At 43.5% G+C, this 288,358-nt stretch overlaps 1 protein-coding gene across 1 annotated transcript; it reads right to left on the minus strand.

Annotated features, from left to right (window-relative positions):
- Positions 1–486: 486 nt before the first annotated feature.
- LOC126150544 (gustatory receptor for sugar taste 64e-like) lies at positions 487–174,346 on the minus strand. Its single transcript, XM_049915883.1, has 9 exons — positions 174,301–174,346; positions 170,195–170,345; positions 155,707–155,825; positions 135,081–135,323; positions 114,231–114,505; positions 87,536–87,690; positions 32,530–32,692; positions 5,886–5,975; positions 487–732 (listed from the first exon to the last, which is right to left on the minus strand). Exons 1-9 carry the CDS (start codon positions 174,344–174,346, stop codon positions 607–609), a joined length of 1,368 nt encoding a protein of 455 aa, XP_049771840.1. The 3' UTR covers positions 487–606.
- Between the last annotated feature and the right edge of the window lie 114,012 nt (positions 174,347–288,358).

Genomic DNA, 288,358 nt, shown 5'->3' on the forward strand with positions numbered 1-288,358 from the left:
TTCAAACACTTCATTACTTCATTTCTTCTTATTCCAGGATATTGTATCTCTGGATACTTTAATAAACTGCTTACGCTCGTTAAATTAATTTTAGTGTGTTTTTGGACGATGATTGGAATAAACATTATCGCAGACAACGCTATGATAGCAAGGGGCAAGTGACGTATAGTAATTCATACACACAATATTTCACGAGCCTGTCAAGATAATGAAAAGATGATTTCACTAAATAATGATACCCAAAGATTGAATTCTCTTGGAGACTATTGACCATCTAACAAAGGATATATATAAATAATGATCCGTTTATGAAACGTTAGGAAAGCACACGGTAAGTGTGGTAGGTAATTAGCGTTGCGTCATCCAGAAATCCACAGTAAATCTGTGAAAGAGATGGCCCTGATTCAACTGAAAAAGGATGAAGAATTTTCAATGCGAAGATCAGGAAATGTTGTGGAATTTTAATAAAAAAATATTTTTGTGCAAACAATTACTTTATTGTAGTTTAGACGGATACACGATTGTACTTCCTAGAGATCAGACAATCTTCCACGATTTATTTTAATTTTCATTGATCAAGATTTTTATTAAGGATGAGCGGACAGCTTAGAGTCGTAACGTTTCGCAAAGGGCAGTCCTGTTTCCAGATTCTTCGCCGGCAACGTCTGCTACGTCTGATGACGCATTTAGTTGCACAAGAACAATTTCGTAGGTCACAATAGTACCTGCCACCTGTAACAGAGTCAGTTTTTTTTATCAAATCATTTGGCTAGTAAATACACTAAAGTTATAAAACCAAAGACGCGGCAACAAAATTACGTGAACTCATCAGCAACAAACGCTCAACTAGTGCAAGGAGCATAGAAGCAGCATTATTTGTATTATTGACAAAAGAGGCGGTGGCTTAACAAATCGCAGTTTTTCAGGCACTAGGAGATGGGCGTCGGTCTGTTTGGCGTCAGTCACATGAGACTAAAAGCCCGCACTCATAGTGTTTACACCACAGGCAAGCGAGAGCGACGTCCAGTACACCTAAGAAAACGTGACTGGATTCCGAAACGAAGGGATGTCAAAATTTGACATCCAGTCGATATGTGGAGTATTTCGCTACGGACTTTATTTACATCATTTCAGCAAGTTTAATTCAGTCCATATGCACTGACGGCAGTGGAACGTGTCACACAGTGAAGCACTAATCTGATATTTATCAAACTTTGTGGCGATATCCATCAAGTAACAGCTATTACATGGCTAAACTTTCATTTAATTCGGAAGTGATTTCTATCATCTACATCAATATGAGGTGCGCCAACCACAGCCACGATTACACTCTTGCATTCGTTGCGGTAAGAAAGCAAATAGCATCTGACTGTTATCTTGAGGAATTTCTTGCCGTGTCTGAAACACACCATGTTAGAAAATGAAGAGTTGTTGCTGGAGGCTGGTGTGAAAGTACAAATCTTTCCATTGCATTCCAGACATGCTATTTGGCTGACAAGTTTAGGGACGAGGCACGTCCGTAAGGAATTCGCACATTGCTCAGGCTGTTTATCATAATTGCCACATATTGGTGAGCATTCACCCTCCCTTCAGCAGTTAATACATCTTTCCTGTCTTATGCAATACCTCCCTACGACACGATTCCAGGCGTTGGAAAAGTATGCATCTCGAGAACTGATGTGTCATGTGACCTTTCAGCAGGACGCCCACTGACTAGTTGCCGTCAATCTTACCGCCACTGAAAATAGACTTGCATATGGATGAAATTTTAATAAGCATGCCCCACCGCCATGGAAATACATTCTAAGATTAAAAAAAGACGCACTACGAAGGAATTGTCTAAATGGAACGCAAATCGATAGATGTAATGTACAGGGCTATTACAAATGATTGAAGCGATTTCATAAATTTACTGTAGCTCCATTCATTGACATATGGTCACGACACACTACAGATACGTAGAAAAACTTATAAAGTTTTGTTCGGCTGAAGCCACACTTCAGGTTTCAGCCGCCAGAGCGCTCGAGAGCGCAGTGAGACAAAATGGCGACAGGAGCCGAGAAAGCGTATGTCGTGCTTCAAATGCACTCACATCAGTCATTCATAACAGTGCAACGACACTTCAGGACGAAGTTCAACAAAGATCCACCAACTGCTAACTCCATTCGGCGATGGTATGCGCAGTTTAAAGCTTCTGGATGCCTCTGTAAGGGGAAATCAACGGGTCGGCCTGCAGTGAGCGAAGAGACGGTTGAACGCGTGCAGGCAAGTTTCACGTGTATCTGGACATGCTGGAAAATTGGCTAATGCCACAACTGGAGACCGACAACGCCGACTTCATCTTTCAACAGGATGGTGCTCCACCGCACTTCCATCATGATGTTCGGCATTTCTTAAACAGGAGATTGGAAAACCGATGGATCGGTCGTGGTGGAGATCATGATCAGCAATTCATGTCATGGCCTCCACGCGCTCCCGAATTAACCCCATGCGATTTCTTTCTGTGGGGTTATGTGAAAGATTCAGTGTTTAAACCTCCTCTACCAAGAAACGTGCCGGAACTGCGAGCTCGCATCAACGATGCTTTCGAACTCATTGATGGGGACATGCTGCGCCGAGTGTGGGACGAACTTGATTATCGGCTTGATGTCTGCGGAATCACTAAAGGGGCACATATCGAACATTTGTGAATGCCTAAAAAAACTTTTTGAGTTTTTGTATGTGTGTGCAAAGCATTGTGAAAATATCTCAAATAATAAAGTTATTGTAGAGCTGTGAAATCGCTTCAATCATTTGTAATAACCCTGTATATGTTCAGACAAACAAATTATTACAATTTCAGAAAAAATTGGATGATTTATCCAAAAGAAAGAGCTTCACAAACAGGGCATCTCGGTAACGCGTTGGTCCACCTCTGGCCGTAATACAATCATTTATTCGGTTTCGCATTGATTGACGGAGTTGTTGCATGTCCCCCTGAACGATGTCGTGCCAAATTCTGTTCAATTGGCACGTTAGATCGTGAAAATCCCGAGCTCGTTGGCGGACCCTGCCCATAATGCTCGAAGCGGTCCCAGCTGGGGAGAAATCCGGTGACCTTGCTGGTCAAGGTACGGTTTGGCAAGCACGCTAAGCCTAGGATGGCTTGCCATGAAAGGCAACAAAACGGGTCGAAGAATATCGTCAAGGCACCGCTGTGCTGTAACGGTGTAGCGGATGTTAACCGAAGGGGCCCTGCTATGAAAAGAAATCGCACCCCAAACCACCGCTCCTGATTGTCGGGACCTATGGAGCGTGTCAGACAGGTTGGTATTCCACTTCTGCCCGGGGCATTCCCAAACACGTCTTCGGCCTGGTATCTCATCGACTAGAGCAGAATTGCCTTGAGTGATGAGCCCCGGTTTGAACTGGTCGATTACCAGTGAAGACGGGTCTAGATACGCCGCAGAGAACGGTGGGATACCAAACTGGCTGTCGCCCGTCCATACGGCCCGACAATCGGGAGCAATGGTTTGGGACGCGATTTCTGTTCATAGCAGGACCCCTTTGGTTGTCACCTGCAGCACTCGTACAGCACAGCGGTACGTCGACGATATTCTTTGCCCCGTTTTGTTGCTTTTTATGGTAATCGATCACGGGCTTACATTCCATCAAGATAATGCCCCCCCCCCCCCCCCCACACCGGCGAAAGATTCTACTGCGTGTATTCGTGCTTGCCAAGCCCCACATGGCCCAGCCACGTCGCCGAGTCGCTCCCCCTCTGAGAACGTTTGGACCATTATGGGCAGCAACCTCGGGATTTTGACGATCTAACGTGCAAATTGGACAGAATTTGGCACGATGTCTCTCAGGACGATATCCAACAACTCTTTCAATCAATACCAAACCGAATAATTGCTTGCATAAGGACATTAGGTGGACAAATGCGTTATTGAATTGCTCAATTAGTTCCGTTGTTTCTCTTGAACAAATCGTCGAATTTTTTCCGAAATTGAATCATTTGTTTTCTGTACAACAGGTACATGCAGCTTTACTGTATGGTTAAAAGATGATGGCGTCCTCTTGGGTAAAACATTCCGGAGGTGAAATAGTCCCCCATTCGGATCTCCGGGCGGGGACTACTCAAGAGGACGTCGTTATCAGGAGAAAGAAAACTGGCGTTCTACGGATCGGAGCGAGGAATGTCAGATCTCTTAATCGGGCAGGTAGATTAGAAAATTTGAAAAGGGAAATGGATAAGTTAAAGTTAGATATAGTGGGAATTAGTGAAGTTCGGTGGCAGGAGGAACAAGACTTTTGGTCAGACGAATACAGGGTTATAAATACAAAATCAAATAGGGGTAATGCAGGAGTAGGTTTAATAATGAATAAAAAATAGGAGTGCGGGTAACCTAGTACAAATAGCATAGTGAACGCCTTATTGCGGCCAAGATACATGAAGCCCACGCCTACTACAGTGGTACAAGTTTATATACCAACTAGCTCTGCAGATGACGAAGAAATTGAAGAAATGTATGATGAGATAAAAGAAATTATTCAGATAGTGAAGGGAGACGAAAATTTAATAGTCATGGGTGACTGGAATTCGATAGTAGGAAAAGGAAGAGAAGGAAACGTAGTAGGTGAATATGGACTGGGGGTAATAAATGAAAGAGGAAGCCGCCTGGTAGAATTTTGCACAGAGCATAACTTACTCATAGCTAACACTTGGTTCAAGAATCATAATAGAAAGTTGTATACATGGAAGAAGCCTGGAGATACTGACAGGTTTCAGATAGATTATATAATGGTGACACAGAGATTTAGGAACACGGTTTTAAATTGTAAGACATTTCCAGGGGCAGATGTGGACTCTGACCACAATCTATTGGTTATGAACTGTAGATTAAAACTGAAGAAACTGCAAAAAGGTGGCAATGTTAAGGAGATGGGACCTGGATAAACTGACTAAACCAGAAGTTGTACAGAGTTTCAGGGAGAGCATAAGGGAAAATTGATAAGAACGGGGGAAATAAATACAGTAGAAGAAGAATGGGTAGCTTTGAGGGATGAAGTAGTGAAGGCAGCAGAGGATCAATTAGGTAAAAAGACGAGAGCTAGTAGAGATCTTTGGGTAACAGAAGAAATATTGATTCAATTGATGAAAGGAGAAAACATAAAAATGCAGTAAATGAAGCAGGCAAAAAGGAATACAAACGTCTCAAAAACGAGATCGATAGGAAGTGCAAAGTGGGAGACCAAGGGATGAATAGACTAAGCAGTACGTACTGGGAGATGAAGCAGCTTGCACAAGATAGAGTAGCATGGAGAGCTGCATCAAACCAGTCTCACGACTGAAGACCACAACAACAACAACAACAACATCAGGTCTACCGATTTCCGTCCCATTCGGATAATTCTTTGTTGGTGCGTCTCTTTCTTTGTATTACTCTGTATATCACCCGTCTTTTCCTATGACTTATACCTGTTTTCTGAGGAGTTTGAATACTTCACGCCATTTTAAATTGTCGAAAAGCTTTTCAAAGATGACAAATACTACGATAGTATCGCGATTCCTATGTCTTACATTATGAAGTGTAACATGTGAACTGACTCCCTGGCGCATTTCCCTTTCCTAAAGCTTCATTACTGAAGTTATTCCATTAATATTCAATCAGCGGGCAGGTTTCCATAGTTTAATAGCGTGGAAGCTGTGAAAAGACTTCTGGCCATAGGAAACACAATATTATTGTAAGCTTCAACTTTGGGGTAAATGTGTGGATTCGGGACGATTTATGGTAACAGGGAAAAGGAATGATCTGCGGATCTCATCTTCATTCTAAAGCCCTGAACAAAATGCGATTATTCTCATAAGTAACCTAGTTGAGCAGTGGGATTTATCTTACCGTGAGGAGCAGCGTGCGAGTGACGGGAAAGAAGTTGAGTCCCGTCAGGGCCACGTTGTCGGACGTCACCTGACTCAGGAAACGCTCCACCTACAGAGAAATATTGTTGATCTTATAGATTGTTGATCGACGCACGATATGCTATATTGCTTCATTCAGAGCAGTCACGCTTATGACACGTATACCAAAGTTAGGTCTCGTCTAATTGCAAAGAAGTAGTGGAAATGCAGATTTTGAAGGCTATACACTAGCTGTCATCTCAAACAAATTTAATTTTGTTAACTACTAATACAGCATAATAGAGTCTGTAACATTTTGACTATGGCCTTGTGATGAGCACACGTTATTCGAAAGGTATCGCTACTAAGTAATTTTATCAAACCAAACATTCTGATTAGCAATTTCTTATTTTGTTTTTCTACCATCGTGTATTCTACGTTAAGAACTCCCTTCATGTACTGATCATAGAATTCATTAACTAGTAACACCTTGGTACATAAATTTTGTATTTCTCAAAATTTTATATTGTGGAACAGGTCTTCACTGCGTTTGATTTACAGTACGTATGTGAGCTCTTTAAGGCAGTCTGACAGCCTGTGCACATTTCTGCGGTATTTAGAATCTACATTGATTGGCGACTCCATGTTGTCTTGTGCACTACGACCAGATAACAGGTATACTGATTGCCGTAAGCTTAGTGACAACAGTGCATCCTAGTTTAAGTTATACAATATAGTACTGAAGATGGTCACTCAGTGACAGAAAATCGATTTTGCGATAGTAAAAAATATACGACCAATGCTGTCTCTTTTTTCAAGTATACCTAGAATCTACATATCGGCTTAATTCGAACATTAGTATCCGTTGTCGGGAGCATATTAACGAAACACTCTGCCTCTGAGATATCATGGCAAGTCTAAAACTAAGGGCAACTTTTTAAAAGAAATGTTGTTTTGGGAAAAATATTGCATGTAACATAATTTCTCTGCATAATCTCCCTCAGTCTCTCTGAAGCTGATACATCTCTTGACAAGCTTCCTAGTTCCGTCTTGGAGGAAGCATTATGATATTGTGGACAACCATTAACCGTTCTTGCACAGCCTTGACAACCATATAATCCAGCGCAAAATGGGACTCATGCAGGCTCATCTTCTTCGGACCAAAAGGTGAAAACACTTGGACTTTGTCATGATTGCAGTGTGGGCCCTCCAGAGACTCAAAAGCAAGAATCTGACTGCACCCGATTATTTTTCAGCTGATTGAGGACGAGTACAAACTTGAGGTAAAAATCACCCCTTTTTAAAGCATTCTTCTTTTTTTCGGTTTTGGGTTTCAGGTCCCGCAGTAATTGTCATTGTATGTTGTTGTCCTTTAGGAGTGTAATAAATGAGCAATTTGGTCTTTGAACTTTTCTGTCGAAGGAGAAGATGGAAGTTTCTATATTATGTTCTGCCGCTTACTCTGCGGCTTTGATCAACTTACGTCTCATTAACGTTTACTATGAGACCGAGAATGTCTACTTATTCCTCATTAGAACGCCTTGAATATGCTTTCGACACTTCAGAACGTTCCAGTTAGTGCTTGTCTGTCAGTTGACGTGGTATCCAATGAGCACAAACTTTGCGATAGTTTACAGATTTAAGGACGATTTAAAAAACTGAATCGTGTCTAATGTTCAACTCACATGCAATATCAACAATTCTGGCAGGACAATCGTAGTGAATCATTTGCTCATCTGCATCGATCTGCCTGTTCATTTTCGAAGTAGTCAGCGAACTGGAACCCCCTTCGTCGCAGACAGGCAAATGTCCACTTTGAAAGCGGATTATCCACTTGTGAATGTACCTTTCACTAAGACAGCTGTCATCAAACAGCAGCTACGTTCTGCGAATAATCTTAGCCGCTTTAATCCCTTCAGAGTTCAGAAAAGGATTCACTCCGATCATTTATGGTTAAATCCATAACAAGTGGTCCAACATTGGTTACTTGACCATCTTACAAAAAAAGTAATGTTTGCTGGGTGAATTTTCTAATGTTTAATGAACTCAAAAATGTTTTTAATTTTTTTATTGTTTATCATTTACAAATGGCGGCCATTTTTGATCAGGCAACAAGCGTTATTTGCATTTGCAGTTTTTTTAATTATTCAGTATTGGGTTTCCCTAGGCTTGTCGAGTAAAAAGCATTTAGTTCACCACAGTCGCGCCTACAAATCAAAAACGTTATCACCTAACTGAATGTATTCCTTAACGTATTTTAATAGCGGTAAGTTAATGGTCGCAAATTAGAAAAAACTCAAATTTTGAGCAATAGTTTCCCACAGGAGTAATTTCTCAGCCTTAATATTCTTTGTGCTATTAGACTACATAACACAGCTACTTTTTACAGAGTATCATTGGTGAGAACCTTACACTTAAAAAAACACTATTTTAAAAAACAGATTTTTTAATTTTTTAGTTTTTTGGCCTGACATATTTTTGTTGAGAGGCCAGATAAAAATCTGAAGATTACACACTTAACAGAAATTTATGATATCAAACTTCAGTTCATGGTGTGGGTTCCTGTAGTCATGTCCTAGTTCATGAACCACGGGCAATGTATGAGTGGCCAAGTAAGTGGTCCCGACAGTTGGGATACCAGTTACTTTGGAATAAGGCTGGGCATCCCGGACATATTCTGAGTCTTGGTCACCTTTGTGCTCATACAGCAAAGACTACCAAATCCACCGGTTAGTCCCTCAGCCGTTAGGGGTAAAACCCAATGGGCCTCGGGGCAAGTAAGACTAGCAACCTGCTTCCCTGTTACTTTAAATATGATGCTGGCAACAATCAGAGCAAAATGCCTCGGACCTTTGGAGGTGACGGAGTCCCACCTCTAACTGACAAATCAGGGACTCCTAAGATACGACTTGGCAAACAAATGGTAATGAGATGAGGAGCTATTAATATCAATGGGGCCTACTCTGGGAAGAAGGTAGAGCTGGCAGAGGCTGCAAGTAAGATGGGGCTGGACGTTTTAGCTGTTAGTGACATTCGGGTAAGGGGTGAGAAAGAAGAGGAAGTGGGAGATTACAAGGTCTACCTGTCAGGAGTCAAAGCAGGAATAGCACAATGAGGTGTAGGGCTTTACATCAGGAAAGAAATGGAACCCAGCGTAGTTGCAATAATGTATGTAAACGAACGACTGATGTGGATAGATTTGACAGTGTCTAGCAAGAAAATTAGGATTGTGTCGGTATATTCGCATTGTGAAGGGACGGATCAAGATAAAATGGATAGTTTTTATGAGGCACTCAGTGATGTAGTTGTTAGAGTAAAGGACAAGGACAGTGTTCTGCTCATGGGTGATTTTAACGCCAGGATTGGAAATCGAACAGAAGGGTATGAAAAGGTTATGGGTAAATTTGGAGAGGATATGGAGGCCAACAGGAACGGGAAACAACTCTTGGATTTCTGTGCCAGTATGGGCTTAGTAATCACAAACTCCTTTTTAAATATAAGAACATTCACCGGTATACTTGGGAAGGCAGGGGAACCAGATCTGTCATTGACTATATAATAACAGATCAGGAATTCAGGAAGGCTGTGAGGGACACACGTGTATTCAGGGGATTCTTTGATGACACTGATCATTATTTAATCTGCAGTGAAATTGGGATTGTGAGGCCGAAAGAGCAGGAGGTCAGATCCATATGTAGGAGGATAAGAGTGGAGAAACCTCAAGATAAGGAAACAAGTACATAACAGCGATCTCAGAAAGGTACCAGTTAGTTGAATGTAGTCAATTACAGTCATTGGAAAAGGAATGGACAAGGTACAGGGACACAGTACTAGAAGTGGCTAAAGAATGTCTTGCAACAGTATGTGTGAAAGTAGGATGAAGCAAACAGCTTGGTGGAATGATACAGTCAAGGCAGTCTGTAAAAGGAAAAAGAAGGCGTATCAAAAATGGCTACATACCAGAACCCAGGTAGACAGAGAAAGTTATGTTGAAGAAAGAAACAAAGCCAAACAGATAATTGCAGCATCCAAGAAGAAATCGTGGGAAGACTTTGGAAACAGGTTGGAGACTATGGGTCAAGCTGCTGGAAGACCATTCTGGAGTGTAATTAGCAGTCTTCGAAAGGGAGGTAAGAAGGAAATGACAAGTATTTTGGACAGGTCAGGAAAACTGCTGGTGAATCCTGTGGATGCCTTGGGCAGATGGAGGGAATATTTTGAAGAGTTGCTCAATGTAGGTGAAAATGCGATCAGTAATGTTTCAGATTTCGAGGTAGAATGGGATAGGAATGATGATGGAAATAGGATCACATTTGAGGAAGTGGAAAAAATGGTCAATAGATTGCAGTGCAATAAAGCAGCTGGGGTGGACGAAATTAAGTCGGAACTCATCAAATACAGTGGAATGTCAGGTCTTAAATGGCTACACAGGATAATTGAAATGGCCTGGGAGTCGGGACAGGTTCCATCAGACTGGACAAAAGCAGTAATCACACCAATCTTTAAACATGGAAAGAGAAAAGATTGTAACAACTACAGAGGTATCTCTTTAATCAGCGTTGTGGGTAAAATCTTCTCAGATATTGTTGAAAGGAAAGTGCGAGTATTAGTCGAGGACCAATTGGATGAAAATCAGCGTGGGTTTAGGCCTCTTAGAGGTTGTCAGGACCAGATCTTTAGCTTACGGCAAATAATGGAGAAGTCTTATGAGTGGAACAGGGAATTGTTTCTATGCTTTATAGATCTAGAAAAGGCATATGACCGGGTTCCTAGGAGGAAGTTATTGTCTGTTCTACAAGATTATGGAATAGGAGGCAAACTTTTGCAAGCAATTAAAGGTCTTTACATGGATAGTCAGGCAGCAGTTAGAGTTGACGGTAAATTGAGTTCATGGTTCAGAGTAGTTTCAGGGGTAAGACAAGGCTGCAACCTGTCTCCACTGTTGTTCATATTATTTATGGATCATATGTTGAAAACAATAGACTGGCTGGGTGAGATTAAGATATGTGAACACAAAATAAGCAGTCTTGCATATGCGGATGACTTAGTTGTGATGGCAGATTCGATTGAAAGTTTGCAAAGTAATATTTCAGAGCTAGATCAGAAATTTAAGGACAATGGTATGAAGATTAGCATCTCCAAAACGAAAGTAATGTCAGTGGGAAAGAAATATAAACGGATTGAGTGCCAAATAGGAGGAACAAAGTTAGAACAGGTGGACGGTTTCAAGTACTTAGGATGCATATTCTCACAGGATGGCAACATAGTGAAAGAACTGGAAGCGAGGTGTAGCAAAGCTAATGCAGTGAGCGCTCAGTTACGATCTACTCTCTTCTGCAAGAAGGAAGTCAGTACCAAGACTAAGTTATCTGTGCACCGTACAATCTTTCGACCAACTTTGTTGTATGGGAGTGAAAGCTGGGTGGATTCAGGTTACCTTATCAACAAGGTTGAGGTTACGGATATGAAAGTAGCTAGGATGATTGCAGGTACTAGTAGATGGGAACAATGGCAGGAGGGTGTCCACAACGAGGAAATCAAAGAAAAACTGGGAATGAACTCTATAGATGTAGCAGTCAGGGCGAACAGGCTTATGGTGGGGTCATGTTACACGCATGGGAGAAGCAAGGTTACCCAAGAGACTCATGGATTCAGCAGTAGAGGGTAGGAGGAGTCGGGGCAGACCGAGGAGAAGGTACCTGGATTCGGTTAAGAATGATTTTGAAGTAATAGGTTTAACATCAGAAGAGGCACCAAAGTTAGCACTGAATAGAGGATCATGGAGGAAATGTACACTCCTGGAAATTGAAATAAGAACACCGTGAATTCATTGTCTCAGGAAGGGGAAACTTTATTGACACATTCCTGGGGTCAGATACATCACATGATCACACTGACAGAACCACAGGCACATAGACACAGGCAACAGAGCATGCACAATGTCGGCACTAGTACAGTGTATATCCACCTTTCGCAGCAATGCAGGCTGCTATTCTCCCATGGAGACGATCGTAGAGATGCTGGATGTAGTCCTGTGGAACGGCTTGCCATGCCATTTCCACCTGGCGCCTCAGTTGGACCAGCGTTCGTGCTGGACGTGCAGACCGCGTGAGACGACGCTTCATCCAGTCCCAAACATGCTCAATGGGGGACAGATCCGGAGATCTTGCTGGCCAGGGTAGTTGACTTACACCTTCTAGAGCACGTTGGGTGGCACGGGATACATGCGGACGCGCATTGTCCTGTTGGAACAGCAAGTTTCCTTGCCGGTCTAGGAATGGTAGAACGATGGGTTCGATGACGGTTTGGATGTACCGTGCACTATTCAGTGTCCCCTCGACGATGATCAGTGGTGTACGGCCAGTGTAGGAGATCGCTCCCCACACCATGATGCCAGGTGTTGGCCCTGTGTGCCTCGGTCGTATGCAGTCCTGATTGTGGCGCTCACCTGCACGGCGCCAAACACGCATACGACCATCATTGGCACCAAGGCAGAAGCGACTCTCATCGCTGAAGACGACACGTCTCCATTCGTCCCTCCATTCACGCCTGTCGCGACACCACTGGAGGCGGGCTGCACGATGTTGGGACGTGAGCGGAAGACGGCCTAACGGTGTGCGGGACCGTAGCCCAGCTTCATGGAGACGGTTGCGAATGGTCCTCGCCGATACCCCAGGAGCAACAGTGCCCCTAATTTGCTGGGAAGTGGCGGTGCGGTCCCCTACGGCACTGCGTAGGATCCTACGGTCTTGGCGTGCATCCGTGCGTCGCTGCGGTCCGGTCCCAGGCCCCACGTGTTGAGCAATTCGGCGGTACGTCCACCCGGCCTCCCGCATGCCCACTATACGCCCTCGCTCAAAGTCCGTCAACTGCACATACGGTTCACGTCCACGCTGTCGCGGCATGCTACCAGTGTTAAAGACTGCGATGGAGCTCCGTATGCCACGGCAAACTGGCTGACACTGACGGCGGCGGTGCACAAATGCTGCGCAACTAGCGCCATTCGACGGCCAACACCGCGGTTCCTGGTGTGTCCGCTGTGCCGTGCGTGTGATCATTGCTTGTACAGCCCTCTCGCAGTGTCCGGAGCAAGTATGGTGGGTCTGACACACCGGTGTCAATGTGTTCTTTTTTCCATTTCCAGGAGAGTATAAGGGAGGCTATGCTCCAGACTGAACGCTGAAAGGCATAATCAGTCTTAAATGATGATGATGATGATGATGATGAAGAAACTTCACTATAAGTTTCAGCTTTGAGGTTCAATAGGAAGTTACGAAAAAATTTACAAATATAAAATATGTTTTTTAACATCTGCAATATTTAGGCTACTGGAATAAAGTATATCAATTATATGATTCAAATACGTCAGAGTAAAGTAAGTAACAACTATTTGTTGAGAGAATCCTTTGCTGAACGTTTCAGCAGACTAGCAGACAGCATCTGCAAGTCTGTACAGATTGACAGTCAAGCCTTTACAAGGGTGTGTGTTGTTTCCCCCCTTCAACCAACATTTTTTCACTCACAAACAGTTAACCAAGAGCTCTTGAAGTCTGAAGTTGAAAAATGGAGTCTCAGTGTTCTGTTGTGTTCTTATTAACGAAGCTTGTCATAAATGTGTGCATGGGGTGTTTCCTAAAGACATTAATTGAGGGTTTCAGTGAAGAAAAATTCCATTATCTTTTTGGCCAGTTTTTCTTATACTCTTTAAGAAACATAAAAAGCCTAGAACAAAATGTCTGAGAGAGAAAACAGCTGATCATTGTTCTAAAAATGCGTGTTATTTTATGAATATAATACCGGGAAAATTACTGTGTCCAATGCGTCATTCTAAGATATTTGCAAATAACAAAGAAAGGGCCAGTGACAGTTCTGATAAAGAAATTTGTGACTTATCTGAAAGTATTAAAAACGTAGATTCAACTAATGAAATATGTGTATCGCCTTCTATTAAAACTCGAAAACTAAGGGTACAAACAGGCCTTTTTACTTTGAATGCAAAAAATGAGAAAGAGGCAACTATAGTCAAAAAGAATTTGGAAGTTTAATTGCAAAAGCAAATTTGTACTAAACCAGATGATAATTCTAAAATTCAGCAACCGAACATGATTATTTGATAGGAAAGCAATGCTGTATTTCAAACAAAGGAGATAAAATTAAGATTATCAGTTTACTGCCGAATTCTTGGAGACGAGTAAAATTTAGTGATAAATTTAATGTGTTAGAACGTTTGGTTAAATTGATAATGCATCTGGTAAAAGAACAGCGAGTTACTATTGAATTACAAAAGAAAAATTCGTCTAATGTGATAGACGAGAACACAATCGAAAAGGTTACAAGGTTTCATGAAGATGACAATAACAGCCGTTTGTCGTGTGGCAAAAAAAGTGTTATTTTGAAAGAAAACGGTACTAAGTTTCAGAGACAAAAAGGTTAATAGTGTGTAATTCAAATGAGCTATTCACTGACTTACAAAAAGAAAATCCTGATATAAAACTGGAAGGTAGAAATTTTGCGAGTTGAGGACGAAATGGTGTATTGTTTCAGGGGTATCTGGAATCCATAACGTTTGCGTTTATTTGTATCACCACAATGTAGAGTTCATTATAGATGGGACCAATATTAGAGTCAGCTATAAAGACCTTTGGAAAGTTTAGGTATGTAATATGGACAGCTGCAAGCGTATGATCATGGGAAAATGTCTAGATTGTCCAGGCACACAAGCTTTACTTGACATGTTTGAAGAATCAGAAGAACACGTTTCTACGCCTGACAATATAGAACATCAACAATAGGTGGCACACGGCGGTGATAACCATAAAACCAAGAGAAGGATTTTTGGAAGTGTTCGTAGCTAACCTTGAAAATCTGAAAATGCGTCATTTTGTTGCCAAAGGTCCAGGTAAATTTATGAAAGACAAAAAGCAAACTTTGGCAGTTGAGTGATTAGTTCTTGCTGCCTTTTCGGGAAACTATTCCTTTATTGGGCAAGACGATTTACACGGCCACCACTCGGTACACAAACAGGTCACAGTTCAAAATTGTTAAGGCTTTCGTGGCCACTTGTTGACAAACTGCCTATTGGCTTCTGTCTCGGGTTCTTCGGCCGACGATCATCTAATGATTTTACTGACGTTACGATAGCACGAGTGGCTGTCATTGTCAAAGCTTCACCCTACACTGCCGGTGGTGAACTGGAGTCGAGCTCGCGGCCGCAGACTATATGTACCTGGCGCGCCAACATCCGAGGGCTTCTCCGCGGTCATTTCCGGTGCGGTTCTCCTCTTGCTACCTGCGATGGTCCTTCGCTGCAGTACAGGAAGCCGGGATCTGTTAGCCTTAAGGCTTTCCTCTTTCTTGTTAAAACTTTTCGCGTGTTTTTGAATTTGTGCAGCTTCTCTGAACAAGCGTGTGTGACAGTGCTTCTCTACAGCCAGAACTTCCGTGCCGGCGAATTTTATTACGTGGTCGGTCTCACTCAGTGCGTGCTCTGCCACGGACGATTTCTCCACCTCCCCAACCTGCAATGTCGCTTATGTTCTTTGATCCTGGTGTTGATTGATCGTCCAGTCATTCCGACATAAACTTTTCCACATGTGCAAGGTGTACGGTATATTCCCGACATTGCAAATGGGTCTCTTTTCTCCTTCGCCGATCTAATACACTCTTTGATCTTCCTTGTCGGTTTTAAAATCATCTTTACGCCGTGTTTGAGCAATATAAGGCCGATTCTGTCCGTCACTCTGGGAATGTATGGCAGAAAGGTCTTATCCAACATTTCTTTTTCTGATTCCTTACTTTGCCGAGTGTTTGGCTCTGTTATACTTCTAATATAACTTGTGGAGTACGCATTGCTCCTCAGAACACTTTCTAGGAATTGCATTTCGCGTCTGTGGTGTTGCAGCTCACATATTCGTCCTGCTAGCGTTACGACCCTATTAATCATGCCTCTTTTCTGGCTCGGTTGGTGGTTTGATAGTTTGTGCAGGTATGGTCCGTGTGTGTCTGTTTTTGATACACGCTGTGTCGCAAGTTTTCACCATACCTTGTGACATTCACATCTAGAAATGGCAGTTTTTTGTCCTTTTCTACTTCCATGGTAAATTTCATGTTGGCATGGAGGCTGTTCAAATGTCTTAGGAAGTCACCGAGCTGTTCTTCGCCATGGCTCCACACAACGAAAGAATAATCGACGTACCTGTACCACACCTTAGGTTTACAAGTCGCCAAGTCCAGTGCGTGTGTTTCGAATTGTTCCATGAAGAAGTTGGCCACCACTGGACCGAGAGGACTACCCATGGTGACGCCTTCCAGCTGTTCGTAGAAATCGCCATTCCACGTGAAATAGCTCGTGGTGGGACATGTATGGAAGAGCTTTGTGATGTCTTGCGGGAAAATGGAACCGATGTGCTCCAGAGCGTCACTGAGTGGCACTTTCGTGAGCAAAGCAACAACATCGAAGTTGACCAGGATGTCGTTTGGTGCAAGTTTCAGTTTCTTCAGCTTCTCAGTGAAATGGATCTTGGGTAATACATACAGCCGAGGTAGTAGGGCTTATGTGTTGCTCAGGTTTCTCTGTATGTCTGTCGGCATAGAAACCTACGCAACACAGAAGGCCTTCCACCTCGGCTGTATGGATTACCCAAGATCCATAAGAACAACGTTCCACTAAGACCGATTGTTAGCGCTCCTGGCTCATCGACGTATAATCTGACAAAACACTTGGCCTCTCTGCACCAGCCACACGTGGGGCAGAACGACACATATATAAAGGACTCAGGAGATTTCATTGAGAAGCTGAAGAAACTGAAACTTGCACCAAACGACATCCTGCTCACCTTCGATGTTGTTTCTTTGCTTACGTAAGTGCCACTCAGTGGCGCTCTGGAGCACATCGGTTCAATTTTCCCGCAAGACACCACAAAGCTCGCCCTAGAGTGACGGACAAAATCGGCCTTATATACAGAATCGGCCTTATATTGCTCAAACACGGCGGAAAGATGATTTTCAAACCGACAAGGAAGACCAAAGAGTGTATTAGATCGGCAAAGGAGAAAAGGGACCCACTTGCAATGTCGGGAATATCCGTATACCATGTACAAGCGGAAAAATTTATATCGGGATGACTGGACGATCAATCAACCCCAGGATCAAAGAACATAAGCGACATTGCAGGTTGGGGCAGGTGGAGAAATCGGCCGTGGCAGAGCACGCACTGAGTGAGACCTACCACGTAATAAAATTCGCCGACACGGAAGTTCTGGCTGTAGAGAAGCACTGTCACACGCGCTTGTTCAGAGAAGCTGTAGAAATACAAAAACACGCGAACAGTTTCAACAAGAAAGAGGAAAACCTTAAGGTTAACGCATCCTGGCTTCCCGTACTGCAGCGAACGACCGTCGCAAGTGGCAAAAGGAGAACCGCACCGGAAATGACCGAGGAGAAGCCCTCGGATGTTGGCGCGTCAGGTATATATAGTCTGCGGCCGCGAGCTTTGACAATGCTAGCCACTCGTGCTGGCGTAACGCCAGTAAAATCACTAGATGAACGTCGGCCGAAGAAACCGAGACAGAATCCAATAGGCAGGACACAGTTCATCCATTTGTGTCCTGTTATAAAGATCAAGGTAAACTAGAGAGTCACAATTTTTGTGACATAAGTGACCACCTTGAATATACACTACGGAAGTGCAAGCTTTTCACCTGCAATTAACGGACCACATAAACAGGATAATCCTTCCGTAAACAAACTGATCTACTTCTCTGTTGGTGCTGCAAGCCAGTTTAAAAACAAAAAATATTATTATCGTCTCCTTTCACAAAGAAGATTTTGAACCTGATGTAGATGGCACTTTTTCACATCACGCCATGGGAAGAACGCGTGTGATGGCGTCGAAGATGCAACAAATTGAACTGTCACAAAAGCTATTCTCCAGCGGACCTACGAAAACGACATCTTGACAGCTCAAGGAATTACCTATGTTTTCGTAAAATGTGAGGAAATAGAAGAACTCTACTTCAATATCTTGGAGGAAAGATTCAACACTTTTCAGAAGATTAATGGCGTAGATCTTTCCATTGTTTTATACCCCAGTCACGCAACTTGCTCAAGCATAAGATCACATCAGCGTACCCTGATAAAGATCTTCATTAATGTTGAAAACTTGTACCACTGACCCTCCACAATAAAGACGTAGCGGCTTGTGTTTACCACGAACAATGGCAAATTGCCGAAGTTGAATAGTATTGATTGTCAAAATCAAACTGTGCATGTTACATTTTATCACCCACCAGGGCCACGGAGCTCGCTCAAAACGTTGAGGAGGATGAAGTTGGATGCCAGTTAAAAATGTACTGAAGAATCTGTCTCCCCTAGAATTTACAACCGCGACTGGGCGAACTTTTAAGGAGAGGTTACATTTATTTAAAAAATCATTTCAGCCATATTTATTGATGTACAAATCTACGAATTTGAATTTGTAAAGCAAAAGAGCTGTGTTTTAATGGAAAAATATAATAAAATATGCGGGATTAACATTTTGCCAGAAATTTGAATTTTTATTTTTTTATTGTCTTTTTTATAAAAAGCCATAACTCAAATTCTAATCATGCAATTCATCTGAAATTTTTATTGTAGTGTTCTGAGAAGGTTATAAGACCACTGAACTACAATTATTAATTTATGGTCGAAATTGTATTATTAACAGTTTGTAATTTTGCACATCCAAACTTAACTTTTTCTAAAAATCAGAACGTAATTGCAGGATCTCGTATTTTTTAGTTACAGGGAGACAGCAACACGTTGCGAAGAGTTCCTGAAAATTTCATAGCACTAGCGCACATACTTCTTGAGGAAAGGCTTCTAATAACGTAAGAAATGTAAAACAGAGAAATCAGGTTCAAAGAATGTCTTCTCATACTTCCACATGTAATAGCTTACCTCAATTTTAAAATCCTCCATACTGATCCTACTCATCCTCCGGCTTTCTCTTCTCTCCTCTTATAATCTGCCTGGCCTGTATTTACAGGTAAGACACTGATCTGTTAGCTTTCTTGAGCCTGCTGTCGTCGATGGTGTAAAATGCTTTTGTTGTAAACACACCACGATCTATACCAACTCTCTTCATAACTTCAAGTCTACCATTACTTCCGTTAAATGTAACATAAAACTGCATCGTAGACACCTATGTTGAGTACTTCAAGTCCAAAGAATGTCCTTTCTGAGCATCTAATCCAAATTACGTTATTGAGGTTTTCATTTGCATTTTGTGTCTTTCCGTGAAGACACTTCCTCAATAAATCAGGGTTTGCAAGAAACCTGAATGTGGGCTTAGCAGATTCGTAACAGGTTCTGGTAATGAGTATTTATGTGAATAAGTCTCATTTCTGGTGTTAAATTTACACCAATCGTCTTTCGGACACAGATTGCGCATTGGTGTTTGGTCAGTGGATAATTTATAGAAAAAAAATTGCCCACACAGTACGCCTGATAGCTCTCCCATAAAATAACTGAAGAGAATCAGTTTCTTTCAGAGACGTCTGCCTTTTCCTCCTAGGGGTTTTCCATCCTCAAGTACTTCACCTTTCTTCTCTTTCAGCAAATGACGAAGCCTACCACCAAGCCTCTTTTGGATTTGCTCAATACATTCCAACTTTTCTATTGTTGTATTGTACGGATTTTTATCTGCTACAGCTTTGAACGAAGAGTAGTCTCCGTCAACAAGGTATTTAGTATATCTAACACCATACTTGTCCACAGATCTGAAGAACATTGTCACAACTGCAGCAGCCTCCATGCCCTCACTTGAGCCACTATAATTTTTAGAGCATGCTACGTCATGCTTTTCTTGCCACAGTTTCCCACTGTCTTCATTGTTGGACATTTTCCTTATTGCGCTCTGGTGGCAGTATTTAGATATAATTTCTACATCTAAAACTTTACTTGAGTCAGTACCAATAACAGATGCAATTCCATACACATACATGTGACCGCTTTTCATCCAGGTCCCATCTATAGACACACACAGCTGTGTAGGAGATTCACTGTCATGAATACCTACCTCAGGATCTATTTCTTTTTGGTTTATTTCCGCCAATTCGTCCACTGCTTTCTTCATAGAGACTTTGGCAGTATCACTTACAGTATCAGACATGTCTTTATGTAGTTTTTCAAATCTTGCACAAGGTGGAGGCATGTTCAGAAAACAACACGATAAATTACCTCCTTCCCTGCCCCGTCCAAGGCATCTCAGTGCATATGCTAATCTAAAAATGCTTTCAGAGGCACCAGTGTCAGTTTTTTTTAGGAGGAAAATTAAAATTCATAGCCACACGAATCACAAATTAATTTAAATTCACAAACTATTCCCACTCTTCTTTCTTCTACAACAATCACGCATTCCGATTTTTACAGCCAACACATGAACATGAAAACTTTATAGCTTGACGGAGAAGCTCTAAATCAATAAGTCTGAATCCAGTGGAATCCATATCAACATCATTCACGTACCTGTACAATTCTTCTGTCCCAAGTTTCGATGCTGAAACTTATGTTCTTCATTTCGAGCTGCTTCCTATTTTTTTTATTGGTAAACCGATTTCCATGAAACCTCAGTTTCCTAAAAACAGTTTTTCCACCACCCATTATGTATAAATTTTGACTTCCACGTAAATGCTCCAATAAGTTTCAGGAATGCAGCCGCATGAATTCTGCTTCTTCTTCTAATATTTCGGCTGTATACCTTTCAGCCATCTTCAGAGAGAGCCGTACGACTGACGCTCCAGCGCTCGCTCCATCCTTTTACACTCGCGGACTCCATAAATCCATAAGAAAGACGTTCCTCTACGTCCTATCGTGAGCAATATTGGTTCTCCCAACTATGATTGTGCCAAGCACCTGGCGTCACTATTGAGGCCGCTTGTGGGAAAATGTGATCATCATATAAGGAACTCTGCAGATTTCATTGGCAAATTAAAATCTTTGAAACTGAACACTTCTGATCTATTAGTCAGCTTTGATGTAGTGTCGCTATTTACTAAGGTACCTCTCTCTGAATCTTTAGAGGAATCTTTGGAGGACTTCGAGGAGAAGGCCCTGGAGTCTGCTAGTTTGAAGCCTACAGTTTTTTGGAGGTACGTTGATGATACCTTTGTAGTGTGGCCCCATGGCGAGGACAAATCGCAGGACTTTTTCTTAAACCATTTGAATTCCATCCATGAACAAATTCAGTTTACAATGGAAGTGGAAAAGGAGGGATGTCTTCCATTTTTTGATGTCTTGGTTCGGTGCAAAGAAGATGGCACTTTGGGTCATGCAGTATATCGGAAACCGACCCATACGGACTTATATTTACATGCAAATAGCTGTCACCATCCTTCGCAGACGAGTAGTGTTCTAAGAACTTTGGTACACCGAGCACACGTCATATCTGATGAAAGTAGTTTAAAAGACGAACTTTTACATCTGAAGAGAGTTTTTGAGGACAACGGGTATTCTCCACAACAGATACGTAAGGCACTACAAATAAAACCTAAGGTGTCCGTAAGGAATGCAGAAGATGACGAGGAAACATTTAAATCCATGGCTTTCCTGCCGTATGTGGGAAGCCTTTCATCCAAAATAGGACGGATCCTCACTAAACATAAAGTAAAAGTGATTTTTCGTCCACCGGCGAAGACGGCTGCACTCCTGGATTCCGTTAAAGATGACTTACTACTCCGCAAGCCTGGGGTTTACAAGATACCATGTGAATGTGGCCTTTCATATATCGGACAAACGAATCGTACAGTCCAAGAGAGGTGTACGGAACATCGCAGGTACACTCGGCTCTTACAACCCAGTAAATCGGCTGTGGCAGAGCACTGTATTGATTCTGGTCGCTCTATGGTATATGAAAATGTCTAAATTCTGACTTCTGTTTCATCTTTCTGGGACTCCGTAGTAAAAGAGGCTATTGAAATCCGCTTGAAGAAGAACTTAATTAATAGAGACAGCGGTTTCAAATTAGATAAAGCATGGAATCCGGCACTTTCAATATTGAATTTACAAAGACGTCGCTACAGTTCAGCTCCCAGTAATACATCGACCTCCCAGCATGGATCGAATGCGCAGCCACAGACGTAACTCATGCATATTGTACGTATTTGCCGCCGATCAACATCACTGGCGCCTTGTTTATCTGTGGCCGCATGCGCAGTGGCGCGATCCGCGAGTTTAAAAGGATGGAGCGAGCGCTGGAGCGTCAGTCGTACGGCTCTCTCTGAAGATGGCTGAAAAGTATACAGCCGAAATATTAGAAGAAGAAGCAGAATTCATGCGGCTGCATTCCCGAAACTTAATGGAGCAGTCCTTGCGCCGCGAAAACCTGAAGATTCACTTCCATGTAAATGTTTGCGAATTCAACCTTCCCCAACTAATATGTGATAGTATTGTCAAAACGTAAATAAACCACATGCAAGAAAATTTTCAGGCAAAGATATAGATGTCAGCCAGAGATATAGATGTCAGTCAAAGATATCGAAAGGAAATAGCCTTCACACTGACAAAATTTCCGCTGTAGCAAGCAGTTTCCCAAATGTCGGGAAAGTTGGAAGTGGCCGCCAGTGCAGAGTTAATCAGTTTAACAATTTAAAGGCATTTCTAAGGCTGCTATCACGATCAAATTCATACACAACATAGACTAAACTGTCTAGATCAAGAAAATAACATTTTTGAAAAATCGATTTTTTGGGCCAAAATCCTTTACATCCCCCGTTAACCTAACGCCTAAAATGACTGAAGAAATGTCTGAGATGTTTTATAAACGACGTAGTAAAAATAAATGAGATGATAAGAAGATAATGTAATTAGTTGGTTAATTTTCAATAAAAAATAACAAGTAATCAAAGATATGTTTTAATTATATAACTGACGTACTTTATTACATTAGCCTAGATATCGCAGACGTTAAGAAACGTATTTTCGACTCATATTTGTAATTTTATTTTGTAACTTCCAATTGAATCTCAAAGATGAAATTAATACTGACGTTTGATATCATAAAGATATATTAAGTGCGTAACTTTCAGATTTTTTCTTGTCCCCCAACAAAGACACTTCAGGCCAAAACAATGAAAGAATTCAAAAAATCATTTTAAAATAGTGTATCTTTTAAAGTATACGATTCTTACCATTCATACTCTATAACAAGTAACTATATTATGTAGTGTAATAGCACAAAAGTATTAAGGCTGAGAAATTACTCCTTTTGTGGAAAACTATTGTTCAAAAAGTGAGTTTTTTTTTTAAATTTGCGATCAATAACTTCGAGCAATTAACGATGTATTAAGGAATATGTTTAGCTAGGTGATAATGGTTTCAGTTTGTGCGCTAGAGTGTGTTGAACCAAATACTTTTATTTGAAAGGCCTAGGTCCGAGGTCGGCAACCTCCGGCTCGGGAGCCACATGCCGCTCTTTGGATCGAAGCTGCGGCTTAGTTCCATAAGCAGATATTATTTATTTTATAAGATTTTTTTTAATCGTTCTGAATCGATTAACGAGGATTAGGCACCATTTCTATCCCTCACAATCAGCCCATTGTTCTCGCTTTTTACCGCACCCCTCCCCCGTGACACTCGTCACTGTCGCACAGCGATAACCACGTCCTGCACCACTTGCGCTGTGGCTGCCGAAGTGTGCGGACGCTCTGTGCTGACGCTGCCGAGGTCAACCTGTCGCTCGTGATCTTGTAGCGACCGGTTGAGCGGGTTCACGCATTTGGCTACTCGCCTTACGTGTTCTCGCTCACCAGCGTTTCTATTTTTCATATTCGACAATAGCCTGCAAAGGCCTTTAGGGACTCGTCTGGCAAAATCCACGTGGCGTGACCCCCCCCCCCCCCCCCCTCCCATCTAAGAAAGCAAAAACTGTCGTGGCTTTCTAAAGAAGCAAAGTTGTCGTGTTGGGGGTTACGACATGGAGGAGGAGCCGAAACGAGACGATCGCTCCGGCGAGACGCAGGGTGTGGCAGAGAGCGGTCCAAGGGAGGTTTCCCGGACGACGGCAGCGTCTGGCCCCGCACCACCGACGAAGACGACGAGCGAGAGTGATGCTCGCGGCCGCCGGATGGACGCGGAAATTTCCGCGAACGGGCGGCGCCGCGCCCGCATACTCTCGGGAAGACGACGGCGCATCGAGCCGCCGATCCCCCTGACAAAGGAGGAATTTGCCCCCGCCATCGCCAGGCTGACCCCCGACGAGAGTTGCATCTGCATGCAACGCTTGGCCGTGGGCACCGAAGCGGACCGGGAGGAGGTACTTACGAGACTCCTTCCCTGGTACCTGTGGGTCGCGCCAGGCAATTGCACGTCGCAGTCGCCACGACAGCTGCCGAGCCAGCAGTCGCACCATCCGTGCCGGCTACAGAAGCCGCCACGCCCTCGCCAACGTCCAGCCTGGCAACACCCGACGAGCCTGCAGACGCCGAGGCAAAACTCGCAGAAGCGCCCAGCCGTGGCCGTAGAGGACACTCCCTCCTCGCAGGCAAGTTCCGGTCGCGCCAGCCAGAAGAAGAGGGTACGTCGCAGGACGTCCGCATCGAAGAAGGCTTCATCGCGCCCTCCAGGCGCCGCACAGCGATAGCCAGGTCGTTCGAACTGGTGACGCCCGATCAGGCCGAGGCTGCAAACCGGTTTGCAGATCTGCCGGAAGTAGCGGAGACCGACGGGGACGGGACCACGCCGACTATGGCGACGAAACCGCCCCGCCGCCCGCCGCTGATTACCATCCAGTGGAGTGAGGGCTATAGTGAGCTGAGAGAGAAGCTCTACTCCGTCGTAAAACCGAAAAAGACGATCGCGGGGACGGATACTTACAAGGCCAGAGCAGAGTGCATAGAGGAGCACGGGAAAGCTCATGCAGCTCTGTGAGACCGAGAAGTGGAACTGCCTCACACAGAGCACGGAACAGCTGAAGCAGCTGAAGGTCGTTCTTCGCCACCTGCCGCTGAAGATGGAACCGGCGATCCTGCAGCGGCAGGTGGAGGAACTCGGCTTCCAGACCCGCCACGTCGGCCTGATGAGGACCCACAGGGACGTGCCCCTTTTTCCTTGTGGTATTGGTCGACAATGTTGACAAACGGAAAATTTTTCGGGTTGAAAACATAGCCGACTTCGACGTAAAAGTCGAGCCACTCCGCGCAAAAGGCACACGAACCCAGTGCTTCAACTGCCAGCGCACGGACCACGTGGCAAAGTTTTGCAGGATGCCTGTACGCTGCTGCAAGTGCGCCGAGGAGCACCCGTCGCGGGACTGCCCCGAGAAGAAGGAAGACCGGACGGCGTGCTGCAACTGTAACGGGGACCACGTCGCCTGTTACCGGGACTGCGCCGCATTCGAGGGCGGGAAGCGCGCCAGACGCGTAAACCAGAGCCGCAGCTCCGCGGACGTCGGTAAGGGGAAGCCGGCCGCCCCCTCCGAGAGGCCAGAGCCGCTCGCAGGGGAGGCCGCACCGGCACCGCAGCCGTCATAGCTGCCTTCGCAGGCAGCGCGGCCTGCAGTCGGGGAGGCCGGCTTCCCGGCGCCCGCGGCTGCGAGGGGGGTTGCCGACCTCGCAGGGCGCTCCCAGCACGCCGCTCCGCTGCCGACTACGGGGAAACGTCGCGATGGAGTCAAACCTTCCCGAAACGGCGAAGGAAGACACCACCGAGCTGGCCGCGCTTCTGCGGTCGCTCAGCCAGCTGATGACGCAGCTACCGGTGCTCGTGGGAGCGGTGACGGCGGCCCTCCAGGCCACCGCCGGGAGAAGCCGGCCTTAACATGAATAACGACCATATTTATGGGTTAACCATTTGCACATTCAGCGCTCGGGGTCTCCACCCCCAGCAGGGCGAGTTTCGCCAGTTCCTACGGGACGAGGCGGTCGACATCTGTCTTGCGAAGGAGACCTCCCTCAAACCCGGGGTCGACGTGCGAGCAGCAAATTTTTGCCGCTACAGACATGAGAGAGCCACCCACGGGGGCGGCACTGCCATCCACGTGAAGACGTCACTGCGCCACAGCCGGGTTCAACTGCCGGCGCTCAATGCGCTGGAGGCCACAGGAGAGGCCGTCGACACCACCGCCGGAAAGATGCTTTTCGTGTCGGTGTACCGACAGCCTGGCAGACCGCTCATTGGCGGGGATTTCAATGCGAAACACACCGAATGGAACTCGCGAACTGTCAGCCGCAGCCCGCGCCGCCTCTCCCGCGTTGTTCACCGCAACGGCGCGATCACCGTGGGGTCGTCTGACCCCACGATCTTCCGTGTACGGGCACAACCGGACGTGCTCGATATTCCCTTCTTAAGGGCATCGGGCAATTCGCGACCACCGAGACGTGTAACGTCCTGTCCTCTGTCCACGTACCGGCCATTTTTGGCCTCGACGTGGTCGGAGCTTCTCTTCCAGAGAGCCGTCAGAGCTATCGCAGGCTGAACGCCGAGCGCTTTCAGACGAAAGCCCTCGAACTTGTAAGGGGTCCGTAGGCCCTTACTATAACTTTGCACTCGGCACAGATCGATAGGGCGAACAATCGATTGTGACGTGTTGCGAGAGCAAGTGTCGAAATGCGCCAGAGTGATTGGCGGGAATGGTGTGTGTGTGAAGGCCATTATTGGAATACAGGGTTTTTAACCGAGAAGGGTGTCACCATCGCCGTGGTTAGGCCCCTAAATAATAAATAAACACCGGGAAAGTGATGAAGTCTCTTTATAAAAATGATCAGTGACGTTACTAGTGCCGATATTTAGTTTCGCGTCTACCGCGTGGATGCAGTGATGGATTAGCGTGTGACGATAATGGCAAATGAAGAAAGCCTGTGCTGAGATTAGCCGTAATTAGATATGTATGACGAAGGCAGTTGCTATCTCCTTTTTGTGTTTTGAGAAGAATATAAGTTCGTAAATAGTAAAACTGTGTTGGTGTTCCTTATTACCATACATTCAATATTATACTATTGAACAGGACGAACTGGAAAGTAACAACTTCCGTAGCAGTCAATTCCGATTACCAGCCCCATTAGATTCACGGTCATGTTAATAATAAATATTGGGCTGCTATTCGATCAGATAAGGTGGGGATAAAAGCGGAGGTGTTACAAACTGCTCGAGGAGGCGCCAAACCCCGATGAGGTAGGGGCAAACGCCGTCCTAGCATTCTTCACCCGAAGAATACTCCGAGCAGCAGAGGAAGCCACGCCGAGACATCTCCAAGGACCACGAGACTTCTCGAGACAGTTACCGCGCCCTATACTGGACTCGATCACCGAAAAGAACCTACCGTTTCGCCAATGGCAGCTCACTCGCCAACAAGACTCGAAGCGCCGCTTAAACCGCACGAGACGGGAAATTAAGGCAGCAGTCGAGCAACACCGGAACCAGGAATGGGAAGACCTTGTGTCTACCCTCAATCCTGACGATGGCAGGGCATGGAGGGTGGTAAAACCCTTTTTCGCCGGCGACAGAAAATACCCCTTACAGGTCGGGAACGACTTCGCCAGCGATCCCGACGCGAAAGCCAGCGTCCTGGCTGACGCATTTGCAGCGAACTTCACACCGGTGGCCGACGTCATCGACGACGACCACATACGGCGGGTCCACGAGCAACTACCAACCTTTCGCGCCTCAAGGGAGGAAGGCGACGTTATCGAGCCGATAACGGAGGAGGAAGTCGCTGTGCAGCTTCACTCGCTGAACCCCAAGAAGGCTGGAAGCAGCGATGGCGTCACAAACCTCTTGCTGAAAAACCTTCCGCCGGGCTTACACCGGCAACTTGCCGATGTTTTCAACGAGATCCTCCGATCAGGTGTCTACCCCTCTGCGTGGAAACACCCACAGGTCGTGGCCATTCTGAAATCCGGCAAGGACCCACGCCAGGCATCGAACTACCGACCCATCAGCCTGCTCCCGCCCCTCTCGAAACTTTTCGAGAGGCTGTACGCGAGAAGACTGATGCGACACGTCACCCAGAAGGGCATCATCCCGAACGAGCAGTTCGGGTTTCGAGAAGAACATGCCACTTCCTACCAGCTCCTGCGGGTGGTAGTACCGGCGATGAGGGCACTGGAAACAAGGGAATACTTCGGGGCAGTGTTCCTCGACGTCTCCCGAGCGTTTGACTCGGTTTGGCACGACGGTCTCGAGTTCAAACTTTTTGAACAAGGTATACCGACGTCCCACATGACGCTACTGTGGTCGTACCTGTCTGAACGAACCTTCAACGTGAGGGCTGACGACGGTACGTCCACAGACCGGCAGATACGTGCAGGAGTGCCGCAGGGGTCTGTACTCGGCTCCTCGATGTACTCCCTGTACACTGCGACGCCCCGAAAGTGCCAGGAGTTGAACTGGCGCTGTACGCGGACGATACTGCCCTGTTCACTCGCAGCATGAACGCCCAGATGATGAGAAACCGCCTCCAACGCGGGTGCGACGCCTTGGGCTCGTGGGCAACAAAGTGGCGGCTGAAATTCAACGCCACCAAGAGCCAGGCAATCGTCTTCACCCGAAGACATCTGCCGCCAGTGTAGAGGTCACTGCTGCCCAGATATGTTGGTCAAAGACTTAAGTGGAGCGGCCTTCAGCTGGCATACTGTTGCTTTCCAGTGGCATTTGCAAGTATTTCACTTACAGGGGAAGCCTTTGATATTGAACACTCAGATCTCCACGAAACTTTTCTTAGAGTAACACTCAGTTATAAAAACCACAGTAGTCTGTGTCATTTCCATACAAAACTCCGCACTTGTCTGCTAGAGCCAACAGACTGTGACGTGTTGTAGCTGCACTAACCAGTGCTCGAGTTGCGAGAACGATGTAGCTGCAGCTCGAATGTGCCTCTTGGAGTGTTCGCATGCGGGCTACTGTGCAAACTGTGTACAGTGATATTACGAAGAGAGGTAATACTACGAGTGTATTCCAAATATTAGGGCAAAGTTGCGACGTGCTGCATATTGAAATGAAATCGGGGTCGAGGTTAGAGAGTTCACGGATATGTTATATGACACAATAATTCAGAAATATAATGGGAATGACACAGAAATACATGACGTTGGGCTGGATAGATACACTGATTTTGAAGGACAGGAAGAAGGTGAACCTGAATGTGGCTTGTTCAAGCAGTACACGACATCCACCTCCAGAGCAACGGGAACAGTCCAGGCAATGTGAGTACGAACTCTCACCACCCAGTGTACTAGGAGATATTGATGACAGAGTACTGTAGTACATTTATGAAGACTATTACTGTAATGGCTTCAATACCTATACCTAACTAATGAGTCGCTAGAAGAGCATTAAAAGTACATAAAATTTCATATTAATTCTGAATTATATTTCAAGCAAAATGCGAACAGGAGCTCGTCTCAAAGCAAGCAGACTGACGCAATTACAAACTATAAAAGAGCATATAATATCGCAACTTGATAGAGCAAGGTTGTACGCATCTACAGTTCACTATTGGTATCAGCAAATGTATGTACTAGAATCCTCTAAAATTCAAAGCTTTGATTTCTTTTATCGACAGTCTTAGGGCTCAATATGGTATTTCATCCAGGCATATTACTGCATTTGTTACACGTAAGGACACATAACGTATAGCATACGCTCGTAAAACACAACAGTGTGTGGAGGAATTGGACATACTTTTGACAGAGCACAGTGTGGAGAAAGGAAATGACTGGAACAGTGAACCGAGCCAATTCCAGTATATGTCATCATCATCAACACAGTCTTACAGAGGAGAGAGAATTACAACTATAGTGCGTTGCAGTCTGTACATCTCTACCTACAGCTACACAAGTGATGCTGCTTTATCAGTGACAAACAGATTAGCAAACAAGTTGTACATATCTTTTTGAGAGGCACAAGGCATTCTCGGCCCAGATATTTAAGAAAACGTGAAGCAACCTGCCGACGAAACATTCATGCGGAGGCAAGTAACAGTGGAAAAATGACTAAAAAGCACATGAAACGTTTTCTAACTTCAGCGCTTGGCAAACGTGTAACAACTGAATAGAGACTATTGCTGTGTGATTTCTAGTCAGGTCATTCAGATCGTACCTCTCTAGACGCAAGTGTTCCGAACAAGGATGTTACGTTTGAGATATTGCTATCGAAAACAATAAATATTGCGAACCTCTTGATGTTTACTTCTTTCGGCAGTATAAGCTCTACATCAGCAGGACTGCTGATTTCGTAAGACTGCAATGTGCGAGACCACAGGTGAAGGAACATGGTCGTTCCTTCATCATCAAACTTCACTCTGTGATTTACAGTCAATTTTCTGCATCAAAGTATAGGCCTATATTGCAATATGCTTAGCAGGTTATCACACTGACATAATCATATCACCGTTTGAAAATATAATTAGTGTGGCTTTTAGCACTAGACTGCTTGAATGCGAAACTAATTTTGAATGTAAAAACGTGGCTTTGGTGAGTCGTGCACATTCTTCTCTTCCACTTTGTTTTAACCACTTCATCGAAATCCCGCATGTCCTCTGTGAGGAATAATATAAGCACTATCAGGTGTGCAGGATGTGGTGTCACCGCCAGACACCACACTTGCTAGGTGGTAGCGTTTAAATCGGCCGCGGTCCGTTAGTACACGTCGGACCCGTGTGTCGCCACTATCAGTGATAGTCTAGAGAGTCTCCTTAGCACTCGCCCAGTTGTACAGCCGACTTTGCTAGCGATGCTTCACTGTCTACATACGCTCTCATTTGCAGAGACGACAGTTTAGCATAGGCTTCAGCTACGTCATTTGCTACGACCTAGCAAGGCGACATATTCAGTTACTATGTATCCTGAACAGATAATATTGGGAATTATGTACCGTCAAGAAAGACATTAATCATTAATGGATTAAAATTAAGTATCAAACTAATTACGTCCGTTTTCTGAATTCTCATTCCTTGTCATGTTCCAGACCTCATGTCAGTATAGTTCTTCCCTCCTCACGGCAGCCTGCGTGAGCTAAAACGCGTGCATTTCGGCCTCCTCTAGTAAAACGGTGTTGGCTCTTCTGCTAACACAACACAAGATATGTGTGTTTTGCGCTGTTGTAATGACTTTGAGTGAAAAGTTTTGGCAATGTTGATTGAAAATGTAATGATATCCTGACGTGATTGAATTACGTATAATTTTCCTCCTATGGCACTGATACCTTTATCCTCCATTTCTCCCTATTAAAATTTCGCTTGCAATAGAATGCAAGGTTTTGCATGGAAATGACAAGATCACTGTTTTTTTTTTGTTTTACTATCGAGCGCTATTTTGAACATGGTTTCGTGCGATTCCGAGCGTTCGAGGTCAAAGATGTCCCTTGTTACCTTATTTAAGAACAAATGAACAGCACTGAAGTATTGCTTTTTTTTTGCCTTAGTGTCATGGTAGAGATCAGACGCACCGGCAACTAAACGTTCTCGCGCTCGGCTGTATATTAGCAGGGTGCATTGCTATGGACCATCTCTTAAAAGCATTTCAGAGTGCACAGTCTTAGCGGGTGTTTTCTGTTACGAACGAGACGAGAGTTACTCTAAATTAATTGCTCCCAAAGTCCGATTGCGTTAACGCAGAATAGGAATCAAGAGCCTCCAGCAAAAAGGTTCGTAAGACCCAGAACAACATTGAGGTTAAGGTATGTCACTGTTGAGTCAGTGCTGTCAACGTGCGATGCAGAAAAAAAAGTGTCTGCACTTTTTGAATTGGCTCGTGTTCGTGAAGCAGCGGGGAAATAGAAATCAGTCAAGTCTGAAGTATTAGTTAACAAAACGAAAGGTGGAAACGGATACAAAAGTGAAGCAGAGCCTCTTCAAGTTCGAACCTCTGATACTATAAATGTTAACGAGTGCGGACGTGATTAGAGACCGGTTTACTGTGCATGATATAAATAAATATCTCACAGTTCTTGTTACGTCGGGCACAGACGGCCCCTGCCAGGCAGACTACACTCAAGACACCCCTGTGTAGCATATAACATACATAAGAACTTGCAGGCGCAACCAAGAGGAAAACAATTCTTCAAAATAACAGAACATACTAGAGACTAACGCGAACCTTTTTCTGCAGAGGTCGCCTCACAGACACAGGGAAAGTTGTAGTACTCCGCCGACCTCCGCCGGCTTTATAAGGCCAGCTCAGCAGCAGTACAGCCAGTTCCTCGCCGAGCTAGGACCAGCTACGAGGGACCTCACCGACACACTTGATGAATAGTCGTCTACATGTTATTTGTTTTCTTTGTGTGTATATAGTGATTGTTCGAGAAGTGTAGTTCAGTTTCAATAAACGACATTATACTGAGTATTCACCAGTTCTAAGCCGGAATACGCATTCCTATTGTAGAAACATTCGTATTTATACCTCTCAGTACAGAACAAAACATGTGCTACGTTAAGCATATAGTAGAGTTATTGGTAACTTAGTGTAGACTTCACTGTAGTACAGTTACGTTACAATCGGTAACCATCCAATCCGATAGGTACTGTATGCGGGGGAACGGGTCGTAGTTTTACAGCAAGCAGACGAAAGCGTGAGGATTATTTGGCAGTTTCAGCTATTATGATATCACAGACCACCTTGAGGTGCTGGGGTACGTCGAAAAGAGTGAAACAGATGGTGTACGTTTTCTGTAAAGACCTCAGTACTGTAGTCGAGCGGTGGCACGGAGTAGAGCAGAGCGCTGGGCTCCTTGCTCCGGACGTAGATGTCTGCAGCCGACAGTGAGACGAGGCAGGTCTTGGCGAACAGGTAGATGAACGACCAGTAGTAGTACACCGTCTCCACCGCACTGGCCAGTGGCCTGCAACCAGACAGCAAGTGTTACGTGCTGTGGCGTCTGGGTCATTCTCCTGCTATAACATTCCGAACAATTACGCACAATTTAACACATGTACAAAACATTTGAAAAAAGTTAGATGCGTAGCGGAATGTGCCGTGATACCTATCCGTCAGAGTGCCAACGCAAAATCCAAAACCGAACAGTGGTTTCCATATGGATCAATGTAAATTCAGTTAATTCGTCTGGACATTCCAAAATATATATCAAAAACACATTTGTACAGAATAAGCTTAATAATTAAAAAAAGTATTTTTCACTTTTCTTCTCCTTCAGCACGATCGTGGTAATTACCTTCTTTGTAAGGCTGCCGGCTCTCTACACATTTTATGGTCCCATTGTAATGTCCCCACAGCAAATACCCTCTACCACGATCCAATTAATCATTTTCAATCAAACCATCAACATTCATTCACTTTGGAAAAGTTATCTGATTTTCTCGTAATGTATGCGGCGACAGCTCGTCTACGCCAAAGTATGCTCTGATCTGATTTTCTCGTAATATATGCAGCGACAGCTCGTCTACGCCAAAGTATGTTCTAGTGAATTTATTCTTTGAAATAACAGAGATGCATATATGCATTCTCCAAGGTTGTTGGAGTGGTAACTAGGAGAGCTTCTGGAGTATCGGTTGAGGGATTGACGTGTTTCTGAGAGATACATGTTCTGCTTTTCTTCTCTATAAAGCGAGCCAATTAACATTTGTGCCGCTAGCGGTTTGTTTTGAAGAGAAAGAGATTGTAAAAGGAAAATAATTAAGGCGTGGAATCACCGGAGACCTGGACATGTAATGGAGATGGATTTAATACACGATTTCCTCCATAAATAAGGTTTATGACTTTTTTGTTGCGGAGTGAATGAACGAATGTGGTTTTTCTGAATTATTTGTTGATCACGTTGGCCCTGTAATTAGTGAGGAAGCTTCAGCTGTGTCGAAGAGAGCCTGCAATCACTGAGTCTGTGTTAAATCGTCCAAAAAGGCTTCGTAAACATCTGGGATTCGCAATCTTTTGTAAAGGGAACAAATTGTCCAAACGATTGATTCCCCCGACTGACTGCAGTGTTTAACAGTAATAATAAATGTAAAGATCTCTTATAGCAAGCCAGCCGCTGATTACCAAGAGGTAGGACTCCACCAAAGATTCTGTTTGGCTGATTCCTTTTATCACTATATCACAGGTTCGAGTCCTGTCACAGTCGCTATTTTAACATTTTAATGTTCGGATAGTAAGCTGCCGTCTCTTTAATCTAAGAATAGATGATAAATGCAGCTAGCCGCTATCTCTGTGTAATGTCTTGTCTGTATAGACGTGTATCTGTTGTCTTTAAGATCCCTTCATCTTCACACATAAGTCTATACAGTAAAGTAAGGCCCTCCCAGTTCTTGGCTGATCCGTGATAAGACAGGCGAAAAATTAGACTAATGGAGGATTATTAGTATTATCTCTATTTTCATTCGCTCTCTCTCTTTCTCTCCTTTATCTATGTATAGTTTTTAATATAAGATTTCACCATGATAGAGCTAAAACGAAGGGATTAACTTATTAGCAAGATAAATGCTCAATAGGAGAACATGTGGTATCACTTTAGTTGCGGTATGCACATATATCTTGAAATTTAAAAACTTAGAATAACTATATTACACCGAATATTGTAGACGCATTAATTAGTTTCACGTGCTGTATTATTAGCTCTCGTAATCAATGAAAAACAGCACAAAAATACCGGAAACAACACAAAGGCGAACAGGAAAATGCAATTGTCGCCATTTATATTTGTAAGGCTGACAGGCACACCATGTGGCGAAACCTGAGGCACTCGACGAAAACTGACCCAAATTTTTCGTGAGGAAAGTCGTCGAAAAACAAAACCGACGATAACTGAAGTCAATGAAAACTGGGTTATTAGCGGGAAGGTACAGCTCGATACGTGGTAAAAATATGCTCAATAATATTAGCAATAGTAATAATAATAACAATAATAATATACTTAGTGACAACCAAATAATTTTTTGCTGGATGGTACAACAGTCAACCAGACACGGAAGTAATGTAGTATTTGTTGATTTCCGGCAGTTTTTTTTTTTTTTCAGAAACTGAGACATTCATACATATACAAGACCAATTAATTGTGACAAATAACTGAAGTAGCTTTGTAAAGGTCAGGGAAGTTGGCAACGGCCGGGAGAGCGTTTGATGATCCGATACCTTTTGAATAACACCATTTCCAGATCATACTTTACACACTGTATGGAGATCGAAGGGACTTCATTATACAAGAGGAACTGTTATGATTGATGAATAAAGCTGTGATATATGCAACAAAAAGGACTGAGGAAAAATTCGTGGGAAGTGGGGATTAAAACTGAAAATATTGTGTCTTAATTATTAGTAAATTGTGTTCTGCTGTAATGCACACTTCACTGCGTGACTTTATAGTAAAGCATAGAATAAAAATAAATAACACAAACAACAATGGCTGTGGTGTTTGCTGTACGTTCAAGTATATAGCTTCCGCTACTTTTCTACATAATTTTCTACAAGTAGCTTTTTCTAGATTATGTCCTCCTCTGGGGAAAACATATGGTAGCTTAGGACCAGTTTTGTAACCCGCTTCGTAGAAACCCAACAACAAAGATTAATGGTAAATTTTATACTGTTACTTGACAGGGAATATTTACTTCATTATACTTTATATATTCGAAATACTGTTCGAATCTCAAATATGACGGCGCTTTGATTCTGTTGATCTCTGTCAACGCTCACACACAACTAAATTCAAATGGTGTATATTACTGCAGCATTTCGAAACTATAAGAAAACAGAGGTCCTAAATGAATATTTTATACAATTTTATAGCGTCGCATTTGTCTGGATATACAATGAGAGCAGTGACAGTGAATGCAAGAGGTCACTCTGCATAAGCATATTTCCACTTGGTACGTCAAGGCACTGTACAGTACAGAAAAATTAGAAAGTGTTGAATACTCTACTAACAGTTGCAAATAAACCTGTTGATTCGGTGAGAAGCAAAAGCATAAAATTCGGTGAGGAGTAAAAGCATAAAACCAAGATGGTGGAGACAGTTGTGGAATGAAAGCAGTGTAACGAATGACGAGTGTCAGGAGGCCTGATCCTTCAAAATCAGCGCCAGATCCATAAAAGATAAAAGGAAGGAAGTTTATAGCTTAACGTGCCGTCGAGGACGAGACCATAGAAACAAATCACAAGCTCGGATTCTCCTAGTTGGAGTAACCATTCCGGCAATCATCGTAACCGTTACAGGGGATTTATTGGGTTGGTGCATGAGTTCGTAACGTCTTTGATTTGCATGTTGGTATTCCGTTTGCTATGGATTCCTCTATCGATTGTCGTTTGTTTTTTTTTGATGTTCACTATTGCTGTTTGAGTCTACATATTGTTTCTTTGCCATTTGGAGATAGTGAGTAGAGCTATGGATTATAGAAAACGGTGTGCCAAGTGGAGGAATGGGAACATTTCCGACATGTTATTCTGCTTGAGTTCAATAGACCGGAAGTTCTCAAGCTTTTTCCGTCGGGCCCCCCTTCTTAAACATAAATTATTTTACCTTCTCCCCCATTTTGTTTTCCGTCCTCAGAGCTTTTCATACTTGGCACAAAAACTGCCCATGATATCTGTTTACTTCTGTCTAAGTATTACAACTATCAATTAGAATAAGAAGAAGAAGAAGAAGAAGAATAACAACAACGATAATTAGAGAATGTCATTCAGCACACGAGAGGCAATGTAAAAAAAATTATCAGACATTTGTATTATTCAGTGGTGGCGCAACTGACAAATACAACGAGTTTATAATGAGCGAGTGCAGTTGTTGGAACTGAGAAAATATGTGTACCTCACTAAATATTTTTATAGATTAGTTCAGAAATTAGTTAGTTATTTAAGATTTAAGTGTTTCCTTCTGCAATGCTTTTAATTCAGTTAGAAAGTTTTCATACTTGGAAGATCACGACGTATAAATAACGATAGAACAATATTCAACATTTAAATGCCACCTTAAAAACTGTTATATTCAAACTGATGACCCAAAAAAAAGGAAATAAACAACAACTTTCAGAACACATTCCAGCTGTAGGTGAGGTCGATGTTTTGTCTTGATTAACGCCAGTAAGTTGATGCGAAGAGTGTCCTCCTTGCTAAATTGGGTTATTGACTCCGAGTGTGCACACAGAAGTTTTCGAGAGACTTCGAGTGTTCTGTCACTTGAGAACTGTATTAGCTCCTCTTGTTCTACTGTTGACACATGGTCTGTTACGATCGTAATTGATGTGGATCCAGTCATACTCAGATAAAGGAAAATTATTATCGAATTTCTGAGCGAAGTTTTCGATATGTAATAAGCCAATTCTAATTTTTACTCTGTAGCGGAGTGCGCGCTGATATGAAACTTTCTGGAAGATTAAAACTGCGTGCCGGACGGAGACTCGAAATCTGGTCTCTGCCTAGTGAGCAACCCAAGCACGACTCAGCACCCGTCCCGGCATCTAGTCTCGGTCCGGCACACAGTTTTAATCTACCAGGAAGTTTCATATAAGCGCACACTCCTCTGCAGAGTGAAAATTTCATTGTGGAAACATCCCGCAGGCTACATATGGTAAAGCCATGTCTCCGCAATATCCTTTCTTCCACGAGTGCTAGTTCTGCAACATTCGCAGGAGGGCTTCTGTGAAGTTTGGAAGGTAGGAGACGATGTGTTTGCGAAAGTAAAGCCGTGAGGACGGGTCGTCAGTAGTGGCTGGGTAGCGCAGCTGGTAGAGCACTTGCCCGCGAAAGACAAAGGTCCGGAGTTCGAGTCTCGGTCCGGCACACAGTTTTAGTCTGCCCGAAAGTTTCAGTCAATTCTATTAATTTTACGTACATCCAACTCATTTTCTTTCACGAAGTCATCCAAAGAATAAAATACATCGCAGTTAATCTTCTCCAACTGTCAAAGTTTTCTTTTAAACGCAAGCACTTTCTTGCTCAGAAAGATGATATTACTGCTTCGGCCTTGAAGTGACATGTTGAGATCATTCAGTTTTTCAAAAGCGTCGGCCTAGCAGCACATTATTAGAAGGTATTTCACCCAGAAACTGAGCCGCAAGTGTGGTTGAAATGCTGTTCAGCTGAAAAAGACGAAGTTCATCCTTCAGCACCACTAGGTGACGAAGAACTTCATCACGAGACAACCAACGTATCTCCAAGTGAATTATAAGCGAAACGTGAGTGGAACTCATCTCCTTGCAAAGAATGGGAAATAGCCTAATGTTTAAAGCTCGTGCTTTCACCAGATTTACAATACTGACTGCATCTTTCAGCGCTTCATTGACTTACGACTGTACTACTTTAGAAGTCAGTCCTGTCTCTGTATCATGCAATGTCTGACTTTTACAGAAGGGAAAACAACACGCCCTGTTGTGATGAACCGCTTTTTAGTGCCAATAATTCTGCCACGCGACCGGTACATACACCAACACAGTTTGTCCATGACCGATTGTTGTCAACAAAAAAGGGATTTCACTAGAAAGAAAACATCCGTGCCAGTAGTCCTCCCCTCAATTGATTTTAAAATCAGAAAGTCTCGAGTATTTCATTTTCATAATAGCAGCAAGCAAAAACGAGATGCTGGAAAGATTTCCATATCTGTACTGTCATCAGGTTGCAGAGTGAATTTTAGGAGACTGAAGACGTGATGGCAATCTATTTCTCACGTCAGTGACTATTGCATCAATACAACGAGCCCCAGTATAATGTGAGGAGGTATCGACTTCAGACTCATACCTTCCTCCTTCTCTACCTCCTACATAATATGAAATATAAATATTTCACTAAAAGCCAGTGCCCCCCTCTATTACTCTCTGCCCCCGCCCCTCACTTTGAGGACTGCTGCGATAAAGTAGTAACAGCAGTGTAGGCAGCCAGAAACAATTGCGCCGTGTATGGCGATAACGCCTTTGGACAGAGTATGGAAAGAAAACAGTTTTCTCGTTTTGAGGAGGGTCGTTGTGACATTAATAGCTCTCCACGTTCAGGAAGACCTTCGAGGTTTAACAAAGATCGTATAAACAAATTAATCCACAATGATCCGCATCAGGGTGCTTGAGAACTGTCTAACATGACGAACTGTGGTTATTCCACCATCGTGCGACATTTGTATGCAATAGGGAAGGTTCCAAAATCGAGTGTATGGGTGTATGCTCTAAGCCAAAATCACAAAAATCTGTGGGTGGCCATATGTGCATCTCTCCTTGCTCGTATGAATAACATCGTCCATTCGCATCATGTATCGTTACTGCTCATGAGAAATGGTGTATTTACGCTAACGTAAGGAAAGTAAAGAAATGGTTAAGTCCAAACGAAGGACCAACTTTCCCTACAATGACCTGCCCGCACTCACAAAAGACAATGTTATGCATCTGATGGAACATCTACGGTGTGGTGTAATATGAATTGCTTCCCCGAGACATAATCATCACTGCTTACATTTATTGTCAACAACTGAGACGCTTTGCAAACGCAATCAAAAAACTACGAGACCAGGAAGACTGAGTGAAGTAAAGACTAAGTGAGGGTAACTTCCGCCCGCATTCTGATAGACTGACAAAAACGCTATATAGGAGTTGGGTTGGGAAGTCATTCCGCGCCCATCTTATTCAAGTGATCCTGCGCCCTCAGATTTTCGCCTTTTCTTCTCTCTATCGAACCACCTTCAAGGAACTTCCTCTCCTGATGAAAATGCGCTTCTAACACGGCTCGACGAGTTCTTCGCATCAAAACCATGTGGTTTCTACAGTCGCGGAATCGAAAAGTTACCCCAGCGTTGATGTAAATAGTCAATATATAAGAGTATTATTGTTATTAAAGTCTCTTTTATGTGTATATTTTGTGTTTATTAAATTTACGGGAAACCGCTACGAACTTATGCACCATCCTAATACTTAACGCCTAAACATCAATGCCATTCGGAGAATTGAACCACATTCATACTGAAAGTGAAACTAATGTCTTAACAACTGCGCCGGAAGACTAGAGAGGGAACTTGAAACGTTGCTGTACATGTCGCCTCATTGACTTTCAGAATCTGTTCCCACTTTTACATTACTTAGCAGCATCGCCTATGTGTTGGTGCTCCTATAACTTCAAATTGAGAGAAAGATGATCAGCTCGGTGCTACATATGGCGGCCGCAGTGATATTTCAACACTATATTTCCATATCTGAATTGCATTTCATATCTAAGTTGTTTTCGGTACTAACTACATACGGAATCGCCATGTATTTGCGTCGTTGCTCTACTGTTACCACATAACATCCTCTTGTTGTCTGCTTGGAAACGTGCTTGTCGTGTGCTTGAGTATCTGTATGTGTCTTTGGTCTTGGAATGAGTTTCTCTGAATGTAGGGACAGCTTAGCCAACCTTTGTACAAAGCTAATGGAAACTGTTCTAGGTCATAGAGACATCGCTGACCGATGGTCCGTTGCTTTGTTGAAGTTGGTGCAGGTAGAACGTCAGCTGCTGGTCTGTTTCAGAAGACTGGTGAGCGAGCGAGCAGCTTCGCTGCCCTGGGAAATGTCGGTGGGGTAACACCTTATTTTAGCCCTTACTGCTAGTGAATGTCCAAGTTCAGCTTAACTGAGTCTCTAGTTCATCTCTTAGTAAGTTTCGGATATAATAGACTAGCTACTTTGTATGTAGGAATTTATTGCAAGTAATTCACGACTTTTACAATTTACTGGAGTGTTCTTTGTGGTCTATAAGTTCGCGATGGATGGGCATGAGACCACGTCTATGTATGAGTGTGATTAGTTTCCTCAGCAAGTCATGTAACTGGTTATGGGCACTGCATGTGTATGTAACATTCCGGTGGTGCGGTGGTCGCAGTAAAATCCTGCTGTCTTTTGTGGAGATTTTGGTGAGTTTCACTGTGCGTGGCGTGCATGGCCGCTGCCACGTGTTTGTTCGTGACATTGTATTTGCGGTACTCTGCACTCACTAATGATCCACTTTTTGTTTTTAAATAAATTCTCGTGCCCTATAGTTCTGTTTCGAGATCTTTCTTTGTTGTGATTCTAATAGTTAATCGATTATTATTTGCAGTGGATAGCAACGTAGCTACTATCGATTTACGGTGGCTCAGACCTGAGGAAGAATAGTTCACAGAACGTAGTTTTGTTTTGACTGTTCCCCTAATTGTAACTCTGTGTAATTTTTACGGTGACTTTCGATGTAATTTTGTGTCCAAATACTCAGCCACCTAGCCTAGTTTCCTCTCACCTATTTTACATTTTGGTTCCTTCTTGAATTTATGGACAACTTCTTTCTCTGTGATGAACGGCTAGTGTAAAAGTGTGCGTGAGTAATCCATGTATTCCACTGTATTCCCAATTTGCAAGTGACCACATCAGTCGTGCAATCACTCCCTGCGTTAATCCAGTAGCCATCAGTATACACACTCCCTGATAGGTTAACATTCTTAATAATACGCTTGTTCATGGGCAAGAGGTGTTCTTGATATTAATAACTCACCCACTGTTTATCCATTTCCAATCGAGCCTCTTCTCGGCCAACCTAGATAACAAGTGTGACTATCAGTTTATCTTTAAAAAGCACTTCTCAAACAGATTCTCTTCCAGAATTAATTAAGAAGTTCTCAATTTCTGTGAATATATAACTGTTTTCCTGAATTGAGGCCTATTTACTTATCAGTTCTTATCTTCGTTTTGGTTGAAGTTAATGTACAGTATACTGATTCATTGAGTTCGTGGCCCTGTAAAATCTATTGGGAAACAAAACGATTTGATGCCAGAGATTCAATTTCCTATGCAGTTATCGACAGACAAGTCCACCTGTCTCCCCCGTAGTGAGAGCAACAGCTGAGTCTCACCTGCCGAGCTAAGTTTCACATATTAAGTTTCAAACTTATAACAAGTTTCCCTAGTTAGCTCCATTGTGTTAGAGTTTGCTTTTATACCCATCAGTACTGTAGATTATGTGGAGCACTTTACGTTGACGATGTCTCTGGCAGGCACTATCTCAGAGCACTTTAAGGGTTGTGTATTAGATGTGTAATCCGATCCAAAGCTAGGATTCCTCTGACGATGGAAACATTGAGAATGATGGAACCGAACGTGTTGTGTTGCAAGCCCTACTGAAACTACGTATCGTTGTTTGGGCGACGTTATAAATCGATTCACGACGAAAGTCATTGTAGACATTGTAGTATAGACAAGTCCGAGCAATATTCAGGCTCACGCTGTTAGAAGTGGCATCAGTAACCTTCACCAAAGTACTGCAGATAGCGTGACGTATACACTTAATTGGGTAATCGTGATGTACAGGTCTGTAAAACTTCAGTCTGTGTTTGCAAGATTAGGTGCATAGTGGATTAGTCCAGTGAAACGGCGCTGCGCCCAGTTACGGAACTAATAAATGTGAATTTTGTGTGAGAAGTGTGAGGTCGTATAGGGCGCCGAACCACGACGGAGACATCCGTCTCAGTCTCGTTATATTTTTGTTACGACAACATTTTCACCATGGACTGCAGTAGTTACTATAATTTACACAACTGCAATTCCGATCTGTAAGTCATTTTCAACTTGAAAGTCGAAATTTCATCTGCAACAGTTATTATAATTTTAACTCCTACTAAGTTCTGATTTTGTATCATGTTGGACGAACGTGTGGAACAGTGCTATATGATCGACAGTCAGTTTCCTGCGTATCTATGTTCCTTAAATGACTTCTATTTCTATTAAAACAATACTGCACAAATAGTAATACGCCATCAGTTGGTGAATGAATGACTTCAATATTACTTGTTGTCGGCTAACACATCATCAGATATCACATACATCGTGTTGTACATATGAAATGAAGTTATACGTTACATACATAACTGTCGAAGGCAGTTTGCCTCAGCATTTGTGCAGTATTATTCTAGATGCGTAATGTGGTCGCATGCTTCCTGTACGACTTCGTCATGCATCTCAAATGAAGTTTATTTGATTAGAGACAGAATAATCAGTAGCCAGACATTGCCTACTTCCGAAGTGACCAAATTGCCTGTGCTCACTGATACGGTCGTCCACTGAAATTTATCCAAGGGGGGGGGGGGGGGGGGTAAGACACTGAAATTACCCTGCGTTACATGAGTGAGCTGCTCAGTTTCGTGACGTGTCGTACCACAAGAACTAATTTTATGGGTGACACGGAAAACTTATTATATCCTGGAGAATTGACGGCTCTCCACCGAGCATTTGTTATAGTATATTATGAACAAAACCCCTAAACTGTAGATTACGCCGGCCTGCGTAGCTGAGCGGTCACCGCGGCTGAATGCTATGCAGGATACTCGGCTTGGATTGCTGGTACTGCCAGGAATTTGTCCTTGGTGGCAGAGCTGTACTGGATGCACACAGCTACTCGAGCGATTAGTAGGGGTTCCGAGGTCAGGGGACCCGACAACGACTGGGAGACCGGTGTGCTGACCACACGCGTCTCCATACCGCATCAGATGACGTCACTGGCAGAGGGTGACACGGCCGTCAGTCTGCCCCGTTGCCCCGTCTAGAGCCAGAACGTGGAATGAAAAAGGTATTGCATTTATGTCACGACAGCATAGAAAATGTAACACGGATGTATCAAATGCCACAACATAATAGAAGAAGGTGAACTAAACAGAGACGTGAGGGCATTTAAGAGGCAAATTACCTGTAGGAGGAAGACGACGGCTACGAGCGTGACAGCAGAATACAGTTTACGTTTACAGTAAGCAACAGGAAAAAAAAACGGAGTAACGAGAACTGTATGAACAGAACATTCATGGCAGAGTTGGTACTGCCTGGCTACGTTAAACTAAGTGGAGGTGAAGAAGAGGCTTCAGTAACCCTGGAGCTAGAAAAAGTGTTAGCACTTGGATAGCAATGAGAGAAACAGCACCAGCAGCCTGCAAACTTGCATCATAATATCCGAGTGCTGTAAGCTGTTCTCCACCACTGCGTTCCGCCGTTTCCGTCTCTTTCGCTTGGATGATTCCATCCGAGGTCCATTCTATAGGAGATGTGATCAAAAAGTAACGGGAATGTTTGTTTTTCTTAAAGAATCTTTATTAATTCATCAATAGCAAATTTGTCCCCTTCAAAATAATTCGGAGGAGACAGAAATTAGTGTTTCACGTCCCGTCGACATTGAGGTCATTAGAGACGGATCAAAAGCTCGGATGAGGAAAGAATGGAGAAGGATGGCGGCCGTGCCCTTTCTAAGGAAACATGCCGGCATTCGCCTTAAGCGGTTTAGGGAAATCACGAAAAACCTAAATCTGGATGACCGGACGCGGGTTTGAACCGTCGTCCTCCCGAGTGCGAGTCCACTGTGCTGACCAGTGCGCCACCACGCTCGGTCAAAGTAATTCCGCTCTGATATAATACATTTGTCAGCGCTTTTTCTAATCTTGCAAGCACTTCTGGAACTCAATTTTCGCTATGGTGTTAGGCTTCTTCAGCGATTCTGTTTTCATCTCATCAGTGGTGACAAAATGACGTCCTGTCATGATTCTCTTTAGCCTCGGGAATAGAAAGAAGTCGCCGTCAGTCATTTACGGCGAATACGGTGGCCGTGGCAAAAATTCACGAACGAGCGTTGGGGTGTCAGCGGAAGCATTACCGTCATGCAATTTTCATTAGTGATTTTGAAACATTTCCGTTCATTTTCTTCGGATTGTTTCGCTCAAACGGCGCGTAGCTTCGAGGTAGTGTTCTGAGATATCTCACCGCAAACGATGGAAACAGGGAGAAGGAGCTTCACATGGGAGCGAACTCGTACAACGTTTCTCGGTCTTGGCTCTTCAGACAGTTTACTTTGGGACGATTATGCCTTTGCGTTTCGTGTGAACACAACGCTGCACTGCACAGTCATTTACGTCAGCCTTCTACACTACTGGCCGTTAAAATTGCTACACCACGAAGATGACGTGCTACAGACGCGAAATTTAATCGACAGGGAGAAGATGCTGTGATATGCAAATGATTAGCTTTTCAGAGCATTCACGCAAGGTTGACGCCGGTGGCGACACCTACAACGTACTGGCATGAGGAAAGTTTCCAACCGATTTCTCATACACAAACAGCAGTTGACCGGCATTGCCTGGTGAAACGTTGTTGTGATGCCTCGTGTAAGGAGGAGAAATGCGTACCATCACGTTTCCGACTTTGATAAAGGTCGGATTGTAGCCTATCGCGATTGCGGTTTATCGTATCGCGACATTGCTGCTCGCGTTGGCCGAGATCCAATGACTGTTAGCGGAATATGGAATACGTGGGTTCAGGAGGGTAATACGGAACGCCGTGCTGGATCCCAACGGCCTCGTATAACTAGCAGTCGAGATGACAAGCATCCCCATGGCTGTAACGGATCGTGCAGCCACGTCTCGATCCCTGAGTTAACAGATGGGGACGTTTGCAAGACAACAACTATCTCCACGAACAGTTCGACGACGTTTGCAGCAGTATGGACTATCAACTCGGAGACCATGGCTGCGGTTACCCTTGACGCTGCATCACAGACAGGAGCGCCTGCGATGGTGTACCCAACGACGATCCTGGGTGCACGAATGGCAAAACGTCATTTTTTCGGATGAATCCAGGTTCTGTTTACAGCATCATGATGGTCGCATCCTTGCTTGGTGACATCGCTGTGAACGCACATTGGAAGCGTGTATTCGTCATCGCAATACTGGCGTATCACCCGGCGTGGTGGTATGGGGTGCCATCGGTTACACGTCTCGGTCACCTCTTGTTCGCATTGACAGCATTTTGAACAGTGGACGTTACATTTCAGATGTGTTACGACCCGTGGCTCTACCCTTCATTCGATCCCTGCGAAACCCTACATTTCAGTAGGATAATGCACGACCATATGTTGCAGGTCCTGTACGGGCCTTTCTGGATACAGAAACGGTTCGACTGCTGCCCTGGCCAGCACATTCTCCAGATCTCTCACCAACTGAAAACTTCAATGGTGGCCGAGCAAGTGGCTCGTCACAATACGACAGTCACTGCTCGTGATGAACTGTGGTATCGTAATGAAGCTGCATGGGTAGCTGTACCTGTGCACACCATCCAAGCTCTGTTTGGCTCAATGCCGAGGCGTATCAAGGCCGTTATTACGGCCAGAGGTGGTTGTTTTGGGTACCGATTTCTCAGGATCTGTGCACCCAAATTGCGTGAAAATGTAATCACATGCCAGTTCTAGTATAATATATTCATCCAATGAATACCCGTTTATCATCTGTATTTCTTCTTGGTGTAGCAATTTCAATGGCCAGTAGTGTATATTTCTCTTTCGACGCTGAGAGAACGACCTGACCTCAGTATTTCAAAATACGTCAGGACAATGGTATACGCAGGTCTCCAACGTCTGGAAAAAAAATGACGCACTCAGAAGGGGAGGAGGAAACGAAACGAAACTTCCCGGTTTGAGAGGGTATGTGATGTTATTTCAAAGATTACAGTATCGGGACAAATTTACAAATAAATTGGCAATAGGAGGCAAGTTATCCGTATGAAATTGCACGTTCTCTGGCCTGGATGCAAGCACTGCTTTCATTGCGAAGGATGTCATCAAGGCGTTGCATCCTCTCCTGAGGCGAACTGGCCCATAGCTGCTGTAATTGGTCCTCCATACACCGGATGTCGCCTCAGGGATGCACCTGACGTCCTAGACGGACCCAAAAGTGCTCTATGGGGGAGAGACATGGGGATCTTGATGGCCATGGGAGTCCCTCAGCACCATGCAGGCAGTTCACAGAGGCATGTACCGTGCGTGGACGAACACTGTGCTGTTGAAAACTAACAAACACGATATCTTCGCATGAGAGGTAAAACATGATGACGCATAATGTCCGTGACGTACCGGTGTGGCGTCGGATTTCCCTTAGTCACTAGCAGCCGTGACCTCCAAGTCATACTCGACGACTCCCGCATACAATGAGGCAACAAAAGTAATGGGATAGCGATATGCACACATACAGATGGCGGTAGTATCGCCTGCACGAGGTATAAAAGGGCTGTGCATTGGTGGAGCTGTCATGTGTACTCAGCTGATTCAGCGGAAAAGGTTTCTAACGTAATTAAGACGGCATGACGGGAGTTAACAGACGTTGAAAGCGGAATGTTAGCTGGAGCTAGAAATCGTTAGGGAATGCAATATTCCGAGATCCACAGTATGAAGAGTGTGCTGAGAGACCAAATTTCAGGCATTACCTTCCACCATGGACAAAGCAATGGTCAACAGCCTTCACTTAACGACCGAGAGAAGCGGCGTTTGCGTAGAGTTGGCGGTGCTAACAGAGAAGCAGCATTGCGTGAAATAACATTCAACGTATCCGTTACGACGTGCGACAAAATTTGGCGTTAACGAGCTATGGCAGCAGACGACTCACCCGAGTGGCTTTGTTAACAGTACGACATCGCCTGCAGCTCCTCTCCTGGGCTCGTGACCATATCAGTCCGACCGTAGACTATTGAAAAACCGTGGCCTGGTCAGATCAGTCCGATTTCAGTTGGTAAGAGATGGCGTTGGGATTAGAGTGTGGCGCAGATCCCACGAAGCCATGGGCCCAAGTCATCAACAACGCACTGTGCAGGCTGTGGCTCCGAAATGGTGTAGATTGTGTTTACATGAAATGGTCCACCTGAACCGATCATATACTGGAAACTGTTATGCTCTGCTACTTCGAGAGCATTTCCAACCGTTCATGAAACTCAATGTCACAGGGCCACTGTTCTTTGCGACTGGTTTGAAGAACATTCTGGACAATTCGAGCGAATATTTTGGCTACCGATATCACCCGACATGAATTCTATCGGACATTTATGGGGCATAATCGAAAAGTCAGTTCGTGCTCACCAGACTGCAGATGCAACAGTTTCTCAGTTATGAACGCCTATAGTGTCAGCGTGACTCAAGATTTCTGTAGGGGACTTCCAACGACTTGTTCAGTCCACTACGCCGGGCAAAAGGAGTTCCCACGCGATATTAGGAAGTATGCAGTGAACCGTGCGTAACGCTGCTTGTCTACTATAGCACTGATAAATAAAGCTTCATAATAAATGCGTTTGTTTGTGACTGTATCACCTGAAACATTCTTACGAGAGCAACATTTCATGTTTTTATTCTTGTGTCCTTATATGACAAATACACTCCTGGAAATGGAAAAAATAACACATTGACACCGGTGTGTCAGACCCACCATACTTGCTCCGGACACTGCGAGAGGGCTGTACAAGCAATGATCACACGCACGGCACAGCGGACACACCAGGAACCGCGGTGTTGGCCGTCGAATGGCGCTAGCTGCGCAGCATTTGTGCACCGTCGCCGTCAGTGTCAGCCAGTTTGCCGTGGCATACGGAGCTCCATCGCAGTCTTTAACACTGGTAGCATGCCGCGACAGCGTGGACGTGAACCGTATGTGCAGTTGACGGACTTTGAGCGAGGGCGTATAGTGGGCATGCGGGAGGCCGGGTGGACGTACCGCCGAATTGCTCAACACGTGGGGCGTGAGGTCTCCACAGTACATCGATGTTGTCGCCAGTGGTCGGCGGAAGGTGCACGTGCCCGTCGACCTGGGACCGGACCGCAGCGACGCACGGATGCACGCCAAGACCGTAGGATCCTACGCAGTGCCGTAGGGGACCGCACCGCCACTTCCCAGCAAATTAGGGACACTGTTGCTCCTGGGGTATCGGCGAGGACCATTCGCAACCGTCTCCATGAAGCTGGGCTACGGTCCCGCACACCGTTAGGCCGTCTTCCGCTCACGCCCCAACATCGTGCAGCCCGCCTCCAGTGGTGTCGCGACAGGCGTGAATGGAGGGACGAATGGAGACGTGTCGTCTTCAGCGATGAGAGTCGCTTCTGCCTTGGTGCCAATGATGGTCGTATGCGTGTTTGGCGCCGTGCAGGTGAGCGCCACAATCAGGACTGCATACGACCGAGGCACACAGGGCCAACACCCGGCATCATGGTGTGGGGAGCGATCTCCTACACTGGCCGTACACCACTGGTGATCGTCGAGGGGACACTGAATAGTGCACGGTACATCCAAACCGTCATCGAACCCATCGTTCTACCATTCCTAGACCGGCAAGGGAACTTGCTGTTCCAACAGGACAATGCACGTCCGCATGTATCCCGTGCCACCCAACGTGCTCTAGAAGGTGTAAGTCAACTACCCTGGCCAGCAAGATCTCCGGATCTGTCTGCCATTGAGCATGTTTGGGACTGGATGAAGCGTCGTCTCACGCGGTCTGCACGTCCAGCAGGAACGCTGGTCCAACTGAGGCGCCAGGTGGAAATGGCATGGCAAGCCGTTCCACAGGACTACATCCGGCATCTCTACGATCGTCTCCATGGGAGAATAGCAGCCTGCATTGCTGCGAAAGGTGGATATACACTGTACTAGTTCCGACATTGTGGATGCTCTGTTGTCTGTGTCTATGTGCCTGTGGTTCTGTCAGTATGATCATGTGATGTATCTGACCCCAGGAATGTGTCAATAAAGTTTCCCCTTCCTGGGACAATGAATTCACGGTGTTCTTATTTCAATTTCCAGGAGTGTACATGTATTCAGTCGCCAGATCACGTTTTCTTTATTTAATTTTGCAAATCGATTTCAACTGATTAACAGCCATCATCGGTGCTTTCAACATGTATGTTTCCTAATAACACTGTCTTAAACAGACGTCAAACATGATCTTCCCACTGGTTGCTGCTTATTTGGTGATTTTATGGTTTACTGTCATACACAACTTGGAAAATACATGCATTTTTGGCAAAAGTTGGCCGAAATCTGACACACTATGGTAAAGATGTAAATGTCGTGTGACTAGGGCCTCCCGTCGGGTAGACCGTTCGCCGGGTGCAAGTCTTTCGATTTGACGCCTCTGCAGCGCCTTGCGCGTCGATGAGGATGAAATGATGATGACTAGGACAACACAACACCCCGTCCCTGAGCGGAGAAAATCTCCGACCCAGCCGGGAATCGAACCCGGGCCTTTAGGACTGACATTCTGTCGTGCTGAGTTCTCAGCTACACTATGGTAAAAGAACACAATGCAATACGATTCTTCAGAGGTACATGCTTCCAGTCGTGGCACCACTCCAAACTCAACCGTTTGTGTTGTGGTGTTGACGTCAGCCTACACGTGGGACGGTAATTTCCTAGTACGCCTGCTGCGAGTCCTCGACCAATGGTGCGGGATGGCACAGAATGTAGCTGGGATCCGTTACCTGTTCTCGGGTGACAGGTGCTCGTGTGAAGGGATGAAGACGTGTTTCATGCACAATATGGCGACGGTCCCTTGTGGTGGCCCCTACGTTCCCATGCAGTCCAACATCGGACCACGGTGACATCCAAATGCCCCACAAATCTGGATATCGGAAAATTCGATCTGCCAGCTAAACGGAGACCCACACTGAGGCCCCTTCAAACTCAGTCAGGTGCTGGTAACGTCGTCTCCCACGAGTTGGCGGCATCCCTGAACCCTTCAGAGTGATCACTCAACGTCTGACGCTGTTCACCCCCCCCCCCCCCCTTGTATACCCTGCCAGGTCTGGTAACGATGCTAAATGCATTCTAGTGTCTGGTCTACCTGTCACAGAGAATTGCAATTCTAATAACATACACACCCACCGACGTTAGGTGTATGTGTGTGAAGATATACTGACATCCGACAGTGTCTTACGGGTACTTCACACTTTTTTCAGGCGGTATAGTTCGATCTAAAGCCTGGGCAACGGCAAATAGTCGATGAACATCCGACCACTGCCTCCAGTACTGCGTTTCTACAATGCTTCTTCAATACTGCACACTCGGCAGAACAAGTGCTGGTGATGTTCAAAAGACTTTGTCAAACTGAATTTTCTCATTTTCAGAATATTGAAGGGTGATCCGTTTTATTGTTAAAAACCGTTCAAAAGTCAAGACTGCATAAAGTATTTCTTTATTTCGACAACCGGATTCAACTGTCTTCGCTGTCATCTTTAGGTCTTAAACACTTTTTTGTCGTAAAACTTGTACATTTTACGCTGAACCTCACGTACAATATGTCAAGTGGATAAAACTCAGCACATTATATAAGTCTATAATAGCTACAATATTGTAAAAAAAGCACTCTGTTTTAAACGTGATGTCCGTATGCATACTGCTCACAGTTCCTTTTTACATCAAACGGGGCAGACAATAGCACATCTGTTTAGAACTGCTGGACACATACGAAACATTGTGAATCCACTTTCGCACTGTTTAGTGTGTGACCGGCATACGTAAACAGATTTGCTATTGTCTACCGTGTTTGTATAATGTAACGACAATGGACAAGGTGCTTTATATTTTTAAATGTTTTAGCGATGACAGACTTATATGATGTGCTGAGTTTATCCACTTGACAACTTGAGCCTGAGGTTCTGCACAGAATGAACATGTTTTACAACAAAAAGATGTTTACGATCTGAAGATTACAGCAAAGACGGTTGAAACCGGTTGTCGTAAATACATAAATATTTTATGCGATCTCGGCTTTTGAAAGGTTTGTAACTTTATAAGGCATTGTTTTTTTTCTTCACTTGTAAGCGCAGTGAGATCGTTACACTGTGACGACAGGACTCGCTCACGGCGCCTGTAGACAGCAGCAGCAGTCTGTAATGAGAGGAATTAATTATTGACCTAGGTGGCGTGCTACGACTGCAGAAAGTTTCCATCTTGATTCGGCACATCCACCGTGTCGTGACAACACAATATTCCAGTCCTGTGAAACTAGTAAATACGTAATTTTGTGATCTGTGAGATAGTCACGTGAACGGTTATCTAGTGGTCTCTTTGAATAAAATAGTGTCAAGGGACATTGGCAATTACGTTGACTACTACACCGAGCGTAACGATAAATGAAAAAAGCAAACAAAAAAAAACTGTGGACGGTTACTTTTCCAGGTCAAACAAAAATAAAAATTACATCCGGAAGAACGTGGCCAATCTCTGACTTCTCACGTCAAATCGAAACAGGTTGCCGAACAAGAGAAAATACCGAGATATGTGTGGCAATCTTCACCACCGTCTTCATCTATAACACTCGGCATTTGTGTACAATCAATGATTTAAATGTAACCTTGAAACGTTATTTTTACACAAATTCGGAGTTTTACTGATATTCTCCTTGACAGATGCAAGAACACATACACATTTCCGTATTTTAAAATTATTATATTCGATTTTAGAACTTCGTAATGAAACAACTAAGTACAAGATGGAAACATTAATTACATGACACACTTTGATAAACAATACAAGACTAAAATATTGTACTGAGGATGAATCATAACTAGGGCCTGCAGTTTAACGACAGGGGAATGAACTTTAGAGTGAATTTTACAACAGTTTATGCACGAATCCGGGTATTGTACGGTAGAAACATATATTTTATTGTGCATGTAGAGTCATATTAACACCTTTTTAACGATGTAATAGGTCATATTTTGGCCAACGTTTGCCATGGTAGGTCATATTTCGGCCAAGTTTGGCCAAAAACGCTCCTTCTGACGTGTGAAGCTCTCGAGAGAGGAAACAACACGACACTGTCATTTCGTTTGACAACTCTTTGAAGCTGCTGTGATCGGATGGTGTGAACAGAAACAACGTTTTGCTGGTGGTAACAGATGGTGCTCCATACGTGGCTAAATCAACCCAACGGGCTTCAGATTCTCCACCCCAGTACGACGCACGTCACTTGCCCTGCACATACGTTACGGAGTTGCAGAAGTGGTGCGATCAGATTACCCCGGTGTGGATGAATTTATTTCCTGTGGCAAGAAAATCTATGTGAAAGCTCCGCTACGGGTGCAGAAATTCAAGGAACAAACACCTCCACTGCCACCCCTCCCCCCATCAGCCATTCCATTTCCTACACAATGGGGTTCTTGGCTTAATGCTGCTACATATTACTTCACCAGTTACACCTGAATAAAGATAAACTTTTGTGAGCCTGGTAGAGATGAATAAAGTTCTATCGAAACTTTGAAAGAGGGCTTATATGGAAACTTGCCATGCATCAGTGCCATCTTGGCAGTCGTATCGAGAACCATCAAACGGCCAGAAGCTGGTGGTACTTAACTGTGTGACGACCTGGATTTGTGCAACGTGTGCAGAGTTGGTTAGGTCGAGCTCGTAGCCATGTGGCTGACGGAGTGAACAACAGACTGCAAAGTGCTCCCCAGCGGAATCGTGGATATTGTACAATGCGCAAAATTGGTGATAATCTTTCAGGGAACGCCGTAACATTTGAAGTCAGTGAGCCAATGCTGCCCTGCAGTGACTTCGCTGCCTCCATATGCGCTCCCGAGACGTCCTGTGATGTGAACAGGAGCTTTTTTAGGTACAAAGATATTGTCAGCGACAACCGCAAAGTCTGAAAATGGAAAATATAAAAACGTATCTTGTGATCCAGTGCAACTCTGCAAAAACTATGCACCGACAGAACGTGTTAACTAACGTGGAATACCTTAAGCAAGTGCTGTGCAATGCTAACAACATTGTTTTATTGTTTTCTGTAGGTGCGACTGTTTTCACTGTACTTCGTGTTTTTTTCCAGACACATGCAGACATTTCACAAATAAGTTCTAGTTAGTTTCAGACACTGTGAAAAAGTTTGTTCAGAAGTGAATTTTGTAATTCATGGCATAAAAAAATTAGCAAGAATGTTTTTAAGTAAACATATATAAAGTCATATTCTATTTTTAATGTCACGTTCATGTAAGTTTTAGGTCATAAATGGGTGCATATTTCGATTTTTTACATGATTAAAATTTGGGCCCTAGTGATAACAAAAAGTGCAAGATGTGTTCAAGATATGACTAATAGCGATAATAGTAAACCGATTTCAGATTCAGATTAATTCAATGAAAATGATGACAGAATACGGGTAGTTTGTGAATCCACTCCATGATGAAATATAACATTAACGTCACATCATCAAAACTTATGCGTTTGATATTCCCCTTGAGGTATTGCCTGCTATATTCTTTGTAGCACTGCATTTTGGAGATGCAAGTTTCAAAACCCCGTCCTTCCGTATTTTTTCTTAACTCATTAATGCTGATCCGATTTCTTTCGCTATGGACCTGCAATTGTATGTTGTGCTTCTTATCTAATGACTTCAACATCTGTGGAACGTGAAACTTTGGTCTGGCCGAAGAGTTTCGTAGTGTAGGTGGTAATGGAAGAAAACATGTAGAATACGATGTTGTGTTTGTGTTAACGAGAGAAACGGCAGGTGCAATTTTGTGGTGGCATAACTCTATCCCACATCTACGTCTATACTCCGCATGTCACTTTACGGTTTGTATACCACTGTGATTTCCGTCTTTTTCTGTTCAAAAAATGTTCAAAAGTGTGTGAAGTCTTATGGGACTTAACTGCTAAGGTCATCAGTCCCTAAGCTTACACACTACTTAACCTAAATTATCCTAAGGACAAACACACACACTCATGCCCGACGGAGGACTCGAACCTCCGCCAGGATCAGCCGCACAGTCCCTGACTGCAGCGCCAGAGACCGCTCGGCTAATCCCGCGCGGCTTTTGCTGTTCCAGTCGGGTATGGTACACGGGAAGATGGGTTGCTAATAAGCCTCCGTGTGGACTCGATTTCTCTAATTTTATCTTCGTCGTCTTTTCTCGAGATATGCGTAGGAGGAACCAATATATTGGTCGACTCTTCCAGGAACGCACGCTCGCTGAACTTAAGCAGTAGACCATACTGCAATGCAGAACGCCTCCCCTGCAGCGTCTGCCACCGGATTTAGTTGAGCACCTCTGTGACTCTTTCGTGCCTGCTAAATGTACCTGTAACGAAACGTGTTGGTTTTCTTTGGGTGGTCTCTATATCCTCTGTCAATTCCATGTAATACGGATCCAACACTCACGTGCAATATTCAAATATTGGTTGAACGAGTGATTTGTAAGCTACATGCTTTGTTGATGGAGTACATTTCCTAACTTTTCTTCTAATGAATCCAGCCTCACTCGTGATTAATTTTTATGTGGTCGTTCCCCTCCAGATTGTTTCGTACGCATACTCCTAGATTTTTTATGGATGTAATTGCTTCCACCGATATTTTTACAATCATGTAATCGTATAATATAGCATTTTTCCGTTTATGTATACGAAATGTTACATCTGTTTATGCTGACTGTCGCTTGCCACGCCTTACGTCAAGTGTCGACCCTCTGCAGGTCTTTCTGCATTTCACAGTCGCGATCGCTGAATAATAAAATACATTGCGAGACTTTCCGCCTACGGTCATCGTACAAACTCACGTTTGCTGCCGAAGCGTTGGAAAGCGCCGGCGCCCGTAACTTCGACGCACTGTAGCATGGTTGGATGACGTTTACGGACACGGGTTCCTATCCCCGATTTGTTCCTCAAGACATCCTCTACAACCCCTCGATATTTGGCGCAACGTTTCTGGGACACCCTGTATAGAGGGTGATTCACGAATATACGCAAATATATTAATATGTTATTTTACAAGTAAAGCTAAAGGAAAAAGTTCATATAAACATAGATCCGCAAATGTTTGGTTACGGAGTTACGGCTAACAAAAGATTCGGCTGAAATTCAGCAATTTCGCTAATAAGAAGCCATCACCAAACTGTACGAGGTTAAAGTAAAGCACGACTTCCATTTATTTTGTTGTTATTGGTCTGGTGAATCTAGTAAAACATTTCCCAGACTTTTATGTGATGTAGTTTTACAGAAAATACAGAGAAGCAACGTTTATTATACAAGTAAATCTGTTTACTTTTCATTAAGAATGTGGAAACGTTTATGTCATCGTTGGCAAACGTTTGTGAGTTGTTTCAGTCGTTCCCTAACCTTGAAACGAGTTACTTTTCTGTACTGTTCAGTGAAATAACACAATAACAACAGTGCTGTTTAAGTGAAACCACATAGTAACTGTTGTAGTTTGTAGATTATGAAATACGGATGCCTTTCAAATTTACGACAGAAGGAGTACACAGTCATACAGTTTCAGTTCAAGATATTACCATCATTTTTCCAAAATTAAATTCTCTACAACTTCAGTTGAAAACTTTGTGCAATTGTCTGGAATTTAAAAAACGAATTGGGACAAGTAGTTAACTAAAATTTTTACGAAATTGCGTTTTTCCTTCTCTGGATGGTCTGGAAATCTACTGCAGGTACACGTCCGCGACATGTTTTATTAGATTCACCAGATCAATAACTACAAAATAAATGGAAATCGTGCCTTACTCTAAACTCGTACAGTTTTGCGATGGCTTCATATTAGCGAAGTTGCTACATTTCAGGCAAAATCGTTTATTAGCCGTAACTCCGTAACCAAATAATTGCGGACCTATGTTTATGTGAGCTTTTTTCTTTAGTTTTACTTGTAGAATAACATATTAAAATATCTCCATATCTCAGTGAGTCATCATTGTCCTGTATCTGTCGCTTGGGGCACGCCCGAAGTTACTTTTACGTTTGAAGACTTCTTTCCAATCAGAATGACATGCTGTGTTCAGTTAGCTAGCAACTCTTCGATGCAGTCACACAGTTGGTCTGATATTCCGTACGCCCGTATTTTCTTCACTGAGCGGCAGTGTGGACCTGTGTCGAACGCCTTGAGGAAGTCAAGGGAAACGGCTTCTACCTGTGCGCCTCCAACTACTGCTTTCTAGGTCCCTACTCAACACCATGTATCTTCTCCATCCGACAGAGGTGTCACCATCGAATGTCCTCACTTCATGAGAGGGAGCGAACGGCCTTGCCTGTTGAGTACACCTGTACTCATCAGACCACCGAAGCTGAGCAACTTGGGGCGTGGCTGTACTTGTATCGGTAACCCGCCTGGATACGCCACGGGCAGTTGGCTGCTTCCTCTTTACCTTTACGGCAGAGGGAGGAGAGGTGGTGGCGTAAAGTTGTTCATCATCAGACTTTGAGCCACTGTCCTGGACTACACTGCAAACCTCTATGCATGTCTCATGAAGTGAGAGTATGTGACACTTTTGGCAGTGATCAGACCGTCAGATGGAGACCTTAAACTGGGAAGCCCTCTGGTGTTGTTCCAGAGGAGTAACCTGTGTTCTAGCACACGGTTTCACCCTCTTCCTTCTCTCACCATCATACAACACAAAGGCGACGCCACACTACCCACCCCTACTCTTGTCAGATACGTGCATGTTGAAAGATGAATCGTTATCACGTGCGTGTGTGTGGAGCACAAAACGTACACACATGATTGTGAACACATTCGTGAGTCACATAAGGTTAGCATTTTTATGCCATGTCCTCTCCAACCTTTATAGACCATTTTTCTTTCCGGAGAAAACTGTGACTGACGTCGTGTACGTGGACATATTGCAATAATGATTTACGTCACTTTTAAAGCAAGAGTATGGAGACTTCAACTTGCAATAAGACAGTGTTTCACCACACTTGCTTGCATGCTTTTCTGATGACCCCAATGCTGAACTCCCTCAGCGTTGGATGGTACGTCTTCACATCATGACTATTCTCTTCTTGAGTGGCCCCTGCGGTCACCTGACTTAACTCCATGCAGTCGCTGATCTCGACCATGTCCTATGGGGACTCATGTAGCAAGCGTTTGACTATCGTATTTACGTTTGCCGCGTGGTGACGTGGTGCCCATATGAACACCTGCAAAGTGAGTTAAGAACCAGTAGAGATGCTGCATCCATGAATAGCGTCTATTTTCAGTAGGTCTTGTAGTTTTCGTGCGGTCGCCGTCCGGAACCCAAGAGGTAGTTATGATTAACCGTGTGTTATGTATCCCCAACCTTTAGCGTCAAAATTACACAGATGGTAGAGAACCCTAAGCTGCGTACTTTGCAATGAGGAGCTAATAGTCACGAATGAGAATTCCGTGTAGAGTGGAACTTGACGAGGGAAAAGGGGGAGTGGGGTCGGGGGGGGGGGGATGGGGTGTGGAGGGGAGAACCAGATGAAATGCCGCTTTTGTAAAAATACGTTCTCCAACCAGCCCTGAATACAACAATCATGTCACAGAACTGAACGCTGGGTTCATAATTATTTGAGCCTATTATTTACACATGTTGTTTGCAGTTGGGGTAACTGCTGCTCCTCCAGTACCGCCCACATCATAATCTTAGAAGTACGCTTTCAACGGGTAAGTTGAGGGATACTTCTTGATTAACCTTCTCCCATACGATCTAAAACCGTGTCCTCCCACGCAGTCTAAAACCGTCTTTTCAAATTATGCTGTGTGAAAACTTCTTTGTTGCGAACATTAACAAGATCTCTTCACCCAATTACTCGCCTTTTTTTTTATCCGTGGCGAAAAATATTTTACAATTACTATGACGGCACTTGTTGAACTTTTTGTGTATATCTTTCGACTTCCTGAGAATCATATCTAGGAAATGGATGAAGAATGGTAAGAGATGCGATTTTACCAGCAGAATTTCACAAAACCCTGAAAGACATTAGAATGTCGAAACAAAGTAAGTGGAGTAGACGACATTCCCTCAGAATTGTGGAGATTCTTGTAAGATTCAGCTATAACAAAACTATTCCATCTTTCCTGCAAGAAAAATTGGCGAAATACCATTAGATACGTAGAAAAATATTATTACCCACGTACCAAAGAAGGAAGGTGCTGACAGGTGTATCGTCGTACTACCATTTCAATACACCACGAATGCGAAACACCAACGCGAGTTATCCATGAAAGAATAGAACGACTGGTACATACCAATCTGAGGGAGGATCAGTTTGGGTCGCGGATAAATATAAGTATAATAGTAAGCGACACAATACTGCCCGTATGACTGTTTAAGAAAAGTAGATTGATCGAAGTAAATCTCACAATTATAAAATGTATAGATTTAGAAAAAGATTTTTGCTGTGTTGTTTGAAATACCGTGTTTGGAGTTCTGAAGTTAACAGGGATAAAATACAGAGAGCTAAAGTTATTTGAAAGTTGTGTAGAAACTAGGCCATAGATTGTTTTTAATTCATTGGCTTTGGGAACATATCCATAAAGCCATCTCAACACTGGGAATGTTTTATTACAGATTACAGTTTGTTTTGACAATTCAGAGTATACATTAGTTCAAGTCGTATCCTGATACGAAGCTACACAGGAATAACAAAGAACAGATTCCACATAAAACAATTTTTATATCAACGTAACATGATATGAGTAAACAAGACGGAAATGTAATGCCGGGTACATACAGGAAGTACGTCTACTGTTAACACAATAACAAATGATAAAATCCCGTTGGTACCCATTAGGGATTTTCCTAATTCAGTTCATATTCATAACTATGTACCTAAGTCAGCAATAAAATATTCTTTTGTATGTAACTGTTTCAAATGCTGTGAATAGAGCATTGCATATTTCTGCCGATCTATATGTACTTTCTGGACAGAACATGAAATCACCATACAGGAAGCAGATTTGGGTATTGCAGCCATGCGTGTAGATACACCAGGCACATACACTTAGGAGGTACATAGTGACATTAATTTACAGGCTGAGCGTTCCATATCCTGCTCGCTAGCACCTGAGAATGTAGCCAGTTAATTGTTCTTTAGTCTTCTTCTGACTTTCTAATTACAGACTGTGGTTCTACGAACTAAAGAGCATGAAATGGAAGCAATAATTGAAATGAGAGTGAGGCAGGGTTGTAGCGTATAGTCATATTCTTCCGTTGTACATTGAGAAAACACGAAAGGAAACTAAGAAGAAATTTGGGAAGGGAGTAAAAACAGACGATTAAGAAATAAAAACTTTATGGTTTGCCAATGACCGAATCCTGTCGTAGATGGCAAAGGACTTGGAACAGAATCAGTATTGTTTTGAAAAGAGCAAGACAAGGGTAATGGACTCTAGAGTTAAATGATGCGTTACTGATGAATTATACACCACATGTAGGAGACGAGTGTTGCTGCTTGCGGAGTAAGGTAAAGAGGTTATGAAATACAGATGGCCATAGTATGGGAAGCTTTTCTGAAAATGAGAAATCTGTTATTAAATATAAATTTAAGTTGTACGAAATGTTTTCTGAAGGTATTCGTCTGGAGTGTAGTGTTGTATGGCAGTGAAATGTGGATGATAGTTCAGAGAAGATGATAAGAGAAGCTTTTGAAACGTGGTGTTACAGAAGAATGCTGAAGATTAGATGGGTAAATCGGATACGCAATGAAGCGGTGTTTAATCGAGTTGGGGAGAAAAGATATTTATGAAACAACTTGCCTAAAAGAAGAAATACGTAGGTGAGACTCGTACTGAGAAATCACGGAATAGATGATTTGGTACTGGAGGGAAGTACGAAGGGTAAAAATTGTACAGGGAGACCAAGGGTTGACAGTTCGGTATAGTAAGCAGTTTCAAGTGAATGTAGTTTGTGGCAGTTATACAGAGCTGAAAAGGCTTGTACAGGATCGGATAACGTGGAGGGCTGCATCAAATCTGTCTTGGAACTGAAGACAACAACAACAACATACACCTTAGAGCGTAATGGTACTTTCATGCTAGACGTTCAAGTAGCTTCTGATGACACCTCCTTTATGTTAGTTTGGTAGACTCCAGTCCAGTCAAACACCTGTTCCGTTATTCTGTAAGGGCGTATTTTCTTTACTAGACGGCAGTATGGAACTATACCGAAGGCTTTCCGGAGCCCAGGAAACGTAGTAAACGTATGACACAAGGTTTTTCTACATATGATCATAATCACGTACGGGCCGATCGTCTTCGTCAAAAATTTTAGTAATTTGCGTATTATCATTTTGCTGTGTATGACTTTGTGCACACTGGCAAGGGAAGGTAGGCTACAGAATGGTGCAGCAACTTTTGAAACGTCCCCTTTGACAAATTATAGAAGACTGTGCTTAAACTCTCACACAATATTTTTTTTTAGCGCAACGCAATCTGACTTTCAGAAATCCCTACAAAGGAATGGCCCTGACTAACATTAACCTGTACCTTTCACAAATCACTTACCTCACAAAAATCTTCGTTACTCAAGCTACTGCAATACAGCGAGCGCCACTACTGCCAGCTAAATAAAAGATTCAAACTACAGAAGGCACTAACTACTGATAGGGATAGTTAGCAAATGAAAGATTTTAATAGAGAACAAACAATGTATTTACCTTAATATCATCAAAAGTCATAATATATGTAATTTCAAAACTCCGCCATTTCCTTCCACACATCCACCACTGCTGGCGGCTCACCTCCAGCTGCGCAACGCTACGCGCTGTTCACATCCAGCTGCCCAACACTGCAATGGCTGACAACAATGCAAACTAGCCACAGACTGCACACAGCACAGCCAGTGATTTTCATACAGAGCACCACGTAATGTTGCCAATAAGAAAACATAAATGGCCTACTTACATAGCCCCCATGCTCCCCACAAAAAAATTTTACAAATTGTTTTGGGCAGTGGCCAATAATGATTTGATAAAATTTTTCATAATTACAATAACAAAGATATCAAATGCACACACTTCCTGGCGGCTCACCTCCAACTGCGCAACGCTACGTGCTGTTCACATCCAGCTGCCCAACACTACAATGGCTGACAACAATGCAAACTAGCCACAGACTGCACACAGCACAGCCAGTGATTTTCATACAGAGCGCTACGTAATGTTGCCAATAAGAAAACATAAGCGGCCTACTTACACTTTCATCATAGGGTTCAAATGGCTCTGAGCACTATGGGACTTAACATCTTAGGTCATCAGTCCCCTAGAACTTAGAACTACTTAAACCTAACTAACCTAAGGACATCACACACATCCACGCCTGAGGCAGGATTCGAACCTGCGACCGTAGCAGTCCCGCGGTTCCGGACTGTAGCGCCTAGAACCGCACGGCCACCGCGGCCGGCTTTCATCATAGGAAAGGTGGACAGGAGAAGAAATGATTAGCGAACAACTTATCATAGTGAACAGAAAATTTGCTTAACTTTTATTTCTCTAAGCGTACTAAGATTCGTTACAAATAGTGCAGCAAGGAACAGAGTCTGGCTATCACAATGACAACAACGACGAGGCTCTCTGAACTAGGCACGAACGATGGTGTCGGGGCTGTGACTACGCGGCGTCTGCACCATGTCACGTGGCAAACAGGTTGCTTGTGAGAGTGGCGCTGGCCGGCCTCATTTGCAGCAGCAGAGGGCGCTCGTAACCCAGAGCAGCTGGAGGCGTGGTGGGGCAGCGGGCGCGCAACACTGGCTCTGCCGGCTCCCGGCGTCTGACGTCTGCCAACTTTGACGCCCGTCGTCTGGTCGTAATCGTAGGCGATACCGCACTTGTAGCTAGAATACGGCCCGCAGTCATGCACTGGGACATCGACGGTAGAGATGTGTGAAGTCATACTGGGAGAAAGAGTTTCGAGCTGTTTCCACTATTGTCACAGTTGACCAGCGTATGTCATCGGTAGCGCAAATCAGACTAGAAACCGTCTTCTCAATTCACAAAACTGCTCGAACGGCCAAGGTAACAGGTCTGACGATCGTGCTGGCCACGGTGACTGACGATTATGTTGAAGAACGATTTGTGTAACACAAGAAGGATGTGGGCTAGGTCCCCCACTGGAGGATGGCATCTGTCTGATCTTACACAGGCGGCGGGACGATGTTGCAAGCATGGACTGCAATTTCTTCAATAAGCATAATATACAGGGTGTTTCAAAAATGACCGGTATATTTGAAACGGCAATAAAAACTAAACGAGCAGCGATAGAAATACACCATTTGTTGCAATATGCTTGGGACAACAGTACATTTTCAGGCGAACAAGCTTTCGAAATTACAGTAGTTACAATTTTCAACAACAGATGGCGCTGCAAGTGATGTGAAAGATATAGAAGACAACGCAGTCTGTGGGTGCGCCATTCTGTACGTCGTCTTTCTGCTATAAGCGTGTGCTGTTCACAACGTGCAAGTGTGCTGTAGACAACATGGTTTATTCCTTAGAACAGAGGATTTTTATGGTGTTGGAATTCCACCGCCTAGAACACAGTGTTGTTGCAACAAGACGAAGTTTTCAACGGAGGTTGAATGTAACCAAAGGACCGAAAAGCGATACAATAAAGGATCTGCTTGAAAAATTTCAACGGACTGGGATCGTGACAGATGACCGTGCTGGAAAGGTAGGGCGACCGCGTACGGCAACCACAGAGGGCAACGCGCAGCTAGTGCAGCAGGTGATCCGACAGCGGCCTCGGGTTTCCGTTCGCCGTGTTGCAGCTGCGGTCCAAATGACGCCAACGTCCACGTATCGTCTCATGCGCCAGAGTTTACACCTCTATCCATACAAAATTCAAACGCTGCAACCCCTCAGCGCCGCTACCATTGCTGCACGAGAGACATTCGCTAACGATATAGTGCACAGGATTGATGACGGCGATATGCATGTGGGCAGCATTTGGTTTACTGGCGAAGCTTATTTTTACCTGGACGGCTTCGTCAATAAACAGAACTGGCGCATATGGGGACCTGAAAAGCCCCATGTTGCAGTCCCATCGTCCCTGCATCCTCAAAAAATACTGGTCTGGGCCGCCATTTCTTCCAAAGGAATCATTGGCCCATTTTTCAGATCCGAAACGATTACTGCATCACGCTATCTGGACATTCTTCGTGAATTTGTGGCGGTACAAATTGCCTTAGACGACACTGCGAACACCTCGTGGTTTATGCAAGATGGTGCCCGGCCACATCGCACGGCCGACGTCTTTAATTTCCTGAATGAATATTTCGATGATCGTGTGATTGCTTTGGGCTATCCGAAACATACAGGAGGCGGCGTGGATTGGCCTCCCTATTCGCCAGACATGAACCCCTGTGACTGCCATATTATTGCTACGCATGGTGGATATGTGGAAAATATCGTACTATAGAGTTTCCCAGACCGCAGCGCCATCTGTTGTTGACAATTGTAACTACTGTAATTTCGAAAGTTTGTCTGCCTGAAAATGTACTGTTGTCCCAAGCATATTGCAACAAACGGTGTATTTCTATCGCTGCTCGTTTAGTTTTTATTGCCGTTTCAAATATACCGGTCATTTTTGAAACACCCTGTATGTCCTATTACTATAGTCTGTGGCTCACTTTGAACAGTGTACTGTACCTTGCTACCTGAAATGTCCTTTAATTGCCGCTCTTCTGGCTGTCACTCTCGATGCCATTGACGGTAGGGCAGAATCCACTCATATCACCAACCAAAATTCCGCGCAATTCATCCCTCCAGTTACATCTTTTGCTGCACCAATGGAGGTGGACTGCACAGTGGTGGGAGGCAAGAAGAAACCTAGAGGGCAGCAATCTTTCTCTTTTAGCACCTTCTGACAAACGCCTCTTGATGATCCTAACTGACACACTCTGTCCAACATTAGCCGTAATTCGTGTTGTTGGCTGCCTTGCGATAATCAATAGTTATATATCTGATTCGGTACCTTACTTGAACCAACAAGACGAAAAGTGATGTATAGCGCACACTCATATCCAGTATGTTGGGCAGTTGTTCGAAGCTCGTACCCAACCACTTGCAGGACGACAGTAAAAAGTCACTGAACTCCAATTCATTGTATTAATTTTGCTTTTTCGACGCTGTCATGCCATAACTTCGATGATCAATAAACCAGTTAAGTTGTTCAAGAAAGGATTTTATTATTCTTTATTTTGTTCAAACTCTGTCCTTAGCACATCTATTCACAAAGTGAATTTACCACTTTCAGTGAGAGGTGTGTGCAGTATCATATAATTTCTCAACGGTGTTTTTTCGGTACGCTGAATCTCTCGATTACTTAATCAAAATTAATAATTGAGGCATCATTTTCAAGATTTCGTTCTGAACTAATGACGAAAAGTACACAAATAGTTATTGTTTTCATTAAGAAACTTAAATCTGAAAACATTTTTATAAAAAGAATGTAGAAGGTGCCATCTATTAACAATCTATTTAACTAACATTCACAACAATTGTTGTAGTTGCTTAGATTCTTCACGCAAGCGTAGACTCTCAGGCGATTTCGGTCATAAACGTCGATTAAAGAAATAGGAGGCGCCATGTGGTGATTCTGGATGGACTGTAACCACTATCTTTGTTTTCAAAAAAGATTTGTAAAGTAAAGAAGTTTTAGAAAAAAAATAATCTGACAAAGAACATATCTGCTTTTTATATGTTTTACCATTGTGACTGCTATTCAGAATATAATACCTGTAATGAATAAATATTAGCATTTATTTCTTTCTCCATTACTATATCGCCTAGTGCACAGTTGATACCAAATTTATATCCCAAGCAATGAAATTGATCAGTTAAACCACCCCTCCACATACCCATCCGCTGAACCTATTGTTCTGCTAAGTGGTGCATGAGCTTTGGAGGTTGATTTATCAACCTCTGGGAATAATTCGTCCTTCCGAGAAACCCCCAACCTGTCCCCTCCCCCCCCCCGCCCCCCTGGGACAAGGAACATATTTCTTTGCATCCCTCAAAACTCAGTTCTGAGCTTCTTTTCCCCCTCCGTGGAAATCCCCCAGCTCTCCCCTCCCCTACCCCACATCCCCCACCATCCCTCATCTAGAAACTGGCAGGAAAAATACTTGGTCTGTGCTAAGCTGCCGGAAAGGAAGGATCTCATGAAATAGCGATCAATGTCAGTTGACGTAATAACCCCCAGCATTCCTCCCTCCCCCTCCCCTCACGGAAACCCTGTGCCAAATTTGATTGAATAGGGAATTGGTGGGAAATATTTCAACTGCAGTACTTCCACCATTAAGTTGTCACCTCACATACTTGATTGGATACTGGTGGTGGAATTAGGTCAAATTCTTACTGCATTGAACCCACAATCCATCAGTTCCCCGGTAATATTGAGGCACTTTTGATTGATGGCTATAGCCAATTTGTATATTTGGTGGGAAATATCTCATCAAATTGACTGACTGTGGGGAATATTGCTATTTCTTGGAAAAAAACCGCAGTCAAAACACTCACCACAACCCATATCTGGCAGAAAGAAACCTTCCGATGACCCTGTCCACCGATCACAGGTGTGCCAGGAACCGTTCCGGCCACAACATCTCGCCTTCAGACACGCGCCAGTCAGGAGAGACCCACACACGCGTCGACCATGCCGGCAGTCGTCCGTCCTTCCCCGGTAAGCTCGGTACGCCACCACCGCTGGCCAGGTGAAGTTCGAACACAGCAATTCCTCCTGTATCTGTCTATGGGCGTTATCCTACAGCATCTGACATACACCCTGCAAGTTCCTCTCTGACACACTATGACGACAAATTTTAAGGTGATAAAGCAACTATCTTCTACACCAGGGCTTCCCAACATGTGGTCTGCGGACCCTTTAGGGGTCTGCCGGCTCCTTCTAGGCTGTCCGCGGCCACCTTGCACCAAATTGTGTAAAATAATGAGTAAACTTATAGAATAAAATGTGCAAATCAAATTCATCACTATTTTTCTTTTCGTGTGAAAAACAAGTGTACTTTTACTTCAGGTCGTATTACCAAGCAGCCTTTGTGGTTCCTAAGTGAAAACGCAGACACAGTTTAGTGCCGGAGAATGCGGCTTCTCTGATCGACTGTCTCGCGTCAATACGGGGGGCGTTTTGAGCGCTGAAACCTTTTACGCATGCGCGGAGCAAGCTTTGTCGACCAATCACAGCGTTAGCTGGCACGTATGCGGCCCCAGGCATCATTAAGTGTTAAACTTGCTTTGTCAGTGCACTACCTATTTCATAAGTCGATTTTTGACCCGTTTATTACTTCTAACATGGATGGGTGGCTCAAGTCAGGATCATTGAAGAAGGGTGCAGTTTCTCCATCGCCTTCACAATAAGGGAAGTTTCCAGTTGAAATGAATGAGGAGGGAGGACAACCAAAGGAAGAACAATCACAAGAAGTTCCGCAGATAGATTTATTATGTGATAACGCTCAGTGAACGTACCTGAACTATAACTCTGTAGGAATTTTGTTTATGTCTTCTGTCATTTACAAAATACACTCCTGGAAATGGAAAAAAGAACACATTGACACCGGTGTGTCAGACCCACCATACTTGCTCCGGACACTGCGAGAGGGCTGTACAAGCAATGATCACACGCACGGCACAGTGGACACACCAGGAACCGCGGTGTTGGCCGTCGAATGGCGCTAGCTGCGCAGCATTTGTGCACCGCCGCCGTCAGTGTCAGCCAGTTTGCCGTGGCATACGGAGCTCCATCGCAGTTTTTAACACTGGTAGCATGCCGCGACAGCGTGGACGTGAACCGTATGTGCAGTTGACGGACTTTGAGCGAGGGCGTATAGTGGGCATGCGGGAGGCCGGGTGGACGTACTGCCGAATTGCTCAACACGTGGGGCGTGAGGTCTCCACAGTACACCGATGTTGTCGCCAGTGGTCGGCGGAAGGTGCACGTGCCCGTCGACCTGGGACCGGACCGCAGCGACACACGGATGCACGCCAAGACCGTAGGATCCTACGCAGTGCCGTAGGGGACCGCACCGCCACTGCCCAGCAAATTAGGGACACTGTTGCTCCTGGGGTATCGGCGAGGACCATTCGCAACCGTCTCCATGAAGCTGGGCTACGGTCCCGCACACCGTTAGGCCGTCTTCCGCTCACGCCCCAACATCGTGCAGTCCGCCTCCAGTGGTGTCGCGACAGGCGTGAATGGAGGGACGAATGGAGACGTGTCGTCTTCAGCGATGAGAGTCGCTTCTGCCTTGGTGCCAATGATGGTCGTATGCGTGTTTGGCGCCGTGCAGGTGAGCGCCACAATCAGGACTGCATACGACCGAGGCACACAGGGCCAACACCCGGCATCATGGTGTGGGGAGCGATCTCCTACACTGGCCGTACACCACTGGTGATCGTCGAGGCGACACTGAATAGTGCACAGTACATCCAAACCGTCATCGAACCCATCGTTCTACCATTCCTAGACCGGCAAGGGAACTTGCTGTTCCAACAGGACAATGCACGTCCGCATGTATCCCGTGCCACCCAACGTGCTCTAGAAGGTGTAAGTCAACTACCCTGGCCAGCAAGATCTCCGGATCTGTCCTCCATTGAGCATGTTTGGGACTGGATGAAGCGTCGTCTCACGCGGTCTGCACGTCCAGCACGAACGCTGGTCCAACTGAGGCGCCAGGTGGAAATGGCATGGCAAGTCGTTCCACAGGACTACATCCAGCATCTCTACGATCGTCTCCATGGGAGAATAGCAGCCTGCATTGCTGCGAAAGGTGGATATACACTGTACTAGTGCCGACATTGTGCATGCTCTGTTGCCTGTGTCTATGTGCCTGTGGTTCTGTCAGTGTGATCATGTGATGTATCTGACCCCAGGAATGTGTCAATAAAGTTTCCCCTTCCTGGGACAATGAATTCACGGTGTTCTTATTTCAATTTCCAGGAGTGTAATTATTAATTGAACTACTCTATTGTTTGCAATATCCTGTGGAAGTGGAACAACCAAGAACCGTAAGTACAACGAAAGCTAATTAGAAATGGGCTTTATGGAGACAAAGGAGGGTAAAGCTCAGTGTGTAATTTGAGCGCGAGTCCTTCCAGACAGTTCACTGGTTGCAGTTAAATTGCGCCGTCATTTTGAAGGTATTCACCCGGATTTCCAGGCTAAAGACATCGATTTTTTCAAAAGGATGAGTGCTGAACTAGCTGCATGAAAAACTCACGCAAAAACAATTAATGAAAATTCATTAAAAGCTTCTTTCTTGATTAGTTATCGAATGGCATAAACAGGCAGAGCTCATACCATTGCAAAAAATCTCATAAAGCCGTGTGTTAATGATATTGTTTCTTGCATGCTAGATGAAAAGGCAGTAAATCATGTATCTTCGGTGCCATTATCAAACAATACTGTCCAGAGACGCTTTGTTGACATGTCAAATGATGTGTAAGACACTTTTGTTTCTCGCATCCGACACAGTTAATTTTATTTGCAGATAGATGAATACACTGATGTTGCTGGATATGCGATTTTTTGGCTTTTGTCCGTTCTGAATATTCTGGATGTTTTGAGGAGGACCTCCTATTGTGCAGACCACTACCTGTCAACACAACAGGTGCTGAGATATTCCGTCTATTGGATGATTTGTTTTAAGGACTAATGAAGTTTCATGGTCTAATTGCATAGATGTGTGCACAGATGATGAAAAAGCTATGACGGGTCCTACAGTCGGAGCAATAATGAAAATAAAAGAAAACGCCAAGAATTGCAGCAGTAGTCATTGTGCTCACCACAGATACGCTTTAGCTACGAAACAAATGCCTGTTTTGTTCAAGAAAGTTTTAGACGAATCCATTCAAATTATTAACTACATAAAATCAAGGCCGTTGAAGTCAAGACTTTTCACAATACTGTGTGAAGATTTGGGAAGCCTTCATCGTTGCCTGCTTCTCCACACAGAAGTGAGGTGGCTCTCACCTGGGAATGCACTCTCTCGGTTGTACGAATTAAGATTGGAAGTCTTAGCTTTCCTTTTGGAGCATAACACCAAATTAGCAGACCTTATTAATGACGAAAATTGGCAGTGTATACTTGCCTATTTGTCAGATATTTTCTCCAAAATGAACGAAATGAATATTTCACTCCAAGGGCAAAGTGAAACAAAGGTCACTGCTATCTACAAAGTTCGAGCATTCAAGGGGAAAATCAATTTTTGGGCAGAGAGTGTCGAGGAGGGGGAAGTCGAGTGTTTTCCTCTTCTCAAGGAGTTTTTGAAAAACAAAACATTTGCGCTTAGGAAGAGTTAGTTTCATCAAATCCTGGAACATCTCCGAAGCTTGGTGTCATTGTTGGAGCATTATTTCCCAACAGCTGAAGATGAGAAGCTGCAGAATTACGAATGGGTGGTCAACTCATTCACTATATCCAAAGAGCCGAACATTGTATCATCAAATGAATATGAGTCGTTGATAGAAATTGCCACAGACCCTACCTTGAAACCAAGTTTTGACATTGACAGTTACTCACACTTTTGGATCCGTTTGGATAACAAGAAATACTACCCCCTTGTTGAAAAGGCAAAACGTGTACTTCTTTCGTTTGCCACAACATACATGTGTGAATCTGGATTCTCGATCTATGCTGCCCACAAAATTAAGTACCGAAGCTGTCTAGATGCGGAACCAAACATCCGTCTCCAGTTATCAAGAATTGAACCCAACTTTTCAAAATTGTGTCAGCAGAAGCACCCTCAACCATCACATTAAGATTCCATTATTATTCCTACAGACTCATCTATAGAAAAGAAGAAAACATTTTTCTTCGTAGATGCTCAGTGAACGTACCTGAACTATAACTCTGTAGGAATTTTGTTTCTGTGTTCTACCATTTACAAAATAATTATTAATTGAATTCTGTTGGCATTGATATTTTTTAATGAAAATTAAAATGGTCTCTAAAGCTAATTTCTTTTCTTTATAATATATTTCGTCCTCTCAGTTAAAAATGTGGCCTGCCTATAATTCAATTACAATTACTTGCTATTACTCTGACACTATATTGTGGCAACTGGCTGCGAGAGTAAACAAATGAGGAATTCTCACGTGCCACCTTGTAGAAGGTAAACCTCCTCTGCCAGAATTGTTTCCTTTGAGAAAAAAAGTCTTCGTTCTGTGAAATGCTTTGTTTTCTTGTATAGAAATAAGAGAGTCTGTTTGTTTGTTTTGCTAATTTGTTTACAATCGAGGCTGACTGCCACGATATAGTGTCCAAGTAGTGGTTGAAGATGTCAGATGTGGCTAAACTGTTGCCACGTCACCTGCCAGTTGCCAGCTACCAACTGACAGTACACTGTTGCAATGCCGCCTGCTAGCTGCCGGCTATGGACTGACAGCTGTCGTTCAGTAGATGCGCAAAGATGTAAAAATAACTAGACTTTCTGAGCTGTTTACATGGGCACGAAAATCGATTGTGGAACTGGAAAACGCCTTTATAAAAGCAGGTTTCCAGAATCGATTTTGAAGTGTTTACCTGACCAATCAAAAGCGGAACTGAGACATTGGCTTACGAAATCCGGTTTTGGAAACGCATGTAAACTGGGTGAATGTATTCCCACATATTGCACTACAGATGTCACAATAGTCCTTTAAAGGCAGTTCCTTGGCCTCTTTTCTTTCGTGATGTGTTTGTATCCCGAATCATGGGTCTGCCTCTTTTCTTCACAGCCGTGCGGAATGGCCGCACAGTCTTAGGCGCCATGTCGTCGTTGAACGCGCGGCCGCACACGCCGGAGGTTAGAGTCCTCCCTCGGGCCTGTGTGTCTGTGTGTGTGTGTGTGTGTGTGTGTGTGTGTGTGTGTGTGTGTGTTGTCCTTAGCAAATGTTAAACTTAGGTCAGTAGTGTGTAAGACAGGGGACTGATGACCTCAGCAGTTAAGTCCCATAGACTTTAACAACATTTGAATATTTTTCTTCGGATTTCACGAAAAACTACACACACTCACACACACACACAGACATACACACACACAAACAAACACACACACACACACACACGACTGTTACGAAATATGTATGCTCCTTACACAACAGTAGCCACACAGTGGAAGTGAACAGACCACAAGCGGCAGCTTGCGAACAGTTTGGACGTGACGTTGATTGCTCTTGGAGGAAGGCAGTTCCAACGTGTAAAATGTCAATTACCAAGTAATTTTAATCAGACTATAGTGTGTTGAACAAAGGGAGTAAATCCACTAGTAAGTGTCTGCATACAGTGGGAATTCGAATTGTATCATTAATTTCAAGTTGTTTTATTCATCTCTAAACCAAAGACTATTGATATTTCGGGTGGGTGGGGGGGGATCATTGGGAACATGGCACTTGCATTAAGAAGCTTTCAGTTCCCATGGGTTTCGCTCTGAAATTTAAAGTTACTGTGCTCTTGACTGATTAGGGGTTCATCATGGATTTTCGACTGAAGAAGGGGTCCGCCAGCTGAAAAGGTGAAAAGGTCTCTCGCATTTTTTAACTATTGCTCTCTCTTTCGCCAAATTTCCCTACAACATCATCTCTGAGTTAATTTGGAATGACCAGAAGTAGGAGGGCACTATACCTACGACATTCGACATTTTGTGAGTGAGCTGAGTTCCAAGTAGTCAGTACACTTTAATATTTTTGCTTTCGGAAGGAGCATAATAAGTATTCCGAGCTTGCACAACCAACCGACGGTAGTGATGTAGACTGCTGTTCTGCAAACTCTTCCATACCAAAATCACACAAGGCACCCATCCAAGTACACACAGTATCTCCAGATACGTGTCTGCTGAGGGTTAGCACTCCTTATTGCTATCCAGGCTGAAGTGAAATTCGCGCACTCGGGCTTCGCACTGCAACTCCTCATATGCCAGCAATAAAAAAATTGTCTCGCACAAAATTTCGTGCAGGGAGTACATCCAGCAGAAAAAGGACATTAAAGCGTGGCAATCTGGCAACACTGTAACCAATGTATGGTTACTACCTCTGTCAGCACATATTAGTCGTTTTGTACAGTTGGTGCATTGGATTGAGTTTTGGTATGGCATGCAGGAGATCGATGGTTCGACCCTAGATTGAGGTATATATTTGGTAAACGTAGTCCAGGTGGTGCAGTATCTGGCATCTTTATCGTCAACAGCGATTGAACAGGTCCTCTAGAAAACGTTTGCACTTACATACTACAATTGTAGAAATGGAAGATTGGTCAGCTTTGAAAGAAGTCCTTTCCATGTTGTGGGCATGAATTTATTTGCATCACTTCATCTACTAAATACAAAACCTGTTTTCTTTGTACCCTCCTCCAATGGTTCAAATGGCTCTGAGCACTATGGGACTTAACTTCTAAGGTCATCAGTCCCTAGAACTTAGAACTACTTAAACCTAACTAACCTAAGGACATCACACACATCCATGCCCGAGGCAGGATTCGAACCTGCGACCGTAGCGGCCGCGCGGTTCCAGACTGTAGCGCCTTTAACCGCTTGGCCACCACGGCCGGCTCCTCCAATGGTCCCATGGATTATTACCAAATATTATTTTTGCCTCGTTCAGGTCCATTACATTTTGTTAGGATCTTACACTACCAGTATGACTAGCAACATGCTGTAGTAGGAATTTCTGATACCGAATATAACAGCAGCACCAGATCTAGCAGGAAGAGGTAGAAGGCACTGCATTAAGACTCGTCATAGTTTTCCAAGTGATTTATTGTTTCCAACTATAGTGCCACATTCCCCTCGGTCTGCGACACCGGGTCCCGCAATGCTGAGGACACCACTTCACTGCCCGTGAAATGGCTCAGCATGGAATGGCTGCCTCAGCGACATGCGCACACACTGCTGTGTGTTGGCCTTGTACGGCCGTCACATCAGGATGCGCCAACAGTCTACTCAGTGGTCTTCGCCCCTGCTGCCTCAGAACTGATCGCCAGGGGCTGCAGGCAGCCCGCTGCACGCTTCTTCGTTGTCGTGGTTCAGATCGCGTGTGACAACAGGCGCCTGCAATCCGACGTCCGAATCTCTGGCTCTCACGTCAGGATGCCTCTGGTGTGTGTCGGGAGCCAACACGTCTGCCCGCAGTAGCAAGTTGTAGCTTTGCCCACTGCTGGCTGGCTGCGGACAACGTGTTGGCCTCAGAGGGTCGAAACAGTGACCCACTGTGGACTGGAAAGGAGGCGCCCCATCTGCTGCTGCGTGCAGCCAGTGGTGTGACATGCCCCGCCGTACAGGAGAGCTGCCACACTCGAATTCTGCATTGGCCTCAGAGCGTCGAACCAGTGACCTGCTGTGGATGGGAATGCTGGTGCCCCATCGGCTGCTATATGTAGCCAATGGTGTGACATGCCACGCTGTGCAGGAGAGCTGCCACACTTCAATGCTTTGTTAGTGAACCAACATCTATTTATAGGCGGCTGTTCACCTCTGTTTAGCTAAACGCTTCGCTCTGCGTCACATACTCGTAACACTTAGGTTGGCCAGTGGGCCCCTTCTGACTGTGACTTGCACCATGGTAACTGCTGCATGTACTTTTTCCGGTGGTTCTACGCCCCTGTGGCCTCTATTTTACTTCGCAACTGCTGGTGAGCATAACTCACTGTAATCAGGCCCGTGCCTGGCTGTAACTTGCGCACCAAAACTGACTTTTACTATCCCAAACTATCGTGCCGCTACAATGCTTTGCAAATAATGTCCAAACTCAGTTAATATTTGTATGTGTTATCATCATGGTCCTGCTAATTATGCCTTTCAAGAATGAGTCTGGTAACCGCATGCTGCTTAGTATGTATCTCAATGCATTATTATTATTATTATTATTATTATTATTATTATTATCATCATCGTTATTTTATCAATGGGATTGTGGAAACATCACATCTGTTACCGTTAGGAAAACAGTGTATTTCGTAACTGAACATTGCTCAATTAGTAGTGTCAAGATGAATCATGCAGAACAATATCACTCAGAGGGATAATGCACATTAGGTGGAACAGCATGCAGGACTCATGGCGTATTTATACTGTATGCACTGTCCACCAGACAGGGAATAGTTCAAAAAATGGCTCTGATCACTATGGGACTTAACATCTGAGGTCATCAGTCCCCTAGACTTAGCACTACTTAAACCTAACTAACCTAAGGACATCACACACATCCTGTGACTGTAGTAGCAGCACGGTTCCAGACTGAAGCGCCTAGAATCACTTGGCCAGGGACTAGTTGCAAACGGAGAAACGCGTCCATGACAGACTCCAATGTACATGCGTACATGTATCAAATTTTCTCATTGTAAACCTCTAAACCAGTGTGGCAGCCGTGTGGCATACAAAACTGATGACTATGTGAATATGCTTCTGGCTGTTGCCACTCATGAATATGCTGCTAGATATCCTCGTCGATGCCATCCAGACAAAAATGTGTTTTGTCATCTGGAGCTGCACCTTTGGGAGTCATGTTGTCTCCTTCCACCATCGAGTGACAGTGGTTGTCCACGGACTTGCTGTACTCGAGCAACTGAGGAAGCTATTCTGTAGGTGATACACGAACAACCTCAGCAAAGAAGACGTAGTGTACCAAGGGAGCTGCGTCTCTCAGAATGCACAATCGTTAGCGTGCTGCACGAGTATGGGCTGCACCCCTATCATTATGCTTTTACACAGCACCACCACCCTGCAGATCGCCATCAGCGGATGCAGTTCTGTGAATGGTTCGAACAACAACAATAAGCCAACAATGACTTCCTGAACACCGTGGCGTGGTCGAATGAAGCAGCATTCACTCGTGAGCGTGCCTCCTGTAGTGTCACCGCCAGACACCACAGTTGCTAGGTGGTAGCATTTAAATAGGCCGCGGTCCGGTAGTATACGTCGGACCCGCGTGTCGCCACTGTCAGTGATTGCAGACCGAGCGCCGCCACACGGCAGGTCTAGAGAGACGTCCTAGCACTCGCCCCAGTTAGACAGCCGACTTTGCTAGAGATGGTTCACTGACAAATTACGCTCTCATTTGCCGAGACGATAGTTAGCGTAGCCTTCAGCTACGTCATTTGCTACGACCTAGCAAGGTGCCATTATCATTTGCTATTTATCTTGTGATGCATGTACCGTCAGACCGATGTTCACCAATTATGGATTAAAGTTAAGTATTCCATCAGCTACGTACTTTATTTGCCAGTCTCAATCCCTTTAACTGTTCAACACCTCACGCGTGCCTTTCGGCTACCAATCATAGTGGCTTGGCTGTCTTGCCAAGTCACAACACCTCCAATATGCACACATTGGTGTGAGGTTAACCTGCACATCACCCACGACTGTGGATATCAAGTTCACTTTGGTATCAACGTCTGGGCTGGAATGTTCAGCGACAGGTGTTGGGACCCCTACAAGTTGCCTGACTGGTTTACTACATGAAGGTTTAATACATTCCTCTCAACCTCTCAAACTATCTGCCTGAAGATGGAAGATGTTCCACTACATGTTTGGCAGAGGATATAGTTGCAACATGATGGTGCACCTCCACACTCTGAAATTAATGTGCAACCGCATGTGGGCAGTAAATTTCCAGGTAAATGGCTCAGTTGTGGACGTCCAGTTTTATGGCCACCACATTCACCTGACCTAAATCCCCTGGATTTCTTCCTGTGGAAACACCTGAAGGAGCACATGTGCTCTACTCCACCGATGAATGTGGAAGAATTGCTAGCGCGTGTTCATACTGCTCTTGTTATGGTGGACGCAGCTTTGCTGCGGAGAGTCCAGAGTTGTATGATCCGGCTTGTTGCTCAATGTTTGGACGTGCAGGGAGGTCGCTTTGAGCATCTGTTGTTCTGAGGACAACGTATTCTGTTGCGAAGGTCCTGCGGTCATTAATATGGACATTATTATTGTCACTGATTGTTAATGTGCGACATCTGAGCGATCATATTACATGTAGTATAAATGACAATTAGACGTTGTGTTATTGTACTGTGCTATCATCAGTAGCATCTCGAAATTGATATTGTTTTTGTAGTCATTCTGTCCTATGACAGGTCATTTCCTTCAACTGTCTCATTTGTCTAACGACGTATTTGTTATGTTCAGTGTTACAAAATGTTGTAAGTTTAGGATACATGTGGCTTAAGAAGCGGTGTATATTTCAGTATGAAATGTCAGAATGAAATTAGCAAATCAAAAATATGCACCCCCAACCCAGGATCGAATCGTCCACCTCCCGCATTCCACCCCAAAAGTCTCTCCACTGCAGCAACTGTACAGCACGAACAAGATGTGCTGACAGAGGTAGTTACCATACATGTGGTTGCAGTGTTGCCGGATTGCCGCTCTGTAACGTCCTTTTTATACAGGACGTACTCGCCGAACGAAATTTTGTGAGAGACATTTTTTTATCGCTGTCATGCGAGCCCGCGAATTTCGCTTCACCCTGTGTAGTTATTACATATAAGCCTGAAACATTTTAGTATGTTGTCGTGATATAACAGTCGGTTAAAAAGAAAAGAAACGTAGGTTTTATGCATGATGGTGGCTCCAGACGGAAGGAGTTTTAAAAACTTTACATAAATCACTTCTGCTATCAATATGGAGTATTACCAAGAAGGTCTTAGAAATAGAGAACCGACCATAGGAGATAAATACACAGGCCTAAGAATACACGGTTCTGAACTTAAACATTCTATAATGGTAAAGCCGTGTGGTTTTCTTATATATTATTCGTGTGGAATGCAACGTCGTTAATACTTCAATGCAGTCTCTTTCGAAGTACTCTCCTCCACAATTGATACACCGCTCGTATCACCGTCACCACTTCCGGAAGCAGTCTTGGTATGCCTCTTGCTGCATCGCGCGAAGCCGTCTGAGAATTTTCTTTTGTATTGTCCATCATTGCAAAAAAAGTTCGCAGGGGCCAGGCCTGGAGAGTAAGGGAATCACGGAGCACAGTTATTTCGTCTTTTGTGCACATGCGTTACGTGAAGCAAGAGCCATGAACTGTCTCGCCACATTTCAGGCCGTTTCCTTCTCACATTTTCTCGCAGGCATCACAACACGTACCGATAGTACCATCGATTAACAGTTTTTCCCTGTGGCACAAATTCACGATGAACTGATCCTTCAATGACGAACTAATCGTTCAATGCCAAAGAAAACTATCAGCAAGGCTTTAACGTTAGACCTGACCTGACGACCCTTTTTTTGGTCTTGGAGAACTTTTCTCGACCCATTGTGAAGACTGGAGATTGGTCTCAAAAACATAACCGTAGACCCACGTCTCGTCACCAGCTATGATTCTCTTAAGGAACATCTCGTTGTCATTTGCGCGATCCAGAAGCTCTTCACAGACTGCAAGATGAAGGTCTCTCTGGTCTTGACTCATGAGCCATGGGATGAACTAGGCGGCAACACAGTGCATTCCAAGATGATGTGTCAGGATTTCATGACATGATCCAACTGAAATGTTACATTCTTCTGCACTCGCTCGGACAATCAGTCTTCGACTGGCAAGCACAGTTTCGTTGACGTTCCTGACATGAGCGTCGTCAGGTGACGTCGAAGGGCATCCAGGACGAGGGTCATCTTTAACTTCCATCCGACCATTTTTAAACCGTGTGAACCGGGTACGGCTTAAGCACGCATCACCCTAGGCTTCCTGCATCATTTGATGTGACTGTAAATATTTTCGTGAGTTTCACGCAAAATTTAATGCAGACTCGTTGCAACTCTTAAGTCTGCCATACCGCAATTCGCAAACTGTGCAATAGAACGTTCTACTCAATACAGCACTGAAAAATAGCTAGCGGACATACAACCGTGAAACTTCAGGCAGCTACACATTGAACATAGGCGTGTGCAGGGATGCCAAGCGCATTTCTCTCCAGCACGCCATTGGCGCAAAATTACGAATGCTCCGGAATTTTTTGAACATACCTCGTATTTCGAATATCCGACATACATTCACCCCGCAAGTTTTGTATCCCACTCATCAAGCCGAGAAACTTTAATATGGTATACTGCCACCTTCTACACCAAGGAAAAAAACCTAGATTCTTTGTGATATGTGCACTATATAGCTTCCTGGAAGTGTACAGCGCCCACTGTTCACCTCTGATTGCACTTCGTAAATTATACTATACTCGCATCAGTCCGATAATATGATCGTCAGTAACGGAAAACGCATGAAACATCGACGTGTTATGAGGAAATAGACAAATGCACAGCAGTGGAGATTGACATGCGAAAATACACCCTAAAATGCTCTAACGCCATGAACAAAACACAGTTTCTTTTACATACTCGACAACTGCCAAGCAAATATGTACACAGGATTGCAGTACCTCGCAAACTGCTGTCACTAAGAATCAGTACAGTTATGAAACTGAAGACTCGATTTACGGGCAGAGCACTCTGTAAATCGATCCAATCTTTACTTGTCATGGTTGCATGTCTAACACCGGAAATACACTCCTGGAAATTGAAATAAGAACACCGTGAATTCATTGTCCCAGGAAGGGGAAACTTTATTGACACATTCCTGGGGTCAGATACATCACATGATCACACTGACAGAACCACAGGCACATAGACACAGGCAACAGAGCATGCACAATGTCGGCACTAGTACAGTGTATATCCACCTTTCGCAGCAATGCAGGCTGCTATTCTCCCATGGAGACGATCGTAGAGATGCTGGATGTAGTCCTGTGGAACGGCTTGCCATGCCATTTCCACCTGGCGCCTCAGTTGGACCAGCGTTCGTGCTGGACGTGCAGACCGCGTGAGACGACGCTTCATCCAGTCCCAAACATGCTCAATGGGGGACAGATCCGGAGATCTTGCTGGCCAGGGTAGTTGACTTACACCTTCTATAGCACGTTGGGCGGCACGGGATACATGCGGACGTGCATTGTCCTGTTGGAACAGCAAGTTCCCTTGCCGGTCTAGGAATGGTAGAACGATGGGTTCGATGACGGTTTGGATGTACCGTGCACTATTCAGTGTCCCCTCGACGATCACCAGTGGTGTACGGCCAGTGTAGGAGATCGCTCCCCACACCATGATGCCGGGTGTTGGCCCTGTGTGCCTCGGTCGTATGCAGTCCTGATTGTGGCGCTCACCTGCACGGCGCCAAACACGCATACGACCATCATTGGCACCAAGACAGAAGCGACTCTCATCGCTGAAGACGACACGTCTCCATTCGTCCCTCCATTCACGCCTGTCGCGACACCACTGGAGGCGGGCTGCACGATGTTGGGGCGTGAGCGGAAGACGGCCTAACGGTGTGCGGGACCGTAGCCCAGCTTCATGGAGACGGTTGCGAATGGTCCTCGCCGATACCCCAGGAGCAACAGTGTCCCTAATCTGCTGGGAAGTGGCAGTGCGGTCCCCTACGGCACTGCGTACGATCCTACGGTCTTGGCGTGCATCCGTGCTTCGCTGCGGTCCAGTCCCAGGTCGACGGGCACGTGCACCTTCCGCCGACCACTGGCGACAACATCGATGTACTGTGGAGACCTCACGCCCCACGTGTTGAGCAATTCGGCGGTACGTCCACCCGGCCTCCCGCATGCCCACTATACGCCCTCGCTCAAAGTCCGTCAACTGCACATACGGTTCACGTCCACGCTGTCGCGGCATGCTACCAGTGTTAAAGACTGCGATGGAGCTATATGTTTCACAGCTTACAGGAAGCGTCTTGTACTTGAGTCTTTTGCTCATTGTGATTTATTTCTGCAGACCAGAATCAGTATATTACTGCCAGTAGCTGGATCTCTTTGTGTGCTATCAGCTATAAGCAGTAGTCTCTATGAATTGTGCAGTGCACGACAATTATTTGCTGAAAAATATTCATCCATTACCACCTCCTTCCATTCCTTGTGATACAATCCTCTGCTGACTTATTAAACTCCTCTCTGTCCAACACCAACCTTTCGCCAACTTAAGACATTTTCCGCCAAAAATAAATATAGTACCTTCCTCTCCAGCTGCCCAACACAGATGGTGAGGTGCATGTCTTACAACGGGATGTAAGAACTTGAGAGAGAGTAGGCATGGTTTCAATGGGAATTTTGCAGGTATCAGTATCAAAGCACGCGGACTTCTCCGCAGTCATTCGACTGTCCGAGCGGTGGTGCCCTCTGGGTGGCTGTTTTGTGAACTACTATTCAGTATGCGTGGGGGTGCCCTTATGATCGCATGTGTTGCATACAATGCGCGGAGGAAAGTGCTGGTGTTTTCAAATGTAGTGCAGAGAACCCCTGATATATTTGGCACTTTGGTAAGTGTTTTTATTTCGAAATTTAATTACTTGATTTGCAAAACGTGTGTGCAATTCCTGTGTGTTTGTGTGTGTGTGTGTGTGTGTCGCATTATGACACACTGTTTATGATTGGTGGTTTTTAACAACAATTTCGCAGTGAGACATTTACCGACAGTTGTGGTAGCGTGTATTGAACAATGATCTGTTTATGTGTGTGTGTGTGTGTGTGTGTGTTTGTGTGTGAAGCACCATGGATGTAGGATAATCGTCAGTGTGTCAGAGAGAAATTTGTAGGGTGTGTCAGATGCTGTAGGGTAACACCCACAGACCGGTACAGGAGGAATGCCGCATTCAGACCTCATACAGCCAGTGGTTCTGGTGCAAAGAATTTATGGGAGATGGACATGCAACTGCCAGCATGGTCAGTGCATGTGTGGGCCTCTGCCGACCAGAGCACGTGCGACGACACGATGTTCCAGCCAGTGCAGTTCCCAGCACCCTTTTGGCCAGTGGGTGGCATGATTGGAAAGTGGTTTTTCCTTCCCCAGGTATTGGTAGCAGTGAGTGTTTTATGTGAGCTTTTTCCCTTCAAATTGTAATATTCACCATGGTCAATCAATCTGGTGATTATTCCCACAAAATATCCAAATGAGCTGTAGCACTTAATCAAAAGTGCAGCATTTCCAGACAATCAATGGGTTGCATGACTGATGTGGGTTGCGAGATTGATGCGGTGAGGATATTGACCTAACTGCACCAGTATCCACCAATAGGATGTGAGGTGATACCATGTGAATGGAGGTACCGTAATTGAGCTATAACCAACCAATTTTTTATATAATAATTGGTGCAGGGTTTCTGGAAAGAGAGGGAGGGATACTGGAGGTTATTATGTCCATTGACACTGACTGCAATTTGGTGTCACGAGATCCTTCATCACCAGCGTCTCACCACAGACTGAGTTTTTTCCTACCAATTTCCAGGTTGGGTGGGGAGGAAGTCGGGGAGGGGAAGCGAGGGGAGGACTGGGGGATTTTCTGGGAGGGCAAAAGAAGTTTAGAAGTTAACTGGGAAGGAGTGATAAGAAAATGTGTCCCATTTCCCAAAGTGGTGAAGAGGAGGAGGAGGAGAGGGAGGGGGAGGGATGGAGGGTTTCTCAGATCGATAGTTTATCCCCAGAAAGTCATAAATCAACCTCTTAGCAGATCAATATTTTACCACTAGAACAGTGGAGTTTCTGACATTCCTAAAACGGCAGAAAGGGGCAATTTTGACTCCACATAAAATATTTTAATGTTTGACTTAAACATGTACTTTTTTTAGTGTTGGTTAATCCATACTTTATTTGTAGTAATCATAACAATTATTTACAATCATAAATAATAATTACTAATTTATTTGAACAACAATGAATCATACAAGTTTATTGTTGCTACTGCTAACACATTTCTTAACTATAGATTTTACTTTATGAATATTCATACAACCTCCTAGACACACTTTGTAAATTTGGTCCATTTTACTCTAAGATATGTTTTACAAACAACTCTGTATTACTTTTCACTCAAGTGATTTGAAGCTGCTAGATGCGCTTAGCAAAGGTGATTTCTGTTTTATGCACACATTTTCTGCACACGGCTTTGTGGCACTTTACACAGTTTTCGCTGGTCTTGTTGTCTTTGCAGAGGTTGATTTGGCACTTGCTCCTCTTTCTAGGTGATTTCAGTCCCATATCCCCTTCCTTTGTCTGATGTTCTTGCTCTTTCAATCGCTTGAGTTCATTTGCCGGTTGAAGTATGAACTTCTTCCTTTCCATTTTCTTGTTCATTAGTATGTTATAGATGACCCATGCATTTATTGCCGCCATGTGTAGTATGTTGTAGGAGACATGCAGTGGCCATCTCCTACATGCAATATTTGTAGTATATTTACAGGTCATTTGATCAACCACGTCCACCCCGTACTTTGTCGCATTGTAGAACGTTACGGTTTCAGTTTTTTTTTTTCTTTCCTTGTTTATTGCTACTTCAGCATGCAACATACTCTGAAGAATGACATTTTTATTCTTCTTTCCTTGGTGTACAGTAAAAGTGCTGTCTGTGTTGCCACTATTGTGTAGTATTGTGGTGGAGTGTATTTCAGCATTCGGCTTCCATACTTCGTTGGAGAGTTCACGCCGGATGTTGTTCATTGTAACAACAAATAAAGTTTTCTTTTCATTGAGTTTTTTAGCAAGTTGAAGAGATGTAACAAAGTCAACTGTAGTCACATTTCTTCCTTGATTTACAAATGACTCCTTGAGATGCAGAACGATGTACTCTCCAAGCGGTTGTTTCTTTATTTGCGTGTCCTCTATGGCAAAGTATCGAAAAGCATTACATATATACTTTGTCCTTACATCAACAGCCAACCCAGAATTTGAGACCATATTTGTCTGGTTTGTTGGACATGAATTGAGTAAACCTGCATCTTGCTTTGCTTGGTAGCAGTTGCTCATCAATGGTTATATTTTCTTCAGGGTGCTAAGTGCGAATACTGTTTTCAATTAACCATCCCCAAATTTCGGGTACAAGAATGAATTTTTTGGCTGACAGGTGTTCATCCAGGTTGATTTTTCATCAAAACAGAGAAATCTGAGAAGCTTCTGAAATCTGCCCCTTGGCATAATGTCCTTTATAAAAGCAGGCGCCCATGAGTGCGACCAGAGATCATCTGCAGACATATCTTTTGTGCACACTAGACCCCAAATATACATGATGGCTATCAGTTTCTCCAGTTCTTCAAGTGACACAGTCCAGTCATTGTTTTTTAGTACTTTTCAAGCATATGATCTTGTGACTTTCTTCATGAGACATAGCATTGCTTCATGAAAAATAAGACGGAGGCACTGGTGACAGAGCTGTCTAGTCGTTGGCAAGCATAAGCTGTGGGAGCACCTCTCTCCTTCAGAACATTCACAGCTGACCACCTTCCAGAAGATGAATGATTTCCACACTGTTCCATCCCTTGCCATCGCCTTAGTAGACGCTTCCAACTGTACCTGCTGTGGTGAAAGAGGTGATGATTGACGCTTATCAGTATCTGAATCCCCTTTCACTAATCGCCCCTCGTTCACAATGTCTTCATCTTGTGTCAGGTACATATGTAACGTCCCCTTAGAAAAATTAATGAATTACTTTGCTGGAAAACCCTTTACGTTATTTGATTTTCAAACAGCTGAGCAGAACTGAACGTACTCAGACATTTCGCTCTTTACTTTTTCTGATCAACACTAAACTGACACACAATATTTCTAGCGCAACACAATCTGACTTTCAAAAATCCCTACAAAAGAATGGCCCTGACTAACATTAATCGATATGTTTCACAAATCACTTACCTCACAAAAATCTTCGTTACTCGAACTACTGCAACACTGCGAGCGCCACTACTGCCAGCTAAATAAAAGATTCTAACTACTGAAGGAACTAACTATTGATAGGTGTAGTTAGCAAATGAAAGATTTTGATAAAGAAAAAAACAATGTATTTTCCTTGGCGTTACCAAGTTCATGACATCCAGTCTTACAAATGTACTCTCTCTGATGGACACACGTCCAGATCATCCGCTCTCAAAACTCCGCCATCTCACTCCCCACATCCACCACTGCTGGCGGCTCACCTCCAACTGCGCAACTCTACGCGCTGTGAAGAGCCATCTGCCCAACACTACAATAGCAAATTCCAACAATGCCACCCAGCCACAGACTGCACAGCCAGTGATTTTCATACAGAGCGCTATGTGGCGGTGGCGTTACCAATATAAGAACCTAAACAGCCTACTTACACATAATCATCATCTTCATCAGTGAAGTCAATTTCCGAGTCAATGGAGGAATTCTCTAAGAGATGTAACAGTTCTTCATCAGAATGTCCACGCTGACGATACATATTCGAAAGCGTGTTTCACGAACAAAGACTGCCTGAGTGACACAACAGGACTGGGAAAAAATGGTTCAAATGGCACTGAGCACTATGGGACTTAACTTCTAAGGTCATCAGTCCCCTAGAACTTAGAACTACTTAAACCTAACTAACCTAAGGACATCACAAACATCCATGTCCGAGGCAGGATTCGAACCTGCGACCGTAGCGGCCGCGCGGTTCCAGACTGTAGCGCCTTTAACCGCTTGGCCACCACGGCCTGCAAACAGGACTGAAATGTACACATGCCAAGTAGCAACAATGAGGACCAACTGCTCTGCGTTACTGCTCACTGTTGCCATTGTTTTGTTGGATAATTTACTTTTATTCAGAAGAGAAATTATAGTGTGGTAAAATTGACACCTTCCGCCGTTATAGGTATACTGAATGAAATGCCGAAGAAAATTAAAATATTTTGTAAATACTAAAACATCTTCAGAAAGAGGAGAAAAAATTAGAAAAATTCACATAATTTCATTAACGAAGTAAATAAATTGGATATGACAATGAACGAAAAACGTATGACAGGAGTCATTTTAACCCCTTCCGCCGTTCTAGTGTCAAGAGGACGGGAGGGGGAGGGGTGGTTTAATTGATCAATTTCATTAATTAGTATACCAATTTGATTTCAGAAGTGCACCAGAACCCATTTCATCCCACTAACATTCGTGACTGACCCGAATAGAGTGCTAATTATTTGCACGGGTCAACTAGTTGTATTTCTATATCTCCATAGGCTTTTATCTTTTATTTTCCATAACGGAATTATTCGCAATAAATCAGCAAACAAGAGAATAATGTCAGTCTTACAAACAGCAGCTAATGGGAACTCGATTTTTAACTCGATTGTGACCTCTAAAATCTTCTGGCCTGGAGCTGAACCAAAAGTGTGAAATCGCAGAATATGGTCTCAGAATATTATCAAATGTTATTCGTGACATAGATCTACTTACATTGGTAAATGGAATAAGAGTCCAGTTAAGCGACACATATTACTCGAGTGCAAGACAAGAGGTATATTCATTTGCATTGTTTTTCTGTCTTTCGATTGAGACTGTTGCTGCACAAATGTATGGCGGCCAAATTTGGCTCCCCTAATATTCTGTTGCTAGCTGTCTGGGTGACAAATATCAGAATATTAGTTTGAATTGCAGTTTGCGAGTACTCCGCGTGGCGCCCGCAGCCAGACTGCAACAACACCTAAGGTTCAGTGCCAAATTTACCACTTGGCGGCTTCTCTTGCCCCATTACCGTATGAAAATGCCAATTTTTTACAAATGTACTTCACGGGAGATAAATAACTGACGGTAGATCAAAGATGTGACTCTGAAGCAGGAGCAATGCCTGCTGTAGTACTGTACCTTCAAAAAAGGTTCACGTACACAGCGAGATCATTTGTTTTATAAACGTAGCTTTCAAACATCCTCGACTCTTCATTTAAACCTAGACTCTAGCAATAAACAAAGAAAAAATTAGTAATGTTAGTGACGTGACGAAATGGCGTAATACGTACCCTAATACAAATATAAAAAATATAAGTTCCATTTTATACTTAGAAAGCTGAGCTTCTGTTCATGACTGTTTATTATATCTCTTACTCAGACAGAACTACGAGTTTCCTCTGAATCCACAGGAAAGTACAGGGCGTAATTCGCTGCGGATGTATATAAAATATGTGCACAAATATATACAACTCGTAAGTTATAGCTGACATTCATACACCAAATGCGAGATTTTCAACTATTAGTCCTATAGAAAAAAAACACGTCCTTTTTGTTGGAAATTTAATATAGTTATATTTTGTACTAGGATGCGTTTCCGCTGGGGGTCACCGTTTTCGAGGTATTCGAGAAAAACGTACAAAAGTGATCTTCAAACGCACCCCCAATTCCACACGCAGCCCTCACCAGGTAGGATTTCTAGAAAGTTGTTCAAAGTACTCCCTCCTACCACTGTGTGAATATTTACCACAGCGCGAATTATTTCCCACATTCGACCTGCTTTGGTCTTCATTCACTGTTGCTACTACGCCACCACTTTAGCCGAGCACTTACAAATTGTAAACTTGACGTCTGTGTAAATTTTAGCTAACAATTTTGTGAATTTTAAGAGCATAAAAAAACAATTATATCGTTGTATTCGTCACACCATCCGATTACGATACTACTGTCCGAGTAAGCGTTAAGTTTGTATCGAATTATCAACGTAATTAGTTTTAGTGGAAAGTTTATAAAAGTTGTTTTTCCTTCATTACCTTCAGGGGCACATTTAAGTTAATAATGTTAACGAAATAGCACATTGTACTGGTGACGTATTAGCCCAACTAACAGAGACCAAAAAAGGTCGAATTGTTCATGTAGTCAGAAATTTTTGAACAGTGGTAGGAGTGTCATGAACAACGTCCTACAAATCCTGGCACTTGAGGAATGAGTATGGAAAGGAAGAGGTTCTGAAGGTCACTTTTGTATGTTTCCTTGACTAATTCGAACATCGTAGTCTCCAGTACAAAATTTAACCACATTAAATTTTCTAAAAGAAGGTCCGGTTCGTTTTCTTTCTGCACTACTAATAGTTCGCGCATAGCGAGGAACAGAGTACAAAAATCTCGCACATGGTTTATGAAGTCCACCTAAACATTGTGGGTTGCATAAAAAGACATCGGTAGGGGCGGCTGAATCAGCCTGTATGTGAGATGCTTATGTGGGCGAAGCCACGGGCAAAAAGCTAGTCGTCAGAACATTTAGTAAAGTTAACCACAGAGGGATTTTCCATGCTAATTTTTTGTACTTTCTATATGGGGTAACAACATACACTACTTTGAACTGGAACGTGACTTTAGGCGCTGTACCTGATCACGTGACCCGCTAGGGCTGGGCTTATGGTTCGCTTTGTTGAGTAATGTTCGTTTTGCTGTGTTACAGTTTACACATATGAATCTGGTACTAGCAGTTCGGCCAGCCGATCGCTGTAAACTTACTTCATGCTGTGGAGGAACTGGAGGCAGACGAAGTAGAGGTTGGTGGCGAAGGAGAGCAGCACGATCTTGTTGACGTGCCTGTCGACCGTCTTGGTGAGCTGCGCCAGGCTGTTGTAGTCCAGCCGCAGCTGCCGCCACTCGCGCTCGCCCACCACCTGGCAGTGAGACATCGACCAGTCACTAAAACTGCCTCATTCTACTGCTGTACTGCGCGGTAGCTGCGTGCGGCGAAGAAGAAGGATGGCGGGGCGATGCGCAGTAGAGTTGGGCAACACGATTCTTTTTCCCGATTCGATTCCTACGATTCAATCTCACATTGCGAATCGATTCCTACGATTCGTTCACGATTCATTCTAGTCTGCGATGGCACGATTCTTACGGAATGCAAAAAGTTCTACATCTTACTCACAGATGGCAGGACATGTCCGAAATTGTCAATGGGGTTAGAATCGAACTGTGTCATGATAATATATGCCATAAATAGTTTATTTATGAGTAAACATGAAAATGACGTTACAAGTGTGATTCTCGATTTATACGTCACGTTTGATTTGATTGCATCTATTGTTTTATTTCAGTATGCCAGGAAAGAGGAGTCGATTTGTGCGAAAGGTGGTGCAAAATTACGTGGTATGCCAGTTTGGTTGTGTGGCTTGAACGTATCCAACTACGGACATCTGTTTTATAGTAACAAAATCTAGCAGTGAGGCAGACTTGATTTGGCTCATATCATCCTATGTTTTTCTGTGCTAAGATGTCTTTCCAAGTCCACATCACTCTTGCAATTCATAACGCAGCTGACAGCCCTTCCACAAGGCAAATTTAGGTTAACTTTAATTTCATCTGAATACAAAGCATAGGTATTTTGCTTTTAATTTGTCTGAGAACATGCCGCAGTCACTACTATTTACGTGAGAAGACGACATACTTCTAAACAGTAGGATTCAATCGTATACAGCGAAATTACTTCACTAAAATTTAATATGAATCTGAACACGATAACATTCGAAAACTCGAACTTGAAATTATTAATTAAAAAGCTTTTGTTTAAAGATAAACTTAAAAATCAAAATCGGTATCTAAATATAAAATTTTATCCAAACTGTTAAAGCCGTTCCCAAGAAACACGAAATTCGCGCCCGCATCTCGTGGTCGTGCGGTAGCGTTCTCGCTTCCCACGCCCGGGTTCCCGGGTTCGATTCCTGGCGGGGTCAGGGATTTTCTCTGCCTCGTGATGGCTGGGTGTTGTGTGCTGTCCTTAGGTTAGTTAGGTTTAAGTAGTTCTAAGTTCTAGGGGACTTATGACCACAGCAGTTGAGTCCCATAGTGCTCAGAGCCATTTGAACCATTTGAACGAAATTCGCGTTTTTATATAAAAAATTATTTTGTGTAAAATCGCGTGCTGTAAGGAAAGACACCTATATACAGATAAACATAAAAACCAAAACTTTAACAACATTCAATATGTACTAACAAAGATTTACGAGATGGCGTTATAAAAACATGTGAAATAGCTTTTTTATAATATAAAATTGCGTTTTTACGAATGGAGCTATGTAGGATATATATATTGCAAAATTGACTTTTTACGAAAAAATAGAACTATGTAGGTGAACTCAAAAAGCAAAAACCAGTCTAAATACAAAATTTCATCCAAATCGTTAGGGCCGTTTTCGAGATACGCGAAATATAATACATAATCGTGTGTATAGAAGGTGTGTGTGTTTTGCATTGCATCTGCAACAAATAAAGAAGTACGATTTATTCATCATACTTGGATTTCTTGATTTTGATCGTCAGTATTGGGAGCTGTGTTCTCGCTGTATATACACTCCTGGAAATTGAAATAAGAACACCGTGAATTCATTGTCCCAGGAAGGGGAAACTTTATTGACACATTCCTGGGGTCAGATACATCACATGATCACACTGACAGAACCACAGGCACATAGACACAGGCAACAGAGCATGCACAATGTCGGCACTAGTACAGCGTATATCCACCTTTCGCAGCAATGCAGGCTGCTATTCTCCCATGGAGACGATCGTAGAGATGCTGGATGTAGTCCTGTGGAACGGCTTGCCATGCCATTTCCACCTGGCGCCTCAGTTGGACCAGCGTTCGTGCTGAACGTGCAGACCGCGTGAGACGACGCTTCATCCAGTCCCAAACATGCTCAATGGGGGACAGATCCGGAGATCTTGCTGGCCAGGGTAGTTGACTTACACCTTCTAGAGCACGTTGGGTGGCACGGGATACATGCGGACGTGCATTGTCCTGTTGGAACAGCAAGTTCCCTTGCCGGTCTAGGAATGGTAGAACGATGGGTTCGATGACGGTTTGGATGTACCGTGCACTATTCAGTGTCCCCTCGACGATCACCAGTGGTGTACGGCCAGTGTAGGAGATCGCTCCCCACACCATGATGCCGGGTGTTGGCCCTGTGTGCCTCGGTCGTATGCAGTCCTGATTGTGGCGCTCACCTGCACGGCGCCAAACACGCATACGACCATCATTGGCACCAAGGCAGAAGCGACTCTCATCGCTGAAGACGACACGTCTCCATTCGTCCCTCCATTCACGCCTGTCGCGACACCACTGGAGGCGGGCTGCACGATGTTGGGGCGTGAGCGGACGACGGCCTAACGGTGTGCGGGACCGTAGCCCAGCTTCATGGAGACGGTTGCGAATGGTCCTCGCCGATACCCCAGGAGCAACAGTGTCCCTAATTTGCTGGGAAGTGGCGGTGCGGTCCCCTACGGCACTGCGTAGGATCCTATGGTCTTGGCGTGCATCCGTGCGTCGCTGCGGTCCGGTCCCAGGTCGACGGGCACGTGCACCTTCCGCCGACCACTGGCGACAACATCGATGTACTGTGGAGACCTCACGCCCCACGTGTTGAGCAATTCGGCGGTACGTCCACCCGGCCTCCTGCATGCCCACTATACGCCCTCGCTCAAAGTCCGTCAATTGCACATACGGTTCACGTCCACGCTGTCGCGGCTTGCTACCAGTGTTAAAGACTGCGATGGAGCTCCGTATGCCACGGCAAACTGGCTGACACTGACGGCGGCGGTGCACAAATGCTGCGCAGCTAGCGCCATTCGACGGCCAACATCGCGGTTCCTGGTGTGTCCGCTGTGCCGTGCGTGTGATCATTGCTTGTACAGCCCTCTCGCAGTGTCCGGAGCAAGTATGGAGGGTCTGACACACCAGTGTCAATGTGTTCTTTTTTTCATTTCCAGGAGTGTAGTTTCTGTCATCACTAGTTCGTGTATTACTCGCGCAAACTAAGGTGACGTGGGCGCTGTGGTTGATGGTAGCGAATGTAAATGGGAAATGCCTTTACGCTCGTTCCGTCAGCCACCGCCATGTGTCAGCTTGGTTTCCACGAGTAATATTACGGCCCACGAACTTCGTTTGTTCGTTCCGAGCTTCCTTTGTTGACACGCGTCCTCCACTTGACTGCCATCTGGCGGCCGTAATCATTCGGCACGACTCGGCATGATTCGGAAGTTGCCTTCCAAGCATAGCGTATCGATGAATCGTTGGAACTTGGAATCGTCACGACTCGGAAACACACAATCGTTCTTACGATTCTTTTGAACGACGATTCGTCAGTATCACGATTCGATTCTTACGATTCTTTATTTAGAGTCGTTCAAATGAACGACTCATTCACGAATCGCCACAACTCTAATGCGCAGTGTACCAAGTGACGCTCCGGCCAATAGCGTCATTCTGCAGCGTGTGTCTCCAGCGTGCGTTGCAGATCGTGCCTGGGACGTTCAGATTTGACTTTCATATCAGTTTAGGTATAGTGTAGGTACTCAGCTTCTTTAGCGTTCATAATGGGTGGCATGAAGCGAACACGACAAATATTGCGTTATGAAGCGACAGTGCTTCTTTTCCGAGCACATGAATTAATCTGGGAGACTCAGCAGCAGAAACAGTGGCCTGAGGTGGGGCGACCACAGCGTTACCAATTGTCAGAGAAGGCAACGGCTGGAGCATTGAGGCACTTGGCAGAGATAGGGGGCGCACTGGCGGCGCCGCAAAGTATTCTTCGTCCTTCTCTGCGCAGAACGCATCTCGCACCCGTCTCCTTTCTTGCACCCCATTATATTAACACGGAGCGATTTATGATCAGGATCAGATGGAGCGGAAGCGTTGCTGATGTTTCGAAGCATTGTAGTATTCATAGGTTGAAATGAAAACTGATTCACTCACTGAATGTTATTAAACTTGTTTTACTGTCTACACTGGCTGAAAAAAAAGTGTAACCCCCGGAAGAGGAGGAGGAGATGAAATTAAAGTTTACATGTTGAGGAATTAAGTGATGTTATTTCAGTGATTACAAAATTGTGTCAAATTAGCAAAGAACTTGGCAGCAGGAGCCCACTTGTTTGACGTTGCATTACCTTTGGCCTGGATGCATGCACTAATTAGATTGAGGAAGGTATCATACAGCCAGCGCATCCTCTCCTGAGGCAATGGGGAAGCCTCAACTGTTTTGGTTCTTGATATCCTGGATACTCACACTGGAATGGAGTTCATGTCACAGCTAGTCCTGAACATAGGCCCTATTCTATCAGAGACAGACCTGCAGCTCTTGCTGACAACTGGAGTATCTTAATATCACGCAACCCGTTCACAGAGACAGTTGCCATGAATGGACAAAATTCGTCCTGTTGAAAAATGGTACCATGATACTATCACACTCGAGGACACAAGGCACCCATGAAGAAACATCGGGCTGCAAAGTTCTGCCAGTCACTAACAGCGGTGACCTGAAGTCATACTCGATGGCTCCTGACACCATGATACCAGCAGTAACACTGCTGAGCCTCTCCAAAACACAGAAATAAAGGGACGTCTCCCAAAGTCGCCGCCATACTCGCTGATGGTCATCTGAGGTGGTGTAGAGCCGCTGTTAATCGCTGAATACAATGCGACGCCATTCACCAGCAGTGCACGCTTCCCAGTCACAAACAGACTCAAAACACAGATATTTACGTCGTGGTGTTAACAACAACCAACACATGGGATGCTAACTACCCTGTCTGGCTGCTGCTGGTCTCTGACCAGCGGCCCTGGCTCAAATCGTTCAAATGGCTCAGAGCATTATGCGACGTAACTTCTGAGGTCATCAGTCGCTTAGAACTTAGAACTAATTAAACCTAACCTACGGACATCACACAAATCTATGCCCGAGGCAGGATTCGAACCTGCGACCGTACCGGTCACGCGGTTCCAGACTGAAGCGCCTTTAACCGCACGGCCACACCGGCCGGCCCCAGCGGCCCTGGATGAGACATGTTATCGTAAGGACTCCTTTACGTTATCAAATGGCAGACGCAGATATGAAAGAGCTACTGTACTCGTGGCACAAATATGGTGATTCTTCCTTGCGGTGGTCAGATGTTGTCAAGTAGAACCTTGGTGGCGACTGTGCCTGTCCTTATGTTCCCATGCAGGCCAACATTAGACCACTGTCACGTCTGAACGCCTCCTAGATATGGATACTGCAGGATTCGATCAGCAGGCCAAATGGAGACCCACAATGAGGCCACTTTCAAACTCAACCAGATTCTGGTATCGCTGTCACACACAAAAAAGTAGCATCTCTATCTCCTTCAGTCGACATTCTATAGTGATGGCGTCCCTTATGCGTCCTACCAGGCCTGGTAAGAGCGCCAGACACGAACAGTGCAAATACACGCTGTTGGCTGTTCTACTTGGCAGAAAGAACTGCAGCTCTGATCATTTCCATACCAAATGATGGTATCTACCTGTATAAACTTACATTGTGGGGAGCTTTAGGGAGCTTTACTTTCTTTGGAAGTTAGTGTATTTTCCAACTTATATTTGCAATGTACCGTATTTCAATAGAATATGGTTTTCATTTTGAAAAACTGTTGAGAAGTTTGAATTTACATTACAGCTGAAAACAGCTTCGTTTAGTTATTTTAATTTGTATAGTATATATGTCTTTTTACGTTTAAAAATTTTCTATCCCCAAATAATTTGTGTGAAACTCTTCATTTACATTCACAATTTGTTTGGTAATCAGTATGTGTGCATTCATGGCAACTTGTTGCTTTTCAGTCATATGAATTACTATTTCAGATTTAAGCTGTTTCCAGAATACTTAGGACGCCTTTGTCACCACTGATTGGCCTCTAATAGAAACAGTCGACTTATTGTTAAATGTTTGTGCACTATTGTTAATACTGAAATTATTTGACACAGTTGTATAAAGATCTATGTGATTTTCTGTTAATGGACTATGTGGGGAACACTTAACTAATGATTCATTAGGTGGACTTGTAGAATTCTTCTCCGTTCAGCTTTGTCACATCGTAAGTTCTCCACAATATTTCGGAACGAAGATTTGGGATGGAGCTCAAACTCGGATTAGGAAAGTATGGGGAAGGAAATTTGTTGTGCTATTTTCAAAGGAACCATCCCGTCATTTGCATTAAGTGATTTAGGGAAACCATGGGAAACTTAAATCTGGATGGATAGTCGGGGATTTGAAATGTCGTCCTCGTGATTGTGTGTCCAGCGTGCAAACCACTGCGCCTCCTCATTCGGTCGACATTTCGCCAAACTCGTCGCCGTTTTCTAGTCGTCCCTCATCACTGTTTCTCTGCCTTTATCTGCCTCCTGTATACGTTGGCCGTTACCCCCTCCACCACTGCGCTCCCATCCCTATCAGAGCAGCCACCGCGGTGGTAGTGGTGGGGGTAGTGACGCCTGTTTACAAACTGTTGTCCCCAGAGTCACACTATCGCCGGCGAGTGGGGACCTCTGAGTATGTGGATGAGTTGCTTTTTCTCGGCTCGGTGCAAGGTTCCAAGCTGCTTTGTGTTTAGTACCGAGTATTCACCAAAGCAAAAGTGAGGCACCAAAGCAACGAACTCTTGTGAAAATGCGTTCCCCGAGGTCTTAGGTAGTGGCTGCAGCGGACCAGTAATTCGTTCATTACCTACTCGGAAGGAAGCAAACAAAACATCAGTAAGTTCGTACCGACTACAACAGTCCTATTCTTCACTGTGTAACTTCATAGTTAAGGATGACAGAGACAGACATAAAGCACTACTCTCCAGTTCAGAATTAGGGAGAGCAATGCCAAGATAAATGGGCTCATACTTATTGTTCGATTTTTGTTTTGTTTTTGTACTTGTGGTCCCCTCGAGCAATAATCTGTATGAAAAATTATGTAAATGTTCATTTGTTCATAATCGTGTATCTCCGAAAGCTTTTCCGATTGCTTTGAGATTTTTACGCAACGTTGCATTCCTACTCAGGCGTGGATTTTGATGCCCATTTCTTTAATATCTGTGTACACGTTTTTTGAGATATTTCGTAACAACGTTTCCCTGTTAATAAACTTTTAAAATATCGTATATTACATATATTAAAAAATAGGTGTACAAAAACTAATGCATAATCAACTGCAACGTTCTGTCAAAACTTCAAAACATTCTGTCAAAAACTTTCGGAAGTTTGAGATTAGGAATGTGTACAGTTTCTATAGAAGTACAAATGTAAATGTTCAGCTCTTTGAAACCTTAAATGTCTGAAAGGCCTTCACGGATCGCTTTGGATTTTTAACAACATTGCATTCGGATTCTCATGTGTTTTTATATATAATAACGAGCCAAAGCATTATGACCACGGGCGTAATAACCTGTGACCCTTGTCTGTCAGTGTGTCTTCGATTACTACCACAGGCCCCATGCGAGCGCAACAGAATTTCTCCCATAACGTAATCCTGCTCCTACTAGCCTGGTCTTTGGTGTGTGAAGACGACGATCGACCTGATATAGCAAAAACGTGATTTTTCCGACGAGGCGACGCGTTTCTATAGATCCACAGTCAATTTCAACGATCCCGCGGCCAGTACAATCGTAATTGACGATGTCGTTGGGCCAACATGTGAACACGTCGTCTGCTGCAGAGCCCCAAGTTCAACAATGCACGATGAACGGTGTGCTCCGAATCTTAAACGCGCACCCGTATTGTGCTTTATCGGCAGAGGTGCCACACATTGCCAGCTATCCTGCTTTACAGGGTAGGCAAGCATCCAAATCCCTCGTTCTGTGAAGCGTCATGGACGTCCAAATACCTATCGGCCAGTGGTAGTTTCACTGTCATTATGCCACTTTCCACACATGGTCAGTACAGTAGCACGTGAACATTCGACCAGCTGTGCCGTTTTCGAGATACTCGTTCACAGGGTCTGGGTGATAATAATATCACCTTTGCCAGGGTCACTTATGTCAGTATATTTCCCCATTTGCGGTTAGTCTCGTCGCTAGGATGATTTCCCATCCATCTTTGATCCACTTATACAGGGTGTAGCAAAAATGAATGGCACAAATTGCAGGACACAGTCCTCACTCATTTTCTCCAATTCATTAATCATGGGAAGCACTCGCGAACTGAACGCACTAGCATACCACATGCAATTCTTTTCCCAGATGTTCAATATGCCCTCCGTGACCATTGGTGCATGCATCAACCCACCGTCGTACTGAATCTCCGATACAATGATGCATCCACGGAGTGTTGCGCAAGCTTTCGCAGCCTTCCATAATACGGAAATAGAGACTCTGACCATCTTGTACTGAGGCTCCACACACAAGACTTTCATATGCCCCACCAATAAATGTCGAGTGGGTTTCAGTGCGGGGGGCGTGGAGGCCAGGCAATTAGTCCATCTTTGCGTATCCCTTAGTCACCGAATGTGTTATTCAGAAGCTGACGGACATTAACACTAAAATGAGGAGGTGCTCCATCGTGCATGAAGTATATGTTTCGTCGCGCAGTTGAAGGCAAATCTGCTAACAGATCAGGTAGAACAATCTCTGTGAAATTATGATAACTTTTTCCGTTGAGCCTGGGTGGAAGAAAGTGAGGCCCTACCAAACAGTCGCCAACAATGCCGGTCCAAACATTGACAGAAAATCGTTGTTGATGACTTGCTTCAACAGCTGCGTTACGATTAACGTCTGCCCATTCGTGCAGATTGTGAAAATTTGCAGTCTGATCTCGCTGAAACGACGCCTTATCTGTCAACAGCACCGTTGCACTAAAATTAGGGTTGGCATTTTGTGGAATTAACCATTCGTAGAAGAGTACGCATGCAGGGAAGTCAGCTGGTCCTCGTGTTAACACTCGCCAGTCTGTCACGTGATCAGCATTCAGTCTTGCAGCTACATGTCTTGCGCAGGCACTATGGTCGTCGTCAACTGCATGAAGAATTGCCACCCCCCCTGCACTCTCCTCGTCCTTCTAGTCCTCCCTCGGTCGCGAGTATCATGCCTGAATGCCTGACATTCCGTAAGTCGACTATCAATAGCTTAAAAAGTTTGTCCGTCGCGGCACATTCGTCCTGGAAATCTCTCCAGCTACAAACGTTGAGCGCGGGTGCATTTACTGTCACACAATCTACACATCAAATGGGCGTCTGTCGTGCCCGTATTTGTGCATATTGCCATTGCACTAGCCACGTTTGCGATTATCTCTGCGTAGTAACCCGTGCGCTTGCAGCGGTCGTACTGATCGTTGGAACAGTTGCCGTTACCTGGAAACAAACAATGTCGTACATCGCCTGGCAACAGGGACATGTAAAACAAAACACTAGCGGTGCAAAATGTAACAGACGTCACCAAGATTGCATGTTCCCCATGATCCCAACGTTCTGTTCTTGTGTGTTCCCATGATCAATGAGTTGGAAAAATGAATTGTAACATTGAAACAAAGCATTTCCACATCCATGTTCATATGACGTAATGTCTTGTCCTCACTGCTGTACAGTTTTACTACATCCTGCATTCTTTCCTTGTCGTGTCACTTTCCCCCTACCGCCACCAGGCGACATCAAACTTCGCGGTGGGCAGTGGTCATAATGCTTTACTTTATCAGTGTACCTACTAAAATTCCATCTGATATATACGTAATAAATGGGGAAACGTTATAAAAATGTAAATGTTGGTTTGTTCAAAATCGTCAATCTCCCAAAGTTCTTGACCGATTGCTTTGAAATTTTGACAAAACGTTGAATTCTAATATGGGCGTGTTGTAGATGCCAGTCATCCTAGAATATGAGCTGAAAATTTTGTGGGACATAAGTTGCAAGGAACAACGGGGCCCATAATATGACATTGGATTTTTGTTGGTATGTGTGGTCGTGTCAGAGATATGAAGGTCAACTTTGCTTTTTTTTTTTTAATGGGATGCTATAGTTTGCTACTTATTTTCTGATCGTGGCTTCGAGACGAATCCATTGATCTGTTACACTATGGCCTTTGAAGGTGAACGAAGATCGCAAAGATGGTATGTACGTCCATTCACAGAAGGTGTTCGAAGTGATGACCATTGGTATCAATGCAGTGCAGCAATCTTCTTATCATGCATTGAATGGTATTCCTTATCACATGGGCACTTATCGAAGCACATACTCTGACAATTCTCTCTCACATTTCTTCAAATGTAGTTGAAACGTCTTTATAAGCAAAGTCTTTTACAAATCCTAACAAGAAAAAATCCAGAGGCGTCAAGTCTGGCGAACGAGCCGGCCACGACACACCTCCTCCGCGTCCAATCCAACGATTTGGGAATTGTCTGTGCAACTCATTTCTAGCCAAAATGGCTCTGAGCACTATGCGACTTAACTTCTGAGGTCATCAGTCCCCTAGAACTTAGAAATAATTAAACCTAACTAACCTAAGGACATCACACACATCCATGCCCGAGGCAGGATTCGAACCTGCGACCGTAGCGGTCGCTCGGTTCTACGCCTAGAACCGCACGGCCACTCCGGCCGGCTCATTTCTAGCCATCAGTGAAAAATGTGCTGGACTCCCATCGTGTTGATATCACATTCTGTTCCTTGTTTCTAAAGGTTTTCTTCCAGTAACAGACCTAATGTTTCTTTCAGGAATGTGATGTACTTCCTACCATGAAGATTTCCTTCGATGAAATACGGGCCTATAAGTCTGTTCTCTAGAATCCCACACCATACATTCACGGACCACGGTTTTTGGTGCGCAACTTGCCGCCGCCAACATGGACTTTCAGTTGCCCAATAATGCACGTTATGCAAATTAACATTTCCGTGGTTCGTGAATGTAGCCTCGTCAGTAAACAAAATCAAGTTAGTAACTGTTTCATTGCTCTGAATCTGAAGTTGAGCCCATCGCAGAATTAAAAGCGACGCATACAATCCGTACCAGTTAATTCTTCGTGGAGACTGGTATGGTAAGGATGATCTTTATGGCGATGCAGAAAACAAACAACACTACTCTGGTTCATGCAAGATTCCATTTCGATTTGACGCGAACTAACACAAGGATCTCGAAACACAGTTGCAAGAGCACCTATTTCCGTTTACTCGTTAATAACTTTCCTTTGCCGGTATGTTTCCCATGCGTTAAAGATCTAGTTGTTCTCAATTTATCATAAATATATTTAAATGTACGACGTGTAGGATGAGTGCGTTGAGGATATCTTTCAGCGTATAGGTCTCTAGTTCTCACTGAATTTAATTGGCATCCTCCGTAAATGAGAAGCATATCGACTTGTTTTTCGAAGGAATACATCATTCACATTCGCTTCATTCCACGATACTAGTCTTACCGTTTCTATTAGTGTTGTATTGCGAAACCGTCGAATGGTGTTTACATGTCAGTGGCACGTTAGATTGATACGCCGTATTCGGCTAATATTTACTATTTGCACGATGTACGAGAGAGAATTGTCAGAGCATGAGCTTCGATAAGTGCCAATGTGATAAGGAATACCACTCAATCCATGATAAGAAGATTGCAGCACTACACTGATACCAATGGTCACCACTTCGAACACCTTCTGTAAATGGACGTTCATGCCACCTTTTTGACCTTCGTTGACCTTCAAAGACCTTACTGTTACACATCATTGGATTCGTCTCGATAGCCGCTATCAGAAAATAAGTACCAAACTATAGCAACCCATTAAAAAAAATCAAAGTTGACCTTCATATCTCTGACGCGACCCCACGTACCAACAAAGGCCTAACGTCATATTATGGCCCCCGTTGTCCCATACAACATTTGTTCCACAAACTTATAATTTACTATCATACTTTCGGAGTTATTCTAGGTGGTAACAGTTAGTGACTCAGACTATATAGGAAAACTATTGCTCCCAAAAATCTCAAAATGTTCCTTTCCAATTTACTGCAAATTTTTACCCATTACTGTAATAAACTTTAAGCACATACAGACTATAAACACTTTAATATAAAACTTATATCACGAACCGCATTCTAATCATAAACCAATACTACAACCTTCTATAATAAACAAGCTTCAAGATCAGAGGGGGGGAGGGGGGGAAGAGGAGATGGCCAGAGGGATGGGGCGAAATGGACATTGACAATGGGAAGGAGGAGATGGACAGAAAGAGGGGGAAGAGAAGATGGAGAGAGGAGGAGAATATGGACAGAGAGAGAGAGGGGGAACGGGGAGAATATGGACAAAGAAAGGGGGAGATGAACAGAGGCAGGGGAGAAAAGGATATTAGGACGATATACAATTCTTTTGCATGTTAGAAACTTATGCTTTCTTCTTTCCTTCTTTTCCATTTAAGTAGACTGAGCCACAGCAAAGCATGGCCGGGTACATCTAGTCACCAATAAAATTAAAGTACGCGGCTTAATTATATAGACGAAGTATTGCCTCACAGTAAGGATCTTTAAATATTTCAGGTAAATTGTTTGGCTTTTAAATGTTGTTTCCTTTAATATTGATGTAAGTTTAATATTAATTTACTATATTGAGAAAATTAGTAGTTGGTAGAAAATAAACTTTGGGTACATTGTCCAAGTTGTACCATTATTAATTGTGAAAACAGTCACAGGTGAAAGCACATGAACTTAGAAGAAAAAATTCTCACTAAATACGGGTCCGCAAATGAGCCGTTTGCGAAATAATTGCGAGTGTGTGGTCACAAGCCGCCACTGACTTCAACATAAAATATTGTCCTAGTTAGTACAAAATTATTTGTAATGGTAAGTTTTCGGTTAAATCGCCATCTAACAGCGCTCAAATTTCACCCGTGCCCTACATTAACAAGAAAGATCACACTGCTTCAGCACGTGACACGTTACAGTTTATGGCAGACTCGTAGCTGTTACAAGAGGTGTTCCACGTGTCGTCTTCACATTTGGCTGCAGTACTGCGCCGTCTCTGCAGTGAGTTAAGAATTCTCTCAAACAATGCAGCATCTTCTCGGAAATCTTGACAAGACTATACAGTTCGCTGATCCATTTCTGCAACTGTGTCAACGATAATGCTGTACACTTCACTTTTGAGATCCTGAGATCGAAAAATGCAGAGAATGTTGGTAAGGTAATCTTGGAAGTAAAGGTACAGGCCTATTCATCTTGGAGCATTTTGGGATATTGTCTGTCGTCTTACATCAGCTGCACAATGTTCCAGTGCTGCCCACCGTGCATTTACCACACTCTCCAAAGCAGTCTCGGAAGATCATCGCTGCGGAATTCAAATTTTCTTGGAAGAATGTTTGGCCCTGTGGTGCCAGACGGAAAAACTACTTGACAAATTCGCGACGGCACTATTGCAGTTACTTCTGGAGGAAACCTAACAGATACTGCAACACACAAAATATTAGATCATTTTATTGTAACATGAACAAGATGATATACTTACCTTGGAAACAATCCATGTCCACATGGGTGTCACTTATGTATTTCTTACTGTCGCCGAACTATAAACTGTCACTTGATAGGCTACAAAAAGATAGTCGTCTCTCAGTGTTCAAATGATTTAAACGCCGATACAGCTCTGACTTGTAATACCACTCGTGCTGCTGGATCTGAGGTACAGACGATGCTATCATCGTAATCGGTGACTGTAGACGAGGGTCAGCGGCACTGCGCTCTGACTAAGGACTCTTCCAGCGAGCGGCGGTGGCATATGGAATCTCTTGTGGGTGTGTCCACGCCGACGTCTATTGTTCGCTGCCGCGTCAGGCAGCGACTGTTCAAATGGTTCAAATGGCTCTGAGCACTATGGGACTTAACTTCTGTGGTCATCAGTCCCGTAGAACTTAGAACTACTTAAACCTAACTAACCTAAGGACATCACACACATCCATGCCCGAGGCAGGATTCGAACCTGCGACCGTAGCAGTCCCGCGGTTCCGAGACGATCACCTAGTGCCTCTAACCACACAGTCATAAAGTATCGTTACGGATGTAGAGACTCGTGAACAGCATATTGGCTGAGTCTAATTTGATAAATACTTAATCGAAAAGCTAACATTTCAAATAAATTCGTATTAACTAAAATAATATTTGATACTGAAGTCTATGCAACACTTAACCTGAAATACAGTTATCTCACTAACGGCTAGTCGATCCATTTTTACTAGAAAGTTTTTGCTTCTGATATCATATACTCGTGCACTATCTCATCAGAAGTATTGGGCCATCGCTATGTAAGGCGGAACTGACAACTAGATTTCACTCCTGTGACAGCGCAATCAGTCCGTCAGAAGAGACTTTGGTATCACTGGATATCACCTGAGTAACAAATCCACCAGGGGCATTTTAATCCTTCTAAAGCTTCCGGAGTTGACTCTTGATGATGCGACTATGATTTGGAAACACGATAGAACAATCACAGCTGAAAAAAGAAGATGCAGACAGGGACCGTCTAGCGTTGCTGAGGTTGGTTGTAAAAAATGACATGCAGCCAGGGGAAAGACTCACCTGAGTCCTCTAAAGTGGTGCCAGCAGTCCAGCCTGTACTTCGTTCATCATAAGAATAAACCTCATGTAAGCAAGAGGACGTCGTTATCAGGAGAAAGAAAACTGGCATTCTACGGATCGGAGCGTGGAATGTCAGATCCCTTAATCGGGCAGGTAGGTTAGAAAATTTAAAAAGGGAAATGGATAGGTTAAAGTTAGATATAGTGGGAATTAGTGAAGTTCAGTGGCAGGAAGAACAAGACTTCTGGTCAGGTGAACACAGGATTATAAATACAAAATCAAATAGGGGTAATGCAGGAGTAGGTTTAATAATGAATAAAAAATAGGAGTGCGGGTAATCTACTATAAACAGCATAGTGAACGTATTATAGTGGCCAAGATAGACACAAAGCCCAAGCCTACTACAGTAGTACAAGTTTATATGCCAACTAGCTCTGCAGATGACGAAGAAATTGAAGAAATGTATGATGAGAAAAAAGAAATTATTCAGGTAGTGAAGGGAGACGAAAATTTAATAGTCATGGATGACTGGAATTCGAGAGTAGGAAAAGCGAGAGAAGGAAACATAGCAGGTGAATAAGGATTGGGGCTAAGAAATGAAAGAGGAAGCCGTCTGGTAGAATTTTGCGAAGTGCATAACTTAAACATAGCTAACACTTGGTTCAAGAATCATAAAAGAAGGTTGTATACATGGAAGAACCCTGGAAATACTAAAAGGTATCAGATAGACTATATAATGGTAAGACAGAGATTTAGGAACCAGGTTTTAAATTGTAGGACATTTCCAGGGGCAGATGTAGACTCTGACCACAATCCATTGGTTATGAACTGTAGTTTAAAACTGAAGAAATTGCAAAAAGATGGGAATTTAAGGAGATGGGACCTGGATAAACTGACTAATCCAGAGGTTGTACAGAGTTTCAGGGACAGCATAAGTGAACAATTGACAGGAATGGGGGAAAGAAATACAGTAGAAGACGAATGGGTAGCTCTGAGGGATGAAGTAGTGAAGGCAGCAGAGGATCAAGTAGGTAAAAAGATGAGGGCTAGTAGAAATTCTTGGATAACAGAAGAAATATTGAATTTAATTGATAAAAGGAGAAAATATAAAAATGCAGTAAATTAAGCAGGCAAAAAGGAATACAAATGTCTCAAAAATGAGATCGACAGGAAGTGCAAAATGGCTAAGCAGGGATGGCTAGAGGACAAATGTAAGGATGTAGAGGCCTACCTTACTAGGGGTAAGATAGATACTGCCTACAGGAAAATTAAAGAGACCTTTGGAGAAAAGAGAGCCACTTGTATGAACATCAAGAGATCAGATGGAAACCCAGTTCTAAGCAAAGAAGGGAAAGCAGAAAGGTGGAAGGAGTATATAGAGGGTCTATACAAGGGCGATGCACTTGAGGACAATATTATGGAAATGGAAGAGGATGTAGATGAAGATGAAATGGGAGATACGATACTGCGTGAAGAGTTTGACAGAGCACTGAAAGACCTGAGTCGAAACAAGGCCCCCGGAGTAGACAACATACCATTGGAACTACTGACGGCCTTGGGAGAGCCAGTCGTGACAAAACTCTACCATCTGGTGAGCAAGATGTATGAAACTGGCGAAATACCCTCAGACTTCAAGAAGAATATAATAATTCCAATCCCAAAGAAAGCAGGTGTTGACAGATGTGAAAATTACCGAACAATCAGTTTAATATGCCACAGCTGCTAAATACTAGCACAAATTCTTTACAGACGAATGGAAAAGCTAGTAGAAGCCGACCTCGGGGAAGATCAGTTTGGATTCCGTAGAAATACTGGAACACGTGAGGCAATACTGACCTTACGACTTATCTTAGAAGAAAGATTAAGGAAAGGCAAACCTACGTTTCTAGCATTTGTAGACTTAGAGACAGCTTTTGACAATGTTGACTGGAATACTCTCTTTCAAATTCTGAAGGTGGCCGGGGTAAAATACAGGGAGCGAAAAGCTATTTACAATTTGTACAGAAACCAGATGGCAGTTATAAGAGTCGAGGGACATGAAAGGGAAGCAGTGGTTGGGAAGGGAGTAAGACAGGGTTGTAGCCTCTCCCCAATGTTATACAATCTGTATATTGAGCAAGCAGTAAAGGAAACAAAATAAAAGTTCGGAGTAGGTATTAAAATCCATGGAGAAGAAGTAAAAACGTTGAGGTTCGCTGATGACATTGTAATTCTGTCAGAGACAGCTAAGGACTTGGAAGAGCAGTTGAACTGAATGGATGGTGTCTTTCGGGAGGATATAAGATGAACATCAACAAAAGCAAAACGAGGATAATGGAATGTAGTCGAATTAAGTCGGGTGATGCTGAGGGAATTAGATTAGGAAATGAGACACTTAAAGTAATAAAGGAGTTTTGCTATTTGGGGAGAAAAATAACTGATGATGTTCGAAGTAGAGAGGATACAAAATGTAGACTGGCAATGGCAAGGAAAGCGTTTCTGAAGAAGAGAAATTTGTTAACATCGAGTATAGATTTAAGTGCCAGGAAGTCATTTCTGAAAGTATTTGTATGGAGTGTAGCTATGTATGGAAGTGAAACATGGACAATAAATAGTTTGGACAAGAAGAGAATAGAAGTTTTCGAAATGTGGTGCTACAGAAGAATGTTGAAGATTAGATGGGTAGATCACGTAACTAATGAGGAGGTATTGAATAGGATTGGGGAGACGAGAAGTTTGTGGCACAACTTGACTAGATGAAGGGATCGGTTGGTAGGACATGTCCTGAGGCGTCAAGGGATCACAAATTTAGCATTGGAGGGCAGCGTGGAGGGTAAAAATCGTAGATGGAGACCAAGAGATGAATACACTAAGCAGATTCAGAAGGATGTAGGTTGCAGTAGGTACTGGGAGATGAAGGAGCCTGCACAGGATAGATTAGCATGGAGAGCTGCATCAAACCAGTCTCAGGACTGAAGACCACAACAACAAAGCAAATAAAAATGCGTTGTTTGGTCAACAGTCGTAACTCTCGTACACTGGTTCTGTCCCGTTCCTGAAAGTAGGTCTTATTCCTACGTCACTGTAAATGAACAGCCATCAGCGTTTCTCTTAATCAAACTGTAGCTACGTAATTTTTATTCCGAACTCATGTACAGTCACAGTCTCCGTAAGATGCTGTTCAAACGTTCCATGAAAATGGATGACACTGCTTCCTGCTTCGTAGTGAAAAACGCGCGCGGAACACCCTTAACGGCGAGAAACAAGTTGTTGTTAACGTTTTTCACAAGATAACAGAGAAAAATCAGCTTTGACGTTTTTCGAGCACCAGTATGTCCTAAAAGCGAAGGCGCGCATATGAGTTAGGTGCGTGGCGTAATCGTGTGTGCTGGCGGGCGGCGGTTCAAAATACGTTGCAGTTTTTTATTTGTTTTTGTTCGATTTTAACACCTAAATCATTAAAACATGAAATACATCAGATATATGGTAATTAACTGATACTTAAAGATCCTTTTAAAAGAAAAATGCACGTCTTCTAGTTTCCAGTTACATATCTCGCGCAAAATTCTGGTTTTCATTGCAAATACACTTTCTTAGTTATCGATATTTTATAAAAGACTGCCAAAGATTGCTGAAGTTGACAAAACATTACACACATTACACTCTTTGTTTGAATATCCCCGTTGTTTTGCAGGACAGATGTGGTCTCACACGAGCCAGAGTGGTAAGTTGTCACCTTAAGACTGCAATATGAACACAATACAACTGAGCCGGAGCCAAGTTAAGGCATTCGTCGCGAGAAATAACAATACGTTTAAGCTGACAGGTGCACGAAACTTTGTGACAAGTCACTGCCGAACGATGGGGGAGTGTCACAAAAGAGGAGGAGAAAATGTGGATTTTTTGATAGCTTGGGGTCCTGTTGCCAATACTGAAACGTATTCCTCGAGTCTAATATGGAAGAAGTTCAGAGATTACCAGACGACTAACGGTAATACCTTCAGTGACTTCAATGTTTAACAAAACGGTGAAATCCCAGCAGTGCACTTTTACGCCAGACGTAGCTCATGCAGAAAAATTACCCTTCTTAAAGTCAGGAATTTTCATCACCCTTGTGTTTAATTACAATACTATGTTAGCTAAAAATCGAGAGCATGTTATGTTTCTCGTCGGCTCACCTGAGAAGCTTATCGCCATACATTATTCCTTCTGTCCAAAAATTAAATGACATTCTAAGGTACATTGTTCTCTGCTCGTCTCTTTTTATTTCTTTACTGCTCCGGCTCAAAGTCAAGCGCCTGCACGACGGTGAAGAACATTAGAGCAGAGAGGGCTGTGAAGTAGACGTGAGCCTATAGAATGCTGACCGACCTATCTCTAGGACGACACCGAGACAGCAGCGGCCTCTAGCAGAAGAGGACGTAAGATCGGCTCCGCCCGGCCGCGGCCGGAGTTGAAGACAAGCTGTTCTACGAGCGCTACAGCTGCGACTTGTGAACTGTATTGTTTCACTTGTCTTGACTGTCGCCAATTGTTTGCGACACATCATTGTAAATTCCCAAAGTATTGTCATTTATGTTACTGCAATAAAAATTCATTAACACAATTTGCTTGAATTTTTGTCTAGCGATCCGAGAAAGCACGTTTCCTACGCACCCCATATTCCACAGTAGGCAGGACACAGCATTCACTGCAACTGTTCATATCACTGCAGGTTAGTTGGATCACTTGCTTGGCCGTTGGTGACCAAGTTAAATGCGCAGGTTAAGCCGTTGCCTCGTTGTGTAGCTGCGTCGATGAACGCGTAGCGCACAGTACAAAACGTATCCTCATTATCGTACTTGACTGTACTCGAGACAGCTTGGCTTCCGCTCCACATGAAACGAAATCCAATGAGGTTCCAGCAGACGCGCAAGAGTACATAGCGTAATGTTCACATGAAATTTATTCTTATAACGGAGTATAGTGAGTGAAAAAGAATGGGGTATAATGATCGAGCAGTTCCTCATTTCTGTAGTCAGTTGTAAGTGATGGGTCAGGTGTCATAAAGAGCGACAGTACTGGACAGTGAATGACTGGAAACGAGCGATCTGGAGTGATGGCTCGAGCTATACCCTGTGGCAACACTATGGAAATGGTTTGGCTTTGGCGAATGCCTGGAGAACGTTACCTACCATCATGTGCAGTGCCAACAGTGAAGTGCGGAGGAGGTGGAATTACCAGAATGAGATTTTCACTCTGCAGCGGAGTGTGCGCTGATATGAAACTTCCTGGCAGATTAAAACTGTGTACCGGACTGAGACTCGAACTCGGGACCTGTTGCCTTGAGCGGGCAAGTGCTCTACCAACTGAGCTACCCAAGCAAGGCTCACGCCCCGTCCTCACAGCTTTACTTCCAGGTGGAGTTACATTGTCTTTAGTGATTACGGCGTGGTTCTCTTAATGCGCTTAAGAAATTGCTGAATTCGGAAGTATATCAACACATTTTACAGCAGTGTGTACGAGCTGTTCCATTTCAGCTCGGACAGCAAGAAACCTTGCACTTTTCTGGGACGGAGGGAGGGGGGGGGGTAGTTTTGTATCATCGAAAGTAGGAGTTACCTTAACATCTTTTGCAAAATCGTAGTTGTGATGAAGAAGCGCTTCCGAGTTATTTCAAAGTTGTAATAAAATCACGCGATTCTGAGACTCGCAGCTCGAAAACTAACCAAAGTAAAATTCTCAAATTAAATTCAAACTGCAGGTCATACAGTATAGTTTGAGTTGGTACTTATAAGATTTTTAAAACTTAAATGTAATGTAATTTTCACCCGTGTTTCATATTTGTTTCCTAAAACCACAGTTTTAAATCGAATAAAAATTATGCCATATAATTCAGCATTTGATTTTAAAAAATATTACAACGTGTACTACTTTGCTTCCACTGTGTTTCACCAACATTTGAGGCTCTAATGAAACAAATTGGTTACACATGTGTCATTCAAAGTATTATCCATCACTGGCCACTACTTTTGCCCATCTTTCGGGCAGTGTACGAATCTCGCGTCGAAAAAATTGTTCATATTTTGAAGCGATCCACGAATCGATCTAATTTGTGACTTCTTCGCGAGATCGGAAGTGTTGGCCAGCCAGGCCATGCGCCATTGACCTAAAAAGGTGATAGTCAGACGGAGCAATGTCTGGAGAATACGGCGGGTGGGGTAGGACTTCCCACTTTACATTTCCAAGTACGTTTGACCTCTTTTGCAACGTGGGATCGAGCGTTCTCGTACGGCAAAATCAGTTTAACGTGCCTCTCCTGTACTGCGGCCGTTTGTCTTTTAATGCTCTGCTCAAACGCATTAACTGCGTTCGATTTCGAGCACCTGTGATTGTTTCACTTGGTTTTAACACCTCATAGTACACGATGCCGAGCTGATCCCACCAAATGCAGAGTATGATCTTGGAGTCGTGAGTGTTCGGTCCGGCCGTCGATGTGGAAGCATGGCCGGGATATCCCCATGATTTTAGGGTTATCGTAATGAACCCACTTTTCTTCCCCGGTCACAATGCGATGCAGAAATCCCTTCCGTATTTGCCTCTGAAGCAACTGTTCACAAACACACGAACGCCGTTCAACGTCTCTTGGTTTCAGCTCACACGGGACCCAAGTTACTTCTTTCTGAATCATGCCCATAGCCTCGAGACGTTTTGAAATGGCTTGCTGTGCCACTCCTACTAATCGTGCCAATTCTTCTTGAGTTTGACGGGAGTCTTCACTCAGCAATGCCTCCAATTCTGCGTCTGCGAAAACATTCTCTCTTCCACCACTATGCCTGTCTACGACGTTAAAATCAGCGTTCTTGAAGCGTTGAAACCACTCACGACTCGTTCTTTCACTAATAGAGTCCTTACCATACGTACTTGAGAGCATTCGATGAGACTCAGCCGCTGTTTCCTTCATATTGAAACAACACAGTAACTCCTCCCGCAAATGACTAGAATTAGGCTCGTAAACTGACATTTTCAATCAAGAACAACTTTATGATGCCAGACACAAATCGACTAATGTTTGAATGAAGTTGTGTTGACAGAGGTCCAAGCTAACTGCCTGACGTCTGAGATCTGTTTCTTTCGACCGTTACTTACCGTTGTCACCACCTATCGGTAAACGGCGGAAGCAAAGTTGTACACCTTGTAGTAAACGTTTTTATATTGTATTCAATGGAGATGTGTAGAAAAAAAAAAGAAGTGAATGAAATTGGAAATTTGTGGTACGTTCCTATGGGACCAAACTGCTGAGGTCATCGGTCCCTAGGTTTACACCCTACTTAATCTAAGTGAAAGGGTTGGGTTGGGTTGTATGGGGAAGGAGACCAGACAGCAAGGTCATCGGTCTCGTCGGATTAGGGAAGGATGGGGAAGGCAGTCGGCCGTGCCCTTTCAAAGGAACCATCCCGGCATTTGCCTGGAGCGATTTAGGGAAATCACGGAAAACCTAAATCAGGATGGCCGGACGCGGGATTGAACCGTCGTCCTCCCGAATGCGAGTCCTGTGTCCAACCACACCTCGCTCGGTCCCTAAGTTAAAGTAATTTACCCTAAGGACAACACGCACACCCATGCTCGAGGGAGGACTGGAACCTCCGACGGGGGGAGCCGCGCAAACCGTGGCAACGTGCCTAAGACCGCACGCCTGCCCCGCGCGGTCGTAGTAAATGAGAATAGCATCAAACCTCGCTAGCTGCACTACGCCGCGTTGCGCAAAAACAACGCTGCGTGGCCTCTCCACGGGTAGAGTGGCAGACGGCAACACGTCGCTACCGAAGTACAGAGCGAGCGTAAATATTTATAATTTTATTATTTTTCCGCGTTTCGGACAAAGGGCTCCATAAAACTTAATACCGAAGTCAGTCTGCAATAAAAAGAGCCTGAAGCGTATGTAAGAGACACAAAGAAATTAGAGTCTTTGACTGCGAGTGGACACTGATTTAAATCGATGGGAAAAGTTGAAAATTTATGCCAGACCGAGATTCGAACCCGCTTCTCCTGCTCACTAGGAAGATGCCCTGACCACTAAGTCATCCGGACACAGTGGACATCGCAAACCGAGTGCGCCTCCCGTCACACCCAAATTCCTCAACTTATTCACACACACACACACACACACACACACACACACACACACACACACTACTAATGTAGAGTCCCTTGACCATTATCCTCATTACTCGCGGCATTTCGCCAGAACAGACATCACATACATGTACGGCCAAACTTTCCGGAAACATTCCTCACACACAAAGAAAGAAAATATGTTATGTGGACATGTGTCCGGAAACGCTTACTTTCCATGTTAGAGCTCATTTTATTACTTCTCTTCAAATCACGTTAATCATGGAATGGAAACACACAGCAACAGAACGTACCAGCGTGACTTCAAACACTTTGTTACAGGAAATGTTCAAAATGTCCTCTGTTAGCGAGGAGCCTTGCATCCACCCTCCGTTCTCGCTTCCCACGCCCGGGTTCCCGGGTTCGATTCCCGGCGGGGTCAGGGATTTTCTCTGCCTCGTGATGACTGGGTGTTGTGTGATGTCCTTAGGTTAGTTAGGTTTAAGTAGTTCTAAGTTCTAGGGGACTGATGACCATAGATGTTAAGTCCCTTAGTGCTCAGAGCCATCCACCCTCCGTCGCATGGAATCCCTGATGCGCTGATGCAGCCCTGGAGAATGTCGTATTGTATCATAGCCGTCCACAATACGAGCACGAAGAGTCTCTACATTTGGTACCGGGGTTGCGTAGACAAGAGCTTTCAAATGCCCCCATAAATGAAAGTCAAGAGGGTTGAGGCCAGGAGAGCGTGGAGGCCACGGAATTGGTCCGCCTCTACCAATCCATGGGTCACCGAATCTGTTGTTGAGAAGAGTACGAACACTTCGACTGAAATGTGCAGGAGCTTCATCGTGCATGAACCGCATGTTGTGTCGTACTTGTAGAGGCACATGTTCTAGCAGCACAGGTAGAGTATCTCGTATGAAATGATGATAACGTGCTCCATTGAGCGGAGGTGGACGAAACTAAAATGAGCTCTAACATGGAAATTAAGCGTTTCCGGACACATATCCACGTAACATGTTTTCTTTATTTGTGCGTGAGGAATGTATCCTGACAGTTTTGCCGTACTTTTTTGTAACACCCTGTGTACAGGGTGGTCCATTGATAGTGACCCTGCCAAATATCTCACGAAATAAGCGTTAAAAGAAAAAACTACAGAGAACGAAACTTGTCTAGCTTGAAGGGGGAAACCAGATGGCGCTATGGTTGGCCCGCTAGATGGCGCTGCCACAAGTCAAACGGATATCAACTGCGCTTTTTTAAATAGGAACCCCCATTTTTATTACATATTCGTATAGCACGTAAAGAAATATGAGTGTTTTAGTTGGACCGCTTTTTTCTCTTTGTGATAGATGGCGCTGTAGTAGTCACAAACGTATAAGTACGTGGTATCACGTAACATTCCGCCAGTGCGGACGGTATTTGCTTCGTGATGCATTACCCGTGTTAAAATGGACCGTTTACCAATTGTGGTAAAGGTCGATATCGTGTTGATGTATGGCTATTGTGATCAAAATGCCCAACGGGCGTGTGCTATGTAAGCTGCTCGGTATCCTGGACGACATCATTGGAGTGTCCGGACCGTTCCCCGGATAGTTACGTTATTTAAGGAAACAGTAAGTGTTCAGCCACATGTGAAATGTCAATCACGACCTGCAACAAATGAGAATGCCCAAGTAGGTGTTTCAGCTGCTGTCGCGGCTAATCCGCACAGCAGTAGCACACAAATTGCGCGAGAATCGGGAATCTCAAAAACGTCGGTGTTGAGAATGCTACATCAACATCGATTGTACCCGTACCATATTTCTATGCACCAGGAATTGCATGGCGACGACTTTGAACGTCGTGTACAGTTCTGCCACTGGCCACAAGAGAAATTACGGGACGATGACAGAATTTTTGCACGCGTTCTATTTAGCGACGAAGCGTCATTCACCAACAGCGGTAACGTAAACCGGCATAATATGCACTATTGGGCAACGAAAAATCCACAATGGCTGCGACAAGAGGAACGTCAGCGACCTTGGCGGGTTAATGTATGGTGCGGTATCATGGGAGGAAGGATAATTGGCCCCTATTTTATCGATGGCAATCTAAATGGTGCAATGTATGCTGATTTCCTACGTAAAGTTCTACCGATGTTACTACAAGATGTTTCACTGCATGACAGAATGGCGATGTACTTAAAACATGATGGATGTCCGGCACATAGCTCGCGTGCGGTTGAGGCGGTATTGAATATCATATTACATGGCAGGTGGAGGACATCATTTTGAGCATTTATTGCATTAATGTGTTATTTACAGGTAATCACGCTGTAACAGCATGCGTTCTCAGAACTGATAAGTTCACAAAGGTACATGTATCACATTGGAACAACCTAAATAAAATGTTCAAACGTACCTACGTTCTGTATTTTAATTTTAAAAAACGTACCTGTTACCAACTGTTCGTCTAAAATTGTGAGCCATATGTTTATGACTATTACAGCGCCATCACCACAAAGCGAAAAAAGTGGTCCAACTAAAGCATTCATATTTCTTTACGTACTACACGAATATGTAATAAAAAATGGGAGTTCCTATTTAAAAAAACGCAGTTGATATCCGTTTGATCTATGGCAGCGCCATCTAGCGGGCCAACCATAGCGCAATCTGGTTTCCCCCTTCAAGCTAGGCGAGATCGTTCTTTGTAGTTTTTTCGTTTGACGCTTATTTCGTGAGATATTTGGCCCAGTCACGATCAATGGACCACTCTGTATACAAGCCTATGTAAGTTTCATCTTTTCAAAAACTGTATTTACGCTTAATACAGGAAATAAAGGTTTTTAAGAATGATATTGATTATTGTTCTGTTGTTGTTATATACCTCCATTTACAACAGACAATCGCTTCAAAATGAATTGTACTTTACTGAAATCGGATATAAGGTTATTGAGTTACGCGGCAGACCCATTGTCTCGTTCGGAAAATAACGTATACTTTACCGAATTCGAACTCGAAAACTAGTAAACATCTGAGTGTTAATTTTATGAAAGTTGCTATCCTTTACAGCAGTTGACACATGTAGGAATTATTTATGGTTTAAAAAAATATGAAGTTAATTTTCTCGTTTTTCATCCTATTTGAAATAGAATAGCGCATACAGCAGGGGTACAGTGCAACAGAGGGATAGTTCAAAGACCGTGACTGTTTGCACCAGCGTGACATTACATACTGTCATAATTCAGCATCTGTGAGGCAATGGTTTGTTGACAGTAGCATTCCTGGAATTGACTGTCGTGCCCATTGTCCGGGACTGAACCCAGTGGAACATCAATGGGATGAGTTAGAGTGTTGACTTCGTTCCGGACACCGTCGTCTAATACCAGTCCTTCCTCTGGTTTCGGCTCCTGAGGAAGAACGGGCTGCCATTTCTCCACAGACATTAAGACACTTCATTGAAAGTGTCCCCGGCTAAGGCTAAGGTTGGACACACCACATATCCATTATTAAGTTCCGGACAGTTGATGATTTGTTATTTCCTCTAATTGTTCCTTGTGTTGTGACTGCAAGGAAAAGTTAGAGGAATTCCACTGCACGTGAAAGTGTCTTCATCAGAGTTCAAGCCATCATAAATGCATTTTAATGTCCTCTTCGGTGTCCGAATACTTTTCATTAGATAGTGTTTTTTAATTTGCGTCAATAGTCGCTATTAATTATGATACACCTTGTATATGCTACTAACACATATATTGCATATTTAATTTCTCTGATATATTTCAAAAATTTTTGTGGCATATATCACACAGTAGATAACAACTGAGGTACCGATACCGAAAAATCTTGTACCTTGTCCGTGCACGACTTGACTGCTATGTTGATCTGCTTAAATCGCTCCGTAATGGCGATGCTCAGAAGGATGATGAACAGGTCCACGTAGTTCCACGCGAACGTGGCGATAATGCTTATAAAAGCCGTGCAGAAGTTGACGGCGAAGTTGTAGCCCAAGTAGTCGGGCACGTAGTAGTACTTGCTGGTGAAGTAGATGCGTAGGAAGGCGAAGCCGCTGGGCGAGCAGTAGTACGTCTCCACGGCCGTCGGCGCGTTGGACAACAGGTGTTTCACTGCAACATGAGGTACGAGCTAAGTAGTTGTATTGTCACGCAGCGAGCACTATCTATCATGTCAAATTTAAATACAGGGTTATTACAAATGATTGAAGCGATTTCACAGCTCTACAATAACTTTATTATTTGAGATATTTTCACAATGCTTTGCACACACATACAAAAACTCAAAAAGTTTTTTTAGACATTCACAAATGTTCGATATGTGCCCCTTTAGTGATTCGGCAGACATCAAGCCGACAATCAAGTTCCTCCCACACTCGGCGCAGCATGTCCCCATCAATGAGTTCGAAAGCATCGTTGATGCGAGCTCGCAGTTCTGGCACGTTTCTTGGTAGAGGAGGTTTAAACCCTGAATATTTCACATAACCCCACAGAAAGAAATCGCATGGGGTTATGTCGAGAGAGCGTGGAGGCCATGACATGAATTGTTGATCATGATCTCCACCACGACCGATCCATCGGTTTTCCAATCTCCTGTTTAAAAAATGCTTCTGCTTTAGCCTTTTCCGTAAGATTTTCCAAACCGTCGACTGTGGTACGTTTAGCTCCCTGCTTGCTTTATTCGTCGACTTCCGCGGGCTACGCGTGAAACTTGCCCGCACGCGTTCAACCGTTTCTTCGCTCATTGCAGGCCGACCCGTTGATTTCCCCTTACAGAGGCATCCAGAAGCTTTAAACTGCGCATACCATCGCCGAATGTAGTTAGCAGTTGGTGGATCTTTGTTGAACTTCGTCCTGAAGTGTCGTTGCACTGTTATGATTGACTGATGTGAGTGCATTTCAAGCACGACATACGCTTTCTCGGCTCCTGTCGCCATTTTGTCTCATTGCGCTCTCGAGAGCTCTGGCGGCAGAAACCTGAAGTGCGGCCTCAGCCGAACAAAACTTTGAGTTTTTCTACGTATCTGTAGTGTGTCGTGACCATATGTCAATGAATGGAGCTACAGTGAATTTACGAAATCGCTTCAATCATTTGTAATAGCCCTGTATATGACATTAAATGGCTTCCATGGCTTGTCTGAGTTTCCTGCTCCGGCTGAGTGGGACAATAACACCACTCAAAATATCTCATACATTTGATGTTTAACGCAACTGAGAATTAAGAAAATAAAGAAAATAAAAGTTATGATGCTGCTTGACAAAAAATGTTCAAGTCTGAGCAGTTTTTGGGATTTGCCATCCAATGTAGGGTCATAGTTTCCAATCGGCGTGCATACAACTGCTGATGCCATCTTCTGTCTCCTGACCTTATCCTGTGTCTTCAGGGCGTCTGAATTTAATCTGGATTTGGTGATGGTAATGGTAGAGGATGGTCGGATGCCCTTACTGTCACAACCCCAATTTCCTGTCCGATCCTTGACATAATGCGAGCTTGTGTTCCGTCTCTAATGACCTCGATGTCGACGGGACGTTAAACTCAATCCTCCTCCCTTCTTCCTGTCGCAACCCCTTCACTCCCCCTTCACAACCCCCCCTCCCCCCCCCCCCCCGGGGATGGAGGATGAAATTTCTTTTCCCCACTAGAGATATCCCACGTGAAAGCGTGAGAACGTTTTCAAAATGTTTGGAAATAGTATAACTGAGGTGGTACGTGGGCACCAGCCCCGTATTCATCCAGTAGGATGAGGGAAAACGCATAAAACCCACCTCCAGACTGGTCGGCACACCGGTGCTCGTCGAATTCCGCCAGGGGCATTTCATTCGGCGTTTGCGACTCTTCCTCAATCCCTGAAGCGGCGTGCTAATGCGCATGGGCATCCGGGCGGCTCTAGCAACTGCCATTCAGTGATACGCATTATTTCTGGCCCAGTTTGTGGTTATTTCAAGATTAAAATTAAAAAATAGAGAGAGTAAGTACGCAATTTATTAGCATAGGAACCACAAAAATCATTAATGAATTACCACTACAGCAGATAATATGCCAAAAATGATATGGAAAAAAGTTTCTTGGAGGGTCCACATGAAAAATTTAAGTTATTTTAACCACTGTACGGAACCGTGGCAGACCGTCGCTTTTGTATTCTAATCCTGCTGCCACATGCTTGTTGCAACGGGCTACTTGCTTCATAGAACTCACATGCCTCAGCTGTGAGGCCACACATGTTCAGAGAGCACCTAACACCAGCAGTGTGGCTTCAGTTCACAATACTATAGACCCCTTTTTAGAACCATATACCACCAACAGCGAAATATACAGAGATGTCCTTCCATCAGTCAAAATAGCACCAACGAGGGAACAACACTCCAATTCTGAATTCTTTGTGGCATTAGGTCATCAAGTGCCATCTCACAGATTTCCTCTTCGTTTTTAGCACTCACACACGGATTTGGCGCCACATTCACAGCTGGATTGTTTTCAGATACTTAAACTGCAACGATGCCACGGCGTAGGTGCAAGTTCATAGGTTGGCACTACGAGACACCGACGACAGCGCCCCCTGGCCGGCGCTGTGGAGCTCTCCGAGCGTCGCTCCGGATTCAGCCCATTTGATCGAGAGCAGACGGCTGGGGCACTTCGCTTCATATATGGACATTGCACTACTTACGACGGCTCTAAGGCTTCGTACCTCAGTGCAAAGTTATGTATTCATCTTCTTGCTAAAGTAAAGGTAATTGTAATTCACACTGCAGTACCGAGAGATCTTCACCTATTCCTGCTTCTACTCGCTTTCGTCATTCTGCCGACCTTTCAGTTTTCAGGAGCAGACCCACGCGCCGCCTTCCAGGCGGGATACAAAATAAACAATGCGTCTCAAATGTACGAGGGCAGTTCAATAAGTAATGCAACACATTTTTTTTCTCTGCCAATTTTGGTTGAAAAAACCGGAAATTTCTTGTGGAATATTTTCAAACATTCCCGCTTCGTCTCGTATAGTTTCATTGACTTCCGACAGGTGGCAGCGCTGTACGGAGCTGTTAAAATGGCGTCTGTAACGGATATGCGTTGCATACAACGGGCCGTGATCGAGTTTCTTTTGGCGGAAAACCAGGGCATCTCAAATATTCATAGGCGCTTGCAGAATGTCTACGGTGATCTGGCAGTGGACAAAAGCACGGTGAGTCGTTGGGCAAAGCGTGTGTCATCATCGCCGCAAGGTCAAGCAAGACTGTCTGATCTCCCGCGTGCGGACCGGCCGTGCACAGCTGTGACTCCTGCAATGGCGGAGCGTGCGAACACACCCGTTCGAGATGATCGACGGATCACCATCAAACAACTCAGTGCTCAACTTGACATCTCTGTTGGTAGTGCTGTCACAATTGTTCACCAGTTGGGATATTCAAAGGCTTGTTCCCGCTGGGTCCCTCGTTGTCTAACCGAACATCATAAAGAGCAAAGGAGAACCATCTGTGCGGAATTGCTTGCTCGTCATGTGGCTGAGGATGACAATTTCTTGTCAAAGATTGTTACAGGCGATGAAACATGGGTTCATCACTTCGAACCTGAAACAAAACGGCAATCAATGGAGTGGCGCCACATCCACTCCCCTACCAAGAAAGAGTTTAAAGCCATACGCTCAGCCGGTAAAGTCACGGTTACAGTCTTCTGGGACGCTGAAGGGGTTATTCTGTTCGATGTCCTTCCCCATGTTCAAACGATCAACTCTGAAGTATATTGTGCTACTCTTCAGAAATTGAAGAAACGACTTCAGCGTGTTCGTAGGCACAAAAATCTGAACGAACTTCTCCTTCTTCATGACAACGCAAGACCTCACACAAGTCTTCGCACCCGAGAGGAGCTCACAAAACTTCAGTGGACTGTTCTTCCTCATGCACCCTACAGCCCCGATCTCGCACCGTCGGATTTCCATATGTTTGGCCCAATGAAGGACGCAATCCGTGGGAGGCACTACGCGGATGATGAAGAAGTTATTGATGCACTACGACGTTGGCTCCGACATCGACCAGTGGAATGGTACCGTGGAGGCATACAGGCCCTCATTTCAAGGTGGCGTAAGGCCGTAGCATTGAATGGAGATTACGTTGAAAAATAGTGTTGTGTAGCTAAAAGATTGGGGAATAACCTGGTGTATTTCAATGCTGAATAAAACAACCCCTGTTTCAGAAAAAAATGTGTTGCATTACTTATTAAACTGCCCTCGTATTTAGCTTTACACTGTTGAATATCGTTATATTAATCCATTTTGCACTATTTCTAGTAACCAACCCTTGCAGTGCACTCAACATCTACACGAGCTGTAACTGATTCATTTAGGTATTAATAAGTTTCCAAGGGAATCTGTAGCCGTGTTTTCTGGCATTCTTCTCTCCACTGTTGAAGAGCCCGTGGTGAATGAACGAAGCAGCGGACGCGACGATGCAGTGCCTAAACAGATGCTCAGGAAAATTAAGGAAGGTAGCTTGGAGTTTAACACCGTGTCGACGTCGAGATCATTAAAAGTCGAGGAGCTCGTAATGGACGAGGCTGTTAAAACAGGTCAGTAATCACTGTAGCATACACTTTGGTAGCTCCGTATTAGGAGTACATTGCATAGACGTTTTGAAACCAAACACTGGAAACCATAACGTAGCAGCCCCCGTTACTTGTTTTTGTTAGGTGCCAGACTGCTAAAGGTAAACTGTCAGTTATCAATCGAAACAAGTAGTACGCAAGATCAGTGGCTCACAGGGAAGAATATTAATTAAAGCAAACAAATTCGCTATATGTACAATACGAGGGAATTAAAACATTATCGAGCACATCTCAAAGTACTTTACCTGGTTGGTCATAAGGACCTCTGATCACCGTTGGGACTGGCGATATACAGGTGAACATAATCCGCGAACACTGATGCCACAGCGCAGTAGAAAAATGTATGTAAGAAAAGTTTCTCCCGTGCATATTGTCGGTAGAAAACAGACATCAAAATGCAGGAAATTTGGCAACGCAGTAATTGTATTTACGACAAGTGTCTTCATTCAATAGTGTGGTAGCTCTGCTGCCCAGTTGGTGCATGGCGTAGGAGAGTCGAGTTCGATTCCGTGTCTGGGTGTAACTTGTTTTTCTTTTCTAATTTTAGATGCATGGTACGGTGTCTGGCTTCTTTACCGTTATACAATAATTACAACTGGTTTTAAAGAAAGCACGTGTAGTTATTTAACATTAGCTCAGAAATGACAATAAAACCGTTTTCATTATTCCGCTTTTACAAACGTATTTTGCCTTTATGCATTTACTCTGTTCTCTTTCACACACTTCGCCCTTGCACGCTCTCCCATCCATTGTTAGAATTTCTGAAAGAAAAAACCGGACTCCACTCTTCATCTTCTTGTTCTATTCGTGTTTCTTTTATCCCTTCTTTTACTCTCGGAACTCCTCTAGAACCATGCAAACCACAAAGACATTTGGTATCCGCCTGCAACCATACAGATTGCAAAGGCACTTGATCTAAGTGTATTGTATCACATTACTTCGTCAATTATATTCGAACTGTGCTTGCGGTATATGCTCCTGCCATCGGTTTATCGATTAGTACTATCAAACTTAATATGTTCCTTACTTTGCGACATTACGTTAGCAGAAGCACTACTAGCACTAACCGGATTCAAATGTAATTACCAAACTCTGTTGCTACTTGCATTATGATGATCGTGTAACTACTAATTATGTCTTACAGTTTTCGACCTATTATTATTACTAGCTGTACCCAGCTTTTCGTTGCTGTGGCTCAGACCTGTTGAATGGAAAAGAAAGAAATCACAAGTTTCTAACTTGGATAGGATATAAGCCCAAATCTCCTTCTCCCCCCTATCTCTGCCCATCTCCCTGTCTCCCTCTCTTTGGTCATGTCCTTCTTCTTGGACCTGTCTCTGTCAGTCATCTCTGTCCCTCTTCTCCTCGCCCCCTTTCTCCACGTCTCCTCCTGCCGCCCTCTTTCATTCAGCCCAGTTATCCCATTTTATTACTGGCTCCCTCTGATGTCGTGCCATGTCTCAAGACCATTTGAAATGAATGTGACAGGGTCAAAGATATTACTTCATAGACTGCACCAAGCCCAGATTCAGGAGAATAGCGTGTGCTAAAATACTGCTGCGGAGCAATATCTCTCAAACCGAGAGTCTGGAACTGCTTGACATGAACCTTAGCGGCCTAACATTGTCTACCTGGCAGTACGTGTCAGTCCACGGTAGACGTGTCAGAATTATCTTTCTCCATGTTGTTATAATCGTATTCTGATAGCAATGTCAAATTATCGCTGATCGTTGTGAGAAAGTGTGCGACGCTTGGAGACCAGCATTTAATTATTCGTGATACGTGCAATACATTCACTTTTCCAGCTCACTTCGAATCAGTTCATTCGCGTAACATTTGTTTACCAAGGTTATTCACTCGTAGTTTGTTACCAGAAGCAACAAAAAGAAGACGCTAATTTTGTTTTATTGCACAGATAAACGTCTAATGGCAATATATCTAGTGATACGTTAGACGGATGGATATAGCCGGCCGGGGTGGCCGAGCGGTTCTAGGCGCTACAGTCTGGAACCGCGCAACCGCTGCGGTCGCAGGTTCGAATCCTGCCTCGGGCAGGGATGTGTGTGACGTCCTTAGGTTAGTTAGGTTTAAGTAGTTCTAAGTTCTAGGGAACTGATGACCTTAGAAGTTAAGTCCCATTGTGCTAGAGCCATTTGAACCATTTTTGAACGGATGGATAAAAGCAGTAATCCAAATAGGAGCGTAGTCTCCAGCGACCGGAGCGCATCTTAACAAAAAAAATTTCCGGATGTGTGACCGCGTCAACCGTGGTATAACTACCGATGTTACGACTGCTCATGCAGACATCCTTTATCAGATTGAGTAATTAGGCCTGTTACTAAAGTGCTTATCGTATTTACTCGAAGACACCTAACATTGATGGCTTATGAAATGGAAATACAGTAATTTGATATTACACATTACCATCTACGTCGGTACGGACAGAAGACAAATGGACGATCTCATGTGACGAAAATCGTGACTCACAACAGGGTCAGATGAAAAGGGAAAAGCAAAGTAGGCGCTAGCAAAACACGTGCACCAAGAAAACCCTCGCAGTCACAATAAGTACTGCTCGTTATTCTTGGGCCAGCTTAGTAGCAGCATCCCACACGTAATTGCCCAAGAGTGAACTCGGCTTGTATCTTTCCGTCGCAGTTTTTCTGGCCAGGATCACAGTTCACCTCGTAATAGGTACTTGTGACAGCGCACAGACAATTTTACAGAGGTACCGTAATTAATAACGAAAAGTGAGATGGGTATAAGTATAAAATAGTAGAACCACAAAAGTTCCGGTAAACATGTACCTGCAGTCGAGCCGCTCGCGAGATACACTGCGCAACAGAACTAAAAGACAACTTTTTCGAAACCACGTAACTGTCTCCTGTTGCGACGTAGAAGTTTGAAATTTGGCTCGACTGTACCTATAACGTTCCTCTGTAGCGGTGCAAAAGCGTGGCGCCGTGCGGCACCACCCTCGGATCCACGACGGCGCTTCATATAGCGAGGTGTCGACACGAGCGGAAGAGGAGCGCACGGCTCACAAGGCCGCGTGTCGTGTGAGGCGTGCTAACGCTGTCGCATCGGCACCAAATTGCACCACAATCCTGCCCAACGCTACCGTTCAAGTGGCGCGTGATGGGAAGGCCGTTCACATTCCACACCCTCTTTTGACGCTTCTGCCACGGACGTCGGAACCGCAACACTCGGCGTTGAAATCACGCGGTTTTCTTACGGGTGGCCAAGCAAAACGTTTCAGAGGCATAGCCTCTCCACACATTCGCGGTCGAAAACGACAGTCCGCAATGTGATGAGCAACAGAATGACATTCTTGACAACCCTTGGCGCTGCTAACACCCACGAACCATTCAACCATTCTATAAAGGCTTTGTGGGGCTGTACCCCACTGAACGTGATTGCATCCCTTTGGAGTGCGACCGAAATTTTGTTTTCGTGTACAGGTTGGAAGTGCTTGGGACTGTTCGAAATCATAGGACAAAATTCGACATAATGCGAAGCAGAAAGTATGCTTATACATTTTCAGCCCTTCTGTTTCACCACATCCTCTTGCCATGTGATCGTGGGAATGTGCGATACTGATGCGTAAAACTGCAAAGACTCTTCCTAACACCTCCCTCCCCCTCTCCCCCAGTTCGGCAACACCCTCCGTTGCACCTAACCACATTTATTGAGGATTTGAAAAATATACCTGTATGGGACAACCTGTAGTGTAGTCCCACATGCCTGCCAGCAGACATCTGGGATTGGGGTAGTGTCAAAGGGTGGGCTGCCTGTAGGCGCCTACGACTGCTTCGCAGGTCGTCTCAGTACAGATAGACTTTCAAAGTGCTTAACAAAGGCAGGTGAGCGGCGCCGAAGTTGTTGCCGAAATGGTGGTTCTTACAGGATTCTTCGTCGTTTTATTCATGCATGTGTCAATGACACATACCTTCGAGTTACAGGAGGGCGCGAAACAGGAGGCTGCAAAATCAGAAACATTGTTTTCTGCTTCGGATCAAAATAAAATTTCGACGAATGATTTGAATAGTCCCTACTGGTTACACCCTGTACAGCAGAGCAAAAATTGTGGCCGCACTGCGAGCATCTCCGGTGCAGATGCAGCCCCACAGTGTTGTTAGAGAAGGCTCGAAATGTTCGTGGGTGGCAGCAGCATCAAAGGCTGTCAAGAACGACAGCCTGATAGTCATCACAATGCAAACTCCCGTTTTCATCGGCGAAATGTGTGGGAATCATCGGCCTAAGGAGAGGTTGGTATTACTGACGCTTTTTATGCAGCCCCCTAAGGCCTTTTTGTGTCTTTTCTGGGCGGCTATGTCTCTGAAACGTTTTCCCTCTTATAAGAAAACCAAGTGATTTCAACGCTGACGTGTATTTCTGACCTCCATCGCAGAGGCGTCGAAGGAAGGGGTGGAATGTGGATAAGGCTCTGTGACGACCCTCCCATCACGCGACACTTCCACGGTAGCATCGGGTAGAATTGTAGTGAAATTTGGTGCCAATGTGACTTAACTAACCCGCCTTAGAGGACTCGTGAACGTCTGAGCCGTCGCCTTTTCTTCGTACGTGTCGATTTATTGCTCTCTCAAGCGTCGGCGACCTCGACGGTCACTTCGCAGAGCGCCACACTTTTGCACCAGTACAGCAACGGTTTTACGCACCTTTGAGGCAGATTTTAAACTTCTGATTCGCAATGGGAGACAATTACTTGGTTTCGAAAAAGTGATCCTGTTGCGCAGTGTAGTTGTGAATGTATGGTAACGATCTGTCACTGACTTCGGTGTCATATATTGTCCTAGTTAGTACAAATGAACTTTAAATGTAACCTTTTCGATTATGTGTGTGGTGTAATTCGTTTCAAATTTCACCTATAGCCAACCTTAGCAAAGAATACAACACTACTTCCACACGTCACGTGTTACAAATTGCTATACACTCGGTCCTGTTACAGGAGGTGTTCCACGTGTCGTCCTCGCACTTCGATGCGATACCGCAGCGGTCTCTGCAGTGAGTTAGGAATTCTTTCAAACACTCCTGGATAATCTGTAAAATCTTGCCAAGAATATGCAATTCGCTGCCCCAGTTCTTCAACCCTATCAATTGGGGTGCTGAACACTGCGCTGTTGAGCTGAGCGCAAGGCAGCAAAATTCCAGAGGGCTGAGGTCAGAAGACGTTGGAGACACAGGTAGGGGCTCTGCTCCTTGAACCAAATTGGCGTGTCAGCTGTGTTGCATCAACAAGGAAAGTGTGTCCTGTAAAGAATGTACCACATTCCCCAACGTTCCACAGGGCGAGTTTGTTACAAGTTCCATAAATTATTTCAACGATTTTGCTGTCGAAATAATGTGGATTGGGTAAGTTTACAGAATATGTATTCTTGATGAGTTTTAACATTAATGAACACACCATTTTACAGTCCTGCTAACGGAATAGAAATGATGTAGATTAGATTTAGAGCTTGCTTCGCTACCTGTCAGACATTTTATGTTTTTCAGCAAATGATCAAAATTTTTTGTTATACTTATTCTACTCCTTTATGAGCCACCGACAGCTTTAATGATTGGCAATAAATGTCACTTTCTGTTTTATTGTTACTGACACGGACATCACTATTCTTTCCAAACTGTGATGTACACTACTGGCCATTAAAATTGCTACACCAAGAAAAAATGCAGATGATAAACAGGTATTCATTGGACAAATATATTATACTAGAACTGACATGTGATTACACTTTCACGCAATTTGGGTGCATAGACCCTGAGAAATCAGTACCCGGAACAACAACCTCTGGCCGCAATAACGGCCTTGGTACGCCCAGGCATTGAGTCAAACAGAGCTTGGATGGCGTGTACAGGTACAGCTGCCCATGCAGCTTCAACACGATACCACAGTTCATCAAGAGTAGTGACTGTCATATTGTGACGAGCCACTTGCTCGGCCACCATTGACCAGACGTTTTCAGTTGGTGAGAGATCTGGAGAATGTGCTGGCCAGGGCAGCAGTCGACATTTTCTGTATCCAGAAAGGGCCATACAGGACCTGCAACATACGATCGTGCATTATCCTGCTGAAATGTAGGGTTTCGCAGGGATCGAATGAAGGATAGAACCACGGGTCGTAACACATCTGAAATGTGACGTCCACTGTTCAAAGTGCCGTCAGTGCGAACAAGAGGTGACCGAGACGTGTAACCAATGGCACCCCATTCCATCACGCCGGGTGATACGCCACTATGACGATGGCGAATACACGCTTCCAATGTGCGTTCACCGCGATGTCGCCAAACATGGATGCGACCATCATGATGCTGTAAACAGAACCTGGATTCATCCGAAAAAATAACGTTTTGCCATTCGTGCACCCAGGTTCGTCGTTGAGTACACCATCGCAGGCGCTCCTATCTGTGATGCAGCGTCAAGAGCAACCGCAGCCATGGTCTCCGAGCTGATAGTCCATGCTGCTGCAAACGTCGTATGACTGTTCGTGCAGATGGTTGTTGTCTTGCAAATGTCCCCATCTGTTGACTCAGGGATCGAGACGTGGCTGCACGATCCGTTGCAGCCATGCTGATAAGATGCCTGTCATCTCGACTGCTAGTGATACGAGGCCGTTGGGATCCAGCACGGCGTTCCGTATTACCCTCCTGAAACCCACCGATTCCATATTCTGCTAACAGTCATTGGATCTCGATCAACGCGAGCAGCAATGTCGCGATACGATAAACTGCAATCGCGATAGGCTATAATCCGACCTTTATTAGAGTCGGTAACGTGACGGTATGCATTTCTCCTCCTTACACGAGGCATCACAACGACGTTTCACCAGGCAACGCCGGTCAACTGCTGTTTGTATTTGAGAAATCGGTTGGAAACTTTCCTCATGTCAGCACCTTGTAGGTGTCGCCACCGGCGCCAACCTTGTGTGAATGCTCTGAAAAGCTAATCATTTGCATATCACAGCATCTTCTCCCTGTAGGTTGAATTTCGCGTCTGTAGCACGTCATCTTCGTGGTGTAGCAATTTTAATGGCCAGTAGTGTATTATTTATGATGGATATGACTAGCGAATGTGCACTAGTATGTTGTGAAGATACAACTGAAATTCCTAACTTCTTCATGAGGTACATACAAGGTCACTGCGGCTGAACACCACACTGCTCGGTTATGTGAAATCAATCCTTTCATTCTAATGATGAGCTACCCCCAGAAAATTATTCCATAAGACACTATTGATTGAAAATACGGAAAATACATTAGGATGTTGTAGAGAACTTAATATAGTGCGATGTCAGAAAATGTGGGGAGAGTCCATTTCCAGCAAACCAGTTAATCATTCTTCAAGAAACATTAAAAATTTCTACAGTTTCTTTCTCTAATGCGATATTTTATGAAGCTAATGTCGTCTGCGAAAAGTACGAATTCTGCTTAACGAATGTTAAGTGGAAGGTCATTCTTATATACCATCAGTCCAAAAAATTTCGATGTTCTGTTAGTAAGAAGTAGAGAAACGTCAAGGTGGTGATTTTAATGCTTCAGGTGTTCTACACAGTCCCCCTCACCACGAGTACAATGCACAGAACGTTGATACAACCAGGCGAAATTGTCAAAAATTGCTTCTTTGGGATGTTGATCCACTCGCGTGTCGCATTGGTTTGAATATCGGTTATGTCGTCAGAGCATTGACCCTTCATGTGAGTTTCTGTAGTTTTTTCGTTTTGTGGGAGGTTCGTACTGGTAACACCAAGTCTCGTCACTCGGGGTGGTTTTTCCCAAAAAACAACTGTTCGCATTTTACATTTCAATCAAATCGCGGAAGGCGTGCACGCATCGTTTTTATTCAGCAGTCACAGTGTGTGGGACAAACTTTTCAAACACTCTTGCCTTCTTTAAAAATTTCTGAAGAATGTCTTGAATATTTTATTCAGAGATGTCGCTCCACTACGATTTGTGACACACTGCTGTCGCACGTCCACTGCCGAACACTGCATACCCGCAACTGAGTGGTCTAATGCAAAAATTTTTGTGCAGTTCATAGTTCAAACTGCCACGTAAGTGAGGAAACGCTAAAGAATGTTTTGGGATTTGTATAAGGAAGAAAATTTTGCAAACTTCACATGTAATCTATTGATTTGTAAACTCTAGTTGATACATCTATAAATCAAATGAACAGTCTGCATGCATATATTTTAAAAAGACCACGAAAATACCAATTATTTTCAAATTTGCTTTCTGCATAACATATTGCTGCAGTACTTTATTTCTTATAGTCCATTTGCCAAGGAAACACAATAAACAAATAAATTACATATAAATTTTTCAGTATTACGGATGAGGATGCATTACATTAAGACAAAAACTTACATATTTTAAATTAATCCAATTAATGTGCTTATAGTCTAGTGTCTTACCCTGTTTCCTTAACATCTACCTTTCCCATCATTTTTTTTTTGGTCATCAGTCTACTGACTGGTTTGATGCGGCCCGCCACGAATTCCTTTCCTGTGCTAACCTCTTCATCTCAGAGTACAACTTGCAACCTACGTCCTCAATTATTTGCTTGACGTATTCCAATCTCTGTCTTCCTCTACAGTTTTTGCCCTCTACAGCTCCCTCTAGTACCATGGAAGTCATTCCCTCATGTCTTGGCAGATGTCCTATCATCCTGTCCCTTCTCCTTATCAGTGTTTTCCACATATTCCTTTCCTCTCCGATTCTGCGTAGAACCTCCTCATTCCTTACCTTATCAGTCCACCCAATTTACAACATTCGTCTATAGCACCACATCTCAAATTCTTCGATTCTCTTCTGTTCCGGTTTTCCCACAGTCCATGTTTCACTACCATACAATGCTGTACTCCAGACGTACATCCTCAGAAATTTCTTCCTCAAATTAAGGCCGGTATTTGATAGTAGTAGACTTCTCTTGGCCAGAAATGCCTTTTTTGCCATAGCGAGTCTGCTTTTGATGTCCTCCTTGCTCCGTCCGTCATTGGTTATTTTACTGTCTAGGTAGCAGAATTCCTTAACTTCATTGACTTCGTGACCATCAATCCTGATGTTAAGTTTCTCGCTGTTCTCATTTCTACTACTTCTCATTACCTTCATCTTTCTCCGATTTACTCTCAAACCATACTGTGTACTAATTAGACTGTTCATTCCGTTCAGCGGATCATTTAATTCTTCTTCACTTTCACTCAGGATAGCAATGTCATCACCGAATCGTATCATTGATATCCTTTCACCTTGCATTTTAATTCCACTCCTGAACGTTTCTTTTATTTACATCATTGCTTCCTCGATGTACAGATTGAAGAGTAGGGTCTTACACCCTTCTTAATACTGGCACTTCGTTCGTGATCGTCCACTCTTATTATTCCCTCTTGGTTGTTGCACATATTGTATATGACCCGTCTCTCCCTACAGCTTACCCCTACTTTTTTCAGAATCTCGAACAGCTTGCACCATTTAATATTGTCGAACGCTTTTTCCAGGTTGACAAATCCTATGAAAGTGTCTTGATTTTTCTTTAGCCTTGCTTCCATTATTAGCCGTAACGTCAGAATTGCTTCTCTCGTCCCTTTACTTTTCCTAAAGCCAAACTGATCGTCACCTAGCGCATTCTCAATTTTCTTTTCCATTCTTCTGTATATTATTCTTGTAAGCAGCTTCGATGCATGAGCTGTTAAGCTGATTGTGCGATAATTCTCGCAGTTGTCAGCTCTTGCTGTCTTCGGAATTGTGTGGATGATGCTTTTCCGAAAGTCAGATGGTATATCGCCAGACTCATATATTCTACACACCAACGTGAATAGTCGTTTTGTTGCCACTTCCCCCAATGATTTTAGAAATTCTGATGGAATGTTATCTATCCCTTCTGCCTTATTTGACCGTAAGTCCTCCAAAGCTCTTTTAAATTCCGATTCTAATACTGGATCCCCTATCTCTTCTAAATCGACTCCTATTTCTTCTTCTATCACATCAGACAAATCTTCACCCTCATAGGAGCTTTCGATGTATTCTTTCCACCTATCAGCTCTCTCCTCTGCATTTAACAGTGGAATTCCCGTTGCACTCTTAATGTTACCACCGTTGCTTTTAATGTCACCAAAGGTTGTTTTGACTTTCCTGTATGCTGAGTCTGTCCTTCTGACAATCATATCTTTTTCGATGTCTTCACATTTTTCCTGCAGCCATTTCGCCTTAGCTTCCCTGCACTTCCTATTTATTTCATTCCTCAGCGACTTGTATTTCTGTATTCCTGATTTTCCCGGAACATGTTTGTACTTCCTCCTTTCATCAATCAACTGAAGTATTTCTTCTGTTACCCATGGTTTCTTCGCAGCTACCTTCTTTGTACCTATGTATCACTTATATTTGCGCTATCCGCAGAACTATTCTCTTTCAATATATATTCATGGAACTCCCTGGCATCATCGGATATTTCAATGTACTTCATGAACGTTGTTATATCCCAACTCTTCTCTGACATGATTCATCGTTTTCAACTTTTAGGCTATGTCCATGGCTCTGAAAGATATATATCCTTTCCTGAGGATCTCAACTATAGTTGTCTCCCAAAAATATGTATATGTAACAGAAATCTGAAGCTTGAAGTTGCAATTCTTTTTGTACTGAATGACTCTGGCGTTGGTAATGCTGAAAAGCAATTCGAAGTTTAAATACTGCTAGACTTCTGCTTGAAATCATATAAATTCCAGTCATCTTGCAATATTCTGACGTCAGCTTGGTTTTTTTCTTTTCCATGTTACTGAGCATCCGATCAGGAGGCATATAGCGATGTCCCCGTATTGGAAAGTAATGGCCAACACCCGTGAAAACTCTATACTTTTCCAGCAATCTTGGTAAAGCGGTTCTTCCTCTCGTCCCTTCCCTTTCAACGTCTGTTACAGTTTAAGAGTAGTCTTCTGCCATTTTATTTAGAAATTAACTTTCAAACACGGGCGAAGGATATATACAACATCTTTGTGATCCCAGACACGTAGTTAGGCAACCGACAATCATCTGACAATGATGCAAATGTGCACAATTCAAATATCATGAGGCCGCATTGGCTCTTACACCAAAACTAACGTTGAAAATGGGATTATTAAAATCAGAAGATTATTCACCTGTCAAAATTTAGCTGCAGAAAAGGAGTTTTGCTATATCAGTTTCATGATACATTGCGAGTTCTGGAACAATGGAGGACATTTGGTAGCTTCTAACTATGGAAGTAACAGGGTTTTGAAAAAAAAACTGTTTTCTGAATACGCTGAATGCATGCTGTAAAAACTTCATTTTGGTCTTTGTTGGAGAAAGTGGGCTTTGAAAAAATGATCCTAAAATACTGCACCTACTTTGCTTATATGCCAGGAATAGAATGAGTCTCGCAACTTTTTCGACGGACTCCGTATACAAGGAGTAGAATTAGACCCAAAACTGAGCCCTGTGACACACTCTCCGTAATTTCTCACCAGTCACTAAACTTTTCTCTCCCGTCAACTTCGTTCGTTTGAATTATCGGCACAACTTTTTGCATTATGTTTGTTAAGTATGATTGAAACTTGTTGTTTTTGTAAAGCCGCGAATACAATAAAACTTTTAGGATTGACACAGTCAAACATTTTGGAAAGAAAACACGAAAAACCATCCTCGAGCAATCGTGTAAGATGGAAACTTCATTGAAAAGGTTTACACTTCAAATAAATTTGTATTAACTGGGACAATATTTCATACCGAAGACGGAGGCGACTCGTAACCATACATTTGCATCTGTTTCACTTCTACCATCGCTCACAGTCACGTGCTCCAGTACTCCCCATTAATTGCGATACACCGTGTACAAGCCAGGACAGAGGCACACACACAGATAGCAGGTGGTGGTGCTGGTGGTGACTACGTGGTTGAAATATGCTGAAGTTAAGCGGTTGAAATATGCTGAAGTTAAGCCACTGTTTAAGAACGGAGAGAAAGAAATAGCGTCAAATTTCCGTCCAATTTCAGTGTTGCCAGCATTCTCAAAAATTTTAGAAAAAGTAATGTACAATCGGCTTTATAACCATCTTATCTCAAATAACATACTGTCAAAGTCACAGTTTGGATTTCTAAAGGGTTCTGATATTGAGAAGGCTATCTACACTTACAGTGAAAATGTGCTTAATTCATTAGACAACAAATTGCAGGCAGCTGGTATATTTTGTGATCTGTCAAAGGCATTTGACTGTGTAAATCACAATATCCTTTTAAATAAATTAGAATATTATAGTGTAACAGGAAATGCTGCAAAATGGTTCAAATCTTATATCTCTGGCAGGAAACAAAGGGTGTTATTAGGAAAGAGACATGTATCAAGCTATCAGGCATCATCCAACTGGGATCTAATTACATGTGGGGTCCTACAAGGTTCCATTTTGGGCCTTACTTTTTCTTGTGTATATCAATGACCTTTAATCAGTAACATTACCAGATGACAAGTTCGTTTTGTTTGCCGATCATACAAAAATTGCAATAAATAGCAAATCAAGTGTAGTCTTACAAGGGAACCTCCCCATCGCACCCCCTTCAGATTTAGTTAAAAATTGGCACAGTGGATAGGCCTTGAAAAACTGAACACAGATCAATCGAGAAAACAGGAAGAAGTTGTGTGCAACTATGAAAAAAATTAGTAAAATATACAAACTGAGTAGTCCATGCGCAAGATAAGCAACATCAAGGAAAATGTGAGCTCAGGAGCGCCGTGGTCCCGTCGTTAGCGTGAGTAGCTGCGGAACGAGAGGTCCTTGGTTCAAGTCTTCCCTCGACTGAAAACTTTACTTTCTTTATTTTCGCAAAGTTATGATCTGCCCGTTCGTTCATTGCCGTCTCTGTTCACTGTAATAAGTTTAGTGTCTGTGTTTTGCGACCGCACCGCAAAACCGTGCGATTAGTAGACGAAAGGACGTGCCTCTCCAATGGGAACCGAAAACATTTGATCGCTAGGTCATAGGTCAACCGATTCCTCCACAGGAAAACACGTCTGATATATTCTATACGACACTGGTGACAGCATGTGCGTCACATGACCGTAATATGTTTGACGACCCACCTAACTTGTACATGGGTAAAAAGATTCTTCTACCTTGCCCCATTTAGGTTTTCTTGTAGATGTGATAATCACTCGCAAAAAAGTGATGAAAACATAAGAGTTTGTCACATAAACTGAAAATAAAAAATTAAACTTTTCATTCGAGGGAAGACTTGAACCTAGGACCTCTCGTTCCGTAGCTGGTCTCGCTAACCACAGGACCACGGCGCTCCTAGACTCCCATTGTCCTGGATGTTGCCTATCTTCGCATGGACTACTCAGTTTGTATATTTTACTAATTTTTTTCATAGTTCCACACAACTTCTTCCTGTTTTCTCGATTGATCTGTGTTCAGTTTTTCAAGGCCTATCCACTGTGCCAACTTATAACTAAATCTGAGGGAGGTGCGGTGGGGAGATTCCCTTGTTAGAAAGATCAGGTAATAAAATATTTGTGGACATTAATCACTGGTTCCTAGCCAATTCTTTGTCACTAAACTTTGAAAAAACACACTACATGCAGTTCTGAAATTGTAAGGGGTGTCCCACAAGTATACGCCTAACATACGATGACAAGCAGATAGAAGAAGTGGGATTAAATTCTTGGGATTACAGCTTGGTAGTAAATTCCTCTGGGAGGAGCACACCACAGAACTGCTGAATCTCTATTTGCAATGCAAATTGTGTCAGACATAGCGGATATAAAAATTAAAAAGCCGGCATACTATGCTTACTTTCATTCCATAATGTCATAAGGGATTATTTTTTGGGGTAATTCATCAAGCCAGGCTAAAGTTTTCCGGGCACAAAAAAGATGCAGTAAGAGTTATATGTGTGGTGAACTCAAGAACATCCTGCAGAAACCTGTTTAGGGAACTAGGGATACTAACTACTACTTCCCAAAATATTTATTCCTTAATGAAATTTGTCGTTAAAAATATATCACTTGTTCAAAATAACAGCTCAATTCATGCAGTCAATACTAGAAACAAGAATAATCTTCACAGGGATTTAAAGTCACTTAGTCTTGTACAAGAAGGTGTGCATTATTCAGAAACACACATATTCAATAACTTGCCAGCAGCCATAAAAAGCTTAACAACCAATGAAATTCAGTTTAAGAGAAGCCTAAAGGATTTATTGGTGGCCAACTCCATCTTCACCATTGACGAATTTCTCAGTAAAACCAACTGATTTGTGTGTGTGGTGTTTTGCCCTTAAAGAGTGCAGTTGGACTAAACTACATGGCCAGTTCCTTTTGCTGCCTTTCTTGCTGCCCAAACTTCCCTCATTCACTCAGTGTGTTATTGTTTCCGGTCCTCTGTCCATGCTTCTTGTCCGCTTTTTGTCTTCGGCTTCATCTTAATTGCCTTTTTGGTTGCCCATATTTCTTTCATCTTCCGGCTGTGATCGTGCTTGCGTTCTTCGGTCCATTTTACGCCTGTTCGTTTGTGACATTGTATCTCATGTAGTTTACTTTTCTTAATGATGTTTCTGAATTTTATTCTGTCGTTTATTGTGTCTGCTGTTATATTGAGTTGGTTCAGGTCGTTTTTTACCTCTGCGATCCATTTGTTGTTTCTAGTGGTTACCAAGTCAAAGATCTGTTTGGTCAGTCTGTGTGATGTCATTCTGCATAGGTGTCCATAGAATTGTAGTCTGCGTTTTCCCATCTTTTCTGTGATTGTCTCCGTATGTTTGTATAGTTCCTCTGTAGGTTTCTTGATCCATATTCCATTGTTGTTAGTTGCGCCAAATATTTTCCTAAGTATATATATATATATATATACATATATATATATATATATATATATATATATATATATATATATATATATAATGTGGACATGTGTCCGGAAACGCTTACTTTCCATGTTAGAGCTCATTTTATTACTTCTCTTCAAATCACATTAATCATGGAATGGAAACACAGAGCAACAGAACGTACCAGCGTGACTTCAAACACTTTGTTACAGGAAATGTTCAAAATGTCCTCCGTTAGCGAGGATACATGCATCCACCCTCCGTCGCACGGAATCCCTGATGCGCTGATGCAGGCCTGGAGAATGGCGTATTGTATCACAGCCGTCCACAATACGAGCACGAAGAGTCTCTATATTTGGTACCGGGGTTGCGTAGACAAGAGCTTTCAAATGCCCCCATAAATGAAAGTCAAGAGGGTTGAGGTCAGGAGAGCGTGGAGGCCATGGAATTGGTCCGCCTCTACCAATCCATCGGTCACCGAATCTGTTGTTGAGAAGCGTACGAACACTTCGACTGAAATGTGCAGGAGCTGCATCGTGCATGAACCACATGTTGTGTCGTACTTGTAAAGGCACATGTTCTAGCAGCACAGGTAGAGTATCCCGTATGAAATCTTGATAACGTCCTCCACTGAGCGTAGGTGGAAGAACAAACTAAAATGAGCTCTAACACGGAAATTAAGCGTTTCCGGACACATGTCCAGATGACATCTTTTCTTTATTTGTGTGTGAGGAATGTTTCCTGAAAGTTTGGACGTACCTTTTTGTAACACCATTTATATATATATATATATATATATATATATATATATATATATATATATATATATGTGTGTGTGTGTGTGTGTGTGTGTGTGTGTGTGTGTGTGTGTGTGTGTGTGGGTGTGTAAGTACAATATAACTTCTGCACCCTTTCAGAGCAGTAATGTGTTCATTGTTAATAAGTATTATAGTAGTTGTATTACACGTTTATTACCTTATAAATAAATAAATAAACTTTTTTATTTTAAATTCAGTGCATTAGTATTTGTAAAATGACTCTTTCATATAGTGTTCATTAAAAAATGACGATGATTCTACTTGGGACCTGTGGAATGGTACATTAGCTTATTTGTTTTAGTTGTAAATATTTGTCATGTACTGTTGTTTTTCTGACATGTTCTACATCCTGGAGGACCTCCTCACTGCGGATCAACTGGAATGAAAGTAAATCTAATCTAATCTAATGTAGAGCGGCGGGCAGCGCGCGGTACCTAGAGCGCTGAGCAGCACGGCGGCGGTGACGAGCCTGCAGCGGCGCGCGACGCCCCGGGGGTAGCCGTAGCGCGGCGCCAGCCGCCTCTCGACGGCGTCCCAGGCGGCGGCGAGCGCCGGCCAGTCGCGCGCCAGCTGCAGGAACAGCAGCGACGCCAGAGCGCTGCACGCGAAGAACACCGTGGGCGCTGCCGGGCAGAGGGAGGGCCGCGTCGTAACGGACGTCCCACAAGCCACAGGCGCTACGTGCAGACCGGCACTGTCGCACCTGCTGTTTAGACTAAATAACTACTGCACGTCTACTGCAGCGGAGATAGAATGCGGACCAATTTAGTCCAAGGCTCCCTCTCCAAACATTACCGTTCAATAATGGTATATCTTGGACTAAATATCTATCACAAGCTACATACTGTATTTTACGGACTATAAGACGCTACCACCTTAATTTTTAAGCAATTAAAAATACAAACAAACATTTTTATTATTACATTGCAAAGCCAGACAAAAAAAAGAATTCTTAGTTCTGGTGCTTTATTGTTCTTAAGGTTTTTAATGATTTCTCTGATTTCTATGAGGCATGGGGGTTCAGAATTATGACAAAATTGAGAAAGTGGGAGATACTATGAGGAAGAGAAGAGTAAGCTTTTACGCCCATTTGAAAAGAATGAATGATGAAAGGCTGACAAAGAAAATATTCATGTTTTTTGACAAGAACCTATAACGATATGTTTACGTAATGAGTATACATAAACATACCGTTATAAACGTCCCCGTTCGTAGTCGCTAATTATAACAATATGTTTACTTTTGTGCTGTAACATATAGCTATAATCAGCGGTGGAAACATATTTGCGAACGCCGACCGTGTGCGGCTGATTCTTCTTTGATCGTCTGATCAGTCGGAAGTTGCATTGCAGAGGAGAGTAAATGCCTATTCAAAATATAATTATTTTGGATAGCTCAACATGAATTTCCTAAGGGACCGTAGTTTATCATGCATTTATCAGTAGAGTATGGCGCGGAGAAAATATTTCGCCGCATGCAACTTCCGTCCGAACTCGACGAAAGAATTCGTGACTGTGAACTCTCTATTTGGCAGAAACATAAAGAAAATTAAATAACTTCATGAAGGAGTGAGACATAGATTCTATATTAAATAAATAGTCCATACACCAGTTCCATGAAACTCTGAATTTATGGCAATTAATAGACGAACTTACACTGCAATGAAGGATTTAACATGGATGCCGTTTTGACTGGCACTTCTCTTAATGAAAACAATTCCTTCGACGTTTTCACATACACGTCGCACAATAAATCTACTGCTAGCCACTTTTAGTATTATACATTCACTTTTCACAAAAACAATATTATTTTTAACGATAATAATACGGCGGCAAGACATGCGCGTCCGACACAAGAGACCAGAGAAGAATGAGTAATTGTTCATCGAGAATATCTCGTACCTCCAAAAAAAATGTGTAAAAGTGTTCTTCTTCTGTCTGTTTTTCGCGCCGCGGTTTTCAAAGTCAATAACTCACTGCATCTCTGACAGCGCTTCGACAATAAACAAGTTACGTCACAGGTCGTTCACCTTTTACATTCTCGCAACATTATTTGCTAACTGTAGCTGTTGCCGAGCGACTGCTCGATTAGTGAATGATTTAAAATGATAAGACAATTACATAATGTTACATTGCCTTCCATGGGAATCTTGGAAATGAAGGAGATTACCAAGATTCACATGTCGCCGTTAACATTATGGGATTGAGTACTTTACAGATTTACTTTGATCAAACACAGTATTCCTGTCATTTGATTATTAGGATTACACAAATATGGTGATCTCTCATTCACAGACAAAGACAGTTCTTAAGGTAAAGATACACAAAAAAAATTAAAAAAACTAAGACAGTAAATCTACGAAGTTTACAATGGACATTATACATTATACTCATTACAGTCTTTTTTTTTTTTTTACAGAGTTCATACCGACCATCCGTGTGGCCTCAAGTTATTGTCCAGAGCTCATAGGCTCTTTGCTCCTGAAAGAAAACACAGAGGATTCATCTTTTTATACGCACATAATTCTCACACGTGGAATTTCTCACACATGTCCATTTTTATACACATATAATTCTCATACATGGAATTTCTCACACGTGTCCATTTTCCATTGCTCACTAGTTGTCATGATTTTTACGCTTTCACTGTTTGTGTATTGATAGGTAAGTTAAAATTTTATTCTTCTCCAGGTGAAGCTTATGCCTTGAGAAGTTGGATCGCTACTTTGCGGTCTCCGAGTAGAAAACTTTTCATCAGCTCTGGCGGGCGAGTCTCACTCGCACGTTACGTACACACGTTACATGTAACAAAAGAAATATAAATACCCATTAGTCTAAAAACTAAGCTTAAATCTATTTTAGGACTTGGGATTCATAGGAATTTGACTTTGTCACTATTCGCGTGTGGTTTGGCTGTTCACATTTCATCCACGGGATATAACATTAGCATTGTATGTGATATGTTGTGATCTCATATAAGAGTCTTTTATTTTGGGAGCAGCTTTCATGGAAAGTCCGTTTCGTCGAACTGCAGCGGGAGTGCTGTGCTAGTACATCACTTTAAATTTAACGCGTTTGTTGCGTCGATGTACGTTGACACAGGCTGATTGTTAGAGCTGAATCGCAACTCGAGGCGCTCACTAGCCTCCGGGCGGTACTTCAGCTTTTCCGCGCACGGTTCAGTGAACACGTTGCGTCGATGGTGTTGTGGTATTTTGTGGTTTGCTGAGCTGGTGAGAAGGGACGAGAATTATCAGGGACAGAGGCTCCATTGAAACCATCCCTGTCTCCACATTTTCCAGCCGATTTTGAAGATTTTAAGGTAGGCTAGCGCTCGCACTTTGCAAAGCAGCTAGCACACTTGGTTTCCGATGCACTGCACGTAATCACATCACCGCCTTCGGTTACACAACCGGACTATCATTGTCCGTCGGCCTATCTGCACGTTTAACACTTTTTTCTCTTCACCGTGAATGAAATTATCATTTACTTATAACAACGATGCATTGCTTCGTGTCTGTGGCAGACTTCCACACCATTTTAAGCCTTCACTTATACACTACTATGTACACAATTCTTTTTTACAGTTTATAATCAAATAGTTTGTCTCACTTTGAAGCTTGTTACTTCAGAGCTTTGATTATCATGTCCATTTCAATTTCTGTTACTTTGTTGGTAACTACCTTAACATTTCGCTTTACATTGTTCCTCATCTTTCTCTAAAACTAATTATGCTTTTAGTTCACAGTCACAATACATTAGTTTCTCCGATCTGTTAGCAATTATTATTATTATTATTTTAATTCATTTGAATCGTTCTTTCTATTTATTAGATTCATTAAGGTTATCAATGTCATTTCAACAAAAATTCTCTTTTTACTAGATGTGAGGATCAATCAGTCACATTTGATTGCCCTCTCACATGAGAACAGAACACCATTCAAGAAAATTTCAAATTCCTTATCGCGATCTCGGTTTGCGTCTCGGATTGACTTTAAAAGGAAAAATAAAGACATTTCAAAACTAGCTTTTCTCGATTTCGTTCACGCGCTTCCTTTTGAAAATCGTATGCCAAACCAGCCTTCCACGTCAACCGCATTTCTCAATCTGTGACGTCAAGTCTACGGGACGGGTTTAGGCGGGTTAGGATATTTACACAAATTCAGAAGAAAGATATAGATATAATAGTACATAGAAGAAGAAATCTAGCAAACAACTCCTTGTTCCTTATGACTCAGAAATTAATTTTCCTTTGCGCCGTACGTCTGCGTACACGCCCCAATTACAAACTAGCTACTTTGTTTTGCCGGCGGTTTCATTGTCATTTTATTCTCGCCTTGACGCCTGCTTGCACTACACTGCATTGGCCTCTATATATGACCTTAAGTCATAATTGCTTTGTCCTTGCCACTTACACTCTTATACTTGGTATTTATTTCACTTATGGCTTTGAATGTATCTGTCCTGCGTATTGCAATTACAATTAATGCTACTTTGTTTATCTAGCTGAAGGATAGCGCTTTCGTGGTCATGTTGGTACTTACAAGTAACTCACATGCTTCGTAAACATTACGTTATTTTAATGCAGAGATGAACCTGTTCCAGATTTCTATGTACATTGGAACTTAATCTAGACATAGCTGACTTAGAAACTAGTTACATGTTTTCCTTTTTAGTGGGATCAGGAACCAATAATTGTCAAGCGACCCTTGTCCTTGACGAAAATAAATTTCGTTTCTGGATCATTGCTCCTTGAACTTAAAAAAAATTCTTACGTACTATGTTTTATTTTCACTTCTTTAGCATTTCATATCGCAGAAGCCGGCTTGTTAGGCACATCCTTCGCTTTATATTTCATTTCTCTCTCTTAAATATTATCTCCTTAAAACTAAATCTTAAAACTAGAGTTCTTGGAGTTGATCACTTTCTTTGTTAAACAAGATTTTTTTTTTATCAGCTTGTCTGTACTTAAATTATGGCTCAAGATAACATGTTTTAAATTGTCTGCTGTATAGCAAGATAGACTCACTGTCGTGTAATATATTCTAAGCATTTTTTTTTTTTTAACGAAGTCAAATCAGTTGTCACTTAGTCACTAGCGGCTAACCTTCTCTTGTCATTATAAAGCTTTCCTTTTGACTTATTCTGTAGCATGATATTTTTTAAGATCAGAGTGATGGTATAATCCTTTTATTTTTCCATTTGCGGGATCGTAAATCAGATAACAACCTGTATGCGGTATACGAAGGATCTCGTAAGGTCCCTCAAAAAGACTTTGCCATTTTCGATTTTTGTGTAAGAGCAACGATGGTTTAAAGTGTGTTTTTAGCAAGACCTTTTCGCCTACTTTATAAGTTAACACCTTATTAATATGTTTGTCATACGCCTTCTTGCGTAAATTGGCTTGGGTGGTCAACGTTGTTAGAGCTTGTCTTATTCTGGCGTCTAAACTAGCACTTGCGTTGTTACACTTAGGAATTGAATTGACCCATTCATTTTTCTCTTGGTCAGAAGACATCAACTCACTCGGAGTGAAACCAGTAGACAGGTGTGGTAGATTATTCACAATTTCCTCGAAAGGTGACACAAAGTCAACCCAGCGAGTCTGCTGATTTGGTATATAAGTACGAATAAAACGATTAAACTCCTTGAACACCCGCTCAGTCGGGTTCGACTGCGGTCTAAACTTGGAGATAATGATTTGCCTAATTTGATGACTAGCAAGGAAAAGTTTCCATCTTTTGCAGACAAAGTTAGACCCATTGTCTGAGAGAATTGATTCAGGTTTTCCGAATCTAGGAAAGTAGTCACGTTCTAAACGATTGATGATTAGTTGAGTATTTGCAGATCTCATAGCGTACAATCTCAAATGTTTGGTAAATAGATCAATGACAGCTACAAGGTACCTTAGTCCTCCACGACCTCGTGGGAGGGGTCCTGCCAAATCTATGCCTAGGGTTTGTCTAGGTTTCTCTGTGATAATAGGATTCAAAGGCAGTATATTCGAAAGATTAAAAGGTTTTGCCTTTTGACAAATGATACAGTGTTTCAAGAGCTTGTGAATTCTGCTATGAAGGTTAGGGATGTAGCAGTACTTTGCTATTTTACGCTTACACTTTTCTGGACCAAAGTGTCCCCACGAAATATGTGTATACCAGAGTAAGTGTTCTACATATTCCTGCGGAATGCATACTAGCCAATTTTCTGATGACAGTGATGTTCGATGGAAAAGAACTTGATTATGCAATTTGTAATATTTGTACATGCGATGGGTAGGATTAGTTTCGAGGATCTGTTTCACACCTCTCCATTTTGGATCAGTTTCCTGCAATTGGACAATCTGCTCACAAAGATCAAGAAAATATTTCCGATGTATTGGATCCTTCATCAATAAAATTCTGTAATTTGACATTTGTTCCAAAAGTTCAGTACTGTCCGAAGAGCCTTCAGGCATGCGAGATACAGCATCCGCAATAATGTTATCTTTGCCTTTTATGTAGATTATTTCGAAGTCATATTCCTGTAAGAAAAGACACCACCTCGTTAACGAGGATGTAGGAGTTTACACGTCAGAAGAAAACTAAGAGCCTGATGATCAGAATAGACTTTGATTTTCTTGCCATTAATGTAGTAGTTGAATCTCTTGAAAGCTCAAACTACTGCAAGAGCTTCCAACTCAGTAACAGAATAGGATCGTTCAGTTTCTGTAAGAACCCTACTAGCAAAACTAATTACTCTGATGTCTGGTTTTCCATTCGTTTCATGGATCTGGAAGAGACATGCACCTAATCCCTGAAAACGTGCGTCAGATGACACACAAAATTCCTTATCCATATCTGGATGATAAAGAATGTTGCTATTTAACAAAGCTTCTTTGATATCGAGGAATGCCTTTTGACAGTCGTCAGCCCAATTCCACTGAGTATTTTTCTTTAACAGTTTCAATAAATCAGGGTTGTTCATTACTTGCTTTGGTAAAAATCTTCTGAAGAATGAAGCGAGTCCAAGATAACCTTTAAGTTGTCGTTTTGAAGATGGGACAGGAAAATTTTTAATTGCACTTAGCTTAGCCGGATCAGGACGGATTCCGTCAGATGAAATGACGTGTCCTAGGAATTTGATTTCGGCTCGGCCAAAGTGTGACTTTTGCAAGTTGGCAGTGACTCCGTATTCCAGGAATCGCTTAAACACTTTCTGTATTAATTCAACGTGGCCTTCCCAGGTTTTAGTAGCAATTAAAAGATCATCAACATAGATAGTGACTTCATCAATAAGATCTGGACCAAGAACATGATCTAAGGCGGAGATGAATACTCCAGAACTAACATTCAATCCAAAAGGCATGACCTGAAATTGATAGGATCTGCCGGCGAAGATAAATGCCGTATATTTTCGTGAGTTAGGATTTAGTCTCACTTGCCAAAATGACATTTTCAAATCTATGCTACTCAAATATTTAACTCCATAAAATCTCTGGAGGTGTTCTTCAATCGCTTCAGGTCTCGTTCGTACTGGCACAACAATTTTATTTATGTTTCGTGCGTCAAGTACGAGTCGTACTGTGTTATCCTGTTTCAAAATCGTCAACAACGGGCTACTATATGGTGAATTAGAATACTCTATGACTTTCCAGTTCAACATTTTCTTAATTTCATTACGAACTGCTTCCCTTCTTGCATACGGTATGGGATATGTCGTGCGACAGAAAGTTTGGTGCGGCACCACTTCCATAGTATATTCATAGTCTTTTATAATACCGGGTCGTTTTGAAAACACGTTGATATAGTGTGACAACAAACTGAATAATTCCTGTCGCTGAGGTTCGGATAACTCTGTTGATTCTGTAGTCTTATTGGTTATTTCCTGCTGAGAGGGTAAGTCACTGACTGTTATTGTATCATTAAATGTATCACAGTTACCATAAAACAAATTGAAATGATTACGACAAGGTTTTCTGCCTATCCTTTGTAATCTAATGCTATTACAAGTGCCAAAGTTTTTTACTCTTTCTTTCACTAACTCCAGTGCAACTTCTGTTTGCTGTACTAACAGTGTGCAAATGCCTATATAAAGATCTATTCGGGCTCTATATCGTCGTAGAAAATCCATTCCCAAGAGATATGGCACTGCCAAATTCTTGACAACGAGGAAAATACATTTTATGGGTATTGATTGAATCTCCAGTGGTACCCAAGCTTGTATACTGACCTTTTGTGTCTGGGAGCCGATGGCTCCTGTTATTGAACATCCTTGGACGGGTAATGTTGGAATTTTAATTAATGTACTAATTTGCTTATAGAAACATAAGGACATAGCATTAATATTTGCACCTGTATCTAGGATTACAGTCGTCAAAATTCCGGCTATAGGAAGTTTTGTCATAGCTTGCACTTGGTCATCTATCGGTTCATCACCGTCAGTTGTCTCTTTCTCTTGTAATAATTCTTGTCTCATGTCAATCCCGTCATTGTATCTCAGTACAAGTACGTCATGGTTAGTCTCTCCGTCGAAGTGGTAGCCCCCATTCTGTCTCACAGCATCACTTAGGGAGCTTTCAGATGCTGGACTTAGTTTTCCTGCTTTTGTGGTTTTGATTGGCCTTCATCATTAGAAAGTTCGACCAATCTGACATTGTGAGAACACTGAGGAACAAAATTACTGTTATGCACAAACCTCGTGTCAAAATGTTGCTGCGTTTGTTCTGGTGTCCAATACGTGTTACTGTCTTCCGCATTTGCGAAAAATACAGGGGGATTGTAATGCCTTCGAGGGGTCTGATAATTTTTATTACTATTATGATTTCCGGAATTGTTACTGTGAAATCCACCTTCACACTGTGGGTTGCCGTTAAACTGTGTGTTTCTGTGCATTCCCTGCGCTTGATTTTTACTAGGCGCGGAGTTGTATTGGTATGAGTGGGCGTTATCAGCTGTTTGTTGCTGCCCGTAATCTGAGTGTTGGCTGCGCGAGTACGGTGCATTCCATTGCGATCCGCTCTGCTGTTGCCAACCTTTTTGACTGAAACCGTTTCCAAACTTCTGCTTGTACGGTTGATTGCCGTACTGGTTGCCAGTCGTGTTATACACGGGATTGAATCGGTTGTGTTGATTATGTCTATTCCTTTTGTGCGGATACCCACTGCCTTTATTTCCGTTTTGCCAATCGTTACTACTTTTTGAACCGTTCCCTGGCTTTTCATAGCCGTTACTGTCGTAATGTTGTGGCCAAGAATTGTGCGGAGTATTCCACGGTTTGTTAGCTCTCATGTCCTCATAGATCAGGTCTAGGGAATCTAATATCGACAGAAAGGTATCTGGATCATCATCAGGTATGGCGATCAGCTTTTCACGAATCGAAATGGGTAATTTAGACTTGAGAATCATAATTACATCTTTACTATTGATGGGGTTATCCCAATACCTAATTTTGCCAAGATATTTTTCGAAGTACTTTCTCAGGCTACTATTCCTGGGGTCAAATTGTTCTGCATTATAGACTTCTTTACGAAGGCGCTTCTGAACACCTTCGCTCCAAAATTTGCTGAGGAAACAGTGCTCAAACTCCTCATATGTTCGACACTTATCAACCATTTCTGTTCCCCATATTGCCGATTCGCCACCTATATATCCGGTAACAAATTGGATACGCTGTCTATCAGTCCACGAATTTGGAAAAATGCCGGAGAATCCACGAAGAAAGACAATTGGGTGGATATTTCGTTTTTCTGGGTTAAAGGTTTGAAAAACTCGATGCTTTATCATGCTTTCTTCCTTCATCATTTTTACTACTGAGTCAGATTCTTGATTTCGGTGACTAACTGGAATATGTGGTGGTGAAGTGTGTTCATTAGATACAACAGGTATTCGGAATTGCCGAAATAATTCATCTTCTTCCTCTGAGGCTAAAGAGTTAGGATAATTCGGTCTCTGTATTCGGGAACTACTACTCACTTGTGCCTTCAGGTTATTTAGCTGTTCCGTTACCTCTTGCTTCCAATTTGGTAATTCTTGCTGAAGGGTACGCCTAATTCTACCGAGTTCAGACATTACAGTATCTCCGGAGCTTCCAGGAGCTGACAAGATACCAAGAGTGGTTGCTTTCACAGTCTCTACTAGGTCTTTGTTAATTTTATCTTCGACAAATTTGTCCTTTCCAGCAATCCAGTTCTCATACTTTTCTCTAAATTCTCTCTCATGACTATCTAGCCTCTCCTTTACTTTCGTTTCCGTTTCCAGAGTCAAATTTGACATTCCCTCAGTTAGTTTTTCTACCTGCGTAGTTACTCTGTCTAATCTGTGATTAACCGTGGTTACGGTGGAGTCAAGATTCTTGGTTGCGTTTCGGATGTCAGTTGTCTCGCTTTGCATGGTAGCTAAAGTGTCATTCAGTTCGAAAATTATTCCACTTCGAATTTGAGAAACAGCATCCTTAACTTGCTTTGCTACTTCTTTGGCTACGTTTTCTCTAACAGTTTTTATTTCTTCGCTTACTGTAGAAAGTTTATCTTCAATTGAGGCTAACATTTGTCTATTTTCGTCTTTCAAATCATTTTTAATGGAATTCACCATTTGGCGATTTTCCTCTTTCAATTGGCGATTTCCGTCCTGCATCATTTGACTTATTTGACTCAGTAGCTGTTTGAATACATCGTCTGTCACTACCCCTGAATTGCTTTCACCTGCCTCCCTTGTAACCGGTATATGGCTACGACTACTAGTGGCAGAAACTATGCTGGCATTGTCTAGTTCAGTAGCAGTAACATTATGGTGTGAGGCACTAAAGTCCGTAAGATTTCCCACTTCACTTTCTACAATTGTTTCAATTGGTGTCTCAGCCCTACTAATTACCGTGCGGGACCGTAAGCGACGCGACACTTCACTCGTTTCATTCCGTTCATTTGAATCCAGTGATGACATTTTATCGTCGGCCATAGCTCACTTATTTACAAACAGTAAGTCAATGAAGTTCGTTTGAGCTACGGCCGTCAGCTGTCGACAGAGATGTAATTTATCGGTTGCGAGTCGGTTGTCACTGCTACGTCACAAGATCGGAATGTCCGGAGATGCACGTCACGAGAACAAGAGACTATTCTGGACCGTAAAGAAAGTATGGCTGCACACTGTTCAAAATAAATGAAAACTAGGGCTGGTCAGCTCCGTGAACAGGCAGCGGACATTTAAAAACAAATGATATGCAATACACAACAATGGAATTTAAACAATACTTGAAGAAATTACTAATCTACTAAATGCAATCTACTGAATTCAAAGCAAATTTTACTGCAACTACTAAAGATCATCACAAATTGAATAATGTCGGCTGAAATTAAGGAAACTTGGCTATGGCTAACGAAATTTTAACTTATGTTACTGATGACTGCCTTGGGCGTTGCAACTAGATTTTCGCACAAATTCTGTTCCAAAAAAAAATCTCTCTTCCGTAATTTTCTCTGAATATCTCGTTTCTTTCGCTCAATGGAAATTTTATTGGATGGCGTTTGATGTCATGTAACAAATAAAAAGCACAAGATTAGCTACAATTATTTATGAATATTACCACAATGCGTATCTTATATGAATTATTATTCCTTTGAGTATATTTTTTTTTTTTTTTTTTTTATTCAGGTCCCTGTTCGGGCGCCAATTATAACGATATGTTTACGTAATGAGTATACATAAACATACCGTTATAAACGTCCCCGTTCGTAGTCGCTAATTATAACAATATGTTTACTTTTGTGCTGTAACATATAGCTATAATCAGCGGTGGAAACATATTTGCGAACGCCGACCGTGTGCGGCTGATTCTTCTTTGATCGTCTGATCAGTCGGAAGTTGCATTGCAGAGGAGAGTAAATGCCTATTCAAAATATAATTATTTTGGATAGCTCAACATGAATTTCCTAAGGGACCGTAGTTTATCATGCATTTATCAGTAGAGTATGGCGCGGAGAAAATATTTCGCCGCATGCAACTTCCGTCCGAACTCGACGAAAGAATTCGTGACTGTGAACTCTCTATTTGGCAGAAACATAAAGAAAATTAAATAACTTCATGAAGGAGTGAGACATAGATACTATATTAAATAAATAGTCCATACACCAGTTCCATGAAACTCTGAATTTATGGCAATTGATAGACGAACTTACATTGCAATGAAGGATTTAACATGGATGCCGTTTTGACTGGCACTTCTCTTAATGAAAACAATTCCTTCGACGTTTTCACATACACGTCGCACAATAAATCTACTGCTAGCCACTTTTAGTATTATACATTCAGTTTTCACAAAAACAATATTATTTTTAACGATAATAATACGGCGGCAAGACATGCGCGTCCGACACAAGAGACAAGAGAAGAATGAGTAACTGTTCATCGAGAATATCTCGTACCTCCAAAAAAAATGAGTAAAAGTGTTCTTCTTCTGTCTGTTTTTCGCGCCGCGGTTTTCAAAGTCAATAACTCACTGCATCTCTGACAGCGCTTCGACAATAAACAAGTTACGTCACAGGTCGTTCACCTTTTACATTCTCGCAACATTATTTGCTAACTGTAGCTGTTGCCGAGCGACTGCTCGATTAGTGAATGATTTAAAATGATAAGACAATCACATAATGTTACAAACCCCAGAACCCAAATCACCTGGTTCAAAGAAGTCAAAGCAGACTTAGAGGAGATGGGTGTAGGAGAAGATGATATAACCAACAGAGACGTAATGAGAGACAAAATTCAACATTTTGAAGGATTTGAAGTGAAGAAGAGAAGAACTGGAGGAACAGTGTGGACAGAAGACCGAAGGGAGCAGCACAGAGAGAGGATGAAGACATATTGGCAGAAGAGAAAAGAGGAGGAGCGCAATATGAGAAATGTACATTGAAAAATAGTTGTTTAACGCGGTCCCTAGACGGCCAAAATCGGAATAAAAAAAAAATCGAACTGACCTTTAAAATCCCTGAAAATCGTCATGTGAACTTTCTTCTTCCTCTTTGTCGTTATCGTTGTCCTCTTCGTACATGAGACGGTCTTCACTGCCATCGAAAGCGTTACTTATGCCGCACTTGTTAAAAGATTTAACAATAATGTTTTCTCTCACTGTACACCACGTCTGTATTATCCACTGACAGACTTCTTTGATTGTAGGTCGTTTTAAAGCTCCGTATCGGCGTGAATTCTTGTTCGGTTTCATCCATTTGTTCCATTCCTCTCTCTCGAACACTTTAAGTGGTTTATATATCGGCGTTGCCGTGAATGACCGAAATTGGAGAATGTCGACTTTCACCGGTGAATGTCAACAGATACCAAATACGACGGTGAAAGATCGAATATTTCATTACATTGTTGTGCATTCAGACCCTCTCCGGTGTGTGTCGATCGACAATCACAGATATGCTCCGGTGGAGGTCCAAAACAGAAGAGTCAAAAAACAAACGACTGGCTCTCTCCCTCCAAATCCTTTGTCCTCGGAGTCATTCAGCTTTGTCAGTCTTATGCAAGCTTTGATAACGCGAGCAACGTTTTCTTAATTTTTTTCCGATACCCTAATTTATACTAAATGGATACCGCAGTAAATCGTGATCTTTTTCATGAAAAGTTAAAATGCATTAATTGCGGGTAAACAAGAAGACAATTGTTTTTATTTTTCTTAAGAAAAGTATTCTTAAATACTTTCTGAAGTGGTTTCTGCTAAAAATAAATGCAACACACCTTTGGATTACAGACCATTAAAAAGTTTTGATGTTTTAAAAGTTAATGATAAAGAGAAGTTAATTGTACCATTAAAACCAGGGGAAACGAACATACAGTATTATGTTACCAATGAAGAATTGTACAGTATAGTATATGAAACTCACAACAGAATAGGCCACGGAGGAAAAACATGTATGCTTAAAGAGTTGAAAGTTAAATACAAAAATATTACATATGAAGTTGTAATGTTGTATTTAAATTTATGTAAACAGTGTCAAATGAAACACAGTGCACCTAAGAAAGCTATTGTTGTGAAGCCAATGGTTACTTCTGAATTATACTTAAGAGGTCAAGTTGATGTGATAGATCTGCAGTCAAACATAGATGGCGAATATAAGTTCATAATGGTATATCAAGATCATTTAACTATGTTTGTCCAGCTACGACCTCTGAAAACTAAAAGAGCTGAAGAAGTAGCGCATCACGTTCTTTCAATATTTTTAACATTTGGTGCAACAGCAATATTGCACTCAGATAATGGTAGAGAATTTAGTAATCAAATCATATCCGAAATATGCGCTATGTGAAAATATGTTAAAATAGTTCATGGACAGCCTCGTCACAGTGAAACACAAGGCTCAGTTGAAAGGGCCAATCAGGATATACAGAATATGCTAACTGCATGGATGAACGATAACTACTCGTATACAAATAAATGGTCAGATGGTTTATCCTTTGTTCAGTTTGCCAAGAACACTAGATACCACGAAGGAATACGCCAAAGTCCTTATGAAGCCATGTTTGGCGTTAAAGCAAAAAGAGGCATAGCATCGTCTTTTTTGCCTGGCGAACAAATCGCAAATATTGAAACTGAAGAACAATTCGAATAAATCGCCAATTCTTCTGAAACCGAAGAACAGCTTGAAGAAATTGTTAATGCTTATAAAAAGAATTGAGCGGTGGTCATACCGAAAACCATATTTCAAAGAAAAATATTGAAGAGGACCTACAACCTACAACGTCATCACATCAAATTCTGTCTGAAAAACACGAGTTGATTTCCACAAAAAGAGCGGCCGCGAAAGAAAATCTTCTACTGCAAGCAACAAAGATGTTACGAACCTCCTGCTCAAATTGGTGACAATGTATGAATACAAGTTCCTGGTGTCGACCATGGTCGTACAGATAGCCGCAATGTGTTAGCGGTTGTTATTGGAAGAGAAGACTCCGACTTCTATAAACTGGCAAATAAAAATGGTACCCTCAAGCAGCTTTATACACGTAATCAGTTCGTAATTTGTAAAGAAAAGTTACTGTCCATAGATAAGAGTTCTTTTTACGAAATGTCGCTGAGAGAAATAGCTGCAGCTAATTCGAGAAGCGGGGGACAAAGCTACACACGCTGTCATTGCAAAAGGAAGTGTTCCACAAATAAATGCAGTTGTAAAAGCAAGGGACTCTTGTGCAATTCAAAGTGTCATAATAGTTTAAGTTGTTGCAATAAATAAGATTTGAATCACATAAGTAATTTCTCTATAACTATTATTTTCTCTTCTCATGTAGAATGTATTGTGTATTTTAAATGCTTGGTCATTCCTTTCAGAAAGAGAGGCGAAAAAGTTACGTCACCCTTGTGACATTTTATAGCGACTGAATAACGGATAAGAAAATATAAATCTCCAACATGTTCAACATCACCATTAGTGCATGGTGAATGTCAACATTTACCGGTGTGAGTCAGAAATAAGGGTGTTTAGCAAATATTTCGGACATACACTATGCGCCTATGTGAATGTTGACATTCACTGGTGAAAGTCGACATTCTCCAGATTTCGTTGTTTCACTGTAACATCGATACATCAAGTAGTTGCAGTTGTGAAGTAAGTCCTCCCAGAATTACAGCAAGCTCTGTATTTCCCTGCCTCACTTTTTCTTTCACAGAATTTTTCAATTGACTTCTTGTGTCTGTTGCCTATCTCGACTCAGCATCTCCGCTATATGGTGAGTAGCAACTTTCCTTCTCATAATATTGTTACATTCCATCCTGGATTTTCCATTGTTTGAAAAATGGGTTTTTAGTTGGCTTGAGACCGAAAGCCACATAAAAAGCAAAGTGACATCGGTTTTTGTCCTGTGGCCATAAACAATACAAGAAGAAAAATAACGCAGTTTTTAATTGTCCTGAGGCCAACAAGCGCAAAAAGCAAAATTTCGTCAGTTTCATACTGTCTGAGACTGTCGCCAAGACATGTTCAATATGCTGTCCACCGTTTTCTGCCCCAAGTTCGAGAAACACCATATTCCACAACAGACCGGAGCGTCTCGGGGGCCACGTTCAGAATGCGTTGCGCAGTGCGCGCCCTCAGTGAGCTCCGGTAGTATTTCGAGCACTGGACACAACGTATTGCAAATAACCCCACAGCTAGAAGTCACACGGATTAAGATGAGGTGGTCTGGACGGCCAGGGCCAGGCTATAGGGAAATGGCGGCTGATAATTCTAGCATTTCCGAAATGTCTCTGCAGTAGTGGCTTCACTGGTTGTGCAATATGTGCGTAGGAGTACCATCTTGCATAAAAATGATACACCCCTCACATCCACATTGTTGAAAGGTGGGAATCACTTTCGCGCGCGAAAGACTCTCATACCGTTTACCAGTCACGGGACAGCTAACAGAACCCGCAGGACTCATTTCGGAAAAATTCGGTGCTACGATAGACGATGCCGTCAAGCTGCACCTCACAGTCACTTACGCGGAATCAAGTGGTACCGGTTGACGTGGATGTGGATTTTACGTTCCCATATTCTGCAATTTTGCTCACTGAAATGTCCTGGGAGATGGACATGAGCTTCATCTATCCACATAATGTTACATGGCCATTCATTGTCCACTTTTAAGCGACAACAAATTCCAGAGCGAACGTTTGTCTTGCTGGCATAATAGCAGGAAGCAACTCCTAGACATAGGTGATTTTGTATGGATAGCAATGCAGTATGTTTCGTAGACATGTGCAACGTGCGGGGAGTCCCCCGTCCATTGCACTTTTACACACCACCGCCCCACCCCTCCTGCAATGCTGTGCGCTCATCTTCGACAGACGGCGGATCAACTACCCTCCTCCCGTGGTTTATTAAATTGTTGCATCAGTAATATTCACAACTGTCTGCACTTTCCTTCTCTGGAACTGGAATTATTACAATCTTCTTGAAGTCCAAGAGTATTTCTCAGGTCTCAAATACCTTGCATATCGTGTGGAATATTTCTGTTATGGTATTTTCCCCGAAATATCTCCATAATTATGAGGGAATGTTGACTACTTCAGCTTCCTTCTTTCCACTTAAGTCTTTCAGTCCTCTCTCCAATTGAAGAGTGGAAATGGAACACGTTCTAACTTCCAAATGTTACGTTTGTCAGGAGAATGAAAAAGACATGTGTCTCTCTTTGTACATAACTAATTGAGACGGTATTCTGATACCATAGAATAATGCTTCTTACAGCATTACTGCAAAAAAAGTAATGAGACAAATTAGAAAATAAATACCTTATTAAGAACGTTCTAATCGCCAAAGCAGGTAACTGGCTTGTGAAAAAATGGCACTTAAGAAAGTTTTCTGTTTCCACTCTACAATTCTTCTCCCAGCATTTCATCTCCAATCTCAATTTCATGTCTATTATCATCCCTTTCCATAATATTCACGTTGCTTTCCTTTGTACTGTCCTACTTTTTCCTTCCACTTTCAGCCTCCCCATATTTGCTTAGTACTGGCTTGCATCTAAACTCTTGATATTCAAACAAGCTTCTTTTTTCTCCTAAGGTTTCTTTGATTTTTCTGTGGGCGGCATCTGTCTTTGCCATTTTCATGAATGCTTCAACACCTTATTTTTTTTTATAAGAGGTGAAAGACAATAACTCAAAAAAACTTCTAGCTTCATATCTCGGTATGAGCTGGTTTTAAGAAAAACTAATGTGCCACTTGTTACCAAATGTATAGTTTACAAGACTACTCGCATTGTCACGGACCTATCATGCCACATTAGTGTGTGACTGTTTTTACACTTTGAGGTGTGTCCTTCCTTCGTGCAAAATTGCAACAAATCATTGTCTGCCCACGCCAGTTTGCCCTCAATTTGACTGTTGTCTACGACAGGTTCGATTTACGGAAGAACGGAGCTCTCTTCTGCCCGGAGATGACGGGACACTTTATCCCTAATCCTCCTAAATGGCTAGTGGTCTGAGCATGAGAGAGCCAGTCGCGATACAGTGATTTCCTACTAAGGGCCGGCGTTCTCCAACACCCGTCCCAGAGAAACTTCTAAAGGCCAAAGCGATAAAACCAAGAGTAGGAAATGCCCAGTGGAAATATTTACATTCTGCTCTCGGTTCTGGTAGGCTGGAAGACCTCGGTGTTAAGTAATTTCGTGTACTGTTTAGGAGGCAGCGAAATCATGGATTCCGTTGGCAGCCCTCGGGGGATGTAGAAGTCCGGGGAGGAAGTGGTGTTTTCGTAGTGAAGTCGGGACAAGAGTAGTCTTTGAGATCAACCGAGCTGTTTTTTCCAGTATGGAAACTTGACAGACTCAGAAAGTGCGTTTCCGTGCGCGGGCGTGAATTTTGAGTCATTCCGGTTTTTCTAGGACAGTATGGAAGACGCCCAGTAGACGGTGACCTCATATTAGGTTGTGGAGCCCAATAGCTGGGTGGACGGTGGTGTTTAGCGAACGTGACGAACTTGACAAAGTTTGCGTTGGAGCCAGTAAGTTTTATTCATTTCCGTGGAACTTTAGTGTGATGCTTTTGTGCCACTCTTTCCCTGTTGTTGTGGATATTATGAGCGGAAGTCGCAAGGAACCGGATGGAGCAGATGTACTGAACTGTTAGCGGTGTCCTTTATCGAGTCCAGTGGTTGGATCTGATTTCCTAAAGTGTTTGGACTGCTCTACAGGCATTTTAATTATTGACTTCGGACTAATCAGAAGTTTTAACCATGTCTCGCAGGTCAAAGCTAGGCTGGCAACCCTTATTTAGGGTGATGTCACAGACGCTATAGTGTAAAGAAGCAGTCCAGGTCTGCTAATAAATGTATATGAGAAAAGCTGCGGTACAGTACGTCGAGTAATTTGTCTCTCACGCTCCACATCGCATAGTGAGTGTGTAGTATATTGGTAGCAGCGGCGGCTGGTGCTCTGCGTGACGTCGCAGAAGCTCAGAGGCACAGATGAGGAGAATGTTTCGAAATACCAGCATAATCGAGCAAGAGACAATTTTTTAAAAATACACTGCCTGGCAAAGAAATGAAGCAAATGAAAGGAGAGGAGGAAATGAAATGAAACTTAATGGGTCGAAACTGTACATGATTACAAATGGTTCAAATGGCTCTGAGCACTATGGACTTAACTACTGAGGTCATCAGTCCCCTAGAACTTAGAACTACTTAAACCTAACTAACCTAAGGACATCACACACATCCATGCCCGAGGCAGGATTCGAACCTGCGACCGTAGCGGTCACGCGGCTCCAAACTGACGCGCTTAGAACCGCACGGCCACACCGGCCGGCGTACATGATTACAAAATCGAATCAAATTTACATAGAACTTGGCAGTATCACCCTACTTACTATTTTGACGTTGGACCCCCTGTGGCCTGGATACATGCTCTAATTCGATTGCGAAGGGCGTCATGAAGCAGTTACGTCCTTCCTGAGGCAAGCAAGCCCACAACTATTGTAGTTGCTCCTTGATGTGCTGAATATTGTGACTAGGGTAAATTGACGTGCGAGCCGGTGACACTCGTGTTCCATCGGCGGATCATGCTGGCACCAGGAGTATCTCAACATCGCGCTGGCACTTCATAGAGACGCACAATGTGTGGACGATCATCCAGATGAAAAATGGCACCTCGATGCAGTCGTGTGACAGGCAACACGTTGTACTTTCACAGTCGCTCAGTCGCTAGCAGCGGTGACCTGAAGTCATACCCAATAGCCCCCCAACTCATACCACACAGTGCCGTGGCCCCCCTCCCCCCCCCCATACATCCCGTGCCGCCACCATACTCCCTGATGACGTAGTGCAGAACCGGGACTCTTCGCTAAAAACAAAAAACAATGTCAGGCCATTCATCAGCCGTCGGTACTTACCAATCACTGCACCACTACAAACGGAGCCGTTTGTGTTGTGGTGTGTTAACGGCGGCCCACACGTGGGACGGTAATTCCCTAGTCCAGCCGTTGCTAGACTCCGACCAATGGCGCGGGACAACACAGAATGTTACAGGGACTCCACTGCCTCTACTCTGATGACAGAGAAGGTGTGGAGGTGTTACGATGTGCTTGGTGCATAATTCACTCATCCTTCCTCGTATTGGGCAGACGTGGTAAATCGAAACCATGATACCCTGTATATATCTGGATACTGCATGATTCCACTTGCAGGTCTCATGGAGGCCCACAATGATGCCCCTTTCAAATTCTGTCAGGTCCTGATAATGCTGTCTCACACGAGAACGTAGCATCTATTTGTCCTTGACAGAGATCACTTAAAATCTAATGTTGTTCACGCCCCTTGTATACCCTACCACGTCTGTTAACAATACTAAAGACGAACAAAAAGATACAGGTGTTCGGTTTATCCGCGCGCTGTTCGAGAGTGTCATAATAGAGAATTATTGTGAAGACGGTTCGATGAACACTCTGCCAGGCACCTAAGTGTGATCTACAGATTTTCCATGTAGATGTAGCTGTAGATCGCTGATGTACTCTCTCTTCTGAGTGCTTCAGGCAATCCTTAGTAATGTTAACTTACTTCTTTCCTGTCAAGCGTTAACCGTGTATTCGGATACAATTGAAATATTGTTAATAATCCTTTCATGTCAAATGACCTTCATTTCTGGCTGCTAAGACGAAATACATGTAGTACTGCTAGAGCACTAGCGAGAAATGACAGTGCATGGAGCCACAATGGGGCGTTTTCGATCTGTAAAAACGTAACTTCAGTTGTTGTCGCAACAGGGAGTAATAATTCGAAATTCTGAATCCCTCGTTGTCCCTCCAGCCTAGTGCTAATGTAATGGTGGAGTGGAGACGTACTGTCTCAGGTGCGCGACCCGCCCTTGCGATCTGGCCTGGGTAGGATGAGTTAATGTCTTTTGTGTTGCCTTCCTCTGCGTCATTACCACCAAACGGCAGTAAAAGCTTTGACGCCGTGACTATCACCCGCTACCAGGACCTGTTTGATTGAGCAGTAGCACATCTCCTCCGTGCGCAGCTGTCACTAATCCGACTGCTAGGTCCTCCTAACTTATGCAGTTTTGAGCTGGCCAATTTGCAACACTCCTCGGCATGGGGTAACTTGTATGGACCCTGGGCTACTTACATGTGCGGCTGAAGGTGAGACCTTGCGAAGACATGTGCAGGCAGGTGAGAACAGCGAAGACCGTCGATCCCACCAGGCTAAACATGGCGTAGATCACTCGCAGACTTGTCCACTGGAATCTGCAACAGCGTATGTGTTTCAGGACACACTCTGGCGCTTCCTTAAATTTCATTCACATTTTGATGTAAGTAAACATATTCCTATTTAATGGTACGATATAATAAATTTTTATTGACAGCTGTATTGTAATGACATTTTTTTCTCCTAACAGGTCATTACACAATAACCAGTATTGAAATTCGTCAACAAATGTTTTACTAGATCACTATTCAAGAATAAAAAGGGAGTTAATCAGATCACGGACCCTGTTGAAAAATGCAAGTGCATTCTTAAGTTTTTTCCTATGACAAAATAGCGAACTTGAATCAGGATATGGAACTGATATGCTACTCTGGACATAATATGGACTAAATATTAACAAAAATAGTTGAGTGATAAAAGAGGAGGATATAGAGCCGAAAATTATTGCAATTTCTACGAATTACGTAGAAGTAGTGAAAGCTTTTTCTTATCTAAGATGTCGTAATGCATAATATGTACGAATCAAGAATGATATAAACGCAGACTGGCACAGAAAAGGAAAATTTTTCTAAATAAGCGTAATTTTCAAAAATTAATATCATTATACGAGGGTTGGAATTTAAAAAGTAGCAACTACACTCCTGGAAATGGAAAAAAGAACACATTGACACCGGTGTGTCAGACCCACCATACTTGCTCCGGACACTGCGAGAGGGCTGTACAAGCAATGATCACACGCACGGCACAGCGGACACACCAGGAACCGTGGTGTTGGCCGTCGAATGGCGCTAGCTGCGCAGCATTTGTGCACCGCCGCCGTCAGTGTCAGCCAGTTTGCCGTGGCAGACGGAGCTCCATCGCAGTCTTTAACACTGGTAGCATGCCGCGACAGCGTGGACGTGAACCGTATGTGCAGTTGACGGACTTTGAGCGAGGGCGTATAGTGGGCATGCGGGAGGCCGGGTGGACGTACCGCCGAATTGCTCAACACGTGGGGCGTGAGGTCTCCACAGTACATCGATGTTGTCGCCAGTGGTCGGCGGAAGGTGCACGTGCCCGTCGACCTGGGACCGGACAGCAGCGACGCACGGATGCACGCCAAGACCGTAGGATCCTACGCAGTGCCGTAGGGGACCGCACCGCCACTTCCCAGCAAATTAGGGACACTGTTGCTCCTGGGGTATCGGCGAGGACCATTCGCAACCGTCTCCATGAAGCTGGGCTACGGTCCCGCACACCGTTAGGCCGTCTTCCGCTCACGCCCCAACATCGTGCAGCCCGCCTCCAGTGTTGTCGCGACAGGCGTGAATGGAGGGACGAATGGAGACGTGTCGTCTTCAGCGATGAGAGTCGCTTCTGCCTTGGTGCCAATGATGGTCGTATGCGTGTTTGGCGCCGTGCAGGTGAGCGTCACAATCAGGACTGCATACGACCGAGGCACACAGGGCCAACACCCGGCATCATGGTGTTGGGAGCGATCTCCTACACTGGCCGTACACCACTGGTGATCGTCGAGGGAACACTGAATAGTGCACGGTACATCCAAACCGTCATCGAACCCATCGTTCTACCATTCCTAGACCGGCAAGGGAACTTGTTGTTCCAACAGGACAATGCACGTCCGCTTGTATCCCGTGCCACCCAACGTGCTCTAGAAGGTGTAAGTCAACTACCCTGACCAGCAAGATCTCCGGATCTGTCCCCCATTGAGCATGTTTGGGACTGGATGAAGCGTCGTCTCACGCGGTCTGCACGTCCAGCACGAACGCTGGTCCAACTGAGGCGCCAGGTGGAAATGGCATGGCAAGCCGTTCCACAGGACTACATCCAGCATCTCTACGATCGTCTCCATGGGAGAATAGCAGCCTGCATTGCTGCGAAAGGTGGATATACACTGTACTAGTGCCGACATGGTGCATGCTCTGTTGCCTGTGTCTATGTGCCTGTGGTTCTGTCAGTGTGATCATGTGATGTATCTGACCCCAGGAATGTGTCAATAAAGTTTCCCCTTCCTGGGACAATGAATTCACGGTGTTCGTATTTCAATTTCCAGGAGTGTATTTACTCACAACCGATACAAATGAGTTACATGTTTGCACCTGTTACTGTCCAAAGTTGTCATCAGCGTTGTGTAGTAACCGTTGCCAGCGATGTGGCAGGCGTAGTATACCGTTAGCAGAGCCTGTTCTGTTGATGGTGCGAATGGAGCGGTCTACTGCCTATTGAATCTCTGGAACAGTTCTCAAGCGAATTCCTCGAAATGATTCCTTCATCCTCGGAATCAAATCAAAGTCACAACGACTAAGTCCGGGGAGTATGGTGGATGGTACAGTACTTCCCAGTCCCATCGACCGAACAGAGCAGCCACAGCTTGCGCTGTATGCGCCCGCGCATTGTCGTGCAAAATGATGGTTGGGTTGCGCAGAAAGTGTCTCCGCTTCTTCCGCAAAGCTGGTCGCAGGTGATGCTCCAAACACGAACAGTAATACTGTGCACTGACGGTCTGCCGTGGAGGCACGTAATGCGTTAAGATAACACCATCACAGTCGTTAGGATAACACCATCACCATAACTTTAGACCGCTCCATTCGCACCATCAACAGAACAGACTCTGCTAACGGTCTACTACGCCTTCCACAACGCTGGTAACTGGTTTTACATAACGCTGGTGACTACTTTGAAGGACAGTAGCAGGTGCAGACATGTAACTCTTTTGTATCGGTTGTGAATAAATAGTTGCACACTACTTAAGTTCCAACCCTTGTAATTGGGCCATAGCTGATCCCAAGCCCGATTGAAAAAGGTGGAGGGGAAGGAATAACACTTCTTTCAAAAATCTTGGCTGACCTGGCCTGGCCCAGATGTGGAGAAGACCTCAGCAGCAGTGAAGACGTAGACGAAGAGTATCGGTATTGCAGAACTGACAGAAGAAAGACAAAAAGAAATAAAAGTAGCCACATACAACATAAGAACTATGAGACTAGCCGAAGACGTTGAGAGACAGGGACAAGAACTGCCAGACATTAAATGGGATGCCACGTGTACCTGTGAGTCACCTCTCCAAGGAGAAACTCCCCCACGAGGTCACATCTTACAAAATAGTGATGATTCTATCGTGTATGGAGTAGGTATTCTAGTCAACGATAATATCAAAGAATTCGTTTACCAAATGGTCTGCGTTTCTTCTAGAGTGACATACATTGTCCTCGAATTGAGCAGCAAATTTTCCATATAAATCATTCAGGTGTATGTTCCAAGCAGCAGTTCTGATGAAGGAATGTTGAATAACTATACAGAGGTGTCACTAAAACTAAAGATTCTGAGAAACACAACTGGGTATCATCATGAGAAATTTCACTGCAAAAGGAGGGCAAAGTAAGATGGAAACCCGTGGAACTTTGGTATCTATGCGTTACGCTGCAGAAATGGAAGAGGTGAACGAATGCCAGAATATCTTAGAGCTGAAAATCTCTCTTTTATGAATTCTTTCGTTGAGAAGCCCATCCAGCGTAAATGGACATCGATGAGCCCTGATGGTCAGACCAAGAATGAAGTAGACTTTGCGCACAAAACAAAAAATAAAACTGCAAAGATACGACTGTATTCGATAAATTCGACATCGGAGGCAACCTCAGGCTAGTTTGAGCGACCTTCACATTGATCTCATAATGGAACGATAAAAAGAGAAAATGACTTAGGAAAGTACAAAGCATCATTTCAGCTAACTTTATCTGAGATACGTGGTCCAACAGAAGATATGCAGTCCTTAGAAGTCAAAGAACTTGCTGAGAAAATGACAACAGACATCAAAATTGCAGCACTCCAGAAGTCTAACAAGAACTCACAACTATCAGTTAATACCATTCAGATCATCAAATAAAGGAAGGCAATGATCAGGGTTACAGCAGAGTATACAGCTCTTAATAAGACTGTCCGGAAAGATACAAGAAAAGATATGAGGGAATTTAACAATAATCTGACATGCAGACGATTGAAAACAGCCGAAATATGACAATTTTAAATACAGTATGTCTACAGGGAGAACTAATATTACGAAACTCAAGAATAAGAAAAGAGTGATAGACACGGATAGACATAATATTACTGAATTTTTTAGAGATTTCTACCATGAATTGTATACTGCAACCACAGACAGACCGTCAGAGCAAGAACAAGCAGCTCTGAATGATGCACAGGAAGAAACACTGGAAGTAATCACTGCTACAGTTGAAAATCCGCTTAAACAACTAAAACAAAATCCCCTGGGGAGGATATGATAACAAACTAAATCTGAAACTAGGTTCAAGTAACCCGTTGGGAGCTGTGGGGATACTTATCAACAAATGCATCAACTCCGCAAGGATAACAGAAAAATGGAAAAAAATGTTGAAGTGGTACTACTCCACAAAAAAGGGTGATAAGGAAAACTTCTAGGACTATCGTCCGGTCAGTTTATTACCACAACGTTACAAACTCCTGATTAAAATAGTAACAAACCACGTCACAAGAGAACTGGATGTATACCAACCTGTTGCGCAACGTTGGAATTCGGGAAGCTGTTTCGCCTATGCATCACATCGAGGCTCACCTTCTTCTCGAAAAAATAACTGAGTGTAACAGCCGGATTCATCTGGCCTTTAAAGAATAACGAAAACCTTTCGACTCCGTGGAAGTTTGTAATATCATGAAGGTCCTTGAAAACGCTAGGATAAATTCAAAGTATATAAATCCCCTGAAATACGTCTGTGAACAGGCGACTATGAAAGAATGTATGAAAACCTTATCACCAGTACGATTCCAGCAGGGAAAGGAGTTCGCCAAAATCACACCATTTCTCTGAAACTGTTCACCCTTGCATTGGAGGATGTATTCAAATTACTTGGCTGGAGTAACAGAAGAATAAAAGTCAGTGAGTCATGTCTGAATTATGTACGCTTTGCCGATGGTGTTATACTCATAAGTGAAGATTTGAAATAACAAAAGAGTATGATCCAAGAACTAGAAGTTGTCTCTGTGAAGACTGACTTGGAAATAAACAGCAATAGAACAAAAATGCTAATCACAGTCAACCAACCACTTACAGCAGAAGCTGTTGACGAATACATCTACCTTAGCCACAAAATTAAACTAGGGAGAAATAATCAAAATGTAAGAATTGCTCGCAGAATATGACTGAGTTGGGCAGCACTCCAGAAGCTAAGATTTATCCTGACCGACAAGGATGTCCGAAATTACCGCAAGGCTAAGGTCTAAAATATGAGCCTACTACCAGTTACAACCTACAGCCTGGAAATTATGACTCTAAAGTAGTCGTAAGCTACAGCGCACACAACGAGCCTTGGAGCGCCAGATGCTTGGAGTCAGTCAGACATTAGAAGGAGAAGAAAAGTAACAGAAATCTTGGAGAAAACTGCAAGACTGACGTGGCACTGGGTCGAACACGTAGCTCGACGAGATCAGGTAATCTGCAACAATTGTTCACTGCAGGTTATTACGGGCCCACACGAGGGGCATTGGAAGATCCCAATAATGACGTGAAGCTGGAACACGATGGTACCAGGTGGCTCAAAACGGAAGACAGTGGAAGCATATGGAAGAGGCCTACATCCAGCAGAGGACTGACATAGGCTGAACAAGACGGGATAGGATATGAGGCGATCTCTGCAATAAGAACGCAATAATTTCTTATGGGTTTGTATTTACTCTTTAACGTTTTTCTCGTTCTGGTGATCTCATGAAACAAAACAAGAATGATTTTTGATAAAACTTCAAACATGTTTTCGTGCACTAGTGCCATATTGATAAATACCGCCGTACGTTTTGGACAGAAGACAGACGCACTGCGATGTGCAGATTGTGTTACTTTGCTCATGGAGACGGAAGAATATTTAGAGAAACTCCTCAGTACGATGAAAAGAACTTTGTGGAACAATTATAGTTTAAGAATAAACAAAAGAGTCGAAAGTGACGATAAGCATACGCAGTACTGAAGAAGAAAACGAATCTCCAACGGCGACACCGGGCGAGTCGGCGCAGCGGTCGGCGCACTGCACTCGCATGCGAGTGGACGGCGGTTCGGATCCCTGTCCGGCGGTCCAAGTTTAAGTTTTCTGTGATTTCCTCCCCAGGGGATTTTGTTTTAGTTGTTTAAGCGGATTTTCAACTGTAGCAGTGATTACTTCCAGTGTTTCTTCCTGTGCATCATTCAGAGCTGCTTGTTCTTGCTCTGACGGTCTGTCTGTGGTTGCAGTATACAATTCATGGTAGAAATCTCTAAAAAATTCAGTAATATTATGTCTATCCGTGTCTATCACTCTTTTCTTATTCTTGAGTTTCGTAATATTAGTTCTCCCTGTAGACATACTGTATTTTTATATACAAATATCAGGACGGTTCCTTTGAAATAGGCCGATTTCCTTGTCCACCCTTCGTAACCCGAGGTTGTGCTCCGTCTCTGATGATCTCGTTGTGGACGGGACGTTAAACTTCAGTCTTTCTCCTTCCTTGCTTCTTTCCTTCTAATAATTAGAATTTGAAGTGATGTGTTAGAAGTGAAACAAGAATTTATGTTTTTTTTCCGGAAGCTAAAGCACAAAGCATGGTAGAAGACGGAAAGAAATTTCGAGCAAAATGCAGACGCCATAATCGCATTTCATTTTAGAAAGAACTTATCCAACAGCAAGAAAATCATTCTGGAAATAAGGAAACGGATTATGAAAGCGTTTTATTGGATTTATTACGGCGAGCGCAAACGCCAAGGACACTCGGCACCTTTAAACACTCTGTCACTTGGAGGACAACCAGATCTCAGCTGCCTTTCCGAAGATCTCGCCATCACTCACGGTGGTTGGATCAAAAACGTCACAAGGGTCCCTGGTTCGGAAAGGAACGAGTCGAAAGCTACAAGTGAAAGTCATTTGGGTACTTCTGACAGTGGAACATATGTACCGTTACCGTTAATGCTAAGAATATAGTATACGCAACTTTTAGAGATGGTAGTGTGGACCAAAACAAGATAAAACGTCCGCTAAACGTGCTCTGAAATGCATACCTTAAGAGCTATGAGCTCTGGTTCTATACAGGAGATGCGTTTTAGACTAGCGAAGATGAGCAAGTGCTCGTACCTTCTCAGGTATGCATTTTACAGCCCATGTTTACTGGACCTTTTTTCTTGCTTTGGTCCATACTACCACCTCTGAAAGTTTCCTACCCTACATTATCAGCAACAACGGTACCGGTATATGTGTTTCACTGTCACAGGTATCAAAACTGTTTTCGCTCGTAACTTTCGACTCCTTCGTTTCTGGTACACAGACCGTCACCTCAAATTGATACATTTATCCTTCACCTTCTTGAAAGTTAAAAACATCATCAATGGATCACCTTCTATATACATACACTATGTGATAAAAAGTATCCGGACACCTGCCTCAAAATGACTTACAAGTTCGTGGCGCCCTCCATCGGTAATGCTGGAATTCAACATGGTGTCCGCCCACCCTTAGCCTTGATGACAGCTTCCACTCTCGCAGGCATACGTTCAGTCAGATGCTGAAAGGTTTCTTGGGGAATGGCAGACCATTCAGGTATCGATGTCGAACGGTGAGGCCTGGCACGAAGTCGGCGTTCCAAAATATCCCAAAGGTGTTCCATAGGATTCAGGTCAGTCCATTACAGGGAAGGTTGCATACGTGGAAGAAGCCTGGAGATACTGACAGGTTTCAGATAGATTATATAATGGTAAGACAGAGATTTAGGAAGCAGGTTTTAAATTGTAAGACATTTTCGGGGGCAGATGTGGACTCTGACCACAATCTATTGGTCCTGAACTGTAGATTAAAACTGAAGAAACTGCAAAACGGTAGCAATTTAAGAAGATGGGACCTGGATAAACTGACTAAACCATAGGTTTTACAGTTCCAGGGAGAGCGTAAGGGAACAATTGACAGGAACGGGGGAAAGGAATACAGCAGAAGAAGAATGGGTAGCTTTCAGGGATGAAGAAGTGAAGGCAGCAGAGGATGAAGTAGGTAAAAAGATGAGGGCTAATAGAAATCCTTGGGTAACAGAAGAGATATTGGAATTAATTGATGAAAGGAGAAAATATAAAAATGCAGTAAATGAAGCAGGCAAAAGGGAATACAAACGTCTCAATAATGAGATCGACAGGAAGTGCAAAACGGCTAAGCAGGGATGGCTAGATGACAAATGTAAGGATGTAGAGACTTATCTCACTAGCGGTAAGACAGATACTGCCTACAGGAAAAGTAAAGCGACCTTTGGAGAAAAGAGAACCACTTGCATGAATATCAAGAGCTCAGATGGAAACCCAGTTCTAAGCAAAGAAGGGAAAGCAGAAATGTGGAAGGAGTATATAGAGGGTCTATACAAGGGCAATGATCTTGAGGTCAATATTATGGAAATGGATGAGGATGTAGATGAAGATGAAATGGGAGATATGATACTGCGCGAAGAGTTTGACAGAGAACTGAAAGACCTAAGTCGAAACAAAGCCCCGGGAGTAGACAACATTCCATTAGAACTACTTGTTGGAAGAGCCAACTCTCACAAAACTCCACCATCTGGTGGGCAAGATGTATGAGACAGGCGAAATACCCTCAGACTTCAAGAAGAATATAATAATTCCACTGTTTGGTGTACCTAATGTACTACCAAAATGATAACATTGAATATTAATACGACATCTCAGTGTCTTGGCTACACTGATTAATACTTCAGGGAAGAGAACTTCAGATTGTCTCACTTGGTGTTGTGCTTCTGTAGAAAGATATGGACTTTCAGTGCAGCTACGTGCATCCTACTGTGCTACAACCATGATGCAATCCTTCCCTTTCCTTTCCTAGTTCTTGTAAAATGGTAGAGACATATACAGTGCGTGTACACTTTATGTCATTTATTAATATGTTTTGTACTCATTGCGTATCCTAGTTCTTGTAAAATGCTAAAAAAAATATATACATTGCGGGTGGACTTTATGTCATTTGTTAATATGATTTGTACTCATTGCGTATACATTTTGTCATTGCTTGATATGTTCTGTACTACAGTGCGTATGCACTTTATGTCATTTGTTAATATGTTTTTTACTCATTGCGTATACATTTTATCATTTCTTGATATGTTCTGTACTCAGTGCATGTGCACTCTATTTCATTTTATGTTCTGCACTTATATATATGTATATACTCTGTGACTGTAAACTTAGTTAACTAAGAAAAATTTGTTGCTCATGGCAAGTCCAATTGAATCACCATCGCTGCCAAATTTTTGCCCCCCCCCCCCCCCCAGTGGAGGGTTATGTAAGAGGTCCGAGCAAATGTAATTTCGATGTATTGCTCATGCACTGCCTGCGATATGCAAGGTATAGGAGAATCTCTGACCAGAGAGCAGTGTTGACTGCAGTAGGAACTGTGTAGCTGTAGCAGTAAGTTGTTGCTAGTCAGGAGTCTGCTCTGGTCTGGTATGGTGTATTGTGTTGGCTGGCCCGGTCGCGGTGCAGCGATGCCGGAGCCTGAGTATTATTGTACAAGGTAAAAAGCGGCCTCGCGCATATGTAGTAATGTTATCTCAAGTCGCATGTAAATGTTTTAAAACTCTCGTAATAATAATCTTCCTCATAAAAAGTAACTTTTAACAACCATTCATTTCAATTTAAAGAATTTACTAATTTCTCCCATCCATGATCATCCCGATTATAGCAATAGAAAAATCAGTTGCTTTCTTTCATAAATGACAGATAGGTCGGCCAGCATTGCACAGAGCTGTGCCGGAAAAATTTATTGTAAGAGCAGATATATCCGGCGACTTCATTGAGGTAAGAATTTTTCCTTTTTTTATTCAGAATGATCTTTCAGGGCCATGATGCAGCACTGCTGTCGTCCAAAATTTATCAGGTTAAATTCACAGTGAATTACTGAAAAGTTATAAGTGAGCAACAATTTAATTGAGAGGTTAGTTACATTGTTTTATTACTAGGTTACTGAATTTATTTTTTTATTGGGACGTTACACTAAATGTGAACGACATAATTATAATTTTTACTGTTGAGAGGTTTAGGAATTTTTCTGTTGTGAGGTTACGCTAAGTGTGAATGAATTTTGAGCTTGGATTAAATCAGAAAGAATTTTGTGTGAGAGGTTCCCAGGTTGCTCTCTCACGATGTCTAATGATTACTGAGGTCGCTGATATTGAGTACCTGGCAGTAGGTGGCAGCACAATGCACCTAATATGAAAAACGTATGTTTTTGGGGGTGTCCGGATACTTTTGATAACATAATGTACGTGATTGAAGGTGTTGCTTCTTACGCACACGTCGTGATATTTACTACCATTCGTTCCCATCCTCTTCAAGAAAGAGAAATCAAATATATCTGTCAAGACGTATAATGTTCTCCGTAACGTTGTTGAACATGGGTATAGCGGCAGCACGAGTACCTGCACTTCAGCAGGGATTCCCTCACTGCTTTTCTTGTCGAGACTGTAGCAACACGTTTTATGTTGGAAGTATGTATTAAGAGTCTATTCTGTGGACTCTACATGGTGATTGCAGCGTAGGGGCTCAAGCTCACCGAAGAACGTTTCTGAGGTCGTCAGCTAACATATGAACAACAGTTTCTAATGCTTTTTTTTTCCTCTGACGATATAGAGTACTATGCAGTTTCCTCCACAGAATCATTGGGCTCATATCGCTGCACACGATGACTCATATCGCTGCACACGATGAAACGAGGGTGACTCATATGGGCAATGCGTACACATTGCTTAATCTCCATTGCACAACTTGCTATATTCTTCATAGCATTCAGGCGTCGGAATGGTCTTGAGATGTTTGCCAACAGCATCTCTATCGTCCATCACTTGACGGAACTTATTAGTCAACCACAGAATGGAACCACCATCAATCGGATAGTTTGTGCGTGTGTTGTAAGGTCATGGATTTAACAGGATGCTCACTAAGTTCATGAATTTTTACCATTTATTGTTGGCTTGCTAGTTATGAGCTGCCGTTGAGTTTCTGCATAACACACAGTACGTCACGATCTACATGTATAATTTTGCTACAAGTTGTACGGCTTGATTTAATCTTTAGCGGCTGTGATGAGTACACCACAAACAATAGATGATGTGGTGAGAGTCCAGGACCCACCATCTGACAAATACGTTTTAGTTTGTCAATCATCATGGGTGCGATTACGTCGATGAGGGTGAAGTAGTGCTTCATGTCGTTTAGGGGTGCTGTTTTTCCATGTACACTCCTGGAAATGGAAAAAAGAACACATTGACACCGGTGTGTCAGACCCACCATACTTGCTCCGGACACTGCGAGAGGGCTGTACAAGCAATGATCACACGCACGGCACAGCGGACACACCAGGAACCGCGGTGTTGGCCGTCGAATGGCGCTAGCTGCGCAGCATTTGTGCACCGCCGCCGTCAGTGTCAGCCAGTTTGCCGTGGCATACGGAGCTCCATCGCAGTCTTTAACACTGGTAGCATGCCGCGACAGCGTGGACGTGAACCGTATGTGCAGTTGACAGACTTTGAGCGAGGGCGTATAGTGGGCATGCGGGAGGCCGGGTGGACGTACCGCCAAATTGCTCAACACGTGGGGCGTGAGGTCTCCACAGTACATCGATGTTGTCGCCAGTGGTCGGCGAAAGGAGCACGTGCCCGTCGACCTGGGACCGGACCGCAGCGACGCACGGATGCATGCCAAGACCGTAGGATCCTACGCAGTGCCGTAGGGGACCGCACCGCCACTTCCCAGCAAATTAGGGACACTGTTGCTCCTGGGGTATCGGCGAGGACCATTCGCAACCGTCTCCATGAAGCTGGGCTACGGTCCCGCACACCGTTAGGCCGTCTTCCGCTCACGCCCCAACATCGTGCAGCCCGCCTCCAGTGGTGTCGCGACAGGCGTGAATGGAGGGACGAATGGAGACGTGTCGTCTTCAGCGATGAGAGTCGATTCTGCCTTGGTGCCAATGATGGTCGTATGCGTGTTTGGCGCCGTGCAGGTGAGCGCCACAATCAGGACTGCATACGACCGAGGCACACAGGGCCAACACCCGGCATCATGGTGTGGGGAGCGATCTCCTACACTGGCCGTACACCACTGGTGATCGTCGAGGGGACACTGAATAGTGCACGGTACATCCAAACCGTCATCGAACCCATCGTTCTACCATTCCTAGACCGGCAAGGGAACTTGCTGTTCCAACAGGACAATGCACGTCCGCATGTATCCCGTGCCACCCAACGTGCTCTAGAAGGTGTAAGTCAACTACCCTGGCCAGCAAGATCTCCGGATCTGTCCCCCATTGAACATGTTTGGGACTGGATGAAGCGTCGTCTCACACGGTCTGCACGTCCAGCACGAACGCTGGTCCAACTGAGGCGCCAGGTGTAAATGGCATGGCAAGCCGTTCCACAGGACTACATCCAGCATCTCTACGATCGTCTCCATGGGAGAATAGCAGCCTGATTTGCTGCGAAAGGTGGATATACACTGTACTAGTGCCGACATTGTGCATGCTCTGTTGCCTGTGTCTATGTGCCTGTGGTTCTGTCAGTGTGATCATGTGATGTATCTGACCCCAGGAATGAGTCAATAAAGTTTCCCCTTCCTGGGACAATGAATTCACGGTGTTCTTATTTCAATTTCCAGGAGTGTAGTTGTCAAAAGTAATCATATTTTAATCATCTCAGTATAATATACGATGTATAGGTCTGTAAACATCACGAACACACTACACAGACTTGTATCAAGTGAAATTCGTTACTGATAGGCGCAGCACTGCTTTCTGTTCTTCATTGTTGGCTGTCGGTTGTTAAACGGATTTCAACACCTGTGAGCCGGCCGAAGTGGCCGAGCGGTTCTAGGCGCTACAGTTCGGAACCGCGCGACCGCTACGGTCGCAGGTTCGAATCCTGCCTCGGGCATGAATGTGTGTAATGTCCTTAGGTTAGTTAGGTTTAAGTAGTTCTAAGTTCTATGGGACTGATGACCTCAGAAGTTAAGCCCCATAGTGCTCAGAGCCATTTGAACCATTTTAACACCTATGACAGTGGAAGACCGATGTGGGGAAGGGTATGGGATGGCCGTTTGAAGCGCTACCGAAACCAGTTACAGGTCGGGTAGAGTCCGCTTTTCCGTTAGACACAGCACTAAAATTTAACACGATGTTATAAATGAGAGACCTGTGACACGTACTGTGTACACTGATTGCTGGTTTAGTCAAAAACCAAAGATTCAGGCTGTTTCGCTATTTCATCGCTGGTCGCTGTACTGCGAAAAGTATTGACTAACTTTTACGTTTCTTTCCAGAGAGCTTAGAATATGAGCCATGTAGTCCCCCAGAATTTGGCCTTCTGCGTGCTTGCACACGCCCGTTAATTGCTAGTCCATATGTTTCAACGCGACAAACACAACATTACTACTTAGGCGAAAAAACTGTACAAACAAAAGTATGTCGCAAAAAAGGTTAGCCTTTGATTTACATTGTTGTCCTATTTGTACGAGTACCAACATCTTAAATACAAAACTCTATTGGTACCAACGTCGTCCCCATAAGAGGTCAACAAATTTTCACCTTAAGACACAAAGGAATTACAGACATTAGCCGCGAGTTGACTTTACTTTAAATCAATGGAGAAAGTTGAAAACTTTTGCCAGACGGGGATTCGATCCCGTGTCTCCCGATTACGAGGCAGATGCTCTGAGCACCGAGTCATCCGGACACAGTGTTGAGTGCATCTGCACAGACTACCCCAGCACGTCTCCCGTCAGACCCAAATTCTCATCTTATCCATACACTACTAACGTAGTGCCCGTTGCCCATTACCCTCATTACTCGCAACATTTCGCCAGTTCCCGTAAGACTTCGATCCAGGTGTGCATCTGCAATGAAGAGATACGTCCGAAAGAACAGACACGCGATGCGACCAATGATCTGCTCCGTGCAGCTGTAACGACCACTTTAGCCGGATGGCGTAGTGGTGAGAGCACCTGCCTAATAAACAGGAGACCTGGATTCGAATACCGGTCCGGCACAAATTTTCGAGTTTTCCCATTGATCTCAATCAACGCCTATTCGCATCCAGTGTCTGTAATTCCTTTTTGTCTTAATTCACAGTGACTGCTGGATCAAAATGGTGTCTGTTCTTTCGGACATGTGGCTTTTTAAGAGGCTGTGTGCTCTGATAAGAAAATTTTCGAAAGTAAAGAGGCGAAAATATGCGCTATAGTTACAACCGTGTGAGGCAGTGTGGATGAGTAACATGTGCCGCGCAATCATTCACGAAGCAAGGATGCCACTGTCAATAGTTTCAGTGAACGTAAAGTTGGAAAAACGAAACGCACTAGGGTGCTGAGCTGGCGCGTTACCTCAGTGAGTGGGGGGAGGGAGCTCGCACGCCGTGCACGGGCATGATGGCGAAGCACTGCGCCATGGCCAGCACCCAGCTGACCGCGCGGTGGAACGAGTCGGCCTCGCTCGCGCCGGCGGACCTGATGGGCGTGGCCCACGTCTTGTGGCCTGGTGGCAGACAACACGCACTGCTCACCGCCTCTGAAACTGCTTAAGTACACACTAAACAATACAGTGAAATACACCCCGTCCGTCCAGAATGCTTCGAGACTGGAGTAATACAAAATAGACAACAGTTAAGATGGTGGTTTTAATGCTTCTGGTGTTCTACACAGGCTCCATTTGAGTACTACGCACAGAACGTTCATTCAACCTTGCGAAACTGATGGAAATGTTCTTCTCTGGGATGTTGTTCAGCTGGCTTGAATACCGGTTGCTCGACAAAGTGTTCACCCTTCATGTGAATGTCATGTTGAAACGTCCCCTTTGAACAATTATACAAGACTGTGCTTAAACTGACAAACAATATTTTTAGCGCAACGCAATCTGACTTTCAGAAATCCCTACAAAAGAATGGCCCTGACTAACATTAACCTATGCGTTTCACAAATTGCTTACCTCACAAAAATCTTGGTTACTCGAACTACTGCCATACAGCGAGCGCCACTACTCCCAGCTAAATAAAAGATTCAAACTACGGAACGCACTAACTACTAATAGGGATAGTTAGCAAATGAAAGATTTTAATAGAGAACAAACAATGTATTTACCTTAATATCATCAAAAGTCATAATATATGTAATTTCAAAACTCCGCCATTTCCTTCCACACATCCACCACTGCTGGCGGCTCACCTCCAACTGTGCAACGCTACGCGCTGTTCACGTCCAGCTGCCCAACACTACAATGGCTGACAACAATGCAAACTAGCCACAGACTGCACACAGCACAGCCAGTGATTTTCATACAGAGCGCTGCGTAACGTTGCCAATAAGAAAACATAAACAGCCTACTTACATAAAGAAAACAAAACAGCCTAATTACATAGCCCCCATGCTCCCCACAAAAAATTTTACAAATTGTTTTGGGCAGTGGCCAATAATGATTTGATAAAATTTTTCATAATTACAATAACAAAGATATCAAATGCACACACTTATTTATACAATGTTGGTCAAAAGCTAAAATTTTCTCACAGTCCATAAAGACAGTCCAGATTGTTCATCACAGTAAAATTTCAGTGTTTTTTTTTTCAAAGTCTGAGCAGTAAAAGACAATGCACACGGAAGTAGTGGATTTCCATGCAGTCTTGAAGAAGTAGTGTTGTCCTTCCAACGGAAAGACAGTGCTGACTCTTGACATGCAGACAGGTAATGGGCCACAACAGAGCAAACCCACAGCAGAGTCAGTCGAAGTTTTGAAGAATATTGGTAGGTAGGTCATCACAGAGTAGACCCACTGTAGTCCTGGTAGAGAGTATGGTATTGGTGGGCCACCAGAGGTGCAGACCCACTGCAGTCCTTGTAGAGATAATGGTATTGGTGGGCCATCAAAGATGCAGACCACTATAGTCCTTGTAGAAATAATGGTACTGGTGAGTCAGCAAAGGTGTAGACCCACTGTAGTCCTTGTAGAAATAATGGTGTTGGTGAGTCAGCAAAGGTGTAGACCCACAGTAGTCCTTATAGAAATAATGGTATTGTTGGCAAATTGCTTACCTCACAAAAATCTTGGTTACTCGAACTACTGCAATACAGCGAGCGCCACTACTGCCAGCTAAATAAAAGATTCAAACTACGGAACGCACTAACTACTAATAGGGATAGTTAGAAAATGAAAGATTTTAATAGAGAACAAACAATGTATTTACCTTAATATCATCAAAAGTCATAATATATGTAATTTCAAAACTTCGCCATTTCCTTCCACACATCCACCACTGCTGGCGGCTCACCTCCAACTGCGCAACGCTACGCGCTGTTCACGTCCAGCTGCCCAACACTACAATGGCTGACAACAATGCAAACTAGCCACAGACTGCACACAGCACAGCCAGTGATTTTCATACAGAGCGCTACGTAACGTTGCCAATAAGAAAACATAAACAGCCTACTTACATAAAGAAAACCTAAACAGCCTACTTACAATGTCATGTTTTCGTATTCGTAACATAAAGTCTAGTCACTCCTAATCTACACTACTGGCCATTAAAATTGCTACACCACGAAAATGACGTGGTAAAGACGCGATATTTAACCAACAGGAGGAAAATGCTGTGATATGCAAATGATTAGCTTTTCAGAGCATTCACGCAAGGTTGGTACCGGTGGCGACACCTACAACGTGCTGATATGAGGAAAGTTTCCAACTGATTTCTCATACACAAACAGCAGTTGACCGGCGTTGCCTGGTGAAACGTTGTTGTGATGCCTCGTGTAAGGAGGAGAAATGCGTACCATCAAGTTTCTGACTTTGATAAAGGTCGGATTGTAGCCTATCGCGATTGCGGTTTATCGTATCGCGACACTGCTGCTCGCGTTGGTCGAGATCCAATGACTATCCCAACGGCCTCGTATCACTAGCAGTCGAGATGACAGGCATCTTATCCGCATGGCTGTAACGGATCGTGCAGCCACGTCTCGATCACTGAGTCAACAGATGGGGCCGTTTTCAAGACGACAACCATCTGCACGAACAGTCCGACGACGTTTGCAGCAGCATGGAGTATCAGCTCGGAGACCATGGCTGTGGTTACCCTTGACGCTGCATCACAGACAGGAGCGTCTGCGATGGTGTACTCAACGACGAACCTGGATACATGAATGGGAAAACGTCATTTTTTTCGGATGAACCCAGGTCCTGTTTACAATATCATGATGGTCGCATCCGTGTTTGGCGACATTGCGGTGAACGCACATTGGAAGCGTGTATTCGTCATCGTCATACTGGCGTATCAACCGGCGTGTTGGTATGGGGTGCCATTGGTTACACGTCTCGGTCACCTTTTGTTCGCATTGACGGCGCTTCGAACAGTGTACATTACATTTCAAATGTGTTACGACCTGTGGCTCTAGCCTTCATTCGATCGCTGCGAATCCCTACATTTCAGCAGGATAATGCACGACCGCATGTTGTAGGTCCTGCACGGGCCTTTCTGGATACAGAAAATTTTTGACTGCTGCCCTGGCCAGCACATTCTCCAGATCTCTCACCAACTGAAAACGTCTGGTCAATGGTGGCCGAGCAACTGACTCGTCACAATACGCTAGTCACTACTCTTGATGAACTGAGGTATTGTGTTGAAGCTGCATGGGCACCTGTACCTGTACACGCCATCCAAGCTCTGTTCGACTCAATGCCCAGATGTATCAAGGCCGTTATTACGGCCAGAAGTGGTTGTTCTGGGTACTAATTTGTCAGGATCTATGCATCCAAATTGCATGAAAATGTAATCACATGTCAGTTCTAGTATAATGATTTTGTCCAATGAATACCCGTTTATCATCTGCATTTCTTCTTGGTGTAACAATTTTAATGGCCAGTAGCGTATTTTCCCAGAAAATAATTGTTTGCGTTTTGCATTTCAATCAAATCGCGGCAGGTGCTCAACACGTCATTGTTTTCGTACGATATTCAACATCTACGGGACAAACTTTGTACACAATTTTCGCTTCCTCAAATCGTTCTAGACACTGTCTTGAACACCTTATTTAGAGATGTTGCTCCATTGCGATTTGTGGCACAAGATCTGAGACATACTATAGTCACAAGTCCAGTGTTTAACATTACCTGCTCACAACTGAGTGGCCGAATGCACACCTGTTGTTTGCAATAGTTACTTCAAGTTGCCACACCAGTTACTGTGCTGACGTCGCTTACAAAATTAGTCTCTGAACTTTTTGAACGGACAATGACGCGCATATTTTGTGCCGTTATGTCAATTTTTGAAACATTGGGGAAAGCCAGAATCACTCCCAGTCACCAGTCTTTCTCTGCACTGTACTTGAATATCGCGTACAAGCAAGTCTCTACTTCAGATTTCTCTTTTATCCATTTTTTTGCTATGAAACCATGTGTAAAAGACTGATAATAATCGACAATACACATCAATCCGCAAACATACTTGAAAATATTTTCCGTGATGTTTCTTTAACATATGGTTTCGCCATCCACCCGTACATTAACGTATACTGACCTTGTTTAAGAGTAATATCCACTCGTTTTTACAGCCATGATCAACAGCACACTTGTATGCTATTGCTCTTACCAGAGGCAATAGGTTCAGATCAAAGTGATGGAAGACTTTTCATCAGCACAATTTGTTCTGCAAAAAGGCGGCTGATTGCGGCATACAGTTCCTAATCCCTATACTACGCATCGGTATCCTGAGATTAAAATCAGACATCTTCAATAAGTCTAACAGGGTAAGTACTTGTGATAATGATGAAATAGTTCTCGGGCGAACGTTCAGATGTCAGTGTCCAATGGACACAATACTTCCGCGAACGATTGCATTCCCTTGATCAGGCACAGGGCTTGTATCTTCTCCCATCCCCACCCTGATCTGTCGCTCTGTGTTCTGTCTTGTTAGGCTGCTGCAGTCTTGTGTTTTTGGTGTTCTTGGCAACGACGCTGATGGGAACACTGGGTCTGACCTGGCGTCTATCAGATTCCCCAGCAGCCGTGGAACACTGCCTATCGGTACTACACAGAATGTAATACGACCATAGTGACTTCCTGACACAGACGTCTAACTTTTGGGACTGTGTCATTAAACAGCATATCGAGTATCAAAGAAAGGAACCACCGATCGATCATGACAGTGGCTAGTTCTATCTAACGCCTGGGAACCCGAATTGAGTCTGATTAAGAAGGGGGAGGAGACGTCCCACAATGAATTGACTCCGGGGTCGGTTGGAGCAGTAGCAGAGACGTCGCCAGCACGCATCCCTGGGCGCGAACCTCGGACAGAGAGACCTGTCGGTGGGAGGAGGGGGCACGAGATGCTGGACGTCAGAGGGTTGAGGGGGGGGGGGGGATTGCGGAGTAGAAAATACAAAATCCTACGCCAGCTCCTATACTATCTGTTCATAAGCACACCTGATGATCACAGCATGGTCTTTTAGCGAAACATTGTACCTGTTCCACACTGACCTCCAGCTGTTCAAACGTGAAGTATTTCGTCGTGAACTAAGTTGAGAGCAGTTGAAAAATCATATTTGTGATACTGTTGGCAGCGATTCGTTTGTCGGACAGCGGTGTTAATCTCTACTGTCCACGACCTCACGACCTGTTACGTCTGTAATCCGCAAGCCACCGTGTAAGAGGTCCATGAATAAGGAATTTTTTGCTAGCGCACTCGAGCAGCTGTAATTTCGATGGATTGCTCGCGCGCTGCCTGCGATATGTAAGGTATAAGAGAATCTCAGACCAGAGAGCAGTAGTAGCTGTAGCTCCGGCAGTAGGAGTAAGTAGCAGCTAGCAGTCGGGTGTGTGAGCTTGGCGGGACCGGTAGTGGGGACCGATGGCGATGCCTGAGCGATGTAGTATAAGGTAAAAAGCAGCTGCCGGCATATGTAGTTTGTTACAAGAAAATTTGTACTACTGTTATATCAAGTCCCATGTAAATGTTTCCAAAAATCTTTTAATAATATTCCTTTTTATAAAATTAATTTTTTGACAATCATTCGTCTGAATTTAAAGAATTTATTAATTTCTGCAATCTATGGCCATCCCGATTATCGTAAAGAAAAATCAGTCGTTTCCTTTTATACATGACAAATCTAGCGGCCAGTACTGCACTGGGCTGCGCCTGAAAAATTTCTTATAGAAGCAGACATATACGCGGTACCCCAGCGACTTCATTGAGGTAAGAATTTTCAATTTATTCAGAATGATCTCTCAGGGCCATGGCGCAGCACTGCTGACGTCCAAATTTACCAGTTTAGATTCACTGTCAGTTAATTATTGAAAGGTTATATATGAGTCACCAATTTTATTGAGAGATTAGTCACGTTATTACTGCGGGGTTACGGAATAATAAACTATTGGGAGGTTACACTGAATGTGAATGATACAAATATATTTTAACTGTTTGGAGGTTACAAGTGTCGCTCCCCACGACCGGTCCCGCCAACTCCACACACCAGACTGCCAGCTACTACTTACTCCGACTGCCGGAGCTACAACTACTACTGCTGCCGGCACTGCTCTCTGGTCTGAGATTCTCTTACAGCTTACATATCGCAGGCAGCGCGCGAGCAGTCCATCGAAATTACATCTGCTCGAGTGCGCTGGCAAAAAATTCCTTATTCATAGACCTCTTGCAACCGTATGGTGGGGGGTCGGGTGTACGTGATGTATCACAACCATCCGCTATTCCCTTCTTCCTGTTCTATTCGCGGACTGTGAAACTGAGCATGTCGTTTGCGCCTGGGACGCTCATTGTCTCAGCCAGGTGAAAGGTTACAGTACAGCCCGACACTGAAAATAGGTACAACATTCTTCGTTATTCTTGTCAGAACAACATATTTTTTGTATAACAACTCAATTTCACTTAATACACCGCAGCCGGATACCAGTGTAGGAAAGAAGGACAATTTATTTATTTAATTGATCACATTTGCACGTCCACAAAATAAATCCCTACATCCAATTTGGTGAGATCTGTGAAATGAATGAATGTATGGTCATCTGCTAACCGCAGATAATGAATGCGCAATATACACTCCTGGAAATGGAAAAAAGAACACATTGACACCGGTGTGTCAGACCCACCATACTTGCTCCGGACACTGCGAGAGGGCTGTACAAGCAATGATCAAACGCACGGCACAGCGGACACACCAGGAACCGCGGTGTTGGCCGTCGAATGGCGCTAGCTGCGCAGCATTTGTGCACCGCCGCCGTCAGTGTCAGCCAGTTTGCCGTGGCATACGGAGTTCCATCGCAGTCTTGAACACTGGTAGCATGCCGCGACAGCGTGGACGTGAACCGTATGTGCAGTTGACGGACTTTGAGCGAGGGCGTATAGTGGGCATGCGGGAGACCGGGTGGACGTACCGCCGAATTGCTCAACACGTGGCGCGTGAGGTCTCCACAGTGCATCGATGTTGTCGCCAGTGGTGCGCGGAAGGTGCACGTGCCCGTCGACCTGGGACCGGACCGCAGCGACGCACGGATGCACGCCAAGACCGTAGGATCCTACGCAGTGCCGTAGGGGACCGCACCGCCACTTCCCAGCAAATTAGGGACACTGTTGCTCCTGGGGTATCGGTGAGGACCATTCGCAACCGTCTCCATGAAGCTGGGCTACGGTCCCGCACACCGTTAGGCCGTCTTCCGCTCACGCCCCAGCATCGTGCAGCCCGCCTCCAGTGGTGTCGCGACAGGCGTGAATGGAGGGACGAATGGAGACGTGTCGTCTTCAGCGATGAGAGTCGCTTCTGCCTTGGTGCCATTGATGGTCGTATGCGTGTTTGGCGCCGTGCAGGTGAGCGCCACAATCAGGACTGCATACGACCGAGGCACACAGGGCCAACACCCGGCATCATGGTGTGGGGAGCGATCTCCTACACTGGCCGTACACCACTGGTGATCGTCGAGGGGACACTGAATAGTGCACGGTACATCAAACCGTCATCGAACCTATCGTTCTACTATTCCTAGACCGGCAAGGCTGTTCCAACAGGACAATGCACGTCCGCATGTATCCCGTGCCACCCAACGTGCTCTAGAAGGTGTAAGTCAACTACCCTGGCCAGCAAGATCTCCGGATCTGTCCCCCATTGAGCATGTTTGGGACTGGATGAAGCGTCGTCTCACGCGGTCTGCACGTCCAGCACGAACGCTGGTCCAACTGAGGCGCCAGGTGGAAATGGCATGGCAAGCCGTTCCACAGGACTACATCCAGCATCTCTACGATCGTCTCCATGGGAGAATAGCAGCCTGCATTGCTGCGAAAGGTGGATATACACTGTACTAGTGCCGACATTGTGCATACTCTGTTGCCTGTGTCTATGTGCCTGTGGTTCTGTCAGTGTGATCATGTGATGTATCTGATCCCAGGAATGTGTCAATAAAGTTTCCCCTTCCTGGGACAATGAATTCACGGTGTTCTTATTTCAATTTCCAGGAGTGTATGATCATCTTTGAGAGGGTCCTTTGGTCACCTTTGGTGGAACCAAAGAGATGAAATTTACCTGAGCTTTGAGCGCCTGAAATGTGGGTGGCCAATACGGTAGCATGGTGCTCCCCCACCTCGGCGGAGGTGCGAGATGACCTGAAGAACGGCCATGTTTCAGCACTCTGGCGCTGGATCTTGTGTTGGTAAGACCTTTTGGGGGCAGAATTAAAAGTCAGGCAGGTAATATTAAGGGGATCGTAGTAATCTTCGGAAGTGACCAACGGTCACAATGAAACAACGTGAAGCAATAAGTTGAAATACTTGCGAGTGCTAGTACTAAGTTGAAATACTTGTGAGTGTTAAAGTTAAGCTGAATTACTGGCGTGTGTACTATAAGTTGGAAATATTTAAGAAATGGCGTGCGCAGGACTTGAAATTAGAGACGAGTATTTCCACGTGGTGAGTACTGTGTGAGTCTCAATCTGTGTATGAGACAAAGGATAAAGAGAAGTACTCGTCCAAGGTACCAGTTGATGTCTCGCGTGTGTGACAAATATGATCTTAATATTACTTTGGGTGTTATGTTTCCGTGTGAAACTGGATTCAAACTCTAACAGTCTGAGAGAGAAGCAAGGTGAGTCAACCGTCTATCCAGCAACGCCACTTGGGTTGCATTGCACAGGAAGACGTGCATATATCCTCCAGAGTTCGTAGTAGGAAAGAAAAGTTACAAAGTGGGGCAGTGTCGTGTGAAACTGGGTTGAATACTAATTGAAGTGGGATAGCTGAAAGTGAAGTGATTCTAATGTTGTCACTATTCTTTGTAATGTATTGTATGTTGCCAGTGTGATGTATTTCATGTAATTTAAGTATGTGTGGTTTGCATAGGAGAGTAGCAAGATAGGTTCAGAGGCAGTGGGTTATGCATGTTCCTTTTTGTACCTCTCGGTCTGGAGGAAATTTTCGTGATGATGGGTGTGAGAGTCGAAGTGTGAGATATAGCAAAAGATCCACCATCCTATGCAGAAAGTGCACTGTAGCGTTAAATAATTATGAGACCGTAAGATAGAGAATCACCAATGTAAAGCCATGCCCACTGGGCGGAGTTTCTCATGTGTAATTGTTGTATAAAATGTAATGGTGTGTTTAGGTTATCTTTGAATCATAATAGAATTTATCGGAATAAAAAAGATAGTGAAAAGAGAAAGATTGGTGGCCTTGTTCTTCGAATAGTGTGTAGTCATGATATCCTGAATTTATAATGTGTGCGCCATTCATATTCAGTGCGATGGGCACGTGTTGATGAAAGCCGTTGGGTAAGAAAGAAAATGTGGTATTGCCAGTGCGTAGTGAACAATCAGAGTTGTGTAAATTGCTAATAGTCAGATGTGCGTTATCCGTTTCCGTTGTGTAATGTTCAGATAGGAGAATAATTTGTAGCTTAATTGGGAGTTCTAGAGCTCATAATCAGTCATTGAATTTACCCGATAAATAAGAACAAATCCACTCGCTTGGCAGACCACTCATCTTGCAGGCCTGACTGCTTGATGCCACAGCATGAGCAAGGCATGTGGGTGTATCTCACAGTGTTTTTCAACCTTTTGAATACGCGACTCCCTTCCAAGTAAAAATATTCTGGCGACCCCCAGAAGCAAAATAAAAGTATGTCGGCGATTTCAAAGGCAACGTATTTAATTTTCTTTCTATTGATACTATAGATTATTGTCTTCGCGCTTCGCTCTGAGCGAGCATAAAATGGACAAGTTTCAGAATTAATGCTAAACAAGGAATTACCTAATTTTAATAAAAAATAAATACAATTTTCCATAGGCCTATGTTTTTGTATTACAGAAGCCCTAGTTTTGAGACATGTAGCAGGATGGTTATTTCATTCACTTTCATTCAGTTTCAGAAGAAGACAACATTTCTTTTTAATCAATTACGAGAATATTTAGTTTATATTTTTACCAATGATGGTCCTAGTTTTTGTAAGATATTTTTCAACTCTTTTATAAAGCAGTATCAAAAAAACAATGATTCACTTCGCGGCAATCACCACAATTAACTACGCGAAAGAAATAAGAAATTAACCAGGTGACCAGTAAAGACGATTTTCTCGGAATCCCGATGAAGCCACAGATCTAGGAAAATAGAAACAAGGTCAACATGCAGTGTGTGAATTAAAGAATGAGTTGAGCTGAGGTATCCTAGATCCGCTCGGTAGAAATCGCTGTACTTCGCACCTTGTCTCACTGCTGCCAGTGCTGGCGATCTGTGGTGTGGTTCGAAGCTTGTTACTGAAATGCATTCTACTAGCCGTGGTGCCACGTCTTGGACGTGAGCTGCGTGCGTGTTGTTGCAGCGATTTTGTATCGCATTTGAACGTGAGCATCTTTTAAATACGCATTTATGAATTGTCCTCGTTCCGTGTGATACTTTTATCACAGCAGATGATCGGCACATAATACACAAGACGCCGCCACTGCACCGCCGTTCCAGCCCGGAACCTCATGTGGTCCTTTCTCTCGCCCTGCAAACCTCTCGGAGATAAATACTATCTGTACAAGACTCTGGAACGATCTCTGAACGTCAGACATCTTGCCAGCATGTCACCATTCCCTCCCCCCCCCCCTCCCTCCCAGTCACTATTGCCGGCAGATGTGTCCTAATGTTACCGCTGCTTCTTTATTCAGACAGCGCCCCATTTGTTCTTACGAGGCTGGCTCCAAACCCCTCTACCTCAGAAAAATCTGAGAGGTTCTGGGAGTCGAACCCCGGATCCTTCCGCACTAGAGATGCAGCGACTGCTAACCGCTCTTCAGTACCTTTAAGGGAAATGTCGTAACACAGAATTCCTCGAAAATTAGGAAAACTCTCAAGAATCTCGGATTTATCTGAAACGCTCCGGCTTTCTGAATCTGATAATGGAACAACATACTGTGCTTTAAAGCTTAATGGTAGTACAAACAGTAATCTGAGACGGCTACTTTTTCTGGAAATTCCTTACGACCCTGGGAGAAATACCGCTACGACTGTCGAGAGATGAGTGGTGATAGCTCAGGTGTTAACGTGACCATACGTCCCGCTTTGGGCCGGGCAGTCCCGCTTTCAGGCTGTCTATCCCGTTGTCCCCAACCCGCCGCTTTTGCAAACAGAGCAAAAGAGTGGTGCATCAGATGTTACGTGTGAAAAGTGTTCTACCGATTTTGGTGTTGGTCATGCCGATGCCAGCGATATTGAGAAAAATTTAAAATAGGAAAAACACAGGCCTTCCGACCAATCTGTAGCTTCCACCTCCTCAATAGTTTGCTTTATTCAAAAGAACCGATTTGCCGACTTCGAAGGATTTGGATGTAACTGCAGCGGAAAGTGCATGGGCGTATCACACGGTTCAAGAAAACCACAGCTTTCGCTCAAATACCTGCGCCGCAACTTAAGTCAAACATGTTTTGAGACAAAAATTTAGTTGTGCTCGTACAAAATCCCAGGCTATTGTTCTAAATGTGCTGGCACCTATGGCGATGGATGAAGTGAAAGAGTGTCTTTGTGAAGCCCACTGCATATCTTTATCGCTGGATTCTTCAGATCATGACTCAGTAAAATTATTCCCTGTTTTCATTTGATATTTTTTTCCTTATGGAGGTGCGAAAGTCAAGATTTTAGAGTTTCAAGACCAGACTGGTGAAACATCGCATATTGTTGTCGATTATTTGAAAGAGGTATTATCGTGCAATGATTTAAATTAGGAAAGTGTGGCATTTTGTGAAGATAACAATAACTGCAATATTGGAGAAAAGAACAGAAAAGGGAGTAATAATATTTACACAAAATTGAACCTATCACTCGGAAGGCAACTGATTGGTATTGGATGTGGAGTCCATATAGTTCACAACGCGATCAAAACAGCTTCAGATTGTCTCCCTGTGGACTACGAACGTATCATTGTGAAAATTTACTCATTCTTCGTGCATTTACATCGTTAGAGTGGAATCTCCCAAAGAGTCCTCTGATTCCAACGACAAAGAATATAAGAAACTGCTGGGCTACCGCAAAACCAGGTGGCTCGAGTCAGTATCAGCATTTGAAAGAATTTTAAAATTACTTGAGCCCTTAAAAAGATATTTTCTGAGCATCGATAAGTGCCCAAATATTTTAAAAAGTTTGCCACCTTTGAATTAAGGATATCCGTTTTGCATGCGCAGGCAGCTATTTGCCGTCAAACGGTGCTAAAAACTGGAGCACAATGCGTGTCCGCTGTAGAATCTACAAAGAAAATTAAGCGTCTCCGACATAATTTGGCACGTGCAGAGTTCGCTTTTTCTTCCCCACACCGTCCACAATCTAATGACAAAATTACAAGAAACTGACACTACTGTTAGCCTGTAGAAACTGCGGTGGCTGAATTTTATAAGACTAGCAAAGAGTAGTTGGATCAATGGAGTCAGTTCAATGCAGACCTAGAAGTGTTTGAATGGGCAACTTTGACAAACGTACCCACGTGGGAAGACATATAGAATGTGCCGGATTTGCTGATTACACAAGGATTTCTTAGCAGAGATCAAGATATGGATGTATTCGGTGAGTTTTCGCTCATTTACAACTACGTCACAGATGAAAAAATATCAAGCTGGTACGCTAAAATGTTGCTGCTGATGACCGTTGTGTGGAGTTGTTCATTTTAGTGACAACAATGTAAACTGTACAAATTTTCATTGAACGCGTTTTATGTTTGCTGGATGTAATGCATTTTGAATAAATTGTAAATAGTAAAATAAATTTTATCTCCTAAATTCTGCAAGCGTCCCGCTCCGACAAAAAAAAAAAAACAAATGGTCACGATATTGTTACCTGATGACAGAACTGCATAATTCAAGTGTAAATGTCCCAGAGAATCCAGTCAGTAAAACGAAGTTGCTGTGCCATTGTTCAAATTGTTAAGGCGGAGTGTACTGCGACACGAAACAGTGCAAGCAGGTTGCCATTGGGGTCTCTCAGAACGTCAGCCAAAACTATAAACTGACTCATACGTGGTACAGTATTACAGTTCCTACAGTGTAATGCGTTACCATGGTGATATTACAAGTTGCAATGTTCCTTCGGACATGCATAGTCCAGTTCGGCACAAATTTTCATTGCCGTCATCCCATTATACAACTTATGGTTGTTTATATTCGCAACTGCGAATACATTTCATTTATTTCATAACGAGAGCTGATGAGTTAAAGGCGTTCTCTGGTACGCTGATGATCAGAGATCTAAGTTACGTTGCAACTTACATTATAAAATTGTAAGGATGCTATTAAAGCGTAAAAGTAAACGAACTTACAAAAAATAAACAAGGTAATGTTCAGTATATAGTTAAATAGTGAGGCTGATGTAGCAGGTCACAGAAATGGATAACTTCCCTAATTGTAAATAGTGTTCAGATCATAAGTGCTTCGTGTTGCAAAAATTTCTAACACCTTACGTTTTCTTACGTTTAATATTGTTACACGTGAAAGGTTCTACGTTTTATGCTTTCTGCTTAGGCCTCTACTGTTCAGTTCTAGAGCTAAATAAGCTCCAGGGAAATTTCGTAATTTTTATGCACAACTCAACATCTACCTAACAATGTGCCCTCTTACAAATTCCTTTGCATTTTTAGAGGTTTTAACCGTTATTGGAACGCTTGAAGTGATTACGAATTGTAGAAAGCTTTTGCAAGAAATTTATTCGTAATTTCGAATATAGGCAACCATCAGCTGTATAATGGAATGATGACAATGAAAATTTCTGCCGGACCGCGACTCGAACCCGATTTCCCGTTCATCGAAAGCTGCTGTCTTAGCATTTGGCTATCGGAGCACCATTCCTGGCCAGACTCAAATTTCCATACGTCGTCAATTATGTGTTTGCCTGGAAGTAACTCACCTGTCGGCAGCGTTTATTCTGTAATGAGTAAGGTATGGACAACTGAAAAAACACAGCTGAGAGCCGCAGTTTTGAAAGTCATTTTGATTGCCAAGAGTAATACCAACAAAGAAGAGAGTACGAATCACCTAAAACAGTGTTTTCATTTCTGTTTTACATATTTCATTACATACAGAGTAGACATTTTAGTTGAAGTCGATTGCCTGATGTCGCCGGATAAATACGATATTGCAGTGCATGTGTTACTCCGAATTAGGATGGAATGTTCCCTCGGACATGCATGCATCCGGTCCGTCACAAATTTTCATTGTCGTCATTCCATTACATAATTTACGGTTTTTCATATTCGCAACTGCGAATACATTTCATGTATTACATAACAGCTGTAGTCGCCGCACTGTCTATTTCTTCGGACATGTATGCATGTCTGAAGGAACATAACGTAGTAATTCGTATTATAACACAGGCACTGCAATATCGTCCCGTTTTCTTCTTCGTTTACAGTGCTGATAAGGCAGGCGTGCGTGCGTTTCTGTCTGTCTCAGTGGCTCTGAGCACTATGGGACTCAACTTCTGAGGTCATTAGTCCCCTAGAACGTAGAACTAGTTAAACCTAACTAACCTAATGACATCACAAACATCCATGCCCGAGGCAGGATTCGAACCTGCGACCGTAGCGGTCTTGCGGTTCCAGACTGCAGCGCCTTTAACCGCACGGCCACTTCGGCCGGCACGTGCGTTTCGTATTGATCAGTAGCTTTGGTATAAATTACACGCTGAAGTCACAAGGTATCGTGAAAGCACGTTGTAGAAACGGTCGTTTTAAAACACACTAGTGACATTAAGTTATTTATTTCTCATTTAACACATTACATAACGAGACTTCGTCACGCTACTAAAATGTCACAACTGTTACATCGCAGTCGAGAAAAGAACGCAATTGACACAAAAAAATGGTTCAAATAGCTCTGAGCACTATGGGACTTAACTTCTGAGGTCTTCAGTACCCTCGAACTTAGAACTACTTAAACCTAACTAACCTAAGGACATCACACACATCCATGCCCGAGGCAGGATTCGAACCTGCGACCGTAGCGGTCGCGCGGTTCCAGACTGTACCACCTAGAACCGCTCGGCCACTCTGGCCGGCCAATTGCCGCAACTACCGGATGGTTATAATGAAACTTTCCCTATTTAACACGTTATAATTAATGTCGAGAGTATAGGGTGCTTGATTTCGTCGCATCACAACGCCACCGTCCAGTTTCAACTATGGCCACCAGGTGCCGTGATCAGCCATCATCTCACACTCCGGACCAGTCGCAGTGAACGACGTGTCAACATGAGCTTGGACAAAAGGAGCAGGAAATTATTATTAAAAAAAAACTAATGCTGCAGTCGCATTTCGAGAATGTCGCCGGCTGAAAGGATTACGGAAGGGCATTCTTTCTCCACCTGCTGTGCGGAGCATGATGAAGATGTTCGAATCAACTGGAGAACTGGGGGTCGCACCGGTAACGGTTGCACCACAGGTGGTTGATGAAATCGCTGTTGCTGTGGCAGACAACGCTGCTCGCAATTCTCGATCGTCACGGCAGTTGCACATATTGTGCTCCACTGTACGTAAGGTGTTTCGGAACATTCGCAAGACCCATATCGGACAGCAGCTGGCAGCACAGGACGCACAACGACATGTTGACTTGGCTCACCATTTTCTCGGAAGAAACGGTGTTGACGAGGACTAGCCCTGAGCCATCCTACGGACAGACGAGGCTCATTCTTCTCTGGCGGGTGAGGTGAACACACAGAACTGCCGAATGTGGGGATCTTCACCTCCAGTCATTGCGCATGAAGTTCCAGTGCGTGCTGAACGTATCACCCTATGGTGTGGAAACATGGCTACGTTCATCATTAGCCCACTCTTTTTTGACCAAAGGACCAAAGATGTGCTCTGTAACTGGCCAGTTTTACTGCGATATGCTTTGCCTGCATGTCACTCCCGCTCTACAGGAGGGGGACGCACTGATGTCAACACTTTCCCCACCGCACATCGCTCGTCAAGTTCACCCGCTTCTTCGAAACACATTTGAAAACGGTCGAATCACAGCCGATCGTTTCCAAATGCTTGGCCGGCACGATCACCTGATCTCACTCCCTGTGATTTCTGGTTGTGGGGCTGCCTAAACCACAGGGTTCACCAGGAGAACATTCACACATGTGCTGATCTGAAACGCAGCATATCAAGAGAGGTAGCCAGAATAGCTACAGACATGCTTCGTTCTCCTGCGCAGAATGCAATCCTGCGCTTTCAGACTCCACTAGACACTGATGGGCGCCATATTGACCCCCTTTTGTAGCACTAATGGTACAGGTATGTAAAGGTATGATGTACCGTAGCAGCACATTAAAAGTGTTTCAATTGATTCTGCATTATTTTTCGTCCCCATGTCCTTTTTTTATTATTATTTTATTTGGCCTTTGAGTGTGTACTCAATTTAGCCATCGGCAACACAATGAAATGTACACATAATTGAATAAACAAATACAGAAATGCATATTTACAAGAATAAAAAGCTTAACTGTTACAGTTTTGTACTTAATGTTTTAAAAATTGAATTGAATTGAAAAATAATTAAAAGTGTCTTGGCGTACAATTCACACCAATTCTGAAATATCTTCATCAGCAAGACATATTTATAATTGACGTACACCATTAAAACCTACAGATTGTGACCAGTACTCTTGATGAAGTTAACGATCACTTTATATAGACGAACGTCTTTAGTACACAAAAGAGAAGCAGCTGATTGAGGAAGATGGTAGCCCATACTCAGCAATATCTTCAAAAAGACCAACCGTTCACGGTCAAATTTGGGGCACATAAATAAGATGTGGTTGACATCAGCTTCCGACTCAGGATCACACTCACATGCCGGTGAACTGTAAACGTTGATCCAATGTAGATGCTGTGGGAAAGAGGCATGATTGAAGCGGAGTCTTATGATGGTAGAAATCGTGGATCGGTCCAGATGTGTCCCCATGAACCACGGCTGTGAAGGAATCCGAGGTTGTAGGACTGCGTAATAACCGCCTTTTGTCTGTTGAGAAACGTTCCACATTTCCTGCCATTGTTGTCTTGCGTGATCCTTGACTCCACGTAAGTAGTCTGTATAAGGAAGCTGCAGATCCAGTACGGTGCCTGACGTTGCCGCTTGTTTGGCTAATGCATCGACTTCATCATTATAGACGATACCAGAGTGGGAAGGTACCCACAACAAATGGATCGTCCGGCCCGTGCGTGTGCTGCGAATATATTCAGATATCACATCCAAGATATAACTGTTGGTCGTTTTGTTCCATCGACTGTACTGAATGTTTTTAAGAACGCTTTGCGAGTCAGATACTATCAATATCTTGGGGAAGGAACTGATAGAGACAAACTTAAGTGCTTCCAAAACTGCCACTGTCTCCGCCGTAAAAATAGAAGTGTTCGAAGGCAGTTTGAAGGTTTTGCGGATCTGGATCTGAGGGCAGAAAAAAGCGCATCCTGTACACTCTTCTTGCGGAATTTTGGAGCCATCAGTATATACACAGAGAAAACCCGGCCATTGTGCCCCCATGTCGACATTAGTGCTGCCAAGTTTGGTACTCGTATGGTAATTACTTTCCGTGTTATAACGCGTTAAATAGGGAAAGTTTAATCATAACCACGCGGCACATCGGTTTGTGCCGAAATGTAACGAAGAGAACTTGGTAGCAATCGGCGAATTAATCTGAAACAAACTTAAGGTGTCATTACCAAAAAAGTTTGCCGCTGTACCTCTTAAATGCAGTGAAGTTCAGGAAATCGGTTGTAGGTTGCGATGTGTTTTTGTTTTAAAGAAAAGAGTAAGAACGACGTAAAACAGTGTTCTAATTTCTGTTTTGCATGTGCCATCACTTAACAGGTTATGACTCGCATTTTCTGATTTACCATTTCCAGTGATGTACAACGCAAAGAAAACAATGTTTTACGATAGTTACACATTTTTAATTCAAACCAAAAAACATATCAACCCAGTACAGTTTGCCTGAGTTACGCAACATATAAGGGATACAGCAACCAGCGTTTTGGGTACCGCCAGGTCTACAGTGTCGTTCGACAGGTTGGTGCAGCTGAAATGTTCGCATTCCTTGAAAGTTTATTTGAGCGTATGAAAACAAATTTGAATGTTTATTTTGTAATAATCAGTGACCACCATGTGAGCAAAGTTGGATTTACATCGTAAAAAAATCGGTCATCGCCTTCAACTCAGAAAATTTCGTCAAATACACTTTTCCGGCAGTGAAAGCTATAATCCTTCGAAAATGCGCATACATCCGGTCCGGCACAAATTTTCATTTGTCGTCATTCCATTATACAACTCATGGTTGTTTTATATTCGCATTACATAACGGTTGTAGTCGCCGCAGTGCCTGTTCATTCACACATGTACGCATGTCCGAAGGATCATTACAAAGTAATTTGGATTAATAACAGAGGCACTGCAGTAACTTTTAATTTTCTTGTTTGTCTTGCAGTGCTGATACTGCAGGCGTGCGTGCGTTTCGTATCGATTAGTAGCTCCGGTGTAAATTACACGCGAAAGGACTCATGAAAACACGTTGTAGTAGCAGTCGTGTTAAAACTCACTCAAGACTTTACCGTATTTATTTCACATTTAACACATAGCATAACGACACATCGTCACGCTACTAAAAAGCCACAACTGTTAGATCGTTGACGTTGACAGCAGTCGAGAAAAAAAACGCAGTTGACACAAGTATATCGATCTGTGCCGAAATGTAACGAAGATAACTCGGTAGTCATCGGTCAACTATTCGGAAACAAACCATAGGCGTCATTATCAAAACCGTTTTCCGTTGTGCTCCTTATCTGCAGTGATGTTCAGGGAATCGTTTCTAACGAGGTACAGCAGTATTTTCATTTCTGTTTTACATGCGCCATCAGTTAACAGGTTATGACTCGCATTCTCTGACTTACCCTTTCCAGTGGTATACAACGCAAAGAAAACCCTGTTATGCCATTACTACACACTTTTATTTAAAACCAAAAAAAGATCTCAACCCAGTACCGTTTGCCTGAGTTACGCAACAGATGAGGGGTACAAATGGTTCAAATGGCTCTAACAAGGGGAAGGCCTCAGACACTGCCAACCGAGTCGGCTCAGATTTGGCAGGTCGCTTGTGTACAACCTAAAACGAAGGAATCTAAGATATTTTGGATCAACACCCCCGCGTTTTTGAGAAAATCGCCCCTAAAGGTTATGACGAGCAATCGACTCAAAATTGGAGGTATCGATAGACAATTGTAAATAGAGCGTTTTTCATCATCAGGTATAGGGTCCGCAAACGCAAACTTTTCCAGAAATCGAGGAAAGAAACTTTTACAACTGTCGCTTCTCTACCTACATGGTAAACGCTTTTCGCAGACAGCGTCGATAGCGCAACGGCCAAGTTAACTGGCTGGGAATTGGAAAACCCGGGTTCGAATGTGTAAGAAACGTAGCGCATGTCAGTCTTTTCGTTTGTATTTTTCCATATCTCAATTGATAGGGATAGGAGGGTTAATAAGGTAAGTAAATCAATAAGAAATGATAACAATAAGGTAGGCAAACTAATTTACCAAACGCCGTGAGTTAGTAAAGTATTAAACTTTTAAGCCTTGTCACATGAAAACAATTCCGAGTAAGAGTGCTGCGAATTCCTCACGAGGGATCACAGATAGCCAACCGCGCGAGGCTTGTTTACAGCGAGGCACGGGCCAGAATGCACGCGGGGAGAGTTATCTTGTCCCGGTTGCCTCTTCGTCATATCATAGTTGCGAACCTGGACGGGTGAAGGTGTCCAGCACGAGCTTTATAGAAGTCAATAGGAAAGAGTTGTTTTCCGTCATTAGGCTATCGCGAACCTCGCGGATATATGTAGTGATTTTTCCACCGTTAATGCGCCGAATGAAATACGCTTTGTGAATGAATACAGTGTTCTTCCGTATGTAACATAAGAAGAGTACTGTATGTAGTTTGTAGCAATTCACTCGTCTGTTTATGCCGTAGTAACTACTTATTGTTTGTTGTGTCATGTCTTTCAGGTGCATGATCTGAATAATGGAGGACATACACCCTTCGACTAGCGCTGTAATATACAGGGTGTTACAAAAAGGTATGGCCAAACTTTCAGGAAGCATTCCTCACACACAAAGAAAGAAAATATGTTATGTGGACATATGTCCGGCAATGCTTACTTTCCATGTTAGAGGTCATTTTATTACTTCTCTTCAAATCACATTAATGATGGAATGGAAACACACAGCAACAGAACATACCAGCGTGACTTCAAACACTTTGTTACAGGAAATGTTCAAAATGTCCTCCGTTAGTGAGGATACATGCATCCACCCTCCGTCGCATGGAATCCCTGATGCGCTGATGCAGCCCTGGAGAATGGCGTATTGTATTACAGCCGTCATCAATACGTGCACGAAGAGTCTCTACATTTGGTACCGGGGTTGCGTAGACAAGAGCTTTAAAATGCCCGCATAAATGAAAGTCAAGAGGGTTGAGGTCAGGAGAGCGTGGAGGCCACGGAATTGGTCTGCCTCTACCAATCCATCGGTCGCCGAGTCTGTTGTTGAGAAGCGTACGAACACTTCGAATGAAATGTGCAGGAGCTCCATCGTGCATGAACCACATGTTGTGTCATACTTGGAAAGGCACATGTTCTAGCAGCACAGGTAGAGTATCCCGTATGAAATCATGATAACGTGCTCCATTGAGCGTAGGTGGAAGAACATGGGGCCCAATCAAGACATCACCAACAATGCCTGCCCAAGCGTTCACAGAAAATCCGTGTTGATGACGTGATTGCACCGATGTCAACATTACGTTCCTTCAATTGGGCCAACTGGCGGTGAATCGAGGAAGTACAGTACATACTGACGAAACTAAAATGATCTCTAACATGGAAATTAAGCGTTTCCGGACACATGTCCACATAACATCTTTTGTTTATCTGTGTGTGAGGAATGTTTCCTGAAAGTTTGGCCGTACCTTTTTGTAACATCCTGTATAGTTTGGGGCCTGTCACAGACGATGGCATGCGGGAAGTGTGTTTTGGTTTCTAGAAGTGTTGGAAGAGAGATGCATTATCAGTGCACTACCGGAAGCAGGCAGTTCTGTTTCTCGGCGTTCCAGACCGATGGGAGCGGCTATCATCGAGCGATCTTTGGAGCTGACGAATGAAATTACGTTTGTTGATATGGTTCAAATGGCTCTGAGCACTATGGGACTTGACTTCTGAGGTCATCAGTCCCCTAGAACGTAGAACTACTTAAACCTAACTAACCTAAGGACATCACACACACCCATGCCCGAGGCAGGATTGGAACCTGCGACCGTAACGGTCGCGCAGTTCCAGACTGTAGCGCCTAGAACCGTTCGTCCACTCCGGCCGGATTTTGTTGATACCGAAGTACTATACAATGAAGACGAAGCAGAAGGTGATTCAGTGGAAGATATCCCGAATAGTGAATCGCAAAATGGTCATAACACTTTGGAAATCTCCACGTCACTGGGAATATGTGCTTCATCCGTTCCCGATGAGTATTACGAACCGGTTACTAAACGATTGAACTACGGCGCTATACCCCTTGAAGTAAGAGTAAAGTCGGTAACGCTAGCCAGGAATCATCCAAATTTGATCTTGCAAACACTGCAAAAGAATGGAGCAACAACAACCTTGAAAAGGAAGAAGGACTTGAAATTGTTGGAAAGTGATATCCTTAAAGGAGGGACAAGATACGACAAATAGCAGGCGATAAATAAGTGGACATACGACAGATTTGTCGAATCTCGTTGTCGTAACGAGAATGTAACAAAGAGAATACTTCAGGAGTGGGCTGCAGGTGTAGCGCTTCAATATACGGCCAACAATAATTTTACGTTTGCTGCATCATTATCTTGGGCAAGAAATTTCAAATCCGAGTATAAAATTCGTCAATGGCACGTCACTAAATACGTCTCTCGTGAGGAGGTACAAAATACAGAAGATATACAGAAAGTGGCGGCTCTTTTCAGCACGAAAACGGCGTCACTTATGACCGGTTTCAATCGTGATTACGTGATCAACACCGATCAAACAGGATGCGAGTGTCGGGTGAACATTCGACGCACGTTATCGCATAAGGGAGAAAAACGAACCCTTGTCGCAGTTGGTAGTAAAAACATACTAACACATTCGTGCACGGCCCAATATGCCATCACAGCCTCTGGAAAAGTGTTGCTTAAGGTTTTCCAGTGTTTTCATGAAACGAATGTTACATTTGGTCCTCGGTTTATAGAAGAGGGCAATCGTTTAATCGGCTCGTTGAAAAATATTTGCATTACGTGTTCCAAATCCAGGAAGCTGACGAATGCGATTTACAGAACATTTCTTGAGAATGTTTTAAAACCATACGTTTCTGATAACAAGTTTTGTTTAATATTGAATTCCTGGAGTGGACAAATTAATACTACAATACATGACACAATGTTTATGGATCGTGAGGGTCAGACAACGTGCACAGTAAAAGTAATACCGCCAAACTGCACACCTGTGTGCCAGCCGTGTGATGTTTATTTCCATCGCCCGGTTAAAAACTTCATTCCAGGCTTCAGGATTGCAGTGAGCTTCTGGAAACCCAGCGGGAATTGCAGAACCGCACGGATGCTATAACTATACACAGCATAATTCATAACCAACTTTCAGCACCGATTTTTCAGGCAGTGATATCGTATGCGTGGTAGACATCAAAATTAATTCCCGAAAAAGACATATTTTTAAATGTAAACCAAGTTTGTTTTTCGCCGACTCTTCGGAAGGAACAGTGTAGCTGTCGAAAAATTGCATTCATTAGATGTTCTTGGTGCCGTGAGTATACTTGTTTCGAATGTTTATATGACAAGTACCATCGATCTAGTTATTCGAAGAAAAGTGAGGACACGTAACACTTTAGTTGTTTACTATCACAAGAGGTTTGAGAAATCTATTTGCCTACCTTATTATCATCATTCCTTATTAATTTACTTGCCTTATTAATCCTCCTATCCCTATCAACTGAGATATGGAAAAAAATTTTTTTTTTGCTCGTTGCGGACGTGACATCCGTTTAAGTTCGTCTGTTGATCCTTCCACTCAATTTTCTTATTACAGAGGCCAACCAGCTCTCTGACCGAACACGCTGAGCTACTGTTCCGGCGCTGTCGGCGTTTACCAAGTGGGTACAGAAGCGGCAGTTGTAAAAGTTTCTTACCTCGATTTCTGGAAAAGTATGCGTTTTCGGACCCCATACCTGGTGATGAAAAATGCTCTATTTACAATTAGCTATCGATCCCTCCAATTTTGAGCCGATTGCTTGTCATAACCTTTATGGATGATTTTCTCAAAAACGCGGGGGTGTTGACCCAAAATATCTTAGATTCCTTCGTTTCAGGTTGTACACAAGCGACCTGCCAAATCTGAGCCGAATCGGTTGGCCGTGTCTGGGGCCTTCCCCTTATAAGCACTATGAGACTTAACTTCTGAGGTCATCAGTCCCCTGGAACTTAGAACTACTTAAACCAAACTAACCTAAGGACATCACACACATCCATGCCCGAGGCAGGATTCGAACCTGTGACCGTAGCATCAGCGCGGTTTTGGACTGAAGCGCCTAGAGCCGCTCGGCCACAGCGGCCGGCCTAAGGGGTACAGCGAGCAGCGCTTTGGGTACCGCCAGGTCAACAGTGCCATTCGACAGGTTGATTCAGCTGAAATGTTTGCATTCTTGAAGCTTTAGTTGAGCATATGAAAACAAATTACCATGTGCACGAAGTTGAATTTAAATTAGTAATTCGGAAAAAAATCCGTCATCACATTCAAATCTGTAAAGTTGGTAAAATGTACTTTTACAGCAGTGAAAACTTCGTTGAAAGCACCTAACAATAGTGTTCTTCAGTTACGTTGTGTAGCTGTGATTATTTTAAGTGATATCTCCCCATTTGAGAGAGTGCGTGTCCCAAGTGAGCCTGCTCTACAGATAAGACACAGAATCTGCAAGTGTTACAGAAAACAGCCTTACGGCAAGCCTTAAGTGCCGTACTTCATTAGGGCTGACTAGCTTTCCCAATCCTCTTCCAGCGATACAATACACTAGCTACCAGTTTTATCTTTCCTGTTGTATCTCTAAAAATCTGCACATCCGGAACCTCAAATGTAAGACAGAAACGAAGCCTGTAAACACAGCATGCTCTTGTGCCTTCCAGGAGATTTCGCAGATGATTGTCTACAGCTGTTAAATAACTTGGAATGAGGATATTTGTGCCTTCAGTTGTAAAATTCTGTTTATGCTCTACCGGTTTCGATTGTTATCATCAATGGATCAACCATACATTTCAGCCATATAAGGTGTTACATATGGGAAGCTTAGTTGCGATCCAACACAGACCATCGTCAGAAAGACAAGGAAATTAATAAGGGACTCCGGTATGCCTGAAGAAGAGATGAAGAAATTAGTGTCATGTACCGCAAGACTTCGACGGCTTTACTGACTGGCGAAAATACGCAAGGAAAATGTTCCTCTAACAAGGAACCCCTTGAGTACGAAGTCGCAAGTTCAGTCTTTAACAACGCTCATTTGAAAGTGGACCAGGTACTGGCAGATTTAAGGCTGTGAGTACGGGGCGTGAGTCCTGCTTGGGTAGCTTAGATTGTAAAGCACTTGCCCGCGAAAGGAAAAGCTCCCGAGTTCGAGTCTCGGTCCGGCACACAGTTTTAATCTGCCAGGAAGTTTGAAAGTGTTGTGTTAACAATTACGACAGGAAAAAATTAGCCGCTAATAACTCACCAGGTGCATCAGAAGGGCGACAGAAAATGAGTATCCAGGAAGTGCAGAGATCAGCCTTCTATGGGATGAAAATTAACCACATAATTGCACCATGAACACCAAATGAAAAAGGATGCCCCACGGTGATCACGAAGGTTCGCAAAGTCAAGATCGAAGGCGAATTCCTTGGGAGTTACAAACCGTGCAGAACGTCCAGCTAAGCGTCCATTCTTAAAGAATGCATACAGAATCATATTCGAGTATCGGGATGATGAGAGCTGATGAAATGTAATGGCATGCAACCGAATGTGAAACAGTCTGTTGTGGATCTTATCGTGAAACTGGCTTTCCTTTAAGGCGTAGCTGCACTTAGTTCGACAATATGTTTTATAGGCACGAAGTAACGAACATCCAGAGGCTGAATTTGTTCAGTGATTCCAGGTGGTGTGAACTACAATGTCATATACTTTTCAGGAGGGATAGTTTGCTCTAAAGGAGTATAATTTTTTATACGCAGATCAGGAATGAAGCAAAAGAGATTTATTTTGACCAGCTAATGGCCAAAAATTTGCTCATACCATGGTTGTAGTTTTCTTATGCCCATTGTCCAACTCTTGCTTGCTGTGACGTAAATATTCCCTAGTGCCCTTGCAAGATCACGCACACGAGAAAGAATCGTAGGGACCAGAGCACCTGCAACTTTTTGCAGCACAATAAATAACTTTCCAGCCAATTTACTAGCCATATTAACAGTCGGCCTAATTGTGTACGAATGCGTTGATGTTAATTGAGCTTGATACAACTCGCTTGGTACCTCTAATTTTCAGGGTTCCTTTCATATGCATTTCCTCTTCAATTGCCGATTGGTCTGAGCTGAAAAAAATTCCTCACTGCACGAACAGATAACTTTGTTTATTTCATTTACAAATTTTCGGGCCGATTCCGCAGTCTGCTGTGGATCAAGTTGAAGCAGAGCAGTTGAAATTTGCTTAAAGTAGTAGGTCACTATCATGCATATTCTGTAAATTGTATCGAGCATCCTTGAAACGCTCAAACATCAGTTTTTCTAACACGTGGGCCTAGTCATCCTTTGAATATCCGTAGTTGTTCTTATGCGCCACATGACAATACTGTTGCGGACTTATTCTAAATCTGTTCATGGTTTTCACTGGAGACAGGGTTTTTGGATCCATTTCCGATAAGGATTGTGAACTACATGGTTCGAAACCTGTTTCAGTGTAACTTTCACTTGTTAAGCACGTATCGGCATCATTGCACTCCTCATGTACGTTGTCCGCACAGTCGAGCGAATAAGACACCACATTTTCCAGCGCCTCATCTTGCGAAACCGCTCATATTTCATCTGCCTCGTCTCTCACTCTGCGACATTCCTTGTGTTCCTTCCTGGCATAATATCAACTTCGGCAACTGTTGTTGTGGATATAATGGAATGCTTGCTTTGTTTATCGCTGCCACTGCTCTGCTTTGTATCAACGCCACTACACTGTAGCAATGTTTTAAGTTACCCTCGACTGAGCAGTTCAACTGCGCTCCGTAGCTTCATGCTGTGTTCGCCTTTGGATACCTCCAGTCATTGGCGTCCAGTATTGTGGTTGCGTGGTAGACGATATGTGGAGCGTCGAATGCCATAAATATCATTGAACTTATGCGACCTCGCACTCGACGGATTCGTTGTGAGGCCTATAGTTAGTGCAAACAGTTCTGCCACCTACAGACTGGCAAAACATCTGGCAGGGTTGTTAACTTCCAAACTGGGACACTGAGAGCATCATGTTGTTAAATCGCAGTCACTCGTTGAGACCCTCAGGAAAATAAAGAAAGGCTAAAATGACGCAATGGCTAGTCTCTGAACTCTCTGCGGTTGTGTCCATCTTCTTTGCTACCGTACATTGACGACACGTTCTTGATATGACCTCACGATGAAAATGCACTGCAGCAATATGTTGACCACATGAACTGTGTCCATCCCAACATTAAATTTACTGTCGAGTTTGAGAAGGATGGAAAGCTTCCGTTCTTGGGTGCCAAAGAGACCTTACTGGCTGATTTATGTGCGGAGTATAAATGTGATATCCTTTTAGTACAAGAGACTCACCGAGGATTGAATAGCCATCGGCCCAAAATTGCAGGCAAGGAACTTGTTCTGGAACCGCTCCATGATAAATACGGTAGTGCCATTTTCAGCAGACCAATCCTAAATATCACATCAATTTCTCTGACCGAGAGGGATGACATCGAGGGTCTTTCAGTATGTACGCCACACTTCTGCGCTACTTCTAAATACATATGGTCCGACGTGGGCCCTGATAATTTATTTCATGCATGATGGCATCGACGCTGATAAGGCGAGAATGGAGTCCTGCCGTATGTCCATCCATGCTGCATTCACCTGTTTCCATCTGTGGTGGTTGCCACTGAGCACAGCGCTGCAACCGTCGTTTCATCATATCCTGCAGATTTTCGATTGGCGAGTGGTGTTCTGGCGGGATAGGGCAAAAGGCTGACATCCTGTGACACCAAGAAGGCACGTGTTCATACAGTGGCCATACATTGTCTAACTGAAAAATGTCGTCTGGGGTGCTGTGGAGAAAGGGCATGGCTACCGGTCGCAGGACGTCATTCACATAGGACACACTGGTCACAGTGCCCTGGACACGCACCAACTGTGATTTGTTGTTGTTCCCAATAGCACCCCACACCATATGGCCTCGAGTTGGCGCTGTATGTCTTGTGCGAATGCAATTACTGTGATGCCGCTTCCTTTGTCTGTGGCTAACCAAAATGCGGCCATCATTTTCAAACAAACATACCCTGGATTCGTCCGAAAACGCTATCTGATGCCATTCCTGTCCCTAGCGATATCGTTCCATACACCATTGCCATCTAGTATGTTTCTGCACTTTCATCAAAGGTAGGCCGAGAACCGGACGATGTGTACGTGACCCATGCCATAATAAACGGCGACTGTCTGTCACTCCTGATAGTGTATGACGTGTTACAGTATTCCACTGTTGCACCAGAGCCGAGGAGGATGTAGATCTGTCCTGCAATGCTATTCAGACAAGGAATTGATATCCTTGGGTGTGGTCTGTGCGGTGCCACCTGATCCTCTCCTCGTATTCTACGGCCTTCCATGAACCACTCTGCACACACCCGTCGCACCGCTGAAACACTTCGTCCCACATGAGCAGCAATTTCCCGGATGGATGCATCATATTCTCTCATGCCAATAACGCACCCTCGTCCAAACTCACTGATTTGACGGTACGTTTCGTGCATACATCTGCGAGGCATCCTGCACATCTGCTCAGTTCATACTGATCCAACCCTTTGGTTTATAGCGACAATGAGAGCCACAGGCACATTTTACTGGGAGGTGGTGTTGCGCTGTGATATCCACGTTGACTTCAAACCTGCTGGCCAACATGGTTTAAATGCTAATAATTTCCTCACAACATACTAGTATACATACCTTTTGAATATGAACGTCCTGTCTCTAGTGGTTCAAGATGTTCTATTTTTTCTGAACGTGAGTGTGTATTGAAGGGTCCTAAGACATCCATACCAACACAGTCAACAGAATAATGGAACAGGCTTACAACTGGTTCACAGAGCAGCTTACCAGAAGTAGAGATCATTGGGCATATACTGGATGAGACTTCATGTGTGATGCTTCTGGCTATCCAGATGGATAATAAATTGGGGTGTCACCAGAATGTGGGTAAGTTAACGAAAGAGCTCAGCTCTTCCGGGTTTGCACTCAGAAATCTCTCTCACTGAGCTGGCTTGCGCAAAGGATTGCTGGTATATTTCGCATACTTCGATCTATTTAATGGCGTAGTCTGATGGCGCATTGCTGCTAAGGTCAAAAAGTGTTTATTATACAGACATGGGCAATAAGAATATTGTGTAAAGCAATTAACTTAACATCTTGCTATGGCCTGTTCTGGTGCTAAGGGATTCTTTCACTTACATGCCAATGCAAAAATTCCATAGCAGAATTGTTGGTGATCAACAAGAGTGATTTAGGATGAACTCAGCAATTCAAACCATAATACTAGTCGTTGAAATAATTTCCATATGGACTGTGCATACGTCTCTATCGTCCAGGACAGGCATTTTTGTTCCTGGTGCAAAATTTTGTAAGGAATTGTCGGTGAACATCAGGCACGAAATTGAAAATCTTCAAACATTTAATCATAAAGAAAAAGAATACACCCATTAACCACATCTTCTCCTTTCTACTTTCCTTTCTTTGCTTAGAACTGGGTTTCCATCTGAGCTCTTGATATTCATACAAGTGGTTCTCTTTTCTCCAAATGTCTCTTTAATTTTTCTGTAAGGAGTATCTAACTTACCCCTAGGGAGATAAGCCACTGCATCCTTACATTTTTCCTCTAGCCATACCTGCTTAGCCATTTTGCACTTCCTGTCGATCTCATTTTGAGACGTTTGTACTCCTTTTTGCCTGCTTCATTTACTGCATTTTTATATATTCTTTTTTCATCAATTAAATTCAATATCTCTTCTGTTACCCAAGGATTTCTAATAGGCCTCGTCTTTTTACCTACTTGATCCTCTGCTACCTTCACTATTTCGTCTCTCAAAGCTACCCAACCTTCTTCTACTGTATTTCTTTTCCCCGTTCTTGTCAATTGTTCCATTATGCTCCCCTTGAAATTATCTACAGCGTCTGGTTCTTTCAGTTTATCCTGGTCCCATCTCCTCAAATTCCCACTTTTTTGCAGTTTCTTCAGTTTTAATCTGTAGTTCATAACCAACAGATTGTGGTGAGAGTCCACATCTGCCCCTGGAAATGTCTTACAGTTTAGAACCTGGTTCCTAAATCTTTGTCTTACCATTATATAATCTGTCTGAAACCTTCCAGTATCTCCAGACCTCTGCCATGGATACAACCTTCTTTCATGATTCTTTAAGCAAGTGTTAGCTATGATTAAGTTATGCTCTGTGCAAAATTCTACCAGGCGGCTTCCTCTTTCATTTCTTCCCCCTCAATCCATATTCACCTAGTACGCTTCCTTCTCTTCCGTTTCCTACTATCGAATTCCAGTCACCCATGACTATTAAATTTTCGTCTCCCTTCGCTATCTGAATAATTGCGTTTATCTTATCATATATTTCCTCAATCTCTTCGTCATCTGTGGAGCTAGTTGGCATATAAACTTGTACTACTGTGGTAGGCGTGGGCATCGTATCCATCTTGGCCACAATAATTCTTTCACTATGCTGTTTGTAGCAGCTTACCCGCGTTCCTATTTTTATATTCATTATTAAAGCTACTCCTGCATTACCCCTATTTGATTTTGTATTTATAACCCTGTATTCACCTAACCAGATGTCGTGTTCCTCCTGCCACCGAACTTCACTCATTCCCACTATATCCAGCTTTAACCTATCCATTTCCCTTTTAAAATTTTCTAACCTACCTGCCCGATTAAGGGATCTGACATTCCACGCTTCGATCCGTAGAACGCCAGTTCTCTTTCTCCTGATAACAACGTCCTCCTGAGTAGTCCCCGCCCGGAGTTCCGAATGGGGGACTATTTTACCTCCGGAATATTTTACCCAAGAGGACGCCATCATCCTTTAACCATAAAGTAAAGCTGCATGGCCTCGGGAAAAATTACGGCTGTAGTTTCCCCTTGCTTTCAGCCGTTCGCAGTACCTGCACAGAAAGGCTGTTTTGGTTAGTGTTACAAGGCTAGATCACTCAGTCATCCAGACTGTTGCCCCTGCAACTATTGAAAAGGCTGCTGCCCCTCTTCAGGAACCACACGTTTGTCTGCCCTCTCAACAGATACCCCTCCGTTGTGGTTGCACCTACGGTATGAGACTATATCGCTGAGGCACGCAAGCCTCCCCACCAACGGCAAGGTCCTTGGTTCATGGGGGGGGGGGGGGTGCTGTTGAATGTAATAAATACTATAAAGTCTTAAAACTCCGATATTCATTGTGAAAGACACAGTACCATAATGATCAGTTTAAGTTTATTAATGCTAATCACTGCCTGTTGTTTGTATGCTTTACAGACGTAGCTATAAAACCTGACTCGTTCAGCACCCCAGTACAAGATTCATCGGAACACGTTGTTTGGATGAATGAATGAATTAATCGCGGAAACGGTGCGTTAACATGCTGTGCCACCTGCTCGGTTCGAATAAATAAATGAATGACTGAATCATATGCGTAATTCTGAAAAAAGAGAAAGGAGACACATTAATTTCAGAACACGAACATGGTGCAAATGTCCAAATGAAGCTTTACTACTGATTTATAAATGCCCAACATGTTACCACACGGCCACGTTGCTGAAACCGAGAACATAACCGGATTTAAAACCAGAATTCGGACGCAGCCGGTTGCCATCGCCAATACGTAACGCTCGATACTGCTGGCTGAACGACTTGTTTGCAAAGCCGCTCACATGTTTTATCGTCTTGCAGTAAACAGAATAGCTGCTTAACGTCGAAGTTGTTTCCAGCAGCGGTAAGTTGTTTTCCAAGAGTACCTACCAAAGAACTACCGTATTTGCTGTTCAACAGAATCACTTTAGTTAATTATTTATTTACTGTGGAAGAAGGAAGGAATTTTAATGTTTAACGTTCTGCAACACAGGTCTGGACTAGGGAAGGGTGACGAACGATATCGGATGCGCCCCTTTTCAAATGAACCGTCCCAGCCTTTGCCTTAAGCGATTTAGGGAAGTCACCGAAAACCTAAATCTCGATGCCCTGTTTGTGATTTCAGCCTCCCTAAAACGAGGCCAGTGTGTTGCCTCTCTTTGTATATTTATTTACTGTAGATCAGTTTTGTTTATTAAGTATGCGCAACGCATAAGAAAAGCACTTTACTTCATGTTGTTTATTTTATTATTTTCCAGAAACTGTAAGAGAGGAAAATAGGGCAAAGGCCCACATTAATACAAAGACTTGACTTACCCGAAACATATTGAACCTGTGTATCGTCTGTGTAAGTTTGTTTTTAGTTCTCTTCTTTATCACGCGTCTCTCTACCTTCGGATCTTTGCCAGTGATATCTGGCACAATTTTTACATAGCGATATCTATCTACATCATACTCCGCAACCCACCTAATGGTGTGTGGCGGAGGGTAATGTCGGCAGCACTATCTGATCCCTCCAATCCTGTTCCGCTCGCGAATAGCGCGTGGGAGGAATGATTGTCGATAAGCCTCTGTATTTGCTTTCATTTCATAATTTCATAAAATAAAGATAAATGTGAACATTGTATACGTCTACACAAATTTCGTGCGTTGTCGTTACTCGTAGCAAACATAACGACCATTATCTCATTGTATGCGGATCACTGTGATTTCTACAGTTGTCGTAGCGAATGCAGTTAACCACACTTTAACCCAATGTGTCTTACAGAAAGTTCTTATTCTTCTGTTTGTAGAGAAACAGTATTTAATGTTCACCTTTTGTTCGAGGAAGTATTCTTCACATTTCATTTTTTTTTTTTTTTAAGATTTCTGATTCTTTATATACAGGGGTAATGATGTCGTTTAATTCTGATGATGCCCCAACAAGAAAGATGCTTAAGGTTCACTTTCTGTTCAAAAAAGTATTCTGGACATTTTTAAGGTTACATCTTGGGTTGTCGGGTGTTCTGCCGGATATCAGCGTCGTACTTGCACGATATTTCGGTCACGTAGCTCGTGACCTTCATCAGGTGCGACCTGAGACGCACTTGATGAAGGTCACGAGCTACGTGACCGAAATATCGTGCAAGTACGACGCTGATATCCGACAGAACACCCGACAACCCAAGATGTCATTAGATCGACGGGAAAGCCTGAAGAGTTACATTTTTAAGGTTTCTACTTTTTCATGTGCTCTGGAAATAGCGTTGTTTAATTTTGATGATACCCAAACAAACAATATGCCTAATCTCTCGTTGCGTTGCTGAAGTATCAGATTATGCCTGAATCTCAAACTATTGCTTTGGAACTTCATGTTTCTCATAGGCAAAGTTGACAGTTTTAGATTTGAAACTGCGACTAGTTGATCCATCGCTCGTAATCTGAAGAAACACGTGACCCTGATACTGATGTTCTGTCTAACGAGCGAGAAAAACGCTGCGACACAAGACACGTTGAGGAAGAACATTCAGGATTTGCATTTCCTTGGAAAGCATCTTTTATTAAGAGTGGTACTTTCTAAAACTTGAGAAAAACGAAACAAACTCAATGTATCAAAGTAAACTGTGCCTTATTTTGAAGCTTAGACATTGCAGTTATGTTCTGAACAAAGTGTCGTTCAAATGTCCGGCTTTGAACACACTGACGAACATTTTGGCTCCAATTGTTAATCACTTTGACCAACATTAGTAGCTGTAACTCTGGAGTCTTCGAATGGTTGCAGGCCCAAATTTTATCGCAAGATTTGTCAGCATGATACTTCAGATAGCCGCAACCGTTGAGATCGTTTTGAAACTGGCACATTCAGCTATTCCTCAATATTGGCCGCTACTGCTGCGATGTTGTCCTCACTTCGCGCTTTTCGTTGTATTCTTGGCGGTCTCTGGACGAGTAGAGTGAAATCCCGCTCACACGAAAAAATATATTAGAAAGTGGCAATTACAATTTCAAAAAGTAACACTCTTAATGAAAGACCCTATAGGTGAGAAAAACAGTGAATGAAGTGCGCGCTAGGGGACAGTTTCCATACTTTAGGTCCCTGTCTATTGACGGCGGCTCTGTCTTCACAAATGAGTCTCAGGTATTACATATTCGACAACTGCATTGACATTTTGTTCACTAAGATTAAAAAGGAGCCTAAGTCTTCCAATATGCACTCTTCTTTTGAGTACATTTATCTACATTAAAGCAATTTTCGTACTGTTCTTATCGACTTAAGAGCACTTTGTGTGATGTACGAGTACAGGGTTATTGTCGATCTCCAAAAGTCATTAACATCACTTTTTTCCTTTAGGGTTCTCAAGTGAACAGCTTTTGATTACTGCACTATGTTTTCAACTTTCACTTTCTGACAGCAAACTTTAAAAGCTGTAGAAGCATCGTAGGCTCAGAAGTGACGTGCAGGGAATTCAGAAGTTAACTTACACATGTCATCCCACACTGAGACCACTGTAAGAAGAGAGTGCGTGTTCCGGGTTTCCTGCGGACGCAGTCCTGCTGCGGTACGGATAACGGATGCGTCACAGTTTGGTAGTGAAATGACGCGGCAACTGGTAACGTATTCCAAATTTCAAGTGCGATTATTGTGGCTAAAAAAAAAGAAATAATCTAAATTGCATCCAGATTCACCGTGAAATTCTGACATTATATGCACCAAATGTAATGTCGCGTCCATTACATTGAAATAGCACCAACAATTTTAGCAATGGCGTACAAACTAGAACTGTTGTTGTTTTTCTAAATATCTGGAATCCGAATTATCGATATTTAAAAATATATCATTATATGCCCCGATATATTGAAAAAAATTATCGATATATAGACGGAACCATTATCGATGTACAGGCAAGAAAGTATTGGCTGCACATTGTAAATATTCTTCCAGTTTTAGAGCTCTATGGCTCACATTTATCCTCACACATTTATCCTCCACAATCGAGATCCAAAATTCCACAATTGTAAATCTCTCCTCTTCGAAATCCAAAAATACCTAACAAGCCTCCACATCCAACAAATCATCCGACGAAAAGACTTTCACAGTGATTTCTTCTCCAAAATTCCTGTCATTACCTTTGGCCCCAAAGCCTTCTAACATCATTCAGCACGACACCATGGCCAAACAACCCGAGCCTTGTGCCATCCTGCTACCCTCATCACAGTGACCATAGAATTCGATATTGAAATCAGGGATGAGGCAGTGGCATCTGAATTGAACAATCACCTGGATTTAGAAACCCAAAAAGCCCTTGGCCCACTCGCCTCATCCCTATTTTCTCTAAATCTGTCACCACTATTGGCTTTCTCCTTCAACAGGGAGCCGTGATATACCAACAATGCCATGAGGTCGGACCTTCCAAATCCCATCCTCAATCCTACTACTGCCAAAAATGTTTCCATTACAAAGTTCACCGTACTGCAGATTGTTAAAACCTGCCTACCTCTGCATACTGCAAAGCCTCCCATTCTCTTAAACAGTGCACTAACGTAGCTTCCCCTCCCAGCTGCAGCACCTGCAACGGCTCCCGCCCCATCTACAAATAAAATGCACAAACTACCAAACGTGAACTCATTGTCCCAAACCTTCATTCATCCCAACAATTCTCTCCATCCGACTCCCAATGCTGAAATTATCAAATTTATGATATTAATTAAATGAAACAACAAGTTCACTGTTACCAGTCACCGTTTTATTTTATTTCCACGACGCGTTTCGAAGGTTTAAACCTCCATCATCGGGTGGATTTACATTAGTAAGTATTACATTTGTGTGTGTGTATTGTGTTACGATTTTTGGAGGAACTTGTGGCACTGCCTAGTGGAGAAACGAAACGCTATTTCAGAATATGGTTTAGGATTAATTTTGACAAAAAATTAAACTGATATCTAATGGTAAACATTAAATAAGTAAACTACAGTACCTTCAGTGATCACAGGTTCCTTTTGCTGTCGTAACACATCACATGTATACTGCCACATTTGTAAACAAATATGGCGTCTGGAATCAGCTGGGTGCAAGGTTCGTATAGCAGAAGTGAAGACATAATCGCAAAGTGCAAAGAATATACATCATAACAATATTATTACAGAATAATTGCTTTAAGCATTTAGCGGTGTTTGTTTATGTGTGTGTACTTCAGGTGGTATATAAATCCAATTCTGACAAGTTAAAACAGCAAACATTCGTACTCGTTTGTACAATCACGTGAAATGTTAAAATGGCTTAAACTTCATACTTATTGATAACAAAAAAAGTTAATGCTATAAACTATGCAGATAGATATACATTTGTGCCAGTAGTTGATGTACATACAGTTTTAAGCTGACAAGGGACACAAGCTGTTGGTGTGATGAATTATCTGTGAGTGAGGTCAATCTCTTGTAGTCTTGGCAGCTGTCAATATTTATGGTAAATATTAGGTGTGTAGGTGTGTGTGTGTGTGTGTGTGTGTGTGTGTGTGTGTGTGTGTGTGTGCATTTTATGAGTGTAGGCAGTTGCTGAAAACAGAGATGATACTATTGTAAATATTGTCATTTTTGTCATTTAAGATAGATTCTGGTTGTTCCATTTGATGTTTGTATATTTGGAGTGTTTCAAGGATGTCTAGTTTTCTGCCTTTTGGTTGGATGTGTAAGATGCTAATACTTGTGTTGTTAATATGGTGTTTTGTTTCATGCAGGTGGGTAGCTATTGCTGATGTGTGATATTTTTTGTTTTTTAGTGCTGCCATGTGTTCCTTGAACCTAATCTCAAATGATCTGCCTGTCTGGCCTATGTAGAAGCAGTCACAGTCCAAACATTCAATTTTGTACACACCTGTGTGATGAAGTGGGTGTCGTGTGCCGATGTTGTGGGGTAACTTCTGTCCAATCTTGTTATCTGTTGTAAAGGATATGCTTATGCCTTTCCGTTTGAAGACATTGGCAATCTGGTATGAAATGTTACCCAGAAAGGGGATTGTATGGAAGATGTTATTTTCTTTTTGTCTTTTGTGTTGTGATTCCTTTGCCATTATTGAGTGTTTTAGGGTGTCTACTATGGAGCTGTTATAACCATTTTCAATAGCTGCTTGTTTTATTATTTCAATTTCTTGATTACATTTATCTTCTGAGAGTGGTAGTTGGATAGCTCTATTAATCATGTACCGGAATGCTGCCATTTTGTGTGCTGCGGGGTGGCAAGAGGAGTTGTGGATTGTGGTATGTGTTGTGGTAGGCTTCCGATAAATTTCAAACTGATGTCTGTTATTCTTTATTCTAATGGTAAGGTCTAGGAAATTTATACTGTCATCTTTTTGGTGTTCAACTGTGAATTTTATGTTTTCATGGGAGTTGTTGAAAAACTGATTCAACTCACTGATGTCATCTTTAGTGCCTTTGATTAAAATGATGGTATCATCTACATATCTGTAGTAGTAGATGATATTTTTGAGGAGGTGGTGATTGGAATTCAGGATTTTGTCTTCTAGGTTGCTTATAAATATTTCTGCTAGCAATCCGGAAAGATTTGAGCCCATTGCCAGACCATCTGTTTGTTGGTAGATTTTATTGTTAAATTTAAAATAGTTGTGTGAAAGTGTGAATTCAAGCAGGTCCATTAGTTCATTGATGTGAGTTGAAGGGATATTTTTGTGTTTATGTAGGTTGGCATTAATTATCTGTAGTGTGGGATCTATTGGCACAGAGGAATATAGGTTTTGTATGTCAAATGAGGCAAGTGTGGCTCCATCAGGTACTTGTATGTTTTTGACATATTGTGTAAATTCTGTTGTGTTTTTAAGTGTTCTCTCATTATTGAATGTGTATGCTTGTTTGAGAATTCTGAAGAGTATTTTATTGAGCTTGAATGTTGGGCTGTTCCTACAGTTCACTATGGGCCTGATGGGGGTCCCGCTTTTGTGGATCTTTGGTTGTGACCTAAGGCAAGGTGATTGTGGGCTCATTGTTACAATGTTTCTTGCTTCTTGGATGGTAAGTAGGAAGTTAATGTTGTTTGAAATGTGTTTAATCTCCTTTTGTATTCTGGCTGTTGGATCTTTATGTATTTCAGTTATGTTGCTGGTTTGGAAGAAGTCTAAAGTTTTTTCTATGTATGTTGTTCTGTCCATTACAACAGTTGTGTTGCCCTTGTCAGCTTTTACAATTATTGCATTATTAACGTTTAATTTAGTCTTAATGGTACGTGTAAGGGCTTCTTCTCTTTTCTTGTATGTTGGGAAAGGTTTTGCAATTTCCTTTTCAATGATTTCGTTAATTTTGTGGCAGGCTGATATTCTGTCAGTTTGCTTCTTAAAGGCGATGGTCGAGATCTGTGTTGCACAAGTGATGAGCTTTTCTTGGTTCTTTTGATCCAGCGGAGCTTGAACGTTGTGTTTTAAGCCTTTGCAGAGTAGTGCCTCTTCTTCTGCAGTGAATGTTATGTCGCATTTAAAGTTAATCTGCCCAGTCAGGCAATCAAGGCTATTTTCGAGTATAAAAACAGTGCACAAAAGGTCGCAATGACGACACAACACATACACTTCAATAGGAATTGTCTCAAGAATAACGTCATCCCAAATTATGTCAAGATTGACATCAAAACAAACACAACTACTGCGAAGAAAACACTGGAAATCGCTCGGAAACTCTGGGTGAAAAATGAACTGAAAGAACTTTATATTAAAAAACAAATGTTCAATACACAGCTTTATAATGCAGAATTACAGTTGGGAAAGTTGCTTCATAGATTAGAATATGATTCCATAACCAAAAAAGTCAGAGAATACACCGAGTTCATCGTACAGAAAACGAAAACTACACAGAAGAGAAAACTAGCGAATCTTATAAAGCAACAATTACCTCCCAAACCGAACCAAAACAGCCAAAAGAAACACACATTCTACACACCCTTCCTCAACAACACGAACATAACATTCACTGCAGAAGAAGAGGCACTACTCTGCAAAGGCTTAAAACACAACGTTCAAGCTCCGCTGGATCAAAAGAACCAAGAAAAGCTCATCACTTGTGCAACACAGATCTCGACCATCGCCTTTAAGAAGCAAACTGACAGAATATCAGCCTGCCACAAAATTAACGAAATCATTGAAAAGGAAATTGCAAAACCTTTCCCAACATACAAGAAAAGAGAAGAAGCCCTTACACGTACCATTAAGACTAAATTAAACGTTAATAATGCAATAATTGTAAAAGCTGACAAGGGCAACACAACTGTTGTAATGGACAGAACAACATACATAGAAAAAACTTTAGACTTCTTCCAAACCAGCAACATAACTGAAATACATAAAGATCCAACAGCCAGAATACAAAAGGAGATTAAACACATTTCAAACAACATTAACTTCCTACTTACCATCCAAGAAGCAAGAAACATTGTAACAATGAGCCCACAATCACCTTGCCTTAGGTCACAACCAAAGATCCACAAAAGCGGGACCCCCATCAGGCCCATAGTGAACTGTAGGAACAGCCCAACATTCAAGCTCAATAAAATACTCTTCAGAATTCTCAAACAAGCATACACATTCAATAATGAGAGAACACTTAAAAACACAACAGAATTTACACAATATGTCAAAAACATACAAGTACCTGATGGAGCCACACTTGCCTCATTTGACATACAAAACCTATATTCCTCTGTGCCAATAGATCCCACACTACAGATAATTAATGCCAACCTACATAAACACAAAAATATCCCTTCAACTCACATCAATGAACTAATGGACCTGCTTGAATTCACACTTTCACACAACTATTTTAAATTTAACAATAAAATCTACCAACAAACAGATGGTCTGGCAATGGGCTCAAATCTTTCCGGATTGCTAGCAGAAATATTTATAAGCAACCTAGAAGACAAAATCCTGAATTCCAATCACCACCTCCTCAAAAATATCATCTACTACTACAGATATGTAGATGATACCATCATTTTAATCAAAGGCACTAAAGATGACATCAGTGAGTTGAATCAGTTTTTCAACAACTCCCATGAAAACATAAAATTCACAGTTGAACACCAAAAAGATGACAGTATAAATTTCCTAGACCTTACCATTAGAATAAAGAATAACAGACATCAGTTTGAAATTTATCGGAAGCCTACCACAACACATACCACAATCCACAACTCCTCTTGCCACCCCGCAGCACACAAAATGGCAGCATTCCGGTACATGATTAATAGAGCTATCCAACTACCACTCTCAGAAGATAAATGTAATCAAGAAATTGAAATAATAAAACAAGCAGCTATTGAAAATGGTTATAACAGCTCCATAGTAGACACCCTAAAACACTCAATAATGGCAAAGGAATCACAACACAAAAGACAAAAAGAAAATAACATCTTCCATACAATCCCCTTTCTGGGTAACATTTCATACCAGATTGCCAATGTCTTCAAACGGAAAGGCATAAGCATATCCTTTACAACAGATAACAAGATTGGACAGAAGTTACCCCACAACATCGGCACACGACACCCACTTCATCACACAGGTGTGTACAAAATTGAATGTTTGGACTGTGACTGCTTCTACATAGGCCAGACAGGCAGATCATTTGAGATTAGGTTCAAGGAACACATGGCAGCACTAAAAAACAAAAAATATCACACATCAGCAATAGCTACCCACCTGCATGAAACAAAACACCATATTAACAACACAAGTATTAGCATCTTACACATCCAACCAAAAGGCAGAAAACTAGACATCCTTGAAACACTCCAAATATACAAACATCAAATGGAACAACCAGAATCTATCTTAAATGACAAAAATGACAATATTTACAATAGTATCATCTCTGTTTTCAGCAACTGCCTACACTCATAAAATGCACACACACACACACACACACACACACACACACACACACACCTACACACCTAATATTTACCATAAATATTGACAGCTGCCAAGACTACAAGAGATTGACCTCACTCACAGATAATTCATCACACCAACAGCTTGTGTCCCTTGTCAGCTTAAAACTGTATGTACATCAACTACTGGCACAAATGTATATCTATCTGCATAGTTTATAGCATTAACTTTTTTTGTTATCAATAAGTATGAAGTTTAAGCCATTTTAACATTTCACGTGATTGTACAAACGAGTACGAATGTTTGCTGTTTTAACTTGTCAGAATTGGATTTATATACCACCTGAAGTACACACACATAAACAAACACCGCTAAATGCTTAAAGCAATTATTCTGTAATAATATTGTTATGATGTATATTCTTTGCACTTTGCGATTATGTCTTCACTTCTGCTATACGAACCTTGCACCCAGCTGATTCCAGACGCCATATTTGTTTACAAATGTGGCAGTATACATGTGATGTGTTACGACAGCAAAAGGAACCTGTGATCACTGAAGGTACTGTAGTTTACTTATTTAATGTTTACCATTAGATATCAGTTTAATTTTTTGTCAAAATTAATCCTAAACCATATTCTGAAATAGCGTTTCGTTTCTCCACTAGGCAGTGCCACAAGTTCCTCCAAAAATCGTAACACAATACACACACACAAATGTAATACTTACTAATGTAAATCCACCCGATGATGGAGGTTTAAACCTTCGAAACGCGTCGTGGAAATAAAATAAAACGGTGACTGGTAACAGTGAACTTGTTGTTTCATTTAATGTCAGTAACAGTCACGGTAAAGCCTAACCTAAAAATGTTCGCATTTAAAGTTTAAATTTATGATGGTTGTCCTTCAAAACATCCATTCATTCCAACCATCCACATACCCTCCAACAAAACACCCTTGCCGCCAGTTCCATCTTCCATCTCATCACTCAAGTTACCTATTCGCTGAACCAGGTCCACTTCATCTTCACGTACCTCAGCACCCTTATCTAAACCTCCAACAGCCCTCACCCACACAAACCTTTCTTATCCATTATAATGGCATGACAGCTTGAGCAACTCCTGTATCATAACATCTGCTCCCTGCCCACCAATAAACATCTTTAATGCACGAACGTCCCATTATAACGTCTGTGCCTTTATGCTTAACGAAATTCTCCTCCAATCCCATCACACTATCCAAACCTCGCTATGCATCTTCCACTGCCAGATAACTACCTTCCCCAGGCCAGAGGTGGAGTTGCAATTGGCCACCAAAAGAACATTCCTGTTCAGCCACATCACTTATACAACTATTGAACACCTTATCCTTATCCTCTTCTTCCAAACCCATATCATTATATGTATTGTCATATACATCTGATCTAATCACTCCATGCCCCATGACTTCCTCACCCACAATGACTATACATGTTCCACCTGTTATTGCCACTGACCTCACCATCCATAATAGATCACCCACAGATCTCCAGTGGTGGTGTCAGTTTACCGACTCCCTACAAGGTGACATTATTCCTTTTGCACACAACACCCATCCTGAAGGTAACAACACCCCAGATGTCATCTCCTAACCTTCCTGCCGGCTGGGGTGGCCGAGCGTTTCTAGGCGCTACAGTCTGGAACCGCGCGACCGCCACCGTCGCAGGTTAGAATCCTGCCTCGGGCATGGATGTGTGTGATGTCCTTAGCTTAGTTTAGGTTTAAGTAGTTCTAAGTTCTAGGGGACTGATGACCTCAGAAGTTAAATCCCATAGTGCTCAGAGCCATTTGAACCACTTGAACCTAACCTTCCTGGACGCCTCACTGGAGAAGACACCACTTTCCTGACCCTCTACTCTACACTCCAGAAATCCCAATGATTCCCCTGAACACATAGATCAGTTTACCTCCTGGTCTAACAAATGGCGCCTCAAGATCAACGCCTCCAAAACCCAGGCAATCATTATAGGATGAGCCACCCACACCTTGTGCCTCCTTGACTTCTGCCTTAACGTTTAGGACTGATGTATGCATTTAGCTAACAGACTAAAATATCTTGGACTAACCCTCTGCTGACATCTGGAAATCTCAACTGCTAACCATCCAACAGTAAGACCATGACAGACTAAAATACTAACAGCTTCAACTTGAGGATTATAACCCTCCACTTTTCCCCACACCTAAAATACTCTGATCCATCCCGTCGTCTGCTATGCAAATGTTACACTGATCTCCGCCTCGCTGATGTTCTATAAGTGCCTCCAAATCCATGTACTCCATATCACTTTCTGCATCTGTTTACCTTACCCCATACAGGTACTGTACCATCTCATGACATTCCCAACCCTCCTCACCCACATCGATCACCTCCACATCTCCTAAAATATCTGCAAACTAAATTCCAATGAACCCACTGTCTCCCTTTTGATCACCAACCCTAGTATGAGGCCGCAGCTTTACAAACACATCCCTCCATCTCTATACCAACACACACTCCATATCCTATCACAATGCAACGTCAACCAACTCCCTCTCCCAGACAATGAGATCTACCCCAATATTTATCCCTCTTACCAACTTTAAATCTTTCGCACCTAGCCCACTCTACATCAGGACCCCTCTCTCCTTTTCCCTCTCTCCATCCCCATCCCTTTCCTCTTATAACCACTACCCTACCCACACACCACACTGCTCGTCACTCTCTTTCCCACCATCTGTATTCCCACCGCAGAGGCTCTATTCCACCTACCTGTCATGTCTATTGTTTGCCCATATCGGGCAAAGGAGTTGAAATAATAGTAAAGAAAAAAATTAATTTATTAAATTTCTTTTGTGATTTGGGTGCCTACTCATTACACTTTGATTTCATTTTGTTTACCTAGAGAAACAGTCGAGTTTTTCCGAATGCACCAAAATGGCTAAAAGACTGAGTATTGTGCAGATAGTGCTCTCGATCAGAGTTAGGCCACGCCTAACTTGAAGAAGCTTCCAAAGAGCGAGTTAAAGCCAGTGAAGATATTGAGGTGGTAGTCGCTGCAGTTCGAGGAAGTCTGCCTTTAACTCGCTCTTTGGGAGATGCCTTGAGAACAAACAAAGAACAAAGCTTGATTATATCTATTGCGAGCGTGGACCTTAGTGCCAGCTGCTGTTCGCTTGGCCGACTCTACGTGGCTCTCTCACAAGTTAGTGAAGCGAAGATGCTCTTCCTTCACGTCGCCATCAAGGAGGTCAGAAAGTTCATTTTTGATCGCTAACCCAACTCAGCGCTTACGATGTTCATATCTATTGCTTCCTTTCGAGAAAAAGTCTTTCTTGCCGCTATTTTCCCTGAGTTTGCCTCCGTCAGCCCACCTAGTTTCACTCAGAGCAGCAGCGTCTATTTTATATCTTCTCAACTCAGGAGCTGTAACTGCTGTTCTTCTTTCTGGCCCACGGTCCTTATCGAACTGGAACAGGTGGTTTTCGATAGTTCAAAATGCCATATTGATCGGTTATATAGTTAATCATCAGTTTGAGAGTTCGCTAACTGCCGTCATAGCTGACTGACGATCAAAAAGTATATTATGTGAAAAAGTCGATCGATAATAATGATATTTGGTTTGTGCGGCGCTCAGCTGCTTTGTTATCGGTGCCCGCACAAAGTCCAAATTTGTACGCAGTTCAGTCTCACCACTTTCCCGAATGGTGATGAAATGATGAGGACAACACAAACATCCAGTTCCCGGTCGGAGAAAATCCCGGACCCCGTCGGGAATCGAACCGCGACCTATCCACCCAGAGGCAGCAACGCTAGCCACTTTTTTATTTTATTTCATTTTTTTACAGGAATGGTCGGACACAGTCAGTTTAAGGCAGGCTGGAGGCAAAGTGGGCAGAGGTCGAAACTCGAGGCCTGCCCCCCCCCCCCCTCCCGCCTGTGTCACTGTGCTAGTCCGTCAAGTGGACATGGTAGTATGGTGGGTTCTTTTATTTCACGCTTTTTATTTTTTATATTTTCTTAATTTTTTTCTTTATTTTGTTGTCTTTTTTTTTAATGAAAAGAACACTTGTTAAACAGAAATTCCCCAATGTCGGGACTCAAAAAGAAACAATTTTTTTCTCTAAGGAAGAACACAATGAGAGAAAGCTTCAGAGTGAGAGGAAAAAAAAGACCCAATTCTTCGACGGTTAAACGCAATGGTGCAACATATTTGCAAATAGAGCACGATAACGTGAACGCATCTGCCACTACCAGTGAGCGTTCACCATATATTGGCGAAAAACAAGGGGCTCGGGATCGTTGTCACACCCGTCTACATGGAGAGCGTAGTGGCCGAGGAGTCATTCGATCGAATTAGTCTTGGTCCGTGGGAAAACGAAAAAGTCCGGACACAGAAGAAGTTCAACGGAGAAAGCAGCTTCAGCTGATCTGGTAAGGAACGCCAGTTTTCAATGAATCCAGTGCCAGCGTCCTCGTGCACAGAAGACAAGCCTGTGTGGTAATTTATCAGGTTGATGACATGCGTTGCAATGGCCAGTCGACTAAGACCGATGCGATGGAGGCGTGAATGACCCTATACCACGACGAGGCGACGTCCATCGGCAGGATGGGAAGACGAACATGAAACCATACTGTTTCCCCGGATACCAATTGAGCGGCCATTTCAACTGAGGAGAGGGATGATTGCACTCCCCAGCGAGAAAGCAAGGATCTGGCGGTAAGGTGTGTCACTGATAAAATGTCAGCTCCCAGAAAACTAATTATAATATAAAATTCACTTACGTGCCGCAATTTAGAGTTGATCCGGCCAACATGGGTAGGCAGAGTCAGACTGGCCGGCCGAAGACGTGCAAATAAGAGAGACGTAACAGACTGAGTTGCTCGACTACACGTTAAAACGCTACGCCGCGTAAACAGTACTGAAGCCTTCTTCGGGAAGTCCCAACCCTTCAAGGGGGCGGGGCCTTGAAATCACTTCATATCGAAATAGAAAAATATGACTTTTCCAAAGGAAACCACCGGACATTTGCATCAATTTGCGCGCCATCATCGCGGAGAGCGGGGATATTTGTGCAACATAGTACATTTTGCTGAAAACGTAGGAATCTAAGATCATCACATTGTGAAGAAGGCTAAGAGAATGGCGTTCGTGTTCACGAATTCCTCCTTAAATTCGATTCCTCACCTGCCGGCAACTGAGTGCAGTTATTTTCATCCGACAGCGATCCACGGTGTTTCCTAACGATTTGTGGCGAGCAACAACCGTTGCACATGGAATGTGAATGTATTGAAAACCCTGCAGTGGCAATAGGGCACATTTCCGTTCATTAATGCAGGTCCCAGAGAGAAAACGAAAGGAATCCAATATGACCTTGAGCAAAGATATATCATCGACATGATGTAGCAGTACCATAACATCGTCCGGGCACTCCAGTACCGACAATGTTACTCCTAATGTCTTCCAGTCACGTAACCGATTAGCAATATGGAGATGGAGAGGTTCTAAAGGCAAGGGAAACAGCGACTTGGAGGGGAGGGGGGGGGCTCCCCTGCAGTAACCCCCGTCGGATGGTGATCTGGGGAATAAGTTGTCCATTCACTTCGATAGATGCGTGAATACCAGTAAAAAAACTGGATAAAACACTGACGCGCAGTTTGATTGACACCGGTATTTTCCAGCACCTGCCTCAAGAAACTGTGACTGGACCGGTCAAATGCCTTATCAAAATCAATAAAAAGCAAGGGTCTAGAGACAAAAGTCGCAGCAGCCACCTGGAGGACGTCAGGGCATTCGATTAAAGAAGTCAGAATCGTGCGCCCGGGCGTACGGCTTTGGTGGACAGCAAGAATTTCCTCTAGCAGTATCGGCTCTTAACCGCCCGGGTAACCGTTCTGTAATCGAAGTTAAGTAGTGTTGTCGGTCGGAATTTATCAATGTCTGGACGTCCTTTGGTCTTCGAAAATTGAACGATTTTCTAACTTTGAAGGGGTCAGGAATCAAACTTCCCCGGATCATCTCGTTTACCAGCGAGGTACTGGTATCACCTGTAAGAAGCCAGAAATGTACACATAATCCTTAGGAATACAGTCGAGTCCCGGCGATTTTTTCGATGGTGAAACAACAAGAAGGCGACATATGTCATCGCAAGTAAAATCATGTAGAAAATCATCATTTAATGCGGAAGTAACCACGTAGTCGAGGAGATTAGTAAACCCATACGGGGCAGTGATATCACTAGCAGGGCCATCATAAAGGTCGGTAAAGTAATTAGAGATCGCAGTGGAAATGTCACGTTGGGATGTCAGTACGTGACCATTGGTGAGAGTAAGGGACGCAATGCGTACTCGTTTGCGATGCGTCCGCAGCCGGGTAAGGTGATATAAGGAGGTCAGTTCATCCTGTAGGAACTAGCGGGATTTTGATCGCACCCACCCGGACTGCTTCCAGTTGCTGCCTCTTTAACTGAAGAAGTTTCGCCTTAACGTGGCGGACATCCATAACCCGTAAGGGAGCTTGTCTGGTACCATCATAAAGATCACGCAAGGCGGAATAATAAAATTCGGATAAAAGCGATAGAGTCGGTCGTTAGAAGTAACTGCAACATGCGTATACTTGACGAGAGTGGGATTTCGACAGGTCCACGCATCTCGTATTTCAGAAGAACTCACCAAATCGTTTAGTTTCTTACTGAAATTGAAATTGGGCGTCTGATCCACAGGACGCAAAACACAATTAAACTCTCCGCCTAACAGAAGTTTCTGTAGAGTTTTAGGAAATAAACTATGTCCTCTCTATAAAAACGTGCACGATCTGTGGAACGACCGGATCCTGAGAGGGCATAAAGTAGATTTAAAGTTAGGCCGTTATCAAGAAGTCAGTCAGTGGTATGCCCTCTCTGTAGACTAACGCAGTACCGGTAGATAGTTTAGGAGTCACATTAAAAAATGTAGAAAAGCCGGGAACATAAAAATGGTCAAATAACACTTCTTGCGCAAAAATATCATGTCTGCGCCTGAATCGTAAATAAATTGTCGCGGCGCTGCAAGTCTGAGCTCTGAACTAATTCTGTTCACATTCAAGGTAAGAAACGTATAACCCTGCATCCACTGATTACCAGAAGTATGCAGTTGATTTCTTGCAAATGACCGTTAACAGTCCACGGCAGAGTCAAATCCGAATCAACAGAAGCGGATCCCTCTGTTACAGCCTCTTTCAATTTTCTTTTCTCACAATGACGCGCTCTCAGGTTATAAACGTTGTTGGTTGCGGCTCTGCAGGAAGGCGACTGCCGCATGGGGCAACGTAGGGTGGTCTTGCGGAGATTCAGTTTCAGGTACAGAGGATACACCCCGCTGTTGCACAGGTGGGCGTTGCGGTTACTGGGAATCAACGGAAACTGACGGTACGTCTTTTACCGTCACCACTCGTGCCGCTGGCACGCTTGGGCCAGTCTGGTTCTGATCAGCTACAGCTTCTAGCATGCTTTCCTCATCCGGGGTGCAGAAAAAGGTATATGTAGCAAGTCCGTAGATATAGTACGGAGCTCCGGAACAGGTCTATCCCCATGTGATTCCGAAGAGGCAGTCTCGGTCCGGGAGTCAGTTCGAAGGGAGTGCTGGACGCTTTCGAATGTTGAACAGCAACGACATGTTATCGTACGCTCTAAACTCACCGAGGGGAAAGGCCTCCTCCACCGGGATCTTCAGTAGAGCGGAGAAGCGCAGAGGAACCGTCTGACGCCTGACTACCTTGCGTCCGCCAACGCGGCGCGGAACTACAGTGGCGAAGTCCCTACACGAGGTAAACGGCGGAAGTGCGCTAAGACCATCACGCAGTGGCTCGTCTTGCCCCTCAGAAATGTGGTTAGGCACAGTGGCTGTCCCTTGGGGAAATACACTCCTGGAAATTGAAATAATAACACATTGACACCGGTGTGTCAGACCCACCATACTTGCTCCGGACACTGCGAGAGGGCTGTACAAGCAATGATCACACGCACGGCACAGCGGACACACCAGGAACCGCGGTGTTGGCCGTCGAATGGCGCTAGCTGCGCAGCATTTGTGCACCGCCGCCGTCAGTGTCAGCCAGTTTGCCGTGGCATACGGAGCTCCATCGCAGTCTTTAACACTGGTAGCATGCCGCGACAGCGTGGACGTGAACCGTATGTGCAATTGACGGACTTTGAGCGAGGGCGTATAGTGGGCATGCGGGAGGCCGGGTGAACGTACCGCCAAATTGCTCAACACGTGGGGCTTGAGGTCTCCACAGTACATCGATGTTGTCGCCAGTGGTCGGCGGAAGGTGCACGTGCCCATCGACCTGGGACCGGACCGCAGCGAAGCACGGATGCACGCCAAGACCGTAGGATCCTATGCAGTGCCGTAGGGGACCGCACCGCCACTTCCCAGCAAATTAGGGACACTGTTGCTCCTGGGGTATCGGCGAGGACCATTCGCAACCGTCTCCATGAAGCTGGGCTACGCCCCAACATCGTGCAGCCCGCCTCCAGTGGTGTCGCGGCAGGCGTGAATGGAGGGACGAATGGAGACGTGTCGTCTTCAGCGATGAGAGTCGCTTCTGCCTTGGTGCCAATGACGGTCGTATGCGTGTCTGGCGCCGTGCAGGTGAGCGCCACAATCAGGACTGCATACGACCGAGGCACACAGGGCCAACACCCGGCATCATGGTGTGGGGAGCGATCTCCTACACTGGCCGTACACCACTGGTGATCGTCGAGGGGACACTGAATAGTGCACGGTACATCCAAACCGTCATCGAACCCATCGTTCTACCATTCCTAGACCGGCAAGGGAACTTGCTGTTCCAACAGGACAATGCACGTCCGCATGTATCCCGTGCCACCCAACGTGCTCTAGAAGGTGTAAGTCAACTAACCCTGGCCAGCAAGATCTCCGTATCTGTCCCCCATTGAGCATGTTTGGGACTGGATGAAGCGTCGTCTCACGCGGTCTGCACGTCCAGCACGAACGCTGGTCCAACTGAGGCGCCAGGTGAAAATGGCATGGCAAGCCGTTCCACAGGACTACATCCAGCATCTCTACGATCGTCTCCATGGGAGAATAGCAGCCTGCATTGCTGCGAAAGGTGGATATACGCTGTACTAGTGCCGACATTGTGCATGCTCTGTTGCCTGTGTCTATGTGCCTGTGGTTCTGTCAGTGTGATCATGTGATGTATCTGACCCCAGGAATGTGTCAATAAAGTTTCCCCTTCCTGGGACAATGAATTCACGGTGTTCTTATTTCAATTTCCAGGAGTGTAGATCCGTTAAAGTTAGCCTTTTACGTGGATTTTAAGACCATGACACGACGCGGGAAATTTGTACGAAGGTGTCCAATCTCATTACATGTAAAACATGCCCCTAGTCCTGTGTGAATTACGAGGGCAGTTCAATAAGTAATGCAACACATTTGTTTTCTGAAACAGGGGTTGTTTTATTCAGCATTGGAATACAGCAGGTTATTCCCCAATCTTTTAGCTACACAACACTATTTTTCAACGTAATCTCCATTCAATGCTACGGCCTTACGCCACCTTGAAATGAGGGCCTGTATGCCTGCACGGTATCATTCCACTGCTCGATGTCGAAGCCAACGTCGTACTGCATCAATAACTTCTTCATCATCCGCGTAGTGCCTCCCACGGATTGCGTCCTTCATTGGGCCAAACATATGGAAATTAAGGTGCGAGATCGGGGCTGTAGGGTGCATGAGGAAGAACAGTCAACTGAAGTTTTGTGAGCTCCTCTCGGGTGCGAAGACTTGTGTGAGGTCTTGCGTTGTCATGAAGAAGGAGAAGTTCGTTCAGATTTTTGTGCCTACGAACACGCTGAAGTCGTTTCTTCAATTTCTGAACAGTAGCACAATACACTTCAGAGTTGATCGTTTGACCATGGGGAAGGACATCGAACAGAATAACCCCTTCAGCGTCCCAGAAGATTGTAACCGTGACTTTACCGGCTGAGGGTATGGCTTTAAACTTTTTCTTGGTAGGAGAGTGGGTGTGGCGCCACTCCATTGATTGCCGTTTCGTTTCAGGTTCGAAGTGATGAACCCATGTTTCATCGCCTGTAACAATCTTCGACAAGAAATTGTCACCCTCAGCCACATGACGAGCAAGCAATTCCGCACGGGTGGTTCTCCTTTGCTCTTTATGGTGTTCGGATAGACAACGAGGGACCCAGCGGGAACAAACCTTCGAATATCCCAACTGGTGAACAATGGTGACAGCACTACCAAGAGAGATGTCAAGTTGAGCACTGAGTTGTTTGATGGTGATCCGTCGATCATCTCGAACGAGTGTATTCACACGCTCCGCCATTGCAGGAGTCACAGCTGTGCACGGCCGGTCCGCACGCAGGAGATTAGACAGTCTTGCTTGACCTTGCGGCGATGATGACACACGCTTTGCCCAACGACTCACCGTGCTTTTGTCCACTGCCAGATCACCGTAGACATTCTGCAAGCGCCTATGAATATCTGAGATGCCCTGGTTTTCCGCCAAAAGAAACTCGATCACTGCCCGTTGTTTGCAACGCACATCCGTTACAGACGCCATTTTAACAGCTCCGTACAGCGCTGCCACCTGTCGGAAGTCAATGAAACTATACGAGACGAAGCGGAAATGTTTGAAAATATTCCACAAGACATTTCCGGTTTTTTCAACCAAAATTGGCCGAGAAAAAAAATGTGTTGCATTACTTATTGAACTGCCCTCGTACATGTACCCGGTATCCACACACCTGAAAATGAGAGGGAAAATTCCGTTTGACCATCATGTCCGCTGACTGAGCTCCGCTATAAACTCGTACACGATGTTGAGCGGGCCAGCGTTCCCGCCATATTTTTCGTGTATCCGGAAGCAGGACAATCTTGAGGAAACTGCTATCAACTTTGGGCGGAAACTTAAACACCCTAACATTCGTATATTCTACCCCTGCGTTCGCCAGAATAACCACGCGATTAGAGCCATCGCGATGAGTGAGGGGCTTATTGTCTGTGCCGCAAAAGGAGCCTGTCAACCTGAAACGGGTTTATAAACTTGTCGTAAAACACATACGATTCAGAATCGAAGTGAATATGTTCTGAAGCGACCTTGATCGCATCTACAAGCCAATCACGAATTTCTAACGAACTCGGATGCACATGACTTGTGGACCTGTCAGAACTAAACCGGACGGTACCTATGCGTGGAATTTTCCTGGAAGCCATGGACGACATCAGTGCGGAAGACTGTTCCGCGCCAGTATGGAATCACAAACACGAGACAGCGCGAGGCAAACAACGATGTGAAGCTCACAACTACCCACACGACACTGAGGACAAACAAGGAAGCTCTCGCACGCAACGGTAGAGGCGGAACAGGCGGAACCCTATCGCCTGATACATGAGGCGGGACTGCGGCACTAGGCCACGAACTGCGGACTTGTCGATCGAAGTAACAGTTGTGTACAGGTGACACTTACAGGGCGTTAATCTAGCAATACTGTACCTATGCACACTACCTGAACTGTCAAAATAATTAAAATCACTATTCCAATATAACTAGCGCACAAAGGCACTTTACGCGTGTTTCAAATAAATCTGTTTCATTTTTCACGTTTAGCTGGTCTTATTGTCCTTTTTGCCGAGACAAACACAACATGCTGCGGCTGTAGTAGCATTCTCTTTTGGCATGGTCTGTAGGGATGTAACTTCAGTTTCTTTTACGAGATGTCGTTAAAGAGTACTTACAAGTTTTATTTAAATAAAGTTTCCAGGGAATTATTAGCTGTTGACCAGTTCCCTTCTTGCAGCCACCTTATCTCCGTTCACTGCTACCATATCCATACATATTATAAAAACAGAAGTGCGTATACATGTATGTACGTACGTATGTATGTATAAATGGTGATTCAGCTGCCCCTACCCATGTCGTTTTATGCAACAAACAATATTATATTTGGCTTTCAAAATCCATGTGTGAGATTTTCATATTCTCTCGCTCGTTACGCGCAAACTATTAGTCATATAGAAATACTGAATAGGACCTGCCGGCCGCGGTGGTCTAGTGGTTCTAGGCGCGCAGTCCGGAACCGCGGGACTGTTACGGTCGCAGGTTCGAATCCTGCCTCGGGCATGGATGTGTGTGATGTCCTTAGGTTAGTTAGGATTAAGTAGTTCTAAGTTCTAGGGGACTGATGACCACAGTGCTCAGAGCCATTTGAACCATTTTTGAATAGGACCTTTGTATGAAAAACTTAGTGTAGTTAAAGTTACGTTTTCGCTGGAGGCCACGGTTTTCGACTTATTCAAGAAAAGCGAACGAAAAGGACCTTCAAATGCAACTCCAACCCCGCACTCAACCGTCACTAGCCAGCATTTGTTGATGGCACTCCCTCCTACCATTGTACAAACATTTCCAACAACACAAATTATTCCATATAATCGACAGGAAAATTTGGAAGTTTGTGGTAAGTTCTTATGCGACCAAACTGCTGAGATCATCGGTCCCTAAGCTTACACACTACTTAGTGTAACTTAACACTAAGTACAGCACACACACCCATGCCCGAGGGAGGACTCGAACCTCCGACGGGGGAAGCAGCGCAGATATTCGACATTTTTGGTCTCTGTTCACTGGGCTACTGCGCCACCAGCATAGTCAGCTATTTCGTTAACGTTATTAATTTAAACTTTCACATGAGAGCAATGAGAGAAATACAAGTTTCGTAAATGTTACGCTAAAAATAATTACGTTGACAATTCGATTTAAACTTAACACTTACAAGCACAGTAGTTTCGTAATCAGAAAGCCTGGCCATTACAACGATTTAAATGTTTATTTTGTACTATTAAAATCCACAAAACTATCGGGAAAAATTTAAGCGAACGTCAATTTTAAATTTTTTTATTGCTTGACTTTGCCAGTTGCATAATAAGGCCCAATGTAAACCAGAAGAGGTCAGTTGTAAAAAGAATGATTCCTGCAATCGCAAACTTTTGTATAGTGACAGGAGTGAACAACATACCATTAATCCTGACCAGTGAGGGCTGAGAGTGGGGTGTGTTTGTAGGTCCCTTTTTACTATTTTCTTGAATAACTCTTTAACTAGCGAAAACGTTTTCCAGCACAAAATTTAACTACATTGAATTTCGTACAAGAAGGTCCTGTTCATTTTTTCTGTACGACTAATAACGTGCTCGTGGCGAGAGAGACAATACGACAATTCCGTGTGTGGTTTTTAGAATGCCAGATAGAACATTGGGGGTTGCATGAAACGACACCGGTAGGGCGGGCAGCTGACTCACCCTGGACATGTGTGTATGCTTCACATCTCCTCCTAAACCACTGCACCCATTTCAATCGAACTTGGTACCATAAAGAAAGATATCAAAGAGTGTGAAAACACAGTGCAGCCCACAACGCGCGAATTCCCGCGATTTAATCATCCAATGTTTGAGAATGAGAACACTTAGAGGTTTGGAACAAACGTTACATATCATTTCAAACCTTTACGAAAGTTTTTGTCGCTGACGATCTGCACAAAATGATGAAAGGAAATAAGTTTATTGCTTCTACATTTTCGTTATTCATGCAGTAAAACTGCCTCGTGAGGCGTGACGTATTAATTTATTACTTCTTTATCGCTACCTGTATTCGCGCAACTTTTTGAAGACAGCATCCACAAATGCCGTTGAATGTACGTAGAAAAATACACACACCAAAAAAAGTTTTGCATCACCCTGGTTCCCAGAACTGAAAATAGACGTTGACTGTAGATATTGTATCACAGACACATTCCCTTTGAGTGTCCACACACGTCACTAAACCCGCCCAATGATGTAAACAACCAGGCACAAGCAGCGCCTATTAGACGGAGGGGGTCCGATAGCCGATCAGTTCCAGTCATTCCATCAGGAAGGAGGTACACGGCTCGTATTGTCTGTAGTTCAACCATGCCTAGGCGGTCAATATCGCGGTTCGATCGCGTCCGCATTGTTACTTTGTGCCAGGAAAAGCTCTCAACAAGGGAAGTGTCCAGGAGTCTCGAAGTGAACCAAAGCGATGTTGTCCGGATATGGAGGAGATACAGAGAGACAGGAACTGTCGATAACATGCCTCGCTCAGGCCGCCCAAGCGCTACTACTGCAATGGATGACCGCTACCTACGGATTATGTCTCGGGGGGAACCCTGACAACAACGCCATCGTGTTGAATAATGCTTTTCGTGCAGCCCCTGGACGTCGTGTTACCACTCAAACTGTGCGCAATAGGCTGCATGATGCGCAACTTCAATCCCGACGTCCATGACGAGGTCCATCTTTGCAACCACGACAGCATACAGCGCGGTACAGATGGGCCCAACCGCTCAGGATTGGCATCCCGTTCTCTTCACCGATGAGTGTCGCATATGCCTTCAACCACACAATCGTCGCAGACATGTTTGAAGGCAACCCGTTCAGGCTGAACGCCTTACACACACTCCAGCGAGTGCATCAAGGTGGAAATTCTCTGATGGTGTGGGGTGGCATTATGTGGTCATGGAAGGCGTCGTAACGGCTGTACGATACGTGAATGCCATCATCCGATCGATAGTACAGCCACATCCGCAGCATACTGGCGAAGCATTCGTCTTCATGGACGACAATTCGCGCCCCCATCGTGCACATCTTCAGGATAACGACATCGCTCGACTAGAGTGGCCAGCATGTTCTCCAAACATGAACCCTATCGAATATGCCTGGGATAGATGGAAAAGGGCTGTTTATGGACGACGTGACCAACCAACCACTCTGAGGGATCTACGCCGAATCGTCGTAGAGGAGTGGGACAATCTGGACCAAAAATGCCGTGGTGAACTTGTGCGTAGTATGCCACGACGAATATAGACATGCATCAATGCAAGAGGACGTGTTAGTGGGTATTAGAGGTACCGGTGTGTACAGCAATGTGGACCACCACCTCTGAAGGTCTCGCTGTATGGGGGTAGAATGTGCAATGTGTGGTTTTCATGAGCAATAAAAAGGGCGAAAATTATGTTTATGCTGACCTCTATTCCAATTTTCTCTCGGAATCGAGGTGATTCAAAACTTTTTTTGATGTGTGTATACCAGTGTACGACACATTTTGTTATCACTGGAACACAAGCACAGTTTCATATCACTATAGAAAACTCCGTAAAAATGGGAATGTTGGAGGACAGATTTACAGTAGGGTTCGTGGTGTCCTAATACTACCGTTAGTGAAAACACAACCGCTTCAAAACTTCAAACACGTTTAGGCCTGCTAATGGATAGATTACACAGATTAGCTGCAATCACAAATAACATTAAACGATAAACGAGTGGAGAATCCAACACCTTACCACATTAATCCGGCAACTGCTACGGGGTATTGCAAGGTGACAGGTAATCTTAACAGACGTAGATAACAGCGTCCTTCCTTTCTTAAGTATAGGTAAACTGAACACCGAACAACAGAGCCAGGCTACCAAACAATGCAGCCACATTCGGTAAAAAGAATAAAACTATACGGAATTGTTAGACGTTGCGGGCTGTATTCATCCACTTTGCCAGTTTTTTTGTTCTTGTTTTAGTATATTTCCCCAGTTTTATTTTGATATTATTTATAGTAAGAGAAAAGTTACTAATGTTTTACCATGGTCAGAAACATCACATTATGGTAAAAGTGGAACAAAATGTGAACTTTGGTGACTGATCAGAACAATGGTAGAATTATTGGATTTAATTATGGTGTTTCTAAAATGTACACAAGCACTTGTAAGAACGTAGGATGGATAGAAACTTCAGTCTTCGTAGGGACTGTGTGATTCTTCCGCATCTGTTGGACGAGAAAAACGTAAGTTACTGTGTCTCAGATATTAGCTGCACTGTAGCTACCTAAATAGCACCCACTGCTAAGGTAAGCACTTCGAGTTACACTCCTTAGACACTTGTTGCTTTATGAACGTTTCGTTCAACTACTTTAACATTATTTAACGAATCACTACCAGAGATAGCCTAAGGAATGCACTTGTGGTTAACTGTTTGAATTCTTAGGTGGAAGACTAATGTAACGCCTAGAATGTCAGATGGGTTGTACAACAAGATAAAGATTAATCAGGAGACACCTAGGATACTACAATTTCCAAAATTCTTAATTAGCAGTGTTATTATGCTACTGATATATATACTCCTGGAAATTGAAATAAGAACACCGTGAATTCATTGTCCCAGGAAGGGGAAACTTTATTGACACATTCCTGCGGTCAGATACATCATATGATCACACTGACAGAACCACAGGCACATAGACACAGGCAACAGAGCATGCACAATGTCGGCACTAGTACAGTGTATATCCACCTTTCGCAGCAATGCAGGCTGCTATTCTCCCATGGAGACGATCGTAGAGATGCTGGATGTAGTCCTGTGGAACGGCTTGCCATGCCATTTCCACCTGGCGCCTCAGTTGGACCAGCGTTCGTGCTGGACGTGCAGACCGCGTGAGACGACGCTTCATCCAGTCCCAAACATGCTCAATGGGGGACAGATCCTTAGATCTTGCTGGCCAGGGTAGTTGACTTACACCTTCTAGAGCATGTTGGGTGGCACGGAATACATGGGGACAGCTCCGGAGATCTTGCTGGCCAGGGTAGTTGACTTACACCTTCTAGAGCACGTTGGGTGGCACGGGATACATGCGGACGTGCATTGTCCTGTTGGAACAGCAAGTTCCCTTGCCGGTCTAGGAATGGTAGAACGATGGGTTCGATGACGGTTTGGATGTACCGTGCACTATTCAGTGTCCCCTCGACGATCACCAGTGGTGTACGGCCAGTGTAGGAGATCGCTCCCCACACCATGATGCCGGGTGTTGGCCCTGTGTGCCTCGGTCGTATGCAGTCCTGATTGTGGCGCTCACCTGCACGGCGCCAAACACGCATACGACCATCATTGGCACCAAGGCAGAAGCGGCTCTCATCGCTGAAGACGACACGTCTCCATTCGTCCCTCCATTCACTCCTGTCGCGACACCACTGGAGGCGGGCTGCACGATGTTGGGGCGTGAGCGGAAGACGGCCTAACGGTGTGCGGGACCGTAGCCCAGCTTCATGGAGACGGTTGCGAATGGTCCTCGCCGATACCCCAGGAGCAACAGTGTCCCTAATTTGCTGGGAAGTGGCGGTGCGGTCCCCTACGGCACTGTGTAGGATCCTACGGTCTTGGCGTGCATCCGTGCGTCGCTGCGGTCCGGTCCCAGGTCGACGGGCACGTGCACCTTCCGCCGACCACTGGCGGCAACATCGATGTACTGTGGACACCTCACGCCCCACGTGTTGAGCAATTCGGCGGTACGTCCACCCGGCCTCCCGCATGCCCACTATACGCCCTCGCTCAAAGTCCGTCAACTGCACATACGGTTCACGTCCACGCTGTCGCGGCATGCTACCAGTGTTAAAGACTGCGATGGAGCTCCGTATGCCACGGCAGACTGGCTGACACTGACGGCGGCGGTGCACAAATGCTGCGCAGCTAGCGCAATTCGACGGCCAACACCGCGGTTCCTGGAGTGTCCGCTAGCCGTGCGTGTGATCATTGCTTGTACAGCCCTCTCGCAGTGTCCGGAGCAAGTATGGTGGGTCTGACACACCGGTGTCAATGTGTTCTTTTTTCCATTTCCAGGAGTGTATTTTAAGAAGATAACGAAACCGGGAAATCTCTTGCCAGGGAACAAACCAGTTGGAATGGGTTTATGATGACCGTTAGGTGCTATGCATTACTATGATATATGCATGCTCTCTGTGATTTAGTTAAGAGCTGTATCGACATTCGATTTCAGTCTTCAAAACGAGCTGTGCTTCATGGCACATCCAACAGTGCGAAGCGAGCGTTAAGTGTCTTGCCTGTGGCACAGTTTCTGTGGATTCTATGCTACGAGAAAAAGAAATGAAAAATAGTGTGTAACGTCCCGTCGATGACGGCTGAAGCCTGGATTGGTGAAGGAGGAAGAGAAAAGTCGGCCTTTTTACTCTGTCAAACAGAACGAAGTGGCGCAAGAGTTAGCATACTGGATTTGCGTAATTTGCGTAAATGGCTCCACACAAATGCCAGGATGGTTCCTTTGAATAGTACGGCCGATCTCCTTCCCCATCCTTGAAACAATCCGACTTTGTGCTCTGTCCCTAGTGATCTCGATGTCGACGCGACTTTAAACGCTAATGCTCTTTCCTTATTTCAAAGGAACCATCCCAGTATTTGCCTTAAACTATTTGGGGAAGTCACGAAAAACCTAAATCTGGATGGTCGGACGCATGGATCGCAATATAAACAAGAACGTAAGTTCCGTAAAAAAAAGTTACTGGAGAACAATTAAAAAAGGAAAACAGGCCGGTTCTAGGTTGTTCAGTCCGGAACCACGCGGGTGCTACGCTCGCAGGTTCGAATCCTGCCTCGGGCATGGATGTGTGTGATGTCCTTAGGTGAGTTAGGTTTAAGTAGTTCTAAGTTCTAGGGGACTGATGACCTCAGATGTTAGGTCCTATATGAACCATTTTGAAACAGTCCGTTTCCATATTCCTTGATTTCAGGGAAGCATTTGACACGGAGCCCCAGTACAGACTTTTAACAAAGGTCGGAGCATACGGATTATGTTCCCAGATACGGCTCGAAGACTTCTCAAGCAATAGAACCGAGTACGTTGTCCTCAGAGAAAAGGTTATCGTGGCAATTGTGCCAGGGAAATGTAATAGAACCGGTCTTTTTCTCTATATGCATCAATGATGTGACAGGCAGGGGGATCAGCTGTTTTCCGCTGTTTGCTGATATCGTGTACGGGAAGTTGGCGCCCTCGAGTGACTGTAGGAGGATACAAGATGACCTGGGCAGAACTTCTAGTTGGTGTGGTAAATGGCAGCTTGCTGTAAAAGCAGAAAATTGTAAGTTAATGCAGATGAGAGTTAAAAACAATCCTGTAACAATCGCATACGGCGTTAGCAGTGTGCTGCTTGACAGTCGATTAAATATGCAGGCCAAGCGCTGCAGGGCGGTGTAAAATGGAACCAGCACGTAAGGACGGGAGTAGGGAAGGCGAATGGTCGACTTCGGTTATTTGGAGAATTTTAGGAGAGTGTAGCTCATCTGTAAAGGAGGCCACGTATAGAACACTGGAACTACCCATTCTTGACTACTGGATTAAAGGAAGACATTGAAGCAGTCCGGCGGCGTGCAGCTAGACTTGTTACCGGAAGGTTAGATGAGCACGCGATGCTTCGTGAACTTAAATGGCAATTCCTGGAGGGAAGACGACGTTCTTTCCACGAAACACTGTTGTTGTTGTTGTTGTTGTTGTGGTCTTCAGTCCTGAGACTGGTTTGATGCAGCTCTCCATGCTACTCTATCCTGTGCAAGCTTCTTCATCTCCCAGTACTTACTGCAGCCTACATCCTTCTGAATCTGCTTAGTTTATTCATCTCTTGGTCTCCCTCCACGATTTTTACCCTTCCACGCTGCCCTCCAATGCTAAATTTGTGATCCCTCGATGCCTCAGAACATGCCCTACCAACCGGTCCATTCTTCTTGTCAAGTTGTGCCACAAACTCCTCTTCTCCCCAATCCTATTCAATACCTCCTCATTAGTTATGTGATCTACCTATCTAATTTTCAGCGTTCTTCTGTAGCGCCACATTTCGAAAGCTTCTGTTCTCTTCTTGTCCAAACTATTTACCGTCCATATTTCACTTCCATACATGGGTACACTGCATACAAATACTTTCAGAAACGACTTCCTGACACTTAAATCAATACTCGATGTTAACACTCTTCTTCAGTAACGCTTTTCTTGCCATTGCCAGTCTACATTTTATATCCTCTCTATTTCGACCATCATCAGTTATTTTGCTCCCCAAATAGCAAAACTCATTTACTACTTTAAGTGTCTCTTTTCCTAATCTAATTCCCTCAGCATCAACCGACTTAATTCGACTACATTCCATTATCCTCGTTTTGCTTTTGTTGATGTTCATCTTATATCCTCCCTTCAAGACACCATCCATTCCGTTCATCTTCTCTTCCAACTCCTTTGCTGTCTCTCACAGAATTACAATGTCGTTGGCGAACCTCAAAGTTTTTATTGCTTCTCCATGGATTTTAATACCTACTCCGAATGTTTCTTTTGTTTCCTTTACTGCTTGCTCAATATACAGATTGAATAACATCGGGGATAGGCTACAACCCTGTCTCACTCCCTTCCCAACCACTGCTTCCGTTTAATGCCCCTCGACTCTTATAACTGCCATCTGTTTTCTGTACAAATTGTAAATAGCCTTTCGCTCCCTGTATTTTACCCCTGCCACCTTCAGAATTTGAAAGAGAGTATTCCAGTCAACATTGTCAAAAGCTTTCTCTAAGTCTACAAATGCCTTTCCTTAATCTTTCTTCTAAGGTAAGGCGTAAGGTCAGTATTGCCTCACGTGTTCCAACATTTCTACGGAATCCAAACTGATGTTCCCCGATGTCGACTTCTACCAGTTTTTCCATTCGTCTGTAAAGAATTCGCGTCAGTATTTTGCAGCTGTGACTTATTAAACTGATAGTTCGGTAATTTTCACATCTGTCAACACCTGCTTTCTTTGGTATTGGAATTATTGTATTCTTCTTGAAGTCTGTGGGTATTTCGCCTGTCTCATACATCTTGAGAAAATTTAGAAAAGTGGCTTTTTAAGCCGACTGCAGAATGATTCTGTGGCCACCATTGTACACGACGTGTAAGGACACAAAGATAAGGTAAGAGAAATTAGAGATGGAACAGGGGCATGTAATCAATAGCAGCGCCGTTTTGGGCGCCTTGTCACTGTCACACAGCCCCCCGTCGGAGGCTCGAGTCCTCACTCGAGCATGGGTGTGTGTGTTGTCCATAGCGTAAGTTAGTTTGAGTTAGACTAAGTAGTGTGTAAGTCTCGAGACCGATGACCTCAGTACTTTGATCCCATAGGAACTTACGACCAACTCTATTTAGGGGGGGGGGGGGGGGTACAAGGTACCCTCTCCTTGCAGCATACTGTGGCTTGTGGAAAATGTACATAGTTGTAAATGAACGCATTTATATTTACTAAGGAAAACAGCAACAGAAGGAAATTTGGGTGGAATACGCCAGGTACGGACAGTGACCCTCCAATCTCTGATCAGCTCACTGTTGATCTTCTGGACAATCGCATCCGAAACCGGCGATCTTCCACTCCGTTTTTCAACGAATCCGCCAGATGTTATTAACAATGATGTAGTGGCGGGATACACCTTCATTGCCGGTGTTTGACGGCCAAGAAGAGGGCAGGAGCTGTAGTGAGACTGCATGCAGTCAGACAGGATTTTATTCCACGCCAGTCAGCAGTCTCTCAGGGAGTGACGTCACGTGACATTTTTGAGTGTCCTGTCAGACGTATCATGAATGAGCTGCTCATAAGCGAGCCTCCCTCCCCCTGTCGCCTCACCCTTTTAACCCTGGCCCTATTCGAGAACAGTAAGCCACGAGGGTTGCACCAAAAGTAAGGTTCCCATATTTTTTACTAACAGAAAACATTGTTCATTGTTATTAATTCATAATCATTGAAAAGCTTACACTTCTGCCTATTTTTCAACATAGTCTCCATTTTTTTTTTCGACACACTTTTGAACCCAGTGCTCCAGCTTTTGTATTCCTAAGTCGAAGAAGTCACCCGACAACCCGCTGAGGAAGTGTGTGACCTCTGCTCGGACTTCATCGTCGCTCAAGCGTTTGCCACTTGAGTGTTCCTTTAGCTTGGGGAAGAGGTGATAACCGCTGAGGACTAAGTCCGCGCTGTACGGGGATGGGACACAATATTCCACCCAAATTTCTTCAAAAGCTCCTCTGTTTGACGAGCGACCTGGGGTCGAGCGTTGTCGTGAAGGAGCACTGCTCACTCCATCAGTCGTCCTCCGGCGATTATGGATTGCTCGCCGGAGTTTGGTCAATGTTCCACAATATCTGCCTGAGTTTATTGTCGGCCCAGGTTGCACGAAATCGGTGAGGAGCACCCCCTTCTGATCCCAAAACACAGTCGCCGTAACCTTTCCTTCCAACTGTGTTTGTTTGAATTTCTATGGTGACAGTGAACCGGAGTGACGCTACTGACGAGATTGTTGTTTTGTTTTGGGGGTGTAATGAAACACCCCATGACAATAGAGCCCAATAACTTCTCCTTGTTGCGTCCCCAATCTCATTGTTGAAGAAACTTGAGAGCACAGTCAAGGCGTTGCTCCTTGTGTCTGTCAGTCAGCATCTGGTGGACCCTGCGAGCACACACCTTGCGATAACCCAACGTTTCTGTTAAAGTTCTTTCAATTGTGCCGTGGGAAGCTTCAGCAATGCTTTCAACAAGTTCACGGACAGTGACCCTCCAATATTTGAGCAGCTCACTGTTGATTTTCTGGACAATCGCATCCGAAACCGGCGGTCTTCCACTCCATTCTTCATTGTTAACTTTTGTGGGACCCTGATCAAAAGCCCTGCACCATTTGCGGACTTGCCGAACGGACATGCACTCATCGCCATAAACCTCAGTCAGTTGCCGATGAATCTCCACGGGCAGTAAATTCCTTGCATTGAGAAACTGGATTACTGCTCGAACCTCGCACTTGGCTGGGGCGGGGATCAACAGCTCTGACAGCTGCCAAGCCAACACTGAGCGACGTAGAGAATCGCGGACGAACAGGCTCTAGAGTGGGGAAACCACTGCAGACGGCACTGTTGTCGGATTTAGCCTAGCGCCTTCCCTCGAGGCTGTAGCTCATTGGGAACCTTACTTTTGGTACAACCCTAGTACATGCCACTACCATCACCACTTGTTACAGTCAACACACTAGGCGTGTTTATTACCACTATAGGTAAATACTGACGAATGTTAGCAAAAATGTACCAACTTCGTAGGCATGGAGGAAACATAGTGTTTAACATTTGGATAGTATTAGTAATACTTAGATACAGTACAGTTATCAATTTATTTATTTAGACTAAAACAAATTCTACAAAAACATCCAAGTAACGAAAACGTAGTTGTCGCGTCAATCAATAACGAAACAAATCACTACATGCCTGAATTTATATTCCATATTAATATACGCCCAAAACAGAAGATTTTAATAAAAATTCCCATTCACAGAGAAGCAGACCAATACTGTAAAAGGAGCAGAAACTAATGGGAACCCTGTCCTCGTGGCCTCTCATAATTAGATATCTGTGAATCTGGCACTAGTAGTGGTAACAGAACGTTTGTCAGGAAATCAGCTTTTAACACCCAGTACACTCCTGGTTGGACATACCGCAAAGGAAACAAGCCGGCGACAGGATGAGACGCTGGGCTGATGTGAGGAGCGCTCAGAGAGCGCAATTTGGTTCGAATCTTGGTCCGCCGCACACGTTAACTTCTCGCATTCAGTCATACTTTCGGTCGTTTGCGTAACATTCTTCTGTCTTGACGAACTTCTTCTATTCCCTATGCTCCAAAAAAGCATTAAGTACCTAACAACCATTAGCAATGTAAACTACGTTGAAAACCAAATTAGTTCTCTTTCGTTGTATAGGTCACCCTTTGCACTCGCCCTACCTAAGTAAACAGGAGAAAATGTTCACTATCATGGGCCTTATTCATATCTGTTTTGTAGAAACATGAGCTCGGTTTATTTCACTCGCGGAAGAGCATCATGGAAGAGCCGAAATAGCTGAACTAGCAGAACGTTAAAAATACACGCCACTTTATCACCAAAGCTTACTTACAAATTCTTTGAATAACCAGTATTTAATGAGGGATTCTTGTTTACGTAGTATGGGTGTAAATGTAGCAAAGACAAGAGTGAAAATTATCCTGGGCTTACCACATAGCAAGCAGTCGAAAAATACACCGTAACTCTTCCAACAACGCACTTCACACACTCGTGCTGTGTACGTTGTCGAGAGGGCAAAACATTGTTTGCCGCGCGATGCGCCATTGTATCCACCGAGCTTCCTGATTCTCCGAGTCCCACTTCACCTCTAACGTTATTTTGCATTCATGCAAAGGAAAAAAAGACACTCGTGCGACGGCTGTCAATTAGGATGAAAGCAACGAGCGTGGTCAGTTGACGGCACACGTTGCGAATACAGTGAAGCGTGTACAGGTGAGTCCTGCCGTCTAATTAAAGAATGCCGAGACGGCTGTGACGGGTTGGCAGCGCTGCAATCGTGTTTGTGAGGACACAGGCGGACATCGCGGGACATATTTTGGTTTGAAATGCCCTGGTGTGCAGACCTTAAGGACCAAACTAACTTTCGCCTGATGTGTTATTGACAAGTACAGTGGCTAAATGAAACTTGGACCATACATAGAAAGAACTGCTACAGTATAATACAGACGGTAATTGAAGGAAATACGCAGTGAAACGAACAGTAATGACACTTTTTTCAAAGACCATAATTACACTTAAATCACAGTGATTTACCGTGGCCCGCTGAGTATTACGAAAAGGTAGAACTGAGTCGTTCATAGGGTGTTTGGTCGCCACATACGGCAGTGCAAGCTCTGCAACGTGCTCCCATACTGCCCACAAGATGGGTAGGGAGTTCTTGTGGTCGAGTATCCCATTTCTCCAGCAGTGCGGTTGGCAACAGCCATATGGTCTTTGGTGCGCGTGGACGTTGTCCAGTACATCTCCGCAAGGAATCCCACACAGGCTCGATGGTATTTGAGTCGGGGGAATAGGCAAGCCAGTCCATTGGCCGAATGTCCTCTCGTTCCAAGAGCTCCTTCACCTGTGCTGTTGGATGAGCCCTCGCTGTGTCATCTATAAAAGTGAAATAAGGGCCGAATGGATCCCTGAAAAGGCGACGTGTGCGAGGAGTGCAGTGTGACAATAACGCTGACAGATAAGTATGCCGTTATCACAGATTTTGAGGTCAAGACCCCTGTGCAACATTATACCTCCCCACGCCGTAGCACCTGGACCACCTGAATCTGCCATCAACCGCGAGGTGCCCGTGACCTCTCTCCTCGCTGGTTCAGTCGTTACTGTCTCCGCACCGTGGCAAAAGGTGCCGCCGATGTGTAGGCGTCAACGTACTGGTCGGCGGGCAAACAGGCCACACCCACGCAGTCGCCATGTCACTGTGGTGCATTCCACTGCGTGCCTTGAACGAGCACTTACAGTCACTTCCACCGAGATGTAAGTACACTACTGGCCATAAAAATTGCTACACCACGAAGATGACGTGCTACAGACGCGAAATTTAACCGACAGGAATAAGATGTTGTCATATGCAAATGATTAGCTTTTCGGAGCATTCACACAAGGTTGGCGCCGGTGAAACGTTGTTGTGATGCCTCGTGTAAGGGGAAGAAATACATACCATCGCGTTTCCGACTCTGATAAAGGTCGGATTGTAGCCTATCGCGATTGCGGTTTATCGTATCGCGACATTGCTGCTCGCGTTGGTCGAGATCCAATGACTGTTAGCACAATATGGAATCGGTGGGTTCAGAAGGGTAATACGGAACGCCGTGCTGGATCCCAACGGCCTCGTATCACTAGCAGTCGAGATGACAGGCATCTTATCCGCATGGCTGTAACGGATCGTACAGCCACGTCGCGATCCCTGAGTCAACAGATGGGGACGTTTGCAAGACAACAACCATGTGCACGAACAGTTCCACGACGTTTGCAGCAGCATGGACAATCAGCTCGGAGACCATGGCTGCGGTTACCCTTGACGCCGCATCACAGACAGGAGCGCCTACGATGGTGTACTCAACGACGAACATGGGTGCACAATGGCAAAACGTCATTTTTTCGGATGAATCCAGGTTCTGTTTACAGCATTACGATGGTCGCATCCGTGTTTGGCAACATCTCAGTGAACAAACATTGGAAGAGTGTATTCTTCATCGCCATACCGGCGTATCACCCGGAGTGATGGTATATGGTGCCATTGGTTACACGTCTCGGTCACCTCTTGTTCGCATTGACGGTACTCTGAACAGTGGACGTTACATTTCAGAAGTGTTACCACCAGTGGCTCTACCCTTCATTCTATCCCTGCGAAACCCTACATTTCAGCAGGATAATACACGACCGCATGTTGCAGGTCCTGTACGGCCTTTCTGGATACAGAAAGTGTTCGACTGCTGCCCTGGTATCTCACCAATTGAAAACGTCAGGTCAATGGTGACCGAGCAGCTGGCTCGTCACAACACGCCAGTCACTACTCTTGATGAACTGTGGTATCGTGTTGAAGCTGCATGGGCAGCTGTACCTGTACACGCCATCCAAGCTCTGTTTGACTCAATACCCAGGCGTATCAAGGCCGTTATTATGGCCAGAGTTTGTTGTTCTGGGTACTGATTTCTCAGGATCTATGCACCCAAATTGCGTGAAAATGTAATCACATATCAGTTATAGTGTAATATATTTGTCCAATGAATAACCGTTTATCATCTACATTTCTACTTAGTGTGGCAATTTTAATGGTCAGTAGTGTAGTTATGTTACTTTATCCATGTCGTCCTTAACTGTTGCAGAGCAATGCACTCTCATAATAAACTATCTGTAATGAAATATCCTTCTAAATAGCAACCAGCAAATTTTGTGAGCACAATGATCATGATAACCTAACAAATAAACGCGATATCCTTCGCGATGGGTGACATAACAAGGTGGATTCGGTGTTTACACACTTTCAATAGTCTTTCGATATCAGCGCTGCGCTGGTTCTTGCTAAATTCAATGCATTCTTATGGTTAACCGAGATAAATTTGCTGTTGGCAGAATTTCTTGAGCGACAGGGCACAGTTTGTAATCTCGGATGGTGCGTCATTCGGACACGCAGAAGTAGTTTCGTATGTCTCCGGGATCATTACTGTACACGTTATGTATTAGCGGATGGCATTATTTGCACTCTGAGAAGTTCTCCAGCTACGCGATTATTTGATAAAAAAATTATAGTAACGTCCGCACAAAGTATCAAATATTGGTAAAAATGTTACAAAACGATTGATGAACCACAACTGTAATCTATTATTTCATAGAAATGCCAGCTAACGTATCATTATCTTCCTGCGTATATTACATTATGTAGAGTATGCAGCACTGTTTTTCTCCTACAGAAAACTAGTATGTAATGTTCACAAAAAAATGGTTCAAATGGCTCTGAGCACTATGGGACTTAACTTCTGAGGTCATCAGTCCCCTGGAACTTAGAACTACTTAAACCTAACTAACCTAAGGACATCACACACGTCCATGTCCGAAGCAGGCTTCGAACCTGCGACCGTAGCGGTCGTGCGGTTCCAGACTGTAGCGCCTAGAACCGCTCGGCCACCCCGGCCGGCATAATGTTCAGAATTAGGAGCAGAATGAAGGATGCTCCCATCATAGCACAAAAAGGCGAATATGTTGTGGGCAGAGTTAGGGATGTAAAAGAAGGGATCTAGCTTTTAGACTTCACTAGCAGCTTCAAAGACATTTAAATCAAAACATCTTGACAAATTTGCACCTTTTTGCTTGTTACTATTAGTATATAGTGCATCGTGTCGAGTAACGTAACATGATACATGATGTAGTGCCATAACCTGACAAATGCCATATGCCGTCATGCCATCCAGAATAGCATTTATATGACACAACGTGTCACTGAAGCTTAGGATGCTCGCATCCACACTCTGGGATATTATGTGTTGTAGATGCCTCCCCCTCTCAAGAAGCACATAAATTTCTGTCAATCTTTCGTATACTCCTCACCATATATGCAACAAGGTGTGGGTTTGGGGGAGAAAAGGACCTCTCTGGGAAAAATCAACTCCTTTACCCAGAAATTAAAAAATTGTTCACAATAAAGGATGACAGCCAAAAACAGTTGCAGGATAAAATTTATTAAAATTCTTTACCAAGGTTTCGGTACATATAAATATACCTTCATCAGAAGTAAAACTACTAAAATTACATCATGTAATGGAGAATAATAAAAACAATTATGCCAAAGGCGTCGTCAGTAATTAAAACATTGACATAATTGTTTTTATTATTCTCCATTACATGATGTAATTTTAGTAGTTTTACTTCTGATGAAGGTATATTTATATGTACCGAAACCTTGGTAAAGAATTTTAATAAATTTTATCCTGCAACTGTTTTTGGCTGTCATCCTTTATTGTGAAGAATTTTAACAGTTGCTGCCGCAGCCATGTTTAAAATCATTAAAAAATTGTTTTAGCATCCCTCAGGAACAAATTCACCCCCAGAAATTTTATCCCCTCTGAAAAACGTTTGTAGCTCTTCAGCCATATGATATTATGTATTGTTTGCTATTACTGGCGAATGGTCTGGATTTTGAGCTCAAGTTCTGGGACTTAAGCCTTTGAATTGCAAGATGCTGGTCTTGCAACACCTTGCCCTGGGGAAGTAGGGTTAACTCGTAAAAAAGGGCGACTGTGTCAAGATAGTTTGACTCAAATGTTGAAAGGTGGCTACACTGAGCCACAGCGCCAAAAATCGCGCCAGAGAGGGTATTGTTCCGCCGCCTCCACTGGCAGTGCGTGTTGAGAGGTTGTGGCAAGCAGTTCGTGCCGAGCAGTTGTGGTGGACACTGATTGTAGCTGAAGCCAGAGTGAGATGCGGTAGTGGAGAGTGTTGTTCCATGTTATGCAGCTATGTGATGGGAGAGATAGCAGATGTTATTCTAATGGAGATATTGTAATGATCTGAGTGCTTTTCGTCAATATAAATTAAGGTAACTAACTACTGTTCTTTATTTTCTTATTATTTGTGTGTCCTGAATAATGCTTCATTACAGGTTCAGTCAACAAAGCATCTGGCTTGTGTTCTTGTATTGTATTAGAGTGTAATTCTGGGTTTCTTGAGCAATTATAGTATTTCTAATTTTTTCTCTACCACGTCAGTATAATTGGTATTTAAAAATTCTTGTCTTGTTGAAGAAGAACCGTGCCAGATGTGCGTTGAGTCATACTACCACATACAGAACAGCTACACTTATGCTTGTTGTTTCGTAGGTTTTATAGTTGCTGGGGACTTAATTAATTAATTGTGTTAACGAAAATTTCATTTCATTTTTTGTTATCATTCTAAGCAGTCAGATTGCGTAATAATACTAGTCAGGGCCAGCCGTTTACGAGACTTGCGTAATCGGACAAACAGCTGCCGAAAATATTTGCATTACATATTATAAAGCCCCCATGCACGTGGCGACCGCTGCTTCGGATCGTCCCTTGGAATTCTTCTGATTGTAAAAATAGTAGACAGTAGTATTGTTGTAGTAATTTGTAGTTTAGTAATTGTAGTTATATTGCAAGTGTAGATTTGGTAATTGTCATTCTTCTAATGGTATTTTTTTTTCTCAGAATTTGATTTGTTGTCTTGTATACGCGTTTGACAATTTAGTGCAATTATTTCAATTGTTCGGTTAATCGTGTTTGAGGGAGACATTTCATGTAAATGGTAGTGTTGGAGATAAAGAGACATTGTGTGTAATTTTCGTTCAGTGACGAGTTTTTTATGTTTTGTAAATGATTACGCGATCAATGAAAAAGGCAAAAATGATGAATAGTGAGAATAACGAAATTGTTAGCATGGCGAACTCGCCAACAGAGGAAAACAGTATGATGGATAATGAAGTGGAAAACAATGTAATAAGTCGGGAAAATAGTCCGGAACCATTTCAAAATTTTTCTCAATCAGAAAATTCACAACAGAATTCGAGATTAACGACAGAAGATTCTGGAATAGTATCGAACACAGATGGCCTTATGGCTATGCAGAAGGAAGTTGGTTTTGTGGGAAATGTGAGGGGTGAAAAGAATTTTGAAACAGTTACTTTGGAGCAGTTGATGAGTGCTATATTAAATATGGGAACAATGGAGCAGTTTAGATCTGAATTAAAAACACAGATGGGAACAATGCAAACTCAGTTTAGATCTGAATTAAAAACATATAGGGAAATAATGGAATCACAGTTAGACTCACTGGGATCACAAATGGAAGCAATGACAACACAGTTAGGCTCACGAATAGGGACATGTTTCAAAAACATGAAAGATGAATCAAAGAAAGAAATTAGAGAAGAAGTACAACCGATTTTGAATGCTCACAATAATAGTTTAATTTCAACAGGAATTAGACAAGAGGAACAGGACAGGGAACAGGAAGAAAAAGATCGCGTGATAGTACAAAATTTTTCAGAGTTAAATTTACATCATGCACACGATAAGGAAGAAATAATTGAAAGAACCGAGGAATCCGTACCAAATGACAGAATAAATAACCTAACACAACAGCATGAACAGTTAACTAATAAATGCGTTAATACTGAAACGCGAATCGCGACACTTACGGAAGACGTAAATAAACAGAAAGAAAAAATAGGTGACTCATCGGAAAGAGTTGAGGAGATCTCAGATAAATTGACAAATCTTAGTTTAAATGGGGACAGAGATTCAGATGACACAGCTCCATTGCCATTTTTAGAAACCGAAGAGTACCAGAACATAAATAAACATGTTGAAAATCACGGAAAATTTAATGAACGCGTTAAAAAGGAATTTGAGGCATTAGGAAAGCAAGTCAAACAAATTGAAAGCAAAATCGTAGGAAAGGACAGTAGAAGGAATTTAGAATCACGAATAGCAGAAGGGTTTGAAGAAAGTAATTTATTTCATTTACGGGATGCAACAAGAGAGCGCCAGGCGCGCGAACTTTACAATAATCGACATTGGGACTGGGACAGACGCGGTAGGTCTTTGTCGCCACGAGGAGAAAACTTTGACTATAAACACTTTTTGACTGTTCGGAAATTTAAGATCTTCCGCAATTCTAAGAATGACATACATCCATGTTCATGGTTAGATCAATTTATGTACGCACTTTCGCTAAATTTGCCACTAAGTCACAAACTGAAAATTATGTGCAGCTATTAAAGTCCTCAGGGGATTCACTATTCTTAAGTGAATATGTGCCGTAGCGTGCACAGGGCCTCGAGCTGTAGTGGTGCTATTTCTCTTTTAGTTTTCTGCACCGCTGCCTACTCTTTTACTATTCTTTGCATCTATCGAAACAACTCTTCTACTATCAATCTATCTAGTGAGTAAGTAAACAATAACCGGATATGACTATTTACCTAAATGTGATTTCGTAAATTACCGTTTGGACTTACCGTATCTTCAGCAGCATTCATTTGTAGCCTAAATGAAATTTTACCAATTTATCTTCGTAACAATAGTACTTCATATGTTGACGACATTCTTATTGCTAAACGTTCTTGGAGTGAGCACAACAAAATTTTGGATTCATCATTACGTATTTTTGCACGAGTTGGCATTACAGTGAACTTAGAAAAATCCGAATTTGGTCGTTCTCAGGTGAAATTTCTCGGTCACATTATTTCTACAGAAGGTATTCTTCCTGATCCAGAAAAATTAGACGCTCTTCGTAATTATGCTGTTCCTACCACAAAACGTGATGTTCGTAGTTTCCTTGGCGTCTGTAATTTTCTTAGACGTTTTGTTAGTTTGGACGATTTGGCCACACCTCGTTTATGCAAATTATGTCAAAAGCCGCTAACTATTTCTCACAGAGCACCGTTGTTTCCTATCATTCCAGCAAAATTAAAGGACATGGCTGCAGTTGATTTGTTCGGTCCAGTGGTTCGATCTACTAATGGTTTTGCGTACATTTTCGTAGCAGTGGAGTTGACATCAAAGTATGTGTGTTTTACACCGTTACGCAAAGCAACAGCTCGTTCAGTATCTAATGCTTTCATTAACCATTTTCTTAAAGAAGTTGGTCATGTTGATAAGGTTATATCAGATAATGGATCACAGTTTCGTTCTAAAATTTGGCTTCGTACTCTACAGCGTCGTAAAATTAAACCAATTTTCATTTCACTTTTTCACCCCCAATCTAACGCTTCAGAGAGATGGATGAAGGAAATCAATAAATTGTGTCGTCTTTATTGTCATCAGAATCACAGAACTTGGGATCAGTATCTTCATATTTTTCAAAACATTCTGAATGAACTCCCTAATGATTCAACTTCTTTACCGCCTATACTGATATTAAAAAACAAAGCACCGACAAATCACATTTCTGAAATCGTTCCTTTTCCGCCTTCACGGAAACTGCGGCATTCTGAAGTTGTCAACCTGGCTCTACAAAATATTGCATCTGCGGCTGCTAGAAGAGTGAAATCAGCAAAGCGTCCTGGTCGTTCAAAAATCTTGTCAGTTGGTCAAAAAGTGTTAATTAAGTCTCATCGTTTGTCTCACAAAGGAAAAGGCTTGTGTCGCAAATTTTTTCTGCTTTATAACGGCCCATGTAGAATTCGCAAAATTATTCATGATAACACTGTAGAAGTAGAAACTCTTAAATCACGACGCTCTAAGGGAATACATCATATATCTAACGTTAAAATTTTTGTGGAATGATATACTTTTGAAAAATTTTTGTAGAATGACATACTGGTGAGAAACTAACAGCTACATGTAAACATGCGGGGTGAGAAACTAATAGCTAGATGTAAATATGCGGAGAGTACAAGGACACCGCGCTGTGTTTTGGTGGCGGCGTATACTCAAAGCAACATTCAAGTCTGCGCCACACAGGGCAGTCGCTGACCGCAAACAATCACTTCGTACGTCACGCGCCTACAGCTGATCGAGCGCTCAGTGCGAATGCACTGACAGCCGTAAATAAATACACAGTCTAATTTCTCCGACTAAATTCAGTATAAAGCTATAGTGACTTGATAAATTCTGTTATTAACATTCAGTATTTTTCAGGATACGGTTCTATAAAATATTTAAGAACTTCAGGTAAATTCTGTGCGTGTCCGACGTTAAGACGGCTTGCTATCGAGAAAATTTCAGGAAAAATGTCATTTCAAAGAAGAAAGTAATAAACTAAAAAAGGTAACTATTAATTGAGTTTATTTTTCAGGTAAAACATTTCCACTTGGGTACGTACTTTAGACGTAATTTGCTGCGCGATTACGTGATTCATACTTTGTGCTAATTACATGTTATATGAATTTGCTTGTGAAACGACGTGCTTGCGTACGTTAACTGATTTTGACAATGATTATTCATGAATTGAGTTGTTACTTGTGTATATTATGCATCGCTTGGCTGCACTGCTTTTTCACTGATGTCATATTTTTAATTATGTGCCTGCTGTGCCTATTTATTTAAATTATAATTGTCACCTGATTAATTGTGCTGATGTGGTTAGGTATGTAAGTTATACTTTGTGATTTATCTGCTTGCGCCTTCATGTTTACTTATTTGCTTGCGCTTTCATGTTTACTTATTAAGATACGATGCTAATGACCTGTTTAGTACGTAAGATATGTTTGCTGCTATGCGTATGGACTGCATATTTATACATTTCTGTTTGTTGTCACAACTACTCTTTAATTTTGTATATAGAAATTTTGAAAAGAGTTGAAAACCAATTGAATAGCACTCTAAGTGAAGACCAATTCGGTTTTAGAAGCGGTGTAGGGACGAGGGAAGCAATCTTATCTTTAAGACTAATAATTGAGAAACAAATTTCCAAAAACAAACAAGTATTTATAGCCTTCGTAGACCTCGAAAAGGCATTTGACAATGTTGTATGGCCAGAAATGTTTAGAATTCTGAAGAAGGCTGGTCTGAAATATAATGATAGAAGGATAATCTTTAAAATATACCAAAATGAAACAGCCTTAGTTAAGAAGGAAAACAAAGAAGAAACAGCAAGAATAAGGAAAGGAGTGAGACAGGGATGCCCACTATCTCCAGTAATTTTCAACGCATATATCCAAGAAGCAATAGACAAAATAAGAGAGAATATCGAAGTAGGAATAAAACTTAACGGAATGAAAATAGATATGTTGCGATATGCAGATGATATCGCCATAATTACAGAAAGGAAAGAAGATTTAGAAGCCGCACTCAATGAAATGGAAAACACCTTAAAAGAACAGTATGGAATGAAAATAAATAAGAAAAAGACTAAAGTGATGGTGAGTGGCGCCCTGAACTACAATGAACCCATACGAATAACAATAAAGGGAGAGAAACTAGGGCAGGTTACAGAATTTAACTACTTAGGTAGCAAAATAACAGCAGATGGAAGGAGCAAAAGTGACATTAAAAACAGAATACAACTTGCCAAAATAGCATTCAATGGAAAAAGAAACTTACTGACGAGTAGAAATGTTAGTTTAGACGTAAGAAAGAGAGTCATGAAAACCTATGTGTGGAGTACAGCCCTTTACGGATGTGAAACTTGGACTTGTGGAAAAGAAGAAAAGAGAAGATTAGAGGCATTCGAAATGTGGTGCTACCGGAGAATGGAAAAAATCAGCTGGCGAGACAAGGCTACAAACGAAGATGTCCTCAGAAGAGTGAAAGAAAACAGATCTCTTTGGCGAAATATACAGAAAAGAAGAATAACCTTCATAGGTCACATTTTACGGCATAACAATTTCATTAAGAGAATATTAGAAGGAATCATTGAAGGAAGAACTCGCCGAGGACGACCTAGATTAACCTACATTCAACAAGTAATAAATGACATCGGGTGCCAGACCTATGCAGATATGAAGAAGAAAGTTGACAAAAGAACGGAATGGCGTGCTGCTGCCAACCAACCTGTGGGTTGATAACCGAAGAAGAAGATAGAAATGCTGTTGTACTGTGTATGAACATAGAGTTTAGGTTACACTGTGGTATGGGTTACAGATTGTTCGCTTGGCAGAGCCTCGTTGTAAGATTTGTACTGCATCCACTTGTTCACATTCTGTTCTCTACTGGTATATTTACTCGCTATTGCTTGTTTTGCTTACGCTCAGTGCTTTATATTTTTAAGATAAGAAAATGAACTGCTATAATTCGACGAACGACTTTAGTACAAGAAACTTCATAGAAGTCACATGAGCTGGAGGTTTTATGAAAGCTGTATAAGTATGCCAATAGGAAGGAAGCTAACGACATGACATACCAACACAGTTATTACACTGCATTTTTCGTGAGCAATTGAAATAGGAAGTGACACTGGACACAAGAAATACTCCACATGTTTGCTTCTGTTTGCCATAATTCTTGAAGTGGTGTACACACTGTGAAATATTAGGATCATTCACACTCCGTAATCGTACTTAATTACTGAGAGTTATTCGAACTAAGTCTGTTAGAGGTCATGTATGCATTCTTTGTTTATAATTCATAATGAGTAGAAGATTTTGGTCAGATGGATTACACAGAGGTTGTGTGTTGACAGTGTGTCTTCGGATTGTATGGGATGAGGAGGTTTGCATTAGGATTTTATCGACGAAACTGACTAGAGGAAAGAGTTATTATGGAAGTGAAATGAAACTGGCAATAAGGTTTATATGTAGCGACGTATTGAAGAGGTATTATAGAGGTATTGAGATTATATGAAGTTGATTTGAGTTTTAGTGGATAAGAGGCAAGTAAATGAGGTGCATATTTTTTTGTTGTTGGTCTATATGGAACAAGGAGGATGAAGATAGCAGACTAGAACACTAAAATGGAAGAAAGATTGTCTACACACACTTTGTTAAATCACTAAGCAGTATGTACTTTTTTTTGGAGAGAGGAAGCATTGCATATCTTGGCACACTGACAGTTGTTCAACAACCGTACATTTTGATCTGGCTTGGCAAACATTGGTCTTGACATGATGACTATGACGTTGACTTAACTATTAATGACTGTTATACATTGCTGTCACTACTACTTGATACAAATGATGAACATGAAATTTGACAGAAGTGGATTCAGACAGTTAACATTATACAATTACACAGTAGTACTTAATGTGGATGAAAGATGAGTGAGTGTGTTTTGTGTGTTTTCCTTTCCTAATCCTAGCCACCTATCTCCTAAATATTATTTTATTTGTTTGTAGTGGCTTGCACTGACACCCATAATTATTAACTGATGTTTGTGTATTTGTAATAGTAATATAACAATTATCTGATATCATTTGTGTGTTGTTATGATTTGTATGTTTAGTGTAAAAGCATTGTAAAAGCATTTGTAAGTGTATTCAAACTATTGTTCATGCTTGAACTGTCTGAGTAGGGATGAAATTATGGACTGTTACTTGTACTGTTTCTACATGATTGGTGCCACTGATGGACTGCATCTATTGAAATAATGTCACCTGTTGGAGTCTGCACCTACTCAACATTACTGGGTGCCACTGGTGGACTGCTTCTACTGAAATGATGTTACTTCTTGCTGTCTGCACCTACTCAACATTGCTAGGTGCCACTGATGAACTGCTTCTACTGAAATGGTGTCACCTGTTGCTGTTTGCACCTGTTCCACAATGCTGGGTGCCACTGATGGTCTGTTTCTACTGAAATGATGTCACCTGTTGGAGTCTGAACCTACTCCACAATGCTGGGTGCCACTGATGGACTGCTTCTACTGAAATGGTGTCACTTGTTGCTGTTTGCACCTCTTCCACAATGCTGGGTGCCACTGATGGACTGCTTCTACTGAAATGATGTCACCTGTTGGAGTCTGAACCTACTCCACAATGCTGGGTGCCACTGATGGACTGCTTCTACTGAAATGATGTCACCTGTTGGAGTCTGAACCTACTCCACAATGCTGGGTGCCACTGATGGACTGCTTCTACTGAAATGGTGTCACTTGTTGCTGTAGCACCTGCTCCACAATGCTGGGTGCCACTGGTGGACTGCTTCTACTGAAATGGTGTCACTTGTTGCTGTAGCACCTGTTCAACATTGCTGGGTGCCACTGATGGACTGCTTCTACTGAAATGATGTCACCTGTTGGAGTCTGAACCTACTTCACAATGATGGGTGCCACTGATGAACTGCTTCTACTGAAATGATGTCACCCGTTGGAGTCTGCACCTGTTCCACAATGCTGGGTGCCACTGATGGAGTGCTTCTACTGAGATGATGTCACTTGTTGCTGTCAGCACTTATTCAACAATTCTGGGGGCTACTGCTGGAACTGTGAACTACTTATTGTGAATATTTGTATTAACTGATTTTTTGTGTATTACTGTTTGTGAAAGTTATAAGACTCTTACCTGCTCATATTCGTCATTGCTGACGTTATCGATTGAATTGTTTAACCACATGATATTTCTGTAAACTATTATGTAGAGTCACATGTATGAAAGAATTTGTATTGCTTAGTGTATTTTATATATTAGGCTATTGAAAGGTCAGTGCAAAGCCAAAATTTTATCTAGTTATATGAAACTTACGTATTAATATTATCTTTTATGTTTGTCTGTATTTTTTTTTTTACGAATTTGGTGGTATTTTCACCACCAGTGCTGGCAAAAATACCATCAAATTCTAGCCAGTGGAGGAAGGGCATATGAAAGGTGGCTACACTGAGCCACAGCGCCAAAAATCGCGCCAGAGAGGGTATTGTTCCGCCGCCTCCACTGGCAGTGCGTGTTGAGAGGTTGTGGCAAGCAGTTCGTGCCGAGCAGTTGTGGTGGACACTGATTGTAGCTGAAGCCAGAGTGAGATGCGGTAGTGGAGAGTGTTGTTCCATGTTATGCAGCTATGTGATGGGAGAGATAGCAGATGTTATTCTAATGGAGATATTGTAATGATCTGAGTGCTTTTCGTCAATATAAATTAAGGTAACTAACTACTGTTCTTTATTTTCTTATTATTTGTGTGTCCTGAATAATGCTTCATTACAGGTTCAGTCAACAAAGCATCTGGCTTGTGTTCTTGTATTGTATTAGAGTGTAATTCTGGGTTTCTTGAGCAATTATAGTATTTCTAATTTTTTCTCTACCACGTCAGTATAATTGGTATTTAAAAATTCTTGTCTTGTTGAAGAAGAACCGTGCCAGATGTGCGTTGAGTCATACTACCACATACAGAACAGCTACACTTATGCTTGTTGTTTCGTAGGTTTTATAGTTGCTGGGGACTTAATTAATTAATTGTGTTAACGAAAATTTCATTTCATTTTTTGTTATCATTCTAAGCAGTCAGATTGCGTAATAATACTAGTCAGGGCCAGCCGTTTACGAGACTTGCGTAATCGGACAAACAGCTGCCGAAAATATTTGCATTACATATTATAAAGCCCCCATGCAATGTATTTCAAGTGACGACGTAAGTCGAAAGCTGGTTCCCTTCTTTAATATCCGTAACTCTACCCACGACATATTCGCGTTTTTTGTGCTATGATAGGAGCCTTTTTCATCATGGTCCCCAGGTTTTACTCTACCATAATTTTGATATTAGCCGGCCCCTGTGGCCGAGCGGTTCTACGCGCTACAGACGGAAACCGCGCTGCTGCTGCATGGATGTGTGATGTCTTTAGGTTAGTTAGATTTAAGTAGTTCTAAGTCTAGGGGACTGATGACATCACAGGTTAAGTCCCATAGCGCGTAGAGCCATTTGAACCATTTAATTTTGATATTAGACCGCCATAGCTTGGCAACAGATATAGGCGTTTGTTGACTCGGGCGACGTCTGATCCAGTACACGTTTTGTTATTGTCTCGGTTCTTTGGTTCACTTTAAACAGTTTCCATGCATTAAATTCCCGTAAGAACGAATTTTAAGTGCTAAATTTAGCTCGAATTTAAATCATCGTCTCTCGGCAGTGAATAAATGTTACTGTATAAAAAAATTTCGTTTTGACTTCGTCCTTCGCGAAAAGTTTGAACCGATTCGTATTTAAAGCATATAAGTGTCGGCGCGTTTCAAAACCCTCTCGGAAAATGTGTTTTACATTTAGGTCCACTTTAAACCACCATACGTCGACAACGGATAAAGATTATTGGATGAAGAAGTTTCGTCTTGAGTTTATCCATGTATCTACTTTCGCGCAAAGTTTGAACCGTTTCGTTCAAGCTGCGCGCTTCAAAATCCTCCCAGGAAAATGTGTTTCTTGCGTGATTTTGCACCTAAACTACGAACGATGCACATATAAATGGTGCCATTAACTGTATTATTTGACGTAAACTGAGGCGAGAATTCTCCACTTCAGTTCGCAATAACATTCGCAAACACGTGCTGTGGACGATGTTATTTTCCCGGTACGATTATGAGGTTTGTTTCACTAGTGGAAGAGCCTCATGGAGATTATGGAAAACCTAAATTGGAAGACAGTTGAAGGTAGACGCTAATCATCTCGCGAAGTCCTGTTTACAAAGTTTAAACAACCACTATTAAATTAAGACTATAGAAGTATACTTCAGCCTTATACGTACCTTTGCTGTAGGGACCGCGAAGATTATTTTAATTACAATACGCACAGAACATTTAAGCAGACATTGTCCCCGCGCTTCACACACGGGAAGAAATCCTAACACTTGGTAGAATGCTAAGTTCTCTCCGCCGTGTAGTTGGTGGTTTGCAGAGTATGTACGCAGATGTAGAGAAATGTGAGCTGGTGACACTTCAAGAATTCTTGGCACCTAAGATTAATGACAGCATGAACAGGCTCTAGCAAAATCAGTAGGAAGTTGTACGTGTACTTACGTCTTCGGCATTGACCATTTGTACAGAGGAGTTCCGCGGAAACACGGTTGAAGACAGCCATTATCTCCTAGAACAGAAGAAATGCACATCGTTACATCTCTGTGTATTGATGCCACCCTTCTCCCTGATATACGCCTGCTGTGTTAGGCGTGCCTTTCTCTAGCACCAGATTTAATACAACTTTTCAGCATCACTAATTGTTCCTGAGTCTGTCTGCCAGGTAGAAAGCGCTTCCCTTAATCTGGATCGTAAGATGTGCCACAGTGCGTCTGGTTTTATGACTACCTTGGAGACACAACTGAACACGACGCTCTTGTTGTTGTGGTCTTCACTCCAGACACTGGTTAACCATACAGTTAAGTTGCATGCCATCGGGAAAAATTACGGCTGTAATTTCCCCTTGCCTTCAGCCGTTCGCAGTACCGGCACATCAAGGCTTTTGTGGTTACAAGGCTAGGTCAGTCAATCATCCAGACTGTTGCCCCTGCAACTACTGAAAAGACTGCTGCCCCTCTTCGTTAACCACACATTTATCTGGCCTCTCAACAGACACCCCTCCGTTGCGGTTGCACCTACGGTACGACTATCTGCATCGCTGAGACACGCAAGCCTCCCCACCAACGACAGGGTTCATGGTTAACGGAAGAAAATTGACAAATGTAAAGATGATTCCAGAGTACCCCAAGGAAGTGTGACAGGACCGTTGCTGTTTGTATTGTAAATAAATGGTCTAACAGAAAGCATCAGGAGCTCTTTAAGACTGCAGACGATGCGGTTGTCTGTGAGAAAGTTTCAATGCCAGGTGACGGTTTCGATTTGCGGAATGACCGACACAGGATTGATGACCGGAGCAGGCTCTGGTAGTTAACCTTGAACGTCAATGAATGTAATATACTGCTCGTACATAGGGAAAGAAAGTCACTACTGCGCACGAGTTTCGTCACGGGATCGTTCGGTCTGTGCGAGAGTGTTACAGAGATGGTCAACGAACTCCAGTGGCACAGGCTACACGAGAGGCGTTGTCCATCAAGGTGGGGTTTCCTATTGAAATTCGAGAGAGCACTTTCCGGGAAGAGTCCGATAACACATTACTTCTTATATATACATCTCGCGAGATGGACACGAGAAAATTCGAGTAATTAGAGCTAATACCGATAATCATTCCTCCCACGCGTCATTCGGGAATGGAACAGGGAAGGGACAATCAGTTAGTGGTATAACAAAAGTATCCTCCGCCACACACCTTTAGGTAGCTTGAGAAGTATGATGTAGATGTAGGTTTGCACGACTTAACTGCTTTAAACCGATGCTAATAGCTCATGATATTAAAAACAGCACGAGGCCGCTATTGATTTTGAATAATGGTGAAAAACGATGAAGTGAATGCAGAACAATTAACTAGCAGGATGATGATCGCGCTGCTGAGTAAGAATTCGAGTACAGAAAGACTGAGCCTTAGTACAATTTTAAGTTTTTGTTTACGGAACTGTGGAAGTAGCCTAATGTAATTCAACAGATGTTATACCATCTTCATAAAACACAAAGAAACAGGGAAATAACGGAAAAAATCAAAAAAGAAAAATGAAAATAAAAAATGGAAAACAAAAAAAGGAAAAATAAGGGCCGGGGAAAAAGCGCAAGGGGAAGAGGGAAGGACAGAGTGAGAAAGAGGAGAAAGGGAAGTGACGAAATGGGATGAAGGGAAGAATGAAACAGAAGAGGGAAGGGAAAAAACGGAGAAGAACGAAAGGGAAAATGGGATTGGAGAAGTGGGAAAAAGGAGACAGGGCCTGGGGAAGAGAGAAACAGGAAAGGAAAATGAGAAAGGAAAAGGAAAGGGCCGACAGAAACATGAGTCATTGGAGAAATGGGCTGCGAGCAATTTAGAGCCATTACTTACCAAAATAAAATGCCTAAGAAAATTAGCTAAGACGAAAATGAATAATAGCACTGCCCTAGCAGAGAATAATATTTAGGAGTGCTGTCAGCTACAAATCTGCCTCGTAACATTAATTAATTACCAATATGTGGTGCCATAGAAGAGATTAAAAATAGAGCTGAATGATATACTTGGTCCAGCAGTTACCCTGCAGTGTGCCGACAGTGTGGTAGCTAGACGGCGCCTGGTGTACGTATTCAGCGGCTACGTTCGCATGCAGCTGTTGCTTTTCGCATCCGGTAAACACTAGGGAGGGGAGACACTAGTGCGTAGCTGAGTAGCGCGCACGCGCGGGGCAGGCCAGTTCCACTGCAAAATTGATGCGTGGCGACTGCAACAGAACTCCAGCCGCGCAGATTGTCAGCTGCTAATGTGACCTTTCAGCGAGCGGCCTTCCGTCTCTCGTTACCAGAGACGGAGACGGCGACCACTGTATTTACGCAGACCACCACTGTGCTTGTGGACCCATGTCACATACACTGATAAGCCGAAACGTTATGACCACTTGCCTAGTAGAGTACTGTTTCATCTTTCGAACCCAATACAACAGCGGCTCTGCAGGACGTGTATTCGATAAGCCCTTTGATAGGTTTCTGGGGGTATTTGGCACCAACCTGTGGTTTGTGGACGAGAAACTAGTACCAGATAGCGTCGCAGGTGCGTTAAAAAAAATGGCTCTGAGCACTATGGGACTTAACATCTGAGGTCATCAGTCCCCTAGAACTTAGAACTACTTAAACCTAACTAACCTAAGGACATCACACACATCCATGCCCGAGGCAGGATTCGAACATGCGACCATAGCGGTCGCGCGGTTGCAGACTGAAGCGCCTAGAACCGCTCGACCACTCCGGGTGGCAGGTGCGTTCCATCTGGTTCATATAAGATGAATTTGATGGCTATAACATCAACGCGAGATCACGACATGCTCCTCGAACCACTGTAGCACAATACTGCCCTGGAGGCAGAGACAGTTGTCCGGCTAGAAGATGTTGAAGTCGTCGGGAAAGGCATCAAGCAGGAAGAATTGCTTGTGGTCCGCAATAATGTTCGCATAGTCCGCTGCTGTTATGGTACTTTAGATTACAACCACACGTCCTATTGAAGCCCAGGTGAATGTCCGCCTTAACATAATACTGCCCACACAGACCTGCGCCAGTTAAGCGGTGTATGTTTCAAAAGGCCGTTCGCCTGGGTGGTGGTGCGTCCGGACGCCACCGTCGACCTGCTGATACGAAAATCGTGATTCACTCGACAAAGCGACACTGTCCCATTGATCCACTGTCCAGTCTCGATGATCTAACGCTCAGTGCAATCGTAATTGACGGTGTCGTTGCCGGCCGGAGTGGCCGTGCGCTTCTAGGCGCTACAGTCTGGAACCGGGAGACCGCTACGGTCGCAGGTTCGAATCCTACCTCGGGCATGGATGTGTGTGATGTCCTTAGGTTAGTTAGGTTTAATTAGTTCTAAGTTCTAGGCGACTGATGACCTCAGAAGTTAAGTGCTCAGAGCCATTTGACGGTGTCTTTACGTCAACATCCACACACGTTGGGATCGCCTGTTGCGAAGCCTCGTGTTCAACAAATTGCGCTGAACGGTGCGTTCTGAACGACTTGTGGCTGTACCACCATTGTATTCCGTCGTCAGATCTGCCACAGATGGCGATCTATCCAGCTTGACACAGCGCACAAATATCCGATCTCCAAGTTCTGTGACGAGATGTGGACGTCCAACACCTTGTCGCCTATTCGTCGTTTCACAGCCCTTCAACCACTTCCCACAGATTCTCATGACAGTATCTCGCAGCACCCCACCAGCTTTGTTGTTGTGGTGATGCTCGATACCAGGCACCGGGCTATCACACACTGTCTTGACAGTGGATGTATTTTCGAATTTGCTGCTCGAATTGTCCCCATTCGAATCTGTTTCGCTTAAATAATTTCCATACCGCGTCACTTAACGAGAGGTATCCCACACCACTACCTCGCTGTGACGAGTCCCAAAACCCCTTCATTAATTCAATGTGTTTTTTCTTCCTTTCCTCTGTTCGTGTTTTCCTGTTTCTTTTCTTGAGGTGTTTTAGTTTTCTTATTTCTCGTTTCATTTTGAACTGTATTTTGTCCTTAATTTCTTCTCCTGAGGTTTTCCATGTTTCCAGGTCGTCTTGTGTTTCTTTCATCCAACTTGACTTCAATTTACTTGCATTAAGGATGTTAAAAATTTTCTTGATGAGTCTTTCCATCCATTCTACATAGATATCCGTTCGACTGTGGATCCCTTCTCCTAGGTTTATCTGTCATTTTTCTGCGTTTTCGCGCAATTTCTTTGTAGGTGTTCTGACCGAAGTTCCGTCGCGGAGAACAACGCCTTGCATTTTTCGTAAGCAATGCCCATTCTTGTTTCTCGATGTTATGCGTTTTCGTCATCCCTCTATTTAATGTGGCTTCTGCTGCATGCAATGCTTCTGGTAAAAAAAACCGTGTTGTATTGCGTTTTGCTTTACGAGATACTGCTCTTTTCTTATAGTCATTGTTTGTCAGTTTATACGCCTTTGCAATTCGAAATCTTTCTGTGTTCGAGATTGTGTTCAACCATGTGTGTTGGATAGTTTCTACCAAGCAAGTGACAATTGAGATATTTCCATACTGTGTTGTCAGTGGGAGTTGTCCTATTGATTTGTTGTCCACATATTGAATCTTTCCATAGCAAATTTGGAATCCAGTTTTATGGGAGAGTGAGAAGCCAGCTTTGTCCGTATATGTATTTATTCCAATTTTCTATTCGTCCGTCTACTCCTGTGCATCTCCGTCTGCCCCTCTGTCCATCTATCTCCTCTCCCTCTGTCTATCGATGTGCTCCTTCCCCCAATACCATCTGCTCCTTCCATATCTGCCCATCTCCTCCTGCTCTCTCTTGTTCCACCTTCTCCTACACTTCTGTCCATCTCTTCCCCCTCTTTCTCTACCTTTTTTCTAGTCCGCCTCTCCCTTTTCACCTCTTCCTCTTTCCTTTCTCTGACTACCACCTCCTCTCCCTTCTCTCAGGCCATACCCCTCTGTTCCCTTTCTCTATCCATTTCCTCTCTCTCTCTGTTCATCTCCTCGTCCTCCTATTTCTGCGTATCTCTTCTCCTGTCTCAGTCCATCTCCTCCTCTTTCCTTTCTCTGTTCATTTCCTCTTTCCCTCCTCTCTGTTCATCTCCTCCTCCCATTTCTGCGTATCTCTTCTCCTGTCTCAGTCCATCTCCTCCTCTTCCCTTTCTCTGTCCATTTCCTCTCTCCCTCCTGTCCGCTTCATCTCCTCGTTCTCCTATTTCTGCGTATGTTCATCTCTTCCTCCTCCTAAATCTGCGTATCTCTCCTACTGTCTCAGTCTATCTTCTCCTCTTTCCTTTCTCTCTGTCCATATCCTCCTCCCCCCTTCTCTCTCCACGTTACCACGCTCACCCTAATACGACGCTTGTGGTTCTTACACCCACAGTATTTCTTTCCTAACTAATATGTGTACCAGATTTCGTTCAAATCTTTCCAGGAGTTTAGGATGAGCTTTCACTAGTGACTTTACGTGCCTACTGTAATATCACATTTATGAACTAATGGAATATTGGACTTCAATGTGGGAACGGAATACGTCCAATAAGTGGCACTCTAAGTACGCTTCTGTACAGAGCAAACACGTTATGTAAATTGATGTAGTTGTGTTACGCGCACTGTGCACTAGGTTTTATTCCCTCATTTATAAAGAGCTAGTTAAGTGTTATCGTAGAAAGATGTTATCTGGAGTGGAAATTTTTCGAAAGAAAAGAGTTTATCTAGCTAATCCGATTATTCCGTTAATTGAACAATGGACGTGAAATTATCGAGAAGAACTACAGTTTGTTTGTGTGAAGTGTTGTCATAATGCATTTGAATGTCGGGAAGCTACTGATAAAATCCGAATCCACGGGACTAATGGTGAGGCTACCGGTCTCCTTCCACCCTTTACTGTACACTGAGCTGACGAGAGTCGTGGGACACCACAGTGTCGGACCTGCCTTTGCCCGGCCCAGTGCAGCATCTCGACGTGGCGTCTGTGGCGAAATAAACAAAAAAACATTTGATTTTATTGTGTTTTTTTAACTTTAGAATTTTTGAAAGGCTTTTTTACGGATTGTATTGACCGGCTTGAATGCGGACAAATACAGTGCTGCGTGAAATATGCCTGTAATATAATTTACCATTCCGATTAATTACGTTTTGAATTCTACGTCGTTGTTGATTTAATCAGAGTTCTCACCTTGGACGTAGAATTAGTCCTTCTGCCACAATATTAATTCATCAGTCGCCATCGAAGTTCTTCTCTTTGTTGACCGTGTGTATCTTCCTAAGTCGGCATCGATTCACTTCACGAAGACGGTGGAAACCAAGGAATACAATGCTACGTTGCTTTAAAAAAATTTTGTAACACTTCGATACTTCTCACTATTTTTTATTCACAAGACAATAAGACTTGCTCTGCTTGTCGCACAAACCATAATTACTAACAATATGGCTGCCTTTCCGCAGACAATTACGTCCATCCTCCACGAGGCAACAATCGAAAGTGTCCCTTAGCTCCTTCTTGGAGTATGAAACAAAAGAGAATCCAATGTGAACATTACAAAGATTATAACCTACATGCCTCTCAATTTAATCTTTGGCGCAGCCTTTAAGGTACTGTATGTCTCTGCGTCGGAATGTGTCATTACACGTCGCTGACAGCACGGCGTCGCCAGCAGCGCCTCTCCTTGGCTCCGTGACCACATCGGCCGGACCCTAGACGACTGGAAAACCGTTGCCGTTGACGCCAAATTTTACCGCACTCCGGATACGTTTGTCGTTTGTCCCACATTGATTTCTGCGGTTATTTGACACAGTGTTGCTTGTCTGTTAGCACTGACAACGCAAACGCCGCTGCTCTAAGCCGTTAAGTGAGGGCCGTCGGCCACTGTGCTGTCCGTTATGACAGGTAATGCCTGAAATTTGGTATGGTCAGCACAGTCTTGACAGTGGTGATCTTGGAATATTGAACTCCCTAACGACTTCCGAAATGGAATGTCCCATGCATCATCATGGGACTGTCATTCCGTGTTTAAAATCTTTAAATACCCCTCGTGCGGCCGTAACAACGTCGGAGACCTGAGTGCAAGGGACAGCTCCGCGGATGCACTGCCCTTTTATATCTTGAGTAAGCGATACTACCGCTATCAGTATATGTGAAAATCGCTATCCCATGGCTCCTGTCACCTCAGTGTATTTGTTGTGTCTAGACAAGACAGTCTAGACACAAGGCGAGGAAACCGAAAGGGCACGCGTCAACTCACGCCGACTGGCGTCAAGTCTGGAACAGGATACTTAATGAAGGCTATAAAGAAAAGTACGTAGCTGCGGTTATACTTAACTTTAATCCATCATTTGTATACAGCATTCTTGATGATACAAGTGAGACTCTCTCTAGAAATGGTTAATGGCGCCTTGCTAGGTCGTAGCCATGGACTTAGCTGAAGGCTATTCTGACTGTCTCTCGGCTAATGAGAGAAAGGCTTCGTAAGTGTAGTCGCTAGCAATGTCTTCGTACAACTGGGGCGAGTGCTAGTAAGTCTGTCTAGACCTGCCGTGTGGTGGCGCTCGGTCTGCAATCACTGACAATGGCGACACGCGGGTCCGACATGTACTAATCGACCGCGGCCGATTTAAAGCTACCACCTAGCAAGTGTGGTGTCTGGCTGTGACACGACAGTATTAACCTTCGGTTAGACACTATGGTACATGAGGACGCAGTGTGAGGAGCTTGGACGCCGCAGTAGAGTCTGCAGCACACGTTCTATGTAAGATTCTAAGCCTCTGCAACGAGTCAGAAGTTCCCATACCTGGCCCGCATTGCACTGAGTGAAGCCCGCCGACTCATTTAGTAACTACTGGCAGACAAATGTGGATAATTTTATTACCTACTTATTACAGTTTGGATTCCATAGAAATACTGGAACACGTGAGGCAATACTGACCTTACGGCTTATCTTAGAACAAAGATTAAGGAAAGGCAAACCTATATTTCTAGCATTTGTAGACTTAGAGAAAGCTTTTGACAATGTTCACTGGAATATTCTCTTTCAAATTCTAAAGGTGGCAGGGGTAAAATACAGGGAGCGAAAGGCTATTTACAATTTGTACAGAAACCAGATGGCAGTTATAAGAGTCGAGGGGCATGAAAGGGAAGCAGTGGTTGGGAAGGGAATGAGACAGGGTCGTAGCCTCTCCCCAATGTTATTCAATCTGTATATTGAGCAAGCAGTAAAGGAAACAAAAGAAAAATTCGGATTAGGTATTAAAATCCATGGAGAAGAAATAAAAACTTTCAGGTTCGACGATGACGTTGTAATTCTGTCAGAGACAGCAAAGGACTTGGAACAGCAGTTGAACGGAATGGATGGTGTCTTGAAGGGAGGATATAAGATGAACATCAACAAAAGCAAAACGAGGATAATGGAATGTAGTCGAATTAAGTCGGGTGATGTTGAGGGTATTAGATTAGGAAATGAGACACTTAAAATAGTAAAGGAGTGTAGATTTAAGTGTCAGGAGGTCATTTCTGAAAGTATTTGTATGGAGTGTAGCCATGTATGGAAGTGAAACATGGACGATAAATAGTTTGGACAAGAAGAGAATAGAAGCTTTCGAAATGTGGTGCTACAGAAGAATGCTGAAGATTAGATGGGTAGATCACATAACTAATGAGGAGGTATTGAATAGGATTGGGGAGAAGAGAAGTTTGTGGCACAACTTGACCAGAAGAAGGGATCGGCTGTTAGGACATGTTCTGAGGCATCAAGGGATCACCAATTTAGTATTGGAGGGCAGCGTGGAGGGTAAAAATCGTAGGGGGAGACCAAGAGATGAATACACTAAGCAGATTCAAAAGGATGTATGTTGCAGTAGGTACTGGGAGATGAAGAAGCTTGCACAGGATAGAGTAGCATGGAGAGCTGCATGAAACCAGTCTCAGGATTGAATACCACAACAACAACACCAACTTATAATTAAATTTTCCCCGAGACATTGAAGTCTCATCTTTATTTACGATAATGATGGAAGCTGATGAAATGAATAAAAATTTGTGTCACAGCCTGGATTCGAACCCAGGTCTTCACGCTTTCTACGCACAAAGGCTGACTATTATACCATATCTTCAGCTTGTTTTCCGCATCCATGAGTATCACAGATACAGATAAGACTTAAACGTCTTGGGGGTAAACTAAATTACAAGATCTATAAGATCACCTGTGCTACGGGACTTGCCCACTGTGTCCAACGCTGGGGTGCTATTCCTATGCCGGAGAGCCCTGGCAATAGTAACAATGTAGGGAGAAAATAAGGTGAAGAGATGAACTGGAGTTTGAATTGTGGAGGGCTTTCGACAGGGCTATTTCGTGCAACTCTCTTGACGATAGTGCATTCGCTGCTCGGCCGCCGAGCCGGACGGGCGTGTGGCGGCAGCGCTAGCAGGGCTGGCGTAAACAGCGGCTGTGTGGCTGTTACGAAGGTCAGTAGAGCGCTTTGTTTACATTGCATATTTCAGTGACTTAAAATGACAAAATGAACGAAATTAACTGTGAAAGAAGAGATACGGTTGGATTCACTTTTGATTGGACCTGTAAAACACCGAAGGCTTTTGAGATCAAAAGGTGGCTTTCGGAAACAGTCAAGATCACAGGAGACGAAATTATTGGCGTTCATCTTTCTTTTGTTTCCAATTCTGTCTTTTTGAAATTGATTTCCTCTGATTTGTGCTCCTCGATAGTTGACAAGTGTGGTGGCAAAATGAAATTTAATCGTGCAGACGGAACCGTTAGTGACGTTCTTGTTTCCCTTGCTGGGCTAGGCATTCGAACAGTGAGAGTTTTCGAACTGCCGTTCGAGGTCCGTGCCGGAGCAGTCAATGCTGCTCTTCAGCCCTATGGTAGGCTTATATCTAATATTGTAGAAAAATGGTCCGAGCAATATATGTTTCCGGTTTTGAATGGAGTTAGACAGAGTAAGACTGAGCTCTTACGACATATCCCTTCTTACTTGAATATCTGTGGCCATCGCGCTCTCATAATTTATGATGGGCAGCCACGGACTTGTGCGATATGTAACGCCACAGGGCACGTCAGAAGTGAGTGCAGTAGAAGGCGTGTTCCTCAGTTACCGACTAACGAGGCGGCTGTCCCAGGACAACTTGTTAGCATGCAAGTGACGTACTCTGCCGCGGCAGCTAGCCGGGCCCCCTGTCAACAGAATATGGCCGAGCAGGCGGGACCTTCCGACGCGCGCACGGAAACGGAAGCACCGCGGAGTTGACTAACGATGACAATCAGAATCTGGCCAGTAATGACGTCACTGAGGGCGCACCGCGCTTGCCCTCTGAGTCTGACAACTCTTCCAACGAGCGACAAGCTTCATCGATAATACCTGATGTAGACATGGTAGAGTACGAAGCGGTAGTTACACACGAAGGGGCCAACATCCCAGAGGGAACTACAGTGGATGGACATAAAGAGGAAGTGATGCAACAAATAACTGACAACCACACAGATGACAGGACACCACAGACAGGTTCAGGAAACGTCAGAGGAAAAGGGTGGGCGCAAGAAGACGAACCAATGACACCACCCATCTCACGTGTCGCAGAAACACCAGCAACGGCCGACTCCGAAATTACCGGAGCTCAAAAATCTTCCGCCACGAAGGCAGGACAGGTGACTTCTCCTCGACCTTCCGTGGAGTCGCCAGGAAGTTCACCAGAGGTTTCACCGACGATTTCACCGAAATCATCAAAAAATAAAAAGAGACGAAGAGCACATCAAGCTGCAGAGAACTTGCCCCCCCCCCCCCACCCCCACCCTATAAGAGAGCGGCTGAGGAAGATACAGGAGACCGAAAAGAAGGACGAAGATACAATAAAGGAAGCTGTCGGCTAGTCTTCGGATCGGAACAAGAAACAAGAACGCGCTGACACGCCACACGGAACATTTGAACCCTTGCATGACAATACATCAGATATGGACAAAGAAACCCATCTCGTACAAGGACACATGATTTAACTGGCCGGACGAAAAAGAGGATCAGACCGATGCAATGGGCGCGAAAGGGGTTTTTGAGAAAGTATTTTTTTATTAAAAATTGTCACACTGAACTCTAAGAAGAAAGAAAAAAAAGAAGTAAAACCATCAATGGAATAAAAGTAAAATAAAATAACAATATATACACTCCTGGAAATGGAAAAAAGAACACATTGACACCGGTGTGTCAGACCCACCATACTTGCTCCGGACACTGCGAGAGGGCTGTACAAGCAATGATCACACGCACGGCACAGCGGACACACCAGGAACCGCGGTGTTGGCCGTCGAATGGCGCTAGCTGCGCAGCATTTGTGCACCGCCGCCGTCAGTGTCAGCCAGTTTGCCGTGGCATACGGAGCTCCATCGCAGTCTTTAACACTAGTAGCATGCCGCGACAGCGTGGACGTGAACCGTATGAGCAGTTGACGGACTTTGAGCGAGGGCGTATAGTGGGCATGCGGGAGGCCGGGTAGACGTATCGCCGAATTGCTCAACACGTGGGGCGTGAGGTCCCCACAGTACATCGATGTTGTCGCCAGTGGTCGGCGGAAGGTGCACGTGCCCGTCGACCTGGGACCGGACCGCAGCGACGCACGGATGCACGCCAAGACCGTAGGATCCTACGCAGTGCCGTAGGGGACCGCACCGCCACTTCCCAGCAAATTAGGGACACTGTTGCTCCTGGGGTATCGGCGAGGACCATTCGCAACCGTCTCCATGAAGCTGGGCTACGGTCCCGCACACCGTTAGGCCGTCTTCCGCTCACGCCCCAACATCGTGCAGCCCGCTTCCAGTGGTGTCGCGACAGGCGTGAATGGAGGGACGAATGGAGACGTGTCGTCTTCAGCGATGAAAGTCGCTTCTGCCTTGGTGCCAATGATGGTCGTATGCGTGTTTGGCGCCGTGCAGGTGAGCGCCACAATCAGGACTGCATACGACCGAGGCACACAGGGCCAACACCCGGCATCATGGTGTGGGGAGCGATCTCCTACACTGGCCGTACACCACTGGTGATCGTCGACGGGACACTGAATAGTGCACGGTACATCCAAACCGTCATCGAACCCATCGTTCTACCATTCCTAGACCAGCAAGGGAACTTGCTGTTCCAACAGGACAATGCACTTCCGCATGTATCCCGTGCCACCCAACGTGCTCTAGAAGGTGTAAGTCAACTACCCTGGCCAGCAAGATCTCCGGATCTGTCCCCCATTGAGCATGTTTGGGACTGGATGAAGCGTCGTCTCACGCGGTCTGCACGTCCAGCACGAACGCTGGTCCAACTGAGGCTCCAGGTGGAAATGGCATGGCAAGCCGTTCCACAGGACTACATCCAGCATCTCTACGATCGTCTCCATGGGAGAATAGCAGCCTGCATTGCTGCGAAAGGTGGATATACACTGTACTAGTGTCGACATTGTGCATGCTCTGTTGCCTGTGTCTATGTGCCTGTGGTTCTGTCAGTGTGATCATGTGATGTATCTGACCCCAGGAATGTGTCAATAAAGTTTCCCCTTCCTGGGACAATGAATTCACGGTGTTCTTATTTCAATTTCCAGGAGTGTATATCCAACTCGTCAGGGAGTCACACCTAGTGATACGTGGCTGGCGACCACGGGGCCCCGAGCTGAGTCCTGGCATTGCTTCCACTTACTTATGCCAGGCTCCTCACTTTTATCTTTCCTATCTGGCCACCCTCGGCCAGCTCTTGTTCTTTTCCGACCCTGACTCTATTAGGTTTCGAGGGCTAGGGGTCTTTCATTTTCCAACCTATACTTCTCATGAAGCGTCTGACCCGGAGCGGGCGGCTGCAAAAGGAGTCTGTATCCCATGTTAGGGGCGGCCTCCAGAACTGCGGAAGGCAACGGAATACCACCGCAGATTATCTTCCCTGAATAATGCAGTCTCCATTTTATACACAAAAAATGGCTTCCTCTCACGTTAAATCCGTGTCCGGAGGTAAAATAGTCCCCCATTCGGATCTCCGGGGGGGACAACTTGAAAGGAGGCAAAAAATCAAAACGAGAATTGGTACCTGGAATTGGAATGTCAGAACTCTGCTACCAGCAGGAAAACTAGAAAACCTTAAAAGAGAGATGGAAAAGAATCATATGGACCTCGTAGGAGTTGCTGAGGTAAGATGGAATGGACATCGAGAGTTGCAGTCAGATGAATATGTATTCTACTACTCAGGAGGAGAAGTAAAAGGAATTAATGGAGTAAGAATGATTATGACAAAGGAATTGGCTAAATGTGTGGAATATGTAGACTATGCAAATGACCGGGTTATTGGTGTAAGGCTGAAAGGAGCACAAAAAGATTTAATGATTGTCCAGGCGTATATGCCAACTTCAGAACATGATCACCAAATTGTAGAGGAAACGTACAATGTAATAGAGAGAATAATGGACGAAAATAAAAAATGCTGCAAAATAGTAATGGGAGACTGGAACGCCATTGTGGGAGAAGGGAAAGAGGGAAACATAGTATGCAGTCATGGTCTTGGAAAGAGAAATGACAGAGGTAAATGGTTAATTGACTTCTGCAGGGAAAGGCAAACACATGGTTCAAGAACCATAAGAGGAGGCTCTACACTTGGAAATCACCAGGGAATAAATACAGAAACCAAATCGATTTTATACTGGTAGAAGAAAGATACAGGAATGGAATCAAGAAGGTGCACACATTACCAGGTGCAGATATTAATAGTGACCACAACTTACTTATGACAGAAATAGAAATAAGAATGAAAAAACTGAAAAAGGCGACAATGGTGAAGAAGTGGGATCTAGAGAAGATAAGGTTCAACAAAGAACAAATTACAGAAACGCTGTCTCGGGACTTTCTAAACACATTACGAGACAAAGAAGCACCTGATAATGCCAACGAGTACTGGAATATGCTGAAAGAAGGAATCATTAAAGCAGGACAGCAAAATATAGGATATGTAAAAGGGAAAAGGTCAAAAAAACCATGGGTCACACAAGAAATGATTTCCAAGATGGAGGAGAGAAGAAAATTGAAAAACAAGAACACTGAAGATGCAAGAAAGATATACCGAAGGTTAAATAACGAACTGCGAAGAGAAACAGAGCAGGCTAGGAAAAAATGGCTAAAAGAGGAATGTGATGAAATTGAAGAACTGGACAGGAAGGGAAGATACGACTTACTATACAACAGAGTAAAGACTATGACATGGGAACAAAACAGAGCAGGAAGTGCTACTACGGAAATTTTGAGTAAAGACGAAGAGGTAGTGTACAAAGATCGTGACGATGTCCTCCAGAGATGGGAAGAATATATAAAAGAGCTATATGACACAAATAGCAAACCAGAAACTCTGGAACTTGAATCACACAACAGTGTAAGTGATGAAGAGAAAGGACCGACCATCATAATGGAAGAAGTAAAGTCTGCCATTGCTGCAATGAAAAATGGCAAAGCAGTAGGTACAGATACAATACCGGGAGAAATACTAAAATGCTTGAACCACAATGGAATAAGAGAAATATTGAGGTTATGTGATAAAATATATGACAGTGGTGAATGGCCTGAGGACTTTTTGACAACAGTAATGATTCCATTACCGAAAAAACAAAGAACCAAGAAATGCAGCGAGCACAGGACAATCAGCCTCATTTCACATGAAGCCAAAGTGATGTTAAGAATAATTAATAAAAGACTTGAAAAAGTAATAGAGGAGAATCTCGGCGAGGAGCAGTTTGGCTTTAGACGGAATACGGGCACAAGAGATGCAATAGGGCTCCTACGAATCTTAGGAGAAAGGTTTATTGAAAAAGGAAGAGACCTATACATGTGCTTCATCGATTTAGATAAGGCATTTGACAATGTGGTTTGGGACAAGCTGGCGACTATTATGAGGGAAAAGAGAGTGGACTGGAAAACCAGAAGACTTATAAACTCATTATACCTTAATCAAAAAGTTTCAGTTAAAGTGAGAGGAGAAAGTACCAACTGGATCAGACTAGGGAAAGGAGTAAGACAAGGATGCTGTTTATCACTTACTCTTTTCAACCTGTACTCGGAAAATATGATTGACCAATGCTCATTAGATGACAAAGGAGTAGAAACTGGAGGAAGAAGAGTAGGGTGCTTGAGATTTGCTGATGACATGGTCCTTCTAGCCACAGGGGAAAAAGAATTACAGGATTTGGTGGACACCATTGCAACTAACGGAAAAAATATGGAATGAAAATTAACACAAATAAAACAAAAGTATTGGCAATAGGAGGAAATAAGGAAATAAAAATTGTGCTGAATGGAGAAACACTAGAACAGGTGCAAAATTTTAAGTATCTTGGAAGCAGGATAGACACCGACTGGAAGTGCACCACAGAAATTAAAACAAGGATAGCAATGGCAAAAGAGGCGTTTTATAAGAAAAGGAGAATCTTCTGCAGCGGTCTGGACAGAGAACTCAGAAAGAGACTCATAAAATGTCTTGTATGGAGTGTTCTTCTGTATGGCGCTGAAACATGGACTATGAGGAAAAAAGACAGAGAAAGGCTGGAGGCTTTTGAGATCTGGACATGGCGGAAGATGGAAAGAATAAGTTGGATGGACAGAGTAAAAAATGAAGAGGTACTGAGAAGAGTGGAAGAGAAAAGACAGTTACTAGATGTAATAAAGAGAAGAAAAAGAAATTGGATTGGGCATATATTAAGAAAGAGTGACGGACTGATAAAAACAGTTTTAGAAGGTTATGTAGAAGGGAAAAGGAAGCGAGGAAGGAAGATACTGGATGACATGATGGACGGTACAACATACAGCAGCCTTAAGAAGGAAGCAATGGATCGCAGAAAATGAAGAGGCAAAGGACCTGCTAATATAGCAGATAACTGATGATGATGATATATATCTAAACAGAAGTTATTGTACGCGGCTCCAATAACGTGTCCTCTATTGACTGTCTTGTAGCGTCTCACAGTGGAACATACATATAACGTGACCACCTTAAACATAAACGAAATTCAGAGTCAAGCAAAGGTAGCTGCACTGAAGAACTTTCTGTATCAGTCAGATACAGATATCGCCTTCCTGCAGGAAGTTAATGTCAACTGTATGTTTCAGGGTACAAAGAGATGTTGAATGTGGCTCCAGAAAACGCGTGTGGAACATCCATCCTTGCTAAAGAAGGGATCGAGATGACAAACGTGTGCGGGAATTAGGTGCAAAATTTTTAACACCACTTTTATAAACCTTTACGCACCATCAGGCAACAATGCGAGACGAGAGAGGGCAGACTTTTTTAAAAGTGACATTTTATTTCTACTCCAAGAAAACCCTGCAGAAATTGTCATTGGTGGAGATTTTAATTGTGTTTTAAATAAAAAGGATCAGCGACCAAATTTTAACTTCTCCCAAAAACTGCAAGCGTTGGTCACCAACATGAAGTGGTTTGACGCGTGGGAAATAAAATATCCGACGCTGGTTCGCTTCACATATATCACTGGTGCTACACAGAGTAGAATCGACAGAATATATGTCACCCCCACTTTAAACACCAAAGTCAGTAGTATCGAGGTGATACCAGCTGCCTTCTCTGACCACCTCGGAGTGAGGCAAAAGACATACTGGGGTCGCCCACTGTGGAAATTAAATATCAATACCCTCTCTGAAAACGCTCTAGCTTTAAAGATGCGAGACACTTGGCAGTCTGTTTTAATGATGCGTACTAAATATAGAACAACTATTGAATGGTGGACTATGGCCGCTAAGAAAAAGATAAGAGCAGCGCTGATATCTTACGCCAAAGAAAGGGCAATGTGATCAAGACACACAATGGAGTTTTACTACTCTTGCTTAAGAGACCTTTACGACCAACCAATGTCTCAAGAGTCTTTATCAATATTAAAAACGTTAAAGCCAAAATGATAAGTATCAAGAGGGTACATTTGGAGGGATTACAAATCAAATCACACACTAGAACGACGGTGGAGGCAGAAAACACCTCCATCTACCACTTGATACAACACACAAAAAACAGAAGAAAAAATTTTATTGCCAGCCTCAGAACAGAAGATAACAGAGTCCTGACAGAACAAAGGGATATCTTAAATGAAGCACATCGATTTTTTCAGCAATTATACTCTGGAAATGCTACTGACGACAACTTAGTACAAGAGTTTTTGCAGAGCTCCGGAATAGAGGCAGTTGTTACAGAGGAGGAGAACAGCGGTTTAACGTTAGAAATTACGAATGACGAGGTTTTTGATATACACAAATCTTCACCTTCACATAAGTCTCTCGGCCCAGACGGCCTGCCTGTGGAGTTTTATAGGACCTTTTGGCACCTAATAGGTTCCCAATTCACGGAAGTAGTTAATGACGTCTTGAGGGGAGAGAAAATTCCTGCTGCTTTCAAGGAAAGTGCAACTGTACTACTTCCAAAGGGAAGGAGTACGGACACGAAAGATATTACTAAAATGAGGCCGATCAGTCTAATGAACTCAGATTATAAGGTAGTTGCACGTGTAATTAAAGAACGAATGGGACCGATTTTAGAAAAAGTCATTGGATGCCACCAGACGTGTCTCCCTCGACGTACGATTTTTAAGACTGTATGTGAATATCGAGACATTATTTCTATTTTCTCATCATCGTCAGCGAATGGAGGCATTGCCTTCATTGATTTTGCTAAAGCGTTTGACAGATTCAACTACGGATATCTGTTCAGAACCTTGAAACACATAGGTTTCAATGATGGCAACTTAGCGGTTTTAATGAACATCGTCAGAGGCATACGAACCAAAATCTCGATCAATGGACAATATACTAATGAAGTATTGATATATAGTGGATTTCCTCAGGGAAGTCCCGTGTCTATGTTGTTTTGTGTGGTTTCTCTGGAACCCCTTTTACGGCTTTTGAACACAACCTTAGAAGGCAAAACAATAGCTGGACTGAAGGCGGTTACTAATGCATACGCTGACGATGTGGGAGTTCTAGTAAGGAGCGATGATGACTGTGCCCAGTAACGGACAAGTTATTGCTTTATAGCAGAGTAACTGATGCGAGGATAAATGAAACGAAAAGTTCGTTTTTAAATTTACAGGATCTTGACAATGCGCAGCTACTGTGGGCAAACAGGGTGGACCGTCACACTGCTTTGGGCATAACTTTTTACAGAACAACGGCTGCAAATTGGAAACAGGTGTTAGGAAAAATCAGAGGCAGCTTAATACTGCATGAAACGAGGGACTTAAGTATCAAGCAAAGAATTATACTCATAACCTGTGCAGTTCTTTCGAAAGCTGCATATGTCGCTCAGATTTTACCAACACCTCCAGACATTGCGAAATCTATAATGAGCACAATCTGTCGATACGTATGGAAAGGCCATATTTTTATAGTAGCAGTAGGAACGACTACATCGAGACCCGAAAACGGAGGCCTAGGGCTGACAGACCTTCAGAGGAAAAACACTCCCCTCTTCATTTAAAGAACGCTAAAACTTATAGAGACGCAGCCGAACAGCATAACTGCCGCTCTATTTGACGTTCTCTAACCCGGAAGCATGCAGCCGCCAGTAGATGTTCACAACATAAATTACATCCTAAAGCATATTAAGGATTTTTATGTAGAATTAAGCTACTTGACATGCATTTTAACAGACAAAAATAAGAGGACAAGTAAACATATAGTAGAGAAGTTACAATCACACGAAAACCAAAATAAAATGGAGCTGAAGTATCCCAACAAAAACTGGGAAAAATATGGACTAATATCAATGACAAAACACTGACTACGGAAGTGCAAGCGTCATGGTACAGTGTTGTCAACAACATAATTAGTACTAATGAAAAATTGTATTCAATAGGACTACATACAACCAATGTGTGCCAAAAATGTCACAATTTGGACTCCTTAAAGCATCGCTTCATCTGTAATGGATACAATAATATTTGGAATGACATTGTATTGCAAGTCGCTTTTCTCAAACGGACCGATGGAAGAGAGATCACACTACACGATATACTCTTCCCAGAAGAAGTTTCCTTTCCACCACAAAAAAAACAATGTCATCTTGTGGCTATTCGGAAATTTTGTCAATTATGTTGTAAACAACAAAGGCAATGACAATCCACAAGAATATCGAGAATATATGAAAGATGAATACTTCAAAATATACCGGAACAAAGACCATAAAATCCCGGGTTCGATTCCCGGCGGGGTCAGGGATTTTCTCTGCCTCGTGATGGCTGGGTGTTGTGTGCTGTCCTTAGGTTAGTTAGGTTTAAGTAGTTCTAAGTTCTAGGGGACTTATGACCACAGCAGTTGTGTCCCATAGTGCTCAGAGCCATTTTTTTGAAAGACCATAAAAAGAAGTTCGGGAATATGATGCAAATTTTGTTTCAGAAACAAGGCATCGGTTAATACCTAAATAATATGAAATAGACTGAACGAGATAGACTGCCAAAGTAGGGGATTGCTTTTGAGGGTGAAGTACGGCGAGGACTTCGTGTGCCCCGGGGCCGATACGGTAGCCGTGAAGGCCTCAGCAGAACCCCGAAAAAGCATGTTTTCCCAAGAAGTAACAGGAGTCATGCCACAGCACAAGAATAGTAGGAAAAAACTATTCTAATGCGTAAGACGTGCATCACTCAAGAAGTTTAATTTCCTCCCTTAATTTTTACTTTTGCTTCTCTCTCACTTTTGTTTAAATTCTAATGGAAGAATATTTTGCGTTCCGTTAATGCAGTCAACAGTATAATAGAGAGAGTTATTTTCACGGTAATCTATTCGGATTACAATTTTCTAACATTGTCTTCAAGATGCAGTTCAGTTTCATAACACATTAAAAAAAAAAAAAGTGGGGCATTGAAGCTCGCCGAAGAAGGCGCATGAAGGAGAGCGAATGGAAGGGCTAGAAGGGGAGATGGGAGGCCCTAAACAAAAAATGAAAATATTTACCCAGCAAGCAAGAAAACCCAGGTTCGTACCCCAGCTGTTCCACAAATTTTAATCCATTTCTGCAACTTCTATCATTATTGTTTATTAGATACTGTGTTCATTCATTTCCCTTAGGATAGTTGCCAGTAAACTAGAAGAGAATGTATAATATGCACATATAAAATATATTTCAAGTATATTTAACATATTCCACACGTATTTCTACACATATTTCATCTGTATGGCTAGCTAATTTCGCCCTACAGATTCGTTTTCACGCAGCTCAATGTTTATACCGCTCTATCTCTTGAACTCTGTGTCATACACGGATATAATATTGCAGGTACATCCAGTCTCGTGGGCCCCTACCACCACGGCACAGCGCGTCCCCATGTTGCGGATACGGCCTTCAGATATGAAGGGTAGCTGCGAATGCAAAAAATAAGCAGTCGCGGGCAGCCTGTGTGGAGCAGGCGATGGCATGATGAACCATCCCTGTTTCTTCTTCTCATACCATCAAATCTATTCATCAAGAATCAGCAACATTAATGGGCATGGGTCCCTTTGAAGCAAAATATTTCGGAGGTAAACTAGGTTCCCATTCGGATCTTCGGGCGGAACCTACTTCGAAGAGATTCAGGCCGAAAGAAACTTTCAGGTTGCGAACATGGAACGTTAAAAGTTTGAACAGGCCAGGATCGTTCCAGACATTATTAGACGAATTAGATAGATACGATGTAGACATTACAGCTATTCAAGAAATTCGGTGGCACGGGGAGGGTAGCATAAAGAGGGGTAACTATACATTTCTCTATGGAGGTGCGGAAGCTCACAGTTTCGGAACAGGTTTCGCAGTACAGAGAAAAGTGTTTCACGCAATCAGAGGTATAAGATTCATTAGTGACCGACTATCAGTTATGGTTTTGTCCGGCAGGCGGAATAGACTAGTAGTAATTAATGTACACGCGCCAACTGAGGACACTGAAGAGGTTGCTAAAGACGGCTTTTATGGAGAACTAGACCAACTGTGGGATGAGTTCTCCTCGTACGACACAAAATTAATCATAGGTGATTTTAATGCAAAGATAGGGAAGGAGGAAGCATTCCGGCCTACAATTGGGAAAGAAAGTTTGCATAACATTTCGAATGATAACGGCACAAGGATGGTTAATTTTGCTGTTTCAAAAAGACATGATAGTTGAGAGCACATATTTCAAAAGGAAGGACATTCATAAAGCAACTTGTGTCTCTCCGGATGGACGCACCCGAAACCAAATTGATCATGTTCTTGTAGATCGGAGATGGCACACTGGTATAGAAACTATTAGGACTTTCGTGGGAGCAGACTGCGATTCTGATCATTTTCTGGTAGTTGCCAACGTTCACCAACGGCTATCTACAGCAACATCAAGATGTCACAATGCAGAGCTTGTTAGGTTCGACACTGACAAGCTAAATGATGAAAATTTTAGAAGAAGGTATATGATAGAAATTTCAAATAGGTTTGATGCTCTCATGACACACGAAGATCAAGACGAGGATGTAAATAAACAGTGGATCACTGTGAGGAATAATGTCAAAGAGGCAGCGGAGGTCACAATAGGTACAATTGAGAAGAACAGGAGGAAACCGTGGTTTGATGAGGAATGCAAGAAATTGGTGGAGGAAAGGAGAAAAGCGCGATTAGATTGGGATAGAATGGGAGACAGAAAACGAAAGGAGTTGTTGAACATGAGAAATGAAGTTGGTCGTAGGCTACGGGCAAAGAAGAGGTATTATTTGCACAATCAGATTAAAAAAATGTAAACAAATAGTAAAACAAAAAACATTAGGGAACTTTACCTAGGCATAAATGGGTATAGGAAGGGGTTCAAGGCTAGGACAAATGCACTTCGAGGGGATGCCGGGGGAATACTGACAGATCCCAGTGCTATATTAAGTAAATGGAGGCAGTATTTTGAGCATCTATTAAATGTACACCAGGAAGCAGGAAATGAGCAGGCGTACGAAATACATACAGCAGAACCCCAGATACCTGAGCCAACATTAAAGAAAGTAAGAGATGCAATCAACAAATTGAAAAACCATAAAGCACCAGACACAGATTGCATAACTTCAGAATTAGTTATAAATGGGGGACAGAAATTGGTGGAAGTAGTTCACAAAGTGATAACTAAAGTATGGAACTCAGAGATGATACCTGAAGAGTGGCAGGAGTCGATTCCGATCCCAATTTTTAAGAAGGGCGACAAAATGGATTGTTGAAATTGTAGAGGGATATCGCTATTACCAATATGTTCCAAAATGTTATCAAATATTCTGTTAAGCAGGCTTACACCATATGCAGATGAAATTGTGGGGGATTACCAAGCTGGCTTTCGGAGGAACAGATCAACTATAGACCAAATATTCACCTTGCGTCAAATTTTGGAAAAGAAATGAGAATACAATAAACCAGTTCATAATCTTTTCATAGATTTTACAAAAGCAGTATTGCAATCAAAATTGTACAGAATTCTTTTGAAAGTTGGAATACCAAACACGTATGTTAGACTTACAGAAGCGAGTTTGAAAAACACAAAAGGTAGAGTACACGTGGGGAGTCAGAAGAATTTGTAACAAAGAACGTACTTAAGCAGGGAGACGCCCTGTTTCGCTACTTTTTAATTTAGTCCTAGAATATATTGTACGAATGGCAGCAGATAATTCAGAGGATGTGGAGTGAAATGGAAATATTAAGATATTAAGGTACGCAGATGATGCAAACATCATTAGCGACAGGAAAGAATCTATAACAGCAGACGCGAATGCGTTAATCAAGGCTAGTGAAGATGTAGGTCTAAGGATAAGTGAAGACAAAACTAAATACCTGGTTACTACTAGAATGCCAAAGCAGTAGATCAGGAAATGTTAAGAGTTGGAGATATGCAGTTTGAAAAAGTGAACACATTTAAGTATCTAGGCGTGGACATCACTTCGAGAAATGAGATTGAATCCGAACTGAAGAAGAGATTACGGGCGGGAAATGCGTGCTACTTCTCACTGAATAGATTACTTTCATCACGGATATTGTCTAGGAATTTAAAGATTATAATATACATAACTATTATTCTACCAGTTATGCTGCATGAGTGTGAGACTTGGTCTCTCAGTGTGCAAAATGAAAAGCCGTTTCGAGTATTTGAAAACAAAATTTTGAGGAAAATTTTCGGAGCAAAAAGGGATGACATTAGCGCAGAGTGGCGAAAACTGCATAACGAAGAGGTTCACGAACTCTATTCAAGCCCTGACATAATCAATATTTTTAAATCACGTAGGCTGCGATGGGCGGGTCACGTATCTCGAATGGACGAGGGCAGGGCAGCGCGCAGAGTACTGGTAGGGCACCTAGAGGGAAAACGACCTGTGGGGAGACCGAGGCGTAGATGGGAGGACAATGTGAAGGCTGATTTGAGGAGGCTAGGTATTGAACACTGGAAGGAAATAGCCCAAGACAGGGACAGATGGCGGTAATGGACTCTCGAGTCCGGTATGACAAGTGAGTGTGTGAGGTACATCCAGTGTTATATATGGCTAATGTATGTGAAATGTATTGTGAATAGAGGTAGTAGTAAAGAAGTAAAAAATTAAAATACAGTTTTTCATGCATCTTAGTGTCTATGACGTAGCATTTCCTGAAGTATATGTCGTACAATGATATATTTTTCTTGGTAAATTCAGCGTGATATGTGGACACTGTCTGCGAAATGTGTTACAAATGGAGCTAGTAGTAAAGAAGCAATGAATTAAAACGTCATGCCTCATGCGAAAGTTTACAGCATGAGCAGCGAAAATGCGGTAAGCGATAAACTTTTCTCCTTTCATCATTTTGTGGGGGTTATCAGCGACAGAAATTTTCGTAAATGTTTTGAAATTATGTGTAAAGTTCGAGGCAAGGCACACGCTCTGACTCTCAAATACTGGATGACTAAAGTATGGGAATATGCGCTTCGTAGGCTACACTGCTTTCTCACGCGCACCCCTTTGATGGGTAAACGGTTCTTATACCAACAACTATACTTTCCAGGCAGTATGTGATATGTGTACGAAGTTTGGCCGAAATCGCTCCAGTGGTTTAGGAGGTGATGTGGAACATACCTACGTATGCAGAGTGCTCAGCAATCCAGACACATTATAAAAATGGAGATACGTATACAGGATGGTTAGAGACAGGCTGAAAAGCTTGTAAGGGTGTTGCAGGGTGGGTTGTCCTCAGAAACAATTGTTAAGAAAAAAAATCCATACACTTCATCATTTCCGACTTAATTGGCATTGAAGATAGCCAACCAGGCCGTTGCGCCCGCGGTATCGCCAGACGCGTCCTTGGTTTAGACACGGGACGGCAGTACGGGTCGAAACCGAGCCATGGGCTGAGCAGTCTTCAGCGCAGTCGTCTACGTTATGTGAACAGGTGACGCTAATTGCCGTACTGGCTGATCGCTTGGATTTTTGGGCACAACGGCCTGTTAGTCTAACTTCAGTGCTAATTAATTCAGAAACAGCGCATGGATTTCATGCAGTTTATCAAGTGTTTGACTTCATATCTCTGTTGTTCGTTAACATAGGCTGGTCATCTGAAAAGCATTCACAGTGACTCTTTATCCCGTCTCCTTTCTCTCCCTTCTTGTCGGACTCCATTGTGAATTTCGAATAAGCTTGAGGATTCTTCCATAAATTTAACTTTAGAAGTGATTCCCGAAAAGTTTCGTAGCTAATGGCCCTGGTTTTTCAATCGACCCTTAATTCTTCTCGGCTGTTAAACAGTGTTTGTCAACAGAATTATAAGTTTGTTTTTTTTTTTTTTTTTTTTAATCGCAAATGTGACTGTAGTGTGCTGACGTCGTTCGGTATGTAGAACGGTTTTGTGGTTCCAGATCTGTTCAACAAAGGACCTACCTTTCCTGATTCTCGCCAGTCTGTAGGCTCGATTGCGACACGGTTCTGTTTAGCGAACTTTAGAGAGAATTTTGTAAGTTTTTAGAAGACGTGAGATTCCTCTGTAATTGTTCGGATCTGATTTGTCTCCTTTTTTTATGGAGTGGGTATATCAAGGCGATCTTCCATTCTTGACGGATTTTCTCTTTCTACCAGGCTTCTAATACTATTCTGTGAACGTTTGGCGTTACGTTTTTGTGGCTCAGTTTCCACAATTCTGTAATATTCGATTTTCGCGAGGTGCTCTGTTTTTTAATGATGTTGTGGTCACTGTTTCTTCGTGTGAGAGTGGAAGCAAATCAACATTTGGTGTTGACTTTCGCAAATCGAAGGTGTTAAGATGACGCTTCACAATTGAGGACTGCAGTGAAAAATTTCACTAGAATTTCGCAATTATGTTTTGTATTTATTTCCAAGGATTCATCAGAACGTTGGAAGCACAGGCTAGGTGAGTGGTAGCCAATCAAATTTTTTGTGAAGGACTTGTAAAAAATGCGGATGTTCTTCTTGGTAAAGTCCTGTTCTATTTCGTTCTCTCTGTCATTTTTGTAGTTGCATATTTCTCGTCGACTAATTTTAAAAACATATTTCCGTACTTCTACGGCTTGTTGCCACTTTTCTGTTGTTTTGTGACTACTGAAATTACTCCGTGTTTTAATCCTATATTCTACACATTAATTGTATGTGGTTTTCTACCGTCTATGTATTATCTTTTCTGAGGATCACCTAATTTTGTTTCCTTCAGTTTCTCTGAGAATTCAGGCTAGGTTGTGGTATCCACACTACGGATTCATTCTATGATTTTCTTGATGTTGAGTTCTAGGTGGTCGCAATCAGTCCAGAACAATTGTGTTATTCTTGTCCTGTTTTCTGCTGAGCTGGAATTTTACTTTCCTTTGGAATAAGTGGTGGTCTGACTCGAAGAATCCTTTGCTTTTTTACATTGACAACTTCCTTGGTGATCCTCCTGTAGATAGAAGTGTAGTCAATCTGGAATTCTGAGATTGTTTTATTGGGAGTGGTACGCATTACGCGCTTCAGGCTGTCTGTGGTACGAAGGGCAGGGTCAACGGGAGATTGAACATCATACGTGTTGTGAAATTTCTCTTTATTTTAACAGAAAAATACTAAGTTATATTTATTAAACATCTACTGGAAAACACGTCCATTGGTACTGACCTCTAAGAAACAGACTATAAGAGATCTTAAATCCACCAGGGTTTGTCCAGTTCAAAAACCAACAGTCCATACAAGGAGTAAGAATAACAACCATTCTGTTGGCCTATCAACATTTGCATATAAACATATAAGTAAATAAATCTAGTAATTAGTCAATTAGCAAATTAGTCGGTAAACTCTTCAACAATTACATGAGCTAGAAATAAAAAAACTGGCAGGAGAGCTGCTGAAGGCGAGTAATTATCAAGATACAAATAAATACATCGATCTGCTATACAGCCCTATCTCGGCGAGGCATTGTGGGCTCGGAAAGATTGAGTGGTTCAGGAGCACGTGCATACGGCTGGCCTTTCGGTCGGGCGCCTACTTGGCTCTGCTTTCGGACGCTGCGCCTGCTCTACTGACCAGGCAGATTTCACCCAAGTCCCACCAAATGAAACACAAATGGTAGCCTAATTAACAGAGAAATACACAGTTTAGTTCAGGAATAGGGTCAGCGTCTACTATACACCGAACGCCGCTGCATAACAGCCAAAATTACAGCAACAAGTAAACAATTTTTCAATGAGTTAACGAAGTCAAATCGATGAAACTTGAACAATAAATTTCCATGAAATATTACGTAAATTACATTTAGAAAAATATGTGAACGATGTGGCATAACTGATGAAAAGTGAAATCTATAGGTAACTAACTTTTATGACCAAAAACTTTAACATTGAAAGACACAAATAATGCTTCCATATTTTGTGAAATAATTTGAAAAACTATAGAATTTTAGTAAATTACTAAAATGTGTCCAATGCACATGAATTCTGTACTTTATAACTGTAACTGAGATAAACACTGCCGAAAAAAAGGAGAAGATTGCAGATTTATGTAAGCTGACAAAAGTATCACAAATTAAATTTGGCACAGGATCCCCACAATATTTGTTTCTTACATTAAAGAACCATGACTGTACCCAAGCGTGCACCTATTCATGTGAAGCAAGTCGATGGCCATGGATGTCTTTCTTCAGGGCCCGAAAAAACATGGAAAACGCTTGGTGAGAGGCTGCGAGTTTATGGAGGATGTGTAAGAGATTCCCAGCGAAACTTCTGCGGCGTATTCGAAACAACCTTGGTAACGTGTGGGTGGGCCCACGGAGTCGAATATACCACCCATTCTGTTACAAAGTGTAGCTTCCAGTCTTGTAAAGTGAAAGTTTCTCATAGGCACATAATGGGCCACAGAAGTCTCTCAGACAAGTTGCTTCTTTTTCTGTATCCTGAGGAATAGAATTATTTGTGGGGAACAATCCTAATTTGGTAAGATACATATTTGACAGTATTTTGGTAAACAACGTTCTGGAGTGAAAAAACATGCTTCTCCAGCTTCAATTTAACACTTATGATGTCCTTGTTGACATCTATATTAACAGTTTCCATATAGTTTACAGATCGATAATTAAAATTATAGGCAGTCAAAACATAGTTTGAAACCTTTTTGCACTTTGGCTTTCTGCAAGGTGTCCTTGTTCACCAGTGAACTTTTATGTTTCCTTATTGCACCAGTATACGCCTTGCAGAACGCTTAGCACAACACAGCCACTGTTCTGTAAGATATCCAATAGTTTACACTGAAGTGATTGGCAAGGAGTACATCAGAAATATTGTTTGCTGGCATTTAATACACTTAGCGCTCCCCAGCGTTAAACACACACTCAATACTATATTTATAAATTATAGCTTCCAATGTTCACTCCAGGGCTTGAGATAAGAGATATAAATTTGTTGTATATCTATATTCTAAATGGTTCAAATGGCTCTGAGCACTATGGGACTTAACTTCTGTGGTCATCAGTCCCCTAGAACTTAGAACTACTTAAACCTAACCAACCTAAGGACATCACACACATCCATGCCCGAGGCAGGATTCGAACCTGCGACCGTAGCGGTCACGCGGTTCCAGACTGAAGCGCCTTTAATCGCACGGCCACACCGGCTGGCTATCTATATTCTAGACTTTGTGCTTATCCACATATGACGCACATACAGTGACGGGAACCGCGTTACGTTTGCGCCGCACGACTTATGAATAGTCTGATCCTCTCGCGAGTAGTTATGTCTGACGCCACTGAGGGCTCTAATAGCAGGGTTCTTCCTTCATCTGCCAAATACTTTGCAACTGAACGTTCATCTGGCTACCGCAAACCCAACTAGCTGCACCACTTCTCTCGGCCGGTTCCACGTTCAGAATCAATGAATCACCAACAGTTACCAACAAGTATCATCACTTTGCCACAGTCAGGACTAAGTATGGCAGTGTATATCTACTAAAAGCCTGAGTTTAGAAACTGTATGCTATCTCATCAAATCCACACCTCTCTCCACTCACACTGGACTCCTTTGGACAACCTACAACATCCTCAAACTCAGCTCCCATAATTCTATTATCCTCTCCCCCCCCCCCTACCACTTTTTTCCAGTCGTAGTACGCTGCCATTCCTCTACCAACACATTCCTCCAAACCTACACGTGCACATTCTGCACACCCTGTCCTAACGAAATTTCAACTCTCTCCCTGTCACAGACCGTGAACTCCGCCATGACTCACACTACAAACCATAAATACAGCCCACTTATTTGCACTTCATCAGCGCTCCCTTTCCGTTCTCATCTTTCCTTACCACTTTCCCTCTTTCCCTAAACTCTTTTTCTCCTTCAGATTATGGTCTTAAGGACTCCCCATCCTGGTTCCCATGATCCATTCCTTCTCCATTGATATTACCTATCACTCCATCCTTATACTCCCTCCTTCTACTCAATGCGTAACTTTTCTTCCACTTCAACAAGAGATGAACTTTCTTAGTGCAGGTCCTTGAAGTTTTGAAGACAGTGGATTGCTTCTTCGGGTCCATGTTTTAAATCAAGTTTGAACTATTTAAATGATTTCTTATTCTTTTTGTTTTACTCTATCATTATTATTTAAATTAAAACAGAAAATAAAAAAAAAGATTCTTTTATATGAAACCTTCCATTAGCTTCACCTTTACAAATCTTTAAGTGCTCTTTTAGATTACCTCACCTTTTAATTTAGTGTTGATGCCACACGTAACTGCTGAGGACTGTAGATGATATTACTGATGCTTACCTATGGAATTTTCAAACTGGTTCAAAGCACTGCGTTTCAGCAATAGCTCCCTCTCTTCGTAATTTGCTTGTATAGTGATTACTTGTAAAGTACCTTCTCTCAAGCGGATGGAACTAAGTCTCGTGCAGTATGGTACATATTTTCGATACGCTGTAATGATGGTATGGTTTGTGTAAGAATCTAAATGGTGAAACAAACCCTATCACAATCTTGAACACAGTACCTCGAGGCGTAGGCACATGTGTGTGGCATGAGTGACAATTTTAAACTTGAGACACAGTGGCGCTAAGTGCAAACAATGTGGTGTTTGAAGTCATTATGAACACAGTAAAATTAGTGGAATAATCGACTGACACAGGGATACAATTCCGATAGGTAAGAATAACGAGACGCTTGTGTAAAATGACTAAATAGTGGGACAATCCGAACAATGCAAAAATCAATGCAAATTTCAAAAATACCAGTTTCAGGACGCGATCTTATAACATCATGGCCCGTCAAAGAGGCAGTGAGAGAGAGAGAGAGAGAGAGAGAGAGAGAGCGAGAGAGAGGGAGGGAGGGAAGGAGGGAGGGAGAGGGATGGAGGGACAGAGAGGGAGGGAGGGAGAGAGGGAGAGAGGGAGGGCGGGAGGGAGAGAGGGAGGGAAGGAGGGAAAGAGAGGGGGAGAGAGAAAAAGATCAAGAGAGATAGAGGGAGAGAGAGGGGGGCAGGGAATCTGTCTGCTGTTGTCACAAACTTTGCGAAATTAAAGAAATAACAATGTGTGTGACTAGTATGTAGATGGTTGCACGTGCTGCACACAATAGTTAAAGGTAAAGAGACACACGAATAAGTGCTAAAATAGCGGAAAATTTCCGAAATACCAAACAATGAAAAAATACCAACTTTGGTACTCTAACACATCTCAAGCGCAAATAATTATGTAATTGGGGAGGACAAAGCAAATACTGTTTTAGCTTAAAACAAGTGACCTATCAAGTCCAGGATATAGGCTGGACCGTGACTTGGAAAGTGAAAGTAGGTCAACATACCGTTGGAAAAATGCACCAGAATCGGCATGTGCACACTTTTTGGAGATACATGATAAAAAGGAATTTCGAGGAGCTGGCTCGTCTGGTGACGTCAATAAGATGGAAGTGTTTCTGCCAATCTGCATCTGCTATCCACAAGCCACGTTTGGTTCCTGTAGAGGACCGATAATTTCTCAGAAGAAGTCCCTGAAGGTCTGACAATTTATAAACTATTTGATATCCCCAGCTTGGATATTCCTAAACAAATTTATCCACGAAGAACTGTCCGAGAGGCATTTCAGCTTCCTCAAACACCGGATCATCAGTAGTTGTTGTATACATCGCCCCAATGCAGAGTATAACGCGGTACTGCATTTTTGCCTGATTTGGTGAGAGTTAATTTGATGTCACTGCAGCAGAATGTCGTGCCGCAATGTAACTGAGGTCGAGTCAGCCGATGCCCCACATCACGTATGGACCAGGGTGTGCAGTTTCTGAGTCATCAGTCTTATGTCTGATTTGATGCGGCCCGCCACGAGTTCCTCTCTTTTCCCAACCTCATCTCAAAATGGGTTCAAATGGCTCTGAGCACTATGGGACTTCACATCTATGGTCATCAGTCCCCTACAACTTAGAACTACTTAAACCTAACTAACCTAAGGACATCACACAACACCCAGTCATCACGAGGCAGAGAAAATCCCTGACCCCGCCGGGAATCGAACCCGGGAACCCGGGCGTGGGAAGCGAGAACGCTACCGCACGACCACTAGCTGCGGACAAACCTCATCTCGAAGTAGCACTTGCAGCCTACGTCCTCAATTATTCGTTGGATATACTCCACTCCGTCTTCCTCTACAATTTTTGCCCTCTATAGCTGCCTCCAATATCATGGAAGTCATTCCCTGATGTCTTAACAGATGTCCTATCATCTTGCCCCTTTTCCTTGTCAATGTTTTCCACATGTTCCTTCCATCTCTGATTTTGCGCGGAACCACGACGTTCCTCACCTTACCAGCCTATATAATTTTCAACATTTGTCTGTAGAACCACATCTAAAATCCTTCGATTCTCTTCTGTTCCAGATTTCCCACACGCCACGTTTTTCACTACCATACAATGATATGCTCCAAACGTACGAGGGCAGTTCAATAAGTAATGCAACACATTTTTTTTCTCGGCCAATTTTGGTTGAAAAAACCGGAAATTTCTTGTGGAATATTTTCAAACATTCCCGCTTCGTCTCGTATAGTTTCATTGACTTCCGACAGGTGGCAGCGCTGTACGGAGCTGTTAAAATGGCGTCTGTAACGGATGTGCGTTGCAAACAACGGGCAGTGATCGAGTTTCTTTTGGCGGAAAACCAGGGCATCTCAGATATTCATAGGCGCTTGCAGAATGTCTACGGTGATCTGGCAGTGGACAAAAGCACGGTGAGTCGTTGGGCAAAGCGCGTGTCATCATCGCCGCAAGGTCAAGCAAGACTGTCTGATCTCCCGCGTGCGGGCCGGCCGTGCACAGCTGTGACTCCTGCAATGGCGGAGCGTGCGAACACACTCGTTCGAGATGATCGACGGATCACCATTAAACAACTCAGTGCTCAACTTGACATCTCTGTTGGTAGTGCTGTCACAATTGTTCACCAGTTGGGATATTCAAAGGTTTGTTCCCGCTGGGTCCCTCGTTGTCTAACCGAACACCGTAAACAGCAAAGGAGAACCATCTGTGCGGAATTGCTTGCTCGTCATGTGGCTGAGGGTGACAATTTCTTGTCAAAGATTGTTACAGGCGATGAAACATGGGTTCATCACTTCGAACCTGAAACAAAACGGCAATCAATGGAGTGGCGCCACACCCACTCCCCTACCAAGAAAAAGTTTAAAGCCATAACCTCAGCCGGTAAAGTCATGGTTACATGCTTCTGGGACGCTGAAGGGGTTATTCTGTTCGATGTACTTCCGCATGGTCAAACGATCTACTCTGAAGTGTATCGTGCTACTCTTCAGAAATTGAAGAAACGACTTCAGCGTGTTCGTAGGCACAAAAATCTGAACGAACTTCTCCTTCTTCTTGACAACGCAAGACCTCACCCAAGTCTTCGCATCCGAGAGGAGCTCACAAAACTTCAGTGGACTGTTCTTCCTCATGCACCCTACAGCCCCGATCTCGCACCGTCGGATTTCCATATGTTTGGCCCAATGAAGGACGCAATCCGTGGGAGGCACTACGCGGATGATAAAAAAGTTATTGATGCAGTACGACGTTGGTTCCGACATCGACCAGTGTAATGGTACCGTGCAGGCATACAGGCCCTCATTTCAAGGTGGCGTAAGGCCGTAGCATTGAATGGAGATTACGTTGAAAAATAGTGTTGTGTAGCTATAAGATTGGGGAATAACCTGGTGTATTTCAATGCTGAGTAAAATAACCCCTGTTTCAGAAAAAAGATGTGTTGCATTACTTATTGAACTGCCCTCGTACATTCTGAAATTTCTTCCTCAAATTAAGGTGTATGTTTGATACTAGTAGACTTCTCGTGGCCAGGAATGTCCCTTATGCCATTGATAGTCTGCTTTTGATGTCCTTCTTGCTCCGCCCGTCACTCGTTACTTTGCTGCTTAGACAGTAGAATTCCTTAACTTCGTGATCATCAGTCCTGATGTTAAGTTTCCCGCTGTTCTCATTTCTACTACTTCTCATTACTTTTGTCTTTCGTCGACTTACTCTCAATCCATATTCTGTACTCAGCAGACTGGGATAGCAATTTGATCAGTGAATAGTATCATTGACATCTTTTCACCTTGAATTTTAATTCCACCCCTGACTCTTTCTTTTAATTCCATCATTGCTCCTTCAATATACAGATTCAGCAGTAGGGGCGCAAGACTACATCCCTGTCTTACACGCTTTTCAATCCGAGAACTTCATTCTTGGTCGTCCACTCTTATTATTCCCTCTTGGTTCTTGTACATATTATACACTCCTGGAAATGGAAAAAAGAACACATTGACTCCGGTGTGTCAGACCCACCATACTTGCTCCGGACACGGCGAGAGGGCTGTACAAGCAATGATCACACGCACGGCACAGCGGACACACCAGGAACCGCGGTGTTGGCCGTCGAATGGCGCTAGCTGCGCAGCATTTGTGCACCGCACCCGTCAGTGTCAGCCAGTTTGCCGTGGCATACGGAGCTCCATCGCAGTCTTTAACACTGGTAGCATGCCGCGACAGCGTGGACGTGAACCGTATGTGCAGTTGACGGACTGTGAGCGGGGGCGTATAGTGGGCATGCGGGAGGCCGGGTGGACGTACCGCCGAATTGCTCAACACGTGGGGCGTGAGGTCTCCACAGTACATCGATGTTGTCGCCAGTGGTCGGCGGAAGGTGCACGTGCCCGTCGACCTGGGACCGGACCGCAGCGACGCACGGATGCACGCCAAGACCGTAGGATCCTACGCAGTGCCGTAGGGGACCGCACCGCCACTTCCCAGCAAATTAGGGACACTGTTGCTCCTGGGGTGTCGGCGAGGACCATTCGCAACAGTCTCCATGAAGCTGGGCTACGGTCCCGCACACCGTTAGGCCGTCTTCCGCTCACGCCGCAACATCGTGCAGCCCGCCTCCAGTGGTGTCGCGACAGGCGTGAATGGAGGGACGAATGGAGACGTGTCGTCTTCAGCGATGAGAGTCGCTTCTGCCTTGGTGCCAATGATGGTCGTATGCGTGTTTGGCGCCGTGCAGGTGAGCGCCACAATCAGGACTGCATACGACCGAGGCACACAGGGCCAACACCCGGCATCATGGTGTGGGGAGCGATCTCTTACACTGGCCGTACACCACTGGTGATCGTCGAGGGGACACTGAATAGTGCACGGTACATCCAAACCGTCATCGAACCCATCGTTCTACCATTCCTAGACCGGCAAGGGAACTTGCTGTTCCAACAGGACAATGCACGTCCGCATGTATCCGGTGCCACCCAACGAGCTCTAGAAGATGTAAGTCAACTACCCTGGCCAGCAAGATCTCCGGATCTGTCCCCCATTGAGCATGTTTGGGACTGGATGAAGCGTCGTCTCACGCGGTCTGCACGTCCAGCACGAACGCTGGTCCAACTGAGGCGCCAGGTGGAAATGGCATGGCAAGCCGTTCCACAGGACTACATCCAGCATCTCCACGATCGTCTCCATGGGAGAATAGCAGCCTGCATTGCTGCGAAAGATGGATATACACTGTACTAGTGCCGACATTGTGCATGCTCTGTTGCCTGTGTCTATGTGCCTGTGGTTCTGTCAGTGTGATCATGTGATGTATCTGACCCCAGGAATGTGTCAATAAAGTTTCCCCTTCCTGGGACAATGAATTCACGGTGTTCTTATTTCAATTTCCAGGAGTGTATATTACCCGTGTCTCCTTATAGCTTACCCCTATTTTTCTCAGAATTTCGAACATCTTGCACCATTTTACATTGTCGAACGTTTTTTTCAGGTCGACAAATCCTATGAAAGTGTCTTAATTTTTCCTTAATCTTGCTTCCATTATCAACCGCAACGTCAGGATTGCCTCTCTCAAGCCTATACCTTTACTAAAGCCAAACTGATCATCTTCTAGCACATCTTCAGTTTTCTTTTCCATTCATCTGTACATTATCCTTGAAGCAAACTGGATGCATTAGCTCTTAAGCTGATTGTGTGAAGACCGTTGTCCGACACTATGACTTCAGGTAAACCTCCGCGGCAAAAAATAAAGGACAAGACTTGAATTATGCTACGTGACGTGTCGAGTTCACTGGGACAGCAAAAGGAAACTTGCTATAAGAGTCTACCACAATCAACTAATCAGCGTTTCAAAAAGATCCCGCAAAATCTATGTGCATACTTTGTGCATACTGATTGCGACTTAGGCCAAGCAGAGAATTTGTGTGACAGAGCTGATAGATTTTCCGCACACGCGTGACACTGTGACGTCATCTGTTCTAGCTGGATGTCCATACGCTGCCAAATACAGGGTCGTGGCGCTGACTGTTTCGTACGAACAGTCCCCCAGTGTCTTTGTTGAACTAACTGCGATACTTCTTCTTGCAAAGCTTTGGGAATCAACACAGGTGACTGTCCACTGTCATTTTGAACAAGAATCACTCCTTTTTGTACAGCGAGGCTTCGCCGACGTACAAAGTATCGGCTCACGACAAAGTTCTCTATGCTATGCAAAGAGAGAGACCAACATGACGCGAACGTATTTTAGCAAAATGTTCAATTCTGAAACTTCCGTGGCCAGAGCTATTTTCCTACAGTCCAGAGGAAAGTATTGAAGCAATTCAGAATCGTGATGCAGCAGAAGCATCAAAGTCTGTATCAGGGCCAATCGGAAGACGTGAAATTGCGTCCGCGTTACCATGTTGAGTTACCGGACGATACACTATCTTGTACTGATATTGAGACAGCAACAAAGCCCATCTTTCCAATTTTTGGGCAGTTTATACAGGAACTGCAATGGCCTGCAAACTGCAAGACTGCAATGGCCTGTGGTCCATTACTAAGTAGAATTTTCTGCTATACAAATAATGGTGGAATTTGGTGACACCATACACAATAGCCTACTCCTCTTTCTCTATTTCTTCATAGTTACACTGAGATTTGGACAACACTTATGATGCGATATCAGTAGGCCTGTCTTTATCACCAATTCTGGGCGGAAGCACTGCAACGATTCCGTAAGAGGAGGCATCAACTTGCAACACAACTGGTTTGTCAGGATCAAAGTGCGCCAAACATCTATCGCTGAGCAATTCATTTTTAAATGTTTGGGAAGCTTCTTGGCATTCATCCGTCCTAACAAAGGGGACATTCTTGCGAAGAAAGCGATGTAATTGAGCTGCGATTTGCGCAGCATTCGGTATGAACCGAATATAATAGTTCATTTTCCCTAAGACTAACTGCAATTCTGTGACATTACGAGGAACTGGCAGGTCACATATGGCTACCAAATATGACTGAAGAGGATGTACACCTTGACTGTTTAAGACATGACCAAGGTACTATAACGCAGGTGTAAAAAAATCACACAGTCTACACGTTAGTCCTGCATCACATAACACACGAAACAAAGCACGCAAATCTGCAGTGTGCTCTTCAGGTGTACGACCTGCTACGACAGTATCATCTAGTTTGATCAGTTTGGTACTTGAGCAGTCAACTGCTCCAAATGTCGTAGAATACGGCGGGTGCGGAAGCATTGTCAAAATGCAAACGCAAATACCTAAACAAGCCCAAATGAGCATTCACAACACACACTTTTTGAGAGTCTTCATCTAGTGGTATCTATGTAGATCAACATTTTTCCACCTGTCATTATGTATTTTGCATGTGTCATAATGTATTTTACATACACTTGAAGAAGCTGAAATTCTTCCTAACAGAAAAAAAATCCGCATCAGTTGTTTAATTTAGCGAAGTTATTTCCTTAACACAGCCTTTTTGAAGTACACTCTAAGATAAAAAGGAATCATCCACCTGGGATGGGAATTGGTAAACGTGATGTAAACGTACAAACAAACTGTTTCAGAAAAATTGGATGATTTATTTAAAAGAAAGAGCTTAACAAATCGAGCAATTCAGTAACACACTGGTCTGTCACTGGCCCTGATGCGAGCAGTTGTTCCTCAGACCAGCACTCCTGTTTGCCGGGCCATATGGCGGCCGGCTGACACGCTGGTATCCCACGGCTATCCGGGGCGTCTGCAGATTCGTCTTCGCTTATGGTCAGGAATCAGTTCGAAGTGAGATTCATTACTGAAGACAATTCTTCTCCAATCAAAGAGATTCCAGACCGAAAAAGTTTCTGGAGACGTCCTGGAAAGTGGTGGTATACCACCCCGACTAGCCCGCCATGTGGCCGACAACCAGGAGCGCTGGTCTGGGGTGCCATTCCTTTTCATTGGAGGACCGCTTTCGGTGTCGTCGGCGGCGCCCTTACTGCACAGTGGTACGTCGACGACGCTGCCCGCCCCCTTCTGCTACCTTTCACGGCAAGCCAGCCTGGGCTAACATTTCAGCAAAATAATGCCCGCCCGCGCAGGGGGAGAGTTTCTGCTGTTTGTCTTCGTGCTTGCACAAACCCTGCTTTGGCTTCCAGGTCGCCGGATCCCTCCCTAGTTGACAACGTTTGGGGCGTTATGGGCGTGGCCCTCCACACAGCTCCGGATTTTGACATCTGACACCCCAATCGGTCACAATTTGGCGCGATATCCCTCAGGAGGACATCAAACAACTCTGTGAATCAACGCCAAGCCGAATAACTGCTCGCATAAGGACCGGAGATGAACCAACGCGCTATTGACTTCTCAGTTTGTGAAGCTGTTTGTCCTGAATAGATTATCCATCTTTCCTGAAGTTGTAATCGTTTGTTTGTGTGTAGTTGTATATCACATCTACTGCTTTCCATCCCAAATGCTTCAAATTGCCCTAAGCACTATGGGACTTAACATCTGAGGTCATCAGTTCCCTAGACTTAGAACTACCTAAACCTAACTAACCTAAAGACATCACACATCCATGCCCGAAGCAGGATTCGAGCCTGCGACCGTAGCAGAAGCGTGGTTCCGGACTGAAGCGCCTAGAACCGCTCGGCCACAACGGCCGGCGCCCTTTGCAAAGAGACTTTTATATTGTGAATATTTCTATCTTATATTTGCAGCGTAAAAGTAACCAAATTTTACTACAACGCAGTTAACTGTAGTCTTCAGTTTCAACAATCAGGAATGCAGATAGTTTTATATTGTGAGAAATTCTGGCCCAGTTGTGCATGTACTTTTACAAGTTACTACTTAACGTTGTTGTGTATAGAAGTTAGATTCTGTGATCTATTTTCCTA

This window comes from Schistocerca cancellata, chromosome 2 (assembly GCF_023864275.1).
Source record: "Schistocerca cancellata isolate TAMUIC-IGC-003103 chromosome 2, iqSchCanc2.1, whole genome shotgun sequence".
In the NCBI taxonomy this organism is placed as follows: Eukaryota; Metazoa; Arthropoda; class Insecta; order Orthoptera; family Acrididae; genus Schistocerca; species Schistocerca cancellata.

Excerpts from the sequence above, each read along its gene's own strand:
- LOC126150544 (XM_049915883.1), bottom strand. The coding sequence starts at position 174,346 with ATGGCGAAACCATATGTTAAAGAAACATCACGGAAAATATTTTCAA. Across the intron at positions 170,346-174,300 it reads ATCACGGAAAATATTTTCAA|GCCACAAGACGTGGGCCACG; the intron begins GTATGTTTGCGG and ends GTCTGCCACCAG. Across the intron at positions 32,693-87,535 it reads CAGTTCCTCCACAGCATGAA|GCCACTGGCCAGTGCGGTGG; the intron begins GTAAGTTTACAG and ends GTCTGGTTGCAG.